This window comes from Leptosomus discolor, chromosome 15 (genome assembly GCF_034619465.1).
Source record: "Leptosomus discolor isolate bLepDis1 chromosome 15, bLepDis1.hap2, whole genome shotgun sequence".
Taxonomy (NCBI): Eukaryota; Metazoa; Chordata; class Aves; order Leptosomiformes; family Leptosomidae; genus Leptosomus; species Leptosomus discolor.
The window spans coordinates 12,133,782-12,377,574 of record NC_141405.1 but is presented as its reverse complement, the minus strand read 5'-3'; the positions used below and the strand labels follow the sequence as shown (position 1 = coordinate 12,377,574).

Genomic DNA, 243,793 nt, shown 5'->3' with positions numbered 1-243,793 from the left:
GCTGTTAGGAATCTGGACCATTTCTTATTGACCATAAAATGAAACGGCTTATATTTGTAAGACTAATGTGATGGGGAGGACAAATGCAGAGGCAACATGCTGTTCTAATTACCCTGTGTTATTTGATGGTTCTAATTAAATCCCACTATCCTGCACTTCAAGCACAACAGTGGCTGTGTGTGAGCATATATATATATATATATATACACACCCCTCTACAAAAATCTGAGAAGAAGGGAAAAATCAGGCACAGGAGCTAAAAACAAGCCCATTTCTCTGTGAAGTACCTTCTAGAAACTGCAGCAATCTGCTCTGCAGGTGTTCATTTCAACTAGTCTGTCTCTAAGATTCTTTCTTCTTTTTAAGACGATGACTATAAATTCTATTCAATACTTCTTCACTACACTGCAGCCTGGGCTGGCAGATGAAGTTCAGCGTGGCTCAGTGTCGCTCACTGACTGCTAAACAAACAGCGCTCAAGTCACAGGCCGTGCCACAGATGGAGTTGGCCGCGCGGCTGCACGCACCTCGGGCTGCTTACAGGCATGACAGCAGAAGATATAGTCCCGAGTCCACAGCCCCTGTACACTGTCATTACATGGAAGGTTCTAGGACATTCTTGAAAGATCTGGGTTTTGCCAAGTTATACCTATAGGTCCCCGCTGCAAGTAAAACCTGAGTTGCGTTGGCAACGCCTTCTTATTCATAAAAAACCCTGAGCAGGTCCCGTGAAAATTGTGGGCATCTGCACCCCTGATCATCTGGCTGCCAGACGGTGCTACAGACCCAACCGTACTTGTCACACAGCCCCGACTCGGAGGACGCCCTGAGCCGCTCGCAGGGAATGGCCGCGGGCCCCGAGCCACGTCGGACGGAAATGGCTCTTTACACGGGCAGTGGTTGGAGGCTTTGCTTGAGGCACTGTCAAGGCTTCCCTGTGGTGACAGCCCTCGTGCAGTCTTACGGCCTGTACTTGATGGTTGTGTACATTAGAAACGATTTAACAATCAAACTGAGTTTGGTAAACAAGTGATGTGCCATAGTAAAATGAGCCAATAGCAGCATCCGTGGTGTAACGCGGACCTCCCTCAGAAAGGGGTTACTCAGCACCGACAGTAATTTAATGAAGCACAAGTTACTACAAAATTCAAAACCTCTGACTGCTTTGGTCTCCCTGCACACAGGTGCATAGAGGGTAACACAGCCTCCATATCGCTGCCTCACCGTGGGTTTTAGTTAAAGTGATAATAATCCATCCCCTCCTTCAAGTTGAGCGTGTTCAGGTTTGTTTCAAATGCTCCACCTGTCAAATCCTGAGAGGGAAGAGAAGAGAATTAGATCACCCAAACTTGTTGCAGGTTGTAACAGGTTTTGGTAATTTGGTTCTTCAGACCACAGAAGAAAGTCCCAGTTGCAGAACTAAACATAAACAAACCAAGGCTCAGAAATTTCCATTGAAAAATTAAGTGTACGTTCAAAAATCACTGTTTGACTTAAGGGGGGGGGGGGGGGGGGGATATTAGACAACGCATTCTCCTGGTGCGATGCAGCACACGGGCTGTGCTGAGCACAGCTCTGCAGACAGCTGGCTGCACAGCGTGTTCTCTAATGCAGCATTTTCAGAGAATGGACCAAGGGAATGAGTTTGACAAACGAGCCATTTTTTTTGTTGTTGATTTTTGGACAATGATTGGCTTGTCTGATGAAACAAACCTTTCAACAAGCAACTGAAATATTTTGCATAGTTAAAGGTGTTTCCTTTTGAGCCCTGGTGACATTATCTGAACAGGAACCTGGCAGGTTTCCTCCATGAGCAAGCTTGCAAGGCGGTGATGTCATTAAGAAAACATGCCAACTACTTTGGTCTTCCTGGAGGCTTAATTCTACAGATCTTAAGGAATGTCACCAAAAAAAAAAAAAAAGAAAACCAACAAAAATTAAAGCTTGTAATACCGTAGGAGGTCGGTAAGAGATCACTAGAGTGCTTTTGGTTGGCCCAGAGCAGCAATATGGAAGTTTTAACAATGCACGACAGTACTGCAAGTGTTTAGGCCAGGAAGTCACAAAACCAGAGTCCAGCTGAAACCGGAATTAAAGGAGGTGGAACGCTAGGCTTTGGCTAGAGTACCTGGATTCAAAAAATGGCTCAGGGATCCTTAATGAACTCGAGTTCAGAAACAACGGACTCCCCTGGCGGCCTGTACAGCCAGCTTCCCAGCACCTGGGCCCCATCGGCCGAACTGCTGATCAACCTGCTGGCAGCGCCTGGGTGGCGCTGGGAGCCTTCCAGGCAAGGCCCGCCGCCCGCTCGAGCAGCGGCGAGGCCCGCCGCCCCTGAGCTGACCTGTCCCCCCAGCCCTCTGCCCCCTTTCTGCCGCCGGCATTTCCACAGGAATGGACACGCTGCACGGGCGCATTTCCAGCCGCTGGCCCACGCCAGCCTGCTGCGCCGCGGGGTCGCAGCCTTCTCCCTGCCGTGGTCTTCTACCTCCATTAGCAATGCCAAAAAATACAAAGATGACATAATCTGATCCAGAACTTCAACAAAAAGCCATAACCACCAGTCATAAAATGCATAATTGAGCTCTGATGTTTACGAACCATAAAAAAAATAAGAATAGCTAATGAGTACTTCGGAGGAGGGCAGGCAAGGGCCCACGGCAGTGGGCTTTAGAAACAGGGGCTCCGCTTACTGAAGGTAACCAATGTCCTAACTGAGCAGTAAGACCCCCCCTTGTGAAAGGTGTTGAGGGTTTTGGCGGGTTTTTTTTACTTCTTGAAGTCAAGAATACTTGATGGTATTTAATAATTTGAAGGACTGGGTCCCAGTTTTGCAATGCACTTAAGATCCCGGACTGTCCCTGGTCCATCTGCAAAACTTAACTTAGCACTGACGTCAACAGGGCATTCTACTCCGAATGTTGGCCTTGATTACAACCTTTACCCTCCGCTAAGGATTTCATAAACCCAAGATTTCACAAGTTAGGTCACAGGGTATGAAACAGTTGTGTCTAGCTTGCTGAAAAATCAACCTGCTCCAAAGAAGGGTTAAAAAAATATATATATAGAAGAGCCCAGATGCTAAATTAAGCGGGAGAATTAAAAGCAAGTCTTCCACTCCCTGAACACAAGACGGAGGACACAGAACAAGGCAGGGTTTTTTTACAATAACTGGTCTAACAGTAAATTTACTGAAAACTTCATACAATCAAACTAGTGTAATTACTGAGACAGAAAAATAAAAATCCCTTTCATTTCAAGCACTTGGAATCCATGCCAAAACAGGGCACAATACATGATTTCTAAGCGTTTTGCTTTTACCTCAAAGCAAGACAAAACGCACAGTGCAGACTCTTAGGTGAAGGGGTACCGCCGGCTGCTGCACAACTGTGACGAGCTAAAGCCACAGTTCTAGTCTCTTCAGCAAAAACTTACACACACACACACCGAGCAGAACTTCAGCTACAGCCCTTTGTGAAGCCATTTTAAAATGCGAACTGAGCGCAGACCCCATCGGATGACTGCTTTGTCAAAAATGATTTTATATGGTAACACAGTAATGGCCATGCTGCCACGGGAGGAACTGCCGGGAAAAATAAATAAGCAAATGCTGCTGCAAGTACACGGCCAGCAGAGTTGTTTCTTGCAAATAACCCACAATAAACATATCTAATCTTCAAAATTACCCTCTTAAAGCTGCATATAAACATGCAGGTTTTGCTTGTGTCAGAACTAAAAATAATCCCCTACCACGAACAGCAAAATAAAAGACACTACGGCTCCAGGACACTTTCTCCTTCAGAAGGGTGGGGATGAACTTTTGTTGGTAAATAACAGAGCTAAATTTGGAAGTCTGAGATTATTTGCTAATGACTTTAAGACATTAGCTAAGAGGATCTGCAGCTAATTCTGCCTTATGTAAACTTCCAACAGTCCCACGCAACATGGAGCTAGGCTGTGGTTGTTGCACTACAGCCGTCTACACCAGGAACGTCCACACGTTTTGTAGGTTTGCTTGCTGCATGATCTGAAACAGAGCTGGGTAAAGCTACTTGCCCTCAATAGTTTGAAAATACAGGGCTCTGTAACCCCTCAGACACAGGAGTTTTGTTTTCCTCCCCACCCTATGCACAAGGACAGTGCCCTTTCTGCAGAGGAATGCTACATCTCAAATGCAGTCTGTCACATGAGCCTTTAACTTCGAACAGCAACATTTTTTGCACAGTTTGGTTTGATTTGATACATCTGGGTGAAGAGCATCAGAGGCAGCAACAGCTATCGCAAAAAAGACAACATTTCTCACTTGATGCAGTCTTACCATCTCATGTTCCTGTCCCCTATCCTACTTCTCCTGTGCTCCCACTTTGCAAAAGTTGGAAGAAGAAATGTAGGAAAGGTCATTAATGGAAAGCAAAAAGCGGGAAGTTTTGTTTTCAGCTGTTCCTTCAGATGTGGGCCGCGCAGAAAGCAAGGCAAGACTCAACCTACAAATAGAGCAAAGACTAACCCTCGGCCTGCACCGTGTCAACACAGATGAATGAAAAAGTTCAATACTCTTCTCTTCTCAACCCATTTGGAAACAGTTTCCTCTAGTGGTCAGGTCTAGAAGCTTGAAAGCTGCTGCAGACAGGATACCTGAGTATTTAAACCACACCCATTTATCAGCTTGTTTTGGTTTGCTAGAATACTGCTTTCCATGGCAAAACTACTGCTGGAAGCTGTGGCCATTTCATTCCACCCACAGCCTTGCAAGTAGTAAGGGTGGGATTTCACGGACTCCAACAGCCCGCACTAAGACTCCTAACAGTAATAAAATACTGCAAGTACAACAGCAGCTGACAGAGCTTGCTAAAAATTATTCCTTAAAATCAGCTGTGAAACCCAATGGTAGAGAACAGAAGGGTCCAGCAGACTCGGACAACACTGCTGCCTGCCCCCTGAGACCTTCCGATTCCTTTTCTCTTCCCACTGGGTTTACACTTCCTACACTTTGCTAGAGATACATTTAGGGGTTTTATTTCTTTCTTAATTGTCTGTGGTTTCTCAGGTGGTAACAGGGTATTAGGCACCGCTAACAAAAATTTGGTTTCAGTTCTTTATTATAAATTTGTCTTTCTAACAACCTGATTCTCTGTCTTCATAGTATTAAAATAATAATATGGTATAATGACACAGGTGTACTGCGAGGTTCATATAATTAACAGGTATCAGGATGTTTAAAATCTGTAGAAAAGTAAGCTCCATTTCGGACTTTCACTATATTGTTCTGCAAGTTTATCACCAGCATTGTTCTTCTCAGTTTTGCCACCATTTTGTATTCCCAGCGTATAATGCTGCTGGAACTCAGGCGCGTTCATCTTTATTTACCTCGGCACTGGGGTGGTTTTGCCATCAGCCCTTGTAACACCAACTTTCACAGCAGCCAACTGTGTGATGAGGGCACGAAGGGAAAGGGGTCAGGAGACAACCTGCCTGCAGGTTCTAGAGATTTCGCTCCACACGAATGGCTACTGACCTCCTTAAATTCTCCTAAAAAGTGAGCTGCTTTCACAGGCAGATTTTAGAAGCAACTTTACAAACCCTGAACGTGTTTCAAGTAGGCCAAATTGTATTTCCAAAGAAAATACTGTCTGTTACTTAAACGGCAGTATGGCCAGTAGTGTTCTGCGATCAGCAAGTAGAAAATGCTCAGTGGCCACGAGTGGAAAATACCCTGCAATCACAACTGAAGTCATGGACCAGAGTTTTCAGGCAAGATGCTGTATAATAGTCTTATTGTAAGGGCTTCACAAATTAAATGTGCTTTATAATGGGTTGCACAGATGTTTTGTCTAGGGACTTCCACCCACCATTATATGTAGTATGAAAAATTAAATTAGTTGTAATATTACTAGCTTATCCAAGAGTTTATCAACCAACAGTACATGATAATGCCCTAAGGTACTTTCAGTCTGGCTTTACAACTCATAGTTACGATCTCAGAGTTGATCGTAAAGTTGGGAGTGCGAAGTTAAAAGCAGACTGTCCCAGACAAGATGAGATTCAGCTCATCAATCTTTGAACAGATCTAGTATAGCATTAGAACGTTGGTGTTTATATGTAGCTATGGAGTTTAGTTACTGTTAGACTTTTTTACTAGCATTTGTGACTAGAATGTATTTTCTATTTTACTTTAACACTTCTGTGTTATCCCATACACTGTGCTTTGCTATTTTAAATATAACAGCAAAATAACTGCTGGTTATCATCTTCTAGTTATGTTATGTTAGGTCAATTAAACCAATTGAAACAAGGAAGTTATCACAATCAGGTGCAGAAGAGGCTTCAGAATTGGCACTGCCAAACAAAACGGCTTTTAAGGTCTGATTTAAAAAACAAAGCCTTTGCCGTACATAGGGCTGCAAAATATTACAAATAAACCAAGGCCAGGTGGGCTACTGTACGTGCCCATTTGTCTATATAATGTTGTTGGGCAAGAAAGCAGAACAGATGCAAGTTCCTTTACAGAAGCTGTACCTTTTGTTATCTTTAATGCTGCTTTACTCACGCTGCTGGTTTAAATCCCTGGAACACTCTGCACGATCAACGTGATAAAAAAGGCCATTCAATTGCACAGTAAAAGCGTCTGGGGAAGAGCTACTTACAGTAAATAGAAATTGATTTTCCTAAGGAGCAAATCCTGATCTGGCACCTAGAGGCGGTACTCACCAGCTTCACACAGATAATGAAAGGTGGAGTTGCGTCTCGGAAGTGACGTATAGGAATTTTCGGTTTGGGTCTCTCCTGCCGGAAGAAGCAGTAGATTTCAGTAGAGGGGCACACAGCACTACCTGTTAGCTCAGCTGTAGGAGCTACTAAACACTAAAAGGGGAAAAAATTGTTGTGAGACCTCATGCTAATAGTGCAGCTGGTCACATGCTTCCGCTCATGATTTTGCCCGTTGTTTCAAGCGCCCCTTCTTTCCTTACCTCCATCTTGCAGTACAATCGTCTGTCTTTGAATGAGGTTACACATGCCACTGGATCTGAATTCAGAGCTTTCTGCTGCTGAAAGGTCTCGCTCCTCTCCTCCACTGCTTCCTTGCCTTCCAGCTTGACTTTTAGCCCCTTCCCCAAACAATTCCCTCTCTGATCCGACTGCAAGGTATGCCGCTTTGACAGCCTACCCCACAAAAACCACCTTCTTTCTGTTTTTGGCAGATTAATTTTCTGCCACTTCAGTGAGCAGCATCAGCTCACTGTGCCATCAGAGAACCATCAGAGAACCATCAGAGCAGGCACGATAGCGGATGCAAAGGAGAATCCTTCCCTCTCAGTGGCAGCTGCTAAATGCCTTCTGCCCAACTGGGACTTCACCATGGCTCCAAGCTGCAGAATGTTCTAAGGATTCACAACAGGCTGCAGTACAATCTTCTGTACAACTGATCTGAGAGGATGGGTATGTCTTAGGACATGTAACAATTACACTGACAGCATTACTGCACCGGTACTTAGGAAGTCCTCAGTATCCCAGGTCAAAATCCTGAACTCTGATTGCTTTTGTGCAGCTGAAAGCCCTCAGCTTCCCAGTATAGACCTTGATTTTACAGCGACTCCAGACTAACCACAAGCTGTATCTGAGGGGGTGCCCCTCCTCCCCCCTGACCCCTCCCTCAGTCCTACTCCCATCAGACAGAGGATCATGCACCCTTGGGGTAATTTGATTCACAAGATAACTTGCTGGAAAACCTTTTATTTTAAGGGTTCCTTTTCTGCCAGATCAGCTAACTGAATCAAGTCACCCGTCAGCCGCGAGATTGCTGGGCCCATTACAAACGAAGCAGTGGGAGTGTGTGGCTGAGGCCAGCGAGCGAAGTCGGACCACCCCTGCAGCCAGAGCGGCTCAGCTGTGCTGCCGAACCGCATCTCAGGGGACCACGCTCCCAGGATCTGCCCCGATGCCCAGCGAAACTAAGAACTGTCTTTTCACCAGCCACTGTAGGGACCGAATCTGGATGCAACTTTACTCCAGGTCTTGAGCTAATCGCTGTCATGAAATTAATACTGCAACAAGACAACATTTTTTTCTGTATAGTTTGTTTATTGCCATCTAACTGTCATGCTCCCTTGTCTAGGGAATAAAATGCTGCTGCCTACAATGTTAGGATCTCAAGGAACCTATCAAAGTTTTAGTCGGATACAGATACTATACTTTATTTTAATAGATATTTGACTTTTACCCATCATAAGCCAAATTCTACTCCCATGTAAAAGAAAAAACTGCCAGTGAAGGCCGTGTTTCACCCCACCATCAGCATCCTTCCAGCGTGTATGTACTTTTGTCTTCCTAAACTGACTTCAGTGAGCATAAGGTCCATAGTTGTGGCTCCACAGGTTGCACTCCAGTACCAATCCCCAGCTATCTAGTCTTCTGTCAGTCTCCTTACCGAACTGACTGGCTATACAATAGCTAAAATCAGTGAGGTGTTCCTTCAGCACATTTCCCAGCACGCTTCCAGATCACAGTAAAGAATGCACAAGTACTTGTAACTAACCTCAGATTCTTCATAAGTGTAGAATCCTTTTGTTATTTTCTTTTCGTCAACGTCACAAAACGCAGCGACCTGGCAAAACAGAAGCAGAGCATTTCAGTACCGCTCTGTGCTACCAGCAGATATTCCACCTGCAGCACATCTGTGTAAGTAACGCTACGGGCACGTCAGTCAGCACAGGAACAGGACGATGTACCTTTGTCCTCCTGTGGAGCTTACAAATTTATGAAATCCTTTCTGGGCGTATCTTAAGGAGATGGGCAAATTTTGCAGTTGTCTATGGGCACATGATGCTTTTACAGACGTGAGAAGAGGTGATCTAAGCTACTGACGGCGGAAGAGAAAACACGTATGAGATCCTCAACTTCCTTCTCAGCGACATGCTGAGCAAACTAAAACCCAGAGACTGGCCTCCTCATTTTGGCACTTCCACTAAACACCTCAGATGAGGTAACACAAACCTTCCTCTTCCTGCCCACCCCAAGCATGTATCTCCCTCAGCACAGCAGTGCTGAGCTATCGCTTTGGATGCCCTGGTCATACCGGCCTCCATTCTAGGTCATTACGCACCAAGTTTGGGAATTCCTATGGTTTGGGACTTCGTGTTTTTCAACTTGGTGTTTAAACACACATAAATACTGCTTCATTTTGGTTATTCTTACCGTAGTTATGGGAGCATAACGTGCAGGCCTAGTTGCCAAATATTTCAGCTGGTTTTTTAGTTGCATTCCTCACATGCAGGCAGAATAAGTGCCTGCAATCCAAAATGCACAGTGGCCTCATTTTTGAACCATTACATTGCCAGTAACATTTTGGAAGACTTTTTAAAATAAACATAGCTATGTTTTCCTCCAACTTCCATTGGATCTAGTCATATCATCTAGCAGAACTCTTACACCGAAGAACAGTTAAGATAGTTAAGGTCTTGCAGAAATCAATTATTCCGGTGAAAGCTGGATAGCAGTTTTCCTATCTTTTTAATTGTTGCATTAAAAATTGATTAACAACACTTACTGCTGAGAAAATTTGAAAAGCCAAACAGCTGTTTATTAATTTGTTAGGTTAGAGAAGGCTGCAAAAGGCTGGCTTGCTTCCTCTGTCTACAAGCCTCTCTCACACATTTTCCTCCTGTTTTCTTTTACCTAAAGTGACCTCGTTCTGATTGTACAGAGGAAAACCCTGACACGAGCGCATTGCTGTCACAATGCTGAACTTCTGCATTCTTATTGCTACTTCGCTCCCGACACAGAGTGCCACCTTCACAGCCCAAGGGCAAAACTGCAGAGGAACAGAACCGTTACATGTATTTTCAGGCCACGGCCAGATAGAGCTGCATTCTCTTGCAACATAAAAGGTGTTTCTACTATCCAAAGAAATACTTTGGACGTATTTCTACTATCCCACAGAACAGTTCTCTATCCAAATCCTTAAATGCCATAATACCAGTTATTCCATTAAACGTCAATGGAAAGAGAATACAAACAAATTATCAAGGGACTACAAATAGGGCTAAAACACCACCACCGTACAAAGTCCATGAGGAAAAAACAGCTAATAAACGGGATCGGGTGGGCAGGGACAGTCCTTGGAACCACTCAGAGGCAGACGGTCATACCTGGAAAATAGGTTGCCTGAAAACAGGCACTGAAAGAAATAAAGAACAGAACATGAAGGAAACATTAGATTTTTCAGGTTGGGGCTGTACAACTAAAGGAACCAAGCTGCAGATCCAGACTGTGGGTGATCCCAATGCAAGGATCACCCTAAGGACAATTCCCCGTTTCACGCATTATAATGGAAATAAATTCAGGGCAGCACTAGGAAGTTACTAGTTGTTGTACAAGGTCTTTGTGGCTGATGCAGGCTGAGTTAGACAGGAGCAACCACAAGCAAGTCATTCAAGCACCAAGACGAAGCAGCAGGATCTTTCTTTTCTCTCTTAAACAGAAGTTAATCACTTTACATCCCTGCCTCTATTTCCATGACGACTGTAATGCTTTATTGTAGTTGAAAAATCAGGCGGTGTGGACTGAGCACAGTAAACTACATCTCAAGATTTCCTCCACCCATCTTATTTATACGTGTACATGCACGTACACACACACACACACACACAAATACGTATATATGAAGGGAAGCAGTAGAAGCCACTGTAGAAAGAGAGGTTACTTAGCTGTGTACTTTTCATTCTATGTTAAAATTCTCCAATATTCTGCAAACCTCAGTTCCACCACTAATGTTTTACTGTCCTTGAAGCTGTGATCACTATAAACAAAATTTAGGATATGTCTTCACTGTCAACCCAATAGAGTTCTGGGAATAAATACAGTCCAATACATTGACTTACATTCCAAAAATTGAAGCTATTTTTCAGCTGCTTGTACTCCTATAGATTTTAAAAACCAAAACACAACACGAAAACTTCTGACATAAGGTAAAATTAAATTCTATCTATACTTTAATGTCAGTAACTGAGAATTCAGCTGTAGATCGGTGCTGGCAAGTACCACACCGCTCTCCTTCACCATGGTGTAATACAGTTAACAGACACCCCTGACTGGTGCATGGATTTCTCCTTACATGAATGGGGTTCGAGACCTAAAGATAGTTCCTGTATCACTGGATTACCAACAATCATAATACTTCTTCTCACCCTGTGCCATATCTCATACTACCATGTGTAGAAAATCCTGCAAACTGCCTCTGCCACACTCACCACCCAGCCCCGCGAGGATCGAGCCCACGGAACTCCTGCTAACAGCAGCTGTGGGAGAAAAAAAACAACTTGACAGGTAAGTCTGTGACAAACTTCCCTTAGAAGACAGAAATGACTTGAGCCTTTTTTTGAGTTTTGATACTAAGGTATCGCCACGTATAATTTTCAGTGGATTCAGCCAGCTTAAATCTGGTATTTACAGTATTATAAAACAGGTCAGACTTCAACGGGCAATTTTTCTGCCAGACTGCACACCATGTGGGTGGCCAAAATGAAGTCAACTACATTTCTGACACACACTATTTACTTTCCAATTAAAGAAAATCTATGTCTGGAGTCTAAGTACAGAACAACACACAGTTGTTCATCCTCTACGGAGACCTCAAGGCATCAGGCTTATATGAGCTATTTACTTTATACTGTTAAGATAAACCCAGAGTTACCTATTTATTTTCCTGCATTAATGGGCTCTTTCTTGTTTCTTTTATGAAGACCATCTACCCACACATGAACTACTGTCTCCCAGGGGGGAACCTATGAATTATCAAGCTATAACGCAGCCTCATGTTAGTTCTTTTCCCCTCCTCCTAGAAAAATGCCTCTTTTGCAATGCCTCTGACAACCTGACACCACTGAAGCTCACAGAGTCCTCAGGTCACGCTTCAGTTTTCAGAAAATAGAGAAACGATTACATATTTTTGTTTCGAACATCACCTGTATGAAAATCTGCACAATTCCACAACAAAGAAAAAAGACTACCATTTCAGCTAAAAACTGGAAGAGACAAGTAGGTATCTGTTATATACAGGCTCCACAATTACTGTAAGTAATACGGATTGCAACATACATTAACAGCAGTGTAAGGGAAAAAGGAGAAATGGTTTTCTCCCTCACGAGAGAAAGTTTACATGGTTCAAAAGATAAGATATTTACTCAAAAAAAAAAATCTCTGCGAGGGGAAGATGCATTTGAGGAAGATAAAAGCACTTCTCTGGCTGGTTCTTTTTAATAAACACAGCAGCTGTGTGAAGGGACACACAGGCTGGGACTATCAGACCTCCCTGTGGTAAAAGGAGATTAATGGGCAGCAGATCAATCCTACTCCAAATGTACAACCTAAGAAGTCAGCAAGAGCGGGCTGGGGGCAGCTGTAATCACCTAGCTGTTTGAGCTGGGCCACCATCACACAAGAATTAAGTTTGTTTCATACTTGACTTGTTCACTGCCTTGGTGGCTACTGCAGAAGATGTTTCCTTACACTTCCCATACCACTCAGATTTCCTAATGGAAAACCGGAAAGATTTCATCAGCCTAATAACGTCCTTCTGTGGTGAATGATCTTCACAAGATTTTACTCCCTCATCTTATTTTCACCTCTGGTCTGCTTTAGGCCTGTAATGATTATTTACATAAAGCAGCAAAACATAATCACAGCAAATTCTCAAGATCTGGTCTAGCTGGAAGGGCACGAGAGGCAAATCCTACAGGGAAGAGTGAAAAACTTGGTAGAGCATGACAGAAAAAACAGACAACTGATAAATGGTCACCTGCACATCGTCCCCTCTCCCTCCTCATTACATCAATTGGGTCTCATAAATTTTATCTTTAAAGACAACCTGCAAACTCTCCACAAAATCCTGTATGAGCAGATCTTCCCTGCTGCATTCTCTCCACGTCTTCGTGCAATCCTTCATCCCTTTTAAACTTCTAGTGACCCTGTTGATTCTTCTATTTATAATTCGTTCATTCAAAGTTATATAAAGCCTCAGAAGCATGTTAATACACATCACCACAAAAGTTAAACCAATTTTGGCCATTCATGTCAAAACAAAGTAACTGAAAGCATTACAATGCCAGTTTAAACAGATACCGTTAATGACAAACAGAACAGGGACACGCAGAGGCATAAACATCTCCCAGTACGCCACACACGGAACCACGAAACTAGCAAGCAACCCTCCATCACAATCAGAGTGATTTTCAGTATCAGGGTGCTGCTTTTATTTCACCTTTTTAGCATTACAGAAGCTGTGGATATCATTAAATTCCAAGCATGCATTTCATGACTCCGTTTAAAGACGCTATTCCATTAAAGACAGCAGCATCTTCCCTCTTTATGCATGCACATACACAACAAAGTTGCTCAAGAGAGTTTTAATACCAGGATCCAATATGCAAAATAAGCTTCTAAATATCGTACATAAGAAATTCCCCTTAATTACATACAACTGCCTTTACACGTAACAGTGTGGGAACCAGTGGCAAGTGTCTCATTTCACTAGAACCAATACCTGCATCAGTTATGCCAGTGTTTCCAAGCATGTGTGCCGCTGTACGGACAAAACGGACATTGCAAAAGTGCATCTTCCTGAAGGGAAGCAGCAGGGAGATTTCCTTGTCATATTTCAGCATGAAGTACTCGCTACAGTCCAAAATGGAGCCTCTGTTTTACCCCATGTCACTTTAGGATGTTTTATACCTGAATTTAATTGAAGCTTTCAAATTTCATCTCTCCTCATTCTGTGGGCTCTCTTTTAACTTGCTCTCACGTTGTCACTCTATCTTTTGCTCTACTGTTAAGGTGGGTGTAATATTCTTCCCTTTGTTTATGTTTCTTTGCTTTTACGTGTCCCCACTTTAGTCTCTCAGACTGCTGTTCCCATACTTCAAGGTAGTTAAAATGCTACAAAACTTAAACATTTCTTGCTTTTGTGAGTGAGCTGAAGGATCATAGCTGAATTACAGGGTTCAGTGATGTCATTCTTAAAAAAAAAAAAGGTGAAGAGAAACTAACAGATGATTTTCAATGGTTCACGAGCTAGGAAAAAGGGTGTACGAAATACTTTCCTGAAGCTTTCAAGTTTGCCACTGGCGGACGGGGTTGTCATAGAGAAACTTCACGGGCTGGCTGTGTACTAGCACTGTTTCCATGCCACTAATTAGCTGATGCTTATTTCGTCTTTTCCCCCTCCTTGTCTGTTCGCTACTTGAACACTATTTTCAGCTATCGGAAATGACACAAAATGTTAATGTTGAAATTCTCCTTTTAGCTGAAGTTTGACGGAGAATAATAGAGCAGACAAGACAGCTCAGAAACCCTCCAGGCATATGTAGCATCCCAAAAACATTTGGTTTCCATCTTCAGCTGCAAATTATAGACAAGACGGATGTGTTTTAAACAAAAAAAGGTCTGTTTGACTTCATTCTTGCAGAAATGCTAATACTGAACCACTGTCAACTGCATGAATCAAGAAGGGGACAGCCAGGAAACAGAATTTCCCTAAGAATACTGAGATCCTGGTAATTAATTCATAAAAAACCTACTAGTTGAATAATTTTTTTCGTGTGTTGCTGTTTAGCAAAAATAGCAAGCCTTGGATTTTTGCCTGAACTCTTTGGAGACAAAGCATTATTTTAATAGTCACGGTACAGATGTCTGAAGGAGAAGAGAGATGATTGCTTAGGTGTCCTCTCCTCTTTTAACATAGCCATAATTCAAATTCAGACTATTTTCCAAACAGACTAAAGTAATAATTTGTTAGTGAGCATGAACATACACAGACTGCCGCTTCCTGGAATTGCCAAAATTTTGTTTTCTAAGAAACAACGCTGTTTGGCACGCAACATATTTATACTTTTCAAACATCCCACAAAAACCTCGTCAGTGTACGAAATAAAAGTGCTTTGTTTATCAGTTCTAAAAATACTAGAAACATTCTTTTTGAAAAAGATGTTTTCTTACATGCCCTAAGCTTGACAGTTCCAATGAATTAATTCTCTTCCTGAAGGTTTAGGTTTTTTCGTAATTACTAAATAATACAAGCTGTAGGTAATAGGTTTGGGGAGCGGGGGTGTGTGTGTGTGGTATTATTTATTCTAGGAGTATGCATCCCAAATTTTCTACAGGTACTCAGTACCAATTTAGGAAAGAACCCTGCTGTGACTCCACCTTGCAACCGAAATCAGTTTCATGACATCGAATGAAATTCTGAATTCAATAAAAGGATGCAGCAACAGTGACACAGAGCATAGGTGAAATTTTCAGAAGTCTACACTGACTTAAAAGTGTAAAACCAACTGAAATTAAATTTAGACAGATAAATTATACGGCTTAGTTAAATTATACAGTTTATTTTGGCAATTTTACCTACATTTCAAAGGGTATTAGACATTTTAAGATCACACTGTTTTACATAACTGGACCTTCAGAGGAGAAAATGGTAATTGCATTGATGGAATATATTTCGTCTTAAGGGGCTTTTGGAATTGTATTTTAAAGTTGTCTAGTTCTATTTTTTTTTTTAGAAATTGATGAATTCAGATCCCAGGGCCTCCATTTACAAGACAACACTAGATTCTACTTGTAGATTCAAAATGATACTGAGTTTCTAGTATCCTCATAATTAACAGATTATATGAAAGCTTAAATCTTCCTAAGTTAGTCTTTAAAGGGTGAGACAGGAAAAGCATTTTATTGTTGTTATGGCTGGAAAGGACGAAGCAACAACTATTTACAACCTTGGTTCACAAGGGATTTTAGTGTCTTTGGCAAGAGTTGAAGATTAGTCACAAAATACCTGAAGGATTTTTGAGGAAAAGTATAACACAGAGTTTAACTATCCTCCTCCTACTGTTATTAATTTAGAGCAATATTAGAACTGCCATGAATTACCTACCGCAAATTTTATGAATTTATTTCCTGAAACTCCTTTGTCCTTTGATTAGCACTCGGAGAAGAGAAATGTTTTAACTACTTTACAGCCTTCCACCAATGACTTACCATGAAACGTCAGGGTATCATTCAAGCTTCAGTTCTGGCTGAGATGGATAGACTTTGATCTCACTTTTGGAAAAGCCAGGAAGTTACAATGGCAATCATAATGAGCCTGAACACTACATAAAACCAGAGCTTTAATCGCTACAGAAAACACTAATTGCATCAGAAATTAGCTGTCTAAAAGCCAGGCCTCTACGCTCTCTCAGGATGATACAAGTCACTTTCTGAAGCTATTCACCATCTTGGTTATTGAGAAAACCTCCGAATACTTCAGACAACATGTCAGACCTCGTGGATAAAGTTCGATTACTCTGTCTAAGGTATGAAGGATCATACAGTGACTGCGTTTTAGCAGCAGTCTTCTGCGGTACATTTGCAAAATGAGTCATACTTGGCACGGGCGACCATCTGGCACGTAAGCTTGCTCAATGTGTCTGGTATAGTGTCCAGCAATTAAGGGGTTAATGCTCAACGCAGTATTTCGGTATCCAACGAAAGCATACTGGAATATGTGCAATTGTAGCCTTGACAGAAGCAAAATAGTATCGTGGCCTGCAACCCTGCCAAAGCAAACGTTATGGAAAGGTCAGCTGGAAAGCACGTCAAGACGCAGTTAATTAGAACCACACTGTCAGTGCTGGTGTGCCGGGGAAGGGAGGCTGTTCCTTACTGCAGGAGAGGTAAGCTTTGGTTCTGTGGCAGAAAAATGGCAAGAACCAACAATATTATTTTTCCCTTGCCCTTTTCATCATCTCTACAGTGACGTCTTCAAATTACCATTGTGTTTGCTGAACAGGATGCGAAGTCACCTACAGAAGTAGGTGGCAAATGTAACCCAAAGCCAGAGAAATCTTCCTTCTTAACATCCATCTCCATTTTGGCTTGGCACAAAAAAAACTAGAAAACAAAACAAAAAAACCCAACATCTCACATGGTGAGATTCTGCTACAAAAACAAAGTCTATTTTTTCCATAACATCTCAAAAATCTAGCTACCATCTCTTCCCTTGGAACTTACTTTCTAATTCCCGTAATTTTGCAGACAGAAAAGTGCAATGGTTGCTAGTAAGTCAGTAGAACTCACAAAGTGCTCTGCAAAATGCTAACGAAACGAGAGCATTCTGATAAACCCCCAAAGTCATGTGCACACTGCACTGCACAACCAAGATAACTCAATAGGGCTAACGGCCAGTTCTGTCCTCTCTGAATGAAGTAACTGATTGGAGACACGCAGTGCTTAATCTTTCTTCATACAGTTCACCCACTGCCATGTGACGGCAATGAAAGAGGGATGGCACTGGAATATCAGGCAGGAAATTCAGTTTCAATTCCTGTGTTGTAGATTTACTGTGAGTGTCTCCCATGTCCATTCAGTAATTTCAACTACGGGTATACAAATTTCTTCTATTTTTTTAATGTGTGTGTGGTCTGAGGGCCACAACATTAATCAGGTTTATATATATGTTTGTCATTTTGTCTTCCCATCCATATTTTTAAGAAAAGAAAACACATTTGGTAATAAAATGAATGTTCTGTGGCTCTTGATAAGAAACAGCCATTTGACATTAGCCCTAGAGCTTTATCTATCAAAAAGTTATTACACAGAAGAAAATGCTGTAAAAGTAAGGTATTTAAACTCTCAGACAAATCTCTCCTGAGAAATATCTGCCATTGCCAAATATAAATAGCCTCCACGTTTTCAATTGACCGTAAGGAATCAGATAGTCATGTACGATGGTTTCTACTCGCCTGTTCACCCTGCACCCCACCCCTATTCCCCTATTTCTAAACAATCAAGCTTTTCAAAAGGGATTACAGTACAACTACTCCCATAATACAAACCAGGTTGATCAGTATCCAATAGGGACCTGTCCAGCATCCACTTAGGAACTGGGCAAATATTATACATGTATGAATATTCCTGGGCAAGGCAGTTTAGTACTGTATCATCCAAATAAAGAGTTATTCCGCTCACCTCGGGTACGTGGCTACTACATGGTTAGCTACACAGCAGTAAGCCATAACAGGTACAGAGTGTGTCTAACCCATTACTACGGTTAGTCACCAGCAAGCAGGAACATGGGTGCATACATTGCACTACACACACGCCATACGCTCTAAATAAGGTAAGACAGCATTTTAAAAGAAGAAACAGATTATGCAGAATATTGAGAATTTCCCCAATTTATACTAATCATCATCTAGTATTTTGGAGACAAAATACCTTCTGAGAGTTTTGCTATGTTATGTTAGAAGCAGCAAGGAGGCATGTGAAAGAAGAAAGTGGTTTTGTATGGATGGTACCCACTCTCACTAACTCACCTTTTTCCGATTAGCTGGTGACAAGCTTCTGTAGAGCTTCTTGCCTTGCTTGCCAGCGTTCCAAATGGTGAATGATGTCCAGGAGCTCAGGACTCTGTCTTCAAGAAACCTGACTCGGTGATTCCAGATGGTTCCCCTGGAAAGTTAGAAAAAGGGTGCATTTTGATCCCTAAAACTTTTAGCATTATTATATACCTATATGCGTGCGTACATACTCACTGACAGCTAAACCTGATCAAACTGATTCACACATGATACAAAAAAAAAAAAAAAAAAAAAAAATCACACCGAAACATTATACTAGAAATTTCCAAGGTAAATGTAAACTGTTTCTAGAAAAAAAGAAATTCTGTGGGATTTCTCAGACAAAAATCATTAGGATAGATTTGAAGCTGTACCTAAACCACTATTATTTTCAAGAACCCTAACAGAAGATCACAAGAAGATGAAAAACTGTGGCTACGGTCATCAAATTCAACACCACCAATTCCAACTGCCCATCAACACGCTGTTTGCCCATGCCCGTGTACTCACTGTACAAACTGCTCTACGATCTGCAGTACGTACAGGCAAACTGCCTCCTAAATCCAAGATGACCTCTTCATGTTCCATCTCCTGTGCCTGCATTCTCCTTTGTCAATGCGAAGGTGAAATCTCCAAAATTCAGTACACCAATCGACCCCAATATACAGCCCAATGCTACAATGAAAGTCCATTTACCTTGTGGTATGCGGCTCAAGTCTTCAACAAGTCAGTTTTCAAAGCTCTGAATCAGCAGGCACCCGTACAGCAACAAGTAACCACTACTGAACTGCAAAGTCACACGCAACACAAACTACTGTCTGTTACACACGATTCACACTCACAAATGTGCACACACGGCTTTAGACCAAGAGTGACTTAAAGGTTCCAAAGTACTATTCAGCAGTGACAGGAATGTGACTGTGCCTTTATGTGAAGATGACTTTTATAAGAAATAGGATTTCTAGAAACAAAGAGCAAGGAAATTCTTTTTTTTTTTTTTTTTTTTTTTTTTTTTGAGAGAAGTGGTGTGCCTCATAAAACTTCTTAAAACATGCTTTAGAAAAATAGCAAGCTGGCAGACGTCTGTGTCCAATTACACCTTCATGTCTTCATGTTTGTAATAAGTTTCCACAATATAATTTGAGCAGTTGAGGTAAACAACTGTGAGACTAACACCAAACAATGAACCACACGGCTCTGGAACCAGTAACAAGGGAACACCTAACAGCTTTAAATACTGAAGACCCGCTGAGATCTTCAACAAGTTCAAGATTGGTCCTCGGAAAGAGAAGACAACTTCAAGGAAAGTGTTTTGTTCATGGAACAACCATGCCCATGACAGTTCACGTTGTCAGACAGTCTTATCAATGAATCAGGCTGCTCCATCTCCTAGTTGCAGTTCTGATTATCCACAGTGCTGCATGCATTACACCGACTGTAAAATACAGGAGTATGATCGCTAGAGATGTCTGATGATCTGCCATTACAGTAGCATCTGACTTCTATGAACCGTTTTCAGATTTTTCCTTTTTGTAACAGATTATCAAATTTCAAAGCCCTGTAACAGACACAAATTTAACTATTCCAAATTATTCTCATGAAGGTTATACCTCTGAGGTACAATAACATCATTTGAAGTTATTGAGGTTAACAGGTAACCTAATTTGTTCCCAAAAGTTTCTTAGCAAACTTTTCTAATATTTTAATGATAGGAATTTTGTGGTTTTATTTGCGTGGCTCCTTCACAGCCCTGAGTTATAGTTTGAAAAACATGTGACCCTCATAGTACTGAGACAGATGGATTCTTGCTGGGATTATTAGTTAGCTCCAGAGAGCCTGCTTCACTTCAGCGTGCCATTTTTGAGCTCAGCCAAATCCTGTTTAGCACTTCATCACTGATTGTGGTGTGATAACCTGGAAAGAACTTCACACACAAATAAATGTACCCAGGAAGCACAGCTACTCCGTACAAAATTTCCACACTGTTCCAAGGACTACGGCCGTGCACCAGCACTTCAACTAACAGAGGAAAAAAAAAAAAATCTTGGATTTGATTGCAAACCTCTTCTCATGCAACCACAACCTGCATGCCTGCTGCAAAGCTTTAGCTGCTGCTGGCATCCTTTGACACTTGCTTTTTTCCGTGTTCATTAGAGCACGCTGTATTCCCAGAAGGAAAGTTAAAGGAAAGAAATATGAAGGTCAAGTATTTTTCCAGGATCACTTTACTGGAAATTTTAAAGCTTCTGCTAGCTTCTAAAAAGGAAGATTATTGCTTTACACGTAAATGGAAAGGTTTTAAAAGCGATTTTACTTTGAAATGTGACTTCAGAAGGATAACACTGTATTATGTTCCAGAGGTACTTCAGAATCTGTTCTGTCGAGTGAGTGACACAGGCAAGTTTCTTCTCCTCTTGAGTTTGCAAAGTCAAGAAAGCTAAGGAAAAAAGAGGCAGCCTTACAAGGCATAAAAAGAACTATCAACTAACTTCTAGTGGTAGGGCAAACACTGGAATCTACGTCCAGGCACACAGAAAATGTTTCCCATTGTCACGGAGCTGTCCCAGTACATTCAGCACTGGTTGCTTCCAGTCAGTATGTGTCTGCTGTCTAGGTGACAAGTGCCTGTATTCCACACAAGTCCCTATAGAGGTAACATTCAAGCAGACCAAATCTCCTTGTTGGTAATCACCCACAAAGATTTCAGACCGAAGCAGATTTACTGACCCAATCTCACCTACAAATGCTACCCTGAGAAATGCAAGTGAGGGAAGTATGTAAGGGAACTGCGCTCAGAAATAAAAGGATATGAAAGTTATTAAACACCAAATCAACTGGATCACTGTTCAAATACAAGAATGTTGGCAGACAGCTTCATTTAAGCACCAAAATACCTATTTTGGGTTGTGAAAATGAAGCCAATAATCCCAGCACTTGCGATTTTTGCGTGCATCACTATGAGGCACTCTTATGAAAATGCTCACAGAAAAGAATTTTTAAATTACATCCCCATACTGTGTGTGCCCTTTTCAATGAAAATAATTTTAGTTATATCAAACATTTTGCAGTCTTGAGTTAACCTTGAAATAGTTCTAACGGTGCAAGCCCAGATCATCAGATAAATACAGAACGGAGGGCAGAATGTGTGACTACACTTTACAGTGACAATTACAGACTAAACCTTTGTGAAAACTTGCTCTGCACAATCTATCTCACATGTTGAAGCAAAAGGTAGCTTACGGAGTGTCAAAATACAGAGTTTCAGTTATCCCCTTCAGGTTTCCGGTTCACCTGATTTGCCATGTTTTTTGATGTTTCCAGAGCAGATAACTGGGATTCCTGCCTTGAGGGATAAGGGAATGCCATTTTCCCATCCTTTAAGAGCCAGTGCAGGTGCAACAGACAGGAACTGTAGCAACGTGCAAAGGATGATTAAAGAAAACGCCTGAAACGATCTAGAAGTTGTATAAACCACTGCTCAGAGATGATTCTCACAGCTTTTTTTCAGATTTTGCATTATTGCATATTCATAGCCACCAGCAAAAACCAGGAGGTATTATTACTCTGCATCATCCCAAATCAAGGCTGCTTTTCCAACCCATGCCAGAAAGGATTAAAGTAAGCCATTTCCCAGCAGCCTTTAGGATCAATTTCCTAGCCTGTATTCATTGAACAAGATTTTCCTCAGCCAGAAGGTGGGATACAAATTCTTCTGACTGTAGAAGTTTGTTCCCACATCCTCAATCCCCCTCCTTGACCCAAATTCTTTAAGTACTTTAATTTTCCCATTTCTTTCATTTTCTTGTCACTTCTTTACTTTACAAAACAATGTTAGAAGTATACATTTTTCTACTTACAACATCATTCTTGAAGCTTACATACTTTCCTAAGACCTCACTTGCTGTGGCCCCTCAATAGTCATCAGTTCTGTAGTCTGGAAGGAAGAAGGGGAGCCAAAATTCTGCAGGAGTGAAATGAGGGTATTCATGCAGCGGGTGAGAATGACTACCAAGTGTGTTCCTCAGTCCCAAGTAGTTATTACCATACCATCCACCCAAGTGATATAACAATGGAGCTCTGTTAAAATGTGTGGTGACCTACTGACTGAATACAGGAGTCAAGAAACATCTGCTCTACTCCTATTTTGAAATGAAAGATAATGTGACAATAAAAGCTACATGATTTAATGTCTGAGCTCAGTTAAACCTCACCGTATTGTTTGACTGCCTTTCCCCTCCTTCCCCCAGCGAGGCTACATAAGTGAATCAACAGAGCAAAGACAGATGTACAAGTACTTGAGAAACGCACAAATACAAGCCCAATATCCTAAGCAGCACTGGAATTTTAGGCATTGATTACCAGCCACTGTAATACTATAAATCTAGGAATGTGACCTTTTCTATGTACGTCGGGCCTGCACACTACTCAGGTAACACCAGACAGGAAGAGGAGCTGTTCAAGTGCACAGGCTCTTCCAGTGGTTTTTTATTGATGGCAGGATAAGAGAGGCCTGTATTATAGGTGAATCTCACCTGATAGATAATCCAGAGATGGAAGAACAAGAGAACTTTTCAATCACAGTGGGAGCTGAAAGAACAGATTCTTTATAGCTAGCTTTGCACGCAGAATTCACGGTCTTTGCAATCCACAGGAAATTCAGAAATTAATCCCATTTGAACCTTGACCACACTGGTGAACAAACTGATTTCTTTTTTTTGTCTTTGTTGTTCTGTTGAACTTCATGTGAACTTATTAATTGCTGGACTGTATCGTCTCACTGAGTTATTACATTTACACTGTTAATAGGTTCTATTAATGTCTGAGTTCATCTTCAGGTCATGGGTCATTAACTGAGGCATGGTTTGCATTGTGGCCTATTTTTCATGAAAGGCTTATTAAGAAAGACAGAGACTATCAACGTTAATGCCATTTACTTTTCAAGAATCTAATGAGGTCATTAATTTCCATGTTTAATTGAAGTGCCAAATGCAAGCATAGAAGATAAAAATGCAGCTGACCTCATCTTTATTGCAGTTGTACAGGAATACATTACGCTTTTCCTCTCTCCTGCCTATTTTTGGATGCATATGTTTTTGCAGGAAATGAAGCAGGCATTCCTGCGCTCATCAGCGATATGAGACCCATGCCTCAGAGTACCTCTAAAACAACCAAATGTGTGTTTCAGAATAAGTGCCTGCTCTCCTTTGCTTAGATGACACTGGAAGCTTCTAGTGCCTGAAACCAGATGGTTTCAATAGATTACGTAATTTTGCTTATTTCTGCAGAACAAGCTCTTACAATATTATATGCATTCTGAATACACGGCATGTGAAATTACCGTAAGCCTCAGAAGTACACGTCACATCTTCTGCCCAAAAAGGAATCGCCTGAATCTCAGATGGAAGGTACAAACCTTATTTTCTGTGTATATTAAATTTCTCTAGACCAAAAGCTTGCAAATTGCTACAAAGATTAGCTACCTGCCCCAACAGCCTGTCTTCATGAGCAACACTACCTAAAGTACAATGTTTTATTGCTCATCTTGTTCCAATCTGACTTTTATCTTGCAATGAGGTACATTGTTTTATATACAGCTCCTTCTTCTCCCCTTTGGCATGATAAAAATCTATGAATCTTACAATGTTTTTATTATACACCAAACTTTCTTACTACAATACTTCTTGCTACGAAACCAGCTCTGATACTGTATCAAATCAGTGTAGTGGAGCTATGGGGCACAAAGTACACACAGCCCTAGGATACGAGCTGCAATGTGAGATAAAATTATTTCGATCTAAGAGATGTATATATATCCTAATATGCAGGATTTTGTGTTGTAAATCCCTGGCTGAAGAGAAGTTTCTCAAAACGTGTATTTCTCATTCCCATTTAGCAGGTATCCATCACAGACTTCAGATGAAATTACAATGAGAACGTTTATATTTCTGTACGCACCTAACAAAATCTAAATATAGAGACTGCACTTCATTCAGATTCTGTCACAGACCCAAAACATTTAATAATGCAGTCTGATGCCTCGAGGGTAAGGGAGAACGCAAATAAGATTTCGTTTCCTGCTTCACAGATACTTTCATCTCTAGATATTTGTTCCAGAAGGATACTAATCATAGGAAATGACAGAAAAATCATTAATGTTTATAATCATACATACTAAATAAAAAGACCTAAACGTTGCTTGCCAAGCAGTTTTATATATACTTTAGGAAGTCTGAAAATGCAAAATCAGGCATTTTTTCCACTGAACAGTAATGAAAGACACTCGTATAAACTGAAATCAGCCCATAATAGGTTACGAGCAACTGTTGTCTTTGTGAAAAGATTGAATCACGCATCTCCGTATAAACAAGTCCTATTAACCAGCTCTATTTTTTAAGACTGAAACTAGGCATAAACTGTTCCAAAAAAAAAAAAAAAAAAAAAGAAATCAACTTTCCTACAGGCATCATTTTGCTCTCAGACAAGATAATTGACCTGGTTGGTGAGTTACTACTTCCAAATCCAAGTCTAGGCTAACTCTGAAAATTCAAAGACAACATAGACCAATGGCAAAAGGTGAAATGCCTCAGAAAACTGCTCAAACAAAACACACCACAAAGGAAAAGGAAAAAAAAAAAAAAAGAAGAGACTTCTATAAAAGGTAGAACATGCATTAAATAAGGTAGGGTGAACAAAAAGCAAGTTAGGAAAGATCCAATTTCAATTATAAACCAAAACCCCTGTGATGAGTCCATTAATGTCTTTTTGCTCAATGCACACCTTGGTCTTCAGAAACAAATGCTGGCCAACCCCTCCCAGCTTAGGCAACAAGCCACGGAACAAGCCAATAGGGAAGAGTGGCTACACAACCTCATATGTGAAAGTTCGTACAAAATGTTATTACCAGTAGTACCAGCAGAATGCCGACAGGAAGACTGGCTAGCCTGACTTCTTAAAATGAGACAAGAAAGGCGCCAATTTGGACATGCAAACTGCACATCTGAAACAGCTTACAGTGTTTCCACATTCTCACAGTATGTTGTAATTCAGGGTGCTTGTGCCACACAACCTTGTAGATCTGAATAAGCAACAGCTTGCAGTAAATTCAAAACAAACTCATTTCCAAGAATAAGATGTTTTCCCACAGATACAAGCAACAGGCTTCCAGGAGTTCTAGCATCCCACAATGCGTGGCTGAAAAGTTTGCAACTAACTGCCAAAACGATCACGCACTAAAAGAGAAAAAAACCCTTACATTTAAACACCAATAAAAAGGAAAATCATTTACCTTATATTTGTTTGCAAAATCCAAATAGTATCTTCTGTTTGCTTGGAATGACTGTTTCAGAGTTAAATGATTTTATATACATATGCATACTTATATATATGTATTTATAAAGATCTATAGTGACATTAACCATGAGCATGATATTTATGCTAGCATACTATAGTATTTACAGTAATACAATAATATAGTGATATACAACTAAAATGCACATAAAAATGTTTAGTTTTACTAGTCAGTTCTACAAGACCATATAAATAGGACTGACTTGAAAAGTCTATTTATATCATTAATCATTAAGAAAAAAGTTTTACTTAATTACCACTGTGATTCTGGTGTGGAACTCCTAAAGCACAGTAAAACTTGCATAAGTTTTCATAAATGTCGATGCATAAGAGAAAGAAACGACTTTGGTCTGGCTTGCAGGACCCAAGACAAACGCCTTTGATGGGTGAAACGAGCATGTAGAGGAATCAGCAATCAACAATTTAACATTTTCTTTAAGGACAGACCAGCCCTGTAAAAGTTGTTGTAGGCAGCAGCTTACAAGGAAGCACCTGAGATAATTACTCCTAAACATCCTCAGGTATTTTTCAAACCTCATTATCTGATTTAGATGGTTTAGACCTCTTAAAAGGGGAAAATAATATATGTAAATGCAGCACATCATTAGATGAAAGGTTTAGGTTGGGTTTTTTTTTTTTCAAAAGAAGTTTTTTGTTGCAAGTTTCTGTTTACTTTTTTAAAATTGAGACATTTATTTCAAAATTAAGCTTTAAAATGTTTTTTAAAATTACATTATGGTTCATATGGTAAAAAAGATAAGAATCAAAACCTCACATATCAAAAATCCTAATTAAATCCCCCAATAAAATTTCACTATTAGGTTATCTTTCAAACACGTTCTTGCAATCGCGTTCTAAGTACTGAAGAAGTCACTGCTTCTCTGCTTTCTTTTGCCATGTTCGGCAGATGAGATACATTGTCATACAAAGCATTCTCAACCTGCTTTGAGGGTAAGAAACTCAGATGCTTTAGATAAGCAGCGAGGTCATTCAGGCAGATGACGAGACCCCACGCGGTCAGTTACAGAGTCTCGGCCGAGGGAATGGTAACTGGAAGTTGAGAAAACAGTACTGCTGCAGTGCAGTCCCCAAAATGCTTCCTTGCTCTTACAATACCTATTGTGAAATTATTTTGAAAGCAGTTGCAAAGATGAAACAATTTCTTAGAATATTCATCAGCTGTTAAAGTGGCCCCACCCCACTAACTCACCAACACAGGTATGCCGATAGTGCCCGGGCACCGGTGTCCGCGCCAGAGATTTCAATTCCTAATTTCAATTCCAGCATTACAGCATGTTACTCAAAAGCAAATTACAGCAAGAACAAACAGAAAACAAACCTTCCACCACCGAAAGAGGATACTACCAACATATCATGTTTCGCTTGCGTTCTTTTTTAAAAACAAAAAACCAAAAAACCCAAACAATTAAACACAATGAGGTAATAATTTTGCTGTGTGATGCCTTGAAGAGATTAAGCATCTTTGCTGCCAATCATCCAAGATGAAGCTAATTTTTAAGTTCCACCAAAAAAATGCAAAACTTACTCTAGGATGGAATGAGTTGCAGCCTGTGGATGGTAACGGTACAGCAGGAGGCAATGGTTTACTCGAAAGACTTCACCACCCTTTTGGATATGTTTATAAAAAAACAACAAATCTTCTGGAACACCCTGGAAGAGAAGGAGTTATTTCAGACCAAGAAGTGACCAATATTCATAGTTACATCTGAAGATACATCTTCTTTTTCTGCCAAATCAATAAGGTTTAACATAATTTCATTAATACTAATGCCGTATGTCTGCATTAAGTTATCTAATGGGTCATTAAATAAACATATCAGTAGAAAAAATAAAACTATTAAAAAAGCAAGCAGTGCTATTTAAAAACTAAGTACAGCTGACCACAAGGACCAAGGTGGAAAAATAAACATCATCTCTTTTTGACAGGGAAATAAAGCCTGGTAAGGTTAGTCCCAAAAGAGAGAAACCCAGCTGCTGAACAGTTCATAAAGCCTGAATTGCCACGTAACCAAACAGTTCACCGAGAGGGATCAGTGACTGCAGAAGAGTGGGGTTTTGTTTTACTAGAACTACCATTCTTTCTTTGGTTGCCGTATAAATAGTACACTGGTCTCTCCTTAGGAAAGGTGAATCAGGCCAAATAATTACAGAGATTAATAAAAACCTTAAGAAAAGCAACCTCAGAATGAGGCAACGTCTGCAAACAAAACTTTTTATTCTTGCAACTTATTTCCACAGTACATTCTTCCCAATGGGATTGCAAGCAATACTGCTGACGTGCTGCAAGAAAAAAAATCTCCTAGAGTTGTGGATCTACCAGGCTCTAGCAAATATTAGAGATTCCATGTTCATATGCAACATTTCCCACCTAAAAAATCAGAAAATCTTCATGCCAGAGATACAGTGTCAGAAGGGAGATCTTATGGCAAAAAGTATTCAATTACACGTCACAGCACACGAAAGCATAAACCCACCTTTACAGATACAGCCCTATACAGAAGGTAAAACAGTAGCATCTAATTACATTTTGCGATGATGCAACTTCTTGAAATACGGATAGAACATTTAATTTTTCTGTGTTTAAACACAGATTTTTCTTTCCTCCAACCCAGTCTTTAAAAGGTCACATGATTTCATCAGGCTCAAAATCTCTGATCTATAAAACCAGGTGGGCCAAATAAAATATTGAAGTGTAGCATCGATAAAAAGCTGAAAGATAATATGACAAAGATGAGAAGGAAAAGCGATAGAAGAGAAAGGCATTGAAATTAATTTCTTTCTGTAGGCAATATCACATACATAAATAATAAGGGCATAAACCTCAATCTGAACTTTAGATATTCTGTGTCAACACAGAAAAATAGTAAGACCACAAATTTTCAAAAAATATATTGAATTTTTTCCCCATTACAACAGCTTCTGAGTTTCTTTCATAATTAAGAAAAGGAGATTCTTTAATTAAAGTACTGGACACAAAATCCCTCTGTGGTTTCTTCTGGCCTTCAGTTGGAAGAGCAATACAGTTCAGTGACAGTTTCTCATACCCACCAGACTGAGCAGCCGAGGGGGGGGGGTGGGGAAGAAGTGGGACAAAAAAAAAGCTTTGAACCTTGGAAAACAAATCCAAAACACTCAGTTGAACATATGTATCTTGGGAGAAAGATACATATGTTCTCCCAAATCAAGCTCTGTACTTTGCAGCTCCAGGCTTCACTACATGATAGATTGACTTAAGACACTGAATTCGGCCACACTCCCAGATTCTGAACAAAATGGATTCTGCTCTGACTGCTTGCTAAGGGCAGCTTATCTGTAGCTATTGTTTGTCTTTGTAGCTATTTGTCTGACTTCTAGCGATGCAGAAGAAAACTTCCGGAGAACTTCATACAATTCCTGCTTTATATTGAACCTACTCTGAAAGCCACCAGAGAAATCCGGGGAAAGCTGGCGTAACAGACGGGAACCAGAGTCATGAAGAATATAAGAAAAACACGAACTCAAATTATTCCCATTTATCTTGTAGCCCTTTCTATCTTTTCCTTATTCTGAACATTAATGGAAATCCTGAGAGTCAGCAGCAAAGTTCAAACCTTTTTCTATTTTCCAGTCACACACTAGACTCTGTCAGGCAGGGCACAAATTTTGTAGACCATATCAGCTCACTGCAGTAGTCATATTTTGATTCAGATATAATAATTTAATCACATATATACCTGCAATTCATTTTCTTTTGGACAAGCATGTACATTATTCAAGGTAACTGTTAATACACGTATTAAAAAGGGAGTTACTGCAAAAGTAAAAGGATCTTTCAAAACGCCGTTTGGTTCCGAGTGCTCTTTTGCTTTACTTTAACTGGCAGAAATACTTTGAAATAAAGGACACTCACCCCTAGGAAAGGGCAGGTGCCTTGTACTGCTCAGTGGTGGCCTCTCACATTACAAAGGAGCAGCACTGCCATGCATTTTTCAGGGGAGGAATGATGCTACCTACAGATCCTGCAGGGATGGGACTTCCACAGCTCTTGTATTGCAACAAACTTACACGCTCAAGAGTTCTTCCCAATTGAGACATATTATTGGATCCAGATGGCATTTTAAACACCAGGAATCTTTGTCAAACAACACAACATTCAGAGAAAAAGATGTTTAACCACTAAAGGGACATTTTAATGTATTTTTGGGAATTCAATGTGAGTTAAAAGTATCAATTAACAATCCAGCATTTCAGCAATAGGCTACCACGTGAACATCTTTCAGCATTAATAAATAGAAACAAATTGTACAGTTTACATGCTACTGGACCATATACAGAATTTTCCACGTTACAGGCAAACCCCAACCCTATACGCTCTGCCGCACTAAGGGATAAGCTCACCGGCCTCCTCACTCAAGGTTGTGCTCATCGGCTGCTGAGACAACTCCTAGTGACAAACACAGCCTGCACCCGCTCTGTTCTAGCCAGCATGCACTAGCCACGTGCAAAATAATCATTCACTTTAACATATTACTCCTAAATGGGTGAAGGATTTGCATTTACCCAGTGTTTTGGGCAGGTATCGCTGTGCTGATGGTTGGCTGTACAAATGAAGGGATTGATTTTGTATACACAGGATGTCAAGCAGAACCTAACTTGAATTAGATTCCTTGTTCAGCGACCAAACTAAATATTCCATGATTCTCCTCTTGTCATCTTTTCATTGCTTGCTGTTTCTCACTCCTAGCCGAGCACCGTGCATGAAACAGTACTCCAACTAGTGTCCTCAACAGTGTTTGGCAAGGAGCTGCAAGCCACCTACTGCTACAACAAGCGATTCTGGCTGCAATTTTTGCAGCTCCACCATCAGTAATGGTGAGGAGCATCAGTAGGGATGAAGATACTAGTCAGCAATTTTTGGAGGACTTTTAATGAAAGAGTGGCCCTCTGTGCAATGCTGTCACTAGTAGCACCTGCTGAGAGGTCACGGCGTAGCCCTGGGATGACCACCAGTAACTACTGTGGAACTTCAGGCTGACAGAAGTGGCTTTTTTGGTCCCTTGGACAGAACTTATCATTAGGCTGTACACCCATAAATGCAATGTAAGAGCTGTCTTTTAACTGCCAAACCCAATACAGGAGATTGGGACAGATTGATTCTGTGGCATCCATTTCTTTCCCCTCATTTCAGCCTTCTCTTCCCCTGTCCTCTTCCAGCTGACAGGCACTCTAACAGAGGTGGCAGACCCTTGTGAGCAAAACCAGTGGAGATTTAGCCTACGCAGAGCAGTCTAACTAGTGAAAATGGGAAATTAACACTGAATGTTTTATATTTCAAGAATACATGCATTTATAACAAAAAGTGATGACAAGACAAGGGAAGTAAATCTATCCATACATGAAAAAACCTGCGGGTCTGGGAAAGCTTAGCCCTTCCTCTTGATCAGAGGCATCAAGGAAAACTGTCCTATAACTTGGCACACCTTTTTCAGACCAGACAGCAACATCAGGGTAATTGTTGGACAGAATAAGCCAAATTGCTTTAATTCCTCAGAGGAGCCTAAAATTGGTGAACGGAAAGAATGAATTAAAAAGGAAGTAACTTTTGATTCCGTACTTGCAGGACTTTGGAAAGAGTTTGCTTCATTGCTATTTTGTAAACTAACTCATTTCATACTGCACATTTTAGAACATTCATTAAAAAGGAAAAACATTTCAGTATTAATACTGCAGAAAAGCAAATCAAATGGTGTATATTACAACACCTAAGATTAAACAGGAAAAAAAAATTCTAAACTCAGAGTCATTTAACAACAAAGCAGAGATGCTGAGAAAAAAAAAATATCAAAAAATCAAAGCAGGTTGTTTTTTTTTTAAAAACCAAACACATATGCAACAGCTGCCTAACAGCACTTCCTCAAAGTTTTGAGCTAAATCTTGGGCTTACAGAAGTAACACATACAGAGGAGCTGGCTGCATGGAAGTGAACACAAAAGACACCCTATTTTAAAGGAAGTACTCCTGCCTCAGAAACACATGCTGTTCTGCCAGGCATTAGACTCTCTTACTCGCCAACGAATGCTGTTCAAAGTGTGCTGCTAATGGGGAACAGCTACCGAGCTGCTGGAACCTAAAACTAAGTAAGAAATTGCAGCTTTTCTCCAATTTAAAAGTAAAGATGAAAAAAATTAGCAACTAACATAATTTATCAACAGTTATACATCTTTCAGTCTTTCCTGAAAGACAAGTTTTTCATTAAATGTCAATAGCATTTTTCTTTTATAATTAGCAACTTCTCATTGAAAGTACATATTTCAAGGTCAATTATCATTAACTGAAAATACTCCTTAGTTTAACCTTCTTTAGGATAGTCACCAGAGGTACACAAGCAGACTAACCACATTAAATAGTTGTTAATAGCTTCTCTTCAGGATCATCCAAGATATTCTTAAGTCTCTCTTTCTGCAGATCTGTCACTTCATTTTTGGCTCCCATCCAAATAATGTCTTTACAGCATTTTGCCTTGATTGTAAGACCTGAAGCCTGTAACATTTAATTGACTGTTTGGGAAATAACAGGTTAGAGGAAACTCCAAAAGATTGCTTTCATCCAAATGTATTGGCACAGAGAAATTCAGTTAAACAAAGATGATGAGGAAGTCAAATGGAAGGGAGGTGTTAAACTCCAAATAATATGTAGTAACTGACTAGCAAAACATGTCATCAGACATTACAATTTTCAAATAGCTTATAAACTGTAATTAATCACTAGCTCCACCATTTTTTCTTTCCTTTTTAGATCAAATGCTGATCTCTGTTCAGCCTTAATTATACCAAGACAAAAACTTTAGTGCCTGTGTTTTATCCAGATTTTTCCCCAGAGCACCCTGATAAGTTATTTGACAGACTGACCATATTCTAATTCATGTTCCAAAATACCCAAATTCCTACTCAGCCCTTCACCTTTCAGGCACTATTATAACTGCTTGCCTTTCTGGAGGGAATGACATTTGTGTGCTCTGGCAGAGAAAAACGGAAAAATGCATTAATTAGCACCTAATAGCCTGCAAAGTTATCTTAGAGCTTTGCAGCATGTGCTACAGTCTCCTGTGCACCAAAGGATACTTTGACACCTCCTAATTCGTGGGATTTGTGACCTTTTATCACAAAAATAGATCAAAGCTCCAGACGCTTTGTTTGGAGCCATAGTTTGTACTCAGAAAGGCCAGTGGCTTATAATACGCTATTCCATCTGGGGGTCATTAAGAATAATTTCCCCCTGTTTACACTTTGAGATTAGTTTAGAACTTTAAAGCAGTCACTCCATTTTTAGTTTTCATATACTTAAAAAGGGAGGTTAAATAGAGAGGTGACAGGAAATTTGGAACCAAGTTGTGGTTAATCTCTAGAGAAAGATACAAGCGTTGCATATTACAGTTGTCATGTCAAGAATAATACTGCTCGAATAAAGCCAAGACTATACAACTTGCCACATCTGCATGGAGTGGCGTCTGTGGGTTAGCAATACTCATTTAAACAGCTCGTATTCTACTCAAGATCTCTTAGAGCATTTATCTAAAGCAACACACTAGGTCGTTTTAGCTTAGTGCTGTTAAACACAAGTGACTAGAACAGAAGGACAACCTGCCAAAACAGACAAATTATGTGCCCTTCCAGTGATCTCCACTAACAGCAAACAAAATCTGTTGTCCACCTGAAGAATCCATTTCGGTAGAAGTACACAAGGTCAGTTGAATTGCAAATTCAATTGCAAAATGTTGGTTTTTCATGCAAATTGGAGTGCACTGTCAAACACATGAAGCAGTAACTTTGCTTAGCTAATAACAGACACCATGTCTGACACTGCGCATGACTAAGTTCCCTACTTTAACAGATGATAGAGCTTCGAAACTGCTTTTCATATTATACAAGACTATGTACATTTTTTTTCCTCAGCACATCTTTTTGTGACATTTTTGGACACAGTTACAATTTTTCAACACTGGTACTAGCTGACAGAAGACACCAAAAGTACATACAGGAGCAAAACCAATCATGCAGATAATGCCCAATTTCCACATGTGAGTTCTGAAGGGCTTAGTAAAGTCCTGCTACTTCTTCAATAAGGAAGTACTGCACTCTTTATCTGAATCGGTGGGATAACAGGAAGACAGTTTTTTAGGAAACTAAAGGGAAACAAAGTCAGAAATATGGTTCACATGACTCTCCTAGCATGTGAGAGTATGTATTTAAACTATTTCAATATTACTTCATAGGCTTGTGACCATTTCTATTGTATTACCTTAGCACACTATTAGAGCTTGCTAGGACCAACTACTTTTAAGTTCTTACACTTTAATTATTGCATAAATTACACCTCTACCCTTTTAGCTAATTAGCGCACAAAGCAAACCTGTCAGGTTCTTCGCCACCAAGGATTTTGCTTGGACATTGCCACAGTGATTTTATAAAAGGAATACATTTCCAGCAACTGCAGATCTTGAGGAGAAAGAACTTTATTTCTAAAAACATGTTGTAAATATTTTTTAAAATCCACTTCACTTAAAGCCTGGATGGACGGAGACATGCCTGCACACATGCATACTTACCTCTAAAAAACCCGATTACATCACAGCTTATCTATTTATATTCTATCAGTCCACCCATACTATAATAACATAAACATCAAATCATAATTTCTTCCATGGAAGAATTCTCTTCCATTTGCCCTAAGCACTGAAATATGAAGAACAGGTGTTTGGATTTAATTCCAAATGAGAAATGCAGCTTTTTGGCATGGAAACACTTTAGCAAATGGAGAAGGCTGAAATGTGGAAATATGCTGGCCTGTTTCTGTGTTTACTTGCAGCAACATGACTCTTACAGATTGCACTTGTAAGATACTAACCCGAAAACGGAGATGGAAGTGATCAAATTAACATAGTCAGATCAGGGGTCAGGTCAGAACATACACACTCGGGTAAGATCCTTAAGAGCCGTCAGTACTAGTCTATAGCAGGTCTATCGATACACAGAGAAAAATCTTTCTTTGCCTCAAAGGAACTATTTTCAAATTAAAATGAGTGAGTTACATCAATGCTAAATACTTCACAGTGCTAAATGCTGAAAGATTTTAGGACTTGATTTTGTGTCCTCTAAACCCACATAGCACAAAGGTTTGACTCCATTACTTATGTTCATCGCTTTGTTCACATCTGTCATCACGTTTGTTCATAGGGTATTTTTTTTTAAGGTCCTCTGTATCAGCCAGAATTTGACTTTTGACATGTTGGACACTTCACAATAGGGACAAACAAAAAGTTTAATTTATCACTGGTAATTTTTAAAACTAAAAGGACTTCTCATGCATTGCGGCTGAAAAATCATTAGGATTAATACTGTCAGTGTATTACAGCTGAATAACCAGTGGCATAGTTCCTATACAACTATATAAAGCAAAATCAAAAAAAACCCCAAACAACCCAGAACAGAGAGAAAAAAACCTTAAACTAAAAGCAAAACCACAGAACAATAGTCTGTTTACCTTAACCTCTTGAACTTGAACTCAGGCTTGCTGTTCTATTGTTATTACTATGTTTTAGCCTGCTTGCTTGCTTGCTTTTTTGAGCTTACTAACAATGCTCAAGAAGTTAAGTTGAACATACTTCAGAGAATGAAAATACAATGAAAAAGAATAATAATAAAAAAGAAATACAGAGCATGGGTCAGCGAATATAGATTGTATTGGGAGCCAGGCACCATTCACAGCTCTTCCACTCACTCACCATGCCATTAAAGATAAATCTTTTCACCACCCTAAACAATTCTGTTCTCTGTCTGTCATCCCACTGAATCACAGACTGGTTGGGGCTGGAATGGACCTCTGGAGATCACCTAGTCCAACCCCCCTGCTAAAGCAGGCTCCCCTAGAGCAGGTCACACAGGAACGCTTCCAGATGGGTTTTGAATATCTCCAGGGAAGGAGACTCCACAGCCTCCCTGGGCAGCCTGTTCCAGTGCTCTGTCACCCTCAGAGTAAAGAAGTTTTTCCTCATGTTCAGGTGGAACTTCCCGTGCTCCAGTTTGTGACCGTTGCCCCTTGTCCTGTCGCTGGGCACCACTGAAAAGAGCCTGGCCCCGTCCTCTTGACAACCACCCTTCAGATATCTGTATATATTGATAAGGTCCCCTCTCAGTCTTCTCTTCTCCAGGCTAAAGAGCCTCAGGTCTCTCAGCCTCTCCTCGTAGGAGAGATGCTCCAGTCCCCTCATCATCTTTGTAGTCCCTGCTGGGCTCTCTCCAGTAGTTCCCTGTCCCTCTTGAACTGGGGGGCCCAGAACTGGACACAGCACTCCAGGTGTGGCCTCACCAGGGCAGAGCAGAGGGGGAGAAGAACCTCCCTCGCCCTGCTGGCCACACTCTTCTTAGTGCACCCCAGGAGACCACTGGCCGCCTTGGCCACAAGGGCACTTGGCTGGCTCATGGTCATCCTGTTGTCCACCAAAACTCCCAGGTCCCTCTCTGCAGAGCTGCTCTCCAGCAGGTCGACCCCCAGCCTGTACTGGTGCCTGGGGTTGTTCCTCCCCAGGTGCAGGACCCTACACTTGCCCCTGTTAAACTTCATCTGGTTCCTCTCCTCTCAGCTCTCCAGCCTGTCCAGGTCTTGCTGAATAGCAGCACAGCCTTTTGGTCTCCTTAAATTATAATCTTTTTGGCAGCCTAAAGAATAGTATTTGTATATCCTCACACATATATATACACATGTGTGTGTGTCTGTGTGTATATACACACACACACGCACACACACACACTGCATGGCACAGCAGGGCTGGAGGGCTCCATTTAGAGGCTATAAAAAGAATAATAATCATAACTTGCGGTAGTTTAAATAATAAAACAGCAAATAGCCTTAGCAGATTTTTTTTGTAGAGTACTATTGAATGAAAACTTTCCAAAAGACATTTAGAACCACCCATTCTAGCCCTAAAATCTCACCAAAACCACTTGAAGCAAAACTCCTCAGGTCCAAAACACACAGAATGAATCCAAATGCATCTCAGTTAGATCTATTTGCCAACATATCTCTAGTACTGCCACAATAAATATTGCCAATAGACATCCCTGGATTTTATTCCATAAATGTGCTGATGAGCCTAAATCAGCCGATTCAAACTCATACAGGAAATCTATAAAGAAAAAGAACACCTAACTGTCAGTGAATGAACACTTCTCAGATAAAAGTCGTTTAATTTGTAACCTCTAAGTCCTGATCCTTGAGGAAAAGCTACTTAACATCTTTGAAGGACAAGCCTTAGAACTAAGATTGACAAACGGATATGAGACAAGGGAATAAATGCGATTTAACGATAGTAGTTTTATGGCAAATTGTGAGCTCCCCTTCCCCCTTCTTTCTTCATCTTAGTGATGCACGTCTTTCCCCTTAGGAGAATGTATCACCACCTCTTTGCCATCCTGCACTTTTCTTCCTTTCCAACTTCCTTCACCAAATCTACCTTACCTTTCAGAGATGGTTCATAGGAAAACTATGAGTTGACTTTTGTTTAGCTTTCAGTTTTGTTGCAGCTATTTCAGGGCCTGAAGAGGAGCTTGAATGTCTGAATCTTTCTTTTATTTTTCCAGGTACGCTGATGTATTTACCAAATGTGTTACATTTATCTACAAAGCCCATCTCAGTTATGTCCTTCAATCACCAGAGTTACCCCAGAACAACTTTATTTAGTTAATGGCTGTTTTTAAAAAAAATCAGGTATATGGTATGACATATTGTTTTTAGACCTCAGTTTTTATCTGTATCACTTTGCCTAGTGTTTCTTTATAACAGGTTTAGGGCTTTCAGAGGCTGTTAAACAAAGAGATGGCTCCTGGACTACATTTCATCTGTATCATCCATAGCACTCACCTTTCCACCCTCATCAAATTTTCCCACGTGAAAAAACCATTCTCGAGAACAGAACCAGGTTGGCATGATCACAGTAGGTCCATGGGAGGTAAACACCTAGGAAAAAGGTGAAAAAAGGCAGGCTTAACTAATAGAAAGTCAAAACCAGCAGCTGCTAGGGAACAAAGTAGACCTTACACATTCATCTGAAATCCTGCAAATACTTATGCCTATACTTAACCCTCATCAATTTTAAGCACTGAGAAATACAAGTGTTTAGTGTTTAAACACTTTAAATGCTTAAGTGTTTAAACTGCAGTGCACACCAGCACCTTTGAGGTGTCACCGCCCAACAGATGAATCTACTTCCTGCTTCTCATTCCACAACCTTCTCTTCTATCATAAGTTGCAACACACAGAGAGCACTTCAAACTTTTTTTCAAATTTAGAGAAGTATACTGGAAATGGAAACTTCTATTAATAATAGCGATGTTGATATTGAAGTCAGTGAATCTAGAAGAATCTTAAAAAATTAATGTTCTTAAACTTAACCCTACAATTGTTGTGCAATGATTTTCCATTTTATATTCCTTATACATATATTAAGTAGGAACGTTCATTGATCTTTTATTTCTGCCAAAGTCACCTAAATCTTAATCACGCTTGGACTAGCAGGATGCAATTTATTTTAAAGTTTACCAGAGCCCTATGGATTTGCTACCCAGTGGTACCTACCTTAAAAGGTTCTTGGAAAGAAAATGCTTTAGGGACTGAAAAGGGAGTGTCTATTAATTTCATCCTCTTGACTAGTGACATCCAAGAACTATACAAATCAGTCTTTGCAGCTTTAAACAAACTTGTTATAAACACAACTATGAAATAAACCAGAATCTGGATTACGGAAGGTAAACTGGTTCTTTCTTTTATTACAAGATGAAGTATCTAGCCAAACAAGAGACTGAACTTGTCAAACAGAATGTGCAAAGTTAAGACAGGAGACTGTGCCTGCTTCCAAGAACTACACAGGAACTAAAGAGCACAGCCTGGTTTACCAGGGCAGAAGAAAGAGACCTCACAATTACTGCCAGTCTTCAAACACTAATGAAAATGCTGATCTTATGAGCAGATGACTCCATAGCATGCTATAGTGGTAATATTAATACCCCTGTACAGTTGAAAATTTTAAACATCAGTGCATGAATGTAAATTTTGTCACGTGCATCTATGCATTTACATTTTAAAGGTGCTCCTCTTTATTTCAACCTGGGATGGAGCTGCTTAAACTCTTCTTATGTCTGGCAACTTCCATTTCCACAAATAAACATAGATTCTTAAATCCAAATTTTATACTCAGCTCTATACAAACACTTAGACCAACTCTCTGAACAAATCAGATTAGAAATCTGATCAAAATTCAACAGGCAATCTACTCCCACTTTTCTTATTGGCATGAACCACCTGACACAGGCATCCACCTCAGGGTGAAACATGCTGCACGCTAACTCCAGGAACATAATGATAGAACTTCACTGTTCGTAAAGAGGTCCTAGGGTGACTCATCTTGATATAGACACCTAAATTTTAGGCAGTTGTATTTAGTCAGCATAATCCTATCATTTAATGGCTATGACTTAACACATTAGCAGCTTGTTCATAACTGAAATACACTACCTTCAGCGAAGCTAAATGTCAAAAACTCCCCCCAAAAGTCAGTGGGAGCTGAAAGAGTCAAAACATTCCCAGAAAACCAGAGCAGACATGATTACTCAGTACATGGTTATTAGCTCCACACTAATTACAAGAGCAATTGAGTATGGCCTGAACTGAACAATGACCAAACAGTAATCCCAAAAGAAAACAACAGTAGGGAGAAAAGCTAGACTAGAATGCACTGCACTGAATCTCATTTCTGAATGAAAGAAAATCTTCAAAAGAAAGTCTTGAGCCTGTTGGTATACGTGAATGTGTCTGGAGACGCTAGAATGCCATTTCCTCAGTGCAGCCAGGTTCACCAGAGAACACAAATGCTCTTAAAGATGTAGCTCAATATAATTAGTCATTCTCATGTACAAAGAGCATACATCCCAAATATCTTAGATAACCTGTGTTCTGTTGACATATACACTTAACCGAAACCAAATAGAACAAATTTGAAACATCAAGGAAAGAAAAAACATCAAAATGTCACTTATGTTAACAAGATGACTATATAGTAGACCACCACACACTGCATACACTGATGTCTTTCCTAAATCACACAGTGCTGTTCTATGGCTCACTGTCCATCTCAGAAAAAAATCACAGGGGAATAGCACAGACAGAACTGAAACTGATGATGAGGTGGCTGGATTGCCACATATGATTTCGGGGTCTTATCCTTCAAGAAAGTCTTTGAATCTGGAACCGTACACCAGCTAAGAGTCAATGACTTGGTAAATAAGCTTCTTCCATGTGAATATTTATCATGCGTCATCAAACGAAGCTTTAGGAAATTTAAATATGCGCTGCTGCCACAATGGACAGATTCATGCTATGCTAACAATGACATTTGTGAAGCCGAAATTCTTTTTTTGTTAGCTTAGTTTTTCAGCTGCATCTGCTCCCTGATCCAACCAACCACAAACCCACTACTGTTACCACAAAGGAGGATACAGGAAAACTGGGCACCAGACAGAGAGGACAGCAAGACCATTCTTTTCAGCAGCAGTATAGATAATCCATAAATAATCTTTAACCTGATGGGGGAACTGTATGCTCAAAGTCTAGATTTACTGTACATCTATATTAATTTAAAAGCTCTCCTGCTCACCCTGCCTCTGGCTATGCATCCCAGTCACTTGTAACGGCACTGGCACTCACCTGACCCCACGGTCAGCCAGACCAGAACACAACGTCAGCAAGAAAGCTACTGTTTTCTTTCTTTTTTCTGGTGTTAGTTTTCTATAGCCTTAGTTCTCTGAATCAGTTCACTGTGGGGTCAGACTAGCAATACTACTGACATACTGGAGGGGAAAGGAACAAGCTTTGGAGAAGAAAGCAAGACCTCCCTTTTCAGTTGTTGCCCATAGTTAATCAGTCCAGCTGTAATGTAAAACGGCATGCTCTGAACACTGATGGGAGGAGAACTGGCTCAGGAAAAAACACTAAACTCCTAACAACTGTATTTAAACACTGCAGCATCTGCCAAACTTTTGAAAGCTACCTTCAAGAGCCTTTGAAATTTCATCTGCAAGAGAAAAAAAAATAACCTCAACCTTCTGCAGTTTGGAAATTCTAGATTTCACCTTGGTTTAGTCAGATGGAAAAGTCTGCTCTGGATTTCTTTTTTGCCTTCTCCTGTCATACGCTCTTGCCAAGGTGTTAAAAAATGGTCAAACTGGCTGACTATAATAAAATCCGCAACCTCTCACTTTGTGAGACTGCTACTCAGGATTTCATCCAGAAATCTTTTAGATTATGTGGACTGGAACAAGAAAAACAAAGAGGCCATGCTAGCCTTATTCTGAAAATCAAGCAAAAGCAGAATTTGAATTACCATGCAGCTCTAACTGCTATGTTTAGTTTTCTTGGAAACGTTCTCCAGCTTTGCCCAACAAGTGTCCTGTATCACCCTGGAACTTCAATGGGCTTTCTGTCCTCCTTGAGGAGTTAATTTCTTATACTGGGAAATAGTTTGACCCATGAACCTTTCACACACAGCTATACTAGAAGATTACTGCTTAATAACAGTTGTCACTAATTACAGTACAGCGGGTGCTGTAAAGACTATCTAAATATAATATAGCTGGATGAAACCAGCTTGTTAAAAACTAACTACAGAGCTTGTAGATGAAGGTATAAATCTGTTCAGATTTAGAATTCCTGAAGAACACAGTGTTGTCATAACCAAATTGGAATCCACCGCCACCAGTTTCCAGGTGACGGGGACAGGCTGCTATTTCAGCACTGTATTTGTTAAATTATTTTTTATTGTATATTTTATTTTTATTATATAAAACTTTTATCGTCATCTGGTTTAAGCAGCAAGCAATTGAAACTGATTTATTCTGGTTTGTCCTTGCTAACTGGCTATCAAATTACAGTAAACTATTACAGAGATTCTCTGAAAATAAATCTAAAGAATATAAAGAGCTGATAAAGTGACTTTCATTTGTTGTGGTTCAAAGCTGTCAACAGCACATGGAATTCTGGTCCCCACTGATGCTCAGTTCAGACCATGTCAGCATTCAACATGAAATTTAAGTTCCAGTACTGAGAAAGGCATTCATGTGTTTATAGTGACTCTTCAAGGAAAGCTCTATTTCCTGAACCAGCAAATCAAAATCTAACAGCAACGTGCCAAAAGAATACATACAGATGGGGAAACAACCTCATCACACTATGTCATGCAGAATACAGAGAGGAAACCAGGCAGTTCACAAGAGCAACATATTTAATCAACGGCCCAACGTAACAAGCTAATTCCCCAAAACACACTACACGTGTAATTCTCTTTATGCTGTAGCATTTATGAAAATTACCTCCACACAGTTCAAGGATTAGAAACAATCTCCTATGTTATGATAAATAAAGCTTTCCAATACCCAGGGTCATACATTAAAACATCAGAAAGTAAAAAAAGAGAAGAAAACAAAACAAAATCACGTAGCAAAGGGCCACAAGGATTTTGTGAGCTGTAGACAGACCATAGGCTAAAGGACATTACTCCAGACTTACGAAAAACTGATGTGTTAAGGTGTCAGTGCATTAATTCAGCAGTGAATGTACCAGGACCTCGCTACTAAAGATTACCAGGTTTACATCCAGAATCAGGTGCATGTATTAGTGTGACAGAAGAAGTACGGAAGGTAGGCAAGAGAAGAAAAGACTCCTTATCCTACTTTAAAAAAGTATTCAGAAAGTAAGAATTTATTTTTTTTTTAAATTACAACAAACTTTATTAAGTTTTAAGGAACCTAAGCAGCCAATCTGGTATGGATTACGCTCAGTTAGTTTATATGGTACTGAACTGTTCTACCCTTTCATATGCCTATGTAAATAATTGCCTGTATCACCTAATCATTGCATGCTTCAACATTAGCTGAAAATCCCTGCTTTAAAGAACCCAGGATCTGGCACAGCAAAAAGTACATTTCAGAAATAAAACATGCCATGACTCTCCATACTGAAAGGTCGATAGATACACAGGAATTCTAGTACAGGCTTGATTAAAAATCAGCTTTACTTAACCTTCACAATCCCAAACTCGACTTAGCAACAAAACCACTCAAAAAGAGTTCAAGAGTCCTGAGAATTGCTAATGCCAGTGAAAGCAGAGAGCATTCAGCACCTCCGAGAAGGTATGCCAGCAAGTCCCGCTCCCGGAAAAAATATGACCTACAGCTCCCTAAGATTTCCTCAGGATTTGAAGCCTTAATGAAGGCTGAAATGTTTCACAGTTTGCAGGAAACACAGGCTCTTTGCAAGAATGGAACCAACAACAGCAGCTGTAAGATGATGCTTTCTCAGCTGCTGTATCTGTTTTTCTATCTAGTGTTTCCTACCACTGTTAGAAGGGACCTATATTGTTTGTTTTCTGTAACAATTAACTGGATTCTACAGCTAGTTCCCTTTTTAGCACATAGCTGGAGAGCATAGGTACTACATTGCAGAATACCAACATAATAAAGTATTATATGACATATGGAGTGCCAGGAACATATATAAATATTATTTAAAAAAAAATATTCTGCATTCAAAGTTATTATTCAAAGATTCCTGTAATACTGGCTAAATAATACCACTTGGAAGTGTTCACATTCATACATAGACTGTTTTCCTGAAAGCCCAGAAGGTTAACCAAGACATAAACGTTATTACATGAAAAGCTGATGTTTGCTTTTTATCTTTTTATGTAGAAGGAAAAGAAAAACTGTTAATTGAAACACTTATTGTGTATTTTAATACTGTCTAAAGCATACCTAAATCTCAATCCCTGCTTGCCCCTTCCCTACATCCCAACACTTCCAGTTCTTGTGACGTAAGCAGACAACAGTAATGGATAAAAGCTGGGAGAACAGCAGTGCTGGGAGAAAAAAGGTTCATTTTTTTGAACTGCTTTAACGTACTCCCTTATCGCTCACAGCTTATTACATTCTTAGAGCATTAGCTATTTGACCATTATACCAAAATGTAAGATTCTATACAAATAGTATTCCCTATGTTATACAAAATTTTAATATCAAATCTCTGCGTCATTGGATGTGAAACCACCATCTGAAATGAGTAAGACAAGACATCACCTCCTCCTGACATCTCTGGCTTCAAGAGCACCACAAAGAATGAAAATCAGGGTAAAGACTGTTTGTATCAGGCTGCGCTCCACCACCTTTTTTTTTTAAAAAAAAAATCTGCTGCTGAAAGGAAATCTGTTTACAAATTTTCTAAAGGTAAACATACTAACTTGGGGTTTACAGTCTATATGTATTGAACTAGCTGTCGTTTTGCTTTATGTGAGCTAGCCTATGCCAGCCTCATTGTGCTGGATAACTGAGAGCCGACTATACTGCGGAATCTCTCTTTTTTTGTAGTTGAATGCTCCGAGTAAAACCCAATAGCAAGTGCCATTCTTCTCGTCTTTTTCAGAGCTTTTATCTACTAATGACGATGAATTAACCTACTGCTGAAACCAAAAGAATAGATGCATGCAAAGGGAATAGCCTGTATGATTTTAGCATGTCTTACATCTTTTTTTCTTGATGTAAGCTGCTAAAAGTGGTCTTTGTAACATCCGTGCCTTAACAAGTCTGTCTAATTCTTGGAGAGTTTCCAGTATTTAAAGAGTCAAGTATTTACAATGGAAGAATTACTCCATCCAGTAAAATGAAGCATTCTGTACCAAAAGGTTTTCTACTTGGCTTGCTGTTTATACAGAGCTTTTACCATGAAAGAAGGAAAACAATCTGCTTAAAGCCATATTAGCAGATCCTAAATTGTGATTAGAACAAACAAGAAATCTGCTAAGAAGCAACACTGACCAAAGCTCACGTTATAAGTCTTAAAAATTATCTTTCCATTTGACTTTTGGACATGTTATTTAGTATTTTCACAAAAGGAAAACTGAACAGGTCTTTTACATTTCAGGACACTACCCAAATGAAGGTAACATGACTGAAATAGTCTAAGTTATTACAACAAAATATATATATTTACACAGCAATTTCCATCGCAAAGGTCTCTGAAAAGCAAAAGACAAACGCCCTTTTGCAATGACAGGACAATTCTACTCTTACAAAGAGTTATAAAATCTGTAGTGTTCAGAAGATTATTTGAACAGAAGTATTATCCATTTTCTGTCTGTAAAAACCATCAGCTAGGTTTCTGACTTATTAAATAATATTTAATAGATAACAACATATACAGCATGAAGGTAACTATGTGAGCCCTGCAATGCTCTGGCAAATCCTCTTTTCTTTGGATTCACACTGTTACCTCTGAAGAACATCTCCTGCTTCAGTAGTAAGGAGTGCCAGCTCCAGAGAAGTATATGCTGCTGCCGGCTGAGCATTTTACTAACCTTTTCCTTTCCTACCCATCTTCCTGATAAATTCTCCTCCGACTTCATCTCCCTACATGGTGTGCAGCAAAGTAAGAAAGACTATCCTGCCTCTTCAGGTGGATGATGCTATGTCCACAATTAACAAAGCAGTCAGTGTTTGCTTCTCTGAAGCTTACTAGTAAAGAGGAAAACAAACTCGCATTAAAAGCAACACATGAAGCTTTTCCACATACCACCTACTAAAACTAACGTTCAATTGATACATGAATAAATCTCAACTTCAGCAAATTTTAAAATGCAGGTATTTTAAGAAAGAAACATGAAACATTTTTGAGCGTTCAGGTTTATCAAAAGCATAACATATCTCACCTACTAATGTTCACTGATTCTCCTTTTCAAATGAGTGTTCATATTACAGAAGTTGTATGCGACTTGGAAGTGGGGGGACATATGAACCTCAATTAAATGAAAGTACTACGAGCATCTTCTAAACAAGCATACAATTTTAGGTAAGGAAATCACTTTTAAATTTGGAAAGTTCAGCTGTGTGTTAGTGTACTTGCAAAAGATCCACAGGAGAAATAGTAAATATTCATACAGAACTTGCTGGTTTTATTTCAATACAAATGGTATTTCTTGTGTGTGTGGTGGTTTGGTGGGTTTTTTTCCCCTATAGGCTTTTAACATTTAGATTAAGTAAAAAGAGGAAAATCAGATCAGATCTTAGAATACAGATTCTGATCATTTGACTAACAACTGCAATAGTAGAATGTTTTCTTTAGGAAATCAAAGCAAACATCACCTAAATCTCTCCCTCGTGTCTTCCATTGTATCACAAGTCTTGGGGGGGGGGGGGGGGGGGGCGGTATTGAAGTACCAAATGCATTCCAGCACCTCAAGAGTGTTTGATTTGCATTCTGCATCACTTCAAAATTGTGAATGGGAGAACAAAGAAAAGACCAAAAATAAAAATCAGTTATTTAATTATTTTAGAAAAATAAATGTCACTGCTAGTGCAAGAACCAGTAATGTAACATATTTCACAGGGGAGAAAATGAAACTCTTAGTTTTGTTTTATATAAATGGCCTAATAGTAGCCTTCTGCACACTGTTTCAAATCTTTTCCCCACAAAACACTTTCTCATAATGATATACACTACCTGAGAGGGGGGAAACAAACAAACAAGCAAGCAAAAAACCCCAGTACCTCAGCATAAGTTTTTACACAGAAATACAATTTTGATAATGAAAGGGACCTAATGCATGTCAAGAACCCAGTGATCTGTTACAACAGTTTGTTTTTCAACAGTGCAGAAGACAAAACTGGAAAGAGCTCAACTGATTCTGAGAATACACAGAAATAAAAACTAAGTGCCATCAATTTGTAAAAGCCTGAGAAAAAACAGAGCTGAGAGCACTACAAAGCTTTTCTCTCCTATCTGTATTCTCTTGTTTCAGCCTCCCTAATAACTTGTTGATGGGTTTATATGTGGGATTTGATTTTGTACGTTCTTTCACTGCCTCCCAGCCAACAATCTGATCAACATTTCCTTTTATTTGTGACTGCTTACTCTATAACCAAAACTCTCATAGCATGGGTAATCTGAAGGTCACATCATATCTCTGAAATTGGGCTCTATGTATGCATCACTGCCGACATTCATTCCTACATTAAGTCTGTCTGAACTTGGCATCCTCCTTCCCTGGTTTGAATTAATACTATTCCGGCAGTCAGTCATTCAATTTATCCAGCATGCTAAGACAGTTTCAAAGTCTCAAAAATTCAGTGATAAGAAAGAAGGTAATAAACAGCTTAAGATCTTCCAAAGTGGAGGCCGGTATGAATTAGCTTCAGGGCACCAATGCACCAATTAGAACAATATAAATCAACAGTAAACAGCAAGGATTAGGGCCTAGATCCATCCTAAAGCAGAGCTGTACAAGCAAGCTTCCAAGCAACACGGGTCCTCTCTACCACACAGAATTTCTGCTCATCTAAGATCTCTGTTGCCACCTCTAATGAATACAACGTGGCTCCTAGAGAATGAAGCTTCTAAATTCACTAGTTCAGGTAACTACCTTTCAATGGGGGATTATCTGCCTCAGCCTCATGTACCCGTACGTTCCTACAATCAGACTATTACAATGATCCTCAAATTGATTAAATGAATTTCTGTAATAAGAAATAATCTCTAAAAACTGCTTTAGTATGCTATGTAAATCTGGTAACAGGCAAAGCGTAGCTAAAATGTTCAAAGAATTAAGAGGAAGTCAATTCTGCTACACATACGCAAAAGATTTTTTACATTCTTTTTTAATACCTTTTTCTTATCCTGTCCTGCAGAAATATTTACACCTCAAAGGACAGTAGAAATGTACTATGTGGCACTCAGCGCGTACATTAGTAAAATAGTGATGGCATTGTAGAAACACGACAGCAAAAAAGGTCTTAATATAATTTCAAAGAAAAAATATTAATAACTATCTAAAGGAAGCCAACTGAATCAGAACAGAAAATGTTGGGTTTTCAGCTGCCAAAAAGCTGAAAATCACTGGAGGAAACAGATGCTAGAATTGTACTTAGTATCATTTAAAATCTGAAAACAGAACAGCAGTTTGGGCTATACTGAAAACCAAATACGGTTATAGCACCAGCTGGGAAGGATCTACTAAGCAGCTCTTGTGATTTATGTCTTTGAAGGTTTCATGGGTCACTCAACATAAACACCTTTATTTGTCACACACATCCTGCTAAAAATGATTAAGATTTAAATGAGGTTTCAAAACTCTGAATCACAAATTCTGAAAAAAGGTAGTGTAAACCACAAAAGCACACAAAAAAAGGTATCTTAGAAATACTGTGTTTAAAAATATTTAATAATCCTAATTTCGCTGACAGTACTTTGTAAAATTTAGATAAAATCTTTGGTAATTTTCCCAAAACTCCATAGAATTGGTAACAAAAATTTTACTCATGCTACTTGTAAAAAAAAAAAAAAAGATTAAACACGGCAATCCAACAGGAATATTCAGCGAAGCATTCTCTTTTTTTCTTTCCCCTCTCTGTTGATGCAAATTATTATGAAGGTTGGTCCAACCTTGTCTATAGTAAGGGAAGACACCAGTCTGGACATTCCTGCAGGGAACAGCAAATCTCTCTGCCAGCACGGATGGAGCATTCAATGTCACAAACTAAGCAAATAAGGAATTTCACTGCAACAAACAAGCCATGGTGCCAAACAACTAACTCTGAAGCTCAAGTACAATGCCAGCATAACAAAAAATTTAGAAGAGTAAGAGCATTAATCAGATCTCCCAGTAAGGCTTTATCTAACTAAGCTTTGTATTAGGCACAATCAGTGTATCAACAATACCCATTCCTTTTTCTTAGAAAATATTTACTATTCTTCATATTTGTTGCATTAAGACGTTATGACTTTTAACTACTATTTTGACTCTAGACATCCACTGACCAATGAGAAATTAAGCTTCTAATTACCAACATATATGATTTTTAAACCTGAAGCTCTGAGTCCCTGTGCAAGACGCAAAAAAAGGCCCATTTCTAAAATTAAGGCACCTCTGCCCTGCAGCATCCCCAAATACATTCAGTTAAGAGTTCCTCTTGGCCAGCACAGGCAATTCTGGCTGCCCTGAATCCAGTTCAGAAACACCTCCAACCTTCCCTGCATTGCATAAGAAACTCAGCAAATCTAACACACTGAGAATTAGACTCCCATGTCCAATTTAATAATACCCAACATAGGCACTATAACCTCTTTTTGGAAGTGAGGATCTCTGCCCTTCTCAAAACTGCACCATTTCACAGGGAAATCTTATGTCAAAATAAATTATAGAACCAGAAGGATCCACATATTGCAGTAATGCAGACAAAGTTCCAAAATCATCATAACCTCAGAAATAACCTGTTATCCTGATTCAGGAAACCATTGCTTTAGTAGTATATATGTAGGCAAGCTGCACATGTTTAAATATTTAGCTAGGTTGAGACATGAACAGCAATTTTTCACACATGCACACATGTTATTCTGCCACAGTAGAATTCTTTGGAGATTGGAAGGAGAAAAAAGCAGCTTTTTAAAGAGAAAAGGGATCTTGAAAAATACTTCAATTCATCTATAAAAGCTACATTTATGTTGCAAAGGTTACTCACAACTTCTCTACTAGCAAGAAGTCTTCTTTTCTAATTTGAATTCAGCAAAAGAACTGCAAGTTGTGATCTTCCAAAAACAGCTGAAGCATTTTAGCCATGCACCCAGTTTCATGATAATAATAAACATGTTCTTTCCCTTCAAAAAGCCCTTCAAATACTGCCAAAAGACCATAAAACTAATGAGGTATAATACCTTCAGGACTTGTTATTCTGGCATACTTCAACCAACACCCTGTGAAAAATGACAGCAATGCTGGACCTATGAAATACAGCTTGTGTTAGTGCAATAACTGGTCACTGAGGTACCAGCCAAAGAAGAAAGAAGGAACTCCAACAGCAGTTCTCTGGCCTCAAATCTTCAAACTCAGTAACTTCACTTCTAAAGACACAAGAAGTACTGACTGGCAAGTCTTTCAGCTTGCTAATGAAAATGAAGAGAAACATCAGCTCTTCAAAGCTCCTGGAACATGAAAAGATGCCCTGTTCAGTTAAAATTTCCATTTATTTTCCTACTTCACTGAAATGCGAGAGAACTTATTTGTAAGAAGCAGTAGAGAACATGGTGCTGTATGTTATTGCTGCTATTTGTACCACACAACTGACACAGAGGATGAGGAAAAACAAATACGCTCCAGGCTGAGGAAAAGCTCCATTTCATAGCAGTACCAGAGGAAACGAGGGAAGTACACTTACTTTAATCCATACACATGCTTTAGCAGCTTCTCTGCACCAGGTGTGCCAAGTTTTTAGCATTGAAGCAAGTGTGACACTTCAAGCACTTTAATTTGAATTAGTTTGTTTATAATAACCTCTTCCCTTCATTTTCAAGAGGAACTTCTCACATGTTTCATGCTATACAATGATACTATGTTTATACCAGCTGCCACTTAGAAAAGACATAAACCAGGTTTATATACAGTATCTGCAAAATGTAAAGTTAAAAAATTACACAAAGCGGCTGTACAGTGTTTTAAGTTAAATGGACGATGTTTCTGTTTCCACTTATATCAGTGAAAATATAACTACCTTCAGTGACTTCAGTAGAATTACTGCATCCAGTGCATAACTGGATGCAATGTTTATACCTTCTGATCCATAACACATTTTTGACACATCTACAAGATCTCTGCAGACAGACATAAGCTCTCTCGGAGGTATTCTAGTGTACGTCTAACGCCATGCCAAGCCTGGACACGTGGCTTCCAGTCAGACCAATGATGAGCAAAATGAATTCATCACTACTTTGATCTCATCATCATCAAATGCATCAACATACTGAGAACAGAAGGCATTTCTGCTCATTTAAGAGGCCTTCTAAAATGACCTGTCCAAACACCAGGTCATCTAGACATCAACAACGTACCTGCAAGATTCTAATAAAGTATAATTGCAGCTATGCTTTAAAATATTTAAAAAACTCCCCTTTCCATACACACAGAGCAAAATAAAATAGAATAGACCATTTCAGTTGGAAGAGGCTTACAATGACCATCTAGTCCAACTGCCTGACCACTTCAGGGCTGACCAAGTTAAAGTATGTTATTATGGGCATCGTCCAGATGCCTGTTAAACACCGACAGGCTTGGGGCATACATCACCTCCCTTGGAAGCCCAATCAAAAAGACACTTTTATTTTATCACCACCAAAAGATGACTGGACAAGTTTGACCCAGCCTTATCATATTACTTTTGATACTTCTGTGACAGGCTGGATTTATTCTAAATTTCCAAGTTTTAAAGTTTCAGACTTCCTAGCTGTCAGTCCAGATAAATTTCCGCACATCCTTTTCCTCAGCATTTGCCCTGCTAATTCCACTGGCCACTCCACCCCATCATCTTCTCCGAAGTCCCTGCTCCCACAGCAACCCACAGTGGGATTACCAAGGGGATGGCAGCAGACAGCAGTTGCCTTTGATGTGCCTCAAATTCAAGTATGCCTTCTTATGCTTGAAACTGTCATTAAGTGAAGGAAGGGTGTGTCTTCCAGTTTTACTTTAGGGAACAAAAAATAAACAAGCTGTCCTTTGAAGGAAAAGGATAGGAAAATAAAAGGTCATCAAGAAAAGAAAATAAAAGAATAAAAGGAGACAACTTGAAACTTCCTATGCTGTCACAGCTGTTCTGGTGCTTGCATTCTGTTTAAATATTTTTCAGTCTAACAGTCAAACAGTTCAAAATAACACAAAGCGTATGCTGTACAACAACTACCAGACCTGGATTATCTCATTTCTGCTGCAACATGAGACCTATCACCTCTTCACACGGATTGAACTAAATAAATAAAAGGAAACTTAAGATCAATGCCATGAAAAATGATTCAAACTTCATCCTTTCTTTTACTAAGTCTTAGAAAGCTAATTATATCTTTTGATAACAAAATGTTCACTGTAGCTCAAAGAAAAGACTGTATTTATGATTTAAGTATCTTTGGCAGAAGTTCACTAATACAAACTATAATGCTACGGAATTAGTTGACAAAATTTTACTTCAAATAAAAAGGTACGTACCTTGAGGGATTATTTTATCTTTTGAGCTACACAAAAGATTACAAGGATAGCTATCAGTGATTCAAATCAACTTATTCAAGTTAAAAAAATATCATGCTTTCTTCCTAAAAAACATGCATTTCCTAATGATGACACTTTATAGAAATTAAAAATTACTCTAGTTTCTGTAATCATTTACGGAAAATGAAGCTCAGTGTTTACTGTACTAAACTACATATTGCAAGTCAGAAGTACTCTGAAAGAAGAATGGGTACCTAGCAACATATTCCTCTTGGACTGCAGTGTTTTAACAGATGCGTTTTCACAGGGTGACAACTTTTAAAACCTCAAATGAAGTTTTTTCAGTGATGAACACTGATATGAGATTTGCTTTTTAAGCATATTTCATGCATTTCATTCCTTCCCTTTATGAAAAAAGGTCTGGGTCAATGTTCTTTTAGTTTACATCAAACTTAATTTTTTCAGTCTTATCACCTGTTGTCACAACAGTTTTGTCATTCTAAATTGTTCTAGACATAATTTCTTTTCTTATCTTACTAAGTATAATAAGGTATGTAATTGATATTCTCCAATTCAACATCATTTCTTGCTAGCCAGCTACAATCAGAAGATACCCTTAGCATTGCAGCTGCTTTGAATATCCAACAATTTTAAATGTCAATATTTAAAGTAGCAACAGAAGTTAAAATCCAAAATCCATTCCACATTAAAGAACATAATCTTGTCACAAATTACTTTTATGTCCTAAATATTTCCATTTTGTTGAAATAAACCATGCGTTTGACAAAAACGTGAAAGCGAGGCTGCTTCTGATGGAAAAGAAAACGAAGAACTTTTATGCTTTACATTTAAAAGCTGTTCCTGAGTGTGCAGTTTCATAACCAGTTTCAGTCAATCCAGTCAAGACTGCACTGCTCCTAAATGAGCCCTTGGACTGCAAATGAACCCTGCAGCTTTAAAGTAACTACAGAAGCACAGAAACGTATTATGTGCTACTATGTGGGCCTGTACTGGAGCTCATTTTCAACAGCCAGAGCTAAGTATGAGCTTATAAAAGCATATTACTTTGCCATTGTTGTTGCTTTTCATAAACAAGATAAATTGTCCTGCAATACTTTGGCCTGCGTCCTACAAGGCAGTCCAGACCCTGCGTGGTGGGATGACCTTGGCTGTCTGCTAGGTGCCCACCCAGCTGCTCTCTTCACTCCTCCTCCTCAGCGGACAAAGGAGAAAATAAGAAGAAAAACGCCCGGTCAAGATAAAGGCAGTTTAATGGGGGGGGGGGGGGGGGGAAAAGGCAAAAAGCAAAGGCTGTACCTGGAAGCAAACTTAAAAAAATGAAGATTTATTCTCTGCTTCTCACCAGCAGGCAATGGCCAGCCGCTTCCTGGGAAGCAGGGCCTCAGCACACAGAGTGGCTGCTTTGGAAGACAAATGCCTCCCACACTTTTCTTTCTCTTGGCTTTTATTGCTAAGCTGGGGTCACATGGTATGGAATATCCCGTGGGTCGGCTGGGGTCGGCTGTCCTGGCTGTGTCCCCTCCCAACCTCTTGCCCACCCCCGGCCTATGGTGAGGGGGGCAGCTGCAGAGACAGCCTTGGTGCTGTGCGAGCCCTGCTCAGCAGTAGCCAAACCAGGGGTGTGTTATCAGCGCCCTTTCAGCCACCGATACAAAGCACAGCACTGTTAACTCCACCCCAGCCAGACCAGTATACCTTGATTTGTAGTTTTTAAAAAGTTCTTTAAAAAAGGCTTGTGCATTCTGTCAGTATAATGAAGCCATCTCCTTAAGCCACTGTGCTTCTGAGTATTTGCAAATCTTTGCAGTTATTTTGTTAGCAGCTGACATCGGCGAGGAAAATCATCAAGTTTTTAAATGTTTATCTAAAAATTAAAAGCTTGGCCATATATTTAGCCCTCAGTTAAGAGGAGTAAATGGCTTCCCCTAAATTCAGCCAAAGAGAACGTGGTGCTAAAATCTTAAAACAAGTAATTCAAGATATGATGACACATCACAAGTTTCAATCCTGTAAGAAGAAAATTCTTTACTTAAAAGAAAGGCTCTTGGAACTCACAGATGATTTATGTCACCCTTGGGCATTTCTCTCTTGGTCTCAAACTAAAAAAGAAATTGTTAACACAATCTTCAGATCAAAGAGCATCACTAGGAAACAGAATATAAATTTTTCTTTTTGTGTTTGAAAAGGTAAAACATCAGTGTCCTCTGGGGAAAAAGAAAAATAATCACAAGTAGAGTTATGACAGAAAGATTCAAAGATAAAGGAAGATTAAAATTCAGCTCTGCTGCTAGATATGCTGTCAGCCTCCTATGCAGACGTTCCACACTAAAACTGCCCAGACACTGTTCAGGTACAGACTGCTGAAATCTCTCTCAAGATAACAATCACAGTACCTGATCTGTACGCACCAAAACCAAACTACATTCAATTTCAGCATGGAATAGGTAACTGAAGCAATAGGAGGACAGAGAAGGACAGAAATGGAGCAGGGGGAAGGCGGTGGCAATAAAAGCATTCTGCAGAAGACCCTCGGGCAAGACCCAAAAGCTGCAGATAGGACTGCAAGAACCTACAAGGCTGGGAACAGTGAGCAAAGAAATCGCTCACCTTTGTTTCCTTTATGCTTTATTCAGGAAAATATTCCAATTTTGCATGGGTAAAGAAACTAGACTATGACAAGAAATATCTGCTGCTTTCATCAGCTTATCCTGTAACAAAAACAACTCACAAGACCCCAAGGTTTGCCCATCTACTCAACTCGAAAGAGGTGATGTTGTGTCTAAGGCTAATACCTTTCAACATGTTCCAACACATCTCCTAACTCCACAGCTGAGTAATTCACATGAAGTCACCTTAAAGAAAAACAAAAGTAACATGATATACCAATTAATTTTATAAATGTCTGCATTTACAGACTAAAACATGTGGATTTGATTTTAATTTAATTGACAGAGTTTTATTGATGAGCTTCCGAAACCCATGCTAAATCACCATCAAATAGGTAACTGTAAATTAATTTTAATACAATTTCTCACTCTTTGGGCAGCTGTAGAGGCTATTGAAATATATCATAAAAATCCCTTTTACAGATTTCATGCTATACACGGAACATGGAGAGAACACTTGCAATCACTAATCAAAAATTACTTCCCTGGCCTTAACATCTGCTTTTTTCTCTGAAAGTTTATGATTCACAGAAAGCAGAAACAACAGATAAGCAAGGAAAACAGTCAAATAATTTTTATTTGTCTTTTCATAAACATTGCCTCTCAATGGAATCTGTGTGAAGCTGAATGTTTAGCCCAGTATACACCATTCCTAGTAAAAGGAATGCAGATATTGGTCCAACAGAAAGGGTCGCAGTAACAACTTACAAAGAGAACTCCGAGGATGCACTTGCATGGAATATGTATTTGGCATATACCAAAACAAATCCAACCAAACATAAAGCTTGTTCACAGTTACGCCTCATTTCGTATTTGACTATAGACCACATGCTTGAGGATTAAGCTGGTGAACCTAATCTGGCTCTTCCAGGAAACAGTAAAGTAACAATTGGGCTATAGAACTGTCAGTTATTTCATACGGCCCAGCTGTGCACGAAGCACGTTGTGCTCCAAAACACAGACCCTTATTACCAGAAGATGACCCACTGTAATAAAAGCCTTAAACTCAACACACACCCATGTGTAATTGAGTCAGTCTTTCCACAGGAGGAAAAAATCCACCTACGGACATTAATACTACAAAGGGGATACGCACTACCTTTCAGAGCTCTCCCAGTCTGAGATGGGCTTCAAACACCTCTTTTTTCATTTAATATTTCATTTATTGGGAGTGGGCGTTTTATCATTTTGTATAGTAAAGAAAATAAAAAAGGAAACTGCACTTATAATTTCTCCATCTACTTTATCGCTGCCCAAATTATGCTTCGTCAGACAGCAAGCAGACCTCTATGGAGAAAATAGCCTGCCAAATTCTAGAATTACAGGTTAAAAACCAGACACGAGCCAAATGAGCAGCACAGGATCCATAAATTTCAGGCAACACTAAATTGAGCTGAAGCTTATTTTTCCTTTTGATCTCACTCAGCAGATTAACTAGACTTTTCCAGCTATCAGTACCTAATACTTTGAAAAAGGACACACAGAAAAGCTGACAGTTTTTATAATTCATTTCCAATACTTAGGGGTTTTTTCTACTCTTTTCAAGAGTTGATACTTGCACATGACTTCAGAGGTATACAGAAAAGATGGATAGTAAATCCTGATGGGGAAAAAGGCCCCCATTGCTTCTTGTCTTGCACTTCTAAGAAAGTAAACATTAATGTTATGAGTTATGTTAATGACTTATTAATATAAGTCATGTTTAATCATATATGTTTGTGAAAAAGCTTCCAGGAAATAAAAGCTGAAGCAAGAGCCACAACCTTGTTTATGTGGGTACCTCTTTTTCCTTTAGAGGACAAACTTATAAAGTAAAATCAGGTTGTTAAATCAACTGCAGAAGTAAGTCTCCATATATTTCCAATCCTATGACAAAAGTTTGTGATACAATAACAGGGCCTACAAAGAGATGAAGAATTCTTTAATGGAGTATCACTTCAAGAAATGAGGCAAAAATTTTGCTTCTATTATGAAACACTGACATGAATTGTTCAAATGTAATTCCACGCAGGTCAGAAGCACGCCTTCTCTCACTAATCAATACAGAGTTAGGACTGTAGGCTCTAGACTTTGGCAGCTTCCCTGTGTCACACTGTGGCAAGCATGATCTGAAAACTCTGAACATAATTCACTATTGAGACAGGAAAAGAGATTTGAAATGAAAATCTTGTTCAAAGTTGATACTTATGCCAGACCCACCAAGTCGCTTAGAGAAAGCTTTATACAGAGAGTTAAAGCTGCTTTGTTAGGCAGCTTTAGAAATATTTTGAGCTGTGGGAATTTCTCCCCAGTTCTCCCTTCTCCCCTCCCTTTTTAAATAAGAACTTTTATGAACCAGTATTCAACTCCAAACTTCAGAAAGCATACAGGGCCATTGGGTCATCTGCATTTCAATGCCTGATTCATCATGTATTTATACCATAAATTATGTTTCACTATAAGAAAAATAATTTCCTGTCAAAATGAAAATGCTCGATTTTAACAGTTAATCGATATGCCTGACCTAAAAACAGACCCCAGCCAAAAAGCCTCATTAACTTAATTTTATCTAATGCATACCCATATGGAGGCAGAGAGGACGATTACAGATTCATAATTTTATTATCTGGCTCAGAAGATTCTTTTTCAATAGGCAAAGAATGGTCTTACACAGTTATAAACATATAAATTGTAAGATAGTGGACTACTAACCACATCTGTATTGGTTACATATTTTAGTAATTTTTTTTTCCCCCCTTATGAAATCTAGAACACTTACCTTAAGAGTTTTAATCTTGATTCAAATTATCTCAATTTTTCACTTAGAAAATTTTTGTTTGGGAGAGAAATATTGTATATTACCAGTTCTATGTTTTATTGTTCCCTTCCAAAATAACAGAAGACTTTTGGGGCCCTGCACTGTTCTCTCCAAAGCAGAGAAAGGTAATGTATGAATAAAACTAGTTACATTTGTTGTGTATCTGTGAACATAAATAAATCAGTGCTGGCATTCAGTAACTATGGAACTTCCAAAAATGCCCTTTTCCAAATGCAAATTATTTGTCAGTGAAAGAGCTTATATAATTCTACAGTCTAATCATACTAACCTATCCTGTCCCTGTAAAGAAAGGCCCATTTTACAACCTTCTGGCTTTATAAAGTGCCACCATCAAAGAAAAGACAAGGAAAACTCAAACAGCCAACCAAAACAAACAGAAAAAAAAAAAGAGAGATTTTTAGAAAAATAAAAGCAGCCCAAAAAGTGAGCAGAGAGCCAAGCTTCTGCTTAGCAAAATCTGTGAAAAGTCTACTAATTCAGCTGAGTGGTCAAGAAGGATTTACGGTGCAGAAACATTTTATCCACTCGTATTCTATTGGCGCTTGCATCTTTACAGATACTGCTTTGACCAGATGCTTTTTCAGATCTCTATGCTTGGAGCTTGGCAAACTCCTGAAAACATGCTCGTGGAAACTGTTCACGGAGAGCAATGACTTCCATTAGCAGAATAATCAGCATGATGGAAAGCAGACATCACCCTGGAGCTTTACTTCTAATAAACAGGCTGAAACATTAGGAGGCTTACTTACAGAAATCTATTTTCTAATGTGAGAAAGCTGTATTCTTGATTCACCATCTACTGGTATCTACTTCACTGTTTTCATTGACAGAACTGCAATGAAGATCCATCTGCCCTGAAGAAAGTCATCAGGAATAGTTACGGCATTTCAAAAGCCAGGATCTTGCACCTCCTCTCTGCTAGCAGAAATTCTGCTATTACGTACAGACTATACTATCAGCAGATGCTGCCAATATTTTGCGGCATTTTTGAACGTGTTTGTTTCTCTATATCACACTAGAAAAACCTTCTTATCCCTCAGGAAAATTAAACATCAGTTCAGGTGTTTGCCATACTTCTTGTTTCAAAATAACACACAAGAAAAATGTCCACATAGACATTTCCCATCCCATACACTTGTAAGTCAACTAATAAGTCTGGATGCAAATCCACAATGAACACAAAGCAGAGAATTAGGGCAGAAAACCAGCATTTGCTCTTAATGCCACTCCTAACAAGAAGAGCCATTAAGTCTATCCAAACTTAAACTATTCCAGATTAATGCATCTGGAACTAATATGCCTGCATTAATATATTAATACACAGCACACCATAAAAAAATAGACCTTGAGTAACTGTTGGAACGAGGATTAATATAACTAGTTTTCCACTTTTTTTGAAGAATATTTTCTGATTTCTACAGGTTTTAACTTTGGCCTTAGATGCAAACAACAGCCCTTCAGAATATCAGTACTTCCAAATAGCTTGAAAATATAAGTGTCACTGATAGATTTCATTCAATGAAAATGACATTACCTGTCAACAAACAAAATACTACAAATGAATTAGAATTCCTTTTCTTCATTAAGCTCTCCTAATCACACAATTACTGCTTGTTAGGACAAGTTCCCTACACAGTCCTTCTGTCAACAACAAATAATCAGCTTCACCCACCTGAAAATTCAGATAAGCCTTTTGAAATAATAATGGGGAGCCTGCATAAGTCCACTCTTTGTCTTCACTCAAGGCATGTTCAAGCAAACAAAAACCATAGAGCAGATTCAATGAGACTGAACAGTGCACTCATCTACTCAGTTATCTTTCGAAGACACACAGATATCTAGGCAGCTATACAGACCCTTACCAGCTGAAAACACGATCCATTTTCATCTGACAACCTTTTAAACTTATCACAGAAACATTAGCATTACTACATCCAGTTTCACCAGTCGGAAGAGACATGACCCTCTGGTCAGGAGCCCAGGAGGGAGCCTAAATCAATCTCAAATACAACAGAATCTACCAGCACTACTAACACATCAAAGTAATTTTCTTCCCTTGACCACCTATGGCAATTTACCACATTTTCTGATAGGTAAGTTGTTTGACCTGGGATTCACATACAACGAATCTTCAAGTTTCTCATCCAGAGCCATGGGTCTTGCCTTAAGCCATCCTTAATTTTCTCTGTAATCCCCAAAAGAGGGAACCCAAAAACCAAGGAAGCATTCTGTTCAATTTCTCTGCTGCAGTTTACTGGAAGGAAATCAGATTTGGCCCCACTGTCTTATCTACTGCAAAACTGAAGAAGTCAGCTCGAATTTAAAATTTCATGCATGGAGCAGAGTAATGTATTTTCAGGAAGTTATTAGTGCTTTTAATACAGGATTACAGAATGAGGCATTGCAAGCTGTGATGATATCAAAATAATTGTATTAATCCAGCAGGAAGAGAGCTTTGCTGGAAATCTTACGTAAGGACAAATTCCTTAGATTAACGGATTTAAACAATGACAGTCAAACAAGACTTCTAAGGGTATTTACAAGATAAATTACTATTTTAAAATCCATACAGAACTTTCCTGTACTGCCCAATGAAAGCAAATATATCCATTTGTTCTAACATACATGCTAACAGCCCCGTCAAGGTATGTAACATTAACAATTGCAATACTTAACAGGGCACGAACAAAGAGGTATCCTCCTTCTTATGGGAATGAGACACAAGAAGGACATTAGAATGCCCAACTGACAGATTCTTAAGACCTGGCTTTGGATTCTACACAGCTACAATCACAGAAACAACAGTTGGAATATGTAAAATTGAGGAGAAAATAAATTTACTGGAACAACCCAAAGTTTCTGTAGCGGAATAAACATATCCGGTAATTCTGATATTCTGCTGCCTGCACAACATAATCAGAAGGATTTAATGCTCTTAGAAAGACAGTAAACAAGAACGAAATATCTGCATACTTGTTTTTGTCTTCTGCTCTAAACACGCAACACACACACAAGAGGAAAATGCATTATTTTGCATACTGCCAAAAACATGACAAAGGCTGTTTACCAACAATCAGCGTTTGAAATTACATACACCCTGTCAGCGTTTAAAGCTTCTATAATAGAAGTGGCCAACTGAAATCCTTCTCTCTTGTCAGGGCTTTAACATCACTGTATCACCACCTATACTGCATAACCTCCTGTTACCTTTTTTTCCTAACTTCCATGCTATTCTATCCAAATGAGTAGATTATAATTACTTATTTCCCCAGTACTGCTTATAAACCCACTGGTACTCCATATCTTTGTCATGTAGCTCAAATGACGCATGTGCATGTATACCTGGACACGCAAAGATCTGAAAAATACCCAGTGCTTGCAGGTGCAAAATTGCATCTGCTGCAGACAGTTTTTATTTTTTTTCTCTTAACACTGGGCTCAGTACTACTTCGTATACAAGTAGAAATATAATCTGCTTTTGATTTTTTGAAGAGGTCTAAGAAAGTTAAAAAAGCTCCAAGAAACCTGGATGTGCACCTCTAACTTTTGTTAGAGCCTTTGAAGCTTACAGCAACATTTAATTGACTGATACATTTCCATCCAGTTCAGTAATTCAGAGGTTAAAGGGGAGAGACTAGAGGGAGGAGAGAGGCTTCAGCAGCTTCTTGTCAGTATTGAATTGTAAATAAAGGTTTAAGCCACTCAAAATTCTATCTTTTGTGCAGATTTCATAAAGTCTTCACAGATACCAATTAGTATTATTCAAGGCCTACAGGTGTCTCAAATTCCTTAGATGCTTTGGTGATTTTAAAGTGCTTTCAAATGTGTGTTTCTATAACCACTGTTATGCACTCTGAACAAGCAAATTAAAATTCCGTAGACTAGGAAGGCAAGGATTGTTTCAGTTCATTAGAGTATGATCCCCAATTGCCATTTTCTGAAAATCCATTTTGTTAGAGAAGACTAAGTTTATATTACATTAAATACTTCTCCTCATTTTTTCCAAATACTTGCCTCAAATTAGCTCTACAAGTTCCCCAAGAAGCTTCTCAAAAGCATGTGCTTTTGTTTTTAACCAAGGGATACTAGTCTCATGGATAGCACATTGAACATGTAAATGTTCCACGCTCCCTAACAAAACTGAATCACAATTTATTTTCTTAAGGGAGAAATCACAGTAATTGCTAGAATTTCCAGATATAACTACTGATTCCCTAACAAAGAGTGGTTTAATTCTCCTGTGCCAAGTAAGCGTGAGGGTTAGGAACAGATAGGAAATAATCAGAATAGATTAAAACTAATGTTAAGAGAATGTATTTGGATGACCTGTGAATAAACCAATTAAATGACTACAGGTGACCATCTAGCAACATTCGGTAACATGGAGAAGATCAATTTATGTTCTGCAAGAAAATACATACTTCCTCTGCATCAGCAGCAACCTTTGGTAGCAACTAATAAAGATACCTGTCATTTTAGAGGTGTTTTCTTCATTCTTGCTAGTTAAAGGTGAATGGAACCAGAAATGAAGCCCATGGGAAAATTGCTGAGTTACATCTAACATCAAGCTAGGATCAGCTCAAATTGAAAGAGACAAAAAAAAAAACAAGGAAAAGCATTTGTCTGGATAATCCCTTTGAAGCTTTTCAACAGACAAATGTCAGGTACATGTCGTTCACTGTGCAAGAATACTGTAAACTCAGAAGCATTACAGCTGCCAAACAAATTTGCCCCAGCTCACATCTGAAAAAGGGCTGGTATCAACACACACCGTTGTTAAAAGACCAGCTACCTAGTACAATGTCTCAGTTGTGAAAAAGCCTTAAACTCTCATGTTGCTAAAACAGCAAGTAGACATGTGCTCTGATCACGAGGACTCTGTATATATTGTACCGCTTCTCTTGCTTTATGGAGGTGATGCTCCTATCTTCCTGGAACACCTTAACAGACAGATGATTATGAAAGTGAAGCTAGAAACAAACAGCTGGCATTGCAGAAAAATCTCTTACCTAAGCAAAGGCTCAACTACAATTTTTGTAACATGGGCATCTTTGTTCACCTACAAAATATCTATGATATTTTAAAAAGACATTTAAAAACATTATCAGTTACTGTCTATACAAGACTGGGTATACAAGACCTATTCCCCTGTGTTCTTCTAAAACATATATACAATTGCCAGTAATTTTTTGTCTGGTACCTTACTGTATAAACAGCCTGTTAGAAAAGTCACCATCACCAGCAATGCTCCTTCCCAGCCAAATCCCTCTTTCAGCTTTGTCAGACTGTCTTTTTAAACAGGAAGCTGAAACATACAGGTTTTTCTTTTTTTCTTTTTCCTTTTTTTTTTTTTTTTTAAAAAATAAGGATGCTATCTTGGTTTAAACTTTTTTTTATAAATACTCCTTTTAAGTCTTCATGTGAAAATACTTCAAACATTGAGATCACCCTTCACTCAACTGCTCCATCAGTAATACAATGCTAAATGAAAAGCAAAACTTTCCATAAGTCATATGCATAAGTTTATGAATCAAATATTTAATTTTCTTCATCATTTTTGTTTTAAAGTAACGTGCATGGACAAATTGTTGATACAAATTGCAACGATCAGTGTAATTGTAAGAACAAACTTGTTTTGTTCTATTTCTCAATGTACATCTAGGGGAAATGTAAGTTCTTCTGAAAACTACGTTAGAGGGCAAGAGTGACTGGACTGGTGATACTAGAAAAGACAATGTATTAAGGCAATGAAGAGGTGCTAAGACAGTTTGATTACTCATCAAAACAAAGTAGAGCGAAATTTGGGTAAATAAATTCTGTCAGACTGTTACCACTCTCCCTTTTGAGTGAAAGTGCTGCACCATGAGTTCAACTGCACTGATCCACAGCCAGAAGGGGAAAGGGTGACCCCGGATTCCTCATGCCCACTACCCCTTCCTGGCCTCAAATGTCCATCCCTTCCCTTGCATTGGTTTTGGCATTCCTTCAGCTACATGATGAACTGATTCAGCTTGCTAAGCTGGCAAAAAAGTATACCACCAAATGAGAAAAAAAGGAAGTGAGGAAGCGAGAGGGAAGAGCTTGGCTGAATTTTATGGTGGCAGAAAGCCACGAGATCAGCTCTGATGCATTACGTAGCTGCACCACAAATGTGAAGCTCTGCAAGAGTGTTTGAGCTGATGTAGCTCCACACCACTGTGGTCACGAAGAGGATCTGCTGCTCCTTCCCTCCTGGCCACACATTCCCCACTATTTCTTGCTACAGCCCTGCCGCTTCTCTGAACCCTCAGCAAGTCGATTCAGCTTGCTAACCAAGGGGAAAAAAAAAAAAAATTATCTCTCTATTTCCTACCTGACTAGCAAGCTAACTTGGCTTGTTTAGGGGGAGACAAGCACCAGAAACGGCTCAAGAGAAGGTGCCGGGCTGCCCTGTTGTCAGTCAGGGTTTTTGGGTGACAATGAGCTCTCAGACAAGCTCAGCAGCTCTTAAGGAACCTTAGGCTGCAACCCTTGTACCAAACGAAGTTAACGACTGCCTTGCTTCTGCCTCCTCCCTCCATTGTGCCAGCACAGGTGCTCCTCACACCTTGATGAAGTAGTTCAGCACACTAAACAAACAGGAAAACTGCTTTTCTTTTCTTTGTAAAGAGCTGAACTGGCTCATTAAGAAGTCAGTTAAACCCTTGTACCAGCAAGGAAATGGGTGGGATCATGAAAAATGGAGAGGGTAGGACTTACGTAAACTAAAATGTCAAAGAATCACAGCTTAAAAATACAGTGAAGCACATTTAAATGCCGAAGTCAAGATTTTACTAAATTCAATCTGCAATAAGTATTTACTGTAAGACAAACTTTACGCTGAATGATGCTTCGTTAAAAAGTTTAGACTAAGCAAGGACAGGAATGAACACACACAACTTTGCTTTACAATTGTTTAAAAATAAAAGATAGTTTGTAATGTTTTCTGTCTATTACTTCCAGTATCACTATTAACTAGAAATCTTCTACACATTTACCTTTCTTATTTTCACAGTTTTCGTAGGTAATGCAACAGCATCTACAACATAATCATAAAGGATCTAATACAAAACGACCTGGGTACATGACAACGCTATTTTCTCCGTAGTACACACACAGAGGTAATAGCCACTTACTTTCTGATAACATTAAATATTACCTGCTGTCTGTGAGCTGTGATTTCTGAGAAGATGACTTTCAGAGTAAGGCCAGTTCTTGGTAGCTCTCTACAAATACTGTACTACTCAACACGAAAAAATGCTGTATATCAAAAGCTGCATTTGGTTCAGCTGTAAACAGCAAAGGACTTGCTTTTTACTTCAAATTTCCAAGTACACTGGATACTGGTGCTCTACATAAATAGTCAGGCTAATCTGGCAATTATATAATACTTCAGCCCAGATGATCAGACTGATCATCTTTCACTTTTAATCCCACATATAAAATCAACCAAGTGAGCAAAGTGGAGGTCTTCATTCTAATCCCAATTTTGCTTTTGCTACACATCTCATCATAGTCTTCATTTCTCCTGAAAACAAGGAGAAAGGACTACTCTGCAGAAACTAGACATTTGGAAGTGCTGCAATCATGAATGCTGGTCAAAGGTGTCAAAACAAACAATTGCAGGAATGTAGCCTGTTGTGCAGATTGGGGAAGGCAATGAAAGAACAGAATACTCCCCCTCTTGGACACCACCAGTAGAGTGGTATGGGAGTCCTTAAAGGATGAAAGATCTAATCTGTTCCTAATTCAGACACTTTTCCTGCAATGTGGCGGTCTTTCACAGAGGCTTGCACTTATTTCCATGGAAGGCCTGAAACTCAGCAGAGTCTCTGGGCTGGCAACCAAATGGGATGCATATTCGGCTGCAAAGAATCCTTTAACAGACTTCCCTGGGGTAAATCCATGGCAGATGTCTTTGAAGCTAACAAGGTTGGAAGTAGGTTAGCCAGTGCTTGTCCCATGGCTAGGTTGGCTCTGGTTTCTTGCTTGAGCAAGTGATGAATCTTGCAGCTGAGACTCATTCAAAATTCAAGAGCAATTGCAGTAGGAATTCTCTCTTGGCCATTTTCCAGATAGTACAAGCATCAAGAATGCAAATCTGAACATAGACTACGATGCTCAGATTAAAGGATAAAAATAGAAGGCCTTCAGAAAAGGAATCAAAACAAGTAAGGGAAAACACCACACAGATGGAAAATTGAACAGCAGGTTTTTCTAACTCAGCGGTGGGTGAGATACTGTTCAATGGAAAGAGACAAACTCATGCTTAAATGAAAGTCAGCAAGCAGTTACAGCTCACCTCTACAGATGTTGCAAAAGAAAAGCTTTCTAGTCCCTTAGGACAGGTGATGGACATAGTCAGTGAGCACACCACGATTCTCTACCAAAGGACCTTTCTGTCAGACTGCTGGTTTACTTGCCAAAATACACCAGTTACCAAAACAGTCCTTTAAAGGAGCTTGGTTCCATCTTAAAAAAAGTTAATAAAAAACCCAAGCGTTTTTGTTCTCTGGTTTCAGCTACAATCAGAAGCATATTTGAAACTAGCTGTGATTTTAGAGACTGCATTACATTGTAGCTTAAGGTTCACAGAACAGACAGACGTGTTTGTATGACACTTAGGTGACAGTAAGAAAGTTCTCAGACATTCTAGATACTAGAGATAGAATGAAGTAAAATTTTGAAAGATTGACTTGAAATGTTTCTTCTATAAAATCTTGCTTAACATTACGTTACAGAGGTGACTTTCCACACTCTTAATTATTCCAGGGCTTCAAGTATCATCCAACCTACTCCTATACCTTTGGAAATGACTACATCATACTGCCTTATGTAGGACACTGGTATTCATGTTCAGTGACCAAATTCAGGCAAATAATTCAAACATTTCAGCCCAAATAGAGAGTGGCACATATAAACCTCTATACGGTCTTCGTTGGTGGGTATGTGCCTGTTGCATTCCCCGAAAATGTTACAACATGGCACGGTATCATGATGGACTTGTTTGTCCTGATGTTCTTGGAAACCAATGAGCCAGACTTCACAATACTGATCTTGAATGATGGTTAAGTCCTTCAAACAGCCACAAAAAAAAAAAGCATATCCAGAACCTAAGAAATGCTTAATTATTAGACAGAAACATGCATTAGTCAAGTTTTCACTATTTTGAGAGATCAGTCCTGTGATGGTTTAAGCCATACACTTTTGTATTACAATTCTATGTTCCCATTTCCAAGAGTAAATACACTCCATTTAAGCTAAGTGCACAATGAAGGTCAAATCTGTGAATCCATATAGAATCTAAATTTACTAGTGGGTAGAGAACAATCCAAATACCTCTTGACTGGCTGTAACTCAAGTAATTATTAGAAAAACATACTTGAAAAAGTAGCAGGTGAATAGAAGGCGGATAAAAATCAACAATTCAACACTGTGAGATGAGAATAATAATGGGGTTTAAATTAAAACAATGCAGTTTTAAAAAAGTTTATGCCAGACATAGGGGTTTTAACAATGAGCTGAAATTTTCTGTTTTTTTTTTTCCCCAATTACACAAACAAGTACTTTACTCAAATACCACATGCATTGTGCCTTCTTTCTTGGAGCCAAAAATAGTGAAATAACAACTACTTCATAATGTAAGATCTAAAAATGGTTAAATTCAGTCACTTCTATGCAAAGTCAAGAAAGCCATACAGTCATTAGCTCCCCTCCCCCCCCAAATAAGTCACTTAACCATTTCCCAACTGCTAATATTTATTTTCTGTTGGATAGTAAAGAATAAATGATCTTCAAACAAAATTTTTGTGCACACTTCATGACTCACTGCATACTGTATGATAACTCATTTGATGTCAATACCAGAAATAAATCCTTAATCTGTTTCATAATTAATACTGTGGCCAAAAGGTGGCCAACATTTACTACTAATAACCATATTCACATACTGATTTTTATTCTTATTTTTCTGAGAAGCTAGTAGAGTAAGGCTGACTACTCACTTAACCAGAAAAAAAAAATAAAAAACCCACTTCCCTCTGGTGTTACTATTCACCACATCTTTAGATTTGCTTTAAGTTTATGCAGCTGACAGAAATAAGAATAAACATACAAAAAATACTGACACAAGGACTAAACCATAGAGCAGCTGATCTTACGTGCGTGCATAATAATGAACTCTCTGATGTAGTTTTCAACTTGGAAAACCCTACGTCTTCTATTTTAGATTCCTTTCAACAGTTAACAACTAAAGGCCTTATTCATGAGGTAAATTTATCTTGGGAAATGCCCTGAAAGCACAGACTGTACTCTTCCTATGTACAGTAGCTGACTATTTTCTGAAGATTTATCCCATACATTTCTCAGCAAGAGATTACATTTCATTCTTTCCAAAACTGATTATATTATACATATTACACAGCACTTTTTAGTAAAAGTAAAGGATTTTTTCATGACCCTTTTCTTCTGAACAGACTTACCTGGTTACATAGATCTTGTAATTAAGGGATTTAGGCTCATTTAATCCTTCTTCTTGTCTTGTGTTTATTTATTATTACAGCAGCAGCTGAAGGAAGCATTTGGAAAGATCTCACAAAGAAAAATTCATGTTGGCTTTTCCCACTGTAAGTGTCCAGCCAGCTTCTGTATAATCACACAATAGCTAGTGAATTATAGAGCGTGTTTTTTAACTTATTGCAAGTTTTTTTTCTTTTTTCTTTTTTTTTTTTTGGCAACACAGACCTCCAATCTGAGAACCACATCCAAAGTCTAGATGGCCCTGGGTTCTGATTTCATTTCATTCTTTACTTTGGCCATGATGTGAAACATAATGAAATGTAACTGATGTTTCTTAACATTTCTTTGACACTGAAATGCAGGGGTCTGACATGAGAAAGCCAAAAACCAAGAATACAAAGATGCACAGTGAATATTTATATAACTATTGTAAGCACTATTCTTGTGTTGCTTAAGGGTACAATTCCATCTTGCGAGAGCATCATCCCCCACTCAACTGAACTGAAGAACTGAAGAAAAAAACCCAACCATACTGTATTTTAACAAATTACTCATTTCGGTTATATTTTAAATTATGATCTGCATAAAAGAATTTAGCTCTAGACAACAAACAACTTGATCAAATACTTACAGGTAAGGACAGAAATTTCCTTTAGGTTTAAACCCTTCTCTGCCAAAACGTCCTATTCCAGGACACTTTCCAAAAGGATAAAATGCTTTATCAACGTAGTTGAAAGATGTCTCAAATTTTATTTAGACACGTAGTAAGAAACTTGGATCTTTCTGAACACAGGAAAGCCCAGTTACGTTCTGACTCAAGGAAACTGATTCAGAGATTTAAAGGAACAAAACCACACACACACACGGAAGGATGGTTTTGAAGCCAAGTACGTAGGTATAACATCACTGTTCTGTACTGGCATCTTAAGAGGTCTGATGGGCATTACGAAACTTCTGGTTCACACTGCTTTCATATACGTAAGATCTGTGCATTCTTTTGCGTCAGTGTTTTACTGGTCAGGCAGTGACAAGCTACACAAAACAGATCCACCATTTATACCGCGCTTCCTTGAATTTCTTGAAGATTCCCAAGGCAGAAGGATAGCAACAACAAAAGAAGCATTTGAAAGGGTTGTACCACCATCCAACACACGCGATAAGAGACGAACAATATGACAAACATGGAGAAGAGAGTGAACATTTTGAAAGCAGGAGAATTACGTTCAATTGAAAGATCAACTGAGAAATAAGTGACCTGATGATAACAGAAAAAGAAAGAGATGCATAAAGACTTGTAAAAAAAGGGCACAAGACAGTATCTGACAGCACATGATAGCCAGAGAACTGTTATCGATACCCAGAAAGACAAGGCTGCCATCTATGCAAACAAAAGATGGAGATGGAGAGCGTTTAGTTTTTCTGTACTAGAAGCAACACAGAGCAGCCTGGACAGAGAACCCTACTGGTTTCATTCCTGTAAACGCTCCTTAATGCATGCAAATAGGTACTGTATTCCTAACTAGCATCCTGAACAATGACTAACAACATTTCTGTGTTAGCTCCTGTAAATGAAATTACTTTCTCGTACAAACGAACATCAGGCCAGAGACACAGTGTGAACTAGCCGGAGATATGCTTGTGTCACATGCCTCTGTAGGTGTCCTTAATATTTGGCCAGTTCAGGAACACAACCATAAGGACTTGGTGCTGGTTCAGTGGAGACAGTGGCAATGCCAATAACCTTAATCAGTTTAAACCTTTAAGAAGCTCAGCCTACATTCACAGACTTGACTTCTTGGCCTGCTTTTTCCTATAGGTTTCCAAAGCATCTCCTGGGTTTTAATTCACACATTGCTGAGCTCAGTTCACTCCAAATGACGCTGCTGAGCCGCTGAGCTCTGACTGCTCTGTTTCTGAACCTAGAAACTCACAGACCATCTCTTTTCCCCTTGTCCTTCACTGGAAAAGACTGCAGGTAAATCTTTGACTTCTTCAGTTTACTCCTGTTTAATAATCTCTTCATGGGGTGAAGAGACTACATAAAATACAACCATCTTCACTATTATGCTTTGCCATGATATATACAGAGTATGGTGGCTGTCTGGATTTTAATTTGTGATCTTTTCTGAACACAGAATACATATATAAATGCTATGGGGTTGGGGGTTTTGGTAGTCTGGTTGCTTGGGGTTTTTGTGTTTTTGCATCAAAGCCCAATATCAACTTCTGCACATTTTAACATCCCTCAGTGACATGTAGACTAGTCTTCTTTGTTGGGTTGTTTTGAGGTTTAAATTAAACAGCTCTTGTGGTGATAACAGTCTCAGTTTCAACTTCTTCGTCATGTTTCCATTCTGCTGCAGTTCAGTAATACCTGGTGAGTCTGAGTTTAGTTTTCTTTTAAGCAGCATTTAGCCTTTTCTGATTTCATAGTTCACAAGACAGATACTCTTAAGTACCAGGCATAAAATCACACCATTCTGGCAACATTTCAACTCATAACAATTGAATAGTGATATGCTGTAATTTTTAGAAGCTGTAAACCATAAAAATGAAATACAGCTTTTACACACATTTTTCCAATACTCTACTTGTCTAAATAAAAAACCCAGAACCCATTTACCATTTTTCATTTGATGGCCATATCAAATTGTTTGAGAACAATATAAATTATCTGTGCCACCTTTCCTAGCACAGAGGAGGTTTCCTTTGGGCACATTTGCACAGCTAAATTTTATTTTTGGTGATGAGGTCTAACTTCCTCTTGGTAAAAAAAAGGTTCTTACTCCATCCTCTAAATTTTTACATTGATTTGGATTATCAACTCATCAGATTTTCTTTTACTATATCTGTACTTTCAATTCTGCTTTTTCTTTATATCCTTGTAGGTGGTGGTTCTTCTCCAACAAAATCTCTCCCAGCAACTGACAGCTGTAGTTCGTAGCGGCTATCTTCTCACTACGTTTTGCAATCTGATTCAATCATGTCTGAAAAATCCGATGGGCTTTTTATACATTCAAGTCCAGGTCTTCCAGTCATATCTTCCCTCATTTTTAAGTCTCTTTCTTGCATTAAGGTTTATTTAAATTAGAATTTCTGCTCTTTCAAAAATTATGCATCTGTAGAGGAACAAACTTGTTGACAAATGGATCACATGTTACTCTCTCCTTTTAACGTCTTCTGTGTTAAAACTAAAGAAAAATAAAATCAAAAGCCAAAACCAGGAAAGAATTTGCAGGGCATCATAGGGGGGAAAGAACAGAGCGAGAACACTATAGGCCTCTCAGGATACTGTAACAACTGCTCTCACCAAAAAAATCTGCTTCAATAAAATCCCTAGAAATTATGCATTTTAATGAAACTTCAAAGGGCCAGAAACAACACGCACAGTGCAAACTGGAATTCACCCATAATTCCCCACTGTGAAGAGGTAGAAAAATATAAGCATCATCTCATTTTGCCATTATTGCTTAAAGATAGTAGACATGACAGAAAAGCCCAGTGACAAAAAGAGAAGCACATTTGCCTGTGGTTACCTCATCTTGCACACCCGCCTCTCACTTAATTCTTCTGGAAACACACACTGTGTGGTTTTATAAACATAATTTTCATTTCCTTTTCAGGGAGTTGTCTATCAACAGTCATTATTATAGTGCCCTAACTATGTCAACTCCACATAAAAGTTCCAGCCTTCTAGTCAAACATCCCTCAGCCTCTTTCTCAAAGGCTTACAAAGAAACAGACGGAAACACAATATAAAAGCACTGGAGCATATGTCTATACACCTCCACCATCAAAATAGAAAAATCACTGACCCAGAAATACCCTGAACTGTGTACGATTCTCTAAAGACCACAAGCAATCAACAGAATGTATCTCAGCTCTATACAAATCATAATAATATTCCCCCCCCCCTTTTTTTTTCTTCCTAAAACAAGTGTAATTAATTGTAACCTCTCATGGCATGTGATGATGTCTGTGGTAAAAAGGCCAGAAGTAAAATCAGGGTGCCCCAGACCTGTGGAAATACAGACATTGACTTAAATGAAACTCTAACCTGTGAGAAAAAAAGATTGGCTTAAACATGTTTCTTGATTAAAACCTTCTAAAACTTCTCCTGAGCGTGCCATCTGACTGAGAGAAGGGGAACACATCTTTTTCTCCAAAACAAGTATGGTGCATTTTCAATGCAGGTGGAAAGGAACAATAGAGTGGAATTCTGCCGCAGCAGTAGGTGATGGGACTACTTGGCTTTTCCAGCAAAATTATTTTTGGGGTTTTTTTTTTGTTGTTTTTTTTTTTTAATATTCTCTGCTATATGTTGAATTTGACAGACTCTTACTTATGAAGCGCATGCTTGTTTGCAGCACAATCTCAAGAACTCTTTGTTTTTCTCCATCTACTTAGACAACACTAAAATTTTTGGTAGTTTTTTTAAGACCTCATCTCATTAAATAAGTCAGAAAGTGATGCTTTGATTATTTTACAAAATAATGCCAGGGAAATAAGCACTTTTAGCTGCTGTCATATCATGATCACCTTAAATTGTGGAATGTCTTCTCTAATAATCTCTCAAACAACGGACAGAATTGTTACAGCTGTGTAGCATTATGCATTTTCTTTGATTCTGATGTACAAAAAGAACTGCTTTATACCCAATCCTGTAGTGGATCTAAAAGATGCAAAAAAGCAAGCATGTCCCTCTTTAAATGCATACCTTAACAATCCTACCACCTGTTTAAATTAAGAATAAACTAGGAAGCAGTAAGATAGCACTTCCTAAAATGCCTAATGTGCAATACAATCAGATTGCTACAACTGCCTTGTCAGCAAAGAAAACATCAAATAAAACCTAAGCCTACTGGCTTCTAAGCTGCATAATAATCTTATGTGTCTTGTGTAAATATACTAGCTACTAAAACGCGTGCTTTAAAACACAAACAAAAAACCCCAGTTCTCCCATGATATTAGTCAAAGACTGGTTCTGCAGTAAGGATAGAGAAAACACTAATTTGTAAATTAAGAAAAGCCTAAAAAGTAGGCAAAACACTGAATAACTTTATGTTAATATGTTTGCATTCATAAAAAATGCCATCAAAAATCACAAAGCTTTGGTTCAGATTAAAAGAGAAAAAAAATAAATAATCCTTTGTTCCATGTCAATAATAGCTTAATCACCATGTTGCACATACAGAATTCCAAGCTGCCTTCATACACAAACTGCCATACCGACAGTAAGTCAGTGAGTCTTTCATGCACCAGTCCCTTTGATCCAAACACGTAAGAAGCTCATGCCCAAACACACTCACTGAATCTTCATGCTTCAATTCACAAAGGACAGAACAGCAGTTTTAGTGTCAGACTTGTTAAACAAGAGCAGGAAGGTAGTTCAGAAACAGTCACAGTTTGTTATTTTGTTCCAACTATAACTGAAATTTTTGATCAATGATTTTTTTACCACTACAACCAATTTCTGAGTGCTAATATAGCTCTTGTGATGGTTCACCAAATTCACACTAAGCCATGGCAAACAAACCCCCAAGAGATTGTAAACGATTTGGCAATTTTGGTTTCCAAGGTAGGCAAACCAGTGTTGTTAATTTTGCCTTCTCTTCTCAGTCTTTTGCATACAAATTATCTTTCTTGAACTCCCTTCTCCTGTTTCAGATTCTTTCCTCCCGTACCTCTCAAGACAATTTTCAAAATTACAGTCTGCTTTAAGCTTCCCCATCCTTTCCTTTCTACTGATTCTCTGAAAAAAAAAAAAAAAGAAAAAAAAAAGAAAGCCAAAAAAAAACCGCCACAAAACAAACCACACACACATGCACAGCATTTCTTATCCTATTCCTGGCATCTACCAGTCTCGCTGTCTGATGGACATAGCAATCCATTCTATTAAATTGTGATATGCTCCGAGGGTTTCACAGCAAGCATCTAAGAATGCTCTGTGTGTCTGTGGAGCGCACTTGTGTCTTAGATTTGAAACAACACGCTGAGTTCAGCAAAAAGATTGCTGGACCTTGCAACTGCATAAAAAAAGCTGTCAGGGTGAGAGAGGGAAAGCCATGCATGTTTGATGAGAAAGGTGGAAGTACTTAGGCTTAAAAGTATTCTTTTCTGATTGAAAACTATCAAAGGCTAGGGAAAATCAGGCATCTTGTTGTCTAACTGTATTCCAAATTATGCCTTTATTGATGGAGCAGAGAATTCTGGCAGGGACGGCAGCTGATGCAGAGCAAAATGGGATGAACCCAGGAGATACAAAAAATCTGCTAGAGAAGGAAAACTAACAGACAAAATGAACTGCAAATGTTAAAGAGGCAGCAGCAGAGGCCTGCATGTCAAGAAAATGAAGTGGACTGAACAATAGCAGGATATCTCTAGGTATCAAAGGACTAAAAGTCCAATGGCATTACACGTGCAAAGCACTGCATATTACTTAAATTGTTTACACTGGTAGGTGTGAAGGTCAGCTACTTAGGGGCACTTAATGTCAAGTGACATTAACAAGGACAAAACAGGATCCCACTTTAAAATTGACACTTTGTTTTTACTGACTTCTAATGAGATATAATCTGAAGGGCTTTAAGAGGGACTGGCAGCCAAAAGAATTATTTATTAATCTAAGGATAACTAGCTAAACAAATGCAATTAGGACTGGAGAGAACGGGTTAAAACAGTCAGTTTCACACTAAAACAAACAAACAAACAAAATCTTCCTGCAATTCAGGCTTAAAGGTTTTCACTTCTTCCATAACAGAATACAGATGATCCACAGCTGTTTGGCATCTGTTGCACTTCCACCTAGTCAACGCATTCTCTTTGTCATTAGTATCTCCTAACACATGAACTGGAGTACTCTCATCCAGTTCACTGGAGTATGAGCACCCTGTACGCTCCTGAATGCTCCTTATACATTGCTGCTGGTGGAAATCAAGAACTAGAGACCTACAGGCACAGTAATATGAAAGCAGCACCTGCTTACCTACGCCTAAGAAAATACATTTTCACTTAATATGGCTGTTTAATTTGTGAAAGAATCTAAAAGCACCACATTTCAATTCAAAGTAAGATTTTTATCATGTACACTGCTGGCAAATAAAAATACTTAAAAGTAAACCATATTTTAGTTTGGAAGGTTGGACTAGATGATCCTTGAGGTCCCTTCCAACCTGGTATTCTATGATACTTCTTGCAGTTAGAAAGGCAGAAAAGTGTCAGTTCTTCTGATTTATGATCAGAGAAGTCTCATGTTTACTGGATGAATCAGAAAATGTAGTTATTACTTAGCTGCAGTATTTTGCAAATACAGGATCAGCCAAACTTTTGGTTATTTTGTTTTGAAATGCAGAAGCTTCTGACCATATGAAAGCAATTTTATGTATGCCACTGATTCAAAATTAAGAAAAATGTTTATGTATTACTTTTGGCATCAAATTATTAGATAGTATCACATGGATGAAATATCTCAGTTGAAACAGCTGTGCAAAGTACTCAAATTGGCTTGCTTGCTTCCTCTTTGATAAATCTCCGCTCGGAAATTTCTATTTTTTCCAGACCTCAGTTTAGTAGGCTTATTTGGCAATCTGTCATCTTTCACAGGCACATACTCTCTTGTTTTCTAGCAGCTGTGGACATACAAATTTCCACAAAAATCTATACATATCCACTTAAAAGATCAGATTCAGAAGCTTCAAACCTGCTAAAGCAGAAAGAATAACAGCAAAGCACAAGTAGCAGTCCTTGAGATAAATGACAAAAATTAGTCACATTTACCTATTTTCTTCTTTAAAAGTAAAAAATAAATGCACTGAGTTTTCACAATAATATAAGCCCATCTACCAAAAGTGTATTTGAAATTAATCCGTGCTAGCCTGGTAACAGTGCCCAAAACCATTCAGAACAAACGTTTTTCCTAAATGCAGTATTTTAAAATTAATGAACAGCAACAAATGTCAAGTTCTGGTCAAAAGAGACACAAACTTAACACAGTTGATGTGGATGTGAAAGCACTCTAAGATGGCACATGATCTGCTTACACAGGCTACATCTGGACACACATATAATCCAGAGCTCTCATTATTTGTAAATTCCTGACAATTAGAAACCGTGAAATAATAGGAAATATTTAACACTACTTAATGCCAGCAGAAATACACATTTGCCCAACATAGCATGCTAAGACAACTCCAAAGCCTATTCATGACGATGGCTAAGGACACAACATCCTCGCTTTTACAAGTGGAAGAATTTTTTCAAACATTATTAGAATGATTGCCTCATCCTCCCTGCCCCCACAAAGCTCTGCACTAAGATTAATGAAGTAGTTCATGCCTTTCAGAGCTACAGGAAGCTGAAATAATGACTAAATATTCTTCCGCTGGTTTTCAGACTTGTCTGTACAACTCTCTTAAAACTCAGATTCTGATAAAATCACACTGCTCTACCTCTCAAGGAACTACCTACCTGCAGTACAGCCTTGCTAATATTCTGATTTTCTCAGATGATAATAGTTTATTGGAGGACCAGTGGCATAATTCCTTGGTGAAGTACCTCAAAATCAGACAGGCATAATGAAAATACGTTTTAAAAGATAATTATGGAAACTGTTCCTGAATGAGGGTCTGTTTCTGCAAAAGGTGGATAAGCTACTTTTCTTTGCCAGTTGCTCACACATAATCATGCACAGTCAGTGAAGCAGATGTTGTTTTCATATACACTGTGTACAAACAACATCTTTTTGCTCTAACAGGTTTGACAGATGTTATAAAAGCCAAAACCTGTTATTTTTATTATCATTATGAATAGACAACAAAAATATTACTGAGAAACATTTTTGGTTTGCTGATGTCAGTGACAGGTAACATTTCTACAATCACTAAAGTTAGCAGGAAAAAAGTTAACCAAATATATCAAACAAATACCGAATGGAAATTCGAACAACCTTCAGAATATGTGAGGCAGTAGCAGAAATATGTAATCATTTTAGAAGGAAGTTTATTTCCTTGTAAAATTTATTATTTGTGTTTATATACCTCTCTGGTAAAAAGTCAAAACAGAAAGATTGCACTTCAGGCTATTCATCAAAAATCCTACAAATCACAATAAAAAGTCCCAGTGTCACAAAGACGGAATATCAGTCTGCCTTGCTGCAAAATAAGATAATTATTTAGCTTGTAATTCTACTCGTACTTTGGAAAGCTTCTGACTTGACCAGCAATTATACATTGAGTCAATATTAAAAACATAACAATGCCCCCCTCCCAACTAAACAGTATTACCCCGCCAAAAAAAAAAATCCAGAACCATCCTCCACCCCAAAAATTAAATTCTCGTTCCCTTCCTACAAACTTCAAACTTGATCACATCAATCAATAACCAGCAATACTTAACAGCCCTTTTGTTGAAGTTGTCACCATTGTATACAAATACATTTATTTTTAGAATCTTCATTTTAAGACTTCCTGGCTGGCACAAATGAACCTAAGTAACTACTAAGCATTTGCCTTCATTCAGGATTTTTAATACTTGTAAATGCACCATCTGTATTGCACAACATATGTATCAACACTGTTACTTAACTTACCAATTGTAACAGATTCTGAGATGTCAGGGGAAAAATAATATGGTGTTTAGTTCACTATTCTGAGATTCCAAATCACAATTATACAACCCAAAGAAAGCTGACCCCACCTCAATGGGGAGACTCAACTAACTGTAAGTGCAAGTCAAAAAATTTCTATCAATTAAAAAAAAAAAAATCAGTAGCCTAGATTAAAAAACCTTGGTCCCTACTTTCAAGCTCTCCAATGGTCTGCTTCCTGGTCTTAGCAGAAAACCAAAACCCAATCCCCTCCAACTTCCCCTTGTTAATACCACCACCCCCATGTTACTATTGTTCATCAATATAATATTCGATATGGTACAGCTTAGAAATTGATCTGCAGAAAGTAGATGATATTGTAATCTCATAATTCATGCTATATTAAAACCAAAAAAGTACCAGCTACCATTTGCAACACATTTGTAACTAAGCACTGCCTTAATTTCCACATTCATCAAACATTTACCCTTCTTGGAATCAGCCATTACCTTACACATTTTGGCCTAACATTTGGCTATCTACACATTATCAATATGAAACAATGGACAATTTGCAGCAAATACCTCAGTGTGACACATTCTAAATACGCGGTCTGACACAGATATCTTTATATTCATACAGCAGAGTTACAGGAAACTGTCATGGCTAATACAGAATTGCCCTGCCTTTACAGGGCAGAGTGTTACTCCCCCAGCCAGCGGTGACCGGCGAGGTTCTCCTTCACGGCTGTGTGGCCCAGCTGCAGCGTGCGGCTGTACAGCACTCCCATTCACACAGCAGATGCGCTGGCCTCTTTCATACTAAAATTTTGTATGTATTAGCATTGCTTATATTTTATTCCTAACAAATTAGCACAAGTCCTGACACAGCAACAGCAGTTTGCCATTAAATCTCAAGCTATGTTATCATTTTCACTACAGAGAAAGTTGAATTGTGTTCTATGTCTAGCTGCTTGAACCTGGTATCCTAATATAAAAGGAGACTTTGGACTTCACCTATCCTTAATACAGAACTTGAAACTAAAGTATTAGAGAAAACATGCTTGCTACTGAGGCATGTAATTTCTTCCTTCCTCTTTGTTCTAAAATTATTCACGTTACCTACTTGTTTAAAAAAAGCCCAAGCAACCTAAGATTTGAGTCACATAGAGAACATGGTAGATTCTTACCACAGGGACCCTTTTCTCACTGAACAGTGAAATGCAAGTTGTCCTCTGTCAGACAGAATATTTCTGAATAACAAAACATGTATTTACTACAGGTGCTGTTTCAGCCATTTAAGAAATATTTTTATGCTTTGCTTTTGTCACTTTTTCAATGCTTTATTTGTGTTCGGAAGCATCCTCTATGGTACAAAACAGCAAGGTGACAGACCCAATCGTTAGCACTCGACATTAATGTGCTCACATTCCACGGCCATTTATTGCAAAAGCCATGAAAGGGTGAATTTAAAATACTGCAGAACATCAGAAAACTTCTTGCATTTCCAATTCTAGAAACCATCTTTCTGATCCTGAATAGCAACCAGGCCCACAAAGTTTCTTCTCCTTCCACTACGCTATATTTTTGTTCATTCTCCTCCTCTCATGGTCTCCAAAAGGGCAAGGGATGCTTCCCCCATCACTACCTATACCTGTTAAACTTGAAGATCATATTTGCAGTGGAAAATTTTATTAATTTCCTATCACTAATACATGGTTATTTATACAGTTCTACCAACAAAGAGGAAAATTGGAATTCATTGGACATGGCATCAGCATCAGCATTACTTCAACAACCCCATTCTGTTTGAGAAAAAATGAGCTACAGTTAAAATTCTTTTAACTACTGGGAAATGCCAATTTATACTAGCACGCCAAGCAGCACTGTCAACAGAGGAGATGCCCCAGGTCACCTGCAACCATGAGTATTTGAAGGAAAACTTCTCTGAAGGCAAAAAGTTAACAGTTCATCATTTTTAATTTGCAAGAAATAACTACCATTTAAGTTCTTGAAAAAAAACAACATTACAATTTTGGGGGGATTGTGCTTTAAATACAGTTCAAGCTAAAAGAATTAAAATGTGAAACGACACTGGCAGTCACTGCAGTAAATGAAAGGGTCAGCTGTTCTACACTTCCTAAAAGAAACATCTAGCAAAGAAACACAAAATCCATAAAAAGTTTTTAACCCATAATTTTGTACCAATAAACCCAGATCTTAGAAAACAGAACACTGAGCCTTCTAGTACCATTATTCTTTCAGCCAACAGACAGAACCAAGGCCTGACAAAAGTGACTTTGTATAATTTAACTGGGCTATAGCCCACAAAAGCTGCTATCGCCGACGCCCAGCGTGCTGACAGGAAATAGTTGCTGCCTTGAGCCTTGATCTGCCCACGTGAAATGGAGCTTGCTGGCTGACCACAGACCGGCCTCTGTTCTCTTTGTAATTGTCAACATCTGCTCTGCAGATCTATGAATAATTTTATGACACAAAAAGAAAAAATCTGTCCTACTGACTCCGAAGTTTGTTGGCTTTGTTTTTGTCTTCTTGAACACGTGTAATCTGACACTGAGATTAAGAGAGAACCTATTTTGCTCACAGGTTAAGATTCACATTCTTCTGAAAGATGCCATTAAAATGGAATTCCGGGTAGGTGGGAAAAACTAATGTTGCTGACTGCTACCTTCTAAAGTCAGTTGGCCAAGTAAGTGTTGGCAGTTGAGATCACACATCATTTTCAAATATTGCAGGTAAATGGAGCAACAGTCCACTGGTGGGTGCTCCGTAGTAGCTACCTCCACGAGAGGTAGCTGTGATTCCTCTGATTGCTTGATTCATGCCAAGTACAACAGACCTCAACTCAAACATCTTACTCCTGAACAAGTGAGGATGCAGACATACCAATGGACATATTCAATGTTACTTCAGTTTCAGTTAAAAGAAGAAAGATTTTCAGACAGAACAGCAGCTCTATCACTTGGTAACTCAACTTGCCTGCTCTTTCAAGTGAGCCATCAGGGCTTGTTACAAGACTGTAAGCATTTGACTCTAACCATTTCTAATTTATCTTCATTTCACAATCACAGATTGATTGATTGATTTTTTTTTTAATAGAAACATGTGAATATGAAAGATATGGATAAAATTCTGGGGACATGGCCACACAACAATTTCAGATTGTCATCATGCCTGGCTAAAAAGGAAGAGATGTAAAGAAAACCAGAGATGCATAGATGCATTGCCATTGGCCTAACTGCAGTACTCATTAGCGATGCTATTCTTCATGATCAGTAAAAGCAGAAGAGTGGAAACAGAAATAATTGAACAAATCACAAGGGGAGTGAGTACTTGCCAGTATAATTCTCAGACAGTTTTCCAGGACTGGAACATAACATGACAAGGCTTTCTTGACTGACTGCTGAGCTTAGCATAGGTAGACTGTTGGCTGCATATGAGACAAAACTAGAAAAAATAAATCCTTTCTCCTTTAGGTTAAATACCCAGGAAATACACAGAAGGAAAAGAACAATGATATGCATAAAGCTAAACGTGGTCCTTTTAGTGTCTTGCTGAAGCACACACTATATTCAGGTCCACTGCAACAACTTCTTGATCTCTCTTTCTTGCTTCTATTACAAAAAAGCTGAGAACTTCCCTGCAATTTCCCAGATGCAAATGCTGTGACAGTAAGATTGCTTCTTGCTAGCTTGGGTTCGGTGCCACCCTTCTGGCCTGGCAGCACTCTAACGAAGCGAGTCAAAGGGTACGAGTGCATTTAGTTTAGCACTGCTTAGCACGTCTGTAGACTTGTGAGTCTGGTTTGTCTCGGAAACATTAAAACCTGTTTACATGCAATTGCCAACCCGATGACCAATTTGCCTCCTTTCCCCGAGACTTTGACTCAATAGATAAGAGTGTTTCATGGATACAGTACTGTTTTCTCTTGAATATGAAGATGATTATTAATCTGCTACTTTCTTGCACTAATGGGCGGTTACATTTAAATTTCTTTATAAGAAACTACTAAGCAATTTGCTCCTTGCAAAGTGAAAAGGCAATTAAGTATGTGGTGAACTTATGGCTCCTTTGTGAAGCAGCAGGGAAAGAAAAAATTCTTTGGAGAGAGAGACGAAACCGAGAACGAAGTGGAAAAGCGAAAGCTGCTGAATGCTGTCAAAGCCATAACAACCAATTCCAAAAGTTTGCAGTGGAAAACAGCAAAAAGCTTTAGGACACACAAAAGAAAACACATTGTATGAGACCTGGCCATACAGTCCCAAAGTTACACAAAGTCAAACAGATGGGTTTCAGACAAATAGAAGTCTGGCATATATGTTCAAAACAAACTTCAATTAAGGTGTATCAAAAAAGTCATATATTATGTGATATTAAGCACAAACTGGGACCCTATTTTACTAGCTTTTAACAAACAACATGCACATGACTTTCGCTCTCGAGAATTTACAATGCTGCTGCAAAGATGCTTAAAAAGGACAGGGAATGACAGATAGAGAAGAGAATAAATAATGTGAACATTAGATGAAGCAAAAATCAAAAGAGAGGCACTCCACGTTCATCTAGAAGGCTGTCTGTGCTAAGGGGCTGTGCAAGGAGCATCTCTGCAACGTGCTGCAGTCTGATTTAAAAAACAAAAACAAACGCAAAAAAAAACCCCAAACAAAAAAGATAAAAAAAGTGCATCTTAACAGTCACTGCTTAGGATCTGAACTCCCATGAATCATATTAATTTGTCTTGTTATATACTTATACAGTAGAGATGACCTAGACAGAGAGAGTATAGGGAAGGTGAAAAAACATTAGGAATACATTACATCAATTCAAAACTCTTGCACTGTAGCATCAATCCAACAGGCTACACAAGGCATAAATATTTTCATGTAAGAAATGGCTATGCTACAGAGACTTCTTGTACATATTCTAGCGTAACCACAACAGCGCAGCTCTCTAGTAGGGATGTGGCTATATTTGCATAAAAGTTGTAGGTAATTAAGATGTAACTATTAACTATGCTGATACAAATCACTTTTATACAAGTGAACCCACATAAGGGCTTCTAGTAGCATATTCTGGCATCAAATCCTTAATCAGATAGACAAAACAATAAACTTTCTACAAGCTTACAAGCTTAACAAGCTAAATTATAGACAGCACACTTATTTTGTCTTTAGTGACAGAATAAACCCTCCAAAGTGATAAAGATTACAATAGAATGTTAAGTAAAATTTAAACCATTCTTTAAGCAGCCAGAGCTTGTCTTAATTTGTCTATATCATTTTATAAAATAATCATAATCCTGAGATTAGTATGTTCATTACTATATTTATTTCATTCTGACATTATTAAGGTACACGTATGCAAAGAATTAGCCAAAAGAAATATAGTCCTCCTGGCATGCTAGGAAATTATATGCCTGAAAATAATAATTCCTTTTATTGTACAAACTTGCTGAACACCCATCTTTTATGCTGACAGATATGCTTACTATCTACTCTCATAAATTCAACACTAAGTTCAAGAGCATAAATGAATGGCAGATCTTGGAAAATACTTCAAATTTGTCTAATGGAAAAAAGTCTGGTAACATTTGCTTTTTGTGTTTCAGTAGCTCTGAAAAAATCACTACAATTTGCAGCAACTACTAAGTCATCATACTTTGTCTACCAGCCTCATCAGAATTTTCAATTTCACTAAGGTATTGTGGTTGTAAAACGAAGGGTATAAAACCGCTGGGTTAACATTTCTCCTCTGCTGCCTTTTCCTGCGATGTGGCAGCAACCATTGCAAGTGATGCAAAAGGTTAAATCCACCCACATCATAGAAACCAACTCATCCAGAGAGGTGGCAAAGGACCAACAGTTACGCTAGAAGCCAGATGCAAGACCATTTCCTTCCTTGTTATACACCCCATGCATTGCAACCGCTCAGATTTCCGTTTGGGCCAGGGCTTGACTATCCCTCTGCTAACCACAAAGCACATGCCAACTCCACCTCCTTTACATGTGATCATTCTAGTTCTCAAAATGCGAGCAGCACACCCAAGCACTACTTCTAGAGGAACTAGTTGTGCTAATCATCCTGAAGATCATGCAATTGCAGTAAATGAATAGACAAATACCTGTTCTTTATGAAAAGACACACTGTTCACAGCTACAGTTGATCCAATCTAGTGCTCTGAAAAGCTCACTATTTTTTTATCTGCATAACTTCAGCTCAAGAACTTCTATTCACAGTCCATTTGGCCAAAGCTGTACAAACAGAATAAAAATCCCATGTTTCAGTTTGTCACACTTGCACTAAGAAAAAAAAAATTTGGATTCATCATTAAATCTGGATGCTTATACTCAAAAGCTGTTAGACTGGACCAGATTCTGGTTTCTTTACAACACAGAAAGAAAAAAAAAAAGCCTCAAACCTAACAGTATAACATATATTGTTAATACTTAAAAGAGGATATGGTAGATGTAAATATTTTAAAATTCAGCTTCCTTCACTAGTCAAAAAATCAGAAAAGCAAGAGCTACTGTAGAGACAAATGTCAAACATGGCAGGGTGAGGTCAGTATAAAAAAAAAATTAAGAAATAAAATCCTGACTGTGGTAGATCAAACCAGCCCTTACACCTACTACCCATTATGGGCAATGACGCTTTCATACTCACACACTCAGCTACGCCAATTACTACAGAAATTACAGAGCTCCCCTGGAAATCTGGCCCAATACTTTTATCACTAAAAGCTGAAACCAACAAAGAAAGCTATTTTCCAACAATACATAGAATGCACTTAACTCATCCTCATACACAATTTTTAAAATGGTGAAAAACTGTTCAGTGCCCAGTTGCAAGAGACAAAGAAATGTTTTTTCCTATATATAAGGCCATAATAAGGGACTCACATTGCAATAAAAATGTTTGAAATCGATAATCTTTATTACACTAAAAGCTACAGTAAAAATATTTCCCTTTTTTGTGGAATCAGCATTTTGATTTTCAATTTCAAAGAAAGAAAATTACAGGAAGTTAAGGGTGTATCTGCTCTGTGCTCTCACACATGGAGGACCAACTGAAAAACAAACATCACTAAATCAGTTGGAAACTTGTACTTGGAGTAGGCTTTTTGTTTCAACAGGAAAAAAAAAGGTTAGGGCTACTTCAATATCTTACCTATCATTTTAAAACAAATCCTGTTTTTTGTCCTTCATCTGTTAGACAAAAGTAAAGCTTCCTTAAGCTATAAAAGGCAATGAGACAGAAGCCCCAAGTGAAGCCTACAGGCTGTTTATTTCTAAGGCAGCGTATCAACAGGATAAACATGGAAGATCAAACAAGAGTAAGTGGAGCATTCAGAAACTGGAAGTTATTAGTGGGTTCCATCCATGTCCCTAACTGCAGTCCTACATTAATAATCAAGTCCTGATCTTATTTTAACTTCTTGCCCTATTTTTCAAAGTAATTAACTAATTCTCAGAAGTATGAAGGAGACATAAATGTTAATAATAGTTTGGAACACAGATTATGCATTTCTGAACATTTAATTCTCGACAATTTTACTTTACGCTTGGCATTACCGGTCCACCTCTTACCTCAAATGTCTTAAGAAAAACATTTTTTAGCATACAAACATGTTGCATTCCATATTGGTGTAATTAATTACTTAAAATACACTAAAATATCGTCAGCTGGAACAAATCGTAGCTCAAATCAGAGATAAACTTTTTTCTACATACTTAATTTCAATGTCCATCAAAATCATACCATGCCTTTTCGGACATACCAGTACCCATCATGCTCCAAGACTGTATTCATCAAGAACTTTTTGGAATAAAATCAAACCTAATGTACTCCCAAGTTGCTTTTATACTATATTACAATCTTTCTGTTCCATTTAAATATTACCGTGTATTATGAACCACATTCAAGCCTGGTTTAAGCATGCAAATTATTAAACAAAATATGAAAATGAAAAATCCAAGTGATTTAACAGTCTTTCCCCTATAGCATACCTTTAAACTCATGCAAAATCGCTAACACACAAAGCAAAATCTGTATACATTTCAGAACTACTGCAAACCTGTTTCTAAGTTCAAAAATATGTGACCCTGAGATGCCTTTACATAAAGCCTCACTAGGAAGTTCTAATTGTGCTTGGAGTTCATAGATGTGGCTAAGTCTAATTAAACTTTCTAGAACTCCATGAACCCCCTTGGACATGCATTTTCAAATGTAAATATAAATACTGACTGGCTTGCGACACACTGTTTCGTTCTCCTCCAGAGAAGAACAAGGATCAACCAAAAAAAGGAAGAAGTCAATTGGTTTTCTTCTAATATGGTATATGCTTAATCTGACACAAACTAGTAGAATCTCCTGAAATTAATCAGTTTGTGACTTTAGTGCTTTTGTCAGTAAAAAAAAAAATGATCAGGACTTCACTATTAATGACACACTTTTAGATAATATGGGTGAAGGAAGAGGAAACAGTGACAAAAAAAGCCCAGGAAAGCATTGAGTATCTTTTTACAGAAAGACAACAAATACAAGTGAGCCATTAATAGTCACAAAGATACGGGGGGCAGGGAGGATATCAATCAGCCTTTTCATGTTTCATTCATTCTTAAGTAAGAAAGTTTTACCCTCTGTCCAGTTTTTGCCTCTACTAATATAACCAGACAACAGGCATTGCATCTATCCACTTTCAGATTGCCACCTCAATTAGTATTTCAGTTCTGACCACTGACAACCAACACCAGCACTTATAAAGGTAGAATTCTCTGGTCTGCAAGTAGGCAAAACAAATGCTTCAAACCAGAGATATTCAATCCGTGGCCTGCCTGGAGAATTCATCCTACTAGTAAGAAGTTGCTCATTGAGATACATGATGACAACGCAATATTGAGTGTATCTAATTTACAGAAAAGGTCCAGCCATGTTACCAGGTCCTTCTTGCCTTAAAAACAAGCTACTTGCTTGACTCAACCAAAACGCTGGATCTATTTCCAAATCGAGTATCTGTATCTGGAGTTAATGCTGATTTGTAGCATGAACTTTTATCAAATATTAATTAAAATCTAATATAGGAAGACTTAGTAAATAGAAAAACTCAGCTTTAAGCCTATCAGTTAAACAGGCACCTGTAACAGCACAGAAAAGTGTATGTTACGAAACTCTGACATGTTGATTATTGTTCTTCTATCAGGCAGTCCAGAGAGATTATTGGTAAGAACTACAAGTCACCTGTGAAAACTTTCCCATTTCTCCAACACATGGAGCTTTGAGATAACCTGCGAAGTACAGTATGTATCAGGAAGCAATACAGACACATTACAGTGCACAACAGACACACAGAATCATCATGTCTTGTTCAGATGGTTATTTTTCTAAACTAGGACAGTCCAGTCTTATCAATCGTAGAGCCCACTCCTTTTTGCAAGAGTCTCCTCACACGTCACTCTAAGCCTGACATCTGCTTTCTAAGCAAACAACCATATGAAACAAGAGAAGTCCCTTGTCTTTGGGGAGGAAAAAATGGTAGGTCAGATGGAATTATGCTTCAGGCTGAATATAATACTTCACAAGCTGTGAGACTAAACTAACCCAAAATAGTGATTTAACAGACATGGATATGAACTCAGCTGTTTTACTTACAGTCAGCAACAATCCTTAAAAACTACTTGTATAAATATTTGTGTGATTAATCCAACGTTAAAACCATACAGACCTTTTTACTCATACAGCACAGTAAAATTTCCAGTGCACAAGAAGGGCTGTATGATCAAACTTCAATCACATTTCAAGCACCAATCAGACTCGGATATCCTGTAGGATTAGTTTTAATCTACATTTTGTCACTTACTCCAACATCAAAACAGTCAGTTCTCTTCATTTGTTTGCTCATTTTCTTCCTGTACCTGTCACTGTGCTATGCACTTACTGAACAGTTAAAATCATCTTTTTTTTTTTTACTATTGACCAGGAAGATAGCAAGTCTACCAGAACACATATACATGTATTTTAAGACTTATATTAGTAGACCTATAAAAGCATGTTTTAATCACTCATCATTTATGTAGAAGATAACCTTAAACAAGCAAATACTAATGGTTTAAAACATAGTTTTCTCATTATTATTATGCTCTCTTTGTACTGTCTTACTTCCCGCACACTCTCTGGGGTATATATTCTGAAATTTCACGCATACCATAAAGCATCTTTGGAATGTTACAGTATAATTGTTTAGAGAAACATTTAATGGATGAGTAAGCATCAAGAGGCCATGGCTAAGGGAAAAGAAAAGTTAAAATGCTAGAAGCATTTTGTTTTGAATGATCTTCTCAGCATGAGGACAGGGGATGGACATTTGATCCAAAAATCTGGTATTGACTCAAGTGATATAAAACCAGCAGCCAGCATTGAGGCATATGAAGCCATCCAACCACCTAACAAAACATCTGCTACCGCCTACCTCTTTTAAACTGGACTTCAGTCCCTGTCTAAAAAAGCAATCAAATGCTATAGGATGTTATTTGATCGATAACATGAACATCGTAACAGGGGATTACATAATCTTGACGATTGGCTATTTTTTATTAATTGGTTGCTTAGTTTCCAATTTACAGCACAAATAATTTGCATGTGCATGATACAGAAATGCAACAGAAGTAACTGGAAAAAAAGCTGGGCACTGAGTACAGAGACAGCTAAAAAAAAGCTGAACATTCTTTCACTACAGGAAACTGCTGGAGACAATACGCTGTAAATTAAAGCCAATTTTCCTGAATTCCCTGAAGGACTGCTCCTCCCAGAGATTCTACAAATCCATTAGCAAAGGCCCATCATTATAGTTTCCTTGGGGCTTATTTACTGAATAGAGTTTAAAAAAGCACGCCCAAAATAAAATGTACAGTGTATCGGGGGCAGAGGAGTGGGACAAATCAGGCCTAACCTTACATAATTGATTCATATCCTGATTATTAGGGCACAGTTGAGATGGTTTTTACTCCCAATTCCTCCTCCTCCCTACACTTTTTTTAAGTCAAGGAAAAGCAAAATACCTCCCTACCTGAATTTCTGATCAGAAGAATGGGTACTGAGGCAGGAGAGGTGCCATGTGCTGACATGTACTGCTCTGAAAACCAAGCAGCTATTTTAGCAGCAGTCAGAAAAGCCAAGCTTCCTACAGACCTGTCACAGCTGAAGCTTGTCTCAGGACTGGGCACCTAAAATCTCCGTCCAAGTGGATTCTGTGGTGCTTAAAAACATATGAATTGCACCTGGTGCAGTACAATCTCTCCTAGCTTCACACTTCCACAGAATTTTCAGAAATCTAGTGTCTTTGAGGAACTTCTATTTCTCTGTTAGATTTGGTGGAGAACAGGTAACAAGTTAAAAAAAATAATTAGGAACACAAATAGTGTAATTCTATAAATACAATCTTGTTAACAAACCCATGGACAAGTAGCACAAGTTCTGCTATGCATCCTTCTAGTTCCAAACCCAATGTATTTTCCAAAACTCCTCATCTATTTGTAAAATGTGTGAATCTAAATCATGTGTAAAAATAATGGATTGCACATGCTGCTTGATTAAGGCTTTAAGAGATATTTCTGGGCACATAAGGTTGTAAGGGACTTCCCAGGTCACTGTATTTGCATCCTACTATCAGAAACACTGTATTAAATATTCTCTTTCAGAAGACATACATGACCATCTTAAAATGAGTTTTCTTTTTGCATACGTCCCCTTAAATAATCTCAAAATTAGGATATTTCTTTTAATTTCCATCTTAATTCATTAAAGACCCATCCAGCGGCCACTTAGATGAAACACTTCAGATTGTGTAGGGCAAGTTCTTACATCCTCAAGTTTTTCTTTCTCTTCTCTTCAATAACACAGTGATCCAGATGTTGCTGTCAGATAAATTCACTGGTTTAAATCTATTTTTTTTCCTAATGTCATACTCAAAGGCAAATCCAAATATTCCACGGGTAACATTTTTGTGGAACTACTTTCACTTGGTGAATTACAGGGAACTGTAATACCATAGCTGATTTCAAAACAAGGTCTGTAGATTACTTCTTGTGTTACAATGACCATACCAGAGCCCGTAAGAATGTCTTCGCGGGTTAGTGTAACGGGGAACACCACACAGTTTACAATGAAGTCTAACAAACAAGGGTATGTTAGTCTTTTCAGCCACTTAAGTCCAGGAAAATCAAAAGCAAATGTCTTCCTACCATAGTATCACAAAACCCAACCCCAAATACTTGCATCTTAATGCCTGATGGGATGTTTTCTGCTAAGCATCCATTGGATTTCTTATAACACCTGGTACACACATTCCTCCGTAGTCTGGATTGATTTCTTCCACGGTTTAACTTGTTTTTGCCAAAGTCTCTTTTAGTTCAGCAGTGGCTGCCTGCCTAATGAAACAACCTTTCTTTATGCCAAAACTGCCAAACTTCAGTTGCACAAGACTCATCTTACTTACAAACATGTATAACGAGCCCACTGTTTAATGCTTGGAGAGTGCTATTTCAAAATGATCTCTAGCAAAACTTAAACAGATACAGAAGCAGTCAGTACCTAACTGGGGGCAAAGCCGGGGGTGGAAATCATTCTCAAAACAGACTTTTTTCTTTTTCTATTTAAATACACCTTTTAAAAAGAAAACCCTAAACTAATTATTAGAACATGAAAGCACATGCATTTAACCACAGACAGCAGTGACAAATGTAAGGCTCACTCAGAACCCAAAATGAAAAGCTCCATTCTCACTCAGTGTGAAGTCATCATTACGCAATGATCACATGAATCATCAACTCGACTCTTACTGAAAAAAACTAGCCTTTAAATATAAGAATCTGATAACCTTAGTAAGTTATCAAATATTGCTAATGACTGAAAAAATCCACCTAAATAAACCTCTTGCTCTAGTTTTCTGCCACAATTTCAGTTCCAGCTGAAACAAGAATACCTGTGTAAGAAGTTGTTCTTCAGTCAGACTATTGATCCAACGAGTATACCGTTCAGTAGACTCCAATGGCTCTCTTCTGACTTGGCAACCAATAATCTAAAGCAAAAGGAGATAAATCACACAGTGCAAGCTGCTGTACACCCACATGGCAACAAAACAAGATCACAAAGTAAGCATTCAAAACATGGGAACTCCAAGAATTAAGATTATCTATACAGTCCTTATTAGCCCCCTTCATAATATATAGAATCATGGAAAGGTTTAGGCTGGAAGGGACCTCAAAGACCATCCAGTTCCAATCCCCGCCGTGGGCAGGGACACCTCCCACCAGACCAGGTTGCTCCCAGCCCCATCCAGGCTGGCCTTGAGCACTGCCAGGGAGGGGGCAGCCACAGCTTTTTGGAGCAACCTGTGTCAGTGCCTCACCGCCCTCACAGTGAAGAATTTCTTCTTAATTCCTAATATCTAATCTAAGTCCCTCCTCTTTCAGTTTGAAACCATTACCCCTCGTTCTATCACTACCCTCCCTGATCAAGAGTCCCTCCCCATCTTTCCCATGGCCCCCTTTAAGTACTGGAAGTCTGCTATAAGGTCGCCCTGGAGCCTTCTCCTCTCCAGGCTGAACAACCCCAACTCTCTCAGCCTGTCCTCTGGACCTGCTTGACCAGTATAAGGTATTAATCTAGAAAAATATAAAAATAAATACAGCAGAATAATAGAATTTGCCTCTGACTTTTAAGAGTCAGATGTTAGAGCGACTCAATGTTTCAAGAATCAAATTAAATTATTTACCTAGTCAAATAAAAACTGAGAACAATCATTAGGGCAACCCTTCTGTTGTTGTGACTCAAAGTCCCTTTAGCAGCACAGCAAACACCTAAAGGTTCATGGCACAGAGTCTACATGCAGTTCTACTAGAATTGATGGCAAAGGGTTTGAACAACAAGCTATCTCCAGAGCAATGGATTTCACTTCCATGACTAAACAGGATACAGTTGACGACTCTTGGTCCTTCAGTTTTCCAAATAAGACTCCAAAAACTTCCATTCTTCTCCAATCACTAATGAAGCGTTACGATGACCTACTCTATTACCAATGAACACTAAAAAGGAAGACCAGTAAAACCAATGCTGAGAACTAATGCGAGAAAGAAAAGCTGCTTGTTAGAAAAAAAATTAAGACAACGCAAAATGTAAGAGAAAACCAAAATTTTCTGAGACTCCGCATGCTTAACTGATGTCCATCTCTAAATGATATTTAGCATATCACACCTTCTCCCCCACACCTTTGGCTTTTCTTACTCTTTCCTAGTTTGAGCTCTAGCAGGCAGGCATTACTGATGAGTGAAATGACTCCAATGAAGTTAATATAAACATGAGGTTAAGATTTCACTCTAATTCTTCTTCCTTACACACTGAATAGGATCATTATCTAGACAACAAAATATCATGCAATCCTATACTTGTTTCACACATGGAACCAAAGGAGGACAGAGAGGACAAGAGGGACTAATATATTTAAAACTTTACCAAAGTGTCTTCCACACTAGTGGCTTTAAGTTTGCTTTTTCTTAGAATTACCTAAACCTGCTATCTACACACAAAACTATTTATTTCCAGAAGGCTTTCTAATTATTCCTAAAATCTATTCCTTCACAAGCAACTGCATTGCTGTCTTCACTCCTCCTCCAAAAAACCAAACCTACAACAACCACTTGACAATTCCTTTTTTTAAAAGCAAAGGAACAAAAGAGGCATAGTTGGTGTTCTCAGTGGCCTTTCCTAAGATTTCCATGGATGTACCAAACCCATCGTCAGGGCACATAAAAGCAAGGATCTACCTCCTGTAGAAGATGGTATCGTAAAACATCATTTAACCACATTCTTTAGTTATAATGATATCAGCAACATACACTTAACTGTACAAATGCACGTTATTGAGAACAGCTGCATTTTGATCTTGCAATGCAGCAGGAAAATAACTACAAATGCATGAAGAAGTTAACATTTTGTAAGAAGTGAAATGTTCACACTTCCCTGTACCCTAACATAACAGTGAAATGTTTTGCACAGCGTACAGACTTCCTGCTTTCTTTTCATTTTCAGAACCAATAACACTCAAGACTGCTTTTAGCATCATCTTAAGAACTATGTTTTACATGCAAATCTTAAAATTGTTGCTATGCAATCAAATTTATTTCTAGATCCTCAGCCAAAAAAATCCCACACCTTTCTGCTCTTTAGCTGTACCATTCCTCTCCCAACAGGACTCTGACTCCTGGCAGGAATTCTTGACTTACATGGTTGCAAGGTAAATATCACCAACACAGACTTACTCAACCTGAGCCTTTGCCACAGCTTCTGTAAAGCACAGCTCATTTAACCAGCTTCTTTCATCCAATCAAAATCAGGATTATTTAGAGTACAAGCGGCTTCCTCTAGTTCCCCTGTGTAAGGTGTGGCATCAGAAGCAACTGTGCTGTTTCCTATTTCCTCCACAGCTCACAGAGCTTTTCTATTCACTTCACTGAATATTTCCTCACAGCTTTTAAATTGAAGTGAAAGGTTTTTCACCAATGCTTCTTTCATAAGTTCTAAAATTCTTTGGTAAACATCTTTCTGGCCTATTTTACACTCATTCAGACTTCCAGAAAGTACAAGAAACTCTCCATATTAGAAATATGCTTTTCAGTATTTTGAGTATCTGTTTCTATGCAAAAATGGAGTTCACCCAAGTTTCACCTTTTTGATCTAATTAGGCAAGTTCGTTTTTATTATTACAAATGCTAACTGTATACCAGCATATACCTGTACCTAGATTAAACTATGTAATACATACCACAAATGCAATACACTTAATACTCCAACTGGAAACTTGCTGTAAAGCAGTATTAATATTACTTGTACAGGAAACAGTAACATGAACCATAAACAAATTTTTTTTCCTGGCTTACAGCAAAGGACTATGGCAGTTCATGGAAGAGCAAAACTCTAATCAGGACAGAAAAAAAATGACAATCCTTTCTGCTACAACATCAGATGAGGTAATTCACTTACTAAACAGACAATTCCTTTTTTATGTATTAAATCTAACATTGCTTATTTAGCTATGTACTTAATTGCAATCAGCATTGGTCTCTCTCAAAAGAAATACAAAATAATTCATCATTTCTGGCAGCAAGAGACAGTGATAGAAGAATATTAAGAGCACAAAATAGTGGTCTGGTTTTATCTTAACTACCAACAAACAGATACACTGAAAAGCCACACAAGCAACTTTTAAAAACATAAATGGCTTAAAATGAGGTATGTGGGAAGAAGTGGCCAAATATAAGCATCTAGCTTATGGCCCTACAGTCCTGCCTGGCCTCCAGCTTTAACTTCACAGTAGGACCAGGCCTCCAGCATCTGCCAGTCCTGTCTAGATGGTCTCAGACAGCTTAAGGTGTCAAAACAGCATTATATGTCTTTGTTTAGGCACCTGAATCTCTCTTCTCTAACAGCACTCCTAATCACATGAAGTGGTAGAGGAGTTAATGAATCGTATCTAAATAAGATTATCAGAATCAAAGTCATGGATATGTACTTTATGCCACTACATCTAAAACATTTTCAGGAGTTAGAGCGCTATAAAACTAATACAATATAATTATGATACAATTAAAACAGTACAAATAACAATATAAAAATAGAATAGGGTTCTCCATGAAACAGATGCTGTAAATTGGTCACAGTACACTGGGTTAGCCATGATGTATGAAACACAAAATCTAACGAGCCCATTCGACAACTCGTTGATCAATACAAAGTTCAGAGACACGATCACATTCAGAGGAACCAGGCAGGATTATCACACGTATTACAAAACTGTACTATTAGCACATATAGTCACTGTTCTGTGAGTTACGCAATTGTTCCACTGAGATATATCTGATATGTACAAAACCCAGCATTCTATACCCAGCAGCAACACCAGCCATCTGCTTACATGTCACAACTTGTTCCAACTTTTCACTAGTGTTTGTTTTTAAATGCAATATTCAAGTAGAGATGCTTCTTATTTTCATTATTTTAGGTTTTTATGTTTTCCCTCGCACATATAAATGGAAAAGGAAGTGGGCAAGAGGAAGCAAAGACCAAATGAGTTGACAGCAATTAAAAACAACACGCTTTCTGCAGATGTGGCATTTTTGGGTTTTTTAGTCTTTACAACCTCCTCTAGCACAAAGAATCTTTCTCACCCAGGAGACAGGGGCTTGAGAAGTGGACCCATGTGAACCTCATGAAGTTCAACAAGGCCAAGTGCACAATCCCGCACCTGGGTCGGGGCAATCCCTGGTATCGATACAGGCTGGGGCATGAAGGGATTGAGAGCAGCCCTGCCAAGAAGGATCCAGATTTTCAAACATTCTACGCTTCAGACTTAGTTTTAAAAATGAAATATGCTGAAAGTCTACATTACAATCAGACATCCGTGAATATCAAACTCTTGTAATCACAATCGTTTGATGGGGTTATTAGCATGTGGAGGCCATATTAAACACAAATTTAACTAAACAGTGGTGTAAGTTGGGATGTTTCTCATTTGGGATATTTGATTAAATGTAGAACATACTTAAACTGACATAGTGACTTTGAAAATGCAGTGTGGTTTTTCAGAAATACCAAATTAAAAAGAATCTTTAAGGAAGCTGCCTAATAAAAAGCAAAGACACAGCTGAATTCCAGCAGATCTGGGTGATACACATGCGAAGGCCTAATTAATGAAAACCACCGCAAGAATAATACTCTCACATTGTCAAACAAAAAATTTTCATATTCTTCAGTGTGGAAAAAGAAAAGGAATCATATTTTCTCCTCTTAAACATATTCCACTGTCACCACTTCAGAACAAAACCTTCACACAACTGCTGCTCTAGTTTCTAACATCCATACCAAAAGACGATTATTGAAACATTATAAATAACTTTTAAAAACCTCTAACGAAAACCTCACAAAGTCATAAATATATATATATTTTTAAGTATCTATACTGGATAACCTTAATTTAGAGGTATATTTCCCATAGGCTGGAGAAAAATGTTAAAGAATTGTAGTTTGTTTACGGTATGCAGTATACAGGGACTGAGTATACACTATTAATGTTCTCATGATCAGAATAGTTAGACTAGTTCATGAAAATACTTCTCTGGACATTTTCACATCCATTTTCTCCTACCTGAAAAATAAACTGATTTTGGTCAATTGACAATTGCAGGTAATCACTCCAGGAGTATAATCTCATTTCCCCCTCTGTCTATACCAACAATAGACTAGAGCCTCCTCAGATCTACTTGGCCCATTTAGTGGCGCAAATTCCTACTAACAGGGTTAAGCAAACAAATTGATTATTCATCTATCCTTCAAGACATGTCAGTATCCAATTAATTTCTCTTTAATACCTGCTATATGAATTAATGCTTATATCAAAACTAAACTCTGTAGGCACTGCTTGCTAGGACATGCCTGGGCAACACACACGGACCTCTCAAACATGCTGAGTAAGGGAGACAGAAGAGCTGATGCAAATTAACCAAAGAGAAACAAAGATTACTTAAGTTCTACACAATGAAGATTATAATCAACTCCATGTCCAAAATAAAAGCATTTATCAAAGAAAAATCTCCTAAGCTATATGCAATAACTGGAAGACAAAACAATAAAAGGGAGATCGGTAAAATCCAGACTTCATTAGAAGACACCTAATGAGAGAAGATCACCAACCACCATTAACTTGTTGCAGACAAGAAGGATTGAATTTAAATGAAGGGACTTTTCTATCACACCAAACAGAGAGGTAATATTTCAACATCACGTAGTTACATTTAATGACAGTTTAGTAAAGCTTCACATATGCTTATTATCTTTTCACATCTGCAAAATTACATAAAAGATACTACTTACCTATTTTTGCTGTCCAGACTAAAACACTGTGTAATTTAAGTAGAGAAAAGGTGTGGTGGTTCGGTGTCTGGCAGGGTTTTGGTAGCAGGGCAGGGGGCTACAGAGTTGGCTCCTGTAAGAGGCTTCGAGAAGCTCCCCTGGTTCCAATTTCGGGCCCACCTCTGGGCAAGGACAGACCAATGGCACCTCTGCGAATAACTATTTAAGAATTAAAGAAGTGGCTAATTATTCTGCTTTTGTTTGTCTGTCTGTGTTGGTGAGCGGGTGAGAGAAGGGGGACGGGAAGGAGACAGCCCTGGGGACACCCAGGTCAGTGAGGAAGGAGAGGGGGAGCTGTGCCGGAGCAGAGGTTCCCCTGCGGCCCGCGGGGGGGTGGCGGCGGAGCCCCTGCAGCCCCTGGAGCCCAGCGGTGGCCCAGAGGTCGCCCTGCAGCCCATGGAGGGCCCCGGCCGGAGGAGCCCCGGGAGGGCCCCGCGCTGGGGTGGGTTGGGGAGCTGCGGCCCCGCGGGAAGGACTCGCGTTGGGGCGGTTGGTGGGGGAATGTCTGCCGGGAGAGGGACCCCGCGGTGGGGCAGGGGAGGGCTGCGAGGGCCCCTCTCCCTGAGGGGGAAGGAGCAGGGAGACCCCTTGTGCCGGCCGGGCTGTGACCCCCATTCCCTGCCCCTGCGCTGCTGGGGGGAAGAGGGAGCAGAGCTGAGCCCGGGAAGGCCGGAGGGGTGGGGGGAAGGTGTGTTGTGTGTAAGACCTGGTTGTGTCTCTCATTATCCTTGGTGGTGGTGGTTGTTTGTATTAAATGTGTGTTGTTATCCCCAAGTCGAGTCTGTCTTTTGCCCGTGACCATAACTGGTGAGTTGAGCCCTCCCTGTCCTGGGGCTCGACCCTCAAGCCTTTTTGGTTGCATTTTCTGCTCTGTGTCCCTCAGGGGATGGGGCAGGGGTGAGCGAGTGGCTGTGTTGCCAGCTTTTGTTGCCAGCTGGGTAGGCTCAAACCACGACAAAAGGGAATAAAATCCCTCAGGAGTAAAGGCTCAGACTACAGAAAATGTTGTTGACCACTTCCTTAAAACAGCAGACAGGAATGTCACTGTGGAGGCAAATTTGCATTTTCTCACTCCTAAATGAAGGTCCTTGTCCACTGCATCACAGTACTTCAATTAGACAAGACCTGACCTAAAGCTCCTGAGAGTAAGTCTTTTACAGGCAGATATAACCTCAGTCTGCCCATGTTCCAGGCTGACCAGATGCTGTAAAGCTGCTGTGAGAGCAGATACAAGCCCTCCTAAGACTGCTGTAAGCCAGGAACTACTACCTAGGGTTCAACACTGCTCTAATCACAGCTCCAGAGTTTTCACATGGAGCAAGCTTCTGTTTGCTAATGCCCCCCACAAAGATCTACTCCTAATATAGCACATATTTTATCACTGTGTAACATGGTACTGTGATCCAAATATGCTGAGTAGTTAATAAGCACATTTAGACTTTAGGTCACTTCGTAACAAATGTACTAAAGACTTGCAACCTCACTAGAGCAGCAAAACATCTAATAATCTGTTCCTTTGCATGGTTTCCAGTTTAAGAAAAAAAAAAAAAAAAGTCCTAAGTGCAATTATATGAAAATCGATACAAGTTTTAGACCTTCTAAATTCCAATTCGTACTATGTAACAAAAGTCTGTTTTAAGAACACGACACAGGTAGAGGAGACAGCCTTATCTCCATTTTGCTAGCTCTAGCCATACAAAGAAGGCTACGTTGTTCATTAGAGTAAGTCCGTGTCTAGGTGCAATGTAATTACCAGGCTGCAAAATAACATTGACTCCCAAGAGGAAGCACAGCATGTAGTCTGAAAGGTAATCTGTTATTTGCAAGACTACTCTAACATTAGACTAATAAGAAGATAGAGCAAACAAAAGGCTTTAAGATCTTTCAGAGGTGAGCAAACTCCATCGGTATGTGGGATGTAAAGATCACTACACACTGAGGACTGCCAGTACTCCCAAACTCCCAAACTGCTACTGTTGACTGCCAATGTATAAGGTGGCCTCCCTCTTTATTCTTCTTCCCATTTTTATTTTTTATCCCATGGTCTCTTTCATCATGAAGCAGCCTGGCCTGGCACAAGACAGATAGTACAATCCTCTGCCTTTATTCCAGACTTGTGATAATAAGCAGGAACAACAACAAAAAAAACCCCCACCACATTAATGTGATATATTATGGCACAGCTGCTCAGTAAAAGGCTACACCGACAAGTTTCTGTTGTACAAGCCAGTGTTCTAGTGAGTGATGCTGCACCAGAATTCTATCACAAGGGTTTCTACACGTGCAGTTGCACACCTAATATGAGATGGAAACAGTCTGGATGTTTTTTTCCACAAGTTGAGTACACAATGTCCTAACTACTCAGCAAAACAAATCACTTGGAACTCGCTATTTACATACAGTGCTCTTTCTGTATACAAAAACATCAGTGCACACTCTGACTTAAAGAACTGCTCTGATATGCAAGATAGTATACAGAAACTGGTCCAGACTACCTAGAGTTATCTCCCTCCAAGGACAAGAGCTAGATCTAAAATATGGAACTCACTGGCAGACGATACAAGAATATTTATTAACCTTTTTGCACTCAGAACAAAACAAAGCTCAATATTTGTTAAGCCATTCCCACAGAACTGCTCTTATAGATTAACTTGTATAAAACCCCTGTCTCTTGCCAATGTAAAAGTACTTGAAATGTTGTCAATCTTTGGGTATTTTGAAAAAGAATCAGATCTCATTATCATGACAGCCATATAAACACTCAAAATACTGATGTTAAAAGTTCTGTTCCACATTAATATCTACTTCATTTACCACTAAAACTTCATTTTCATTATACCTGTAAGAGAGGATCTACTCATTTTATTGTCTACTCTTTCTGTGGCTCCTAAGAAAATCTTTACTTGCAATTTCAGATATTGATTAAATGAATAAGGTGGAAGCTAAAAGGACTGATATAATCAAGAATCAATGGAATTTCATCATTTTAGTCACAAAAAAAAAAAAAAGAAAGGGAAATGATACAAAGTAGTGCTCAAAAGCAATAGGTAAGGCAAATGAGGGAGGGGCGTAAAACTCAGTCTTTCTAACACGTAATAGAAAGATGTAACAGGTCTAGGCAAGTAGAATGGCACAGGGTACAGTGACAATACAAAAAACTTACCTATTAGGCTATAACTTTCAAAATCAAGAAATGTATGTGTCCAGACTAAAAGAAAAAAAAAAAAACAAAAAAAACCAAAAAACAACCCGCCTTCATATCTAAGTTTAGTTAATCTGTGAGTTTCAGTCGGGGTGGGGGAAGAGACATATAATGCCTTTGGCTAGAGTTGTGCCTTAGCTGAGCTCAAGCCTTTCTTTATCTCATTCATTTATTCATTTCTCCAGTTCATTTGCCGATTGCGCAATATTTGTTTACAGCTTTCCCAGAGGCAGATGAACAGGTCTGTGAACTAGTAGTGCCAGGCATTGTTCAAGTTCACTCAATCCAATCAACTATCTTAGAGTCACATTAACCATCAAAGATATGCAGAATGTAGTCAGTTGGTTAACACATTCAGATACTGCAATAGGTTAAAACGGCCTTAGGCATCGCAGCTCTTGATCTAAATCCAAGCTACAGAATATGCCAAAAATTTGCTTTAGAGATGCAAAGCAGTGAGAATTTCTCATTGAAGAAATGCAAATGATTATACTCAATGTTCTCTCACATGCCTAAGTATCCGACAGGTTTGAGAAAGAGGCTAGTAATTTTACAACAAAAAGAAAGGTGTTGGTTCTGACACTGGTACAGCTTCACCTTATCCAGCCAGTGAAAACAAAAGGAAATAATGGTCTTTATTTCCATTGGCCACATTTTGATTCCAGCTGTTGGGAAGATGTGGGAGACAGCGAGGAAGAGCTTAGCTATTTTATAAGCAATTCTGCAGAAAGAAAGAGATATAAAGAATTTAAAGCCACATGCTGTTCATGTGCAGAGTCACATTGTCTCCTGAGAGTGTCCTATTTATAGAATCCTTGTCAACAGGACTTGGAGATAATGTAAAATATTCAGCAGAGGACCAGATGACAGTGGTCCTAGAGAGCTGTATTTAATAAAATCACGATGTATTAGTAATTTGTCTTTTGAGATCCCAAATCCTCCACCGTAAATGTTACTGATGACAGAGGAGTTCCATCCTACAAGTCTTTAAAAAGTCTTACAGATAACAATAGCTTAAAAGAGTAGAAATTGATTTGCTATTGCTCTTTAAAGCATGATTAAGTAGTCTTATGACACAGGAACAAGACTGATAAAGCTACAGGCTGCTGCAGTGTTACCCCAGTCCTATTCCAGTACCCAAACCTGGAAGCCAGCTTGGGGAGTCATTCCAAAAGCATCTGCTACCTTTGGTTCCGCTGTTTAGTAACCAGGCTTCTAGTCAGGGTAAGGCAATCTGCATTTACTAATAACATGAAAGAGGAAGAACCTCAGGGATTAGTTAGGATCTGGGAGAAGATTTCTCTTGGTGGAGAAAGCTGCAGACTTTTCTTAACTGTAAATCTATAGCAGTAATGACAGTAGACTGAAACCTCCATCAGAGCCCACTAGGAACACCAGTCTTCAAATCTGGGTCTCAGTAACAACCAGCAAGGCTAGGACTATGAACAAAATTTCTGAAACTATACTGAGACTACATAAAGTCAAAAATCCAGGTCAGAAGAAGTTGCAAAACAGTGGAAAGTCCAAGTCTGCAAATTAGAATTTCAGGAACAAACCAAAAAAGCTCACTGCTTCACAGGCATTTCTCAAGCTTCTGCTTTTTTTCCCCCATCCACCTACTCTGGCTTATCATACTGACTGAACCTAAGTCAGAACTTCAAATACAGAACAGAATTCTATTCAAACATCCCCAAACATCTTCCAAGGCCAGAAAATTCAATGGCATCATTATTTGGAGGACAGTAAAGAGATCGTTCTTTTAAGAATGGCAGTCCACTCTGACATTGGTCAGTAGATTTGCGGCCAGAAGGTCAACTTTTCTTTTCTCAAAGTAACTCTGTCAGAACTACTGGGGTCTCTGAACCAAACTGACCTATTTGTTCATCAGGAACAGCTGGATATGTTCCTGTTTCTCCTTTCCGGCCTTTGAATTAGAGTTTTGTAAAACACAAGATTAACCTAGAAGGTGTACTTCACATAGGCATTACAAACATTTTCTATACCTGTAAAATGGAAAAACATGTTCCATTCAATTCAAACACAGATTCATTTTTGCCCTTGTAGGGTTCAAAAACAAAGAAGGAAAATCCTTACACCTAAAAGGCAACAACACAAGGCAAGAAATAATAAGACAATAAAAAACAGTAGAAGTGTAAATAACAGAAAAAAAAAAAAAAAAAAAAGAAAACCAAGGTCGTTGCCCAGAAAGCTGCAAGGAAACCCTCCAATTCAGTAGAAAGTTGAGAGAAAGTGATGGTGTGAGACAGGCTCTAGCCAGGTGTACTATCCCTCTGATATATGCAGAGTACACACACATTGCCATTTTTCTTAAGGTTTAAAATCTCAAGCCTTTCTCTCCGGTAATTTCTGAGAATTTTTACACTTTCCTAAATTGAATATTTTAGGTACTAATATGTCAGATAACTGAGAGGTGGAAACCCTTATTTCCCATGTTAAATCAGACTGACTTGGGCTAGTTTTATTTAGCAAAGGGCAAAGCTCAAGCTAAGCTTTGCAAATAGGCCAGTAGTATCATACTGGGTCTGGCTAGGATGGAGTTAATTTTCCCCACAGCAGCCCCCATCGTGCTGTGCTTTGTATCATAACACGCCCCTGGTTTGGCTACTGCTGAGCAGGGCTCGCACAGCACCAAGGCTGTCTCTGCAGCTGCCCCCCTCACCACAGGCCGGGGGTGGGCAAGAGGTTGGGAGGGGACACAGCCAGGACAGCCGACCCCAGCCGACCCACGGGATATTCCATACCATGTGACCCCAGCTTAGCAATAAAAGCCAAGAGAAAGGAGGAGGAGCCGGGGCATTCGTTATTACGACGACACTGGCTTCCTGGAAGTGGCTGGACATCACCTGCTGATGGGAAGTATAGAATAGATCTTTTGCTTTCCTTTGCTTCCACGTGTGGCTTTTGCTTTTATTAAACTGCCTTCATCTTGACCCATGAGTTTTTCTCCCCTCCTGTTCTGCTGAGGAGGGGAGTGACAGAGCCTCCAGCCAAGATCAACCCACCACAAGTACCACACTAAAACAGGACCACGAGTTAAGAGGAGTTTACAGCACAAGAAGAACAAGTTTGTGTTGCTTAGAATACATCATGAAGATGTACCTATCTGTTTACTCAGGCACTCGTCATTACTTTGATTGTCATTCAATGGTTCAAACTGAATGTTGTTAGGCACTGAAGTATAACAGAATATAAACAGAACAGTTGAAATGTTTTCTAAATAGGCTACAAACTGTTTACTTGAAAGTAGTCTAATTAAAAAAAAAAAAAAAAGTCTTAATACAGAGATACAGAAGTCATATAAGCAAAAAATACGATAGCTCTTAACACTAGTTTCCATAAAACGAGCTTACTAGATCAACTTGCCTCTCTGGTTTTTTTGGCATTTTACTAGAGAATTACATGAACTGATTGACATCAGAACAAAAACAACTTTTGATGTATCACTTTATTATGTTCATAACATGAATTAGTTTAACTGCTACTCAGGTACTACTAAAACCGTAATTTGATAAATTACATTGTAAGGATTATCAGATTTCATAAGAGACCTAATACAGGTGGTGTGACAAGCAGGTACACATCCCACCACTAAACAGCAGGTTGTTTGGCAGACATCCCTCAGCTGAAACAACTGCAATAATCTCTACTTTGAAGCAAGTATGTTTCAGAAAAAAAGTTCAAAAGGTGTTTAATTCCCAAAGAGTATAATCCTAGAACTGTCTGTTTTGTTCCAAGACCTGCAGGAAATACCCTCCTGAGAGATCAAGTCAATTGACCTTTCCAGAAACCTCCTGCACATTGAAACACATCTCACAAGAGAAAATGTCACAGATGTGAAAATAATACGCCTATTTTTGCTGAACATTGCTGATAGGAACAGAAACTCAGTTTTCAGAGTACCTATGTCAATAACGTTGACAAATAAAGTAATTGCCATAACAAATTATTTGTATTTATTATCTTCAGGTAATTAGAACATCTACACAAACTCTCTAAAGGATACTGGCCCTAATCATAGAAATTTATTTAAAATCAAAATCATATAGGTCATAAAACAACCATCTCTGAATGTTTTTGAGAGCTTATATCACAAGAATAAAAAATGGCATTCTAATAATGCTTTCTTCTGCAGGCAGACATAGGGAGAAACATCAACTTAACTGTAGGCCAGTTTATTAATGATAACAACCCACACACTCCTTACAGTTTAGAGTTTATTATAAACCATAGCTGTAGCAAATCCTTTGCAGCTTTTCACACTACTTAGAGCTACACAAAAAAGGCATTCTCCTTTAGATTACATACATTAGTGAAACCTATATACTTATTTGAAAAAGAGTATCACTGTCATAATGAGATCTGGTTTACTGAACAGCGAAAATGAACGGAAGAAAAGAAGGTCAATCAAAGCTACTATTCAGTGCAAGGATTAAACATAAAGGAAAAGAATACACTGGTTATTGCTTTGCCTCCACCAGCCCTACTGTGAAATTTTCATATCCTTTTAAAGATGTATCCGGCACTCTAAAAGAAAAACACACAAATACACACAAGAAAAAAGTACTCACACTGTTTGGGTGTTGAATGGCAGCTTCGTGCTGCAGTCTAACCCGCTGTGGCATCATCACATCATCCTGGAATAAATAGCACACTGTTATTGAACATAAAAAGGGTCACAGTACAGTACTCAGACACACATTAGAATATGCTGCTAAATCAACATCATTTTAGTGGCTTGCAGTCAGAAATACAAATGGAACAAATATTAAGAGATTTTACACTTTCAGTGGATTAAACTCAATCCTGTTCAAACTGGAAGTGATCAAATCTATGTGACAACTGTGTGGTGATATCAACATATATCTTATGGACACCCACACATTTTACATTTCTAAAGAAATTCACCAATCTTTTAACAACTCTAACAGCAGTACTGGCAGTGTGTGTGTGGACAAGGAACTAACCCTGATTAAAAGCATGAGATTTGAGACATTCTAGCAACATGCAGAAGCGTTCTTTGTAGTCTGGCTGTACCATGTTTCATTGATAAGGAAAATCCTTCAGTCTCCAGATCTACCAATGTCGTATTTCATGAGCACAAAAACTAGTATTTGTGAAAAGATAAAATTCTAAGAAAAAAAAAAAGAAAGAAAAAACCCACAGCCATAAAATGCATTTGCATTGACACTGGCTTTAAAACATACCACCTAGATTTAAATTTGATTTTAATACTTCTCTCACCTGTAGCATAAAGGTCATTTTGTTTACATACAAAAAGACAGGCTGCCTTGTGAAGAGTTAGTAACCTTGCTACCCTTCCTTAAACAGACAGGAGATATTCCTTTCAAAATTACAGTATTTCCTCTTCAAAATTATATCCTTTCTAGAATACAGTTTTCCAGTCTATTAAAATGACCAACTGTACCACAAATTTTCTTCCCTTTTAAAGAATCAGTTCTGTCTTTCTTAGATGCTGGTTAAAGTTAACACAGCCTATTACTTCTCAGAGTATTTCCCAATGACCCTACCTTATCAAGCAGACATAATTCAAAGGAGCCCTGAATTTCTGTTCGATATCCATTCTTTTAACACTTCCTCACATTAAAATCCTTCTAAGGAGATTCCTACTAAAGCCAAAAAACACAAATATTGTATTTCCAACAACTTTCACACTAAAACTTTCAGTCAAATCAATGGCAACAAAAAATATATTAGTGCTTAAATATCTAGAGCTCAGAGGGTTGAGTGACCTTAATGACACTACAGTTTTATCAAAAACAATGCACGGATGAAAAAAGTTTTAGAAGTAGGTCCAACTATTTAATACAATTCAAGGTTAAAGATAAAACAAATGAATAATAAAACTGACCCTTATCACATGCAAATGTGTAAAAGATAGAAGGAATACATCGTCAAAAGCATTTTTCTGTATTTTGTCTTAGGATACATTTAGTAATAAGTGTAAGAGATGTAACTGATTTTCAAAGCCAATGTAAGAGTGAAAAAAACCCTTCTGATTTCTCAACCTCTGTACATCAGTTACTTCAAAGCTACAATGACATTGTTTAGCATCTAATCCACTTTATCAATAAAGGACCAGAATTCAAGTACTGTATCAAGCAAATGTTCCAAGAAAACATTTGCCCTGTTTCCCACAAGAACCACCATAATTCTATTTCTTTATGCCAAACACAAAGCTGATTTTTGTAAATTAAAACCTGGTTTTCATATAAGCAATAGGAGTTGTATTTCAACTGAGCTTTCTTTACTCCTTTATAAATTACTTAGGATTCTTAGATGTCTTCTTGTTAAATCCCAAAAAAATGAGAATGCAAAAGAAATCCATCAAATAGCAAGGAATTTCAATGCTTAGAACAATGTTACCATTATCTCTTACAATACACAACATATGCTCTTGTGCTAAAAGATTCCACTGTTTATGATCCTGCACGACTGACATAAATGTAACAGAACTCATACATTCACAAAAATGAAAAATAATCTACTTGATTTAAAAAGGTTAAATCAGCGTGGAAAGCATTCAAACCAAATTCCAAGATCCATTCACCAAGCAGGTCAATGGTATATTTTTATAAGCAGACAACTTGACAGGAAAGGTCTAGTTCCCCCTAACAAAACACTATGTCCTTTTGATGCTATTGGCAAACTAACAAGTCCACAGATTTGGGTCTTAGGCTATCATCAAGATCATCAGTATTCTGTAAAATCCAGCTAAAGAGGGGGCACTATAACCACAAAAACTTAAAAATGCCTTTTTTTATTAATACATCTTTGTTCTCTAATGCTGGAAAACTCTCTGAACTCTTACCCTGAATGACCTCTGAATTTTTTTTTTTTTTTTTAAGTAATTTTGTCCTTTTTTATTAACAGTTTTACACATACAATGCACTGCTGTATAGTTCTGTGATACTTTCCAGGTTTGTGGAAGGAGAAAGAAAGGAGGAAAATACCCAAAACATAGTAGTTTAAAACATAATTCCAAATAAAATAACAAACCAATTAGGCAATGAGGAAGAACAGCACAAAATACAAATCACATTGCAGACACAGCTGAGTCACCTCAGTCATTTAGCTTTTTAGACTCAGGTTGGGCAACTATAAAAGAAAGCTAACTGCAAAATCCAGCTTCAGCGTGTTACAGATTCTTTCCTATTGATGACTGGGCAGGTAACCACAAAGTGGAAAACAGAACATATTTATACAGAAATAATCTTAAGTAATGTGGTTGTATTCTAGTGTTTAAAATCAAATGAAATTCTAATGAGTAAAATCAAAAAGACTGTACCACAAAACATGAGCACTTCAAAAATTTTTCAACTTCATAGGCCATTGATAGGAGTAAGATGCCCAACCATGCACTGTACTGGTAAAAGTTTATCGAGTTTAAGCAACTATAGTATTAGACAACTAAGACATTAAAATATTTTATCCAGCTGTACGTTATGTAATCACAAAGTTTCTATCAAAATTGTTGTATTTATGATCTTGAATTCAGCAACCGCATCACCAGACTTTGGTTTCTACAGTCCACAGAGTCTGGTCACCTTTTTTTGGTTTAAAACTGAGAACAAAACCTCAGTAATTAGACAAACACTTTCCAAATTATTTTTCACTCTCGTCATGTCAAACAAACAAAAAAGTACATATCTGAACATAGCTGCTGTATCAAAAAGGGCAGTATATTTAGTTTGTTTCTGTCTCCTAGGTGCAAGCAGGGAAGAACAAAAAGGCTAGCAGTGACTTACACTTAATGTATATTTTTTAAAAAATGGAAATTTAACAGAAGTTTCCACTGAAATTCAATTTTCCCTGTTAACATGGCAGTCTCTAATGGCTGTTCCCTAGCAGACATAAGGCAGACAGGATGAAGAGAACTTTCCCCCACTGAAAGAAAGGACAAAAGAACAGATTTAAAATAAATGCTAGATAAATGCGTGCCCTCACATACTTGCAAACGGATAGCTAAATAAAAAGGCATCTGTAAGTAAATCTATTTTCATGTGGCCCCACTCACCAAACTTAGAAAACTTAAGAAAAATCTCAGGTAATAGCTGGGTTTACTGTCATCTAAATATGTACGTACATACCATGCAAACAAGGCCAAACAAGCAGATAAACAGCAAGAAATAATGCAACATCAATAGAAACCTACTTTAGCCGCTCAAAATAACCCAGAATTTATAGGAATTTTGTGGATTACAAACATGCTTCCTGTTCTCCAGTGTCCACTCCGACCAGGAAAACAATTTGCTCAAAGATGGGAGAATGAAAAGGACTTTATTTCACATGAAAAGCCAGCAGGGATTTCTAAACAAGCCCAGATGTGTTTCTGCCCATGGGGGGCCGTGATCTCCATCACCTTTCAGTCCGACAGGCATTCTGCCGGCTTGTGTTCCTATCAAATATATCCCTTCTGCAGAAAGCTGGCTTGCTCCTGTCAAGTTCCACACCACTTACAGATGCTGCCAAATCAGAAAGGCTAGTTATACAACTATCAGCTGGGCTGTCATCCTTCCAACCAGGGGCACCATTCTTTATAAAAACACACACCATTTATACGAGGCTAATTGTTTTGTTTTACTTCACTTGTACGTTTAGTTGAGGAAAAGGAAAACTAAACCAATAGGCTGAGTTTAAGACTATGACTCAAAGCTGTTATTGTTTCAGTGGGTGTTTCTTAAATCAGTTTGGGTAAATTCAAATGGCAAGCATCCACTGGCCTCTTCAACCAAGCCGTCTGGACCCCAGTGAACTCCGCAGTGACAACTTCATGACTTTCCCTTAAAAGTGGGGGGTTTTGCACTTCAGAAAGTAAAACAAAACATACAACTTGATGTACAATATACATCTACTTTTTAAAACCAAGGACAACTTCACGTAAAACAACACACTAATTATAGCACTGAAGTGCTTTCTTAAGCTCACATTACAGACTCAGCATCTCATGCTTTTCCAAATTCCTGAGTATTTGGCTGCTCAAAAAAAAAAAAGTGAACTGACACACTCCATCCTCATAATAATAGCACCTTCTTTCCATTACAGCTATTACACATAAAATACAACCTGTAGCAACACCAGGAGGAATGTTTGACTCACTGAAAAACAATATGGCATCTCCAAAGTCTTTCAGTCCATCAAATGGTCATCCATTTATCCTGCACCTCCTCAGACTACAGTGAAAATCTTTCTTTGCTATTGTTCAGTTTGACTCCTTGAACCAGGGAAGTAAAAGACTGGGCACCTCCAAAAACTGGCCTGTCAACAGCACAATCAAAGCAAATACACCGATCCTAGGCGGTTTTCCAGAAGGCAGGTTTTTACAGAAGCCCCACGCTATCAAACACGTTAGCATCATGCGCTCTAACGGCCACACACAAGTCACCCAAGCAGAATACACCCTAATGATCTGTCAGTCCTTGCAAGATCATAGGAAAAAATACTTTTCTGTTTCTACTTCTACATTAAATCAAGAAAGAAGGGGAAAATAAAGAAAACACTTCAAAGCTTCAGAAGCTGAATTTATTGAGCACCTTTCTTTTCTTGAGCACGGCAACAAAAATGTCTCATGGGAGGATACACGCGGTGCTCCTATGCACCTGAATGACTAGTATCTGCCACCAATATAAAATTAATTACAATCTTTTTATGGAATCTTTTAATTCACTGTCACTATTAATTGATCAGGAAGTTTTTGCTGCTAAAGCAGCTCCCACCTCGATGCATTTGTTCAGCAAATTGCAGACGTGCCTTTCCATATCTAGCTTTTCTGTAGTCACTAGAGATCACTTTGGATCTTTCTCACAGTTAGATCACCGAAAAAAAGTACATGAGTGTTTGCAGGCAAGGGAAGCAAGTAACTCACATGGTGTTCAATAGCAAAGTCAGTTAACACAGACGAGTAAAATCCTCACCGTCAATTCCAAACACTCACTTCACTAATAAACAGATGAAGGTATATGCAGGGAGAGGTTATGGCAACCAAATTCTGAAGGTTTACTTCTTCATTTATGAAACAGAAAATTAAGATTTCACATTCCAGACAGAGGCATTGAATCTGTTCTTAACACATGTACTTCTTTACAGAACAATAAAAGGAATGATGCCTTCAAGCACTCGTAGTTTGATTTTTTGGTGCTTGTTAGTGATTCAGAAACATACACACTTTCCTGGCTAGAAGGGGCTTCTGGTAATGGAGTTCACTACATCCACCTACCGCTATTTGAGCAACAGCTTATTTCAGTTTTTAAATCAGAGGATCACATTTGCAAGGAATAGCATGTTGAAACAACAACAGAAAGCAAACACATGGTCTGATCACTGCTCCATTTCTCAAGTTATACAGATGTTAATATGAAAGAAATTAAGAGTATTTCAAAAGTTTCTTGGTGCCTATAAGGTATAATGGTAACTAATAAGAAATTCATCCTTCCAAAACCAGCAAGATATGGAGACTGTAAAAACAAGCAGCTATGTTTGTAACTGAAAGCTAGCTTGAAGGCTGGAGTCCCTGAAACATCTACCACATCTGGTTAGCGAAGGTCCGACCACCTTCTTCCGAGAGCTTTATGAATACCCCCTCAATGAAGTGGTTTTGAACTTGAAACTCAAGAAAAGCATGCAATTTCACAGCAATTAAGAATTAACATTCCCAACTTAAATCACAAAGCAAATCTCACATACGGAAAGGCACAGGTCAGCAGCTGCCAATTCAAACATGGAAATGCTGATTCTGGTGGTCCACCCTCGCTTTTGGTGAATAAAACTGAACTGTTTCCCTGTGCCATTCTCAACTATTAGCACGCAGTGACACTGTGGCAACATGGTTTAGAGTCACCTCTTTGAACTGGCTAAGAATCCCAGAAACCGCAATACATTGCCAGCTCAGCCTTTCAAAAGACTAACACAAGTGTGTCAAGGACTCAAGTGAATATGACTGGGTTTGAAATACTCCAGGTCAAAAAAAGACACATTTTTATATTTCTTCTTTAATAGTCAGGAACCTTCCAACAACACATTGATTAAACCTGAAATAAGGGGAAACTACACAGATTAGGATGAAATGAAAGCATGTTCCTTTTTAAAGAAACACAGTTCTATACAAGTACAGGCATGTTTAACTGAATGTCAATGAAAACAGCAGTTCAAATCAGAAAAAGGAATTTTTAGTGTAAGAGTTCTGCTGTGCTACAACTGAGTGAATGATTCTAACAAAGGTGGTAAGCACCCCAGAGAACTGAAAGGAATGTTACAATAAAATGCAGCTGGTAGATAAAGTCACAACTGCAGACAATCTGAAGAAGAGCAAAGCTAACAGTGAAAAGTATTTACATAATAATCTTATTTTATTATCATTATGACCAAGATTTTCTGAGACTATAAATGTTACATATGAACAATTTGTTAAGTATCTTCAATTTTTCTGCTTGTTTTCCTGGTGGGAAAAAATGCCTCAGTAGCTTAGAGGTGAAATCTGTAACAACAACCACAGCGAAAAAACCTCCATAATAGCTATTAGTCAAACAGCTGCCACTTCATACTAGAATAGGCTGATCAAATTCTGACAGTTCTGAGCTCTGTAACCTTTTTTTCCACATTTCTTCCCAATTTGTTGTCCTCACAAATCTGTGTTGAGAGACATAACACAAGCAGCTTGACTCCAGCTGGAATGGCAAGCAAAACAGTCTCTCTGGAGCCAGTACTTCCAAAGATGCTCCCAAATACGCTTGTACATTCATTTCACTCAAACTGAAATGAATGTACAAGCAACCACAGCATATTTCCCCACCTATATGAAATGCAGACAAACGGCTGACCCAGCTCCACTTCGCTCCATATCCACCTATAGCAAACCTGAAGCTATGGCTGCACTGCTGAAGGTCAATTCCCTGGCATTACTGCAGCACATTCCAAAAGGCTGACATCAACATTCCTTCCTAGAGAGCTCGATACTGGGCTGGTGACTGAAATGAAGAAGGTAGGTGGCGTGTAGAAGCGGAGTTGTTGTTGAACAGCTGGCAACATCTGTGTTTCAGCTATTAACACACAACATTTATTAACTACAGCCAAAATATTGAGCAATTTTTAGACTTGTAGCAGTTTCCACATTCGCTTTATTTCTTCCAATCTGTTTTCAGCAAAAAACAGTAGTCACGAGGAGAGACAGTAGAAAATACATTTAAGTGATGCCAATCATTTAATATTTCTTTGGTATCAAAATTAGGCTTCTGATAGTTCAGAATGCCTTCTATTTGGAAGCATCTAGCTCAGCAGCAGGAACAGAAATGCATAGAACAGAAAATCTTAGTAGCTTCTTCCAAGCTTATCCACACTAAGTCATAAAATTCTCAAATCACTTTGAGCAGGTCTTAATTATATTAAATATAAACTTACGCTAATGATAACATTGCAGAAATCCAAAATCATCACCTGTTACATTCCTTAATAGTTGTAATTTGTTTCCCTGATGTTTTCTTATCCTGCACAGCTAATCAGCAAATAGAAACAACTATTTGCATGAAGATGCAAACTGTATAAACACCATAAGGTAAATCACAAATTCAGAATTCTGAAGACATCTCTACAAAAATATTCATTAATTTCATTTAAAGAATTTAATTTTCTAGATTACTGGTAGTGATTTACAACCAACCAGATCTGTCTGGACTGAAAAGAAAGACTAATTCAAAATTTACTTCAGTAATTTATTCTATACAGACTTGAGATGGAAGAGATAAAGCTCCATGGGACAAGAGAATAGTAGGTTAATTCCTCACTCATGCACACGTGGACTCAGCTAACTTCAGTCAACATAAGTATGTACGTAACTCATCTGGCATATCCCCTGGAATGCCCCACACAATGTGCTATCTGTCCAAGCCTGGAATACCTGAACTTTGCAAATCATAAGATCTAATTTTTTTTTTTTTTTTTTTTTAGATATGTAAACAGCCTCACTGACTCACAAAATAGGAGAGTTAAATCCATGGAATCATTCATACAAATTATATGGACTTGGGTTTGTGTTGACCTCAAGTAAAGCGAAAAGAACTGGATCCCAAATTCATTCATCTCAACAAAACTGGCATTGCTCCAATTACTTCGTGGCATAATTTATGAAGTCTCTACACTCTTTCAAAATCTGATGAGTCAGGTGATCAAAAACAGAGCAGTGAATTTTGTGGTCATACTTCCTCAAAATAATTTGTTTATGGAATAGACACTGACACTTGGTGCTGGACATGAAATACTTACTTTTTGATGTATGAGAAACTGACCTTTCCAAAACCATTAATCTGTATATGTGATTGTGAGTTCTGTGCATTCAATGGACATTCAAAATTTTGCTTCTGAAATATGCATATATACCCATATGTATAGATATTGCATTTCAAAGCTTCACCCTTCCCCATAAAGTTATATACAAAGATTTACATGAAATAGACTCTGTAAAACAAACAAACAAAAAACCCAAATCAACAAACTTAGAGGGAAACTAGGACAAACTCAAATAAACTCACTTAAAAAGGCACGTTGTGTTGCTAAATACGGTAATAATAAAAGCAAAAATAAAGGCCACCAAAGCCACCTGCAAAACTTAATTCCTTGAATGGTAAGACGAGAAGTTTCTGCTGCATTGCCATGGGTCAGAAGAAACATACCAGCACTGAACTGTCTTGCAACAGTACACTGATTCATTCGCAAAATCTTAACATGCGAATGAAATGGAGTTTGCAAACTGAAAGATCACCCAAATTAAAACCTGTGTGGTTATAAGGTTGCCAAGTTTACATCCCTGCTCTCATGACACTTTCTAACAAATACAGACAATCATAACATGAAGCTGAATCCTACCTGAAAACCTACACTTTCAGCAGCCAATTCATCCTAGTACTACACTAACCGTAGTTCAGTTCCAACTCAGAGGAAAGAATCAATCTTCAGGTGAAATTACATGAGATCAGTGAGCCTTAAAGGTCCTGCTCTTCTTGCCTGATCCTAGCCACATGGCACCATTCCTCAGATCAGCTATGCCCATTTGTGAAACCCTTCACTGCATATTTAGCTGCATAAAGTCCGATAGTTATCTGTGGGTTAGCGAGCTGAATGGGTTCACAGACGGTACCCAACAAAGGACAGAAAAGAAAAGAATTCAAGGTGGAAGGTGAGACCTCTCCTATTTTGCATCAAAAAGCCAGTAGATTAGTTCTTAGTTTCTCATCAATATAATTTTCTGAAGAATGTGGGAAAGAAAAATCCTGAAAACAATAAATACCAGCCTTGCCCAACCCTGCTCACAGTGGCTTGTGAAATCCAATAGGCTCAAAGAATGGTGTAAGGCTGTCGGCTGTGCACGGGTTGGAAGACAGCTTCACGTTTAACACCCAAACACCTTTAAACAGCTTGTCTTTAAGGCAAAGCACAACTGCATTAAAAATAAAAGAATTCTATTGACAAAACTAAGTTAGACAAAATGCATTAACTTACTGAATCCAGAAAGCAGAGATAGGTTCCTGAGCTCTGAATTACTGCTTGATTTTTAGCAAATCCAACTGTTGAGAAAACAAAGATAAAATTACGTGGTAGTTTTGACCTTTGTATTTTTTTGAATCTACAGTCAGGAACAGATGAAAGGAAATACAGAAATCAGTATCAGGTATGCAATTTTTCCATACTTAAAATGAGATAATTTGTAAATATTTAAATAGTATGCCTATTGCAGTTGTCTTCTCTGAGTGATTATCACTTGTATGTGTTCGAATTCTGCCACCAAGCAGAACTGGACTACTTTTGCCAGCCCTCCCCAAAGATCTAATATGTAACATAGATCTTGAAGAGGCCGGCTACCCAGGTTTCACATCCAGTACCTCCATCATGGAATCACAGAATGGTTTGGGTTGGAAAGGACCTTTAAAGGTCATCTAGTCCACCCCCCCTGCAAAGAGTAGATACTGAAAACCCTTGGCTGTGTCTATATTCATCTCTTAAGTCATAACAAATAGTAACATATCACAAAAAGGCAAAGCAAGAACAACAGATTGCTAGGCAACTTGTCCTTCCCATCACGGTACCATGTCCTCAGAAAGACCAAAAAAAAAAAAAAAAAAATGCTGTTCCATTATGCTTGTTAACTCTAAAGTATGCAAATACCAAAGCTTCATGCACCATTTCTGTAATGGCACCCGTAACGCACAGGGGAGCCAAAGCAGAAGAATATATGTACAAGGAGCACAAACCTGGCTTAGTTATACCACAACACCTTACACCATCTATGGAAGACCACACAAATATAAACTCAGCCAATGACAACGTTAGCATCTAGGGTCTTTCAGATTCTGACCCCCTGATACTTCTTGAATCTTTTACCAAGCCAATTCAGGAAGCTGAAACAGAAGAAAACCTTTTTGTCAGCTTAATTTCTGAAGCAGATGACAGCACTGGAGGGTCCAACAAATGGCAGAGTTGGAAAAAAAAGGGGGGGGACACGACGACAGGAATACACAGCCAAGGGTAAGGACGGGACTGCAGCAACCAGCAATGATGAACTCAGCGTACCACTGAAACACACCTGCAAGGTAGGAGGGTTTATATGGGATAATTTTTGTATGTAGACAAGGTCTACCTAAGAACATTCTGGTCTTTGAGGTCTTCTCCTGGGCAGCGTTAGAAGAAAAGACCATGTGCTATACAAATTCCACTTGGTCATAGATGTAACATTTAAGCTTTGTTTAAAGTATTAATGAAACCAAGTCATGGAATCCAGCAAAAGATTGCCCTGACATACAAAGCAAATGATGTGAAGATACCCAATACTGTGGGGGTTTTATTCTTTCATGGAAAAACTGGAAATGTAAAGCCAGAAAACCTCACCATGAAGAGGAGCAGGATAATTTTAATATTGTCCCTAAAGTTCCTGATTTTCATTTCAAAAAAGCAGACTTCTGTAATTCTCTACTGTTTTTATGTGATACAGGTTTAAGTTTGCTCAGGAAACAAATTTAACTGGGCTCAAAGGTTCACTTGGTTTTAATGCACATGCTCCTTGGTGATTTTGCCGAGTTGTCCAAGTACAGAAAAAGACTTATGACTGCATTTCTTACTGCCTCAAAGGAACATTATGTCAGCCACCAACAGAACGCTACTAATAAAGGCTCTTCCTTATAATTGTGTTATTCTTTTCTTGCGTATTTTGAGTATTTTAATCCTCATCTTCTCTTCATCATGGATTTCTTGGACTTTAATCTTACAGTATATTTACATACTACTTTTTATACACCTATGACTATCTGATTCCGCATATACAGTTACTCTCATTCTCCTTCCTATTGGCAGTAAAGAAGCAGCTGGCAAAGCCAGTAGCTACCACAACAGCAGAGCTGAATCCTGGCACAAGCAGTTTTAGTGGGAAACAACTGATGCAAGTTAGCAGGTCTGGACATGTCAAACAAGCAAAACCCTAATGCTGTGGAGGTCCTTACTAAAGCAAGGGGTAAAACAACAGGATAGAACTAAATTTGCCTTACATCAATCAAATCACTACGCTCATGTATCATTACCAGCTGGAAAGCAGCCTGCGCTTACATTTCCATGCTCTCATTAGTATACCCCAACATTTCAACAACCGTCAATAGAAAATAACGAGGGACTAGGAATCAATAACGTAAGAGAAAAGTGAAGGAGACTCAAAAGCAACTACAAGATGACAATTGCATTACCCTGTGAACTTTCTGGAATATTTCAGGTCTTCTTTTCAAATAAAATTTTAAATAAAATCATTAAATACTTGATATTCATTATGAGAAAAAGTTGGAAAATACTTCTTTCTAAGATTAAGACAGAAGCCATCCTGAAGCTTTTCATATACTAGCTATATTTTTAGAAGGGAGAGAAAATAGATATATTTTAAAAGACATTAATAAGAGATATTACTCCCTGCGGAAGAAACTAGATATTAAAAATTGTTTCACCACAACAAATCCTACATTTGGCATGAGTAAAAAATTTTCTTTAATATTACTCCACTGAACAAAATCAAATGTTTGTGCCAGGTCTCTGAGTTTTGTAAGGCCTGCTTACTTGGTGAAAAGAGCCCGTTACCATGGTTACAGCCGTAAAAACTTAAGCCTCGGTGAGATATTAACATTCCTCACTCTTGGAAAGAAAAAGGTTTCCTTTTTTTAGGCAAGTGACCCTTTCTTTTTTTCTAGGTTCCCCCCCTTTCTTTTACATGTTAGAAAAGAATCAGAAATAAATCCTAATCTTGTGTAAATAGTTGAAGATGTGAAGCCTGACTAGTACATTGTTTCTGTACCAAAGCATCTTCTTTTAAAGGGAAGACTCCTTACAGTTGTAACTAGCCCTTACCATAATAAAAGTAAATCACTGAAAGCAAACAAATACTATGGGTTTCAAGTAACCTGCTCCTAAAATGTAACAACCATGAAGAAAAGATGCCCTCATTTTAATGGTGACCTGAGAGCAACTTACACATGAATAAGCTTGGGTTTGTTCAATTTTTTTTTTAAACGAACTATGCATTTCATACTACTATTTAAAACAATGCTCAGAGCTGCATCCCCCGCCCCCAATTTATTAAAGACTTGTTCAGGTTTCAGCTATCCCAACGCTGACAAATGCACATTAAAATAAAAAAATAATCTGACATATCCCCAACGGCACAATGTTCTCCTTGTAGTTCACAACTCCAACTTGGTTTTAGGTTCCTTTTCGTAAAGCGCAAAGGTGAACAGACTTAGGAATCATAACAGAAATTATTGTCAAGACACTGCACCTGTCCTTGCAAACTAAAACTAGTTTACACACAATGAAATCAACACTCTATTAGAAACAAGACTTTATACATAGAAAATGTTTTATGAAAATACAAACTAAATAACAAGATGTTATTAACAAAAACAATACCAACCAACTTTCCTAAGTACCATAATTAACAACCTCTGGTATTATTCTTTGACTTTTTTCCCTGAAAAATCACAACCTGCTTAGCTTCTAGACCATCAACTACTAAGAGAAGTAAGATTGGAAAAGAGACTGATCATCCAATAGTTGAGTGGGGGAAAAAAGAAGATAGATAAATTTCCAGGAATACAAGCGATTCTTGACATTGCTCAACCCCAGCTTTATCAGTTGCTCAAAAGAGAAGAATTCCCTCTACAAACCTTGTCTGTCTTTTGTCATCACCAGCTCAATAATGCTAATATTACAAGTCGCACTGTCAAAACAACACAAGCTCATGCTGGAGATACTAAAATACTAAAAATATTTATAGTAACAGTTATGCTGTGCTACTTCAGCATTGCTAGGTCTGACAGCTGTTTAAAAAACAGCTTTAAAGAAGTCTATAGTCAAAAGAAACGACAGTAAATAAAGCCAGGGGGCTATACCAAGTTGCAGAAGAATTCAGTGCACAAACTCCAATTTATTTGCATGTTTCAACAACGAGATGAAAATTAAGCCTTCTGAAACACAACTGGGCTTTTCATAACAAGATCTTTTCGAGGAAACTGTAAGAAGCCTAGGTTTCTTTCCAGTTACAAACAAGACACTTTGTTAAAAACCAGAAACGCACCAGTTTTTGTGTTTCAGTGTTTCCAAAGTGTGCCTTTTAAGTGAGACAATTTGAAAGACACCAATTTGGAACCAGATTTATATCAATTCCTACCTGTCTACTCATTGTCACAAAATCCAGAACAATAGAAACATTAGTTATACAGCTCCCACACAAAATGTGAGCACACTGCTCTGCTTGCTTTTCCCGTTCTCCTTCAGAACACAGACATGATCTTCCAACTTCAACGCCATTCAACACCAGCTTCTTCAAAGAGAAATAGACCTTTATTTCCATTTTACATTTTAGCAAGTCCACTAAAACATAAACATAAAAAAGCAAAGCAAGCAAAAAACCCCACCTGTTGGAAAGATTCGCTTATCTCCTCCATAGGCAAATGTAATTCCGATTAGCATGTGAATCAATAGGGAATCAGGCCATACACCTCTCCGGTAGCTCACTGAACATATTGGTTTAGTCCTTTGTGTAAATACTTAGGAGTTTAGCAAGAGTTTTTAGCTCACATCAAAACTATTCTGAAACCTCTGTTTTGATACGATCATCAAAGGGATACCAAAAATGTATTTCACTATTTCAGGTTCTGTTCTACAACATCGAACGATATGCAATTACTTTTTAAATCTTTATGTAAGAAATTTTGGATTTCCTTTTTCTTCAAACCCATCTCCTGAAGATAAATCAGCTATCAGAAAGCCACAGTAAAATTGTAAGCATTAACAACATTGTGTATACTACAATTAAACAAAATTCTTTTGCAGAGTAGAGCACAAGTGTTAAGCGAAGTTCTTCTTTCCTGGACATATAAACAAATTCTACAGAGCCAAACCCAACAGGGCCAAACTCTAAATTGGAATGAGGTTTTGAACAGGGAGCTCTGGAAAACAGTGTGGGTTTTTTCCATTGCAATGCAAGTGGCTACAAAGATACTTTTCAAACTAAAGAACAAAAGATACCTGGGATAACAACCCAACTCTCGAAAAATTACTACTGAGCTACATACCGCCTCCAGGTTGAGATGAATCATTGCTACCAATGATTACTGGAACACCAGCACCTTCCAACTTGATCTTCCATTTTTCAATTATTTCAGCTGAACCATCCTAGAAGAACGATGACGAAGATGCAGCTGCTTTAACTTGTATGGTGAAACAAACACAGCCCAAACCAAACATTCCTAACAGAGACAGTACTTATTTGGACAGTATTTTAAATAAGATCTGAAACATACCTTACTGGCATCGTTAAAAACTGACAGCTCCATGGTTTCTTTAAAATCTTGTTCCCAAACTGACTTCAAGCATTCATCTAACCAGCATTCACTATTGTGAACAGGCACAATGACAGACTACAAAAAAAAAAAAAAAAGAAAAAGAAAAATACAAATATATGTCAGTAAGCATTATTTTTGTTTATTTACAGTTTAAGAATATTCATTAAAAAGGAGAAGTGCCAGATCCTTCTGAAACCAACTTTCACAAAAAAGTCATCTTAAAAATATCAAAATAGGCAAAGATCCTTTATTTTCATTATAAATATATGATTTGCTTTCTTCTTTATCAAACTTTTTTTTTTTTCATTTTTTGAGCTCTGCAAGATGGCTTTTGGTAGATCTCCAAGGAAACAAAAGGGACTACTGAACCAAAAATGCTAACAAAACATCTACAAAACCACACTAAGCTGTTTCCAGTATTCCTGCATTTATTACAACACTCTTGACTTCTGTCTTCCATTAATGCCTCTTACTCATCAATTTTTCTTCAAACTTAATACCTAAGCAGAGATGTGCACATATGCAGCACACACCCTGGGGCTCTAGTGAAGTTTTAAAAAATTATTCTACCTAGAACTGCTGCAAAGCACGTTAGAAGATGACACATGACATCGTTCCACAGTCTACCATTTCCATCGCAGGCTTTCCTGTTGTAGCTCCTTCGGTTCAGCCACATACACACAAAGCATGAAAATCTGTCCAAAATGTTTTAAAATTGGTTAGAAACCAGAGATGAGGGATTTCTCTGTGCAGTTACTCACCACTGTTGTAATTACCCCAAAAAAGCCAACGAACCTCCAAATTCTTTCAGTATCTCAATAAAGAATACATTCCATTCACAGAATGCAAAGTCCTAAGAAATTAGCCCAGTAATACACTGGCTACATTTGTAGAGGAAGAGTCCAAACCCCTACCTGTTAAGGTAGCCTACAGATGGGGAACGTAAGGCAAAGAGCGTAAGGAACTTGTAAAAAGTCTCACGGGACATTTTAAGATGTTCCTAGAAACAGAACTTAAACTCCTTATCGTGTGGTGTAACCATATAAGCATAGTTTGAAGAAACAGAGGATTAGTTCCTTTTGTGAGCATGTGAGACTCTTAAGAAACAAAACACCAGGAGAATACTGAAATCGAATCATTCAAGATCTGGTGCCATGTGAGTACACGGACACTGTGCGAACCCACACAAATACACACAGTAGGCAGATCTTGTGGACACTGAGGAGTGTATTTTTGGTTTTTTTACAGAGTACGATGTATGTACATGCAGGTATTACAGAGTATGATGTATGATACAACGATTAACAAATAAGAAACTTAACATTTCACAGTAAAATAAAAAAACTATACTTGTCTAAAACGAATGAACATCCTGATCTTTGGCAGGATGCTGTAACAGGTGAAAGGGGTATTTAAAATTAGTTGGAGGATTTTAAGCAAAGGAGGTCTTTGACTTCTGTTTTGGAGAGATAAATGAGTAAAATAAGGAGAAATTAAAAAACAAAAATGTGAAACTGATTACCAAATAATTACAATTACAGCACACAGACAAAAAAAAATACTTCAGAATTGTCTGAGTAGTTGAGACTAAAAAATAAGCAAAAATCTGAGATTCTAAACCAATATATTCCATCTATTCAGGATTCTAATATCATTTATGTCTAGATCGTAACTAAAATACAACCCTATACATTCATACTAATCAATCTAACGAATTCATTCAGAAAGAAAAGGGCTCTCCAGTTCTTCCAAGGGCAATATAACCTAGCTACAGTTTTGCCCAACCAGAAAAATAAATTATTTTCCAATTTGTTTTCTAATTAACTTAGTAAAAATTTGACTATGCCATCACAAACTAGCTTGAGATTGACGTGAAAACTGTAAAACTGGAACTTCTTTGCGTTTTTTCCGTAATGAACTCCTGTTTTAAGTCCGGACAGCAGTGGAAAATATCAAGATTACGTTTGGACCTCTCTGTTTAGTTTGAACTGAAAACAGAAAAAACAGCACTTTAACGGCAGCACATAAATACCTGATGGCACCAACATACTCTGAACTCAACAACTCTTAACGTATTAGCTTACTGCTGAACACACTACTGTGAGCACGTTCCACTTCCACAAAACTATCACAACGTTGAGCTAGACGCCTGCCAAAATAAGGTACAGAGCTGAACTGCTGATGACACTCCTGTGTAAAACCTGAAAAATTAACAGATCCATACAAATAACTGTACACAGCAGTATGATTAAAATAACATCATACACTAAAGGTTCCTTGGGTTCTACAGTTCTTACTCAGTTTAACATTTTTCTGTGGGTTTTTTTTAAGCCAAAGATAAATGAAAACCACCGCAGAGCTAAACTTTCAGTTCTCCCTGGTTCATTTCTACATTTCTAGCCCGGCCTAAAAGTTGCAGCTGGTACTTGACCTGAACTAGGCATTCAGAAATTGGCCTGTATCATCCTGTGACTGTTATCAGAACACTTCGATCTCTTTGGTTCATTTAAAGAGGGAAAAACATGAACCAGGGCACTATTTCACTTACAGGTGCAGACTCACAGTAAAAAAAACAGCTGGTAGTAACCTCAAGACACTGAAGCTATGTCTCCTGTCCCAAAACAAGATCAACTGCAGCTATATCATTGCTGACAAGCCATAATCTCCAAGGACAGACAGAAACACCAACCTTGCTAAGGCGATCTCTGAAAGCAGGCATAAGGGAGACCTGGAATAGTGTTCCCAATGTCTGAAGTCCTTCTGCTGCAGACTATGCCAATTACTACTTCTCAATTCCAGCAGAGATTATTATTCTAGTACTCTTTGCAAAAGCCTTTCATATGTTTGAAGACTGCTACCATAGCAGTGAACTACAGAAATATGCACTAAGCTCTTTCAAAGTAATTTTGAGTCAACATAAGGACATAAATTGAAACAACTAATGTATTTTTGTCATTATAAGATCAACTGAGTCAGAATTATAATTTCATTAGCTGAGACTGTTTTACAGCAGAATCCAACAGAGGAGCATGTTCATGGCCTACGAGCCAAGTTCAACAGTTAGAACACAGAACTATGAATCAGATCTGGATTTGAGCATTGTGACGCTACCTGGTTTTCCCTGAAATTCACACATTCTAGACTAAGACCTGAAGCGATTTGAAGTATTTTTAGTAACGTAGTTTTGCCATCACTAAGCTGAAGATAATGATATTTGGCTTTTGAATTTTGCTGTATGGCAAAAATGACAGAATGCGAAATGGTTAACAGGTAGTTCAATCCCCTTTCTTCTATAAATGTATTACTCAACCAAAAAACTCCCTTCCTCCCTCAGCTAGACCACTGAAAAACAATACATCAATCACAAGATTGAACAGAAGTAGAGAAATATGAGGCTTTTAAAAAAAAAGTGTCAGAAACTCTGCAACTGAATGTTTTGCACCCAAGAAACCTCGTTTCTGGCATTGCCACAAGCATCCTCCACTAATATTTATGACAAACAACTCCTAAGTGAAAACTTATTTTCAGTTTCCACAAATGTAATTTCAAGTAAGCTCCTACCTGCCTCCAATCTGAATGTGGAAAATAAATTTTAAAAATCACTTAACACCACCAAAGACTTTATAAAAGTCAGAAATTTCAACAAAGTTTTCCTATAAGTCATTATTCCAAACCACTTTGAAACTCATGGCTGTTGGCAGAAACGTACTAATTTTGTCAAATCTCATCTACGGGATACTTTAAATAAACCCAGAAAGATTTTCAGGCCACAAACTTTGACCTGCCTTTAGGATCTGAGACCCTGTGAAGTTGTTCAACTTGCCCATTGATCTGTATGATTTGCTTTTCAGACGTTTGCCTCGCTAAATCTAAACTGCTGCCAAACCACATCAGTTGTATGTGTATGAATTTGTAACAGAAAAACTAAATTAAAAAAAAAAAAAAGGTCAGAGGAAGTAACAAAAGAATGAAGTACTGTAGGAGAATTTTAAAACTCTTTTCAACCGCCGTGTAAGCGGCCATGCCCGGCCTCCACTCGCAAGGCCAGCCAGCACAGGAGCGGGGCCGGCAGCCCCCCAGGAAACCCCCGCCGCTCTCCTCCGCCGACGGCAGCACCTACAAAACCCCGGAGGCCAAAGCACGCCGGCGGCAGCCCGGCTCGACCGCCCCAGCCGCTCAGCGCCTTCTCCTTTCCCCAGAGGGCCGCTCGCCGCCCGCCAGGCGCCCCCTCCCCGCCGCGCCTGACACGTACCACCTGGACGGCGCGGCCTGGCCCCGCCGGCGGCCGCGGGGGGGCCACGGGGCTCCCGCCGGCTCTCCCCGCCTCCGCCATGGCCGCCTCCGCCCCTCAGGGAGGGGGGGCGCCCCTCGCCCTGTAACGCCCGGGGGGCGGCGGCTGCCTCACGCCCGCCTCCCCCCGCTCCCGGCCCGGCCCCTCCGGCCTTCCCCGGCGCGGGGAAACCCCGGCGGGAGGAACAACGACCGAGCAGGCGGCCGGAAAGGCCGGAAGCGGCGCCGCTGCGCGACAGTCTAGGCGGGCGGCGAGCAGCGAGGCGCTGCGGCGGGGGGAGGGCCGGGCGGCCCTTCCAGGGGCGGCTTCGCCTCCGGGCTGGCGGGAGTCCGCCGGGGCCGCAGGCCGTGCCGCTCGCTCGGCCAGAGGCTGCTCCGGGGCGTTTTAAAGCTTTAAAGCGCTGCTCCTGGCTGCGTGCGCGGGGTCAGCTCCGACGCCGCCGCGGCCCGGCTCGGGGTGCGCTGGTCAGGCCGTGGCAGGGCTGAGGGTCCTGCCTGCGAGGCCACTGACTTCTTAAATAAAGAAACCTGCCTGCGGTTTCCCAGATGTTCTCTAATTACATTTTTCACTTGTATCTCTCCAGTCAGCACTTTCCTTGGTCTGTTCGGTGCTACCAGTGCCTTTTTTATTTTTTAATAACCTTTAAAACCAGGAAAAGCCTTGTTGGTGATAATGATATCATGATTCATCATTTACATGCTGAAACTATGACTGTGCAACAGCTTATTCCTTTGAAAGTATTCACAACTAAAAGGGATTGCAAGACCAGGCCCTATACAACAACCTATTCAGAATTTTTTAAATTTGCACAAAGCAATCTTTGTTGAGCAAAATCCTGAGATTATCCCTTGTTTATCTGAAGAGCCTGTTAAACAGCTAGACAATTCAAGGAGCAAACAGAGCAGAGTTATCTTAAAATGTTTGTTGGCACACAAATCTGAGAACTGAGGAGGTGAGGAAGACAGCCAAGCAGTAATTCACCCTTGGAATCTATTTCAAATTATCTACACAGCTTCTCTCCATCCGAGTTTAATCTCTCTGTGAACAGCACTGCTAAATATGATCATTTCTGGCGACGAACACTGCTAGCACTTTTATGTTGCCTGCATACCTTGCTTTATCTAAGAAAGTGTAGCAGAGTATTGCTTTACTTGCGCTGAACCAAACAAAAGTCCTAGTCAGGGACCAGCGCCTCATTATGCGAAGCAGTCTACAAAATGCAGTGCAAAGCCCATGCTTCCTTCCCTGAGGAAAACAGAGAACCAATCAAAACCAGCAGAAATGTTTTCTAAGTTATGTTCTGTAGCTGACCAGAGACGGTAATTAAATACAAACATCTACTTAAAATATGATTTTCATTTGGGGGGATTTTGGACAGACTTTTAAAGGCCCACAAGCATGCAAAAACTATTCAGTGGGATTCTCAGCACGATCTGGGCATCTAACTTCCATTGTGAGTGTCGTTACCTACTGGCCTTTGAAAATCTAGCAGGCATTTCTGTGTTCTTGAGCAACTAAATAGTTTTCAAAATACAGTCCATTGTTTCAGCGCCTTTTCCTCTTTCATGTGGATGAGAATGGAAAGAGATCTCCTAATGCTGTCATGACAAACTCATTTAGAAGCAAGCAAAAATGGTTTGGTCCTAGTTGTACTTCCAGTTGCTCTACTTCAAAGATTTTTCAGTGGTGGGGAGCAGCACACAAAGCAGTTGTTACAGCTAAAAGCGTTACAGAATCAAGGACATTTCTCACCATACTAGTTTTTAACTTTTATTCCTGATAAAACTATATCTTGAGGTTCGTTACTGTGAGCCCAAAACTTGCAAATTCTGGAGGCTTTTCAATTTCAAATAGAAATTTTCATCATCTTGGTGGAAAGACATCTAGAAAGTTGTTTTGCTTTCTTTACATTAAGATCTGTCATTTCAAAAATGACACAGACTCGTTACGGTACAGACAGCTTAGACCTGCTGACTTGTGAGGAGAGATCTTGACTGATTTCACTTGGAGTTTAAAAAAGGACTGCTTGTAGGGTATCGCTAGGGTTATTTAGACCGAGTAGTCTTGGGTTTAGTTTCTTTTTGAAAAGGTCAGATTGTAACTGAGGGAGTAAAAGAGTACCCATGCAAACAAATGTGGGTGCTGGGGAGCATGAGGGCAACTTAATTTAGTTGTATATGTATTGGAATGGCAGAATGAGCGAGTATAGAGTTTTCTTCCAACAGATTTGTCACTGAATTTACAAGCTTCAGTACTGAAGTATTTCCAGAGTGCACCGTGTTGAAAGGATCATTCAACAAAGTAGGTAAAATATTCAGCTTAGAGCTAGTTTTGAAACCACGTCTATTCAAAGAATGCTTTGAGCTTCCAAAAATGCTCAGTTCTTTTCATAAAATGTCACAGTTGAGTGGCAAGAAAAGGAGGGATGCACTATTTCTCGTTATAGTACTTAGGGCAGAATGGGACTTTAGAAGCTCATCTAGTAGTCCTGCCGTCCTGAGATGGGATCAACTTTGTCACTCCTGACAAATACCTACTAGCCTGTTCTCAAAGACATTCCTCCAACAATGGAAGCTTCATGACATCCTCAATTTATTGTGGTCCTCACTATCTTTACCCTTAGAAAGACTTTTTTAACATCTAACCTATATCTTGCTGTGATTTCCAAGCACCCTCAAATTTGGCAGGCTCTTTTCCCTCTAGCAAAAATACCAAGACACCTGTCATCTTCTTGGTTTTAGAGCTGTTGAGCCTAAGCCTATTGCCTAACTTTTCCCTTTTATACAGGAGCTTCTTACTATCCCTCTCCCTCCACAGACTAAAGCCTTCAGCTCCCAAGGTACCGTTCCTGAGCTTGAGTCCTCTGTTAGGAACAAGGGTTTAAATATTTTGCCTTGGGCAAAAATTATCCTCCTTTCTTCCTACCTTAGTTGATTCAGCACTTTGACCACATTTTAAACCAGGTGTGAAAAGTTTTGCTGGGCTATTAAAAAAAAACCAAGCATACACCTTAGCACCCTATCCTGCTCTTTTGCAGGCCGAAAAAAACCAAACCAAAACCACCCATGTCATAATGAAACACACTGAGCCAACACAAACGAGGAGGCCGGTAACCTGCCAAAGACAAGACTAGCACCTCTTACAAAGGGGACAGCCCGACAGCCCTTAAGCCTGTGTCTCTGCCTGCAAGGGCTCCCTCAGCCCCCTCCCTAAGGGGTCCTCTGATGGCCCTCTCCGAGTGTTTTTATCCCCTGCAGCTGTGTGCCTTCTCAGCTGCTCTCTTGCTAATGCCTATGTTAACCCTTTCTTTGCCCGAGAGGGCTTGCAAACTCCACCCCAAATCTGTTCGTCCTTATCCACCCTGCACACAGAAACCAAGTCATTCCCTTCCTCTCCACAGCCACGATTTATGTGTTTGCAAATTGCTGTTACGTTTCCCTCCCATCCCGCTCTCTTGTTTAGGTTATGCACATCTGATTCATTCAGTCCCTCCTCGCTGGTCATGCTTTAGACCTCTGCTTATTCTCATTGCTCTTTTCTGGACTCTCTCTGGGCGCTTTGCGTTTCCGCTGGAGAATGAGACCCAGCGCCAGACCCAGTGTTCCCGCTGGGGCTGTCCCAGTGCTGGGCAGAGCAGGATTACTTCCCGTGTCTTGCGAGCCATACTCCTGTTTGCACAGCTTAGTGCAGTGTTTGCCTTTTTCACAATGGCTTGACGCTGTTGACTCCTAATCAGCTTGTGATCTATTATATCCCCTAGATCTTTTTCTGCATGAGGGAAACAGTATTTTAGCAGTTTTATTCCAGTCAGCCACATGAGAAGAAAATGACTGAAGTAGTGTGAGTGAGATTATCTGCTTTGTGCTTCAATACCAGAATTGTTTACTGGTTTCCAATTAGTTACATGTGTACACCCTGTTAAGGGAGTTGCACAAGTGTTGCTAATGCCTTCCTTTGGCCTTCAGAGCCTTTATGACGTGTAGGGACTAGTACCTAAGAGTTGTTTGGGCCAATTTCCCTGTGTACTCAAGACTTCAAATGCTCATCTGAAATTGCAGGGCTAGTTGCTCTGGAGAAAACCTCTTATAATTTAGATATATTGAGTTTGAATAGCTCTTTAGAGGAGAACTGTTGTGTGATACATTTCTCTGTTGCAACCATTAGCTGACGTTATAAAGGATGTTGCTGTTGCTTGTTTCTTTTTTTTAAAATGAGTCAATTTGAAGAAGCCCGTGGTTGTTTTTATGAGCTGGCAAATGTCACAAATATTCTGTTAACAGGAGTACTGGACTTGGGTACCTTTGTGGGTGAACTAGAAAGATCCCATTCATTTCAGTACCAGTCCACACCTCCAAATATACACTCTTGTTGACCACCACCAGGCATCCCACTCCCTGTGCACTTTCATTTCATGTCCTCTCATCAGTCTGCTGGGCCACACTGCAATTTTGTGCAGGTTGCCTGTTCAGCTTGAGCCATGCTCTTAGCTGCTGTAGTTCAGGCGTTTTGTGTGGTTTTGTGGCATTAAGACTGCAGGAGATCAGGTAGTGGCAAGGGAGAGGCACAGTTCTTCCCCAGAACTGAGCAAGATCAGTGCAGGTTTTTCTTTGCCTAGGGCTTCAAGAATTGAGCAACCTTATGCAAAGTTAGACTTTTATTTGACAATCTTTTCTTAAAGGAATGTTTCTATATAATGCTGTATTTTAAAAACACAATAAAAGAAACATCTTTATGTTTTAGCTGGTGAAATCTGCTGGAGAATCCTGTGATAGGAAACTGCTTATGGTCTAACCACCTCGGTTAATACCATTTGGTTTTCTTATTAAGTAACCAGTCTGAAACCCAGTAAAGTAATAATGGTATTTTCCTTACTTACCCCAAAAGCTTTATAAGTAAGTTATTTGGATGGAAAAAATCTTGTTTACAAAAGATAGCAAGGTTCAGATAATGGAAGTAGATAAAAGTTAGCCTTGAAATCCCATTTTCCTAATCTTGACAAGTTCCTGTGTGCCACAAGTGATAACCCTTGAGAATCAAAGCTTCTACTTGAAGAAGAATAAACCTTTAGAAAGTTCAGTTTAGGTTCTTTGTTTTTCAAAACCATACCTCTGTTTGATCTTCTTGATGACTGAAGTGTTAAACACTTAGAAAATAAAGTTATGCTAGAGAGCTGAGGAAAGTAGGTTGAGTTGTATATTTCCCAAAGATTCACTGGTAAGTTCATACTGTCCACAGGCAGAATTTTGTTGAACTTCAGTACCTTTGGGAGCTTAACCTTCTTTGTATATAAGTACAGGAAGCATCTGACATTTTAAGATGGGAAAGTGCTTAAAGAAATAAATCATATCCCTACAAAGGAATGTACACATAACAGGAACTGGGATGTGTATAACATACAGAGATCCACAAGACAATGTATTGGATGCACATCTTTATATGACATACAGACAGGAAGGGAAATGAGTAACATTTTGAATTATGAATCAGCCAAAGGCCTCTGAAGAAAAGATTACAAGAATTGTGTAGCTCTAGAGAATACAGCAACATTTACTTAATACATCTTCATTGAAAATAAATTCAATAGGTTCTTTAAATCTTTATACTACCCTATAAAAGTCATCTTGCTATATCATATCTTATTATATCTTTTAATATAATTCTTAAAATACTAATATACTCTGAAAACTGGGTCTTAAATTACAGTTTATTGTGACTAATTCCATTTCAGTTTTATTTCATTTTCAAGCAAAGACTGTTTTTCCATTTTCCTGCAAACGCCAATTCTTCAGACTCACCCTGGCTTACGAAATTCAAGGTTCTTTCAGGTTCACTCATCTTCAGTAAAACAGATTTTACAGCTTCATTAAAGTTAATAATACTGCTGATAATACAAAGGCTAGTGTAGCGAGCAGATTACTCCCTTACAGCTGTATTGGCTATGTGTTGTAAAAGAGTAGTAAAGATGTAATTCCTGACAGAAAATTGACCAGATGTGAGCAGAACAGAGACAGGAAACTGTTCTCTTTCAATGAAAAGCTGTTGCTCCATTTTTATGTGCTTTCTTTTCTGAATATAACTCTTCCCAAGGCCAGGAAGGCCTTTGAACAGCCTGACAAATATGCTGCTAACCTGCGGACCTCCAGCTCTGCGAGGAAACAAGCCAACAAGCTGTGCAAACGGTGTCTGTAACGGCTTGTTACTATCTTATCCACTAGTGCATGTGGGTCCTGGGCTGTGGGAGGGATGGAGACACAGTCCCAGTGTGAGATCATCTCTCAAGTCAAGGCTCATGATAGGGACATCCTCATGTTGAGGCACTAAGCCCGACTGGAGGAAGTATGGGCTGCTGTGGGGAGCAGGAGGTGATGACACCACCAGGCTGTCGGGACTGAATGGCACTGCTGCTTTCCCCTGGCTTCAGGGGAGCTGAGAAGGGGCTGTAGCCCCATGCAGCATTAGGGACTGGGGAGGCTGCCAGCATTGGAGCACGTGAGAGGGAAAGGAAAGGAAGGTCTGGAGCCCACCAGACCTCAGCAAATCTATCTGTATAATACTCCTTTCAAAGGACATTATCAATTCACAATATTTTTGTGTGAATAAACTGACAACTGACAATTGTGTCAAGTAGATTTTTTTTTAGGTAAGGTTATGACATCTTCTGTGACACTACAGATAGAATTTGGCTATCAAAACTGTTTTAGGAGTAGGTCTATGGAGACTACATTGTTGTGCTAGCAGGATGTAAGAGATGGCAGTAAATTATTTTGTTGTGTAGAGGCTCCCTAGTAACATCATCCTGATGCCATTAGAGCCTGCAATAAACCACCATACACAAAAGACTCTGCTTCTCCCTCCCTGTGACAAAATCCTTACTCGTCTACTTCTGCTGAATATTCTTTCTCTTTCCATAATCAACCCAGCTACGTAATTTCTATCTAAACCTTCCCTTCCCAAATAAGGTACTTCTTTTTTTTTCTACTGCAAGAGAAAGAGAGATTTAATTTCACCATCCGGGAAGCCAAGATCCTCATTTTCACTTCAAGTGAAATCAACTAAAAATAGCATTTTGCTAACATTGCTTCTTGTGCTACATCCAATACTCTGCCTATTGAGACAGAGTTCAAGGAGATACAGGTGTCCAATTCCATTGATAGCACTGGCCTGGAAGCAGATCCTGCAGGTATTTAAATACTGGAGTATCTGTATCTGCATGTGTTTTAAAACCTCCAACTGTATAAAGTTGTGTTTGTTAGTGTTCTCATCTTGGTTTTCAGATTATTTATGCACCCAACAACCCATGTGCCAGTTGTTGTTGTTATGCCTGTAAACTTGAACTTTGACATTTCATACTGTTGCAGAATCTTGGTATGTGCAGTCCTTTATCTTCCCACCGTCCCTGCAGTTGCTCTTCATTATTGTCAGTGCTTATTAGTTGGAAAACTACATTCCATTTTGCTTGGGCCAATTAACTGGTTTGAGAGAGCAGCTCTTCTAGCATCCCGCTAACTGTGTATCACCAGCCATCATCTACTGATTCATTAAATAAACCTGAGCTCTGCTGCACTTTTCAAAGCAGAAAATTCTCGTTTCTCAGTTGACCAACTTACGAAAACTCTTCAGACTTTTGGGTATTTCGCTCTCTTATGACAATTAAAGAGGAAAAGGCATTGTGCAGCCAGTTAAATGAGTGCTGTTGTATGAATTATTGTCATAATTACTTTGTATGCATTTTCATGTATTCAGGATGCTGTCTTCCTAAATGGCAGGGAAGAAGAATACCAGCAGAGGAAACAGTCCTTGTGCTGCTTCAATATTGTGACTTGCAGCTTGTCTGAAAGCATAACAAAGACTTGATTGTGCAAGTGCCCAGCTGATCCAACAAGCAATGAATAAGTGAGCAATGGTCAACAGTGAAGGAGTGGATATCACAGAGGGCAATTCAAAAAGGTTATAGTGCTGTGAAGTGAGGGACACATGAAATGAAATAGAACTAGAGATACAAAGCTAATCAACCCTTTGGGGTAGGTCTCCTTTTTTTTTCTTTTCTTGAAATGGTCCATCATTTTTGGATAAAATAGAAAAAAAAAATAGTGTAAACTGGTAAGAGATGAATCTTCCAGCACGGAAACAGTAATCGCATTATTTCTGTCTAAACGAAGGATAATTTAAAATCAGAATCTGATCTAAGTGATGAATGAGCTCTCCAGAAATCTGCTTGGAAGACATGCTAGGTAGCATGAGACATGTCACTGTTAGGAGAAAGAAGTACAGGCTGTCAGATTTTTGTATCCATCCAAGCATTTGGGTCCACATAAGGCCCAACCCAGTCATGTCAGCATGAGACTTAAAAGAATGAGAAATTTTGATGCGTAACAAGAGGCCTCCTCCAGTTCTTCATGGGAGCACAAGTATCTAGTGAAATCAACAGTAGGGAGGATTCCCTTTCCTTCAAAGTCTTACACTAGTATTTTTACTCTTGAATGGATTTGATTGGGTTTTCAACCAGAATCCTGTCTGAGAAACTAGAAGATACACAGACATATATATTACCAAGACAGCAAAGTTCAGATTTGATACTTAAGTACAGCTTCAAGGACTTCTCCCAAAAGCATTAAACAAAAGCGAGTTTGGGTGACCACATCATCTTCTAAAAATATTAAAATTTATTCTGGCTTCATGGTGTTTCTGAGTAAAGGTACTTTCTAATTTGCTAGTCATTACTTGTCAGTATTCATTAGACTTCATGGCTTGTCACTGTCCTTGGGACATTTCAAATTAAGATCTTTCAGCCTCAACAAGGCCTGTTACATAGCTTTGAGCTTTCATGTTGTTTTGTCTTTGCCACTGCTCTCACAATAAATTGGCAGATCACCATGAATTTGTGTCAACTGATTTTCAGAGTTCCTCATCAACTAAATTCAGCATCATAATATAGAGGAATGACTTTCAGAAGGTCATGCAAGGAACTGAGTGGAGACTTGGACAGAGAACCTAACTTTGCCTCTTTCTCAGTCCACTGCTTAATCAGGGGAGCATTTCTGTGGTCAGATTTGTGGGCACCTAAATGAGAGTGTAATCTGACCTAATAAAATCATGATAGTAAAAACATGGTTGAACCAAAAAAGAAAACAAATCATAATCTCTTTCATCAGATGTATTGTTTGTCATCTGGAAACTTTGCAAAACAGAAAGATTTGCATTCAGATTTCAGCTTCAGGTCTCTCTGAGGAGTTTTCATGCTGCTGAGCTGGGTGGTGCTAAAAGGGACACAGGGATGCAGGGCCCTTTACCCCTTCCTTCAGATACATCTGCCCTGCAAATACTGCCACAAAGCAGCACAAAGGACCCTGCTTTGTGAAGCAGCAGAAATCTGATTTCATTATCTGATCCATTATTTTCCCTTAAGCAAATATGTAATAATGTCGGTATTTATGGATTAGTTAGACAATCCCTGATCTGCTTTAATCAGAATTAGTGCTATTCCTCCCAGAATGTCACTGATAGGAGTACTGTGCAGACAGACGGGGTATGTACAGAGAGCTCTTTTAGTTTTTTCTCTGTTAGTGCTGCAATATTTGGTAAGACATCACTCATTTAGGGAGTGATTGTGTTTAAGTAGAAATTCAAGTTCTCGTGCTGTTAATAACAACTGGGAAAACCTCGCTGCCCTTTTTCTAGTAAAACTGCCATTGTACTCGGCGGGCAAGTCTGTCGTATAAAAACTATACCATGGGCCAAATCTGGCTCACAGGAGCTTGTCAGCCTTCCTCTAAAAAGTCGCTGTCATCAGATCTGAGGTTGATCTAGGCTCTGAAAAGACCTGCTGTTGAAAGTTAAGTGTGAAATTTGCAAATGATTAAGTTGAATTATTTACCTTGTTAGTTCATCATGTCTGCAAAAATATTCTCTTCCCTTCTAGTAACCTAGCAACGAATACACAGTGCACAATTATTTTTTCACAATTTGTAGGAGAGTTGCATTAAAATGCATGTCAGTGTCTTTATTTCATGACAGGCATGTAGCAAACAACACTGCAAATGTTTGTTTATCCTGGCAAGGGCTGGATTTGTCTAGTGTAACTTGCATTGGTTTTGTCTAAGTTCTGAAGCAGAAAAGAAAATACATGCTTATTTTCAGATCACTGTTAGAAATATTCTCTTTAGCTTTGTTTTTATTATGAGAAGTGACTGCTAATGGGTATGGACCTGTGTCCTCTGCTATCAGATTCTCCCACCATGTACTGGAAACTTCTGAATACGTTTGAAGAACTACCGATTGCACAGGCTCAGTCTACAGGTTGCAGAGTGCACACAGGCTAGAGGAACTGGAGAAAATGAAAAACTAAGCCAGCCAAGAGGATATGCATCAAGATAAATATCAGCTTCACCAGTGGCATAAATTACGTTTTCTAAAACAGGAAATTAATGTTCATTAGATGGTAGAAATAAACAACTGGACCTCTTGAAAAGTCCTCAGATCAAATGCTGGGTTTCTGAGTACTTTTTGGCAAACATTTTAAATACCTAGGTTATTGTGAAATGAAAAGAAAACACTAATTCTTGTGGATGAAATGCACAGGACTATCCCCAAAACAACAATATGCTGAGGCCTCTTTAGAGGTTTTTGTTTTTGACTTCAGCTTTATCCGGTCTCAGGCATACAAGCATGAATTAATGCCTGCAACCCAGAGGAGTCTCTAGGCTTAGGCACTAAATCCTCTGCCTGGGTCCCCAGGTCCTGAGACAGCGCTGCTGTGTGGGATGGCAAATGATCTGTGTTTCTTAGCCATCTTTTGTGCTTTGTGTTACCTTTTTGATCCTCTCAATAGGCTGCTTGGGTGCAGACATCATTCCCTTCATTGCTTTTCAGTTTGATGTGAAAACGCAAATTCCTGTCTGCATGGGCTGAGTTGCTTAACAGTGTAAGGTATCTGGAGGGGGTGGAAATGGTGAGGGAAAAGCACTGGAACCATTGCTACCGTGATGGTGTGGCCCTTGGCTTGACGAAAACCAGGCTGTGTGGTTTGGTAAAATGCTCTTTGCAATCCTAAAGCTATGGTTTTAGCACTATCACAGAGCATAGATTTAATCCTTACTCTGCTTTAGACTCCCTGGCCAAGATTACACCTCACTCAGCCTCCCTAATCTGCATGTCTTTTAGCTAGCTGAGGTGCTTAGGAGTAGCGTAGCCAGGAGTGTAGTCTCCCTCTGCAGTCAGCATGGAGAGGCAGGCACTTGCAGAAGGTGATTCAGCCCTTACCTGGGCTGAGTTACCTGGTCTGGCAGAGGAGCTTTGCTCCCTGTTGCCTTTGGGGGACACAGAGGAGGAAAGCACGCCTGACTTCCCTGCTTAAAGGCCAGTGTTAATCTCGTGTCTTACCCTGCTCCGTATCTGTGAGATGGAAATAAAGAGCATGAGGAGAAAGGGGCATTTATTTGCCAGCAACTGTAAGTGTAGAAATATAAAAAATAAAATATACACATTGGCCAACTACTGATTTGACTTAAATGTCTAAGTGTTGGTGGTAAGTGAACTTCATTGCCTGCAGAGGTAGCCACCCTGTTTTCTCCTTCCCTTGTGTACTGAGAGCCGATAAGTGTAACTTCAGGTACACCTCCTGGTTTGGCCACATCACAAGTCTGGGCATCTCCACTTATTTATTTATTTTGATGTTATGTCTTGTAATTAACTTGTCCAAATAATGATTTTTTTTTTTTTTCCCCCAGAGTTTTTCTGTTTATCTGACAATTGAGACTGAAAATACCGAAGTCTCACTTTTGCGCCTGCAGCGAAATCCATTGATTTGGGTGGGAGCTGGTTGGGATCCTAATGCAAACATCCAGCGGCGGAAGCTCGATTGTGCTTGCCGCGGGAGCTGGCAGTTCAGTGGGGAGCTGTTTGTTCCGAGAGCTGCCTGTGTGTCCAAGGGGAGAGGGGCAGCTTCGCTCCCAGCGCTCCCCCGCCCCCTCTTTCAACACTTCTGTAATGCTGCCTCACTCTTTAAAATGCAATCTCTGAATTGACACCGTTCCATCAGAAACACTGCTGTCCTACGGCTTGATTTCAGGCATGCGGTTAACGCTAGCTTCTTCTAGGAAAGATTTGCTTGTTTTTCTTTAAATGTGTGTTGTTTTCTGTTACATTCCAAAGACCAAAACTTTTCCATTTAAAACAAAAGCAAGCCGTGAGTACTAGTGATTTAGGAGTAATAGGAACTATGCTCAGATACTAGTACTAACAGAAGTAAGCAGGAATAAGCAGAAGGGTGCAATTATGGGTGAGAGTATTTTCATTACTAATTTTAATTTCATGAGAGCATGTAACACGGTCATCCCCCCCACAACACACAAAGATTTCCCACTGTCCATTCAGCTGCTGAACCTCTGTTTTGTTATTCTGCTTACTCCTGTCTGTCCGCTGGATTTACCTTACAAGTTCTGTTTCTTTCACATCGCTCCTGTATTTTCTAGTGTCCCCTCTGTGGCTTGTTTGAATTCTTAGACCACTCTCTTCTCCCTCCTGCTTTGCCATGCATGCTGTTTAGCTATGGCTTTGCCTTTCCAGAAAATACCCTCCTTCTCCTCCTTCCCCCTCCTCCTTTAAAGTTTCAGATTTCCCTTCCTGGCAGCCAGCGAGGGGCTGCACACCATGCACTAGCCGTTGGGTCTGCTCTCTAACCACAGGACCTGATTCACCTCCTGCAAGCTGAGTAGTGTGAAAATAAATCAGCTGAGAGGGAGCTGGTTGGGAGTTGCAAAACACGGGGATGCATGGCGAAACCAACACATGGGCTGGGTAATGACCAGCGAGGCTCTCAAGGAGTTTGCAGTTCTCCTATATATATTCCCTGTGGGACAACAATGCTGAGTGAGACCTTTCAACAGATTAGCTCTGCCACACTGTTTAAACCAGCTTTGCGTGTTCAGCTGCGATGTGCTCAACCCAAAATGCTGCATCTGAAAGTGCCCTCACTGTGCCTTCCGGCTGGGTCCCAACTTGGCAGGAGAGTTTTGTCCCCAATACCTAGGATCTAAACGCAGCCGTGCTTTGAAGAAAATATAAGTCCAGACCTGAACTTAAGCCCATCTCTAATCACTGCTTGGTTTTGTTTCCTCCAAATGGCACATTTGAGCACTGAAGCAGATTAGTCATCTCTCCTTCAACAGGTTCTCCTCCTGCAGCCACCTGTTCTCCGAGTCTTTTAAAATCGCCGCTCTTTATGCCTGGGTTTGTAGCCGTGACAGGCAAATATTTAAAGTGAATTTAGAAGCAAGTGTCTGAAGTGACTGTGTAAATCCTCACCTTTGAGTCGCTCCTTGAGCAAGGCAATGGAACTTTATTGGGGTTCAAGTGCTTGAGTGTATGAAGCTGTTTCCAGAACCTGTATCTCCAGTCCTGCCACATTAGGCCAGTGTAGTAACTTAGTGGCTTCTGTTTTCAGAGTAGTGCGAAGCCTTTGCAGCAGAGGATTTATGTTTCCTTTTGACATTATACAATATTTTCCTCCCAGATTTCCGTGAAGTTCTGCTCTTTCTGAATTGTAAATGCATAAAAATTACTGTTCAGAATGTTCTCTCTTGAAAAGATGTTTGCTTTTCACAGCTCAAACAGAAAACAGCTCAGTGCATCCAAAAGCTGCCTCACCCTTTGAGCGTGTTCCCAGATCTCAGCCAAGAGCACTACTATGGAATAGCTGTGAGTAGCCGGAAGAGCATTGTGGGGATTGAGATGCAAATGAGCAAACCAAACAGCCCCCTTCGCTGCAGAGGTTCCCTATCTCCTCCTGCCCCTCACTTTTGAACTGGGGAAAGCTTAACCTGGGCACGGCTCTGCAGCCAGAAACGCTGGCTCTGCAGCCACAACCCCGGGCTTTGCTCGTTCCTAAGACTCACCAGCTTGGCTCAGATGAAGAGCTATATCAGCATCATGAAGGCACAGAGGACAGGAGGGGCTTTCAAAGCCCCCTTGCCGTTACTTTTCTGGGTCCCCAGAACTAAATGCCACTGCCTTTTCTGAGTTAAAAGGGGGAACATGAAAGCCGGAGGTAGTACCACTGCAAAATAGTACACACTGTTCCGTATCTTAAAAGTTCCCAGTTTTCAGGCAGTTTCAAAAGTTCCAAAGCGTAACGTGAGCAGCTGCCTGGGCACTTGTTTGTTTTGTCAAATGCAGAGAGAGTTAGAATATTGCAAAGGAAATCAGATACAGTAAGGGGGGGGGGGGGGGGGGGCAGGCAGAGGGTTGCACATACAAACACACTGAGGGGTAAAGCAATACGGTGTTTTCTCTGTATGCTTTTCTTTCCAGTATGAGGGAAGGAAGCAAAACATTCTAACAAAACCTCCTTCTAAAGAAATAATCAAGGCAGTGAGCTCTAAAGCCCGTGTCACTGCACATGACCAGGAGAATAAGGCATTTTGCATTATTGCATGTTGTCATCACTTGGCTCAGTGTTGTCCCTGCATGCTAATTACATGTTTACATGCATTGCATCATTTGACATAATTGCTGTAATTATGTTAATACTCCATAATCAACAGAACAGTACCTGTAATTTACCAAACAAAAACGACATGAAAAGCTAAACCCACAAATGGAAGGGGATACGCTGTGAAGGGTTTAATCCTCAGTGCATAGGCAGGCAGGAAGCACTCAGAACTGGAATATCCTGGTTTAGCCATCTGATCCTCCCAGACAGCACCGGGGCACTTCGCAAGGTGTTTTAAAAGGTACACACGAGGGTACCACACCAAACTGGGAACAGGGTGTAAATGTTTAATACTCATCCATGAACTCTCACCTAGAAAAATCTGTGCGGTGCCCTTAACAAAGCTGCGTGACAGACACTTGAAAGAACAACAGGAGACTGAGAAACTCAGTGATCTGGAAATATTTTAACCCCTCTCCTATCTGCGGATGTGCAATATCAATCTCAAACCCCTTGTTACTTCTTTGAAAGAAATATGTGGCGTCTGGCATATTGGAGCGCAGCCTGTGTGCAGCTGGATCCTCTCCACCCCACCATCCCCACATCTAGGGTTTTTTTTGCCCGTTTATCTTGGCCTGGGTAGTTTGGGTTTTGGGCTGATTCACCCCCCTGCACTTCCTCACATCCTGGAAGGCATTTGTTTGCCTTTCGTTTTTCACAGAAGGGTCTCTGCCACCAAGAGTTAAGTATCCGAAGTCAACTGTGGGATAACCAGGGACATTAAACAAGACAAGGAGTTACCCAGAGTGGTCATTAAGTGTTGGAGAGTTTTACAAATAAGATCGAGTCCCAAGTGCTTCCTGGTAAGTGGAGGCACAAGAAGGTTCCAGCAAAACGGTCAGCCTCCATCCACCCAGGAACGGTGGCCAGCTGGAGATCCCGCTGTGGGCAGCGTGACCCGCTGCAGCCAGGCGCCCCGCTGGCAGCCCGCCTGGCCCGGGGACGGGCACCAGGTCACTGCTGGCACCCGCGGGTTCCCCCAGCGCAGGAGGAGCCGCCCGGTGACTTTCCGGACCAAAGCTCTCACCGGCCTCTCTGGGCATCACCCCTCCCCTGCGCACCCCCGGGGGCAGCCCGCGGCAGGGGACCGGGCAGGGCAGGAGCGAGCACCCCGCAGCGGCAGCAGGGCTCAACGCCTCGGGCCGGGGCACCTGCCAAGGGCCAGGGGGGGCAGCGGGTCATCCCGAACCGGGCCGTGCCCGCGGGGCAGCGGCGCTTCCCGATCCGGCGCCGCGTTTTGCTCGCGCAGCAAGTGCCGGCCCCGCCGGAGAAGGGAGGGAGGGAGGGAGGGAGGGAAGGGGGGGAAGGAGGAGCCGGCTCTTTGCGGGCGGCTCGGGGAGGCAGGGCCGCTCCCCGCCCCTCAGCTGGGAGCCCGCAGCGAGCTGGTGCAAACTTCAGAGCCGAGCCGGAGCGGCGCAGCGCGGAGCGGGGCATGGGGTAGCCGCTCCGCCCTGCTGCGCTCCCCACCATGTAGGCGAGTCCCCGGGCGTTGCGCGCATCGCTCCGCGCCGCCTGCACCGCGTTCGCACCGGCACGGGGGGGACCATGCGGAGCGCCCCGGCCGCCGGGCTCCTGCCGCTGCTCCTGGGGCTGCGGCTGCTGCTGGGCGGCGGCGCCGCGGCTCAGTACTCCAGCGACCTGTGCAACTGGAAGGGGAGGTGAGGCGAGACCCCCGCCGGGCTGGGGCGGGGGGATGCGGGGTGAGGGGAGAAAGCGGGAGCTGCCACGTCCATCCCCGCCCCATCGGGGGAAAAAAAAAAAGTTGGTCCCGAAAACAAAAGGGAGAGTCCTCCCGCGGGGCGCTGCGATGCCCGGCCGGGGCTCGGGGAAGGGGGCGGCACAAGGCGGAGAGTCGGAGCTCGCGGAGCGGCTCTGCCGCCCGCCCCTGCGGGGAACCGGCCCCTGCCGGCGGGCTCGCCGCGGAGAGGCGCGGGGCAGCGGCCCCCGGCGCGGGGGAGGGATGGAGGGGCCAGGGCGGGCTGCGCTCCCCTCTGCCCGGCGGCGCGGTTCGGTGGGCTGGGGAGGAGGAGGAGGAGGGCGGTGCCATGTCCGCCGCGGAGAAGTTTCTCCCCGCAGCCCCCAGCGCTCCGCGGCGGCCGCGCCCGGGGGCTCAGCGGGGCCGGGCGGGCTCCGGCCGCGCCGCGCTCGGGGCAGCCCCGGGTCCTCCCGCCGCCGCGGCCCGCGGGGACCGGCCGGGATGCGGTGCACCTGCGGAGCGCTCCCGCCGCAGGCAGGGCGGCCCTCCCCGGGGCTGGGGCTGGCTCTGGGCGCCCTGCCCTTCTCTGCCCTCCCTTTCCCTGCTCTCCCCCTCCGTGCTCGTCCCGGCGCCGCACCGCAGCCCCGGGGGTCGCTCCCTGCAAGTTGTCCCGCACTTTGTCCCGCGGAGATGGTGATGATGAGCCCCGGGAGCAGGGGCTGGCACAGCGGCCTCGCTCCTGATTTAGTCTAATTGCACGGGTTGTGAAACCTCTCCCGTTCTCAAGTGTTTATCTCCCAAATTATCTTTGCTTTAATTGCTTGCAATAAGTTTAAGGTGTGTGGTTAGGTCTGTGACCTCTTCCACTGTTCATCATTTTAAAAAAGCGACTCTGCTAACGAGCACATTGCTTGGTCAGGCTTTCTGTGCTTGGGGAGTAGAATGTTCTGACTCTTAACATTCTGCTTAAATTTGACTTTTTTTAATAATGAAAGTTTGGCCAGTTGTATCAGTGTGTTTTGGAGTTGGGAGAATTCAAAGCGGGGAAACAGCTGGATTGACTTTCAACATAATAATTTCTTATCTGTTATGTCTGAAATATGCAGATACTTGGTATTTACTTTTTTTCTGAACTTTTCTTGACTCGTGACAATTGATGCATAGTTAATCGCAGTGAATCCGCTTGAAGGCAAGTCTGCTTGATAGAGACCAAACCTATTAGTTCTGTGGCAAACTCGTCATTGTGTCATTTTGCTTTACCAACCTTCTCCCCCACCCCAAAGCTGTACCTGCTTTCACTGGTAAGCATCCTAGTTGTGCATGTACTTACCTGGACCTTACCATGTGGTACTGCATCATAGTTTTTAAAAGAACGATGACAAAGCCCTGTAATCCTGTCCTGTTTTGTTTCTTATTTTTGACCCCCCCATGACACCTGAGCAGGGCTGGAATAAGCAATGCTTTGAGTATCAACTAAGGGGTGATGTTTGCCGGGGGGAGTGAAATACACTTTTCTGTAACTGAGTTTGGGGTGAACTGGTAATGCAAGCTTGGACTTACTTGCCTGCTGTTGCTCTGGTGAGCCAAAGTGGTGACAGCTTCGTGATGATGCCATTGGAGGCACAGGGAAGGAAGAGCTGCCTTCTTGCGTGCACAGTTCAGTCCAGGTGGTTTCACTTGTGTGAGAGAGTCCTGGAGTCCAGGTAGACAGGAGTCTTAGGAGGGGACAAAGTAAACCAGGCTGGCTTTGGCCTTACTGGTAGCAAACCAGTGCTATCAGAAATGCTGGCAGTCCTAAGGAGGTTGAATATCATCTGCTTTGTCCTAAAAGTCCAGCAGTAGTTAAGAAGGAAAGAAAGGTAAATTGATGTACCAGTAAATACCATCTAATTAAATATTTCAGTGTGGATACTGATAGCTATATGGGTCAGAAAGGATTTTTTAATGTGAAATACAATGTTTAGAAGTCACGTGATATTTTTTACTTTAACTAACTGTTTGAAAACCTATGAATGTGAAAGCCAAAGTGTAGGCTTTCTTCTCGCAGCGAAGTTCTAGGTTGTCTTGTGCTGGCAGATTTGAGAGTCTAGTCAGATTTGAGAGTCTAGTCGTCTCCTACACTAAACCTAAAGGTGTTTTCTCACCTTTGTGTGCATGTCTATATTAAAAGCAACAGTCTTAGAAATAGAATATTCTGGATATGAATTTTTTTTCCCCATTAGCTTATGGAGAAGTGATGAGCTTATATCCCTGAGTAGTATGAAGAACTTCCCTAGGATTCCTATAGATATCCCTCACGCTTCCAGGGAAATCTGATGCAGTGCACAGCTTAACACCTGCAATTCAAGTACACTCAATAGGCCGTAGCAGCATCTTAATAAATAACTTGGCAGAGAGCTTTCAGGACAGCTTTAGCTGAAGAAACAGAAACTTCAGTGGTGTGTGTCTGGTTATTACTCTTGCTGTAACTTCAGCTTTTCGTACTGCGATGACCTCTCAGTGCTTTGGACAGAAGTGCTTCAAGTGCCATGCTGAGAATATGCTAGTCTGGTGTTTTTGATTATAGGCTGTAGGAGCGAGAATTCAGCTCTGATGTGGCTGCTGATGTCCATTGATCTTGCCCTCTGCACTGATAGATGCTCCAGGGAAGTCTCGGTGCTGTCTAGGTTTTCATCTTTAATTAAAAACTCCAAGTTAGGAGTGAAAGTTCCCTCTATTCACAGAGGGGTGCTGGGAGGACATGGGTACTTCTAGGGCCCTTCAGAGCATCTGTAATAGAATAAACTAAATAGCTAAGGTAGATAATGTCAATATTCCTCCCGCTCCCTTTTTCTTTAAGTAACACCTGTTGCATGTTGCAGCGTAACCGCTTACTGCACTGATAGGGTAATAGATCTTTCGGGGCAGACATAGGCAGATGGCTGAAACCAGAAAGGGAGAAGAGTGAGGAGACAAATGCAGTGATTCAGGATGTCCTCATGGATTGGTATGAGGAAGTAGTGCTTGTTGTAGAAGTCAATCCTAGTAAACAGGACAGATTTGAAAGGGAGGATGGATGGCACATCCATCACTGTAACCATGAAACAGCTGCCCTATCTCCTTGACATATACTTTAAAAAAAACCAAAAAAAACCACCAAAACTCAAATAGCTTGGGGAAAAAATAAAGGCTCCTGGACCTCCATTATTTCATGGACATAGTGTGTCTGATGAGTGGCTAGTGAGAACTAAACTTGACTTTAAACAATCTCCCAATGTGGTGACATGTCATTTGACAGAAAGCAAAGCGACAGGTTTTACTGGATGATGATGGTTGCTGTTAAGTAATGTGAGCATGTATTTTGAAATCTGCTTAACTTTTGAGTCATCCTTTATTATAAGGCTTAATGTGTACAGGTTCTTGTGCTTGATGTATCTGTCTAATGGCATCACTCTTGCCTGTGGGATATAATTGGCTTTCAGAAGATAATTTCAGAGTCCACCCTGTGTTTTGTTTGAGCAGCATGAACGTTTGAACAAAATGAATGCTAAGGCTTTTTTCTCTGGCAGAAATTCACTGCCTCAGTGTTCTTGGGATCACTTGCAACAGCAGTTTCACTGCATGAGTTCAGAGTTTTGCCTCTGGTATCTTCCTTCTGTTTAAGCACTCAGGCTTCAGGGTGGAATTTGCAAGTGTAAGTCCTGCAAAACCTCTGCAGCTTGTTTTGATGTCTTGAGTAGGAACAAGTGATGTGTGATGGTAGTTCTTTGCCCCTTTGCTAAGGGATAAGCTTTACACTCTTTAATTTTACTTATTCACTGCTTGCACATAAACAGACTTCTGTGTTTTCTGTTGAGTGGCATCATGCGCATGCTGTGGTGAAAACTGATTTTGTGGACCAGATGTGGATTTACAGTCAGCTTGAAATATCCCATTGCAAGTTAAGTTTCCTGAATGTGTTAAGTACTACTGAATTTGAGGGCAAGAGACTAAAGGTCAAAAACTTGTCCCTCTTTTCTCCTCATCTGTGTTCTTGATGTGGCTTTCAAGATTATTCAAAAGCACATGTTTGCAGGCACTATTGTTATTAAATATGACTTTTTTTTCCAAGCTTCCTCATGTAACCTCTATCAAGTGGGTCACACTGACACTCAAAATAATGAGTCACATCAACAGTAAATGCAAACCATATGGTTTTTTTTTTCTTCTTTTACACATGACTTCTTGTTACTTTCTAAATGCTGACTTGAATTTAAGCCCTGTTCAGCACCTGAATATATCTTTGGGGTAAGGAGCTGTGTATTTGGAGGTTTCTATTGAGAAACCAGAACTTGATGTCATTGCTTGCACTATGCTAAAATATGTTCTTTACCACAGATTTCCTGTGTAACCTCAGACGAGTCAATCCTTTTTAATTATTTTTTTCCCCTGTCTTGGTTCATCTGCCTACAGGTGGGAATGTTGTGAAGCTTCTCTAAAGTACTGCAACGCAGACTCGTGAACTGCATTGGAGAGTCTGATTTTGGGTGGTTCTCTATAGGCACGGAATGAAAGGTGCTTGTGTTTGGGAATTAGGTACGGCAAGCATAGGAGGAGAGACAGGCTTGGTGGCGAAGTGATTTGCTCATACTCACATAATAGGTTTGTGACAGGACAGGGACTGGGACCAAAGGGTTTATTCCTGCTGGCCGAAATACTGCAACCAATAAACCAGGCTTCCCACAACTTTTGCTTTTAACTGGAGTGCCTACAGCGTGCAGTGGTGTATTAGTGCTTTGTGGGGTTGGTCCAGCATCAGTGACACGCAGCAAGGGTTTAGAGCTGTCCTCAGTTTAGGCTGTGGGCAAGCAAGTCATGGGGATTTACTGGTCATCCTGCTGAAGCACAGCAGTTTGTTCTCCTTTCACTAGCATTGGCCCTAGGATCCCTGCGTTGCTCTGCTGTACGTCTTGGCGATCATTAGCTCTCGAAATGGCTGGTGGGGTGTTAGTTTTTTGCCACGGTGCTGGGTAAGGGCACAGGACTGACAGCGGCCCTGTGCCCCAGCAATAGCAACTGGCCACGTGTTCTCTTTTTTGCTGAACACCCACAGCTATGCATCTGCTCGTAGCCCATCAAGGCTGGGCAGTAAAATGATAAGCTAAGCTTAAACCTCATATTGGGGAGGAGTGGGGGAACAGGTATGTACTGAAGGAAGCAACATAGTTCAGTAGTTCCCCAGCTATGACTCGGGAGTGTAGTGTCTTCCTGTCTTTCCCTACCTCCCAATTTGGAGATTGAGGCTGCCCAGCTGGGGCAGAGGGTATCAGTAGCACCCAGAGCATCCCTTGCTCCAGTTCACAGGGTGAGCTTGGCATCCCTCCCAGTTTCAGATCCATTGGGAATATAGACTTGGAAGGGGAACAAAGTGCTCAGAAAAAGGTGGAGTCCGATCTGTGAAGCTGGAGAACGTGCTGGTTTAAGCCACCAGGAAGGGCGTTCAAGCGTATGTGTTTTACTTAGTATGCGCCAAGTCATTTGCCACAGCTCAGCTGATGGGCAGTAACTGAGGCTGTAGTAATTTAATTGCTTTTGATCATGTGCTTATATCCTCTTTAATTTTGAAGTCAATTACTAGTGGTTTGACTTTTTCTTTTGGGAGATGATTTAAAATTGTCCCATAATATTAAAGTTGCAGTCTTGCAAGAGACAAGCACTTCTGACTGGTGCTGAGCTGGACGGGCTAATACTCAGTACTGTCATAGATCTCCTGCAGTTGTTGATGTGGGTCTTTGAAGGTTTGAGGTTATGACAGTCACGTTACTAGCTCTGTCATTTCTCTAACTTTCTGTTTCTTTCTTCCCCCAGTGGCTTAACTCACGAGTCTCACAAGAAGGATGTTGAACAGGTCTACCTCCGCTGTTCTGAAGGGTCAATAGAGTGGATGTATCCCACAGGAGCACTCATAGTCAACCTGCGACCCAATACTTCACCTGCCTCTTACAAACATTTGACTGTTTGCATAAAGCCTTTCAAGGACTCTGCAGGAGCAAATATTTATTTGGAAAAAACTGGAGAACTGAAACTCTTGGTCCGAGATGGAGATCGCAGCCCCAGTAAAGTGTATTGCTTTGGCTATGATCAGGGGGGCCTGTTTATTGAGGCCACTCCTCAGCAGGACATTAGCAGGAAGATTACGGGCTTCCAGTACGAATTGATGAGCAAGGGGGTAGCATCTGATTTGCACACAGTTTCTGGTGAGTTCTGGGATACTGGTCATATTTTCACGTACTGTATTGGATGCACAACAGATGGCTGAGTGAGTGGGAAAGTGGTTGGATCTGAATTTCATGTGCTCTTAAGGACATGTTTTATAAACAGGCTATTGCAGAATAATTGATTTTTTTGTTTTGTTTTTTTGGTTGTTGTTTTTTGGAAGCTGGTAGCATAGGCTCAATTCCAAATGATTCATTAGGGGCTACGTTGTGAACGACTCTCCCCTTGCAGGCGTGGGGTGAATCACAGAAGCTGGCTTTACCCTGCAGTGAACTCCAGTGTGAACTGGGCTTCTGAGCCTGGCTGTAACAGTTTTCTAACTACTTTTTTACTCAGTTTTTAAGACCCTGCTGCATGTTTTGAATAATAAACATTTAAACAAGGAGGAACTCCTTTTCCGTGATTGTTTTTTTTTTCCTCTGAAACTACTGCTCCTTGCTGACCTAATTATGGCTTGCTTTTTTTTTTTTTTTTTTTTAACAAGGAAAATGGTGTGGTCCTTCCTCAGCTCTGCCTGTTACACTCTTGAGCATTACTGTGCCATGGCAGAGCTCGCTCTTCAACACTTTTACAGTGCTGATGGTGTCTTCTCTCTCAACTATTATGAAAACACAAGTTTTGTAGCGATATGCCAAGGAAATGCTTGTAGGAAGGAGGAGTGGACAAACTGAAAGAGCTTACAAGCCTCTAAGTCTGATACTGAATAGCGAGCTACATACTATTTGGGTACAGTAGCTCTAGATGTAACCTAGTTGTGCTGATGAATTAGACAGTTTGAGAGGAAAAACTCGCATTTTGTGGAGGATGACCGGGGGAAGGGGAAATTCTCTTTAGATAGGCAGTATCTGGTTCATGCATCTCCTCCATTCAGAATTGCCTCTAGCTTTTATCCCTGAAACCAAGGAGGGGAGATTTCCAGAATAGCCTGAGGAATAGCACATCTAGGGTAGTTTGTCCCAAATAACTAGGGAGTTTTCAAGGTTTAGGTATATTAAGTGGGGAGGCCGTGGTGGCAACCAGATTTCTCTTTTGAAGTGGTAGGGAGTGAAGGCAGACCCAAAGCAGGGGAGAGGAGTCCTTACAGCACACTGGAGATGATGTGGCCCAGGGTAAAACCCGAAGTAAAGTGAGGCTAAGATGCCATACATAGGCTGTCTAGATTCTGCGGTAGTGGTGCCATATGCTTTGCCTGAGTTGCTACTCGATAAGGGTGGTGTGGCTAATTAAATTGCAGCCGTATCTTGTAGGCATTGCATCCCTCCTCCTTTTTAGGGATAACAGATTGCAGAACTTGAGTCCCATCCTCTCTCCTCCCCTTGCTCCCTTCCACAGCAAGACTCTGGATTTATGTGTTTGTATATTTGTGCATACTTGCCACCCTGCTAGCGTTTAGATGTTGGCACCCCAATTGAGATGTGGCTTTTTTTTTTCTGTACAGAAATTAACTGGACTGAGATGAACAGTTCTTAACTCAGCAAGGCGGTAGTTGGCTGAGGGCTAATGCAGTAACCCGAATAACTGATAGATGGCGTGTTTGCCATTAAAACAAAAAAAGTATAAACAAATTTCAAATATTTTAGTTGCCTCCTTTACTCTTGCTGCATGTGCAATTGGTAGCTTAGTATCGAGGGTGCTGCATTTTAAGCAGACTTCTCTGCTTCTACATTTTACAAGTGCTGCAAAAGAAGTAGGGTATCTGCTGCAGAGCTGTTTTCCCAGTAAGATCATTTCTGCAAAGATGAATGTGCTGTGCAGAATGTTAGCTATGTAGTAAAATGCCGTTGCAGAAGACATTAAATACATTGTTCAATCAGTTATTTGGAGAATGTTCCCAGATTCAGTGCTTCTTTCTTTGATGGGCTGTGAGGATGGAGGCACAGGCAGGCTAGTGAGAAGTCACTTAAACTTACCAAGAAAAGTCCTGTACTTCTTTTTTTTTTTTCCCTCAAAAAAAGTTGAAATTGCTTTTGCATGTAGTAAAATAATATGCAAGAAATACTGCTTATCACTGCTGGTTTTAGTTTGCACATACATATGGTTTCTCCCTAGCTTTGCTAAAATCGGGAGGACTCACTGCTGCCATACGTAGCATCACGAGCCAGCACAAACTGCTGTGTTTTTAGAACTAAATGCTCTTCGTTCCATGTAAAATCTTGGAGATTTTTAAAGCTGGTGGGAGTTTTCTTTGGAGACTTTCAGAAGTCAAACTGAGGACTGAATCCAATTACAGCCTTCCTCTTTGATAGGCATATTAAATCACTTTTTCTGTGACTGCTGTATTTTCAGCTATGACAGCACTGGTTGAATTTCAGTGCTGTCTTATAAAACAATGTGGTAGGCTATCTGCCTCACGCTCCAAGTGTCTTGTTTGGACAGAAGCAGCTCTTTAATAGTTCATCATAAGAGCCTTCAGGGCAAGCTAGGGATCTCTATTGTATTTTAAATTATTTCTCTTGCCTTTTTTTGGGTCCCCAAACTCTGGGGAGGGGTGGCAGGGGTGAAAACACGATGAAAATGCCATACATGACTCTTTCCACTACTCAGTCAGATGAGCAGTTTTATTCTCCTATAAATATCTGTATGTCTGGGGAAACTGCCAAATAGCTGCCTTGTGAGGCTTCTATAGAGCAATATATTTGGGCTCTTTGCAGTTCGTGGACCTCCTTTCTTCTGGAGTTGCTTCTAGTTTTTTTGTGAAACCTCCAAATAAATGCCCTTTACTGAGCTGTTCATTTGGAGAGGAAGTTTACAATCAATTGACTGAAATCACTGGTGGGCTCTTCATCAGAGAGGAGGCTCAAGCCAGAGGCAAGTGCCGACCTTAAGGAGCTGAAAACTGGATTTAAGGCTCTACGTTTCTCTCCAAGCACACTTCTGTTCCTTGGTCACAAACGTGGCTTACAGTGTTTTGGCTGTTGCACACTGGAAAAACAAGCCTGCTCATCTCTTAGTTGCAGTTTGACGGCGTTCAGCAGAGCTGGCAGTATGTGTGAAGAGATGACAAAGACGGTGAGATGCTGGTGCAGATGGTGGCTGAGATGTGCTGGCAGAGCTGGGCAGAGGAAGCTCGCACAGTTAGCACGGCAGCGCTTCGTCTGATAACAAAGGACCGAAAGTCACAAATACTGTGTTATTTTCTTACGCCTGTGGAGTGGGGGAGATGGCTATCATAAAAGACCCAGGTGTGGGGCCTGGTAATCCATCCCTTTCCTTGTGCAATAACTACTCGCTAACAACTTCTCTCCACTTTCCCTAAACGGTGTGTTTGTTTCCTGGTGATAATTATTGTACTCTGCCCTTGAGTTTACTCTCTCTTCCTAACCTGGCATCCCAGCTCTGATTAAAGAGTGTAAGTCATCTGTTTAATGCTTTAATGACCTGTTGTGTCCTCAGAGTCCTGACATTGCAGGGTGCATCAACAGATCAACAATGCTTGGCAGGGTGCCTGTGGTTTAATTAGAAAACCTCAAGTTTTATTAGTTCACAGTCATTCTTTCCCACTTAATCAGAGTCTAGCAAATAATTCAGTAGAAAACATACACAGGTTCTGAATTGGCCTTTCCCTTTTCTCAGGAAGGTTGAATGACACACTGCAGTCTTACAATTTTCCAGATTTTGGGGGTTTAACCCTTTTCTTGGCTCTAAGTCTGCCTTATCACATTCTCTTAAGGCGTTCCTCACTGAAGGAAGTATTTGTAGTATACTGATGAGTTTTCATTCAGATTGCTGAAATTTGGTATGGGAAGGTTTTTACTGTGATAGTAACAAGCAAAAAAGTGCATTTCTGGGGGTTTATAGGTTTTTAAGCTTGGAAGTGGAGTGAAGGCAAGCATGCTGCAGTGCTTGTCACCATTTTATGTGAGTAGTCCCTAAGAAGGGTCACCTTGACAATTCAGACATCTCGATGGGTGCGTTCTCCTCTTGACACCCAAAGTGATAGGTGACTGAAAGTGCTTTTTAATTTCAGATTAGGTTTTGGATTGGACCCCTATGTAATCCCCTATAATTCCAGCCGCACTGATGGTCCATTAACTTCAGATCATGCTTGCAGTAAGGCTCTGAAGCCTTGGTGTTTGCCCAGCTGAAGAACTGAGGCACTGTGACACTTTGGCCCAAGGCCATTTGAGAAGCAGCACAACTTGTTTAAGTTGTTGAATTCTGTTGATTTTAATCTTTTCTGCTTGTGCTGGAAAAAACCACTCTGGGTCTCTGCTGTACTGCCTATACTGGCAAGTAGATGGAAGTTTTGGCAGAAGTGTTGTTTGGCCACATAGTTCCTAGAAGTTTTCTGAAGGCGATGACCCACATGAGCTTCTCAGCTATAGTGAAGCGTGTGCCTGGTCTAGGTCTGCCTTGCTCTGCAGCAAGCTGCTTGGGTTAAATTCCTGTGAAAAGTGTGAAGGTCCCTTGAGAGTCATTTGCTTTTTAAGTTCTTCAGCTTCTGCTCAACTAGTCTAAAACAAGAATCTGTAGGTTTGAGCAAACATTTTGCAGAGGAAGGTCAGTCGTCTTTCCCCCCTCCCGCCAAACAATCTTTATTTTGTTACCTGAAGTTTGTGTTTCAAGACTGTCACATCCAAGCTCTGGTTCCAGCTTTATGTAAGCTGTGTAGTTTGCTTTTCCCATTGCATACTCATGGGGATGTCTGTAATTTGGTTGTTAGAGCTCAGGAGGTAGACGGAAAGCCCTTTCATTACCCACCTGCTTTTGTGTAGTAAAGAAGTCAAACTTTAACAAAAATGTCCCTTTATCTTGATGGCATCTACTGACTTTAGTGCATGTTCTAGTAACTGTTTGTTACGTTTTCTTTATTAATGCTGGGTACCTGCCTGAGAATATTAATAGATAGGAGGTGCAGCACTCAGTGGGTATCTGAAAAACAAGGGAAAACTGGAAAAATCCAGTTAACTAATCAAGAATAGTATTCAGCTATTTCCTGTATACTGTTAATTCATGGGCTTGAGAAAACATTGGAAATTAAGAAAGCTCGTAAGTATTTGGGCTGTGCCGGTGTTTCTACTGACAAATGGATTTTTGAAGCACCCCTCTTAACTTTTGATCTTTAATGCAGTTGGGGTTTGGCAGAGGTGGGGCACCAATCTGCCATATCTCTGCAGGTATTCTCCCAGAGTGCTGTCGTCACTGCAGCTCGTAGGCTTCAAATCTCACGCTTTCCTCTGGTTGCTCCCAAATATACTTCTTTTTTTTTTTTTTTTTTTTTTCTTGAAGGCTGAATGCACTGCAAAGCTTTGTAGCGTGAAGCAGCAGATGTGCTGGTGTATTTTTGGCTTCTTGTCGGGGTGGAAACATTCTTGCTTTTTGTCCCAGAGGCCAGTGAGCAGGAAGCTGTGGCTGGCGTGCCCCCTCTCTGCCAAGGTGTTCGCAGTGGGGAAATCGCGGTGGGTCCCCACTGTGCTCATCGCCGCTGTTAGCAGAAGAGGTGATGGAAAGAGACACTTGGAACACTTAAATTGAAAGTCCCTGCGACCTTTACGCTTAGCACAGGTTCTGCTTGAGTCATTGTGACCATCCGAGATGTTGGCACCACGCTATGTGGCAGGGGTGGTGTGGGAGCAGCGCTGGGCGCTGCAGGGTTGGCAGGGGCGTATATTCCAATGCACCCCATGAGATCAGAAACATGGCTTCTTTTGCCTTTCCCTACCCCCCCGTTTTCTGCACAGGATAATGCTCTCATAACTCTTCAGGTTAAGCTGTGTGAGGGGAAAATAGCAAATCTGAGTGTGGTCTGGTTTGATTTGAAGAACAGAATTGCTATCGCACTTCTCCCACCGGGATTTGCTGGTGAAATGCATAACGAGCAGCAAGGCAGAGCTGAGCGATCTGTTCTCTGAGTACGCCTTGTCTGGGTGGCGTGTAAGGTAGGCTTACTGGTGCAGCTAAAGGTTTGCTGCTGTTTTATGTGCTTTTTCTCTCTCTAAAAGGTCAGCAGCAAGTTTTAAGAGAAAACCACCAGAGAACAGCCTTTAGTGCAGTTGTTCAAAATACACTTCAATTGTTGGCCCAATAAGAGACCGTTTTGATGCTCCTGCTTTAGGATACATTATTTTCTGAATAGTTTTGTGTGCTCACCCTTCTTGCAGGAAGGTCTTTTGCAGTAACTTTCATGTCTTTTCCCATGGTAAATGCTGATACAAAACTAGACACACATTAATGTTTTATGAAAGAGTTAAGAGTGTTCCCTAACCCTATGTGTATTTGAAAAAGCACATTTTAAGCTATTTTTTGAGAGCATGTCGCTGAACTGGGTGTCATGGGTTGACATCTAATTGGTCAGGCTGGCTGCTGTATAGCAGAGCCTGGACTGGGAATAATTTTGAGGAGCTAGAAACCTGCTCTAATTATTCATGTGCCTAAAGTGGTCAGATTTGCAGTGAATGATTGACTGGTGGAATAGGGAGAGAGTTTGAGAGCAAAGTTTTTGGGTTTCTCTGTGTGTGAAATGATTTCAAAGTGCAGTTCTGATGCTCGGGAATCATACACGCTCTTTCTTATGTGTTCCTAAATTGAGCAAGGGTGACATTTTTGGGATCTGTGCCTCAATAAGGTCAAAAATACTGAACTGAGAAGTCTTCACCTTAAAAATACCCAAATTGGAGGGATACCCTAATTTAATCTCTCCTTCCTCCAAGAAAATGAGTTTGACAGCAGTCTCCTCTGGCCCTACTTGTCCTTTGATGTTGCCAGGACAGTAGTTGGTTTTGCAGTGGGCAGAGGAGGTGACAATGGAGCTGCAATAATAAATACACAGCTGCAGGGGAGAGGGGGTAAGAAAATAGCTTATTTTTGCTAGACTGGCCACGAATGCCGTTAGCTTATTTCTCAACTCAGTGGGCAGTCAAAACCAATAAGCAGTCAGGTGTATTGTCCGGGCAGCTGGGGCTCTGCTTTGCTCTGACCTTTATGTACTGCAGAAGATAGTCCCACAAACAGATTTGCAATCCAGCCGAGTTGCTTGGCAGTCTTTAATAATGCTCTGTGCTTGCTCTGCAAAACTGTTTAGTTTGCTAATTCCTGAGGCTGTAGTTTAAAGAAGGGATGGGAGGGTGGAGGAACCGCATTCCTCTTCCTGCCCCCCACCTTCCCCAAGGAATAAGAAACTTACTGAAATGTGGGCCGAATTTTTCCTGTGTTAGGGCCTTGGTTTGCAAGACAGAAAATCTCTTTCGCCTTAATCTGTAGTAGAAGCCAGAAAATGTACACTGTAATATTGTGCTGATACCTGGAAGCTACCCTGGACCCAAAGCTGTGATATGTTAAATCTGACCTTGGGAGGCTTAATACTGGGTGAAAAAAGCTGCCAACGTATGACACGCAGCTTTGATCTGACATTAACTTCTGCTGCTGATTCAAATTTGTGGAAGGATGGTTTTTTATATGGGTTGTATGGGCACCTCCTTGGGTATCTTTCCGCACCACTCTGACTCCCGTGTGGAGTTTGGGCATTGACTCCTGCAAGAGGCATAAACTCTGGTGTTTGCCCGTGTCCTGTCTGGACTGAAGCCCTGCTGCTGGGAGACTCGTTGTGGTCATTAGTGCTGGGCCTTGCATGTGGAGCCTGGCCTGCCTTTCCATTGCCTTAAACCCCCTGCCAGGATTGTTCGTGTTGGTATAGGGTGCACCTCTGCCCTACCAGGATGAGTAGTAGCTTTACACCAACTTCATCTGTGTATAAGTAGACATGAGAAATTGAAGAGAAAAAAAAATTTAAAAAGTCCAAGCTTGTGTAGAACAGATGAATATGAAATGTGTGCTGTTAAGTTAGAAAAGACGTGTAAGATACTTAAAGCTTTTCCTGTTACAAATGGAAAACCTTAAGTAACTTTTTTTTTGGGTTAACTGAACAATATTATAGCATTGAAGATCTCACTGGATGAGGTGTAGCCCACAGTCCTCCTCAAGAGTAAGCTGATCAAATAAACGTGGATTTAAAATGAAAACTGGCCTTATTCCTTCAGAGCTCTCCCACATACCAAAAAGAATTCAGTTTCTAGAAGCAGGAAGGCAAAAGACCTGTGTGGATGTGAGTGCACTTATGCTACTCTTTTTTTTTCTTTTTCTTTTCTTTTTTCTCTTTTTATTTTTTTTAAGACTCACTTAATCTTTGATCTGTCATTACTCCACTCTCAGGGTTTAACTTTAACCAGCCACTTGTTACTTAATTCTATTCCCCTGCTCCATAGGAGGCATTAATGGACCGGACCGAAGAGGAGGGTGGTGGGGAGGGAGGGAAGGCTTCGTGTTCCTGGCAGGTTTCCAGCCTGGTAGTAGGTGCTGGCTCCAGCCTCTCCCATAGCCCTGGCAGGGGCAGAGGGAGGCTCAGGCACCAGAGCCATGCCTCTGGCTGCACAGCCTCCCCGGGGCATGGGAGTGAAAAACACCTTACTTTTTCATTTTCTGCCTTGCCAGCACTGCATGACATCTCAGCTGAGTGTTTTGTTGGCTATCGGAGACAAAACCAAACAAGACATCAAAGTGTTCTTTATAACTTAAAGTTTTCCTAGATCCTTTATAACTTAATGTTTTCCTAGATCTGATTAGTGTGTGCTTTTACAGGGCTTTGGATTGACATTTTCTTTGGAAGAAAAAGGTATTTTCTGAGTGAATTTTGGGAGGGGACAAGCCAAGTCATAAATCTTTGTGGGTTTTGAGTCAGTAGAAATACTTGCTGTGGTCCTGTGCTGCTGGGCGGTGCATAGGCAGTGCGGGGGTGCAATGCTGCGGCTGCCTGTGCTGGTGGGCTCTCATGGGGCAGCCAGGAGAGAGGTCCTGCCCCAGCCCTTCCTCTGCTGCCAGGTCGGAGGAGACCAGAGGAGTCCTTCAACTGTCCGGGGACACCTCTGACTTCCAGCAACTCATCCATCCTTGCGCCTGCCCAGCACTTCCCACCCCTAATCTCCCTTGGACAGCAGCGGTAGGTTTGAGGAAGGAGAGAGGTATTTTCTGTGATATAAACAGATATATTTTTTATGATTTTATATTGGTGTCCTGTGCACATACAGCAGGAGAAGTTCCCAGCAGTTACCTTGCTGCCTACTTTTCTCTTTAATTGCAGTTTGGAAGGGGGAGAGAGAAAGCAAAGAAATGGCAGAGGATTACAAATGCTGCTTGCATGGAAACGTGGACTAGTACAGTTGCAGAGACACTTCTGTTTGCTGGGCTCTCTCTCTTCCACTGCAATTCAGAGAGAAGGAATTTAACTGCACATTTGATCCGCTGAGTAAGGCTTTTTGGACACGATACGCTGCAGACTTTACTGTAACAGGGTTTTTATAGAGCTGGTGATGCAACGGGTAAGTGTAGGAGCTGGGCTGGGAGTTGGCACTGGTCCTGTTACCATTGCGTTGCCGCCCACCCCAGCAGCGAGGTTTGCCATGGCAGCCTGGGAGCTCAGAGCCCAGCACTGCTCTTTGAACACTGTCCTGGGCTCGGGGGTGTAGAGGGTCAGGGTAGCGATGGAAACTGAACTGCGCCTGTTGGCCCGTACAGCAGGAGGGGAGGCAGGGAAGGGAGGGAGACGGTGTTTGGGACCGGCATCATTTCTTCCTGATGGAGCAATAAGCAGCCCAGAGGAGGTGGGAAAGAAAGAAATGTCTCAAAGATATGACACTTCTCGTCATTTCTCCTGGTTTGATGCAACTCGTGCATGAGCCTGGAGGTAGAGCTTAATAGCGTCTAGTGCTGCTTGAATAAAAACTGCTCTGCTTTTTTTTTCTTTCCTGTTTTTTTTTTTTTCTTTTAAACAAATGGTTGTTTGTGTTTCTAGCTGACCTTTCAGCTCATTTGTTAGAATGGGTGCTGCATCTTGGAACAGCAAAAAGGCATTGACTCTGCGATCCCAGAGGATCCTTACGTGATCTGGAGCTGCCGAGCCAAGTTTCGTTTTGAAAGCTGTTGCAAATGGAGCTCGCCTAGTACCAAATCTCTTCCTCACGCTGTTTACATCAATAGTCGTCTTTGGTACTTGAGGACTTTAATACCCTCTTGGAAGACATTTCTGTGAAAAGATAAATTTCTGGTTTATTGTCTTAACGTTTCTCAGAACACAAAGGTCATCACATCTTTAATGGTGAGGTTTACAATATGCTTTTTTTATTCTTTCTTTGCAGGAAGGAAGTGGTATTAACTCAATTCTCTTGGCACAATCCATGCCACAGCATATGAAATCTGCATTTCATTAAACTTATTTGCAGGTTTAAGTTGTTCTTGGCCAGTGTCTATATTTTCCAAGTTACTTCTGGAAACTTGTACATAAGGGCAAGTTGAACTGAATGTTAGAAATGAGCTAAGGCAAGGAACTGGAGCTGACACTTTCTTTTCTGAAGGGGTAAAATCACCAATATCTCTCCTTCACATAAAGAAGTCAGGGGAGAGTATCCGTTCCAGCATCATGATTTTGGTTCCAGCTGCTGAATCACCATCTTGTCCTGTACCAAGTCTTGGCTGTAGAAGAAGGGAGTCTTTGAGTTTTGTGTTTTTGCTCATGATCCTTGCTCTGAAGCTGCCTTTTCTGCTTAGCATAGGGGCTCAGATTAACTTTCTAGCAAATATGGGAATGAATTCTTCTGCCTTCAGAAGAGCACTAAACTCTCCCAGTATGTTATTCATAACGTTAACCTTCTATTCATCGAAGAAGCACAATCCCTTTGGATCCCGTGTCCGAGGCTTATTGAGCCAAGGGGCTGGGAGGAGCGCGAGTCCAACTCTCGTGTTTGCTCCTTGACTTGGCGTTTTCCTACTGACACGCTGGAAAAAGTGCAGTGCTTGCAAAAAGCCATGTAATCCTATCCCATCCAAAGACAGGAAAACCTTGTAAAACAAAAGAGGGATGAGAGAGCTCCTCTGTGTGTTGTGACTGGGTGTCAGAAACTTGCAGCCCAGCTGTGGAGATGTTCTGTGTCATCTGGCCGTGTTTTCCCTCTCTGTGTGGCTGCAGGTATTATGTTAAATGCAGGTGTGCTGGATGCAGCTCTGCTGGCCTGAGCTCCCAGCTAGCATATTCAGTTTAAATTTGAGATGCACTGACATGCAGATGCATTGATGTAGTTTGGTTGGTGTTTTGGAGTGAGGGTTGTGAGTGTTTTGAAGTTGAATGTTATTTTGGGTCGCCCAGGAAGAGCTTTCTTAGGGGTTGAGGAAGGTTGAAGGTACACGTAGAAAGGAGATGACCGGTCAAAGCCCTGTAAACCAGAGTGGTTGTCAAATTCTTGTCCACCTCCACTGCAAAGTAGCAGGTCTTTTTGTTTGAGATACGAGCTGCGAGAGGTTTGTTTCATGGCAGAAGTGTTGCGTCTTCAGGCGGGAAGCCTAGGTAAATTTAGGAAGAAATAATTACAAGGATTTAGTCTACTTTTTATTTAGTTAAAGCAGATCAGGGCAAGATTTTTTTTTTTTTTCTTGCTCATGTGATGTTTGTCCTTAAACTCTTGTCTCCTAGCTAAATCACCAATCCAGTAATCAGCTGAGATGTAGTAATTTCTGCTTAGGACTCAGAAAAATGGCCGAGAAATGCACCATCATTGGAGAAACCACATCTCTATTTTTATAATGGGCTCTCAGAAGTCTGTGCTACGTGTTTCCAGGAAGGAGACTCATCCTATGATGCCCTTTCCAGTATGGTTACAATTAGACAGAGCTACCAGCAAGAATTCAAAGGGCGTGCGTGGGGTTTTTTTGTTCCATCTGAACTAATGCTGATGTCAGGCTGAGAGCTTTCATCTGGGAGATGAGTCTGCTGTGGCCCCACACTGGTATGGCTTGAGGTGCTGCAGTACGTCTGGCTTAGCTTAAATCAACTTGGTCTGAAGAGAGGCTGAGGGTTTAGTCTGAAGAAAAGGAGGCTGAGGGGAGACCTTACTGCCCTCTACACCTACCTGAGAAGACATTGTAGAGAGGTGGGTACTGGTCTCTTCTCGCAGGTAATTAATGATGGAACAAGAGGGAACGGACTTAAGCTGCACCAGGGTACGTTTAGGCTTGACATTAGGAAAAAAATTTTCACTGAAAGGGTTGTCAGGCATTGGAGTGGGCTACTCAGGGAGGTGGTTGAGTCACCATCCCGTAGTGTGTCTAAAGGTCGTTTAGATGTGGTGCTTGGAGATATGGTTTAGGGGTGTACTTGGTAGAGTAGGGTCGATGGTTGGACTTCATGATCTCAAAGGTCTTTTCCAACCTGAATGATTCTATGATTCTAAGACCCATTTGAATGTCTTTCTGCTGAGCATGTAAGAGAAAAGACTTACTTGTTTTAAGCCAAAGATTTAAACGTAAAACTAACAACAAATAATGCTCCAACCCTGCCTGGGCCTCTTCAGTAGATTTTGATACTTAAAAGGTCTGATTGCTCTTCAAAGGATTATTCGGAAATACTAACGTGTGGGTGATGTATGCCACGGAAACTGGAAGTGCAGATAAACCAGCTCTGTGTTTCCCTCCCCCACCATCCACACCTCTACCACACCGCACGCGTATACAAGCTTCTTAAAACCAAAGGGTATTCCTCGGTAAAGCGGTTTTCTGCAATTACTTTGTGTTAAACATTTTCACTTCTGCTTAAAGGGTGTCTCTCTTCCTGTGCGTGCTGCCGGAGCAGTGATGTATGCTCAGCAGAGCCTACCCAGAGAGGTAGGGTGGATGGATAAGGTCTTTTGGGCTCAGTAAGTGGAGCTTTGGGACAGTGTGTAGAGGTCTGCAACCTAGTTCATCTAGTCTCGATAGCCTTTAGGTTGTGTAGCGTGTTGAGAAAATTCAGGACAGACAGAGGAGACTTCTTACTGATGGGTTGGATGCTGTTTTTGGGGTAAGGTAAGGTCAGTCAGACCCATGGGTGGCTGTTGAAACACAAATGTTTCAAAAGAAAATCAAGCCCATTCATGTGGTTTCTGTGACGCCTGCAGCCAGAGCCAGCACGTCTCACTTGGAATGTGTCCTGCAGGGAGCTGTCATCCTAAGCCATGATGATGGCCCCTCAAATAGGAGATGGCCCCATCTCCTGTTTTCAGAGCATAGAAGGGTTGTGTACAAGTGTCACAAACCAAAGGAGGAAGGACTGGAGTTGTGTGTGTGCGCGCTGAGAGAGGGTGGCAACACCTACCCACAGCTCTTGAGGCAGAGGAGACTCATGCTAAATTTCAGCACTAAAGGTGTGCTTAAATCTATCCCCGATGTTGGAGGAGATCCTTTCTAGACAACTCAACTCCCTGGTGCTGCCTTAGCTGGCGACCTTCTGGAGCATACGTCATCTCCTCAGGGTACATACTTCTCTCTTCCTAAGCGTTTCTGCCTCCCTGCGGAGAGGACCAGCAATGTGTTCGACAAAGCTGTTGGCCAACAAGTGCAGTCTATTGTTAGTATCGCCACGTCCTTCTCGGTAACATCAGGTTCAGAGGGCAAATCGCTCAAAGCAGCTGGGACATGACTGCTGGCTTGTGAGGAATGATGTAATTACATCTCCCTCTGCGGGGAGGTGAATAGAGAGGCCTTTGGAGGCACTGGACTGGGGGGGTGGAGGGAGAGGGCTGCCTCAGGTTACTTCAGGTCAGGATACTGTCAAAATCCATCAAAGGCATTCCCAGGAGAGTCGGCAGCAGACGTGCACAATGCAGGCTTTATGCCACCGGCGGTGGAGTTGAGTTATAGGCATCTGGGCTTTAGAGGGCTTCAATAAAGTGTTGCTTTTCTCTCTGTTGTGTGGTGGTTGGTTTTTTTTTTCACCCTTCCCCTGCTGCTGTATGAATTAAGGCTCTTTGGCTTATCGAGTTTAAAGGAATTAGAGCAGCTGACGTTGATATTGTTGTTGTTGCAAGTTCATAGACTTGTTTTTGGATGCGAGAACCTGGGCAGCCCTCGAGACATCCCCAGGGAGCCGGGCATCCGGCAGACACAGCCGTCTTGTTTAGTAACTGGGCCCATTTCCCCAGAAAATGAACATCTTCGCCTGCTGAGCACTAGTGAAATGCTTTTTTTGGTTTTCTTTCTTTCGTTATAAGGCCGCTTCCCATTTTAGTCTGAGGTGTGTGTGTCGTTTTGACCTACTGATGGAGGAAAACACCTGCCGCCCGATCCCGGAGTGAATGAGTGCTGAACTGCAGCTAAAATCAGTAACTTGCGGCATAAATACACAGATTCCTTAATGGCTGTGATTCAAAAGAAAGTGTAGGCATTCTCTCCTCCCGAGGATTTTCTTTCTTTTATGAGACTGTATAGGAATGAAGCTTCAGTTGTAGCGAGTGAATGTTATTTGCTTTTTAATGGTCCATTTACCTCGGCAGTAATCCTTCACAACTCGCTTTCCATCTGTGCTTGCATACCTTGTTTTTGCCACTTGCAAGATATATTTGATACTCTGTGAATGCAGATGTGGGAGTTGTTCCACAGAAGAGGATTTCTGTTCTTCATATGTCTGGTATTGCAGTGATGGGTGGTGGTAAGTGATTGTTAAATAAGCTTGCATGCCACCAGACTGCTGTGAGTCAGCATGGATCTGAAGTAGGTTTTAAGTAATGATCTAGTGTGAGCAATGCTGAGCACTTTTAATTTCCTTTTGCATTTAAAAAATATGCAGAATTTTGCCTAGAGTCCACAATTAGAATGATTTGGTTCCATATATGTGTGGAGGAGATTTGTTCATTTGATTTATTATAGTGTCAGTCTGTTTAAATAGAAGGAACCACTTTTAAAGTATTTTGTTTTTCATCTTTGATGCTGTTGCTTGTCATGCACTCCTTTTGAGAACAAAAATGGCTTAGTCATTTTGTTTTTTTCAATTTTCTTATGGGGCTGGAGGAACTACAGAGATGTCTGGTCTAAACCAAGACTGTTTTCACTCAGACTTAAAAAGGCCAAGATGCCTTTTTATTATTAGATCTTTGCAGAAGAAAATATCTGAAATCCAGCCGTGGATTTTGAGGTTGTCCATTAGCTGTGCTTTATTTTAGAGCTTCTGTCCATGTGAAAATGCTGTAGGATTCACACACGTTTGCAGGTTCCCTGCATTTGGTTGATCTAACTCAGGTCCTGATTTGGGCAGAGGGAGGCTGGGGAAGAGAGGCATTTGCCGTGGATGAATTTCGTAGGTGCCATGAATGAAACAACTCCGTACTAGGATGTTATGTGACTACTATAATTTTCTCTTGTCAGATGAAACCTGGGTATTTGGTCTTCTAGCCACTAATCAAAATCTCTTAAGTCTAAAAATTAAAACATCTTTAGACTGAATTTATTATAGTACTCCAATTATGTCCAGGCTTTGGCTGGGTCTGTATTTCTCATGATGTGAAACAGTTTCCAAACTTTTCCAAAAAAAAAGAGCTGAAATGGTATGTGGGGGAAAGAAGGGCAGTAAAGGCTGGCTTGTTTCTAAAGGGCCTGGAGGTATTCGGACTCACAGAAATGCCTGATTGATCCAGGTGCTTTAACAAAACTATTTTGCCTATTCCTTGTCTCTTCTTTTGGAGCTTTTTAACCTTCTTGAATTATTCCTTCAAATATCCCTGCCCAGAAATGTGCATTTTACATTCTCTTTAATCCTATTAAACAGTGTGTTACACTGTGTATTAATCATCTGACTGGAGCAAATCTGGTGGATTTGGTTCAATAATCCTTCTTTCTGGATCACTGCCTTTCTGGGACCTTGGAAAAAATAAGAGATTTGCCGTGTCTTGCGTTAAACAGTGGCTTGTGCCGCCTAACAGAGGAAGGCTAATAGCTGAGTGTTGTAGGCACCAGCTATGTGTTGTTTAGACTAGTTTAAATCTACTTCTTAGTGCAATGGATAAACTTCTCCAGGAAGCGGGCGGGGGTGAGAGGAAGGGTGTGACTATTTGGGAATCTGGTAACTAAGTGTTTTCAGATGTTGAGGTTTAAAAACTAAATTTTTTGGGGGTGGGGAGAAGTGGGGTAGCTTCAGCCTGGGGTTTGATTGCGGACTGCGTGATGAAGTAAGCTGTAGCTCCAACGCTTCACCTTGTCTCCAGCGTGAGCCCTGCTTTGCTGTAGTTTTTGCATGTACTAATCCAGGCAGAGCAGCACGCTTGGTGGGTTTTCATTTTTCTGACTGATGTGTAGGTGCCGCTTCAAGATGACATCAAGCGAAAGAGGTGGGCTCTGGTCCTTGGCCGCCAGTGGACAGACTTAATTAGCATCGCTGGGCAGGGCAGACCCTGATAGTAAGCAAATTCCTGAACTCAACAGGGTATTATAGAAACATCTGTACTGCCACTACAGTACCTTCTCCTCAGAAGTAGCTGGCTGAGTACAAAGAGGAGCCACATTCTTGCATTGATTAGATTAGTGCAGATATCCAACTGTTTCCAGCAGTACAGGAAATGGGCTTTGTGCTGCTTGAGCTCTAACAGATACCGCTCGAGTTTCCGCTTTGCCTCGACACCCTCAAACACATGCGCTGGGGTTTTTTTCCTCCCCTCTTTGCCTCCCCCACTCTGTAACCTCCTGGATCTTTGATGTGGTGATAGGCTAAATGGCTTGTGAAATAGCCCAACAACACTTGATAGAGACTGTAAGAAAGAAGCTTTGCCATCAGAGTTTAAAAAGCACATGATCTTCAAAGCCTTTTCGAGAGCTTTGAATTTACAGCAGAGCACGCTGCAACTGCACCCAGTATCAAAACATATTTTGCATAAGTGCAGCGTGTGTGTGGGGTGTTTGCTGGATGATATATCCCAGCAGGAGCGTTAAAGAGATCCATATTCCTACTTAAGTACAGAAATCTTGTGGGGGCTAGGGTTAGCATCCATTTCTTGTAGCGTTATTGATGCCTGACATGTCTTTGGACCACTTGTCCCTGTGTCATGTGTGTGTGTGTGTCCCATTTATGGTTAATTTAAATACTGATTTATTTATTTACTGTCGTCTAGTCTTTTGCTCATTCTGACCCTTTCTCTCCAGCTCCCTGCCGACCATGCAGTGACACAGAGGTCCTCTTGGCTGTCTGCACTAGTGATTTTGGTGAGTTGTTGCTTCCCCCCTCCCTTCCCCCTGGGTGGCTCACTTGAATGTGACACCCATAAACACTGATGGACACTTACTTATGCTTGGTGACTTCTGCCGGCGTAAATGAGGTCTGAAGGGGCTGTGTGCATGGGAGGAGGACGTGGTGTGAAGGGCCTCAAAACCGTGTGCCCAGTGGCATTTCCCCAGGGTGGATGGAGAATGATCCAGCAACCGCAATGGAAGTAGAAGCTGGGTGCATCTAGGAGAGGCCTTTACTTGCTACCCTAAAATGGACTGTTGACGAAAGACCAAAAGTTTCAATAATTCTCTGTGCTTCCCTTTTTAAAGGGGAAATTAATACTAGCTGAAGAACAGAAAGTACATTGTCAGGGAGCATTAAGCATGTCCCTTGTTGTTAGAACTCTTTATCATGATTGATGCTGGTTTTCTGATGTAATTATTTCTGTGTTTACATTTAATACGTAGGTGCCCTTTGCTGGACAGGTTACAAATATAAACTGTAACAAATACAAATACGTGCTGGAGGTTACTGATACAAACTTAACTGTAAAAAAAGGACCAAAACTGGGTCTGCTGTAGTGAAATCAGTTCCCCTTGAACTGCCTGGTTGCATGGGGCTGAGTTTGGACCTGGTGCTTCAGAGGAGGTAACTCTTCCTTGTATCTGTTTTCTGTTTCCAGTGATCAGAGGCTCTATTCAAGATGTAACGAACGAGGCAGAAGAGCAAGAATCCATAATTCACGTCGGTGTCAACAAGCTGTACAGGCAGAAGAGCAAAGTCTTTCAGCTCACGGGGGAGACTGGGAACTGGCGAGGGCAAATAAAGACCCTGCTGGAGTGTGGGGTGAAACCAGGAGATGGAGACTTCCTTTTCACAGGACGCATGCACTTTGGGGAGGCCAGGTTAGGCTGTGCCCCTCGTTTTAAAGACTTCCAAAGGATGTACAAAGAGGCAAAAGACAAAGGGCTAAACCCATGTGAAATTGGCCCAGATTGAAAACCCCTGTTTGGCTGAAGATCGCTTTTAGCGTTTGGCTGGGGATATTTCCTGGCCGCGGTGAAAACTGAACAAAAACGGTAACTGAGAGCATGGACAGATCTGGAGTGCAGGCTGAGACCCCGCAGGACACGTCTGCAGCCTGCGGAGCTGTTAGACTAATGGAATCCACAGAGGTACGAGCTCAGAAGGCTGCCGAGCAAGCAAGGCTGGATTTTTAACCAATCTTGTCCTTACGAATTAAGTTATTATATTTTTTTAGTGACTTCCTTAGGAAAACAAACAAAGAAAACTCCCATGTCTTAATAAAAAACCCAAATGAAAGCCAACATGCCTTTGTATCTTTTTAATACTAATTTTTAAAAATGTCTTAAGCTGATGTAGCATTTGGTATGGCGTATTCTGTATAAATGGCCAAGAATGTGATAGAGCACGGTAAAACATCTTAACATTGATGCTTTGTAAAAAGCTTGGTGTACAATTCAAAGTTGTTTCTTATGACAGAAATTTATGGAGCCAAACTCTTGTGTGTGTGTTCTTTTTTTTTTTTTTTTTTATTATTTGAAAGAATGTACAATCGCTGCCTGCAATTTTTTGTCCAGGCTGGCAAATTCTTTCCATTCCAGAGAAATAAAGGTCCCTGGATTTGACACATGCTGTTTAAAATCTTTATTGTTTTCCTCTCCGTCAGGCCAATTTCGTCTAGTCCAGATGTGCTCACAGATCAATTCTGGGCTGCTCACTTATTTTGTGGCTTCTCTGAGCAGAAACAGAGTTCCTGTGAGGCATTGGGAACCGCAGTGTTTTTCAAAGGGGAAGCGGGATCTATTTTTGGAGATTTTAAGACACGTGTCCAGGCAAGGCTCTAAGTGTTCTTCACTCTGATGCCCATGGGGTTATTTTGGGAATGGCTCCAAAGAGCAGGCTGCCCCTTCGTGTTTAGCTTGAAGCTTTTAATTGTGCTGGCTGGTAGTTCGGTGTGAGGTGGACATTCCTGCCTGCCTGCGCGTCCCGGGAGATGTGACCAGGCCACCTTGTGAAAAATAAGCACTTTAATAATGGGGGGCCACTTTTGCAGGCAGTGTCCCAGGGGAGGTACAGGAGCTCCCCCCGCCTTGTTCAGTCCTGTTGTTCCCCATAACCTGCAATGCATCGCTTTAATGGTACCTTTGCAAGGATTTTTAACCTCTTGGCCATGTTCATTCTTCAGTGCTTTCTACTGCCCCAACTTTTATTTTAGGCCATCAGGTTCTTTAAATAAAAAGTTTCCACCTAGAGACTTTTTGCCTCGTCCCTCGTATCTCCTTCATACAGTTGTTGTTTCTGAGGCTCAGGGAGGGCGTCTGGAGCAGGAAGTCCTATGAGACTTGTCGGGGCTAAAACCCCCAGGGTTGTACAAAAAAGTTGGCCTGAAGTGGGACCAAAATCCCTCTGAAACTATTTCTGTAGTCTTCTCTCAGCAAGATTCGTTCTGTGGGCCTGTTGGAGGAGGGGAGTTTGTTTTAGCTGTGCTAAGATGATCCTAAGAGGCTCCAGGAGACTGTGACTACTTCTGCAAAGACCTTTAAACCCCATTTAGCACCCATTTATTTGCTGCTTTGACCCCAGCTGCCTTCCATCCTCCTGTAAGCAAAGCACCAACACCAGCATCCTGTTCTGTATGGGCCCAGGTTCACCACGTCCTACTTTGAGTTTTAAGGGAAATGAGCCAGGACCGGTGGAGGGGGGAAATGGTTTGCTCTTTGCCTTCAGCCTGCCCCAGGCCCTCTCCTGGGGCATTGCTTCCACTTCCAGGGATCTCAACCCAGCCTTTTGTAGGCTTTTAAAAATGAATCTGTGGTTTAGCACTGAGATACCTTCCGAGTACATCTAAGGGGTCATTTCAGAGGCCCTGTACCTAACCTCTCCTCTCCTCTTGTGTTTCATGAGCTTTTGCCAGTGCAGAGTGGCTGCTGGCAGGATGAGGAGGGGAGAACAACATGTTCCTGGAATTGTCTCCAACCTGCCCACTCTCCTCTTCCTATGCGAGGCTGCGGGAGTGGGGGGAAGAGGCTGAATTAAATGTTCAGCCAGTATTTGTGAGGACGGTGCTAGCAAAATACAATCAGGGAGGCTTTGGCCCTGGAGATCCAGCTTTGGCTGCAGTTTGATTTTTATGGCAGTTTAAATTATTTGTAGACTTTTGGGTTTGTTTTTCTTTAGTACCCTTTGAACCATACTTGGAGCCAAGCACTGAACTGGTGCCTTTCTTTACTCCAGTGTCTTGTTTGCCTACCCAAGGAGGAGCAGGGCTGTGCCTTGCCCACCTCCACTGGTATTGGCCTGTTCCCTGCTGAATTGCTCTCCCCTGAGAAGCTGCCTGTGTCCTGTGAGCTCCCTGGAAATCCTTGGCAGGAGAGGAAATACTGTCCTCCTGATTTTTGCTCTGCCTCAGCTCCACAACAGACTGCTGAGATGCAGTGTTGGCATGCTCTGTAGTTGCTACGTGTCCATCACGCTGATGGTGCTTGCACGCCTACAATTACAGAGCATCGGGGGGAGTGGCTGGATGAGCAATAACTCTGCTTAGAACCCAGTTCTTTAATCAAAGTGGCATTAAGATCTTGCTCTGCAACCTTTCTCCCCCCCCCCCGCCCTTGTCCCTTTCTTGAGCCTTGCTCACTGCAGCATCCCAGGTTGGCTGATGTGCATCATCCCCAGCAAAGTCATCAGTAATTGCAGGACTCAGTCCCGGCCACGGGGCCTGATGCCACATCTCCCAATAGCTAGGTGTGCGTGCACTTTGTACAGCGGGAGGTTAATGGAGGGGTTCTACCCCCTGCCTTAAAATCTAGTTCCCAAATGCTGACCCTTAAGTCTTTGAAACATGATTACAGCTTGACGCATCTGGCAGCAGAGTCAGGGTAGAAAGTATGGGTTAAAAATTACCGTCTTTGCTCACATGTGCTGACTCCACTCTATAATGAGAAGCAAATGATATATTGATGCTTGTTGCCACTTAATGAAAAATCTTGGCTGAAGGTGACTCAGGACAGAGGTGGAGCAGGTGCTTGCAAAGCATTGCTTTTCTTACCGCTGCAGCTCTCTGAAGATGAAGGGCTTTCTCTTGATACCTAATTAAGGTAATTGAATTCCTCTTTAAAGCAATAGACTGTCTTATCTGTTCCTAAGAAAGCAGAACTAATGAACTTGAATTGCCTTCGTTTGAGCCCCCTTCAGTTGGGCAACACTACCCATAAATAGGCACACGGCATCTGCTGTGATTTTGCATCTAAACTCTGGTGAGCGTGTGATTTGGGTTGTTAGTGAAAACACTTTCCATGGTAACCCTCTACTTCTCTGATTTTTCCATGAAGCATCAGTAACGAGCCCACTGGTGAACTAAGTCATCTCTTAGGTAAGAGCCACGCAGAGCTTACTTCGGTGACAAATAGGTTGAGAAACTTGTGTGGGTGTCTAGATGGGTCTGTTTGAGGTCTATCAGATGCTGCCTGCCTGGGGGAAAGTTTGCCCTCTTTCATCCTGTGGAGATACAGGATCATCTCTTCTCCAAACACCATGACCTCAGTGCCTGGTGTGGAGGGGAGCGAGATCACCATGCTTGGTTAGCCTACAGCCAGACCAGAGGATCTTCATCAAAACACCTAGTTGCTTCGCATTCAGGAAGAACAGGCCATTTTTCTCCCAGCTATGCTGATACCCTTTGCCTCCTGCCTGTGGGCCACGGCCACACTGCAGGGAGGTGTATGCCCTACCTGCCCCCACCCTGCCCCGCTGGGTGATGTCCCATCCCACCCTCAGGCTAACTGGCTAGTAAAACTGAGAGACATTTGTAGGCAGATTTTCATCAAGATCTTTTCTGTTGCTGCCACCTTCTCCCAGCTCTGTTGTCTCACTTCTGTTGGTTATCCCAGTTTCCATGCTGGGAAGTATCAGATGTTGCTTTAGCACAAACCCACTGCTGCTTTCTGCTCCCAATAAGGGAGAAGCACCTTAGCACCAGTATGGCTCAGCTTGTGCTCTGCAGGGGAGGGAACTGCCCTGATTTATCTACTGTGTTGGGTCACATTGTGGTCTGGTCCTCTGTGAACAGCTTAACCCTACTCTAAGGACACATGGGCTGTGAGGGAGCAGCAAAACTCAAGCAAAACAGTAGCCAAACTGTTGGCACTTTGAGCACCAACATATGTGTCTTCAGTCCAGAGGAGACCTGCTTGGTCCCGCGCTGCTTGAAATGAGAAGGGGAAAGATGTGAAGTGAGTCACCCTAGCAGAAGGCAGGAGAGGTGATCTGACTCTTGCACAAAGCTCATCTGAGCATCCAGGAGCGTTCACCGCCTGGGGAGGAGGCTGTGCACCCGGGGACGTGCCGTGGTGCAATGCAGCAGGTGTTCCCTGTGTACCTCTCCTTTGAAGTGTGACAGGGCTTGTATGAGCTCCAAGCCTGACCAGCTGACATGGTGCAACACCCCCGAGGGAGATAGGAGCTCTCCTTCTGCTCATCATGAACTTAATTAGATGATATTTTATTTCTAGAACTGGAAAGGTCTCTTAGTGATGCTTGTCAGAGATGCTGGTTGAATGGTAAATAAGGGTAGCAATATTGGGACCAGATGGTCCAGGAGATATCAAATTGAAAACCAAATTGGTTGTTAAGTAAAACAGAAAAATATCAGGAGGGAGACATGTGCACGTCTCTGAGAGGGGTTAGAAGCAATACGGAGCCAAAACAATGTGCAGAAATGTCTTGACAGCAGCAAGATTCAGGCCTGGAGGAGTGGAGCTGCTGGGGTGAGGGAGGAGAAATCAAGTTTCTCCTTTCCAGCTTGACAGAAGTGATTCCCCTTTCTGCTGCAGGGGCCAGCCCTCTCTCTCTTCAGCTGACTTTGATCCTCCTTTTAGTGAGGATCAGCCAGGTTTACTCTGGCTGCAGGTGGGCAGGAATGTGGTGTGATGGTCTGGGTGCTGGAGCAAAGGCAGCGCCTTCTCCAGACAAACCTTTCTGCTTCACCATCAGTCTTTGCCTCAGACCTTCAGTGAGAGTCATTGTGGGACGGACAGAGTAACAGTGAGTACCTCCTCCTCCTCCCCCTCCCCCTCCTCCCCTTTCCCACTTTCCCTACCAACAGTGAGCTGCTTAGTGGCAGTGAAAACAAAACAGCCCTGTGAAGTTCGTTTTGAGGTGTCACATCCTCCTGTCTCAGCATCACCCAAATGCCTTGATTTTGCCCCAGGCAGCATTTGGAAATCTCTGACCAAGGCTGGGCAGAAAATATGGAACAGGGCTAGATATAACTGCTCCCTTGTGTCCCTCCTTGGCAGTTCTCCCAGGCTGCGTGCTGGAGCCGAGTGTGGGTGACAGGGACACCCACAGCAGGCTGGGATCACACCAGGCAGCAGCATGCACTGGCACCAGTACGTGGTCGTTGCTGCAGCCGGCACCTGGCGGCTCACTCGCATTGCGATGCGGGCAGTGCATCGTGTAGCTGAGCTAAGGCAGAGCAGCAGTTTCTAAGGGAAGAAGCTCCTTTTGGCCGTCTGGAATAGGAGCATCCATGGAGATACCCCGCTAGATCTAAACGAGAGCAGTGGGGAGAGGGGAAGACAAAAGAAAGGGTAGTTTTCAATAGTTATCTCACCTAGTTTAAAGAAATGTGTCTCATACTTTATTCCTCTCCCTGTCCCCTGCAGGGGAGGAGATGCAGAACTTCCAGACACAATGATCTGGAGGAAGCTGTGGCAAGCAGCCTTTGCATGCACAGGGATTCGCAAATCCTCAGAGGGGCCCAGCTCATAGGAGAGGTTTTGAAGAGACAGACAGGCAGTTCCTAGAATGGCTGAGTCTGCCCGTTCGTGGCCATGAAAGCGGAGTAATGAGCACCAGCAGTGACTGCTGCAGAAGGGGCTGCAGAGCACTGGGCCACCTGGGGCCTCCTCATGGCATTTGCCTCCTTTCCCCAGCTGAAGTGTGTTGAGCTGAGGCTGCTGTAGGACACGGGTGCTATATGACCTCATTCACAGCCCTCCTCAGTCTTGCTCTGTGCTAGTGAGAGTGTGTGTTGTCATGAGTTTTTTCCAGAAGGTTTGTGGGTGATCCCTTGGTCCGTGCAAGGCGTTAACTGGCCCTGAGCTGCGACGGGCTGCTCCTGTGTTTGAGGTCTCCAGCCTTCAAAGCCTTACCCGTGTGCTCTCTCTGTGCAAGCTGCTGCAGTGCTGCCAGGGCAAGGATGAGGCTGCCAGGAGTGCTGAGAGGGAGAGGAGAGGAGTGTCAGCTTGTGCTTGCAGCAGAGCTGACTCAGGGCTTTCTCCCCAGGGTTGGGTGCTGACTCAGCTGCTTTGCCTTTTACTGGCTTCCTTGAAAACCAGGGGCATCTCCTAGGGCTCAGAGGACATAGTAGGAGTGAGTGGTTAGCTGATTTTGGGAGAGTCATGTCTTGGATGTTTTGGGGCAACAGCCAAGATGGTCAGTAAAATCTTCAAGGTTGCTTCTGGGTGTACATTTTGCACTCTTGCTGGGGAGCATGTGCTTTCCAGCCTGGAGTAATTACCGGCGCAAATGTGTGTAGCAGCAATGCTGCTTTTGCTGCTATGTCCTCTGCATTGTGTGGGTGAATCGGGGCATGGAGGCTTTTCCTCTGGCTGGCACTCCAGTGAGTGTTTTTTCGTGGTATTACTCATGTGTATGTCAGAACAGAACTACTATGGAGGAGGCTGGATGAGGTGGTGATGAGCTTCTGGACTGAAAAACACACCATGGAGGTCTTGTCTCCTTCTGGGAGTGGGGCCATGCTGGGCTTACAGTACCTGGGACACCTGAGCTTTGGCTCTGCCCCCTGCAGCCAGGGGCCATGTAGTTTTAAGTGCCGAGCCGGGATGTGTGGAACATCTTGTGCATGTAATGAGGATCTACTGGTGTGTCTAATCTACTGGAGTAATCTACTCCTAGTAATAGCAGTGCGTGGGGTGCTGGGTGAGGCTCCCTGCTCCATCTCCATTGCAGCAGGTCGCACCTCCAGGACTCGCAGCAGCGTGTTGCTCGCAGGCAGCGGCGTGTGCCGCGTGTGTCGGGGAGCGCAGAGCTGGTTCTCCCGCCCCACAGCCCCCGTCCTGCGGTGTTAGTGGGTTGGGAGTGCAGAACTGGGGATCCCCCTTGAGGCTGCTGCCTCTCACGTGGCTCCTGGAGAGACCCACTTTGGGAAGGAGGTGATTTCTTAGCCTGGAGTCTGGGATGATGTGGGACTCCACTCTGGCCAAAGGGATGCTGACCTCAGCAGCTTTGCTGCCAGTTCCAGGTTTCCCTGAAAGGTTGATGGGTCCTTCCTGATGCTTCCATCAGCCCTGTGGGCTCTTCTCTGGGTGGGAGCCTGGAGCTGTGAGGCTGAGTCCTACTTGGTCCTGACTGCTCCCCCCGATAAACATGTCTACCCAACCTGAAATGAGCTGAGGGAGGAGGGCTTTGGGCCAAGCTTGAAGGAGAGCCCTCTGCCATATACCGCATTGGTTATTGCCCTACATGGAAACCTGCTGAAATTCCTTATTAAAAGGACACGAGGAAGGGGTGGATGAGGCAGCATGAATGCCACTGCTGCCTCTGCGAGTGTGGGGAGCCAGGACGGGTGCCCATCCAGGACTGTGGTGGTTGTGGAAGGATTGCCCCATCATGAACCAGTTTCTCCGGTTCCTTTGGGAAGTGCCAAATCCAGTTGAAGTCAGACTGGTTTGTGCAGACGCTTTCTTTGCCCGGAGAGGAAAAAGTAATAATAATTAAAAAAAAAAAATCAGTTCAGTTGCCTCAGCGTGGAGTTGTGTTTTTAAAGGGAGTGTTGTGTGTGGGGGGGTGCTTTGGCACCCCCCACACTGGTCTTGTGCTGTCGCCGTGCTCAAGCCTGCCCTGGAGCTGGATTACACTGTGGTTTTTAGAGAGGACAAATGGGGACTCAAATGAGACACAAACAAACACATCTTTCATTATGATCTGCGTGGCAGAGTTTCTTGGAGATGTGTCAATGCTTCGCACAGGAGCCGCTCGTCGGATGGAGACGATAATGTGCTGGTAATACGGTTTGCCTGTGCACCATTGGCTGATGGGAGGATGAAATTCAGGCACGGGCACATCCCAGGGACGGCTCTCGGCATGGACACGAGATCCTTACACAGGACTCGGGCTGCTGTTCATGAGCTGCTGCCACAGCTCGTTGGCAGCAGCTGAGCCCTGGGTAGTGATGGCTGGGGCAGCTAAGCCAAGCTTGCCTTGCCCTTGGGCTTTTTCCTTCCGACCATGCAGTGTTACCACTCTTCCTTAGGTTGTTCTTAGTCGGCTTGTTCCAGAGTAATCCTATTTGCCTGTTACTGTGCCCCAAATGCAAAAAGACTTTGTGTCTTTCCCAGGATGGATAAAAATGCTTTCAAAATCCACCCCAAATGCTGCTACCCTGCAACAGTTTTCTTCAATCCTTTGGTGGGTGTTTTAATCTGTAGCTGCTTTTTGCTGGTAATACAGTGCTGAATTTGTCAGTGCTTGGGGGCACACAGGGACATCCCAGCCCTGAATGCTGGTGGATACTTGGGGTCTGGATATGAATGGTGAATTTTGGAAAAGGAAGACCTGGGCTGGCCAGTCTGACTCAAGACTGACTAACTTCAGACAGTGAATGCCACAGTCCCTGAGGATGTGTCACTGGCTGGGCTTGTCTGGCTCAATTGCCCCTTTGCACTGGGAGGAGACCAAGTGCTTTCTGCTGACTTGTGCAAATGCCTCCTCATGCCATGGGTGTAAACACCATGCAGAAGTGGCTCCTGGAGGTGATAGGATCTAGTACACGTATCAGTTGTGCTTGAGAGACCTTTAAAAGTAGCTAAACCTGAAGCTAAACTTTGGCCTTTATTTCACTTAGGTTTTTCCACTGTTTCTGAAGACCTTCAGAAGGGGTGGGTTCAGGCCATGAGTCAGGCCAGCCATATCTGCCCACCTTTGCAGGGTTGTTTTGGCTTGCTGCCTTATCTCCCTTGTGATACCACATGCCCTTTGCTTCCCCCTTTGTGACACAGGGCCCTCTGCAAGCAGGGAATGGTTGATGGTGTTAAGGAAGCCCTGTGTAAGCAGCTCGGTTTTGGGGAACTGCTGCAAAGGCAGCAGAAGTGAAGCTGGGTGGAAAAACCCCTCTATGTTTGTTGTTGAACTTCCAAACCAAATGTAACCTTAGCTTAGCATTCAAATTTAAACTATCATTTCCCTCAAAGCCATAGGTATCAAACTGTGACACTTGGAAATATCAGGGGACAAATTTTACCTGCTGTGACGTTGTATACTGGCTATAGAGATGGTCAGTGACTGCCATAATTTGCAGAGCTGATGGGCAGCAGCAGCTCTTGCTCAGGCTGCACCTCTGAGTGGGGGGCACTCCCTGTTGTTGGCTCTTTTGCCTCGGTGTTTCCATTCTTTCCGTGTCTGCAGACTGGGATTAGTCTGTTGTGGGTGAGAATGGGTGCACCTGAGCTGATATGCCTAGCTTGGGTTCCCCGTGGGTACTTACCCAAAGCCTTTCAGGACTCCCTTTGCCTTGTTTGCCCTGATTTGCAGGATAACTTGGCCATTCTTGGCGGATGAGGCTGGGCTGGAGGTGAGCACAACTCAGGCATTTCACTTTTGTTTATGGGACCATTATGGGTCAGGTAACCTGATTCAAAAACATGACAAGGTCAGGTCAGTGGGACACTCTTCACGATGGGATGAGTATGTCCTTGTCCCTGTGTGAGCTGCAGCTGCCCTTGATATGCCTGGCTGGAGCCTTCTGGACATGCTGGAGAGCTCTCCTGGTTTCCATGTGCTATGAGAATTAAGAAAAATTGGAGAAGCCCACACTCTCCAATACTCATTTAGAGGTAAGTAATGACACAAGCGGATCATGGACAGACAAGGGCATGGGCGCACCATGCGCCCGAGAGTGTTGCTCTCCACACCCAGTCCAACCAGCTGCTTCTCTCGGGGACACCAAGGACCAGCATAGGGGTGCTGGTGGTCCCTGCTCTGGTCTGACATAAAATGTGAGTCTGCTTAAACCCTGGAGCTTTAAACATATGGCCTGTCCATATTGTCCCCAGGGTGCTGATGCTACTTGTAGCTATGGGGAGCTGCAAAGAACTGGGTTGGCAGGGAGCAGAGCCCACAGCTCCTTAGTGCTGCCTGGGCTGGGGAAGTCTGAGACTTGCTGTCTGGGGGAATATGACGGCAGCAGTTTGTTGATACGTGGGCCAGCATGTACCAAAGTCTGATGCTTATCCACCAAACAGAGCCTGGGCTGCCCCCAGTTGGCCCCTGTGCGGGAGAGGCTTGCCCTGCTCACGTCCAGTGGAAAATCTCTCGGAGTAAATCATGCGCGTTGCAAACTGTTGCTGTTGTTTAGATGAATGTGAGATAGTTCAGCCTGGTGTGGAGTTCAGCTGCTGGGCTCTGCAAGTTTAACGCATACAAATGCTGCTGAAGAGTTAATGGGAAACAGAGTGTAGAGGAAAATAAAGAAAGACCTTTTGAGGTCTCAGCTGCTCAAAGTAATATTTGGGTTTGGTGACTCTCCGTATCTTAGAGATGGGAATGCAGCAAAGCTCTTTCAGTCCAGAGTATACATGGAGCCCTACAAGATTGTGGGCTAATATCAACAAACCTTTTGGAAAAGCAGATCCTGTCTGCTCCAGCAAAGCCGCAGTGTTATTTTTCTTTCAACAAATGTATTGAGACAATAATAATGCTGTGCAGATTGGTTGTCCCTGGCCTACATGATTTATTAGGAAACAGAAACAATTGCAGTTGCTGGAAAAAAAAAAAAAGAGCTTTGGACATGGATTTTTTTTTTCTTCTTTTTATTTTCTTTTTTCCCCCTTGAATTCCTCATGAACTAAAAAAAGGCCACCTAGTCTGGTCCCAGGAGAGGGGTTGCCTCCCTGCTTGCATTTCTTCCTGGACCACCAACCCTGGGCTTGCTGCTTAAATACTTCAGCGCTGAGGAGGAGGGGGGGGGCTCTGAAACGGTCCTGGGGGGAGAGGTTGGGAGAAGGTGATACAGCCACAGAATAACATTCCCAGGCAGAGAAGCAGAGCGGGTCTGGAGGAGGAGACCTGCAATCTGTTCCGAGCTGTTGGTGACTCAGGGACAAGTTGCTTCCTCTCTCTGAGCCTCCCTTCTCCTCTGTTTATCCTGTTTATTTAGTGCAAAAGATACTGAGAGCAGTGCTGCTGGCTGTGTGCGTGCTGCACGGGGTCCTCAGTCGGGCTCGTACCTGCAGGTGCAATCGAAGCGCAAGAGCCGATGTGATGGTGTGTTGCACGCTGTGCTCGCCGGCGCTGGTGGCATTCAGCTCCTGCCCCTCAGCTCAAGCGGAGGATGGTTTCTCTTTGGGTTTTTTTGTTGCCTTCTCAGGCAGTAGAACCCACAGGGAAGAGGCAGGCAGGGCAGGCAGGCAGCTCCTTGGTGCCGGTAGCTTTCCCCTTGCTGCTCAGAAGTTGCAAAAGCCATGAGCTCTTTGGTTTATGGAGCAGAGCATCACACTATTTCTGGTGGGTGCCCCAGGCAGCCGAGGGCCAGCTCTGGCCATGTCCCCCTTGTCCCCACAATGCTGTTCCATGCTTTCCCACCCTGCCTTTGCCTGTGATGGGGTAGATGGGCTATTTTGCTGGAAGGCCAGGTCTCCTTGGCACCATGGGTTTGGGATGCTTCTCCATCAAGGGACGGGGGTCCCCGGGGGCAGCGGGATGCAGCCTTTTTGTAGTGTGAGGTTTCCCGACCTCCTTAGCCCGCTGGCAGCCATCCAAATCTCCAAGGAAGCTCCTGGGGGCTGTGTCCTCCCTCCACACCCAGATGCTGCTGCTGCAGCACGGTTATCGCTCAGGCAGGCTGCCCGGCATGGGGGCAGCTGGCCAGGCATTGGCCTGGGAGCCGGGGCAGCTCACTGGCCTCTATGAGAGGCAGCTGGAGGACGAGGCGCTTCCTCCACCGTGAAAGCCCCTGACGTAGATGGGGGATGTTCTGCAGTTCCCCGAAACACCCCATGGGGATGAAGGAGGGCTGAGCTCCACTGCACTGGGACTGAGCCCAGCCTCATGTGGTCCCGCTTGCACCCATGGCCCCGCGCATCGGTTTTGTTGGGTTTTCTAAAGAGAAACCCATGATTTTCCTTAATAAAGAGTAAGAGGCTCCCTTACAGCTCACCAAAGCCTCTCTGATTGCTTTATTGAGGCAGTGGGACCAGGTGCTTTGGCAGCAAACTGCCGACAGAGCGTCTGTGCGAGTAAGTGATATCACCACGGTTTGCTTTGCCTTTGGTAATGACTAAACAGATTTTCTCTGGTTTCCAGTTGACCCTGTGGCTCCCTGTCGATGATGGGAGCAGGCTGTTTAGGTTTGAGTTAATGCTGCCCTGATCAGCCTTGAATCAACCTCAAAAACTGGAGATGGATTCAGCAGGTAGAGGGAGGGGAGAGAGCTGCATTCACTGCACCCAGCTCTTACGGTTATTAAATTAGGAGTTGCTGGGAATTGTCTCTGATTCATTCTCCAGCTGAAACACAAGTATTTTGCATTTGCCTGAAAGGATTACATTTTTAAAGCTCCTGCCCTTCTGGCTGGATGTTTTCCTCTGAGGGATTAGTTAAAATTGGGACTCCTCAGCTCCCAATTTTAAAGAAAAAAAAAGAAGACTGAGGGGTTGGGGGTGGTTTTCCTTTGTGATCTTCCTGTTCCATGCCTGGAGTCAGCACAAAAAGGAGTCAGTGCAAATTAGGTATATTTGATTATTTCAGGGGGCTATAGAAGCCCTAGGTAATTGCTGCATTTTGTTCCTTTTCTCTTGGGTTTCACTGACATTTCAGACAGTAAATGAGCAGTTCCTCCCCCCTTACAGATGTTTTCTGTTGGTCATAGCTGGGAAGAGACTTTAGATGCTAAAGCCATGTGCTTCGTTTGCGGTTTTCCTAGGCTTGTTTAAATCAACGTGGGGCACAGGGCTTGCTTGGCTCTGGATGCTCCTGCCATCATTGGGGCACACAGGGTGGACTGCAGCAGGGTGGACGACAGCGGAGGTCCCTTGGAGTGGCTCTGGGGAGTGCAGCTCTCCCTTCCCTCCCTCCTTGCAAAAAAAGTGAATCTCAGTGGCCAGACCCCCACAACATTTTTTGAATTTTCTGTGGCTGCAGGGTGCCAGGTCCCTTTCCTCCTCAGCCCAGCTCCTGCCAGATCGGCTAAAGCACAGACCGCTTGGACGAGCACAGCGGGCTCATGCCAGAGAGGTCCTGGGAGGAATGAAATGGATCCGGTTGTAACCACCCAGCTCGCTTTTCACCCTCAACCTCTTTCTGTCAGCATTGGAAAACTGCAGGCACGGGGCCATCTCGTTGAGATGAAAAGGCTCGCAGGTGCACACCATCCTCCCGCGGGCTGCTGGGCTTCCTCTGGAGCCGGGAGCTGGATGGAGCAGGGCTGCGGCCACTGGGCCAGGACTGCCTGTGCTTTCTCTTCGCAAGTGTTGAATCTGCACATCTGCTGCCCGGGCCTCGAGCTCCACTTTGCTGCTGGACCAGCATGTTGTTAAACACAGGCTAAACCTGTGCTTCAGAATGAGGGGAGGGAAATTGAGCTCTTTGTGCTGGCTCTGGGTAATTTCTCTCTTAATCCAGGAACATACACACATCTGGGGACATCATGGGATATTTCTGGGCTCCCAGGCTTTTCCTGAGCACTTACGGGCTGCCTTCACCAATCCTCTGTGCTTAAGGACATGGACAAGGTCTAAACATCACTTGCATTTTTGGGAGAAGGGTTATGTCAAAATTGCCTAGGAGGTTTTTCTTGTCTCCCCAGAGAAGGTGCATCATTTTCACTGGTGCTCAGCTGAAGACAGAGGAGCAACCAAAAGAAAGCTACAAAGCTTAAATGATCTCTACATAAACAAGCACAGGTCTGGATTCCACTACACCAGAACACAAAGAGGAGAATCGACAAGATCTTAAAATCTTTAAGTACTGAAGATATAAATAAAGCCTAATGTCGCTGAACAATCTCCAAGTGATAAAGACTCACTCTGCCTTTGCTTTGGACTGGTACAATGGGAATGGAGAGTAGCTGTCAGGCTATTGCAATGAATTAGTATTTTGCAGCCCAACTGCAGGAGCCTCCCCAAGCTGGCTGCCATGCTCAGACCCACTCTTAGACATAGGCTTGGTGACCTGGGGTTATGGGTGCTGTACAGCTTTGAGACCCCCAGCCAAACCTGAGGGGCCTTAAACCCCAAAACACTCAGTGGGGAGACAAGAAGCCTTTGAAGTTTCCCCAGTCTGCCCAAGCCACAGAGTGGGGTTGTGAACCTTGTCGTTCTCTGTGAGAATGTTGCTTTTACAATTAAAACCCACGCAAACCCCCAGCCCTCGCTACCGCTTGTTACCCCAGCAAGATATCTGACATTTGAGACAGAATGGGAAGTCAAAGAATGTAAGGAATTTGGTGACTCAACATAGAGTTTATTATGCCAGTCCTACCGTTTAAGCCCATGTAATGTAAAATTGGTTTATGGCATGTGGCACAGTTCTGTGGGTTAATTTATAAGCAAACAATAATTATTCAAATAGGAATTTTTTTCTGTGCCTACATAAACTTGTTATCTGTTTGGCAGCAGGGGATGCTGCAAAGAAATGCACATTTACATTTTTCACATTGATGCTATTTGCTTTTCCTGGAGCAGCTCAATGGTGCATTGACTACAAGGGCTCACTACTGAACTTGACCTGGGAGTGGCATGGAGATAAGCCAAATGTTAAGAGAAAAGGAGGCCTTTGTGTGGAGATGACAGTATATTAGGTCTCACTTTTAGGTCACACACTTGTTAGGGGTTCCTTCAAAGTGATGGATTCCTCTGCCAAAATTTAATGATGTCCATTAAATCACAGGGTCATGAACCAGTGCATGTGCTGAAAACGGTTTGCCAAGGGACCATGAAGACAAGGCCTTGTGTCAGGAGACTTCCAAAGCAAATTGGATTTTCCACACAGCAATGGCTGCATTTGAAGGTCTGTCAGTGGCCTGTAAAATTCTCCACCAGTGATAACAAGACAGAATTGCCAAGCACTGAAGCAATGCCACAAGCGTTACAGAACAAATCACTCCACTCTCAGTACATAATAGCTTCTTGATCATCGGTCAAAGAAAGAATTATCCTAACCAGCAAACAGGCTGGAGGAGGCTGCTCCTTCTATGCTGTGAGATTATCCCAGAGCTCCTGCTTTAAATCCATCACAGAGAGCCTGGGGGTTTCTGAGAACATCAGTCTGGAGCCAAGCAGTTAGGTAGGTAGATTTTAGGTGGGGTGCACAGAAAAGAATGAAGCAACTAGGTGTCAAGAGCAGCTCTATGGCATCATCTGGCCCTGCTGGTGTCCAGCCTCAGGACAAGCCTCACTCAGGCATGTCTGTGCTGAAGGAAATGTGGACCAGTGCAAGCGTAGTTGGGTATCTGCGTGAACAAGCCAGTCAGTTCCCTGATCTCTGACGCTAACCTGGTGTCTGCCTGAGTTTTTCAGTCCGTGTGCTGTGAAAGGTGGGTGTGAGGAATGACTTCATCTCCAGCCTACTGTGAGATGGGGTCCCTTGTGTGGTTAGATACTGATCTGATGCGAGGAAGGCATGAGAGGATCTTATTTCAGAAAAGGATTGGGTGGAGGAGGCTGAGCCTGCTTGCTCTCAGTCTATGGCAAGAAGGGTCTTAGAAGTCTTCCCTCCCTAACTTGTTTTCTATGCCTGCTCTCTGCCTGGACATGGGTTGTGTGTCACCTGCTGGGTGGGAGATTCTGCAGCTTGTGTGCAGATTCATAAACAGAGAGTTTTCTACCTTCTGCATTGTGACCCTTGAGGACAGGACTCTTTAATCAAGATATCCTTCTACCCGCCTCACAACTATTTATATAAGGATTACATATAACAAGCATTTCCGACAGACTGCTAAAATCATTGAAGCAGAATAACCTCTAGCCCAGCTCCATTGGCTGTGTTGGAGTTGCAGGAAGGATGATTTGGCTCATTACATAGCATCCTTAACTGCAATGGCTTGCTAGGCATCTCCATGTGGAGCCAGGAGGTTGGGGATTCAACTTGAACTTAAATCCAATGCTAACAAATTGGGGAAGTTCCAGTTGTGATGGCAGTATATTTTAATGATGAGGTCATGTACAATGTCTGTTAAAGATGGCTTCTGTCCTAAGCATGAGAAAATAAGGTGAAAGCTAAAAGCCCCGAGGAAGACATCTAGTAAAACAGAGTAAATCTCAGTCATCTGGTCAGATTTTCTTTAGCTGTTTTATTAAGGACTTTCATGTGATGGAGGTACTACACCATGGCCACATCGTGTTTTCAGAGCAGGTAACACCACCAGACCTGATATTTGAGATTTGGGGCTCTTCATAAACCTTATGAATGGATGACTTAGAGTCACATTCACTTTCATTATTTAATGTTGGTCTTCTTTTAAAGCCTGATGACACAAAAGCACTTTCTGAGCTCTAAAAAGACTCATGTTGTCCTGAAAGGAGGTTGCACCCATGCTGTGGGCCTCAGCTTGAGGTTCCCAGGGATCAGGAGAAGCTGGAGCACCCAGCGGGCCTGAGCTGTAATCCCCTGCCTGCCCTGCGCCTTCTGCTATTATGGGCCAGGTCTTTAGCCTCAGTTTCTTCCTTTATGCCGTGGTGTAATGATACCTTGTGAAGATGAAGCGGGCGATGTAAGTGCTGAGAAAAATTGCTAAATTGGTTTGCTTGTCTAGGTTTCCTAACGGCCCATGTACATTTCGGGACTGGCATGCTTTTTCCTATCATCCACCTTCTGTACTGAACAATTCTTTGTAAAACCAGAAAATCAGTTTCTTTCTTCTTTGGTCAAACCCTTTCTCCAAAATAGTAAGTCAGGTTTCTGTATTTTACAAGTAATCAAGCTAAGGCAAGCTGTTGGGAATGCAGCCTGAATCGTTCACACTGAACCCATAAAATACTTGCCTGCACTCTTGCTGCTGGTCTCAAGGCTGGTTTCCAGCCATTCTCACACCAGTTTGGCTGAACTGGTTTTAAAAGTAGTTTGGAGGTAAACTGACCTTGTGTTGACAGCATTACGTACTTAGCCGTGCCCTCCCTGAGCTTCAGCTTGTATTGCCACCTCCAAAAGCAGCGGAAAGTTCAAGCCTCGTGCTCACCTAGCCCTGACCTTTCAGCTGAGATTTCCACCATGAAGATGGGTAATTCCTGATTTCTCACTAAGGGAAGCTGCAGGCAGACAAAAAAATATCAGAGCATTTTGGAACAAGAGATCTGCCATCAATTTGCCTATGTTAGGTGTGGGAAAGCCAAGAGCTCCTTCCCAGGCCAGTGGCGTGGGCGCTGCTGGTCTCAGGCTGACGCTGGATCAGGGAACACATCGGTCACGCATATGCTGACCACTGGCTTCTCCAGTCTGAGCCTGGACTGAGTGATGGAGAAGGCAGTTCTGGTTCCACCCAGTCTCTGAAGGATTTGATACATTTTACTGCCAAAAGAAAACAGCATAAATCATCTCTGAGCGCAGAGCGGTCTGGCTCCCTTGGAGGGAAAGTGCAGTTAGGGTGGGGCAAGAGGACACAAGGGTGCAATGTTGCTTTTAGACTGGTGTGGTATAAAATTCCCCTCCAAGCTGCCTTCAGCCCAGTAAAACTTGGGAGGTGGGTGGCTCTGTCACGGCTACACCGTGATTTCTTGGAAGAGATGGTGCCTGGGGACTGCTGCTGGGGTGATGCTGCATGGAGCCCGGGATGGCCTAGGGGTTTATCCTGTTTCCAGTGTGATATGTGTGCATGTTTATGAAATCTATCTCCCTGGGTGATGTCATGACATGATGAGAAACTGGGTCATAAATTAAAGGAAGAAAAAAAAAAGAAATAGACCCCACTGTGGGTCAGATGATGGCAATAAATTCAGATAACAGCTCATCAGTGCCTCTTCCCTTGTTCTTGTATGTGTATGCATTTTTTTTTCCAGTTGGGAGAAGAGCTGGTGAAAAGCAGCTGGTTTTTATTTGTTCTCCATCCACATCTGATTAGATAGTCCTCCTGCCCACTGAGACATGCTCGGGAACTCTCCCAGACCCTCTGCTCACTCATTTTCTTGGGCATCAAGGAGTTTGGGACTGTTGGAGCTTTGTTTCACAAGCTGACAGCATTTCAGAGGTACAAAAGGCTCCTTCATGATTGCAGAGCTCAGGTCCCACCGGGCCAGAGGGCACGGCCAGATCCTGCGGCGGGGCCATCTATGAGGTCCTATGGGTTTGGGCCTGGGAAGGCAGCAGTGGGGATGTATTTCTCTCCCTGACATTAAGCTGTCAATTTGTTTTAAGGCAGTTTTGGGGCTCTGCAGACCAGAAGGGCAGTTTTCCTTCAGTCACTGTGAACAGGCTCACCACCAAAGGCTGATGGGGAGGCAGCCGTGCGGCAAGGAGGAAAGTGGGTTGTGGTTTTGTACCAGTGGGAGAGGACAACCAAATGGTTACGTGGGTAGTGTGTTGGGGGGAGAAACCAGAGTGAGGGCAGGGGCATGTGTACCCCTAAATGTATTACTTACTAAAGGCTAAACAAGGAAAACGGTGAGCTTCCGGATTGTTGAAGCCAGTGCGAAAACTCCCATCAGCTCCACTGAACTTCAAACCAACCCTTTCCAGGGCAAGCCCATAAGGCTTCTTCACACCATGCTACTGGAGGACTCTCCCATCAAAGCATTTTGCAGGCAGATATCTTCTTTCAGGAGACACATGTGTTTTGCTCAGGGCGAGGAGACCAGGTCCGTTCTGGTCCTGTTCTGTCTCTGCCTTCCCCTTGCTATGCGACTGCTTAGCAAGATTAAGATGTCTGGTCTTTCCCTCTTCCTCCTGCTGCAGCTGCCAGTTGATGTCTGGATCCTTAGTGCAGACATAAACCATTAGCAAGGGTGGTTAGTCATGGGATGGATGAGCTTGTTACCGAAACAAAACACTGAACCAGAGCTTCCCTGGTCAGCAGCCCTCCTTGAGCACAAGGAAAAAGGCAGATAAGCTTATCTGAGCCTGAGAACTTTTACTTTCTTTTTTTTTTTCCTAGGTGGGAAGGGGATCTCCCATTACAAGTCTGAAGTTGTGATGCTGAGCTCTCGGTGCTGTGCCTGGGCAAGTCCCAACCGCTCTCCCCCATCATGTGCTGAGAAGTGAACTTGCAGCTCACGTAACCCTCACCTGTTCACCGATGGGGGTTATGGGCTCTGTGGCTTTGCCTCAGGTTCCCAAGTGAATTTCTGGGAGTCTCAGGTTCACTCCTGTGCAGAGAATGAGTGGGGCTTGTGGAGCCCCTAAAGCAGAGATTCCTGAAGGAGGGGGAGGGATGCGACCCTCCTGTACATCAAATGCAAACATGGAAATAATAAGGTGGGAAATGTTCTTGAACTTATCTCAGAAACAAGTTTTCTTTGGGTCAGCTTAAATTTCTGGCAAAAATTCACAGCTGATTTTATTCCAAACTTGTTTCTCCATTCCTTTTTATCCATGCAGCTTGCACGCTAAAAGCCGTGGAGGCAATTCAACCCCATGCAAAGGAGCGGCCAGTGTCCATGTGCCCCTCGGATGTGTGCTGAGCCCTGGAGGTTTCCATGACGTGGGGGTGCAGCTGAGGGGAGGGTGAGGGGGGATTTACCCTGCCCAGATGCTGGGGATGACACGGAACTTGGCCCATGTTACAGCTGCTCTGGCCTGCAGTGACCGTGTTGATACAAAACCTCCATCTGACTCTGTATCAACAAGTTCAGTTTCGAAAAGAAGGATAACTTGTTTTATTTTACCAAAGCTTTGTCAGATAGTGAGGTTTCCGGATAGGATCTGCAACGCTCAGGTTCAGGTATCAGTTGCATAATTTCCTGTGTTATTTCAACACTCTAGTCTTTTTTCCTTTTTTTTTTTTAATGAGCTTTTTTGCATACTGGATAAGTCTTATACAAGCATATGTTGGGTTGGAAATTTTTTTAAAGTATTTTTTTTGGCAGAGAACTTTTGGCACATGATACAGCACTCAGAGCCATCAACCGTAGCTGTGATACAGATGTTCATTGCCTGTATAATCTTTCTCATATCAAGCAATTACCCTGAGCCAATTTCTTTATTTTAAGCACCTTGTTGTGGGAACAGAGCTGTAAATGCATGAATTGCTGAGTTCCCGTATACTTTTTTACAGCTGACAAACAAAAAATTCAGCGACGGGTCTCAGTGAAAATCAAACATGCAGGGTACTTTAGATAAGAAAGGACAGCCACTAACAGAGAGTTTGAAAAAAAAAAGTCCCTCTCGAAAGAGATACACTGGAGGAGTGCCAATAGCACATAGCTGTGTGGAGACTAAATAAAACCAGGTGAGTTTCCTGCCATTGTGGAGTATCAAATGTGATTTCCATTTGTGATGGACGTGCTGTTTCTGCCAAGATCATCTGGAGGTTTTCATTTTAGGACTTATTATTTTTGTTGGCGTAAAATAGAGCTACAGCCTAGAGTGCTAAAAGGGAACGTTGCAGCAATGACATTCACAGCAGATGAGGAAAAATGTCCTCAAAGTGAAAGGCTCTTCCTGGGAGAAGACTTTTCTCCTATCAGCAGTATAGGTCTTAGGATTGCTTCTAGTGCAAAAGAAATGGGAAAATCTAATGAGAGGAAATGATGCATTAGTGTTGGTCCTCACTCCAGAGCCACCAGCTAACATCCTTACAAATCAATAATTTGGCTTGGTCCAAAATATCGTTCAGAAACTAGGTGGGAACCTACATCAGGCTGTTTTGCACTTCTGAAGAGATACAAAGAGACTGGCAAGCTGCCTTACAACAACAACAAAAAAATCGGAGAAGGTTTCTCTCTCCCAGAGTGATGTGCATGGGTGGAGCAGAGCTGGAAGGGGCCCTCCTGCAGCCGCAGCATGTCAGGACAGGGGGATCTGCCCTGGGTTTGCTTTACCACACGCTCAGAGCTGAGCTACTGGCCATGGTGGGTGTGTGTCATCACGGTGATGCTCAGCTCCTGTCTGCCAGTGCTGCTGCCGGTGCCCGTTTTGTTCTCCTCCAGCTCAGGAGCCTCAGGAACTTGGTACAGTCACACTCAGAGGCTGTGCCCAGTGACCATGAGGACATGTTCAGGGGTGCCCACTGGTCCGGTTGTGAAGTGCATGCTAAGTGAGCAACACATGTGCAGGAAATTTGGGAGCAGCTCTTTGCTGCGGCTTGGCGTGCACCAAGTTCTCTTGAGCAAATGCTCAAGGGATTGCCAGGAGCAAAGGCCTGAAGGGGGATCGACTTACATGAATAACAAGAATATGCAGTAAAAATAGTTAATACTAATAATGTTCTGAAAGGGGTATTAAACTTGCTGTTTCAGGGCTAAGCAATCTGCAGCTCTCAGAGGCCAGAGCTGTAATGTGCTGGAAAAGGAGTCCCGATTTGCTACTGGATCAGGTGGTGCAAGCCCAGAGACATAATGGTCTCCTGGAATCATGAATTTGGCATTTTTCAGGCTTTTGCAGGTGGACTTGAGCTGATTTCTGAGCAGCAGATGTTTACTTATAAAAATGCTGTATAACTGCATGGCAACCTTCTTGTAAGAGATCTTTTAAAACAAAGGCTCATAAGGAAGGCAGCCTCCCAGCAAAATCCATACTGATTTTGGAAAAGGTACGGGCATTTACATGCTTTGTGCCTCCTGCTTGAGGTATGAATCTCTCCTCTTAGAAAGAGTTAAGTCATTAAAATCTCGTATGGTGGGCCATGGACTAGGGGAGAAGGAGGAGAAGGAAGAGCATATATGACAACCCATTGTGGTCCTTCCAGCTGCCCAGAATGTGTCCTCTTACTGTGGACTGACCACAGCAAGCAGCTACTGGATATACTGGTGCAGCAGTTCAGGGCTGGAGTAAAAAAAAAATAATGTAGGAACTTGTCATTCACAGGTAGGTGAAGGGGTTTGTTGTTTGATCCTGTGCCTCAGTGCACATGAGCCATCTGAGCCAGACCTGGCCACTTTTCCAGCTAGTGTGACCTGAGATGTTGGGATCCAGCCTGTGCCTCTGGAGCATGACCCTCAGGTGTGTGGTGCATGGAGGTGCCAGACTCAGCGGGAATGCTGGGGGCTTTGGCCTGCCTCTGCAGAGCAAAGGGACGTGGGTCAGAGTGAGACCTGGATGTTCCCTGAATGTTCTTGCCCTATCACAGGGATTTTTGCTGTGCCCAAGGTCATCCCACATAGAGGTGGCACTGCCACTGCCATCCTGCTGGGCAATTTCTTTCCCTGCAAAGACAAATTCCCCAACTGGTCCATGTCCGTGTGCCGTTGCTTGGCTCCAGCAGAAGAGGCTATGACCAGCCCATCCCATCTGCTCTCCATGGCCACCTTCTGGGAGTTACTACATCTGATCTGACTGATTTGTTCCATTTTTCCCTAACACATTCTGGGTTAGCCTGTAGTAAATTATTAGAAATAGGAAATGACAGAAACACATTTCATATTTCGGGGAAGGGGTGATGACACAAACAAGGAGAGAGGATGCATTAGAGGGGGCAGTGATTTCTGCAGCTGCAGCAGGCTGGGGGGAGCACTCACGTACCTGGCACCCCACAAGGGTATATGACTCTGGTCTGTGGCTCCAGGTGTTGGTGTGCAAGAGTTCTTTAGCCCCATTCCCACCGTTGCAGCTCACAGGAGTGAAACCGCTTTCTTCACCGAAGTCTGAAGCCATCTGAAGACTACAGAGCAGTTTAGATCCCTGACCCAGATGCAGGACAGTGTCTGCTGCAGGGGAAAGGACAGAAGCAGTGACCCTGTCCTTGAGGCCATAGCAGATCTGGAGGGACATTGGTGCTGGGGTTGACCAAGGGGAAAGGAATCATTCAAGGAGAGCAATGCTTGCAAAGTGGCTGAAACAGTGTATTTTCTACCTACCTTCTACACATCTGGATTCTCAGCATCGTTCCACTGGCCCCTTGCTGGGCCCAGGATCAAGAGGGATTATTTAGATATTTGCTTGCTGTTCTGAAGTTATTCAATTGTTCCTGGAATAGCTGAGTCTGAGCTGGGATTTTGTAGGGATTTTGCAAGAGCCTCTGTAATGGACAGAAGTTGTTCACTCCTCAGAAATTCTCCAGACCCAGCGGTCCAGGGAAGGTTCATCTGTCAACAATTGTTGATGGTGTTGGTTAGCACCAGCGCTTCCCTTTGACAGATAGTGCTGCTCTCTTCCAGGACTGTCATTTACAGGAGACTTCTGTTAGCCTGCTGCCTCCTGGATAGAAAAGCCAACAGTCTGTTCCTTCTCCTCACCAGATTCATAATGTCATTTCTTCAAAGACAGGATCTCATCTATTGCTCAACCTTGGTGTATTTGCTGATTTTTTTTTCTCCACTTCTTCACCAAACCATTCTTGTTCTGCATGTATTGTTGGGAGACATGTAAAGGTTCACCATGCACTTTTCCTGAAAAATGGTAGGGAAAAGGTGTATTTGGAAATGTGGGTCTGATTTTGATTCTTCTTCTTTTTCCTCTGAAAGAAAACAACTATGAAGCAGGCTCAAAGCAAGCTGGGCTTGCTGGAAGCCAAAGGTAAAAAACATCCATAGCCCTCCCTCAGAGGGCATAAACTGTGTTTATGGTTATGCTGTAGCAGCAGGCGCAACTCCTTTGTGTCTCACAGAGCTTAGTAGCTGTTCTGCCATCATTGCTCTTTGAAATGAGAGAGCAAAATTAATTTCAGGAGAGAAATAAATGGATTTAGAGCAAGGATGAATTTGGCTTCTTGTGACACAGGAATGCAAGAAATCACCCAGCAAAAGAAAGCTAGACAATGCAAACCTCACATAAATCTGGGGAGAAATTTTAATCCAAAATATTCACTGACCTTCACTGATGCTCCTCTTCATCTCACCAGTATTTTACTCTTCTTAAACCCAGCTCCACCACTGGCAGATCTTCAGAGAAGTCAGTTCTGGCACAAATGGGAAAGCAGACTCCCTTCCCACTAATTTAGGTGGTGTTTCCAGTCCATGGCTAGAGGACACAGGGGTAGCAAGATGTGTTTGCCTCCAGGACCAGGTTTGGGGCTAGGCTGGGAGAGATTAATTTCCCGAGAGGGCAGATCTAGCCTTTCCCGGATGTCAAATTCAGAGCCAGCTCAGGGATGACTTCAGAAACTTCATCGGGTTGTCCTGTGGGGAATTATTTATGGTCCTGAGTGCTTCGCCCCACACCACACATCCAGGAGTGTCTGAGTGTTGGACCCCACCAGCGACCCCCCCCCCCCATGAATGCATTTCTCAAAGACTGTCTGGGATGTAACTCAATCCAATATCAATGTAATGAAGTGAAATTAAACACAATGATATCTGGGACTGACCTTCCTGGATCTTCTTCTTCTCCCATGACTGTCACAACTCCTGCAGCAGCATCTGAGATTATCCAAGCATCCAGGGACCCAGGCCTCGATGCTGTCTTTGATCCCAAGATGTAAACTGGCAGAGGGCACACTGGAGGCAGTAGGAAAAGGTGAACTTGTTCCACCTCTCCAGCTTGAACGAGCAGGATACGAGGTGATATTAGGGAAGTAAGCAGCTTGTAGGGATAGTGGGAGGACAAAGGCTGGAAGGAGCTGATAGGGGCTGAGACGGGGTGGCAGCAAAGGCAGAAGGGATCGGGGGAACCCTTTGCAAAAGCAGCCAAGGTGGCTTAAGTTCCCCTGTAGCATTTTGCCTAATAGGGGCAAAAAGGAGTCAAAACAGGGATGGAGGATTTGGTGGCCTCAATTAGTCGAGTTGGAAAACTGGGCAAGCTGGTGTGGAAGTCAGTGGGGTATCTTGAAGGTTGGTTTTTACCTAAAGGCTAGGACAATTTCTATGGAGAGGCAGAACCAGAGCTCATGCCTAGGAAATGGGCTGGAAAAGCTAAAAGAGAGACCAGCAGTGCAGCGCTGTTAGGCTAAGATGAGCTTAAATACCAGATGGTAATGGGGGCCCAGTATGGGAGCCTGAGACTGGCTGTTAGAGGGAACCTTGCAGGGTCTAGTGTAGGGAGGCTGCACTGTGCCACTCCGGAGCAGGGCAGAGCACACATTAACAGGGTATGGTGCAAAAGAGCCCTTGTATGGTGCAGAAGAACCCTTCCAGAGCTGCTGGCTTGACCTGTTTGCAGTTCTGTGGGAATGAGCTGTGGAATTACAGGAAGTTGTCCTGATGGACCAGAAAAGCTTTTGGACATGCTTTTTCCATGCAAGGCCAGTTTGATCCTGCGATAACTTGCAGTACATCTCCTAGGTATAGGGCTTGCTGGCAATGTATATATACATTATTCCTTTAATAAACACAAATGACCACAAGGAACGTGGCCTTTTAAACTTCAGTTTGTATAACCTGCAAAAAGCGAAAACACAAAACTGATGTTCAAGATCAGGCAGGTTTCTCCATGTGGATCTGGTGCACGCACCCAGTCTGCTCCTGACGCACTTCCAAGAATCCCTGTCTGAGTCCCGAAACAACTGCCCAACCACTCTGTGTTGAGAGAGGGCAATTCAAGGCCCAGTGCACACAGCCTATGCTGTTCACATTTCCAGATTCTGAATCATTTCCTCCATTCATGTGGCCATCTCTCTCCATCTGGGTTTGGGCCCATCCAGCTCTCTGATTTCTTCGCTTCCTGAGCCGTGCAGGCTTTGTCTGCTGCCCTGGCTGCATTACCATGACCGGAGATGAGTCTTTGGTGGGCTGCCAGCAGAAGCATCCCTTGGCGCTGCTGGGTTTGGTTGCGGAAGAAATTGGCTGCTGTTACTGTCTCTGTTGGGGCAGGGTAGGTGGAGGGTCTCCAGAGAGCCATCATGCACAACCCCATTTGGGAGGAGAATGGACAGAAATCTCTTCCCCAAGTGCTGGGTTTATCCTGGGGTGACCACCTGGTTTATCCCCAGTAGGACGCCCCGGGATACCTCCTCCCAGTGCTCCTGGACCCATGAGATGGACATAGTTCTGGGCACAGAGCTTGGTGGGAGGGAGAGAGATGGGGACAAGGGGATGAAACCCCCAACAAGGGGTAGTGTTGGCCTGGCCTGGTAAAAGGGGCTGCCCTCAACACTTGCATGGCTGACCCGAGCCCTTGCCCAGCTGGCAATGTGCTCGCTGTTGGATGCGAGCTAGGAGGTACTTGGGCTGGGATTTATCTGCTTCCTTTCAAGTCCTTTCCTCTGCTCACACCCTTGTACTTCCCCCCTCTGCACAACTAGTCCGATGTATTGCGGCTAGGTCATGAAAAAGCCTAAAGAGAAAGATTAAAAGAAGAAATTTTGATTAGATCCTGTATATTACCTAATGCCCTTATAACAAGGAGAAAATAATTCGGGTTTGTAGTGCATGAAGGTGCAGGAGTATTCGAACTGAGAGCTGCGAGGGCAGTGCACAGACACATCCTGTGGACCCAAAAATACGCTGGCTGATGCCTAGAGGAAGAACTATCTTTTAAAACTGGTCATCTGCCAGAAATCCTCTTCGGCTCTGCTGGCCTTTCTCTTAGTGGTTCAGCACGCTAGATATATTTTGGAAATATTGCATCTGGGTTTCCACTAGATAGAAATAATCAGACCTTTGAGAATTGAGTATTTGAGGATCCAACCTGTCCTTTGTCGAGAAGAAAATGTTTGCACAAGGGGAAGTGAAAACAACACAGAAAAAAGTGAAATCACTGACTTCAGGGGAGTTTGTAATTAAAACCTCTAGGTTTCCCTGTGGTAATTAAGAGAGAGGTGCAACCAAACGGATGATAGGCACTGCTGTGTTAGATATGAAAAACGAGCTGGTTAGGGGAAACTGAAACATACTCATTTCTTGCAACCGTTATGTGGCGTGTGTGCAGTGTGAGGTTCCCGCGTCCGCCTGGCAGGAGCTGCCCTGCTGGGGCTTATCGACGGGAGCAGCCAGGGCTCCCCGAGTCCCTGGGCCAAGTGCTATTTTGGCTTGGCCAAAACAAATGGCAGTTTCCCCTCTCTTTGCAAGTTTTAAAACACAGGTTGTCATGCGAAGGAAATTGTGCACGACGATGATGGATGGTTGTGAAATACCATTTGCCAGAAATATTTCTGGATTCTGCAATTTAGTCGCAAATTACAGAACTCCAAATGCAGCCTTACGGGGAGGATAAAACCAACCTCCGTGGCTATGCTGGCAGTCATACCCCTCTTTTCCCTGCTCCTTCACCCACCTCACTCCACCCAGCCATTTTTATCTCTGGGGCATTTTGAGAAGACAACATTCACCCTTCGACAGCCGCAGCCTGGTCCTCGACTGGGACAAACTGCGGGAGCTCGGCTGCAGGCAGAGGAGCTCTGACAGCTCACATCTGCTGGCAGTCTGGCCCCACACCCCTTCTGAGCTATTTCAAGATGAGCAAAACGGAGTCATTGGAAATTGCGGGTTAGTTCAGCAGTCTTGGCTATCATGCTGGATGGCGCTGAAGTAGGCATAGCAACAGGAAAGGAATGTTCCCTGTAAAAAGATAACCGTGCTTTGCCGAGGACGTGGAACAGCAAAGTTTGTTAAAGCAATCAGTATGTGTCATAATGTTTATTTAACTGAGAGCAGGAACGATGGAAAAGCATTGCAGCTGTGGAGAAGCCCAAGAGTGCTAAGGAGAGGGATGGGGAGCATAGATTTAGTAGCTGTCTTCCCTTGAAAAAGAAAACAAGCTGTGCTATCAAGCAATCGATGGGGCAGATAGCGGGAGAGTACACAAGGTAGCTGCTGACTGCTAGCTCTTCTGAAGGGGTGAGGTTAGAGTTTTATTATCTGAAGTTCACTTTCAGGTTAACAGCTTTGAGGATGTGGTTGCAACTCTAAAGGGAACAAAATTTAATTCTTTTCTAAACATAAGCTATTTCTGTTTGAAGGCAGATAACCTTTTTGGCTGTGTTATTTGCCAGTGGTAGATAGAAAGATTGGAGCAGTAGAGTGATGCTTGAATTCCTCCAGCAAATAAAAGGAGAGAACATGACACCACAGAGTTAATGTGGGGCCAAATTCTGCTTTAGCCCATTTCCTGGGGAGCCCTTGCAAAGAGTAGCTCTGGTGTGACTCCTTCTGCAGGAGGCCAAAGTAAGGCAGAAACAGGACACTTGGTAATTCGTACAGCAATAGATGAAATCAAATACTTATTCCAGTGCTCTGGCAGTGGGATCTGTAAGGCTGCAGAGCGGTGCCAAGGGATGTGGGAAACTCTCTGGGCTTGCTGCAAGAAATAGACTTTACCCTCCCACCACCCCCTCAAAAAAAAAAAAAAAAAAGCAAGCAAAAGTTTTTGCTCCTTTTTTTTTTAACAGAAGTTAAAATTGCTTTTGCTCAAAATTGGTAAAGGTGTGAGTTAGGGGGTTTTGTTTTTCTTACAGAAAAAAGAATCTGTTTTGGGAAATACAAGCCTTTCCTTTGCTCTGGCAATTATATTTTAGTTTAAGGCAACGTTTTCTATCAATAAGGGGAAAATATTGTCTCAGTTGTTCTTGGGCCATCTAACACTTAGTCAGCCAAAGTGCTTGCAGTACGTTGAGTAGGAAACAATGCTGCGTTGGCTGCCCAGGAGCGAGCCATCCTCTTCCTCTTCCAGCTCTCTGCGTCGGTGTGTGAATGAAGCCTTGCAGAGCCCTCCCTGTCTCAGGTGCAGGATGGTGGCTGCCTCCAAACCTGCTTTTCTCAAAATATATGGCCCCTGTGACACCTACCACTTAGCTCTGCCTTCGCCGGCGAGCTGGCACATACGTGTTTCCTCCAGGGATGTGCTGGAGCGGCTCTGTAATGTACGTTGCTTTTCTCCTGCTCCTCTCTGTCGGCTCAACCGCTATCTCTGTAACAAACTCCAGGCTTCCTGGTCACCCTGCAGAAAAAAAACATAAAGCCCATTTCAGAGACGAAATTGCCCATAATTTACATGCCTCTCCTCACTTTGAAACGCAAGATGGCTGATGATAACATCGGGAGTGACAGAAGTGGTATCTGTTGCTAATTACAAGCTGACATTATGGTCAAGCAGAGCCATGGGGCCCATAAAAAGCTTATTCAAAGTTGCTTTTCTCCCACTTCAAACACAGGCTGGACACAATGCCAGGCATTTTCCACCTTCAGAAGGAGCACTCCCTCCAAACTGGCCTGGCGGCTCCTTCTTCACAAGAAAAATTTCTCAAAGAAGCAGCAGAGGTTACAATAGCCTGGTCTTCACATGGACCGAGCTGACCCTTTAATGATGAAATTTGTTCATCTTTCATGGAGAAAAACAATAGCTATTTTCATTTCCAAAACACCTTCCCTCTCACAGGCTCTTTCAAGCTGTCCCAAAGGCAACCATTCCCACAGGGTTGCCACTGCCAGGTGGTCAACTGAGGCACAAAAGAGTATAGTGGGGAACCTGAGGCTGCTCTATGCTGGAGGAGTACTGGGTGGGTTCTTTGGTCTCCTTACTCCTGCCTTCTCCCCTCGAGCTGTGGAGAGGACTCAGAAATGCTGATGTCTCTAGGGTTTTTTTTTGCTGTAGCTGTCAGACACGCTGTTCCTAGCACTGTGTTCCAGAAAATTTGGGGTTTTTTTCCACTCTGCTGTGCTTTTCAAGCACCACTTTTCTCCTCTGCAGGGTTCTTGCTGATGCTTGTCCCGTGGCTGCTCACAGGACTTCTCTTTTTCTGTTTCTGAGGCTGTCAGCTTTTACAAACGCTGATCTTAAAGCAAGCACTCCTGACGTGAAGTCATTGCTTCACTTTTGGCCGTGCAGAGAGCGCTCGCCCACGCTGCATCTCCATCAAAGCCCATTCTGCAACCCTGTGGCTGCACAGCATCTCCCTGCACCCAAACCTGCATCTGCCTGACCTCTGCTCGGTGCAAAGAGCAGCAGCGGTTCCTTGACAGCGTGTTTCAAACATTAATTAAGCTGATGCAACCCCGTACAGGGTTACTGCCAGTTTAAACCTGCCTCATCTCACGTTGGGTTGTATCTCAGGGTGTGTGAGCGCAGCTGAATTACACGTGGTGAGTTAAGAGCAATCCTGGTGGATGGTCCTCCCGTGACTTTTAGAAACATCAGCCCATGAGTCCCTAATGTGCTGTTGGGCTCCGTGCTTCACTTGATTCATATAGGCTTTCCCTAAGGATTTGCTACCGGCCAATAAATTCCTGGTATAGCACAACTGGACTTCATCTGACCTGGAGCAATTTTTAGGATGGGGTAACAGCTGGTAGTTCACATCAATACCTAAAAAATTCCTATAATGAAACTGGACATGACTTCACCTTTCTAACTGAAACATGGTGCTTCTGAAGTGAACTTGATTTGCTGGTGGAGATGTGGCACCAAGCAGTAAAAAGAGGAAGACAAACGGCAGTACTTTGGGGCCAGAAATATGTGGCTATTCCCCCGACCTGCAGTGAGGGCAGCACAAATGGGACACTGGCTGGCCAAAGAGCACAGACAAAGGTGCTGCACTGCTTTAAGCAAACAGCTTTTTAAACTGCAGGTGCAAACCGGAGCGTGGGTCTGCTGGGGCTCGCGAGCAGCGCTAGCAGGGCTGCAAAGTGGTTCCTCCCATCTCGTGGCTGCGTTGGGGCTGCAGGAGCTGCATGGGGCACTTTGCTCTTTCTGTAGCCGTGACAGCCCTGAGGGAGTGTGAGCAAGTCAGGACAGGTCTTGGGGTTACCCTAGCCTGGATGCAGCCTTTGGGGTGTGCAGGCTGGAAATGGTGCACAGGGCTTTCTAATGTCACTTTTCTGTAGTTTGAGGGAAGAAGGGGTTTGGAAACACATCCTTTGCCTTCGCCATGTGCAAGGAGTCACCTGTCATCCCTGGTCCCACAGCAAATCCTCATCGTTAGCAATCACTCAGCCCTGAAAACTAGTGAGACCTTCCCTTGCAGGAGGGAGGTAGTGTTGCAGGGGATGGGGAGCCGTACAGCGAGGCAGCTGCTCCCCCAGTCCATAACGCAGAATGATGAAAACAGGGAGCTGTGGTCGGTCTCTTTTCCCAAGTAACAAGTGATAGGATGAGAGGAAATGGCCTCAAGTTACACCAGGGGAGGTTTAGGTTGGATGTTAGGAAAAATTTCTTCACTAAAATGTTGTCAAGCACTGGAATAGGCTGCCCGAGAAAGTAGTTGAATCCCCATCCCTGGAGGTATTTTAAATGTGGCACTTAGGGACATAGTTTATTGGTAGACTTGGCAGTGTTAGGTTTATGGTTGGACTTGATGATCTTAAGGGTCTTTTCCAACCTAAATGTTTCTATGATTTTATGATTCTTATGCCCTGTGGGACCTCTAGCAAATCCCATTAAAATAGGTAATTAAACTCCCATTAAATCCCCCCACTGTGCTTTCCGGGCTTCACCACAACCCAAACTGAATTCCTTCTTTCATCCTAAGGACAAATGCATGATTGTTCCACCAAGCTTGATGGCACTCATGTCTCTGATATAACATTCATTTTTTTCTTGCAATCTTTGGCCTTGACTAGATGCTGCTGTGTAGGCAGCAAAATTAATCCAGGCCACATTTTCACAGTGACATTCCGCGGTGCTCCATGGAGCGTTTCTCAGTTGTCTGCTGTGGAAAAAATGTCTTCTCCCCCAGTCTATGGAAAAAGGGACCAAAAATAAGGCTTAGGAGACACAGCAGTCAATGAGCAAATGGACCCCACACTGTTAACCTAGTTCCTGCAAGAACTAAAGGAGAGCGTTTCCAACCAAAATGTGCAAATGCCCCAACTGCACAGTGGAGAGCAGGGCCAACACAAAGTGCTCTCTGCACCCTCCTCGGGGGTGGGTGTAAATAAAACTTGTCATAGAAATGTTGCTGGCCTGAATTTTAAAGCATTCCTCCTGGTTTTTAAATTCTTGGAAAACAAACCCCTTGGAGTGGGTTGCAATGCTGCCACCAGCCCTCAAGCCAGCCCAGTGGCATCCCCATGAAGGACATGTCCCCCAGCATCACTGCATTGTATCTCAGTGGTTTGAGCTCTGCCAATGAGCGGCATTTTCTAAAAGCTTCTGCTGCCCCAGCACCGTGTAAGGAGCGTACAGATCCCCAGCACCTCCTCAGAGGTGTGCCAACCATTGTATCATGGGTTTGGATGCTGAAGCCATGAAGCCGGGCAGAGGCTTTGCTGTTAAATGTGAGGGTGGGAAAGTTATCGTGTTTTCTGGCGGTGAAAGGAAAAGAGGATCATCGGTGCAAACCACCAGAGGTGCCAGTCTGCAATCCTCCTGGCAAATAGGGGTTGCCCATCACAGCAGAGAGGGGCATGGTGGGGTGGGCTCCTTGCAAGAGCCAAACTCTCTTGGGGGCCTTCTCCAGCTGCAGGGGAGGTCACCTGACAAGCACCAGGAAGATTTGTTGTGAGATTTCCTTGGTTTATGCAATTCTTAATTAATGGCTCATTGGCAGCTGTGCTGTGTGGATAAACCTTGCCCCTCCAGAGAAGGACAGAGGGAGCTTGGGTTTGGTTGGCACATATCACATGTTAGCTCTTTATCTCATCAAACTCAAACATGAAAATTGATGACTCGGGTGAACTCCACCCTGGAAGCTTTTGCCAGAACAGTAAAGTCAGTCGGGGCGTGGAGCATTGGGTTTCTTTGGTGGCATTTTCACACAAAGAGCTCTGACAGTCTCATTGCAGATGCTGAAGCCTTTGCTTTCCTCTGGGACCCATCTAATCCCACCCCTCCAGCAGGACTTTTGTCCCTCTGCTCCTCCTGATCCTCACCTCCAGCAGTTAAATCCCCCTGCAAGGAAGCTGGCTGGTACTAACAGTGCCCAGCATAAGCAGGAGCAGGAGCAGCCAAGGGACAAGCACAACCTCCCCCCGCCTTTGGGAGCAAATTTCTCCAAGCTGTGGAGTGGCTGCACAGAGCAGGTGTGCGTGTTTGTGCCTTAAGTTGTTGCAGCTGTTGAGTCGGTGCAAATGAGTGAGAGCTGAAATGCTCCAGCTAAACTGTCACAGAAGACTTTGCCAGAAGAGTTTATTTAGTTTGCTGAGCTGGTATAAACTGTAGGTAGGACTAAGAAAGCTCTTTCTGGGGAAAACTTCAGCCTAAGCTTATCACAGTGGTCCTGTCATATTCATGTTGCGCTGTAGTCACCTGTGATGTGTTGAGAAGATGCTGCTGATTGAGAGCACTGCTGCCTTGGGCTGTGCTGCCATTCACTTGGAGGAGTGGGGCAGGTGGGGAGTGTGGGACCTGGGAGCCCACTACTCTCCTTTGGGTCTGTTACATGAATTGAGCCACCCTATCTGCAAGGTCATGCCTGCCTGCTTGCTGCAGAGAGGTGCTACTGGTAAGTGCCTGGTAGCTGTGTATCTGGGGGTGGGTTTGGTTGGGGACCTGGCAGACTCATGCAGTGGTGGTGGGGGTTTGGAGGGTGGTGGGTGTGCAGCTTAGGGTAAGAAAAGTTGGTAAGATTTTTGGAGGAGAAATAGTATAGCAGTAATTAATCAGGAGTAATCAAGTTTACTTGGCTTGAAAGTAGCTAGGCCTGGGGCAGAAGCCCTGGGGCTGCCTTCTTGGAGGATGCTGGTTTTCAAAGATGCTGTTTAATCCATGTGCGAGCTGCCTGAGTGGGGAGGGTTAGAGTAATGCTGTGGGTGAAACTGGCACCTTGGAATAGCTTGACTTCCTGTGGGCTTGTTTCCCCTGAAGCTGTGGCATAAAAAGGAAAATTCAGGCAGATAAGAACAGTGTAGCTGAGATGAGTGCTTTGTTTTGGTTTTTATGTTTTGTTTATTTGCTGCTTTAACTTGTGACTTGTCAAGTAGAGAAAAACCTGAGGGTTTCCTAGAGAAGTAGCTCTTGCCGTCCTTCCTTTCCTTACCCCAGAGTCCTGCTCTGGGTAATGGGAATAGGCAGGAGCAGCAAATAAAGGTCCATGGTCATCTCTTACCCGGTTTAGGGTCGGAGGGGAGCATGTGGGTGAGGGCAGTCAGCTTTGCGAGGCAGCAGCCTTCCTTTGCTGGCTCTGTGGAAGTGCTCGTCCATGTGCACTACAGACCACTAATTTTCCCCCCCCCCCCCCGGGGTACAAATGTAACTTCAGAGGCTTGGAGACCTACAGCCATACCTGTGAGAGACAGCAGAAGAGGTCAGTGTTTGCTCCCTTCTATACAATGAGAAGGGATATATTATGCAGCTCTCCTGGGTGAAGTCTAGAATCAAACCCTCTCTTTTTCTGCCTCTAAAGTGTTTTTGGCAAGTAATGAACTTGTGTTCCTTCTGGGAAGCCAGTGGTGACCTGAGGCACTTGCACTACAGGTTAAGGGGAAAGGCTGGTGGCGCTTGCTGTCCTGGGTGTTGGGAGCTCCTTCCACAACCCCACCAAGCACCCAACTGTATGGAAAAATCTGAGGAAGGTTTTGGGTTGACCTGGACAATGCTTAATGAGTGATCAGTGTTCAGCCCCTAAGTGGCAGTGGTCTGTGTGGGACTGGTGGGATGTCAGGAAGAATTGCAGGCAGAGGCATGTGCTTGGCTGGAGCACTGCCTGCTCCCTGTGACTGCAGGGATGGTTGTCTCGTGGGGTGGGCACGAGGTGCCAGGGAGCCTCTGCTGTACCAGGTGCCTTGGGCTTGCTCTGCTCAGGCTTCATGGGATGCTCTGGGGCATGTCTCTGCATGTTATTCCCTCTCTATGACCACAAAAGCAGTTCTCAGGCAGCCCTTACTCCTATGGCAGCAAGTACTAGTACATACATGTGTGCACACACTTTGCCCTGGAGGAATGGTGGAAGCTGGGTGCAGGCTGAAGAGCCCTGCAATGGGTCACTGCTCTGCTTGGAAAAGGCTGGTCCAGGGTTGAGTTAATTCTGCAACAGTGCGGAGATGCAACGCCCTTGGCAAGGCGAGAGGTGTCAAACTGTAAAAACCCGTGACTACCTGACCGAGGGCTTGCAGGAGGAGCTCCTTCTCTGCCCGTGTGGGCTTGCTCTCCACAGCAGATGCTTACTGCAGCCAACTCTGGCAACTGCAAGTTGAGAAAAGCTCTTCTCAGCTCTGGTTTTGACTTGGTGGCTGAGCCTGAGAGGAGGGCTGGGCCTTGGTTAACCTGTTGGTCAAATGGAGGAGATGCCACGAAGCCAAAAGGCTTCATCAGCGCCTTCCTTGCAGCCTGCAAATCTTGCTTGAGATGCTTTGAAGAGTGCAATGCATTTCACAAGCTGTGGAGTGGGGCTGCTGAGGTGCAGGATGGGTCTCTTCCAGCCCAGGTGATTTGAGTGGATCTGCTTTTTGTCCTGGAATGTATCTCTAGCTGTGGTTTATACTTTCCCTCTCTAACACCATCCAACTTGTTGGGCTGGGGATTTTGCTCTGTGAACATCTTTGCTGGATGTTTGAGAAAGCTGAAATGTCAGATTGACCTTTTGAGGCTTTTCTGTTCTTGAGAAAGAAGGTTTCTATACAATTCATGTCATGAATCAATCCAAAGGGATGCATTTTTCTTCACCAGTTAAATAAAAGATCATTAAACCTAACAAATGTTTCCCAGCTTGCCTGCACCTTTCACGCAGTGTTCAGCTATAAATATGATCTGTGCTTATAACAACATAAACAATGTGCTACTCAAAAGCAGAAGAGACGATATACCTATCTTCTTTTTATTTTTAAGCTGCCCAAGAAATATATACACACATTCCTAATATGTTTACTTAAGCAGGAAGCAGACAAATAGTTTAAGATAATGTTACAGCCTATTGTGAGTTATATGCTCCACAAACTTTGTTTCCTTTATGTAGTAATTTTTCAAACATGGAGAGAAAAAGCTGAAAAACCTTGTCAATTCCTTAATTGTAGGAAAGATTTGCAGGAATTTCCACTGCATTTCCCCCTCAAAGTGACATTTGAGCCCACTGATAGGGGGAAAAGGAGATTAAATAGTCCTAATTCTTTTCATATGCTATGGAGACTAATTCCTCTTGCTCTCACCACCATGTCCAGCTGACTGGCTCGCTGCTGATCTCCCCTGCTTGTAGGGAGATCTGAGCGGTGATATGAGTCTGAAGGCCTGGAGAAGGAGAGGATCAATTTAAAGAAGGAAGATGCTTAATTTACAGGCAAAGCTTATTCCAGATTTGATCACACCCTATGCTTATGCTGGGCGCCTTTTTCCCCACCTCTGCTAAAATATCTTTTGGCTGACATCACCAGTGAAAAGGGACATCAGAGTGAATTTTAAATGGTACAGTACTTGAGTGCTAGCAGCTGGTGATGTCTCGTCTCTGGCAGGGTGACCAGTGGTCTGCAGGCACAGCCTAGGGAAATCAGCAGAAGCCTTTCTATAGGCTGTGAGAAGGGCTGGATGAAGCTTCTCCATCTGTGAAAGCCACCGCAGATTGGGCAAATGGCCTCTTCATCTCAAGCCTGCCTGCAAGGGAGAGGGTGACTTGGGAGTTGTCCCATGCATGCTTATCCCTGGCCAGAGGGATTAGTCTCCATTGCCGCATCTTCCCCACGGCTATGCAGCGCGGTCTAGGGCGATACTCCTCCCCTCCATCCTGCAATACTCTTATGTGCTTTGTAGAGGGGGAAAAGCCCCGGGTTTCTAAGGAGCCTGCTGAACTCCAGCCCTGGGGCACAGTCCCTTGCCCTACCCCAGCCTGCAGCAAGGCCAAGATGAGGACTTCATGCCAAAAATTGCAAAACGCAAACCAGCCAACAAGCAGCTCGCTGGAGCCAAAATTCTGCCCTCGGCCACGCTTGAGCACCCGCGGTGAATTTTATTTTTGTCTCCAGGTCGGTCAGGACAATTATTTAGCCTTTTGTGCACCGTGAGTGCTGCCCTGGTGGGTGAGGGAGCCCCCCGAGCTCGCTGGGTGCTGGGAGCAGGGGAAGAAAGAAGAACTGTTTAACTTGCGAGATGCTTAGATGGGCTACAAATAGCTTGGCGGTGCATATTCTTCCCTCTCATCACCCCTGTGCGTGTCTCGCCTGGCGCCATGGGAACCCGGAGGGACCACCGTCTGCGCCCATGGCAACGGCCCCTGGGTGTCATTCCTCCTCAGCCCATGATGCTGAGCGGTGGCTCGGAGACCACAATGAAGGTAAAGACGAGGAGCTTGGGACTCCTGGTGTCAGGAGTAAATTAAAGCTGGGGTGAAGAATGAGGATCTGATGGTGGTTTCCCCAGCCTGGGATCCTGTTCTGAGTCAATGGGGACACTCAAAGCCTGAGGAGCAGCTTTGTGGGGTATCCTAAATCTGACGGACAGTTCTCTGATAGGCAGATAAAAGGCAAGGATGTATAAGGAAATAATTGTGATGGGGCTGGAGTCTAATTAAAAAGGAGGTTGTTGGTCAAAAGTGAAAAGAAAAACACAGCCTGAAAAAAGGCAACTGGGAGCAAACAGACAGGACAAACTCTGACCCCTTCAGCTGGGAGGGGAAAGGGAGGTGACGGCAGCTCTGTCCTCTGTGAGGGCCTGAGGGGGGTCCCAAAGGCTGATGGGCAGACCCTAATGCAACCTATAGCTCCAAAGGAGCGAATTCCACCTTGGGATCCTCCTTGAGCAGCATGTAAAGGTGCCTGCCCAGACCTACCTCTGGTAAGCAGGGAAATGTGGTGCTTTGGGCAAGATCTTCAGTGCCCAGCAAGGTCCATGAGATGCAGATGCCGTGATTGCAGTTAATGAGGTTAGAGGAGACGCTCCAAATCTGTAGAGTTTGCTTGCCCAGCTCTGTGGATAGAGTCCTTTTAGGTTGCTACTCTTACAGCTTCCTTAGGACCTCTCAGTGTAGGGACATCCTAACTGCCCTTGCAAGGGCTGACCCCAGCCTGAGGCACTCTGTGAAATCCCCTGGGCCTCTGCTCGCATCCAAACACTTCCCAAATTTAGAAAACTGCTTTATCTGGGTCCCCGGCACATTGCTGCTCTGGGAGTAAAGTCATACAGCATTGTTTTTTCCATCCCTTGATGTGGTGTAAACACAGCAGTGGGTGCACTGACCCCAGCTTGTCCACAGCGAGTTGCAGCAGCGTTTGCGCAGGGCTCCCATGTACCATCCCCCAGCAAGGAGGATCTGCTGGGGGTGATGGTGGGAGCTGCAAGGGATGGGGAACATGTCCTGCTACCCACTCCCTTTGGTGTTGACCCTGCAAAGAGCTTGGGGCTGCTGGCGGGAGCCGAGTAACTGACACCGGGGGCAGCAACTGCACAACCGCTCTCATTAGGGCTGTTTGTTTTTTGCAGTGAACTGTGTGTCACACTGAAAACTGATACTGCAGAGAGAAAACAGTGTCCTTTCTTCCGCCACCCCCTCATGGAAATGAAGGGGCAGTATATATTTACTTGTAAAGGGATACGGGTGACTTGGTGAAATAATAAAGGAGCTGTTAAAGAAGCAAAAATTCCCAAGTAGGGAGAATAAGTAGGGTTTTATTATTTTTATCACATTCTGCTTTCAAGAAGCACAAATACAAACCCAGCAGTAAGGAATGCGTCCCTGCGGTGCTCAAAAGGGCTTGTGACTGAGGGAGAAGGTGGCATAGGCAGGGTGGAGCTGAGTCTGACCATGCTGTGCGTCACCTCAATTGCTCAGTTGTTAACTGACAGCCTTGCGATCCCGTTGAAATCACCTTTGAGTGGACAGAGAGACTTGAAGATGTGGTTTGGATAAGTACCCAAATTTCCTGATTCTTATAGGAATGTTAGAGCTGGAAGAAGAGGTTTTGCAAGAAACAGGGCATCTCTGAAGGTTTCTGATGCCTTGTGCTGCTCCTCTGACTGATGCTAGGAAAGGGCAGGGGTTGTGACACTGGAAACCACTGACAGCTCTGTTTGTATTTCCTTCTTCACTTGTAAATGCCTTCAGTCAGAGCTTAGTGTGGAGTCCTCCTATATTCAAGCCAACTTGTGTACAACAACTATACCAGGGCAAACTCAAAACAAGATAAAATGAAACAGGAGTGACCTACAGCAAGCTGAAATGACTTTGTTGAGCTGCACTTTTCTTAAAGGGTAGGTGTGTCCAGCACCCTGGCACAGTTAGGCAGGGCAGTGTGCATGTTCGAAGGGAGCTCTAAGCATTTGCACTCTGCTCTTGTTTTGGTTTAGTCTAATTCACTCTAAAAAGCTATTTTCGTTGAGTTTCCCTCTCCATGCCCTACCTACCCTCTCCTCTGCTGTTTCTGTCTGCCTTTGCTCAGAGGTGCCGCCAGCACTATCTCGGAAGGGAGCTGGAGTCAATGCTCTGATAAATTAGCTCGTGTTTGTTCAGTGTAAAGCACCGCACCATTCCCAGCTGTATTGTTGCTCTTGGCTTGAAAGTTTCTTGCTGTTTTCTAATTTGAATCCAAACCCTGGTTCCCGGACTACTGCAACTGTTTGCCCGTGCACAGCCCCAGTGCGTGCCAGCCAGACGGGGACCTTGGCCCTGGCCGGAGGTCGGCAAAGTGGATGTTTGGTGTTGAATCTGCTTATTGCAGCTCTTTTCTTGGAGTAACGAGGGCACGTGTATTTAGGGAGACGGCTGAGGTAGAGTGGCAAGCGACTGGTGGATAAGGTTTCGTGATATGGTCTTGGCTCTGTAATGGGCATCCTGCGTGGGTGTGCTGCTCTTCAGTGCCTGAGATGTAAGGCAAGATGAGGATGATAACCCCAATCTGTTGTGTAAGAATTGTTCAATGGTGAAGGGATTCTCTCTCAGCAGTGCTAGAACCAGTGTAAAACTGTCTTTTCTTTTCTTTTTTTTTTTTTAAATTTTCCATTGATTTTTCTTTTATTTTTTTTGCACCAAAGTTTTTAATTTTCTATGTGGGTATAAGTGCACAGAGAGCACACTTAAAACCAGACTCTGCAGCTCTCAAAATAAGCCATAAATCCACACCTTGATGTGGAATCAATAATTTAGTCATGTCAGCTGGATTTTAAATATGTTTTGAAAACTAGTAAAGGAACAGATTATAGGAAAATGTGCTGGCCTCAGCAGCGGCACCTGCCAGCCCATGGGCTGTGTAGAGCAGTGTTCAGCACAGCAAAGCTCTGCAGATGGAGGAGCTTCTCATATCCAGTGTCTAAAAGTAATGCCCTTGGTATGATTCTCCTACTGGCCTTTGCAGATGTGGGCATGAGAACCCAAATGGGAGAAACATCAGTGAGGAGGGAAAAAACCCCAAACTTGGCTTAGGATAAGTAAGGGAAAACTTTGGAATAAGAAAGGTCTGTGCTGATGCAGTGGCTGATTCAGCCTGGTATCCAGGCTGGAGGAGGATTATGGGCTGATTCTGGCATCTGGTTGTTAAAATACTGGATTTTTCCATGGAAACAGTTACTACTGACTGTCCCATTCACAGTTTATTTTACTTGTTCATTAGTTCTAGGTGAACTGAGAATTTTCCATAGTAGCTGGCCAGAACAGGTTTTCTGAAAGCTGCTCCAGGTCATTCGGTGTGAAGGAAACTGGATTTTGCCCCAGTTGAAAGCAAATGGTATTCTATGTTGATGGAGCAAACCTGCAAAAGTGACAGGTATCAGCAGTCAGTCAGATTTGTTAAATCACCTCTACTTGGACAAACACCCCAAGTTATTGGGATTTCAGAGGTGCTCAAATACTCAGTTTGTTGGATGCAGAGCAATGTTATCTATGGAAAATCAATTTAGCTTCCACTGTGGAGTAGAGTAATCATGGGGTGCAGGTCAGGCATGAGTTTTAATTTATTTTTTTTAAATTTCAGTTTTTAAGAGCTCTTTGTTTCTGTCCCTGAAACGTGCCTGTCCTGTGCTAACTACAACAAATCCCTGGAGTGAACCTGCACCCACTGACACCTGTTTATCCTGGGTGATCTGTATGTCAAAACCGTAGGCCTTTCCTACAGGTTCCCTAGTTTAACCCTGGATTTATGCCCGAAAGATGCATTTAATGCTTTGATTTCATTGGGGTTTCTAGTCAAGGCAGTGATGAATATAGGCATGTAGAGCCATTTTTTATGCACTGTGGTGTCATCCCTGATTAAAACCAGTAAAACAAAGCTATATCTGATTTTGTGTGAAAACAGATATATTTTAGTGCTAAGCAGTACGGAGATGGGGGTGGAATTTATATAGGACCTTATATAACTTACCATTTAGCGTTCTTGGGCTTCTGCAGCCACAGCTAGTGAGAAATCCCTGCTGCCACAGCTATGCTGATGTCACTGGTGTTGCATATACAAGGACATGAGCAAAAGCCATATTCATGATGAATTCCACCCGAGGACGCAGCGAGAGCAGTGCTTGCCAACCAGGAGGATGAGATCATTGCGGGAATTCTTTACGTTCTGTCTTCTGCACAAGGTGCCCAAGCAACGAGAGTAAAACTGTAACAATAACCAACAAATAGGAAGGTCTGAATGGCACTGGGTCTGTTTTTTTCCTCCCCCTGATCCCCTCCCCAGCAGAATACGGAGAGAATAAAGTCTTAAATCAGGTTCTATCTTGATGGAGACAGTATAAGCCCTACAGACAGCTCTGTTGCTCATTAGAAGTGTGCATATAGGGGGCTGCAAAGTCTCTGGCCCCAGCCCATCAGTACTCCCAGTGGTATCCACACTGTAGGCCATGTGATGGGGAGGCCTGTGAGCCGCTCTGAAGCTCTGCCATCCATGCTGTGGCTTATTAACCATAAATAAAAGTAATTCTGTGAGTACTGAAACTGCTAGAGATCAGTTTACTGTTGATTGGTGTCTAGGGGCTCATTCAAGTTTTATTAATTGTATTAAAACTGCAGCATAAGTTCTGTCCTTCTTAGAAGCTAGAAAATCCAGACTAATAGGAAATGTTGCTGGGGTAGGCTCCTTCGGGTGTGACAATCCTGACCAAAGCTTTTTTTCTCCCCATGGTGGGGGGCATGCCTAACTTCTTTCCCCTGTCCCAAGAGACTTTCTGGTGTGCAAAGGATTGATTTTTACGCTACTGCTTTTCTTTCACTGGGAATGTTAATTGAGCTCTTTTCCTTATACTCACTTTCTTTCTTTTGCCAAACTTGAAATAAGTTAAGTTAATATCTCAGATCTGTAGTCCCTGTCAAAAGTGGATAACAGGCTCGAATGCTAGATATGATGAAACGTGCATATAGTGTGACTCCTTAAAACTTGTTTCATTTGGAAAGTAGGATAAAAGACCTTGGTAATGAATCTGAATCCTTGTGATTAATGAGCAAAGCCAAAGAGCCTTCATTTTGCTCACGGCTATTCTGTGGACAAAGGCTGTCTGTATTTGACAATTTTATTATTTGCTGTTGTTTATTCTTTCATTTCTAATATGGGAGGCTTCGTAGTTTTTTCCATAGCTATTTGGGACCAAAAGCAGCTTTAAATCATCCAGGCTGTGACCTCCTGTACAGCACAGGCCAGAGAATTTCAGCCCTTATTGAACCCAATAACTTGCGTTTGACAAAAGCATGTCTTCCAAAAACCCATCCAGTTTTGATTTAAAGGCAAGAGATGGTAGCTGCCTTGGGAATTGCTATAAAAATAAGGCTTCTGCAGCTGCTTTGGCGTTTAATGTTATTCTCAGTGGAGGGGGCGAAGAGGACACAAGAACCCTAACTTGTTTTAATATCTTGGCAGCTCTAGTTTATGACCTAGTTTATGCTGTTGGTATTATCCTTCAGCGTTTAGCAGCGTTTTCCTGACCAGCCCTTGCTCTGGGTGTTTGTTATTCTGGGCACTTACATGTTTTGGGAGATGCCAGGTAGCTAAAAGCATGGTGGGTCTGGATGAGTTCAGTGGAGGTCTGACTTTTCTTCTTTTAGTCACAAATGGGCACTGCAAAAGCAGTGCAAACACCTTTGTGCTGGGACACTCGCATCTCCAGAAGGTCCATGGTTTCTCTTGTTCTCCAGGAACAATTAAGGCACTGCTTTGCTCTCTGTCCTTGCAGGACTCTTATCTACTTGGATCTGAGCTGAGGCCATGACTTCTTTTAGGGAGGTTCCCCAAGCAACTGCCAGATGGCAATTGCATTCAGTTCCTCCAATCAGGCTGGTTTTGAACCACTGACAACAGGGTAATAACTGCATATTCGTATTCTTTAAAGCAGCCAAATTCTGAGCTGGGCTTCCTTCCTTGTCCAAATGTTTGAATAAGTGAAGCCAAGTTTTCTCTTTTTTATGAAATAATATTGCCTTGATTCTTGTAGATGTTAAATAAACATGCAAAATAAACGGACTGTGAAGTGGGACTGATGCAAAGCTGAATTCCCATGGTCCTTGGCTTTGAGGCTCTGGTCTCCTGACCTCCTCCATGGCAGAGCAGGATGCCTTTGGTTCTCCTGGTCTTTCAGATGGACAGGCTGCTGTCTTTTTCCCGCTTCCATGATTTTACAGGGAAGGGGTTCAGGACAATTAAGACCAGAAAAGACTTTCAGGGACTGGTTAGCTCCTGAAGCTGGAAGGTCCCATGTCATTCATGTTTTTGGGCCCCTAAGCCTCAACATCCTGGTGGTAGAAACGCCTTTCTTAACATCTATCCTTAATCTCCCTTGCTGCAGCCTTTGCCCGTGCTGCTTGTCTCTTCTGGAATAGGTCCTTTGTTTCTTGTCACAGCTCTCTTATGCCTGAGCACTGTTACATTTCCTCTCGGTCTCTGTTCTCTCAAAACCAGGGAACCCAGGGAGCAGTCACTTTTGGGGAAGTACAGCTGCTAAATGGACAGAAGTTTGAAAAAATCGCTCTCGCCTCTACCCCAGACCTGCCATGGAGACCCTGGACAGGTTCTTCCATCTCAGTTTGGCTCTTTCATGTTTGTCTACTGATCAGCGGTCGTGATCTCCTGGTTTCCCTCTCTGTGTGCCAGATTCTGCTGTCCAAGTGGGACACTTCATATTGAAATACGTAATTTTTAATTTTTTAAAAAAGTTTTGGTGTCACTCCCATCTCTCCCTGAACTCATAAACAACTCCTGCAAAGACTGAAGAGTCCAACCTGACAGCAAAACAAAGAGCTATGCCAACTTTCTGTGCTGGCCTGTTGCTCTGGCCTCCTTCCTGTACCCCTGCCTGCCCTTAGTTAGGGTTGCATGTAGTGATCTTCTTTTTTTTCCCTTGGAGTAAGGTTCGTGCCTCCATGTGCTTCCCAAAGCCTCAGGCTGTGAGGGTGCTTTAGAAATAAATCATTCTATCACCCAATTGCTGTAGTGTTTAATTACCCCCTACTTGATGGAGATGTCTGGAAACATAAACAAAAGGGATTCCAGCAGTTCTCCCAGTGTCTAAATGTTTGAACCACATTGCATGCTCCATCCTTTGCCACCCTCCCAACATCTGCCTGTCTCTTGTTTCCAGCACAGTATTGCTCTGTGCTGAATACTCGGTTCTGATGATGTTCCTGTCAAGCACTTCTAACCAGAAAGGTGGCTGCAGAGCAGGAGGGAACAGTATGCACTTGCTGAGCCCTACACTTCTGAAGAAAGATGGAGCTGACGGGCATGATGTCACCCCCCAAATGTGCAGGAGTGTCAAGCTATCAGGTATTTAGCCCTTCACATACTTAAATTTATTAATATATTTTAGGCCTGATTAATGAGTTGCATGAAACACGAACCTTTTTACCTTCACCTGTGCTGTCCATGTATCATGTTCTCTTGCAGCTGACTGTGCTCCAGGGGATGGGCAAGCGTAGGCATGCTTAATTTCATGACTTCACACAAACCAATTACCCCATTTACAAGCAGCATTATGCTGTGCTGAGTCAAAAGCCAGTTTTACAGCATTTTAACACCAGGAGTTAATGTTTCTTTTCTTTCGCTTTCAAGAAAGGAGCTGTCATTCATCCTTCCCCTTCTTTAAACCTGCTAGATAAATCCGTTCTGACTTTTCTGGTGTGCCTTGGTGAACTCCCCTGCAGGTTTAGGCTGGTACATAATGAGAGAATTTGGGTTGCCTTTCTTTCCCATCAGTTTAGTAACAAAGTGTGTGTGTTTTTTCTTTTTTTTAAACTTCTTTTGACTTTAATGAATGTCTGGGATGCAGTCATAGGGATGTTGTTGTTCCAGGAGCACCCAACTCTGAAGAACCTTTCAAAGTCCCAGGTACTGTATTTGTCTCTGTTTTCCTGAGGCACTTGAAAGTTCAGAGGATTATCCAGAGTTTATCCAAATTCATTAGAAGCTCTTGGTCTGGACTGAGATCTGGAAACTTCACAAAATTAGAAGCAACTTGTATGAGGCTTCCACTGCTCCTTGGTTTTGCCAGAGTGGAGGCATGAAGAGATTATCTTCTCTTGCGGTATTATGGCTTCAGGTACATGCCAAAGCCAACAAAATGCAGAGATGTGCAAAAATGCTAAAATAAAGCATGGCAAAATAAAAAAGCTAGCTTGGCGTTTTTAAACCTCAGTAAAAGGTTGGCTTGAGTCTGATTGGTTCAGCTTTGGGCTGGTTGCTTCATCTGCTGAATCCATGACCAGGGGCCCGCTGGATGCCAGCAACAAAACCCTGATTGTGGTGTGGCTGCTGCGAGCAGTGGTGGGGCCTCCAAGGCTGTGCTGAGGACCTTGTGTTCCTCTTGTGAGGGAGGGACAGGAGATGGCTTGAACTTTGTCCAAATCATAAGGTCAGACCCAAACTTGGAGTTTGTTCTGTTTGGGTGTTTCTGCTTCCAACCTTCTGTCAGAGTGACAGAAATGGGGCTGGCTTCCTCCTTGGAGCACATGAAGTGGTTGTGTTGGCTCTCTGGGGTTTTTCAACCCATGAGTTAACCTTTGTGGCAGCAGTGAACTGTCACACCAGGCCATGCTTGCTTTGGCCAAATGGGATGGCTATCAGAGCAGTCTTGGCTTTCTGAAATCTCCAGCTCTTTCTGCAACCATGAGGAATGCGTGCTGATGAGCACTTGATCTAATTATCATCCTTTGGCCCGGAGTTGTCATTCCAGTGTTTCTGCTCACTTGCTCCATTCTCCACAAGCTTGGTGTGATGGTTGCAGAGGTTGCAGGAAGAAGGTGAAGGGCTTTCTCTGGCTCAGCAAATCTCCTGGGATCCACAGCAGACCAAGAAAAACTTTGCTTCCTTTCCATGTGTCATATTGGAGCTATCTCATTAACCCATTAGCCCTTTGCTTTGGCTGGTAGCTGTGGAGTTGTCACTTCCTCCCCTCTGTGAGATGAGAAATTCATGTGGAATTACACATGTGGCTTAGAGGATGCCTTTCACTGGAGCTGAGGACTGGGCTGTTATATTTGCTATCTGGGAAGTTATTTTTGACTCTGTCCTGCAATCTGATTTTTCTTTCCTATTTGATGGTGGGAGGGATTTGTGTTTATGTAACTGTTCTTGTTCAGTTGCTTTTGGGGTGATGGCCCCACTGTTCCCAATCTGGAATGAACCAAGGTTTCGCTGAGCAAAAAGGAGGGTGAAGCAGAAGAAGCATTATCAACCTGGACCCACCACCTTCCACAGTCCATGCTCTATTTTCTTCTTGCTCTCCATTTGGAGATTCCAAAATGCTTTTCCACCTACACAAGCCCTGTCTGGGGGAAGCTCAGAAGGGGGAACTGATGTGCAGAAGGGTGAAGCAACTCCAAATGCAAGGCCATGGGTCCATGCAGTGGGCAGTGGGGAAGGTAACCACACTCAACAGTGCAGAATGATGTGGTGGCGAGGGGCTGCCTACCTAAAGGAAGGCAAAGCACCTGTTAAAGCCGGTGGAAACTTTCTTGGGTATGGGATGGTTGAGTTTGGCCCCATAAATATTCGTACTGTTGGTTTTGTGGTTTAATCCATGGGGCCTCTTTGAAAATAAGAAGTTTCTTAAACAAGAGCTCCCTCTTCCACTGCTCTCTGTTTGGTCTCTTCAGCTTCAGTGAATAGCTCTCAGCTTGCCTGGGCCCTCCTCCCTGCTGCGGCATGGCGCAACTTCCTTGTCAGCAGCACATTGTTCTCATTGACTTTTATTATTCCACGGGCTAAATTACTGTGCGCTTTGATCTCCTGTTGGACTCGCTGCTCAGAAAGGGCGGGGGAAAGGTTGACTTTTTTTTGCATCTGCCTCACTTGTGCAGAAAGGTCAAGCTACGGAAGGAGATAAAGTGCCAGGGAGAGACTGCGAGGCTTTGGAAGTCTTTGGTAGAGAAAACATTCTAGATACGTCAAGGTGAAGTCTCAAGGAGAGACTAACTGCTAAATAGCTTTTATCCAGCCCCATGCCACAGTACCACCAAACCTTGTGAGCAGGGTGCTGTGGCACTGACATAGGTGCTGCCAGTGCTTAGCAGAGAAGGAAAATAAGGCTTGGAAAGAGTCAAGGCTACAAAGTTTGTGGGTGGTGGGGAATGGACCACATCGTCCCCAGGGTGACACTCGCCCTGCCCTTAAACTGCAACTTGTCTTATGGGATGTGCTGAGCTGCTTGTGGGGATGCTCTGGCAGCAGCTTTTGCTTTGCTCTGGCAGGTCCTTTTGAGCCCTGCTCCTACTGTATGTTTTGCTTTTCTCCTACGCTGCTACATATTCATGATTTTTGCTTCCTGAGGTTCTCAACAGGCAGGTGCCACCTCATCCCTCTCCCATGCATGGTGTTACTGGGGGTGTCATACCTACCATTGCTGTTGTGCTTAGTGCAAGAATGTAATTTGGAAAGACTTCACTGAGGTGGCCCTTGGCAAAAGTAATGGTGGGGCTGGATCCCACTGTTTCCAATACAGGGATCATCTCTAAGATGCCAGCTGAGTTAGATTAACACTGGAGGGACTGGCCAGGGAAAAACTGGTGCAGAAGGAGGGCAGGGAAAAGCACCTCACTGCCACGCTTGCCTAATGTACAAGTTGTTAGATTCATATTGCCCTTGGGTGTTAACTTTTGTGGAACAACTGAACTGCTGGGGTTGTATAAAGCTGTGAGTGCTTTCAGGGAGAAGTTGTCTGAGCATGTGAAAGGAGGTGGTGTGTTTCTGAATAATGAACACTGGTCTTGGGACTGGTAAAATTTACACATGGTGCATATTGCCAAAGGCTCTGCTAGGATAGCTCCCCAAATGCAGTCCTTGCACTGCTACTGCAGTTCCAAAGCAGTCATGATGGTGGGCAGTGCAATTGGGAGGAGATGCTCCTCAGGGCTTTGGAAAAATGGCTTTGAGCCTGGCCGTGAGCCCCAAGGTGTCTTGGAGAAAGGAGAGGAAAGACAGACCCTGAGGGATGTGTTTCTATGACCACAGAAACTTCCTCTGACCCCTGCCTGCTCATCAGCAGGCGAGGATGGTTTGAGCCAGTGAAAATAACTGCAGTACTGCATGTGATGTTAATGACCCCTCAAGAGGCTCAGCACCACTCAACACCCTTTTAATCTCCTGGCATCAATACAGGAACTAAAGAGCTTGGAGAAAACATGTACATTATCACATTGTAGAGCAGCTCCTCAAAATCTGAGGTCCTAACAGCAGTTAAGCCTTCCCTGTGCTGTTCCAAAAGAGACATTTTTAAACCTCAACTAGTAGGTCAGCCCAATAGTGTGTAAACCTAGTTACCTGTTACTGGTCTTCTGGAAGAGTGCACGTGCTTTACCAGTTTCGGAGATCCTACTACCTCTCTATCAGTGATTGTCAAGCTTAGCCTGGCACAGAACTGCTAGCAGGATAAAAGGAGATGGCACCTTTTATCTGATTTTTATTTCCTTATTTTAGGTTGAACCCAAAGACCATATAATGGCCAAACCCCATGAACAACCCCATGACAGACCCCTGTGAACAAGTTTGTTTGAAAAAAACCCTAGGCTTTGTATCTTGACTATTCAAGAGCAGGAGCTAAAACAATTTCTGGACACCTCAGATTCTGTTTGCGTGTCTGATGATGCCTGGAAAAACTGAATGTCCTTTATAAAACCTGGGTTTGTATACCATGCAAATGCATTGTCCTGTTCATTCTACAGCCCTCTAGGCAGAATCTGGGGACGTACTCACAGCAGTTGTCCTCATGCAAAGCTTCAGCTCACCAGAAAGGGGAGATCCTGGATACAGAGACATGAATTGCAGTACAAGATCACTCCAGGGTAAGGCCAGTTTCAGAGCTAACAGGTTGCTCTCTTCAACCATCCCCAAGGAAATCACCAAGTATTGGAGATGGAAGAGGAACTCTTGCAACTGGAGAACGAGGATGACTATGAATAAGTGCCTGTTATGTGAAGAAATACCTTTTCAAAGGATCCCTTAGTCTTGTCATATGTCAACTATTGACTGACCTCTTGCGTTGTCTTTCCACGTAGTGTCTGGTTTGTTGCCTTTCTGTAGTTACCCAGTAGATACTGCTTCTTGATACTGATGTGAGCAGGGCAACACCTGGTGAAGGTGGGCTGTTTCTGGCTTGCATGATTATTTGCAGAATGATAGCAACCCAGGCCCTGTGGCAGGACTGTGGTCCTGTTAGGCTGTGTGTTCCGGAACGCGTAGCCAAACTTGCAAGCTGGCACCCTGACTCAGCAAAGCCTTGGAAAATGCTTATGTTCTGCTAAAAGAGGTGAAACTTCCTGTTCTGTGACGGACAGCTGGAGCATAAGTTTACCTTAAAGTATGTGTTTACTGAGTAAGGATGTGAGGAAAATAAGAGTACTTCAGAAGAGTGCTTTCCCACCATCCAAACTGCTCTTTGCTTTTACATGTCCTGATCAGTCAGTCTGGCTATACTTGTGGGTGTGGAAGAGCCTTGTCTCTGTGGAGCAGTTGCTGTTTCCTACACGTTTGAGCACCTTTTAGTGTAAGAGAATGGATCACAGCCTCAAGTATGGAGTTTACCCGACCATGACACCTTCCTGCGTTCATGTCCTTGAAAAGGGCTCAGTGTAAAACTGTTCATCTTCACTCCTTTGACTTTCATGCTCTTATTCTCTTCTTGAGTAAATATCTGGTTATTGTTCTTGGTGGTCTGCTGTTGAAGTGTCTGACAAAGGAAATGACACTGATGTTCACGTTAACCCTCCAACAGTGTAAAAATAGCTGGGGTGAAACACTGCCCCCGAGAGCAACTCTTGTCCCAGTTTAGTGCACCCTTTTTTGAGGAGAAAAAGCCATATAATAATAAAAAGAAATAAAGGGATGTTTTCCTGAGCTTTGAAAGCTTTTGACCTTAGAGAAGAATGCTCTATTTATAACAGCAGGACTGTATATTTTTAAAAGCCTCGAGACACACGTGTGCCGAGGAGTCAGAGATGCTCTTTGACTCCAACTTCTTTTTTGACCTCTGCTAGATTAGTGAAGATATAATTTGCAACACGACCCCAAGAATCAAAAGTCTCTTTTTATTAAAAACTTCGGAAATGACCTCACTAGGGAGTTTGAACTGATGAAGGCGTAGATAAGAAATCCTCCACTGAAGCTCCTTTTGAGAATTAATGCACAGAACAGATGAGAATGTGGATGTATTTGGGACAAAACTCATTCATTAAGCCAGGCAGCTAAAAAACTAAAGAGAAATGAGTAATAGCTGAAGGATTTTAATATATAAATGGTGTTAGACCAGTATCTCTCTAAATTAGAACTATTGAGCAAACTATTTCAGCACATGCTCAAGTGAATACTTGAGCATTTTCATGGTTTTACAAAATTTAGGTCAAAAAATGCCTATTCCAACCATCTAATTATATTTCCTCCCATTACTGGCCAAAGAAATTCACCTTCTGCTTTTGGCACCTCCTGTTGAAGCTTTGGCATATATATTAGAGAGACCCAGCTTTGGTTGCTGGAGATGTTGTTGCTGATTACTTTCCTGTTTTGGGTGGTTGGGGTCACACCACCTAAAAAAACATTACTAAAAATGATTTGGGTTTTTGCTCTCCTCCCTGCCTGTTGCTCTGTGCTTTGAGTTGCTTGGTGGCATAGGGGAGTTGCTAGTTTATTGGTTTTCTTCCTGCAGCTGTACCTGACTTAATTAAGATTCTAGCACAGGCAACCAGGTGGACAAATCTCACAGCAGAGGAGGGATAATATTTTTCTTGGTCCCACTGTTACCACAAGTCTGTTACCACTGAGAAATTTAACTGTTACCTGGGGAGCATGTGGCACCATGGCTTGCTGCAAGAAAACCTTTGAGTGTCAAAGCAAAAGGGCAGAGCAATGTTTGCAAGAAGCCAGAGAGCACCTGCAAAAACAAACAAGTTTGTGACCATGTACTGGCATAAAAATAGTGAGTCACTGTGGTAAGACAGCAAACATTTTGAGTCAAGTGCTGTTTCTTTGGAGCTTTTGAAGTTTTGTAGGGAGCCAGGGCTGAGATATACTTACAAAGAAATTAAATGCAACCCTTGGAGCTCACTTGGGTAACTTCTGAAGCTTTGGCCATCTTGTCATCAGGTGAACAAGGAACTGTAGAAAAAGCTTTGAATGAGTCATATTTTCACTTTTCCACTAAGCAACATTGTCAAATCAAGAATTTCTTAGTGTCAGCAACTTGGAATCAGAAGCAGTACTTCGATGGGCTTCCAGGCATTTTAAAGCGAGGGTGAAGATTAGTGAAGACCCCACCTAAAATTAATAGTTTGCACTGTGCTAGATGCAACACTGCTACCTGAGCAGACTGCTGTGCAGCCTGACCAGGAGCTTGCTGGTGCAAGGTGATGCCTCCCGCTGAGCTCTTGTGGGTGTCTGCCATGCAGCTGTTTGCTTTTTTGCCTTTTTTTTTTTTTTTAAAAAAAAGAGTAGGACTGGAATGATACTATTCAACATGAACACTTGGCAGTTGGGCATACCACCCACTTGGAGTGCTGGACGTGCAGCACTTGGAGTCCTCGGAAGCGGTGAAGGGCTGGGACCAAAGTGCTTCGCCGGCCTTGTGCTGAACCTCTACTGCAGACATGAGTTTCACCGAAACTGAAAGGGGAGAGCACGAGGTGGCTCAGCCCCACCAGGTCTTCCTGGCGGGATGTGCTTTTAGACTAAACTACCTGAGGCATTATGGGACAGCACGTAATCCCGGAGGGGGAACCTGAGCTTTATAAACTGAGGGCACACTGCAAAACAGTTGCCAAGCTTGTAATCTCTGCTTATTATCTCCCTAATATACATCATCTGATTCACTGCCAGCACTTACTTCCGTGTCTCTCTGTCTTGCTACACCCCCCTTCCTGCCTGCGCAGAAGATAAAATGTGGTGTTATAACTGCGAATGGGGCCCCTGGGACTGCTCCCGAAACCTTGGCAGTAAATTGCCCTTTGTCTCTGCAGATTGCCTTTGACATCTTTGGAGTTTAAAATGTAAAATAAATGAATTGTATTTATTTATGTACCTAAAATATATAAAAATATTATAAATGTCACATTACAAATACAAGAAAAAAGTATTAACTATTTTATGCTGGACATGTGGCTTAGCGACAAAACATCAGGGTTTCCTGTGTGTGCTTTTTACTATTTCCTCTCCACACTTGCTGTAATCTCTTGGAGACCTCTGGAAGCTCACATAAATGGAGTTTTGTCTTCTGGGTTAATGTCAGTTGGTCCTAACTTTTGTTCCCGCTATGGGTCATATTGACAGGAATCCTGAGGGTGTTTTTTAATTTATTTTTTTCCCGCCTTCCTCTGCAGTATCAAGTACAGCTGGCTGGGAGCCTTTGGGCACCCCTTGCTCCAGCAGTTCCTGGTCTTTAGGGCTGTGCTGGTGCCAGTATGTGATGGCTAAATGCTGTGGCTGTGATGTTTCAGATAATGGTCAATGCCAGATCAGGTCTTTCTGGAGGGTGTACAAAGGAACAAGGAGTTCTGAGGTCCCAGTTGTGTTTAAGGTAATGAGTGAAGGGAGCACCTCCCCTGTGAGGACAGGCTGAGAGTTGGGGCTGCTCAGCCAGGAGCAGAGAAGGCTCTGGGGAGGCCTTATAGCAGCCTTCCAGTGCTTAAAGGGGGCCTGCAGGAAAGGTGGGGAGAGACTCTTGATCAGGGAGGGTAGTGATAGGATGAGGGGTAACAGTTTCAAACTGAAAGAGGGGAAATTTAGATTAGATATTGGGAAGAAATTCTTTGCTGTGAGTGTGATGAGACACTGAAACAGGTTGCCCAGAGAGAGGCCCCCTCCCTGGCAGTGTTCAAGGCCAGGTTGAATGGGGCTTGGAGCAACCTGGTCTAGTGGAAGGTGTCCCTGCCCATCGGGGGGGTGGGGTGGGTGTTGGACTGGGTGATCTTCAAGGTCCCTTCCAACCCAAACCATTTTGTGATTCTGTGAGTGCATTGGTGAACCAAAGCTGGTAACAGCTCTGCTTATCCACAGAGACCCTGAGGGCTGCAGGGAGTTATACTTGCAGGGAAAAAACAGTGCTTGCTCATTCAGGTCTCTTTAAGACTGCAGGGATGTTCTCCAGCATCCAGCCCCACTGGGCAGCAGCAGTGCTGGGTACCTGCTGCTGCAGAGTGGCCAGTGTCAGTGACTTGTGGGGCTCGATCCATCCTGCTGTGTCACAGCTGCTTCTCGACCTGTCTTGAAGAGCTCTCTCCGAATTACTGAGCTTGGGGAATCGGCTTTAGGCTGAGACTCTGTGTGTGTGTAGGTTTAGGGGGCTGCAGGAGGAGAGACACGCATGGTGGTACTTTGAGCTGAAGGGGTGGTGGGGCCTGCGGAGGGGGCTGAGTCCATGTGGAGTGGTGGTGGTGAGATTGCAAACAGGTCTTCAAGGATGGAGCTGTGTATGTACAGCCCTTCCATACTCTGTAATCCTGGGGAAGCACCTGAAGTCGTGACTTTTGGGCCCAGAAGGGAGGTGCCCGAAAGCAGCAGAGCTCGTGTAATGCAGCAGGAATCCTGCCCTGTGTGTTAGGGGTGTCCCAGGGGAAGCTGGGGGAAAGGGGCTTGTTGCTGAAGGCAGAGGCATGAGGCCAAATGCAAAAAGGCTGTAATCCTCCTGAACCAAAGTGAGTAAAGCAATGCTGTGATCATGCATGGACCTGAAATGTTCTGACCAGGGGAGAAAGTCTGTAACTCACAACCCGGTACGAGGAACAGCTTCACCTTCCCGTGTTCCTCCAGCATTCAGCATTGCCTCAGAAAGCGGTCAAGCCAGAAGAAAACTGAGGACATGGCAAAGGGTCCCTCCCTGCTTGCTCAGCTCCACGGGGTTCTTTCTGCTGCAAGCAGCCTCTAGAAACCACAGAGAGGTGCAGAAACAGAAAGTATGAAAGTATTGTTAAAAGCTACGGCCCTTTTCCTGGTGGGTGGCTGCTCTGCATTTATATGGGGGGGTCAGACCAGATCTAAGTGGTCCCTTTTGGCTTCAAAGTTTACAGCTTTATGAACGCCTCACAGCATGCACTGCAGGGCCTGTCTCTACTCGATAACATGGCTGTATGAAAGAGTCATAAATCAAACCTGAAATCTGGCAGGTTTAATAATAAATCCCAAACTTGTGCCAGGTCTGTGAACTTTTCAGTGTAACTGAGGTGCTCTGAGAATGAACCTGAGAAGTTTGATGGTTGCAGGAGGAAAACAGGCAGAACTTGTCAGTTTTGACCCCAAATCAAGGAAAATGTTGTGGTTTTGGCTAAGTGGGGCTTTGTGGTTTTTGTTAACCTGAGGCTCAAAGCAAATGTGTGTTTGGGGGGGGTGGGGTGGGAAGAGCATGAATGTAAATGGGAATGCTTTTTTGTCATGTTTCTCACTGCTCTGACTTGGAAGAGGGTAATGCAAGGAAGTGACGGTTTATCTCTGTATTGGGAGAGTAAATAATGCTATGGAAAACCTATTTTGTTACTGTGAAATTCCCATGTCCAGACTCATTGGGCAATGTGGGATTTGGACAGATCCTTTCTGATCACTTTTTCCCCAGAGTCTCCACTAAACAGAAGCAACTAATTCCCCAATGCGAGTTCAGTTGGGGGGTTAGTGAGGAGCAGAGAGGGTTCCTTGATAGCTCTGGAACTCATTTTACGAAGGAGGAGATATTTCCTGCTTGGAGAACACAAGCGCTTTTGGGTGCAAAGATCCCAGGGGAAATGCTGCTCCAATGCTTTTTCCCTACTTCTAACTGCACTGCTGAACAAGCAGCACCATTGATGCCATCAAACTCATCCTGTGAGCCTTGCATCATCCCCACAAGTTACAAGTTGGTGGAAAAATTGTTCCTGTGTTGTCTGTTTTTCCATCTCTGAAAGCATAACAACTGAACCAAAAGGTGAGATGTAGATTTTGCTGTCATCCATAGCAAGAAACAGTGTTAAGGGAAAAAACTTCTCCTTTGGAGAACCCAGTGTTTCCAGTGATTTTTAGCAAAGAACTACAGTTGCTGTTGCCCAGTCTAATTGTACTCACTAGGTTTCCCAGCTCTTACACATGGACTCTAGCTGGGTGGTTGCATGGACAGTATATTTGCCTGGTGCCTTGCTTTGATGCTGCCTTGGAGAGATATTCAGCATCTGATACTGCCTAAGTCTTACTGTGAGTCATCATCTTTTTGAAGATGTAGCTCTCTAGGTGAGACTTTAATACGGGCAGGTGCTCAGTGGTAGTTTCAAAGCTCCAAGAAGCCCTACTTGGAGAAATTTTTAGCAAGTTATAAGGTGCTTCTATTGAAAATCTCACTATGCATCACTGTCTGCGTCTCTCAGACCCTATATGACTTTAAGAGTTATTGACTTTATTGTTTATTAGCTTTTTTTTATTGCTCTTGCTCACAGGACATAGCTGCTTGTGTAAGTAAATGCAAAATACAGGCATAAGCAAAATGTGCAGGGAAGTCCTTGGAATATAGGTCAGAGCAGAGGTGGCTAAAGGCTGAGGAGGAAACTTCCTGCTCTGGGGACAATAGCATGATTGATGCACCCAAAGAGCTGATTTAATCCAGTTGAATTATTTCATCGTGAGGCATAGAACCGCGATAAAGAGGCTTCCTCCTCTCTGGATTGATGCAGGGAGGCAGCCAGATAACAGGATTAATGATCTGAGCCTGCAGTTCAGGTTTCATCCCCAGTCACAGTATGAATCAGATGTGACCCCGCTGACTTGGTTGCAGATATTCCAGAAGGGCAGGGGTTTAATGAAAGGTGGAATTGAGCCTCCTGATCTCAAGGAGACTGGCTTTCTGGGCATGATTAATTTTTCCAAGTCAAACAGATCTTTTGGGCCAGTGAACAAGTCTTTGTTCAATGCTGGCAGGGACGTGTTAGGAGGAGGAGACTTCCGTGCTCTGGGCTAGACCCCGTGGGGCCTGCTCGTCTCAAATTAGGATGTCGTTTATAGGTGACGAGATGTTCATTATGTGTGTGAGTTGTATTTGACCTGCTGGTTTCAGGCTGGGAGTGTTTATTAGGGTTGGAGCTGCACAATCTGGGCTGAGTCCTTTATGTTTGGGTTTCGGGTTGGTTTTTTTTTGTTCTGTTCAGATGCCGTTTTTTAACTTGTAGGAAATAACTTGAAACAAGGGTGAGAAAAGGGGGGGAATTTTTTTTTTTTTCTGGCTGGATCTGTTTCCTGATCATGAACAGTAGGGCTGGTGCAAGGGCTGCAGCAGGAGCAGATGGGCAGGGCCATGTGGTGGGAAAGGGACTGCTCCTTTTTGGCAGTGGACACATCAATGCTGGACTAAAGTGTCCCTGTAACTGTACCCAGTGAAGTCCTGCTGCACAGAAACGCTCAGGAGGGCTCCTGCAAACTCAGCTGGATTTACCGTTGTCCTCATCTCTCAGAGGTTTCTTCATCTGGAAGAACCCAAGTAGTGCAAAATAGCTGTTCCCTGAGCCTGGAAGCAAGCCATGGATAGTAGGCTCAAGCCCTAGAGTATGCATGTGAATGTAAAGTGTGAACACCTCCAACGCGCAGGCTGTTTGGATCCATGGCTCTAGCCTTGGCCTCTTTTCATGATGATCAGAAAGGGGTGGAAAATATTTATACTAACAGATTGTGAGCAGCTGTTTTAATGAAGCTTTTATGTACTGAGCAAATATTAAATTGCCCCAAAATGGGACACATGTGTTTTATAAATACACCACTATGAAGAATTGGGGAGTAAGTAAGAAAGAGATTCTGGATCCAGAAGGCTAATCCTCCTACGCTTATTTATTTTAATAAAGAGTTTATAGGTTGGAAAGCAACGGTGTAGAAATTAAGTGTTGGGCTTTCCAGAAAGTAACCATGCTTCAAAACTGCGGCAGTAGAGAATTGACCTTTCTGGATCCAGTACATTACCTCTTGATTCTGCACACCAGACTATTTAAAAATGTTTCCACTCCACTTTGAGCAAGAAAATAGCGATCAGGTATGGAGCCCTTCCAGTAGGAAGATGGCATTTAGGAGATGGATTTGTTGTGGTTTTGGATCCAAATCCAAGCTTTGAAATACTTTCAGTTCTCTGCTTTCTTAGCAGATCATTAAAGGTGAGGAGCCTGATTCATGGAGTCCAGTCGTGTCAAATCCCAAAGTACATTTCTTAGGGCAATACTGCCAATTGCTTGAGGCTGGTGCAAGTCTGCTAGAAAACGAATTGAAGTAGGGTTTTGGGGCTAATATCCTCTTTATCTGCGTGTCAGTTATGTGTCAGGTAGGAATGCAAAATGCTGTTTTGGAAAGATTGCCTCTTACCAGTGCCAGTACCTTCTCCAGATCTTAGGAGACTTTAATTCATAAAAAAGCTGGTGGGAGCACAGGTAAAATGTGTGGAAAGGCGTACACGCACTCATTCTGACAATTAGAACTGGAGGTCCTGCCTAGAAACTTGTTGAGAGTCAAACTTTGCTTACTTATTCAAATAGCATGTGGCCCTGCTGATCTGGGGAGGTTGTCATGGTTATCCCGCATCAGCTGATGTCATCTCCTTTTCTGTAGAAATAAGCGCTTTTCAGCTGACCAGTTCAGGGTAAAGCTGTTTAAAATGCTAAGGCAGCCAGAGCAGCTTGCTGGGGTCTCCGCTATCGGAGAACACATAAAAGCTGTGAATCAGATGGCACTGCTAAATTCTGGAGGAATTGATGGGGAAACTAGTATGGACATGCTTGGATGGGGCAGACCCAAAGGTATTGTGGGTACACAATGGTGGCACTGAGGAGAGCGGCAGAGATTGGGATCACTGGGGAAGCTAATTGAAGCAGTTGAATAGACGGAAGGAGAAAGGCAGTCAAAAACGTACAAAAGCACAGAAAAATGAACCGCTAAGTTGTTTGCCTTGTGACTTGGGGATTTTAAACCAGGATAAGGGTGCTGAGTGATAAATGGCTTTGGGATGTTAAATGTCAGGTCTGAGGATCTGCGGCTGGCATCTGTATGTCCAGTGTTTAAGCCATGCATGAATAATGGCATTTTGCTCGTGAGGAAGAGGCCTTTACAGTGCACAGATCCTGACACCCTCTTTCTGTCTGCTGTGATGGCTAAGCCACACGGCTCCCAGCGTGGCTGCTGGGGAGGTAAGGGCAGCCTCGTGACAGCAGGCTATGGGGACAAATGTACCTGCGAGACAAGCAGTGCATGCTGATGTGCAAAAAATGCTGGGGACCGAAAGTTTGTGATAAGATTCAGGAAAAGATGCGAGCGGTAGTCTTAAAAGCTCGCTGTTGGGGATAGGATGAAAGTGGCAAGGGTTATGAGCCTGAATTAGTTGAAAATGCTACACCAAAAAGTACGTGTTAGGGTGTTCTTGCACCAGTCTGTGCAAGAAAAGCAGCTGGGTCTGCTTCAGAGACAGGGGAAGACCTTGGACAAACCATGGCAGAAACTGGATCTGGTGGTTCCCAGGTTTTCTTCAGTACCCATAGGTAGGTATGAAAATGTGTTAATATGCAGTTTGGAGCTGGAGCAATGCAGGCAGGAGGATGCTTGCTTGGGCTCCCTGAGGTCTGGTGAGGGTTGAGGAGACCTTGCTACAATCTGGGGTGTTGGAGAGGCTCTAGAAACTACAGAACTGGTAGGGTCTGAATATCCTTCTGAGGACTATTCCTTTATCAAATGTGGTTGAATGGGCCATGAGGTTCAACAGCTTCAGGGGAGGAGCAGCAGAGAGGAAGGGACAAAGAAATAGGCAGTGCTGCTGCATATGACTCATTTTCTTAGGAATCCTGGCTGTAAAAATAACAATCGTACTCATCGTTTTACAAATACTTTTACAAGCACTTAAACATGGGATGTTAATGTTAAGTGTTGACCAAAATGCTCTGAGCATGAAAGCTTCATTAATCTGGATGAAAACATGTAAAATGATAAGATAATCTGTACTCCCAGTCACAGCACTGTAAACTGATCACTTGGTTTCACACCAGTGTAAATGGGAGAAGAATATGCTTTTTCTACTTTTTCTTCTTTTTTTTTTTTTTTTTTTTTTTTTTTTTTTCCCATTGCGGCTGGAGATCTATGTCAAAACTTACTCTTTCAGGCTAGATTTTTTTTTTTTTCTTTTTTCTGGTATGGAAAAAAAAATGGAAATCCAGGCCCTGGAGGAAACCTGATCAGAGACATGCTGACTTATACACACACTCCAGGTCTATTGATGTCCCCCATCCCCTCTGCCCTCTCTGTCTGTAGGTTATAGAAACAATGTCTGTCAGCAGCAACTCTGCTTTCTGTGCTGGTTATTAACTTTCTGGCAGAAGGGAGTCTGCTCTCCCTTTATGGGGTCCAAAGACCCACAACGAACTTAACAAACCAGAGGGAATACCTCTAGGAAATACCCATTTGTACATAAAGCCCAATGTTTTCTTAAAAAAGAATGAAGTATCAGGACTCTAGTTGTACAAGGGTTGAACAAATCTAACAAGAAATGCAAATGTCTGTTTAAGCCTGATGTTTGGGCAAGTATAAAATGTGTTTTCTTGGAGAAGCTCAGAGTGCAACCTGCTGCTTGTCATTCTTAGTTTTATGACTTTGCACAAGAGAAGAATCATAATTTCAGCTACTGGGCAGGAAAATATTGAGAAAACTTTATCCTACTGGGATAAAATCCTGTGAGAAACCAAATTCCTTTGGCTTTCTTTACCCTGGAAGGTAAAGATTGCTTCAGCACCACTCCGAGGCACTTTCAACAAAATCCAAACCCTGTGCTGATGGACTCAGTAGGAAATCACAGCAGCTCACTCTATGGTTCTTCAGACTCCTGTAGGGAAGATGAGGACGTTGTCCTGGGGATTTTAGATCATGGAAGAGCAAACTTTCCATCCACGTCCTCATCCTGTGTGCCCCGAATATAAACTATTAGACATCTTTGCTCTGACTTCTTGCATTGAACTGGGCCATATCCAGGGGTCTGAAAGGGTCCTCTCCAGCACTGCAATCCACTCACGCTTGTGTCTCAAAATAGAACATCATAATTTTGTTTATTTGCAGGCAGCTCATCCCGCCCCTTCAATTCACACGCTTCTGCTATGTATTAATAACTTACTCTTGATCTTAGAATAGTCATAGTATATCTTCAGAGAGTTCAAGGCTCTTATTTCAGGAATGCAGTTGTGAGTCCTAAAAAGCAATAATCATAAAACTGAGCTGGATCTCAGTCGGCCCTTGGAGAAATTCGGCATAGCTTTTGAGTAGCATAACGTGCTGTTGATTTCTCTACATCACCAAGATGCTTCAGAAAAATGCCACTCTTTGTTCCCAAATTCTTGGATTCATCTGTATCCTTTGTGCTTGAGAACATTGCATGTTTGCAGAGGTGGTACTCCTGGGAGTTTATTTGCCTTGCGAGAGTCCAGCAGCCAGTGCAGCAGTTGCTGGGATCTAGCCAGTCTCTGCTGTCAACTTTGCTCTCAAGTTGCTTCCTCACTTGTTTTCATGTAGGACGTGCCAAGGAGAAGTCAGCAGAAAGCAATCCACAGTACGTGGGTCTACGGCAGCTTTTGAGCCGTGCACGGCAGTCTGTCCATGTCCATGCTGGAGCATGCTTGCTGCAGCGTTTCCCAGCAGCACGGGCACTGGGATGGGCTTGGAGCGAGGCTGAATGAGGATAACAATGCTTTGCTGAAAGCTGTGAGCCCTGTTTCCATTGCCAGACTCAGACTCAAGTTTAAATTTCGTACAGATTCACTGGCTGGTGCCTTAAAGGCTGCAAGTCCTCAGAGCAAATCTGGAATCAGTTTGGCACAGGCCATTTGGTTTTAAGTAGAAATCAGGCATAACTGCAAGCTGTTGACCAAACTTCTCTGTTTTTTGATCTCACCCAAACAAGCAGGAACAGAAAATGTCAGTTCGAAACTCTGTGAGCCTAAACCTGAGCACAGCCTGTGTCTTCTCTGCTTTTGACTTCTGACAACAAAGCTGACATCTTTCCATGGTTAATCATGTGGTGTCTTCACGTTGTAACTGGGGATTCAGCTGGATCACTGAGTTTTAGACAGCATTAAATGGAGATTGCACTGAGGGCTTTGGAAAGGTGAAAGATTCTCTGGGCCTGTATTGAGACCCTTAAAGTCTGCCTCCTGCTGCCAAAAACTTAGTCTAATATATTATTTTGTCTGGCTCTCAGTTTGGAAAACTGCTCTTGGCTGTCTTTTCCTTTGCTACCCCTTCAGATGGAATATACAATAATCTTCCTACTTGCTATACGTGCAGAAATTCCAGCTAGTGTTTCTGCTTTCATTTGCCTAAAATATTCCAATTAGATACAATCAGTCACTTGGCATAGCATGGCTTTTTGAAACTCTACTCCCTCTGCCTAGGCTCCTCTTCACAGCATTTCCTAATTGGTGTGAAATCTCCCTCCTTCCCCTGCAGCCTGCGTCAAAGCTGCTCTTCTATAAATGGTTGTGCCATGTCCCTGGACCTTGTTAAGCCAGAGATGTGGTCCACATTCAGCCCTTCGAGGGCTTCCTGGAGCTTGCAAAGGCATCTCCTGTTTCATCATCTGGCTTTCCTATAGGGAAATCACACGTATGTTATCCTGACCTGCTGCCTTGTGAAGCTGAGGGTTCATTAACCTGTAGTAAGTGTTTTTGGTGTATATTGCTACTTCTTGATTCTTGTACCCACTGAAGGAATTCAGTCTGCTATATCTGTTAATCTATCCTATTCCTCCTATGTGAAAATAAGTTCAGTTACTGTAGCTAACTCTGTCCACTGTGCAAATGTTCCTGTGCTCTTTTCTCTGGTCGACTGTAGGGTTTCTTGGGATTTATTTTATTTCCCATTTACATGCTTCCTTAGAGCTGTAGAGCAAATGGTTTACTCCCAGTGAAGTTGACTTCATTTCCAATTTTTTTCTGAATGAATGTGAGCCAAGATCCCATGTGGGGTTTAGCTGCCTAATTTATCACTGGTTTCACCCTGATGACATGGTCCTTAGTGCTTGTACAACTGGAATCAGAATCGGGGTGCAGGCAGGTCGCACTGGGACTGCCCCATGCAGAGGTATGCTGTCCCCACTCTGCCACTGCCCAGCTGTGTGACCTTGGGCAAGTCACAGGGCTGGATGGGGAATACTGGAAGTCATTATTTTCCTCCAGAAAATTTTGCCCACAAGGTTTCAGACTTCAAAGATGAGGCCTTGAGGCAAGATTATAATCTTAGTAAATAAACAACCACAGAAATAATTTGGATGTACAGTGTGCTGTTGTGGAGCAGCGGCAGTGTGTTTATGCTGCCAGTGAAGGGGAAAATAAATGAAAGTGTTTGGGTTTTGTTTGGTGTTTTTTTTTTTTTTGTTTTCTGCTTTTTTGTTGTTTAAATGGTTAGGTTCCTCAAGCCTCTGAGTAAGGTGAGTGCACAGTCCCATGGCCATAAGTCACTATGCTCCTGCATTGACTGGCTGGACATTTCTGAGGAAGAGGAAAGAAATTTCTTGGTGGCAAGTGCTGAATATCCTATACTTAGGGGAAAGATTTTTCTTAATCCCTTAAAGGTTGCTTTATGGCTTGAAGGCTGAAGGCTTTCTAACCCTGACAAATGTAGGCCTACCTGGTGTAACATTAGGTGCTGTTGTCTTGACAAACATAAAAATCCTTTTATTTCCGATAAGCAATGAATCTTGATAAAACCCTGTGCCAGTGAGTAATCCAGATTGTCCGGTTGTTGCGTAAGGAGCTGTGTAAGAAGATGTTGTGGCAGCAAGCAGGGCGCTGGGTGGATGCTAAGTGGTTTTTGGAACTTGCTTGCTGGCAGAAGTGAAGATTGTGATGAGATAGGCAGGTATTGCAACAGATTATGATATAAGAGCTACTTGTCCATGTAAACAACACTCCTACAACAGGTGTTCTGGAGTGGTAGATGTGGGGTTTTTTTGAGGTGCTACATGTATTTTGTGCAAATTGCTTTAGAGAAGGAGCAGGACAATTTTTCCTGTGAGCAGAACGTCTTTGCAGAGCACTTAGGCCAGGCAGACTGGGCTGGATTTGGGCTCAGTGTAACGAAAGCAGTAACTTAGTGCTGATGGAGTTAGGGCAGAGGTTGGTGCTACGAGTTAAACATGACTCATTAGTCACAAAGTACACTGGAAATTAAAAGACCTCATGAGATAGGTACTCTGTAATTAATATTCCTCCAAGTCTCTCTTGTTATCAAGCCAGCCAGCGCCTAGGAAGTGCCTTTACTAGGCTGCCACCTCAAGGACATGCTCTGCCATGTGCCACCTCTGCTGGTCATCCCTGGCATCTAATGCTTGAGCAGTGTTGGACCCAAGATCCCCGTCCCCTGCAGCTGACCTGTTACTTGTGCAAGGAGAGGAGCAAGGGACACCCAGGGGTTTCTTTTCCCTTCCTCATGCAACAAACCTGCAGTGGCTTTCTGCCACCAGCATTCAAGCAAGCCAGCACAGGCCCTGTCTTGCCAACCTTCAGGAGGCAAGGTCCCAAAGGAACTCCTTGGGGAAACAAGTGCAGTACTGAGCAGTAGGTGTTCACAGGAGAATACCCTAAATAAAACCCAGAGACCTCTTCTACTCCTTATTCTAGCTTTTGTCTTCTGCTATAGTGATATATCAGACTTCTTTTCAGTGTCAGATATTTGCTTTCTTGCTGTTCTCCCCTCTGTTTTGGACAAGACTGAGCTCAATTGCAAGTAGAAAAAGGCCAACTATTTAAAAAAAAAAAAAAAGAAAAGGAGGAAATTTTGGGCTGAATCTGGAGTGTGTTGCTGTTTGAAGTATTCACCCTTTTATTTATAATGTACATCCTTTGAGGGCAGCAGGAGAATTGGTGAACTTTAACAGGGTCACTGCAGGTTTTAGGCTCCAGAATAGAGAAAGAAGATCATTTTTGGCTCAGAGGAGTTGGTTGCACGGCTGGTTTAACAGCCTTCTATAACCTGAGGAGCAAATGTATTTGCTTTGGCTGACGAACAATCTAAACACTCCACTGAGATCTTCGGCTCTGCTGTGCATGGTGGACTTATCTGCATTTGCTTCAAAGTTGTGTCAGAGTTGCAGCCAGTGGCTCCTCTGGTATAATCTCATCTCCATCTGTCCTAATAAGCAGTCAGATACACGTGGGTGCAGAGGGCCCAAACGAGGAGCTGTGCATCGCTCAGCTTACCCAGGCCAGGCTGTGGTTCAGCCTGATTTACACATGCCTCATCCCTTCTCTCTGCATTGATTGCTCTTGGCTATACCTACAAAGGGATTGAGGTAGGAGTGGGATACTCTGATCTAAAACTCCTAAAGTCCCCAGAGACACTACTGGTGTGTTGGTACTTGATATCCAGCACTGAAGTCCCTCTGAAGCTGAATATTTGCAGCTGGGGTGCACAGGAGCTCCTTGTCTTGACAATGTTGAACTTGGTTGGGAAGTACCTGCTTGGTAAATAAGAAGCTCCCATGCCTGCCTTGACTGGGAGGCTTGGGCTGGCCAGTGGTCTCTTCCCATGCCTAACGGCAACCCCTCCAGCCCCACAACATGCTAGTAAAGATATGGTCTCCTGCAGGGAGTGTTGTTTCTTTGCTCTTTTCTTTCCTCTTAAACAAGTCTATATGCCCCCCCTTCCTTTTCACTTCACTTCTCTGAGTATGCTGGAATATGGGTACTGAGGGCACGAGGCTTTCGGAGCAGCGAATCAGCACGGCAGGCTCCCTGTTTGCTGCCAAGGGTGGAAGCAAAACGAAGAGCAGGCTGTGTTGAGTGATGTTTCAAGTTGGGCTTGTGTGCAGCTTTCCAAGACAAACACGAGCCTGCCTCCCTGCTAGCCCTTCTCCCCCCAGATTCCCAGCACATGGCTCGGAGCAGGGTAGGGGACACTGAAGGAAAGTGCCAAATTCATTATTTAACTTTGTCGGCTCGGTAAAATGGTCTGATGTTGGTAGGAGGCTATGTTTTCATAGAGAAAGCCTTGGAGAAAATAAAACAAAACCAACCTCCCCTCTTGTCCCGGGGCCTCACTTGATTTCAGGTTGGGGCCAGGGCTGCTGACTCATCAAATGCGCAGGTGCCGGAGAGCCTTCCCCCTGCCGCGAGCACCACCTCGCCGCTGGCCCTCTGGGATGGGTTATAAGCTTTGCCCCTGTTTTCACTGCAGAACAGATCCTGGATCACCTTATTCTTCTGGGTGTAGGTCCGCCAGTTTTGCAGTGTGTTCTTTGCATCGCAGTTGCATGCGTCTATACTCTAGCACATAATTTGGCCCAGTGCCTCTCTTCTTTCCTTTTTCTGTACCACAGGAAGCAGCATTTATAAAATCCCTAATGATCCTGTCAGCTTTTATACATTTCCTGTCTTGCTTTTTAAATGAAAGGCAAAAACATAACACTTTTGACCTAAATTACTTTGGATTGTGTTTGCTGGATGTGGTATTAGTCACTGGTCTGCTTTGCTTCTCTTATCCATGATGCCAGGATGGCTGTGTCTGCTTCTACGTCCTTATCAAAGTCCTGGCAACTTTAATGATTTCCTTAACATCCCTTCTCCCCCTCACCAATTCAGGGGGAATCTGAGTTCTGGTTTAAAAAGTTATACGAGAAAATTGTTTTACCTTTTGGAGTCATAGAGAAAACCTGGAAAATGTGATTCTTTTCCACCCTGCACACTAAATACCAGGAGGCAAATAAAAATAACTTAAACTCTTACTTAAGATGGAAAAACCTCGACATTTAAGCTAGGTTAGGTTAGTGGTTTTGGTTTTGATTTGGTTTGGTTTTGTTTTTTTCTTTTTTTAGCAAGTGTCTTATTTGAGACTATGGCACAGGGCTGACCTCCTGCCTGGTGTATCTGCAGAATTCCTCCTTTGCAGGAGACTGTCTGGTTTGACATAAAACTTACAGCATTGCTGAGGCCATAAATGGATTTATTGGAGGATATAAGGAGTCCTGAGAGCTCTAGCCATGTGCCTGTGTACCTGACAGTAGATTTGAATTCGATATTAATGCTGTCTCTATTTTTTGCAGCGCAGAAAGAGCAACCAGAATGGCAAACCTCAGTTTTCCTTTCCCAATACCCAAACCCTCTTTTGAGGATTCTTCATAGGCAGCCCCCATCTGCAAGGCACATGGAGCTATAGCTGTGTGGGGCAGAAAGTCCTCTAAGCCAAGGGTTGCAATAGTTTGTCTGTTGATGGGTCATGTTGGGGTACAGCACACCTGCTCAGCCATTTCTCACCGGTGTGCTTGATCATTTTAGAAGTGTGGCTTCCTGCAGCGCGTGCAGCAGGAGGGGGGTTTTCTCCTACAGCATTCCTCGGTGTGCATAACAGGAGCAAATTTTTACCAGTTTCTGATAAAAGATAGGGAAGACTGACTCTTGTATCCTCATTACCTTGAACCTTCCCAGTGCTATTTCCTGCATTGGTGGAAAACTTAATAATCCAGACATTAACCACTGAGTCCAAAGATGTGTTACTCCATCCTGTCTCTTTGCTGCCTGTTTTTTTTTCCTTTCTTCAAAAGCCCTCTCTGAATACCATTCCTACCCATAACTTAGTGAAACGTGGAAGCCAAGCGCTTGGAAACTGTATAACTAGTGTAAGGCCAGCTTCTGAGCTGACTTGCACACAGCGTTGCAAATAAAAGTAACTGCTGGAGTCATTGGAGCTTAACCAGACTGAAAAGTAGTCTAAGTAAGCAGAAAAATACTGCTCTGACGGCTATAAAGAGGCATTAACTCTGTAGCATTTCTGAAATCGCAATGCTATAACCAGGTGTCTTGAGCAAGGAAAAAAGTGGCTGAGTGGTACATAAAAAGTTTCAGGCTCATTTTCTTCGCCTAAAATAGGGAGCAAATGGCCAAGGACATCACCGGTTAAACAGGCTATTAAATCAGCTTCAGGGGGAGCTGGATGCAGTTTTGCAAGGGGAAGAAATCGGGAGGACCAGCTGTGAGCTGGATATTTTGCAGTTGAGATGAGGTAATATGGTCAAATATGTGCCTCTGCAAGTGAGGTTAGTTATTTATTCCCTTCAAAGACTTTCCTATGTCTATGCAGTCTGAAGATTGTTTTTACAGTTAGTATCAGCCTGGCACAGGCCAGACTTGTTCTCCTGCTGCTGGTAGCGCTGAAGCAGTGGAGGAGCAGCCAGATCTGAAGCCCAGCTCAGGAGCCCTTTGATCGGGGTCTGTAGGATTCCCAGTGACCCAGAGGAAGCCACGAGTGCAGATTGTCTTTATCAGGCACTCGAGCTGAGGTTACATGAAGCAAGTCAGAAAGCAGCTGGACTGATACTGCTGTGTTTGACTCTATCAGCGGCCAAGAATGGGAAGGCTCGAGGGAGCTATGCTGAGTTTACCAGGCACATCTGCATTGTGAGGGTGGATCCCAATCTGCTTTGTGCTGGGTGCGTGCGTTTGGGGTGGGGTATCACAGAGCATGATGCAGTCTCCCTGGGGCCCCACGTTATCGATGCACGGTCTGCTCTTTCTCTTAGTGTCCTGATGTGCAGTATTTCACCTTCAGGTTCAAGTGGAGGTATCTCTTGATGCTTGTCCAGCCTGCTCCACTCCACTGAACTGGCCCCTGGGTGCCCTGAGTGCCCACAGTGCGAGCCAAAGAGTTCCCGGGCTTGCTGCAGTGTGTGCCGGAGCAGGGGATGCCCCCTGTCCCAGGCCACTGGAGCAGTGGCACTCGACTGCTTTCAAACCAGCACTGGGCTATGACACAACTTAGAGCTTTGTGAGACCCCCAAACCTTGCTGTGTTTGTGGGAGGCAGGCTGTGAGCAAGCTGGGGCACGTTACCTGCTCTCTGCTGACCACACAAGCTGCAGCAATCCGTTCCTGCGGGCCAGATACGAAGTAGCATGAAATGCTGCACAGAATGGTGTTTGACACCCACTAGGGATGGGGAGGCACCAGTGCTGTGTTTCTAGGGTGATTGACAGCTCTGGCATCACACATCCCTCTGACTCCGGTCTGTGCTCGGTGCTGTACCCCCTGTCCCGGTCTGGTAGTGCCATCCTTTCCAATGATATCCACCACTCTTGTTGAAGCCAGGCTCCTACCATCCGTTGTGTCTGCTCCCGAAATGAGGGTGTAAAAGTGCAGGGGATGGGCCTGTCTGCATCTCCAGTGAAAGTCTGGAGCAGAGCGAAGATAGCGGCTGCGGCCACTGTGCCTGTCCTCTGCACCAAGTGGAGATCAGCTAGTCTGAGTCTAAGCTTGGGTTTACACTCTGGAAAGTGAAAAATGGAAAAAATTGTGCTCTTGTTGCTGCATGTGCTCTCTGGTGTTGGGAAACGCAGCGCTGGAGAGTTACCCTTTAAGGAGCCTTTCAGCAAATTTCAGACTTGAGCAACATGAAAGGAGACTTCCGAGAAGCATGGCCAAAAATGAGAAAAACCAAAACACCCCCCCGCCTGCCTCCCCCAAAAAAAGGAAGAAATATTTGCTTTGAGATTCTGCTTTGAGAGACTTGGGGTTATCTGGGTTTGGAACATTTAAATTGAGGGAGAAGTCAAAGAAACAGAAGACGTCACCAGGACATTTTGATGCAAGGCGATTTCTTAACACGCACAGATCACTCCTGACTTTAGGAGATTTACCCATACTTAGCTTAGAGGCTGGAGCTGGAAAAACCACCGGAGTGCTCTGGTTTCTTACCAGGGGGTTTGGTTTGCAAGCCCCATGTTTGGCAGGAGATGCATTTTACTGGTCTTACACAAGCTGGTCTTTCCAGTGCCTCTGCTGAGCTTTCCATCACACACAGCCCCCTGCTCCCCTCCTCCTGCCGTGGCTGATGCCTGTGTTACTCAATTTTGAGACCTCAAGCACACAGGGATCTATATCAATCCTTTTTCCAGTTTTTACTGGATTCTTCAAGGCCTTTTCCTTCAAAGGCCGCTTGCATGGGACAGGTTGCTTCATGTCTCTGGCACTGCTGCTGCTCTGCCCCCTGCCTGCCTTGCCCCTTGTCACCAGCTCACTGGCATTTTTGGGCTGCCTGAAAAAACACATCAATGCCCTGGAAAGCAGTGGAAAACCAGCAAAAATCATGTTGGAGCTTTATTTTTCTTTCCTGTTTTGACAACCTCTGGCAAGAATCTAGATGAAAACAGAGGGGCTGCAGGAATGATTGAGGAGGGATTTTTCTGTGTGATGTTTTTTTAAAGATAGGATTTGCCAGGACAGCCACCCACCTGTTCAGACAAGGCCTCAATTGTGGTAGACGGTGGTGAACAACTGAGTATCTGTGTTCCCCTCCAAGAGCCGCAATTCCTGATTTATTTTTAGCAGATTTGCACACCTCTGTTTATTTGCTCTCCCTGGTGCACATTCCTCAGTCCCTGTGACTTCCTCCGTAACTTGGCCAAAGCCAGAGGCAGAGAGGAACTTTCTGTGAGCGCACACTACTGCTAATGGGAAAGGATTGGGTTTTAGCCCAGTACCCGTTCAATATAAATCACAGTTGTGGGCTTTGCCTCTTGGGGTCCCTGAGAGTCATCCCCTTTCATAGTGACGATGCCCTGTCACCTCTCCCGTGCCTCTCTGAATGTTTTTGGAGCTTACAGGGGCTGTTTCTTCATTTTCTTTTCATTTCCTTGGATGCTGCTGGGCTACCAGCTTGTTTTGTCCTTAATGGCAGATTGCTGCTCTGCACAGTCTCCAAGTCAAGGGAGGTGTTTAGTCTGTTGTGTTTTTTTCTGTGCTCATAAAATAAGGGAAGAGGGTAACTCATGTCTTAGAGGTGGAGGGATGGGATTTATCCGTGCAGAAAATCGGACCGATCTGAAAGAACCTCATTAGATGTGGATGAGTCCTTAAGTGGTAAAAATAATCAGTCAGCTGCATAAAACAAAATGCTTGTGGACTTGAGTGGGGCTGTCAGAGCCTGGCTGTCAGTGTGTTCTCCTTACTACAGTCCCCAAGAGCCTCATTGACACTGGTGTGCCTCTTCTCAATGTGCCTGGGAAATAAGAAAGGAATTTCTTATCCTTGTCACTGGAAAGAGCTGAGAAGCGGTGAGATTGCCGCCTGCCTGCCCTCTGGGACAAGTCGGGCTCCCAGGGCCACCCTGGATCCAACAATTTTGGCTTAGCCTCTGTCACCTACCCAAGGTCATGCAGGAAAGTCCATCAGGAAGTGCAGACGTTCAGTGTGGGAGTACTTGATCCCCAAGGACCATCCTTCCATTTCCTTCCCTTCATTGCAGTTACTGCTGACTTGCTCCTTGGGTGGGTCTCTGCTCTTTTTCTCTGTGCTTGGGACACCGTCACTTGTTTGCACAGGTAGGAAGGCTGTTGGACAACTCTGTTTCCTTTCACTCTGCGTTTTCTCTCTGGGTTTGCCTTAGCCCTTGATCTAATGCGTTTTCAATGTGAGCCTGCATTCTTTACTCCTTATGTGGAGATCTTTGGCCATTGCAGCATGGTCACTTGGGAAGGTTTAGCAGTTTGAGGATCAGCTTTGAAATATTCAGACTCATGAGCCACAGCAAAATTGTCTCAGCCCTTCCCCGTTAGCATCAGAGCCAGCTCCACTCAGCTACGGGAATGCCGCACGTGGACTGGGTCGGGCATGGCTGAAACCAACGTGACTTTTGTTAGGGATTTCCTTGGTGGCCTCAAACCTGTAACGATTCTGCTGCTATCAGAACTGCTCTTTAGGCAACCTGGCTGTTGGCCTCCTTGCAGCTTAGTGTTGGCTGATGTGAAGGACGATCTCGGAAACAAATGTTTGTGCAACTCTATGTAATATTAGCCTTGGTGTCACCCTGCACACCTCTGCCTACGTACCCTGAGCTGAAATTTCCCGTTTCATTTGCTGCTGTGCCATGCAGCTGTCTGGGGTGGTACCTATGCCTGACAGGCAGGTTGGAGTGGGAATCTGAGAGCCATGTGTGATGGACAAACTCCAAAGTGGTTTGAGATATGGTTAGGATGCAGGCTGGCTGCTTAGGCTCAGCTTTGGCTGAAGGAAGGTTATAGGATCGCTGAGATGTTTCTATTGGAAATGTAGTACAGTTACACTGGCTGTAGCATACAGCTTTGTGTGTGGGAGTACATGGGGAAGAGAACCAGGCCCTGGTAGAGCACTCAACTTGTTTCTTGCCCTTCTACCAGAGCCAAAAGCAGCTTTTTCTGGGCTGACTGAGTCCGAAGCAGACTTTGCATATGTACAGAGACATCCGCCCATGTTGCACTTGGAGACTGTTGTCTGCTTTCATAACGTTGCTGATGACCTCTCCCATTTATCTTAACTGTTGGGTGGTGATTACTTGGTGATTCAAAGCATGGTATCGGTATCTAAACATGAAACGGTGACACTGATCCTGCTGGCGCTGGGATTAGCAGAGTCTCTCCTCTCCTGCCACCTACAACTGGTGGTCTTACAGCAGCAGAGCTAGAAACAATAGGAGCAAATTCCTATACTGCTTTAATATAGTTTGGCTATGAAACTATGTACACTCTAACTAGCTTGCTGTACGTTAAACAAACAGGGAGACTCCTCATTGTAGTGAAAGCAGAACCATTAATAACATTGTTTATAATGTGCTTATTTGCTGATTTGGAGGTCAAGCATGTTTGACATTCCTACTGCTCAAAGGGGGCTTGCTTAGCAAGGACCTCTGCTTTACATTGAACACATCTCCTTTTTTTTCACAGGCCACATCTACATTTTCCTGAGAAATGTTTATGGTTTGGAGGTCGCTGACATAATATTAAACATCTGCTCAGCTCAGAAAGGGAGAGATTGTAATTGTTTTTACCATGGCTCTCTTAAGCCTCAGTTATTCCTTTCATGCGCTGTGATTCATGTGTCACACTCTTGCTTACTTCAAGCATCTTGAAACGCACAAACAGCAATTACTTCAGGGCCAGCAAAAGCAAACAGCTTAGCACCTGCTGCTTGCACGTTGTCACTGCAACTTTAAAGCAGACTTTTGAAATTAATTTTGTGTGTGTGTGTGTGAAACTCAGCCTTGATAATACAGGGGAAGGAGTCTTTGCCTTCAGCCTCCTGTGTCAAGCAAGCAAGGAAGATCTGGACCCATGCTGCCTAACTTCATACCTGCTTTGAAAGGACCACCTGGGAGGCAGGGGGGTCACCCAGCAGGCGTTGTTTGTTCTGGCCGTTGGTCCTATGGAGGTGTTCCACCACTTCATCAACAACGGAGACACATTTCAATAGCTGTAGTGTGGTTACAGCAAGAGCCCTGCTCTGTGCGGATGGTTTGATTGCTGGCTTGTCTCTGTGTGATGATGAGGTTGAGCGTATCTGCAACTTTGCCCTGGCTCAGCAGGGCTGTGGATCAATAAGAAGAGATGGCAGTTGTTCAAAGCTTTGCTTTCTTATGTTGCTCCTGGAGCTGACAGCTGGGATATCTTCTGAAAACTGTGGCTGAGCTAAAAGCGTTAAAAATATGCCTTTCTCTACTTTTTATATACTGTGCTTAACATTCCTTTATATCTCTCTGTCTGCTAAATGGGACTGTCTTATCATTCGAAGCCTGAAATGGAGGTAGAGCTTGATGTGATGATCTCTCTGGAAAATGGCTGATGACAATGACATGATGAGTGATTCACAGAAACAGTTTCTATTTTTTGAAAACAACCGATTTCTCTGCCAAGCACACCATCAGACAAACAAGGCAAGGGAAGCGGATGCATTATCAACCTATGAAACAAACTGGGCTGCTTTTCAAATATGAGAGAGATACCCAAAGGCAGCCAAAACACATTTTGGTGAGGAAAGCAAGACAACAAACTGCTTTTACTGTAAAGAGAACAGTCCAGGATTCAGAGTTGTACATCTACCACCTCTAGAGAGAAGCACGCAGAAATTTGTGTCTCAACATTTCTGTAATGAGCAAGTATGCACCCCTGCCCCAAGGGAAGGAACAAGTCCCTGTGGGATTACTACCAAAACACAAGTCTGGGGTTCTGTGTCCTTTGGAAATCTGGCCCCTCTTGTGGATCCTGCCCTCTCGAATTCCAGACATAAATTCTGCCTTTAGAAACATCTTTGTACAAGTTGGCACAGAGTTGTTGGTCAGCCTGTGTGTGTGTGCTGGCTGGGCAGGGAGAGGAGCTTTGTCTGCCTTTCCTGCAGAGCCAGGATTCAAGGTCTCTTTTCCTTTTACCCAGGTGTTGATTTTTAAAGAAATATCTGGGGACACTGTCTTGAAGACTTCCACCCACGTCTTGTACATGGCTGATCCCAGCCAACTGCATACAAACCTCTTTGGGGGTGTGGAGACTTGCAGAGAGTGAGATCACAAAAAACTTTACAAAACTTAGCTAAAAATAGGAAATGATGTATTGTCATGGCAGAATTTCAAGTTCTAAACAGTGTTTTAATTTTATTTTAATCCTAGTTTTCCCTATGGAGAAAAGGATGGCATGCTCATATGGGGCTATGTGTAAGTGTGTTTGCATGTGTTTGTTTATCCATCCATATTCACTCCTGAATGCTGGTTTTTGAACCCCTGGGCTAATTTCATGAAAATCTGACACTTTGATAGTGGTTTGAAGGTTTTAAATCTCTAAATTTGTGTGGAAATAAGCAGCTCAAGAAAGAAAAGCATTTTTATTAATAGTTGCAGTGAGGAGAAGACTGACATTGAAGCTCAACCCTTAGTAGACAGCAGAGAATCCACATAGGGGGATGCTATAAGTGTTCCAACCACAGAATGAGTTTCAATCACAGCACATCCTTTATTGTGCACCAGAGAATCCAACCACAATGCAGAAATCCCCAGGAAACTACCCTGTGTTATTTCTGCTGCTTATAGAAAAACTCATCTGGTCTATTTATTTGTTTACTTGTGTTTTGTTTTATTTTTTATTTTATGGGGAAGCCGCAGGGCATGACATTTTAAATTAGGATTACATTGCTATAGGAAATGGTGAGAAAGGTCACAGAAATATCCCTCACTTGGCAACCACAGACCTTTAAAACCATGTCCAGGCTGCGCTCTGCTGAGCGGGGTGTCGAAGATATGCTGAAACAAAGCGTGGGAATGTGGAGCAGTGTGCTGGGCAGCCCTCTCGGGAGGTGATGGAGTATTTGGGAGGTTAGCGTGGCCTGCCAGCACCGTGTTGGCCCGGGTACCTCTCCCCAGCCTCAGCTCAGTTGCTGTGCTCACTGCCATGCTGCTGCTCATTCCTGTGGTGGTATTGTGCTACAGGCAAATAGAGGCTGTAATAACACAGGATCCTAAGAGAGACCAGACTTTCGTATGTTATCAATGGTGGGATTCATCTCTCCAAACTGTTGCTGTCTACAAGATACTCAAGGCTAAACTATTTTCTGTAAGATCTCTTTATAATCAGAATAAATAGGCAAAAACTAAGGTAGGTGGGTGCCCATCCTTTGAGTGTGATTGCCTCTTTTCATGGACTTCAACAGAGCTCAGGGTGACCTGTAGATTTGGTCATCTCATCTGTAGATATGCTGTTAAGGGCAGGTGAATCCCACTCAAGCTGTTCTAGTCCACAGTGGTGGTTTCTGGAAAACAGGTGTTTTAGCCCACCTCTACCAACAAGCTCAGTTTGAGACTGAGATTGAGATGATGGGCAGATATTGCCACCATCCAGCTGCTGTGAAATCCCCACACTGCTCTGAAGCATCTGACAGATGCTGCTAGATGGATCTTAAGTCTGATCTGCCTCTGAAAATAAAGTGCAAATAACTTCTTGCTGGGAAATTGTGATTAGGGCAGGTACCTGGTTACGGGGTGTGTGTTCTGAGGAGGTTCAGGTCCTTCTGCTCAGCAAGGGAGATTTACAGATGTGCTTGATGTTGGCTGACTAGTACCTACGAACATTTTGGCACACTTTACAGTGGCAACAAGGAGCAGAAATTAGAGGAGATGTTGGAAATCCTAACTGGTAAGGGCTTTTCTGGTTATGTTGACAAATGACAATGATTTATCCAATTTTTTTTTTCTTTGCTCTCTATTTGCTGATGTTCTCAGCGTGATGGGGAGGCAGCTATACTGCTGCCACTAATCAAGTCCAGCTGATTCTTGCAAAGAAAGTTTCTGCTTGGAATTGTAATGCTTTTCTAGTGATTATATTAAGAGAATGTGGCAGCCTCTATTTCTTCTTTTACTATTTGTATGTGTAGCTGTATATCCAAGCATGGGGGTGTGTGACCATATGTACACTCACTCTTTTAAGGGTACTCTGCCATGATTGTGTTTTCACTCTTTCTATTATTTCTGCACGCTGTAAAAGTTATGAAACTTGAAGAAAGAAGCCAGGAATGTGGCGTGTTCTAGGCAGAGATACTCCTTCTATGTGGAGACTGGGGTGTTGGAAAGACTGACACTTGTTTTTGTCGTAAAAACTGCTTTTGCTAACTCCGGTCTGGCTTAGTAATACCTCCGCAAGATCCTTGGCGGTTCCAAATACCCTTTTGCTACGCTCTCTGCAATTGTTTATTTTATGGTGTCAACTACTTTGTATTGTTAGGACATTGTTGCAGGCCAATATTTTACTTGGCAAAAAACCTTTGAGTCACAAGCTCAGTCTCTCAAAATTTCCCACTGTGAGTGATCAGCGAACATAAGCATGCTCTTACATCTGCAAAGGACTTATGGGTAAAAGAGAGGGATTAGCAAAGAGGTGATCTCAGCCACTTGCACTTTGCATGCAGCATATGGGGTAATTTAATGATCATAACTTAAAGTGCTGCAAGAGGATGCTTGTGACTTCTCCCCAGTGTCTACAGCTGTGAAGTGCTAAAGCACACCACTGTCTGCTTTATTGGAAGCTGGAGACCAAAGCAAGTTGGAAATTTGAAATTAAAACTTATCCCTTATTGAATTTGTCATCCCTGAGGTGTGAATGCACACTCTTGTGCATGCACACACAGAGGCTCACAAACACCAATTGGTTATTTTAGGGACAGAGAGGGGTGGAGGTGGATCTTGTGTTTGTGGATTTGGTCTTGTGAAGTTTCTCTTATTAAAAAATACATGTGATGGGTCAGGTTCTCCTGACAGGTAGAGGAACGCATGGTACAGATTTGGAGAGGGGATTTGCTGAAGGCTGAGGTGGCTCAGTCTGGATGTCTCATCACCATGCCCTTATTTAGAGTTTGAGGTTGGAGAAATTCTGACTCTATTTTTATTGAAGCCTTGGTGTGTATCTTTTTTTTTTTTTTTTTTGCTGTTAGGCTGTTGCATCTGTTTGCTCTGGATGAGCCTTGTACCTATTGTTTATTTCAAAGAAGCCACCAGGTCCCGGTGAACTGGAAGAGAAACCTCTTGCAATGAGTAGCAAGGCAAAGCATACTGCAATCACGGTAGTCCAAACACTAGTCACAGGAAAGCCCTGTCCACCCCTAGCAGGCTATGCTCCTCAAAATGCTCCTGCTTGTGAGGAACATAAATGGGCAAACCTCCAGGTTCTCTGTTCCACAAGAGCTTCTTCCCCAGTAAATGTGTTTTTGTGCCTTGCCAAACTGGTGCACCACCAGCAGTGATACCTGTGATAGTGCTGGGACAAGGTGCCGCTGCATCCTGGTTTGGGTGGTTCTCTGGCCATAGGAGGTCTCACAGATTTAACAGAGTAGGTAGCTTAAAGGCTTGAGGACAGGAGATGAAACGAATCACCCGCAGATGAGTCCTAATTATGTAGGAAAGAACCATTGCATCTCACAGTTCTGTTAGTCAGAAGCAAGATCTAAGCCTGGATTGCCCGAGCAGCAGAGAGTGGGTTGTGTTTCATCCCAGGAGAATTTTGAGGGTTACTTTGGCGAAGTGCAATGGAAAAAGTATGGCCTGTGGCTGCCGTCGCAAGTCTCGGCTGTGTGGATAACAAAGTTTGTCTTCTGGCCTGCCAGGCCTTTTTGCCTTCATTAGCACACACTTATTTTGGAGCCTTTTTTTTTCCTTTTTTTTTTTTTTTTTTTTCTTTTTCCTTTTCTGTCACTCTCCTTCTCTGGTCTTTGTCCCTGAAGACCACACTGATGGGAGCATCCAGCAGATAAGAAAACGGTGCAAGTTACGTTTTGCATCATCTATGGTTGGAATTTCAGTGCTGCAGGGTCAGCTTTAAATTATCCCTGGAGGGTTGGTTGTGTTTTATAAGCTGGATGGCTTGGCTCACAGCCGTTTGATTTTTCCAAATAGTATAAATCTATAGACATTTGCCTTTGGCGCAAAAAACCTCCCCACTTCGAAGTAAAGAATAATTATTTTCCCAGAGCCAAGGTCAGCAGCTGGAGTCAAATAGTGGGATGAAAAAAGCCACTCTTGTTGATTTTCACATGATTTTTTAAAAAGTAATTTCTAAAAGTAATTTCAGTGCATTAGCATCTGTCCCTTGCTCCCATGGCAGCCCAGACAGAGTTCCTTAACCCAGGTACAGCTCCCAGTATCCTCCAACAGAGCAGCAATTTCCTCTAAATAAGAATGCCACTCAAGTAACAACCTGGAAAATCCACCCCACCTTCTTCTCTGTCTTCCTGAACAAAACTTTGGAAAACTTGAGTTAAATTAGTCATAAATAAGGTTGTACTAAGACAAAAGCCAAGCACATTTGCCAATACCATCCATGCTGTTGTCAGAATGGATGTTTTGCAACATTTGCTAGTTTTTCACCTTAAACCTAAAGTTACAGAAATAGAGAGGTGAAAAGCAGGGAGAGAGAAAATGAGGGCTGGTTTGGAGGCAAGCCTTAGGTTCTACCGTTGCATGATTTGCATCTACCCATGAAAGAGCTCAAAATCTGCTCCCAGCTCAGCAAGAGTCCATGGGTATGCCTATGATGGGTTTGGGGATATTTATTGTCAGCCTCCCTGGGACAGTTTAGTTCTGCTTCTGGACCCAGACACATCGTCAAGTTGTCATGGTGCAATGAGCTGCCCAAGCCCACAGAGCTGGGCTGGCTCCCAGTGCGGGTACCCTCTGCTATGTGCACGTGCCGGGTCGTGAGACTCTGCTCCACCTGCAGAGACAAATGCACAGAAGGCCACAAGAAAAGGCATGCAGCCGGTATTCCCCCTGCCTAATAGTGGGTGTTTCCTTAAGATTTTCCAAAGTATTCCAGAACCTCACAATTTCCTTTATTTTTATAGCGAGCTGGAAACAATGTGGTTCACATCAACTGAAATCTTTCATTTGGATTCCTACTTTTTCAGGGAGAAATCCTCTTAGCAAGGAACTTGTACTAAAAATGCCAGTTTCAGCTTTTTTTTAAAAAAAAAGTAGGCAAATGGAAATATTGGGGCATACTAAAATTCCTTCCCAAGAGAATTTGGAGGGGACCACATTCTCGCCCTTCTCCTTTGGAGCAGCCAGAACTCCCTTTCTGGCTGCAGTGCTGATGTGCATGATGGGGCTGTCTCGTACCCTCCTGCCCTTTCTGCTAAGGGTTTAGGGATAAGCCCCTGGACAACACTTTGCCTTGCTCTGCGGAGAGGACTTGGGATGCAGGAGGAAAAGTCCCCCACTGCTGGCCCAGCTGGCAGTTTGGAGAAGAAAAATGTACGCGGCATCTGTACAGTGTATTATAAGTTGTGTCTAGCATGATTTTCCTTCTTAAGACCGTTGAATTTATTAAGGATTATTATTTCAGGCATCCTTTCCCCCTGCTACTGAAAGCCCGTTAACATGGAAAACAAACCCTGCTCTCTCTGAGCACACAGATCTTTTTGGTCTGGACCAACTTGTGTCAGAGTGACATAACCCAAAAAAACAGTAGGAACCATTTGACTGATATTCTGCTGCCAGAAATATTGAAGGTTAAAATAATTCTTGGCAGGGTCTCCCTCCCCTGCGGATCCCAGGTGTTGGACACGCCGATTCCAGCTCTGCCTTTGCTGCTTTGGCCCCTTGTGTGGCTGTGAAGCAATTCATGGCAGAGAAAGCAAAGGGTGAGGAGCCACAGCCAAGAGGGACAGGCTGGGTTGGGCCAGCACACGTTTCCCCCTCCAGCTCTGCGGCTCCCTGTGCTCTGGACTCAGTATGGATTTAGCTGCGTCCTGGTAGTGCTGTAGGACCTGGGCTGGGAGAGCTTTTCCTGGGCTGGGTTAAATTTTCCATGAGCCGTTGCCCCCAGGGCAGGATGCTACTCCCGTTTGTGCAAAGCAAGGAAAACTCGGTCAAAGCACAGACCAGACAGCAGCGGTGAGATGCAAAAAGGTTCTCCATCGAAAAACACAGGTGATGGCTGTGGGGAGGTGACAGATATTGCTTTGCAATTGTAAGGTCATCTTTGTTCCACAGAGGTGTGCCTTTTCTTCCCCTTTATTATTTGTGTGTCAATATTGAAGGTGTTATCTGTTCTCTGTTCTACAGAGTTAATGTATTTCCCCCTTTAGTTTCCTCAGCGTTAGCTG

At 42.4% G+C, this 243,793-nt stretch overlaps 2 protein-coding genes across 2 annotated transcripts; one reads left to right on the top strand and one right to left on the bottom strand.

Annotated features, from left to right (window-relative positions):
• Positions 1 to 1,232: 1,232 nt before the first annotated feature.
• Positions 1,233 to 123,862, bottom strand: QTGAL (queuosine-tRNA galactosyltransferase). Its single transcript, XM_086473710.1, has 12 exons — positions 123,782 to 123,862; positions 119,488 to 119,604; positions 119,260 to 119,359; positions 114,158 to 114,222; positions 104,221 to 104,286; positions 90,449 to 90,544; positions 37,632 to 37,727; positions 27,262 to 27,386; positions 18,345 to 18,480; positions 8,534 to 8,602; positions 6,709 to 6,783; positions 1,233 to 1,313 (listed from the first exon to the last, which is right to left on the bottom strand). Exons 1-12 carry the CDS (start codon positions 123,860 to 123,862, stop codon positions 1,233 to 1,235), a joined length of 1,107 nt encoding a protein of 368 aa, XP_086329836.1.
• A 15,991-nt stretch (positions 123,863 to 139,853) lies between these two features.
• On the top strand, positions 139,854 to 164,286 carry METRNL (meteorin like, glial cell differentiation regulator). The gene is made up of 4 exons (XM_086473706.1): positions 139,854 to 139,966; positions 145,831 to 146,219; positions 163,162 to 163,221; positions 163,908 to 164,286. Exons 1-4 carry the CDS (start codon positions 139,854 to 139,856, stop codon positions 164,222 to 164,224), a joined length of 879 nt encoding a protein of 292 aa, XP_086329832.1. The 3' UTR covers positions 164,225 to 164,286.
• The last annotated feature ends 79,507 nt before the right edge of the window (positions 164,287 to 243,793 follow it).

Bases quoted from the DNA above. Each gene is read 5' to 3' on its own strand.
- QTGAL (XM_086473710.1), bottom strand. From the start codon at position 123,862: ATGGCGGAGGCGGGGAGAGCCGGCGGGAGCCCCGTGGCCCCCCCGCGG. The intron at 104,287-114,157 runs GTAAGTTAATGC...TATTTATTCCAG, and splicing joins ATCTCTGCTTTCTGGATTCA to GATGATGTGATGATGCCACA. The intron at 8,603-18,344 runs GTGAGTTAGTGA...CTGTTTTGCCAG, and splicing joins CACCAGCTAATCGGAAAAAG to GTCGCTGCGTTTTGTGACGT.
- METRNL (XM_086473706.1), top strand. From the start codon at position 139,854: ATGCGGAGCGCCCCGGCCGCCGGGCTCCTGCCGCTGCTCCTGGGGCTG. The intron at 139,967-145,830 runs GTGAGGCGAGAC...TTCTTCCCCCAG, and splicing joins CTGTGCAACTGGAAGGGGAG to TGGCTTAACTCACGAGTCTC. The intron at 163,222-163,907 runs GTGAGTTGTTGC...TTCTGTTTCCAG, and splicing joins TGTCTGCACTAGTGATTTTG to TGATCAGAGGCTCTATTCAA.